This window comes from Talpa europaea (assembly GCF_964194135.1).
Source record: "Talpa europaea genome assembly, chromosome: 5".
Lineage (NCBI taxonomy): Eukaryota > Metazoa > Chordata > Mammalia > Eulipotyphla > Talpidae > Talpa > Talpa europaea.
The window spans coordinates 10,037,053-10,325,410 of NC_140071.1; the positions used below are offsets into that span (position 1 = coordinate 10,037,053).

Genomic DNA, 288,358 nt, shown 5'->3' on the forward strand with positions numbered 1-288,358 from the left:
TGTGTGTATATATATATATATATATGCTGTTCAAGTAATTTAGATATATTGGGTACACTGCTACTTATATAAAAATCACATTATCATTTCATAATTATCTTTACAAATGACTTAGTGGAAATATAACATATAAAATGTAAATGTATCTGTGAAGTTTATTACTTCTTGATGAATTATCATGATTAACTATGATTCTTTATTTTAACTGCTGAGCTCCTTTTATATTATTTTAATCCATTACATGGAAATTAACAATAACAATTTCATGAAAATTTATAGTAAGTTAATATTTAATACTTTTTCTAGTTTCATTTTAATATCTATACTGTAATCACTCTGAGAGGTTATTTTTAATTTTTTAATATTTTTCTCCAATTTTACAGCTATTTATTGAAAAAAACGCTATTTAACTCTGACAATCCCACTTTATAAAATTTTCCTCTGGTATAATAAAATAAGACCCAGATAAACCCATGTCTAATTGCCATATTCTGCATATTCCATCATGTCCTTGAATTTTTAGACAATGACAAATTATATATAGGACTCAGAAGATATCCATCTCATTCAGTTAATAAAAAGCTATCAAACAGGTAATGAATATGTCCATGTTGAGGTATAAAGATGTAACCCCAAATTCATATAGTTACATGAAAGTCATATCAATAAAATTTGCTTTAAAAATAATGAAAATATTATTACATTGTTGAAGATTATTTAAAGAAATAAACTTGGTATCTGGTTGAACAAATAAACTCATTGATTTATACAACTACTATGAAAACAATCAATTTCCTGATGAAGACTGTAATGATTTATTATGAATCCCAGACCAAAAATTATTTTTAAATTCTCCAGTGACTTTAAGGAATCGTAATGTCCAGGCCTTAATAACTTGGAAAAGAAAGACAGATTACCCGTAAGCATTTTTCCCTTTGTGGTAACTTAAAAAGGAGCAAATGGACATATTAATTATTGTGTGTTCTGAAAATCATAGTCAACATTTTTCTTTAAAAAATCTTCATTATTTGTCTTTGTCCATATAAACGCATACAAAAGCATAAGTAAAAAGTCCTCCCATGTAGCTTTATGTAGTGGTGCAAATTAGATCTATAATTTTTCTTGAAAAGAATGAATGAATGACAATGGAGGCAACTGAGAACATAAACATCTACTATTGCTTAGAGTGACTTCGAAATCTTGACAACTTGACAATAAGCAGAAGAAAAGATAAATAAAATCAGTTTGCGGAAAGAAAAAGGATTATAAAAAAGTACAGTGACCTGAACACTACATTTTTGGGGTGTCATCTTTCAAACTGCACAATATTTGGTTACGCAATTATGCATTAGTGCAAGGCAGTGTAGAATTGGCAGTGCTGAAAAGTGTGTAAATTCTCCGAGATAAGTGACAAGGGAAGAAAAACAGGTAAAAATTGTGGAAGAAAAAGAATTAAAAGATACTCTATAAAGTAGGAGGCTTGATTTTCTGGGATACAGAGGAGTGGAGTAGTGTGTGGCAGTGATTGGAAATGAACCCAGCAGATAATTTTAAAACAACTTCTACACAGAATGGAAAATGAAATAGGATAGAGATAAGTAAAAGATTATCAAGCTTAGGTATGTCAAGGAGAGACAGAGAAATGATATGGAAAGAGCTTAACCACGAAGTCAGTCTAACAAGGTCCATATTGGGGTTCTGAAAATTATTAGCTTTGAGACCACAGGGATTATATAACTTCTCAGTGGCTTACTTTCCATATTTGAAAAAAAAAAAAAGGTTCAAATGTTATAACTAAGACATGGATGAAAATGCATTTTCCTTTTGAATGAAAACTGCCATGTGAACTAGGACATGGGTGTTGCAATAAGAAAGGGGTTTCCTCTTCTAATGGACTGATTTATTTTTAAGATTAAAATTCTTTTGAAAGAGCAGTCCACTAGAATATGGTGTATAGGATACTGAGGTGCAGAGATATAAAAATGCATGTATTTCTTTATATTTATGTAGAAATAATTATTTGAGAGATATAAAGCTGACTTTTTTTGTAGCTATCAAATTTTGTGTTTGTTGCTGCTGTTTTCACTTGGTTTTGCTTTTCACTTCAGAGCTGTGACTTCAGAGCCACATGTCTTCAGGTATCTTATCTAATTAGGTTGAGAGTTTGTGTTTGCATTATGAAGGGAGGAGTATTAATTTCATGGTGATTTTGTGTAGATGATAGAGATAAAAGCATATAGCTGTAACAGAAATACATTATACTATCACTATGTTTATTCGAATCTTGTAGTGTTCAAAATTATATTCCTTCATTTTCAAAAAATAAAAATCAGACTAATCTGTAAATATTCTTCTAAAATTTTGCTAAGCAATTAAATTACTTAAATTATTTGAATGCATGAAGGTAATATTCCTAAGCTCTATTCAAGATGTAACATGCTTACAAGATCAAAAGACTTAAGCTTATCTGTAGTATGTCTTCTTAATGTGACTTTACCTTAGCTAGCTGGTTTACAGATGCTATATGAACTTGGATTTTAAGGTTTACTTCAGCTTCCTCTCCATTTCTGTCCACAGCTGGAACACTCAGGCTGGCCAAATGAAGTATTTTTAGCATTTTATTTTGCATATGCAGTGTTCACTCAGGAATTTAAAGGATGGTTTAATAAATGCTCATTATAAACTATAACGAGGAAAGGTTAGGATTTTTCTCTGCTCATTTTTTTGTGTCCATCAGTTTAATGGCTTTTTAAAAAATTACTTCTCTCACATTACCTTACTAAACAGGGTGCTATAATATTGTAAATGAACAAATATGTGTATAGAGATATAAAACTTCAAATCCTATCTCCATTAATAATGTTGTTGAATTTAAGAAATGCTGGATCCACCATACTTATAATTTTGACTGGTAAGTATATGAGCATATATATAGACATTCAAAATAGCAATAACATTTGAAAGATAATGTGGGAATACTATAAAATGAATGTTTAATGTATTTAATATTTTTTTCTGAAATCCATTAAGTTTCATTCCAGTTTATTTCAATGAAGTCCAAATTTGTCTATTTATGTGGATTAAATGTTTTAATATAGAAAAATTATATAAACAATTCACAAGTCTATATTAGCATGGTATGAAAAATTTTACATGCAACAATCTTTAAGAATTTAAACAAATTGGAAAACATGGAAGGGTATAGGAAGAGTGTGATTCTAAAGTACCATTACTACTGGACAAATATTTTTGGAGGTAATACACTTGTTACATAGTGTTACTAAACCATTGAGATATAATCAGAAGACTGGAGAACTTTCTTCCTCCCAACACCTTTCTATAGTATAAAAGGAATCCAATGAAATGTTCTAAATATTTCCATTAAAAGTTAGAGATTATTACACAACCTCTAGTAGGATTAATTAGCTTCATTACATAGGCATGATTGATTACCTCATTGGCTATTGGCAATTGAACTCAGCCTCTAGCTTCTCTCCCAACCATGAAATCCAGAGGTGGGGCCAAAAGTCCTATTCTCTATTCCTCTTGGATTCTTTGAAAACCAGCACCCATTCTTTGGAGTTTCCAAAAGTTACCTTAATTAACACACACAAAAAAGACCTTAATTACTCATAACATTTAGGAAATTCAAAGGGTTTTGGGAACCATGATCCAGGACCTGTGGATGAAGATCAAGTGATACAAAACTTATAAGCCACAATATTGCACCAACAACAATGAGGAAAATGGCATATTGACTACAGCAGACAAGTATGTTGGGTAAGTTTCTGGAAAGCTAATGGAAGAGTGATGAATGAAGCTGGTCTTAAAATCTGCTGAGAAGAGAACCAAGTTTCAGCACAGTAGAGAATTTGTCACCACAATCTTGGAATGTGTCCAATAGAGACACAGCAAATATGAGTGTGTATATCTTGTCTTTCCCTCTACTGTGTTTCTATTATATCAGTTTCACTCTTTGTGCTGCTCTAACACTTCTTTAAGTATGATTAAAGGTTATATTTAAAACACATTTATTTCTGTAAAGGTAAACTTGCAATGTAATATATATAAGTTTTGGTACAATTATTATTAATAGCCAAGATTCCCCATGGAAATTCTAAATATTTTTGTATTAATTAATGCTTGAAGGTGAGCGATTGTATTATTATAAAATAAAAAAAGAATCCCAAGTTATTATAAGTATTGGAATATTAGCTCAAGTTCTTTCCACAGTATAAAAAATTAATCCATAACACTTCCAATTTATGTACATGAAAAGACCTCATTTCACCACATGCCTCCTCTGAAATTATTGCCATTCAAGATGTTTTTTTCATATGTTTGTTTTTACTTTTTTTTTTGGTATATGAAATACCTTTTTCAATGTATTTGCTGATAATGTGTGTTATGGGCTAAATTGTGACTTTCTCAGACTAGTATTTTGAAGTCTTAACCTCCAATACCTCAGATTGTGATTGTGTGTGGATGTGCTGCTATAGAGGTGATAGTGATGATATAAAGCCATCTGGGTGGGCTCAGTCTGATTTGTGAAGACACAGAGAGAAAATGGCCACCAGCAAGCCAAGAAGCAATGCGCTCAGCAGACATCAACTTTGTCCAACTCATAGATCTTGGATTTTAGACTCCAGGACTATGCAAGAATAAACTGTGTAAGCCACCCAGTCTGTGGTGCTTTGTTATGCAAGTTATACTTAACTAATGCAAAGAATTAGAGAAAATTAAAGATAGTAGTAGTGAAAATTTACCAAATCAGTCAGTGAAAATAAAACGATGATTTCATATTTTGCCTAGTATCTCAGTCTGGCGGTTTGAAATGAGATTCCTCTCCCAAATGACAATTGAGATAACTAGGTAAAGAAGCTATTTAAGTGCCATGTTCACAAAATTGAAATTCATATTAAAATAAAACAACCCCTGATTTTGCATTTGTGCTCAATTCAGGACACAGAATCTCCCAAGTGTTCTTCATGCTGCCATTTTTCAGCTATACAATGGTTTTCAGAGGTAGTTACATTCTCTATCAAGATACAGAATGAATTAATTCCTTTAAGAATCATTTTGTCAACTTGAAGATATCTACATACAGCTTTTCACACCAAATCATGTTGTTCTGGCAAATCTGAAAGTTGCCATAATTATCTTTCCTTTAGTATGGTTATAACAGCACCAGCTTTAAAAAACTGCACAAATATTACCCAAAGCATATTGTTACATAACATGAATTTTCTTACGTAGTTTGCAAGGAGGAATGAATGGTAAATTTGGGGTTGTAGGAGGAGAAAAGGAAGTGCCCCAATAATGAAAACAAAAAGAATATATAATTATGGGAAACCATAAAAGGGGGAGAAAAGAAATGCAAATCAAATGGGCAATTGTCACAGCATCTAAATAATATAACAATTTTAGAGTAATCATTTAATAATGAATATGGTCAAATATATCCATCCATATTTTACCTGTTTTTCCTTTGTGTAAATTTTTAAGTTCATAACCTTGCAAATATACATATATTTAAAATGTTTCATATAAACAGCTAGATTTTGGCCCTATAGATAGGTCTATAAGCAACTTTTTTTTCTGTATATAGTTTCAATATTTCACCAGCCACTTAGAAAGTTAGTTAAGAAAATATATTACTTTTGCTATTTTGTTATGTGCATTTTTAGATATTGTACAGTACACTTGAAGTAGTTTACTTGTGTGCTTATGAAATCTAATGTTTCTTAAAAATTCTCATCAAATTGAAAAAGAAAAATTCTGTATAGAAGAGCTGTATGGGCTGTTTATGTTAGAATTAATATAGATAATGAAGAAGCTACTTGAGCTCCAGGTAATGCTGATTTTGCATTTGTGTTCATTTCAGGAATCAGTCATTGGTTTGATTTTCTGAAGCCCCTGATTTTTATTTGTTCAACAATGGATAATAAATATCATTTATACATGCTTTAAATTCATCCTATATTATACGCCATAGGTTTTTTTCATTTGCTTATTAGAGTACCACAAGATTGTAAGAAACTCTGAGAAGCTATATAATTTATCACTCTTCTGATAGGTAAACTAACGGTACTTTTTTCCTTAAAAAAGTCTCATAGAAACACATGTTAAAATTGTATGTATGTGTGATGACTTAAATGACCTGGTGACTTGTTAAAACCAACCTTCCACACACCAGTAGAGTATTAAAACAAAAACAAGATTTATTTTAATGTGGAGTTTCAGCCCTGAGGCCTCTTTGTATAAAGAGGGACTTTTTAAAAATTTTCTTCTTTAACATTTTATTTTCTTGGAAAAAAAGTAACATATTAATGAACATCTTTCATATGAATTAATATTAAGATCAAACATTACTTTTCAAATTCAGGACTTACATATCGAATTTGATATCACATTTATTTCAATTTTCTGGAAGGGCAGGAGAAACAAATATGTTTTGGCATACAATTTAAAAAAGCAAAAAAAAAAAGAAAGAAAGAAAGAAAGAAAACTTTGAGTGTGAAGATGGAGTTCAGGAAGAATTCTTCTTCTTTTCCTCAAAAGGAATCAGAAGTCAGCATGTTGCTATTGCTCTTTGACATAAGACAATGTCTTTTTGTGTGTCCTTTTATCTCTGAATCCTGCCTTGCCATCACAGCAGAGTGTACTGTACACCACTTTAAATGATAAGAGTTTCAATAGGCACTTTAGTGGAATTAAGAAAAATCTAACACTCTTCCACCGTGATGCCACATAGCTATCTTCCTTCTAGGTTGTCATGTCAGTAGGTTGTATTTATAGGCCTGAGCTTGTCTCAGTGTGTCTCTAAAACAACAAAACAAAACCAAGCACATACATATTATAAGATTTATCTTGTGTTGGCAGAATAAACCAAAACTGACAATATGATAAACATAGCAACTTGCTAGAAACCAGAGATTCAAAGGAATCTTGTCCTAGAAAGCCTGGTGTGTAGTGTGTAGTGTGTGTAGTGTGTAGTGTGTGTGTGTGATTTCTATTTGTGTTTCTTCTTAACTTTCTCCTTTGCTTCTCCCCTAAGTGACTTTATCAGGGTTATAACTCTCTTCGCCAAACATGTCTGCCAAGACTTTAAAGCGGGGTCCCCAGTCTGCCAGAAAGTCGTAGTCCTGGTCGGCCTCGGTGGTGAGCGAGTCTATGGAGCTGAGAGACTCTGCTACTGAGCCGTTCCCTTCATAGGCGTAGGTTGCCAATGAATCGTAGGGGGGCGCAGTAGGGTCCACATCATTTTCCTGCAGCCTCTGATGAATGAAATCCCTTATATCTGTGTTATCTTCCACTGGTGGTCTCTGGCGAGGTAAACAGAGTGAGTCTGGTTTTATATCCCTGCGAATTTTGTTCTCTTCAATCACTTTTGGATTTCTCAGAGCACCAATGTCGAAAGCCTGGGTGTCTTCCTCGCCACCCCCTTCATCATCGTAATGGATGACGTTGTCTCGGATGTCTTCTTTGGAGGTCATCAGGGTGTCCTTTTTCTTCTGCCTTCGCAGAGCCACGTACAGCACTACTATGGCTAGAACGAGACAAACATCACAGTTTGAGACGATGTCAGTTCATCTCTCCATAAAATCAAAAATTGCCCAGGCTGAGTTTCTTTACTGCCATCCTATTCTTTTCAAAGTAAGCATGGTAATCAATAAGGATTATGGACGTTTGCAATTTTTTTCATTGTCGAAACTCAGCTTCATTTTGAAATAGCAACTAACAGAAACCACAGCAAAGTTCCATACACAAATCAAACAGCAGTAGTTTTATATTTAGGAAATATTATACTTAAATATTTCAGTGTCAGGTAAATCGTGTTTAAAAAAAAAAAGATTGTTCTAAGAGTACAGAGAGCTCAATAATGTTGATGTAATAAAAACTGAATCTTACAGCCCATCAGTAACACTTAGATATTAATCACAGATTTCCTAATTATAACATTACCTGTACATCCAATGAAATAAACCAAAATACTCATGTGACAATCACTTTTAAAAGTAATAGGAAGGAAGGGGGGCAGGCAGGAGGAAAGAGGAAAATATTATTTTCTATATTATTCTGGAGGTAAAGCTAGGTATCTACATTTGTCAGAATATTTGGACAAATATAAAGATTATTTAATATAAATGATTAATAAACATGCATATTTACACAGATTCCAAGATACCTGGCTGTATCTATTGCAATTTGGATTTAAAGAAATGCCTTTGGGCAGAAAATCTCTATTTTTGTGAATCACACAGCAAATTAGTAAGTGGAATGGAGTCAGTTGAACAGAGCTGATGAAGGAGAAAGCCCCCTAATAAAGGTTTATATTCATTCTCACAAGGATGTTGCAGAATATATTTACTTCAATCCTTTTCCTTTGCAGTGCTTCTAGATATTTCAGTGTGCGCTGTTCTAATAAGAATGGTTAGAATTTTGATGTGAGGAGATATGAGAAAGTGGAATTGCTTCTGGCTGGTAATTTAAACAGAAAAAAAAAAATGAAGGTGCCTTTACATTCTATTTTTTTCCTGTCCTTTCTTTTTTCTTTTTCTTCATTATTAAACCCATACTTAATAACTATTGTTCACTTCATGTATTTCAATGAGGCTATATAGTCTCATATTAGAAAGCAGCAATTTCTAGAATACAAAACAAATTGAGAAATCACTGCTGCAGTTGGAATATTTACTATAGAAAATTTCATTATGGCAAGTGCCAGAACCTGTATACTGGAAAATCCCCTAGAGCTTGAACTTATCTTCTGGATTTTTGACGATATTATGTATTTATCCATAATAGTACCTATTCATGAGATATAAAATGGAAAAGAAATCTTAACATAATGCAATACAAATAATCTTTGTATCCAGATATCGCATGTCAACAGGAAAGATGGATTTACATGATACATTAAGAAAGGGAATAGAAAAGGGGAGAGAAAGTAAGAGCACAATCATGAGGTAGAGCAAGAACATGATTAATATTGAAACCAACCTAAGAGGATGATAATGCACAGTAGGATTGCAATCAAAGCGCCAGTGCTGAGTCCTACAGGTAGAAAAATTGCTTCCACATTACAGGACAAGATGGTACCATCAGAGTCACATCTACAAACTCGAATAGTCATCGTGTTTGTGCTGCTCTGGACAGGATAACTGCTGTCTTCTATTACAACAGGGAGGAAATACAACTCTTGCTGCCTGCGGCTGTATCCATTTCTTTGGGTTTCAATTCCAGCTGTGTTGTCTACAAAACATGACATTTATGATAAGCTGGTTACTATGAACTTGACTTCAAATCTTGAGGCTGGTATCTGTTAAACAGTAGGAAGCTCTTCTTGAATCAGTAAAATACATCATGTATTAATTCTTTCTTTTATCATGATAAAAGCTGCAAAAATGTAACCAAATGAAATCAAAATAATCCTTAGGGAGAGAATCAACATTATTGTATGGTGTAAAAATTAAATTTTCTTTTCAGAGAAAATATAAAATGGTTTATAAGACAAGAAATATGTTGTGTGTATCCATTTTTTTTTTCTGACGTCAAAATCTGATTGAAAAAATTACAATCCTAGGGATGTTTTCTTACATGATGGAAGAGAAAGATTACAAAGTATCCATCTGTAAAACATCTTACCTAAGGACCTAGTCTTTAAAATATAGCAAATCTAAATTTACTATTTCAAATTAAAACTTGATTTTTCCCAAATCTATATTTATATTTACACACACACACACACATGCACACACTTTCACTTTTGCACATTTGAGAGTACAGGAAACATGGAAAGGAAAATAAAGTGGGTTAAAAACCACAAGATTCAATAAACATGTTAAACATCATAAGTTATAATAATCACCATTTTAATATAATTAACAAAAATAATTTTCACTCTAATAAAATCAACAATGTTAATACTTACATAGAGTAATCCAAGGTAATACTATTGAAATTGTACATAAAGGCAGTTTTTATTAAAATGAAATTTAATTTTATATAAATGCATTGTTATTCTACATTTTTTTTCTTATTTCTGCACATGGAAGTGTTGTTTTATTCACAACACTATTTCATTTTTGTGTCTATTAAATAACTGCTAGAAACATTTTGTTATTTTTAGATATTTATTTTATTATAGTCATACATAGTACCTACTTTGGAATAAGGTCAAGTAATTTTAACAAAAATACAAAAGAACAAATATATCAGAAAAATATTACTATTTCAATAAGATTCACTCTTATTTGTAGTTTATAATATTAACAACTAAACATTAGGCAGCAGCTCTATACTTATTTCAATAGGAATCACCAAGTTAAGGAAATTTTTCAATAAAAAAAACACTCTGGCATAGAAAGATTCATTTGTTTTTATACAGAATATTATTTAAATTGAAAATGTAATATCAAGATGCCTAAAGTCTATTAAAAATATTCCAATGAGAGTTGGTGGTGTCAGGTGCTTATGGTGATATTAGATATGGAAAAATCATCACTAGTTGAATTAACACTGAAATTTTTAGCAGCTGATAGTTCACCCAAGTGTGGGAAAAAGGAACAGTCAAGAATGAAAACTTGAAAACTTGGTAAATATTAAGGACAATAGAAAATCAGAGAAGCTGGCAATATGCAACTTGGGGAAGTAAGAATTTGATGTTCTTGAACACAAGTTATATCAAAAGGCAGCCTTCTCTTCTTTAATGCTTATATTTCAATTTGTTGTTATTGATATGTGACCATATCAATATTGTACTGTCCATAGTCAGAATAAAAAATATATTAAACCTCATTTCTACATTTAAAATGGTTTTTATTATTGAATGAATAAAAAAAAGTACCCTATACATACACACTGGAAAAGTATTCAGTCATAGTAAAGAAGGAATTCCTGACATTTGCAACAACATGGATGAAGCTATAGGATATTATGCTGAATGAAATAAGTCAGAGAAAGAAAAATACTGTATGCTATCACATATATAGAACCTAATAAAAGAAGAAAATTGGAATTAAGTAGAAAAAGAAGGCTGAAAAGTGGTTGCAAGTCCAGATGGGCTTGAGGGAGGATGATAAAAGTATAACACCTGCTAGTTATGATTAAGAGCTGAGGATATAATGTTTGAAGTGGTGAATGTAGTTGAGAAAATTATTTTGTATAATTGGAATTGCTGAAAGAATAGAGCTTAAATTTTCTGACAAGAAAAGTTAAATATGTGAGGCAAAAAAACTGTATCTCTTCAATTAAAAAACTTACACAGTTTAAGAAAAAACAGAGAATATGTTCAATAGCATTTGAATAGCAAATAGATGTGCAGACTTTGAGAATATGCTGTGCTATTAGGCAAGATGATCTGGTTTATGCTATCATAATTAAGCTGATACAGTTTCTCCAGCAAAGATACAATGGTGGGCAGCAGTTAATACTTATGTTACTAAATGATTGACCATCCACCTAGTTGCCCAAATCTAAAATCTAGAAGTCTGCTTAGTCTTCATTTCCATCATAGTCACATATGGACTCTAGGGAATCAAGCATCAAGTCAGGAATTCTGTCTCCATTCACTTTTCGCTGTCTTTACAGACTTCAACCATTCTAAGACACTCTTTCCCAATCTCCACAATAACTTCAGAAGCAGTCTTATATTCCGCTAGTAATATTTTTTTTACACTGTAGTCAAACGTTTCCCTAAAACACAAATTTGGATATGTTCTGCATTCTTATAAACCTTTCAAAGACTTCTTAAATCATTTCATTTAAGTTAAAAACTCTTTAAATGACTTATTGATAAGGTGACCACATGGTCAGGATTGTCCTGGACAGTCTAATTTTATAGGTGCTGTTTTTTGTTGTTGTTGTTGTTTTTTTAAGATTTATTTATTTATTTATACAAGAACTGGGACACAGGCCAGATGCACGGGAGGGTGAAAGGATTCACCAGAGACAGAGTGGGGAACAGAACAGGCAGACTGACTGAAATGCACTGCTGAGGGGAGCAGCGGGCTAGACAGGAGAGGTCTACCGCGCCATGTGGGATTGTCCCTGGCCAGCCAGAAGGAACCGACGCTGCAGAGGCTTTGGACATCTTCACAGCACTGGGCTCAACTGCCTGTGCTACCAGGGAGGCCCTATAGGTGTTGTTTTAAGTAAAATTAATAATACTGTCAATTTCTACTTTTAGAAATGCTTTTTCATCAAAAAATGTTTTTTCTCTACTCTTCATATTTGCAACCCTGTTTCGTTTGCAGTAATTCCTCATGTTAGCAACAGAAAAGTAGACAGAAAGGACACTGATAATTTATATCAAAGGACCAATTATATACAATTTTTATGAAGCAAATTATACTGTTTCTAACTGACAAAATGTGGAAACTCTGACCGCCCAAGAAACTTCAGCAAAATAAGCTTTATCAAAACACACTTTGACTTCTGTCAATCATCATCCAGTATCATCATTCATCATTATCCTCTCATAATAATTTGTTCATTCATTCTGTTTGCATAGAATTTAATAAAACTAGCTTTTTACCAACCAATTTATAAAAAAACACATTTTGTTAAATCTCATTTTTTATAGGACATAGAAACTGAGAGGCGAGAAATTACCAAAATTACAGAACTAATAAAGTCAGAGCCACTGACCCTTACTTATGCTTAATTTTCTAATCAAGTGCCATTATTATTTTAGTAGCTGTAATAGGGGCAGATGCAATAGTAGTAGTAGTATTAGTGGTTACTTGTAATTGTAGTGGTGGGTAGGGTAGAAATACAAGTGTAGACATGATGGTACAGGTAGTAGCTAAAGTTATCTTAAAGTTAATATATTTTAGTCATTGTATTAAAGGATTTGCATACATTTTGTTATTTAGTGTAAGTACCCTAAATATTAAATTATTTAGTATAATTTAACACTTTTAGAACCTGCCATTTAGGGAATAATGGAGTGTAACTACAAACTGATATTATTCTATTTGCAAAGGTTGTATTCTTAACCTATTTTGTACTGTAGGCTATTCAAATCAGTTACTGAAGTTACCTATTTGTATGCATTAATAATATGCCAGTGGAATAAAAACAGGAAATGTATTCAGTTTCCCAGTTAAGGCTTTTGTTTGCTTGACTCATTAAGGTACTGTCCACATTATAAATGGATTTAATTTGCCTCATTAGATAGTCTATATAGATTAAATATTTAATTTACCACTGACTATAGAATATTGTATTTCTCATATATGAATTTCCATATTTTATGAACCAAGTGCTTTTTGGAAAAACACTGTCTACCTCTGTGTCCTTTTACAAAGTTACATGGTAAGAGGTAAAGTGTTATGTGGTTAAACTTACTTTTGAAATCACGGACTGTAAAATTTGGTTTGATGGCAGCTTCGGGTGATAATCGAAAAGAGAATTGCTGTCCAGCAGGTGAAAGATCTCGGTCTACAGCACTGACTATCTGAATTATCTGAAACAAAGTTGAGATAAAAGTTAAAGTCACTCAAAAATTTCAAAGGGAACTTCATATATCGGGCTAGTAATTAATGGAATATGCTTAATGGAATACACAAGTAACACATATGACAATGAGGATTCATATCAAAGGACCAAACATACATTTTTTATAAATAGTTTAGCTATACATTTACAGTTAATAATGGGAGGTACAATTTTAGGGTATGGGGTAACTCTAAATCAATATCTGCATAAGTCAAAAGCTAAACAACATTGAAATTTCACACGAGTAAGGAAAATAAAATTAAAATGCACTTGCTTGCATTTTAAATTAGAGGAAATAATTGTTTTCCAATCTAAATATGCAAATTCTTATTGGAAACAAAATATCTGATAATTTGAAAGTCTTGCATTAGCAAATATTCAGTATAGCTATGTTTGCAAGAATGAGGTTTATATTCATAAATAAATAAAATGATGAGAGCCAAAGGATGTATATCTGTTTTTGTTATTATGTTTATTTCTCCCCAATTGGTAAGAATACAAATTGTATTTTCATGGCTAGACTGATTTTTAAGAAGTAGAATGCTCAGCTCTGTTTCAAAATTTTCCCTAAATTGTTCCCATAGTATGTATACCTTATAGTTAAAATTTGGATAAGAATTTGAGTTAAAAAAAAAAATAACTGATTTCTAGGAAGGTGTGTGTAGGAAAGAGAAGTTTGCTGTTCAGGTCATCACCCTTTTGGCAAATTTGAATTTTCAGAGAAAGATCCTTGAGATCAACTTCTGCATCCTGGTCTCAGTGGGCAAACTTGTGTCATGTGATTTAGACTGATGCCACTGAACATGTGATTTAGCTACTTTTTTTTTTTTTTTTTAGGTAACTCTGGTTTAAAACACTTAGTAAATTTTAGGAATACCACCTCACACCTCTTCAAATGTACAACACTACATGACATCACCAACAAATTTCTAAAAGCACCCTACCAAGTTTCAAGAGCCCCCCTCTGTCTGTTCCTCCCACTTCCCCTCTGTTAACAACCATTTTGTTCTTAGAGTCTAAGGATCTATTTGGCTTTGTTTTGTTTGATCATTTACTTTGTTTTTGTTTGTTTTTATTCCACAGTTAAAACTCAATTGACTGTCATCTACCTTCCCATATAGTTGTGACCATTATTTCACACACACACACACACACACACACACACACACACACACACTGCAGAACTCTGAGTGACTGGTGCAGTATTAGTAATTTGTAATTTGACAAGTTAGTTCTCTAGTGAGAATTTCAGGTCCCTGTTTCTGTGTGAATGAGTTACACTGGGTCTATTTACCCATTAGAATTGCCAGGGATGAGACTTTCATTATTTAACTCCAAGGCCAGATTTCAGAAAGAGTAATTACTGTACACACTTTAAACCTCAACTTTCCCTCAAATAGACCCAGCTGCTCAGTTCACTATATGACATCTGTAAATTATCTATGGACTGATACCTGTTAGTTTTTATTCCTTTCATTTGTGACATCTATCATATGGCATCATCATTTGCTAAATTAAATGTTTATAACATGAAAACATATCCAGAATACAACTTAGAATAAAGAAAATCCTTTTAGAATAGCATTAAAGTGGTGGGAATTTTGATAAATGGTAGTAATTTCTAGATTTGTTACTTGGGAGTTGTTATCATAAGGAAAACAAATACTATAAACATCTTTACTGAGTATAGGTATATATGTACATATATAAAATTTTGCTTTTCTCTATAATTTAGAAGTTAGTTACAGCATGCACACATACACATAAACATATATCATACATCAATTATAGTCCTGAGGAAAGAGAATTCTGCACATATTTCTTAGGTAAAGGGGCAGAATGGAGAATGGCTAGGGCCAAAAAGCAGAAAATGCTCATATGCTGTAATCCCTGGAAACTCAAGAGACATTTCAGGGCTATGTTTTGTGTTGTTTCAGGACTATAAACGTGACCCAGTATGCCACAGAAAAATCTAATTCCAAAAGAATCCCTGCTCACCATTTTGTATGGTTATAAAAACATCAAGTTATAACACCTTATAACTACTATCCCCATATTTAAAAACTCTTTCAATTCAATGACAAACATAGAAACATTAAATGAAGTTCATTTTATAAAAACTTTCATTTAGTGCATTATGAGATTCTGGCTGATATGCAATAATGCCCCTAATTACCTTTATGAAAGCATGGAAGAAAAATAAAAAATATTCTGAAAGAATGCATCCTGAATTTGTGTACTACCTGGGTTTATAGTCAAGCTCTTTAGAAATTCCAAATTAAAGGAGTGGGGAACATAGCAGACCCTATGATCTGCTATAACTACTAAGACCAATAGTTAGACAAGGAATATTCACTAGGTCATCATCACTTTATTCCTCTGGTATCATTTCCACATACATGCACATGCAATAATTTATACTTGTTCACTCTCTTTTATGGTTTCTTTTACAAAGACATGATCTGAAAAAATATATATGTACAGAAAAAGCATATAGTGGGTCTTTTTATATTCTTGATTAACAATACCTGTCCTGGTTTGGCATTTTCACACACTGCTGTCTCATATGGCACAGATATTTCTGGAGGAAATTCATTGACATCTAGGACATTAATCAATATGTTGACTTTACTGGTTAATAAAGGGTTACCTGTTGAAAACATAAAAAGAGAAAGTATGGTAGCAAAATCTGCTCAGTTATTACATTAGTAAATAGAATTATTTTTTTTTAGATCAGCTTTCATACAGAGTCCAAATGACCCTTTCTTTACACAAAATTCTGAGGTACAATGAATCAGTGTGGCATCAATGTTTTGCTGTCAGCACTAGCAGTGCACAAGGCCAGTGTTTGTCCCTGAAAATCATCACCAAACTTAAGGTTAACACAATGTTTAAGCAGGTAATTAATCACAAGTGCAGCTATCACATCAGTTTATTCCACTTATTTTCACCAACAGTGTTATTTTTCATTATATAAAACACATTCTTTTCTATCTTGTATCCATAATTTTATTGAGTTGAATAATCCCAAAGAGAATAATAAATTATATGGAGAATGAAAAGAGAGGATGTTCCCTAAACAACAATTTACAATAACAGATTAAGGAAGAAGTAAAGAGATAGATTATGAAAAACAAGGGTGGTCTCTCAAATGATTTGCTGGTGATAGAAAAGAGAAGAATAGCTTTTTTGTACAATATCAAAAAAAAAATATTGGCTTGAAAAAATTGCATCTGCCAACATCTTACCACAAGTTTTAACCCAAGTCTATGATTTATTATCCACATTCCTGTCATTTCTGTTGAAGACTAGGAGTAGACATTTTTTTAACTGAGGTAACATTGTTTCACAACACTGTACATGGGTTTAAGGCATAGGATCACATGCTTCAGGTGTATGTTGCCACACCAATTCCACCACCTTGGCACTGAAGGCCTCCAGAGTGCATTGTGCACCAACCCCACTTTGCTCTCACCTGCCAGCACATCCATAGCCTCATAACAATTTTAGGGTTTGTAACCAGTTTGCTTTTATTTGACTCTTTGTTTCTCGATATCACACATATAAATGAAACTATCTGGTATTTGAATTTCTCCTCTGAGATTTCTCTCAGCATAATTCCCTCTATTTTTCATTCATGTTGTCACAAAAATCCATATAGTTTTTAATAGTTGAGTAGTATTCCCTTGTGTATACAGACCATGGGTTTCTGGTCCACTCATCTGTCTTTGGGCATTTATGTTGATTCCATGGCTTGTTGAAAGATCTTAACCATCTAAAGAATGTGGAGTAATGATTCAAATCTAGGACTGTAGAATTCCAAATACCATTTCATTCCATTATACCTTCTGCAGTGGTTGCTTTATTTGTAAGTTCTCCACCTGCAGTGCTTGCAAAGAGTCACAATATCAGTATTCTTTTACACCTCTATCTGGATTCTTTTAAAAATACATCTAGAATCTCACTACATGGCTGATCCTGACAGGTCTACAATATCCTATGCTAAAAGTTATTAAAAAACATAAAACTGTAAGCAGAAGCTTAAGAAATGGTCACATATTGCCATGTAACAGTGAAATCATCACTGTGTATCATAATAGACACAGACAAGTAAAACAAGGATAAATGATATAACTTACAATGTGAAATGGGTTCATAAAAGGTATATTGAGAATCTTAGAAAAGCATGTAGAATATATCTACTTTTGAAAAAATATTGATAATATATGGCATTGTCTTATTTGACAAAAAAAAAAAAAACACCTTTGGCTCAGTTTTCACAAGTTATTTAATCAATAGTTTTTTTTTTTTTTTTTTACAAATTATTACAAACCTTTTGGTATATCATGGAAGGGAAGGGACAGTAACCTCTACTCCCAGGGACCATGCAGGAACTTGTCCCACTTGGCCCTTAAGTATACAGCTGCTTTCTGGAAGTGAGATGCTCACCCCAACAGCTTTTCACTGCTGCAATATATATCAGCTAGCTCAAGGACAAGAAGACACATTACCTGAGATCTGTCATATAAATGGTGATCACGTAGCTTCAGCGAGTCACAATTATCCTGTAAACTAGCCTTCATGCTCTAAGGAAGGCCAGGTTACATTGCAAAGTCAAAGTACTGGATTTTAAAAATACATTAAATATTAAAAATAAATATATTGGCCAAATGAGAATGTTTCTAACAATCAAATGAAAAGTGTAATTGTGAATGTTTTGAAAACTGTAAACAAATACAAGGATCCAGTGTTAAAACACACGGGAGCTATTAGTTTTCCTAATATGGAAATGACATCTGCTTTGAATAACGATAGAAGTTAAAAAATTCAATTTTGTGACTGTGTATTAAATTGCAACTACAATAATTTAAAGGATGCTATCTTGGCTTTTTATGCCAAAAAACTGAATTATAATGAAGCCACAGCAAGATATAATAAATAAATAACAGAAGTTTACTTTGTTGTTTCTGTTTATATTAGTTCACTTTTAAATTGCAAGTTAACATAAACTATATCTAATAATGACTTTTCAATTACAGTAGCATGATCTATAGCTAGACTTAGCAATCTGTAAAAAGGATTTAAATTATTTTTATATCTGTGTACTAACATCAAATATTATTTTCTATGCTTTTGTTGACAAAACCTGATCTCCAAAGAAAAAGAAATCTTTTAAACTACCACTAATCAATTACTTTTCCGAAGAAACAGCAAGGGAAACCTGTCACTGATTTTAAATATTAACAATAACAAAAAGCCTTAGACATTCTGACTTCCTAGAAAGCAGGAATTGTGTCATATTCATTTTTAAAATCTCAACATTTAACATATAGCGTAGTTCATGCTAGTAATTGAATATATCAGTGAATAAATATGCTTTCAAAGACAGAATGAACTGAGCAACAGATATTTTAGATTCAGCCAGTATAACAGGAAACCTCAGTGGGTCACAACACCATGAGAGTCAATTTATTTTATTTGAATTCACCAACTATCGAGAAGACAATTTTAGATGCCATTCACTTTATGTTAAATTATCTATAATTTAAAAAAAATTAAACTCACGTGACTATTATCACAGCAAAATTAAATTAGTGTTCTGAAGGCACATCAAACCTTGTCAATTTGATAAAAAGAAGAGGTAACTTCATTTTCGTATTTTTTAAAAGATTTATTTTTATTTATGCATGCATGCAAGAATTGGGGTGAAGGGCAGTGGTGGGAGGGGTGAGAGGATTCACCAGAGACAGAATGGGAAGCAGAACAGGCAGATCTACTGAAATACACAGCTGAGGGGAACAGCAGAGAGACAGGATTGGTCTACTGTGCCATGTGTGTATCTCCCTGGCCAGGGATCAAACTCATGCAGCAATAGCTGGTGATAGCTTGATAGCTCTGAGTCTTTAACCCCTGCGCCACCAGGAAGGCCCAGAAGAGGTGATTTTATACAAGGAATTAGTAAGTGTCTGTCATTAACCAACTTAATTAATGAAACACATACATGCAAACCCACAATAAACATCCATAATTACATATAATCCTGTATTCATCATAACCAACTAAGTATAGGAACAATGAGAGTCAAATGCACCAAATACAAATCTATGCTTTATCCTCTACCCCACCCTTTCTCCTATGTTCCTTATCAAATTAGGTGACCAAGTTATTTCTGTCTCCTAAAAAACTCTGTTCACTTCTACCCATTAGCATCTTGCTTGTTTTCTATCTTTCTGCTTGACCCTTGCTCTTCCCTTAAACAGCTTAAGCACATCATTGAATATGCTTCACACTCATTTACTCATCGTAATGTTTACGTCAATATTCCCAATCGTATTTTTCCAACAGAAATCTCTTTTCAGACCCTGCCCAGTATACAGATTACATGACTACTTGTATTAGCAGCAAGCATATCAAATTCAACCTGTACAAAATTTAACTCACAATCTTTGTCTAATATTGATGCTATGGCTTCTAATTCTATGCTTCCTGTCACAGTTTTATGATGCCTTCAGCCATCCTGTCATCAGTAACTCAACTCCTAGTGGGGACTCCTCATTTATTTTGTTTCGATATCCAATAAATATCATCTCTCAACATTTTTCTCTTTTAACTTTCTCTCAAATTTCTCCTTTTTTTGTATTATCCTTGTGATACTCTAAAAGTCACCAATATTTTTCTCTTAGATGACCACGAACTCTTTCTACTATGTTGCTACATTTCTCCAACACTTCAATTCATTCACAATTATGCAACTAGCATAAATCTCTAAAAATACTAGTCAATCAAGTGCTGTCTTTAATTATTATTTTTAATTTTTAAATGATTTTCTTTATGCATACAAGAACTGGGGTACAGGTCAGAGGTGTTGGGGTGGGGGGTGAGAGGATTCACCAGAGACAGAGTAGGAAACAGAAGAGGAGGTTTGACTGAACTACACTGCTGAGGGGAGCAGCAGGCGAGTCAGGAGAGGTCTGCTGTGCTATGTGGGTAGTTCTCTGGCTGGGGTTATGTGCTGCAGTGGCTGCAGGTAGCTTCATAGGTTGTGTTTCAACCCCTTGACCTACCAGTGAGGACTCTAATTGTCATTTTTAATGTTCATCTATTTACTTCAGGATAAAAGCAAAACCTCGTAATATGCTCAGAAAAAAATGAAAGCTTTTGTATTTCTTCTCTGGGTTATGTTTATTAGTGAAGAAGGTGGATAAGAGAGATGAGGAGGGAGAGAGAGAGAGAGAGAGAGAGAGAGAGAGAGAGAAAGAGAGAGAGAGGAATACAAATGAGAATAAGAATAACAAAGGAGCTCCACCCACCTCCCATACTGAATTACTTTAAGCACAGGACTATGAAGCTATCTGTAGCCTCTGCAGCATGAGTTCGACAAGGCCGGCCAGGGAGCAACCCACATGGTGAAGCAGACCTCTCCTGTCTCACCCGCTGCTCCCCTCAGCAGTGTATTTCAGTCAGTCTGCCTGTTCTGTTTCCCATTCTGTTTCTGGTGAATCCTCTCACCACCACTCCCTCCCCGCATCTCTGGTCTGTACCCCAGTTCTTGTAATAAATAAATCTTTAAAACAATTTAATTAGCTTGCAGCTTAACCCCAAGTTATAATATATCTGCACATAATACCTCCACAAGTATAGCATTCAGTTATCAACTCACTGATCTTTACCTATTGCACAATGAATGGAAACATTGCAATGTCATCTGTATGACTAACATGACGAAGAAAAAAATATTTGTCTCTACAATCATCTATTTTTTAATTAAATAAAATATGCTATAAGACTTTCATGTAGCAGTTTTATTTTTTGCCTGATAATATTTGTTATAGGAAGGCCAAAAATAATTATAAGTATTGCCGTTGGAAGTTTTTGATAATTTGAATGAAATGAACTTTTAGAACTTCTTGCTCTTTGAAAATTCTCAAGATTAGTATCATAAAAACAGCAAAGCAATAATGTGTAAAAGAATTATTAGGAGTCTGATAAAATGATCGGGGACTCTAGCAACTCTGATTAATGACTGCTTTTTAATTAATTGGAAGTTGTTCAATCATTGTACCATTTCATTTCACATGAGAATTTTTGAAGAAAGGTCAGAACCAAAACATATGCTAGTTCAATCTGCAATAAGGTATATACTTGCACAATTTTGTTCTTCCTGGGAAGGCATGTGTGGGCTATTTATTTCTCAGTCATTCACTAGTTTCCTGCTTAGCTGGCCAGGAGGATCAATGGAAACTGCTTGAGTGTTAGAATATGAATAAAACTTACTTTTAAACTCTGTGGATTCAAATGAAACAAGCTATTCTTATTGCAGAAACTTTAATGATCTACAGTGTGTGTTTAGAATATTTTGCACATATGTATATTGTCTGTCCCATCAGATTTCCTTGAGGCTCTAAAATCTACACATTGGTCTTTGAATAGTTACTTCAGTGGACCAGGGGTAGATATTCTAGTAATATCTTGATATAATGCTTAGATTTTGTATATATATGGATTATTCATCTAAAGTTCCAGTTTTGCATGTGGCCCAGTGAGGGTCAATTTAACTTTGAGAATCCATATACTAGGGGTTCCTAATTTGCATATAAACAAAAATTACAGTCAGTGTGTTGGAGTGGCAGAGTTAGCATGTGCCCTGGTCATATTTTTAACAAAATAAATAGGAGTCCCTAAGTTTGAAAAATCTTAAACTTGCTTCTACTGTCAAATGCATACTTTCCTTCCATTTTCCAAATGGTGGAAATTCAAGGCTATGACAGTGGTAACTAACCTGCTACACCCTGTGCCTTTTCTCCATGGTGATGGTTGTGGTGGAAAGTGGAGAGAAAGAGGCTCTCTACAGATGACTAATGAATTATCTGTGGTGGGGGCCCACTGCTTCCACTTTAAAAAATATGCATTCAAGGTCTCCCTGGTGGTATAGGGGTTAAGTCCCAGCACAATCCAGCTATTGCCAGCCACTGTGGCATGAGTTCAATCCTCAGCCAGAGATCTAACAAAGATAGCACAGCAGACCTCTCCTGTCTCACCTGCTGCTCCCCTCAGCAGTGTATTTCAGTAGATCTGCCTCTTTTGCTCCCCACTCTGCCTCTTTTGCTCCCCACTCTGTCTCTGGTGAATCCTTTCACCACCCCGCACACCTCTGGACTGTACCTCAGTTCTTATATGCATGAATAAATAAATCTTTTAAAAATATGCATGCATTTTGTGTGTGCATGAAAGAAGATTAATAGGAAGATTTGGATGATACTGTTTTCTAATAAATATTTTTGTAGTGGACAACATGTCTTTAACATGTAGGAATTATTTGAAGACACTGCTTGTTCAGTTGTCTTTATGTCTGAGGCATGGGAGTGAATGTAATTTATTTCAAAGAGATCTTATAAATTAGAAAACTCATTTTCACTATACTTGCCAAATACCTTAGAAAACTAAAGTTTATTTCCTAACTACAATATGGTTAAGCTGTCCTCATCACTCTAGCTAACTGAAATGATTTAATGTTAGCTTGAAAGTAATGGTGAATAACATATGTAACTATAACAGGATGTGGTACAGGAGGAGGAAAGATTCCAAGTGTGAATGGAGATTTCAGGAAAACAACTTAAAGAAAATGGAGGGGGGCGGGCAGGTGCTCTCCTATAAAGGAGAGACTGACATTCTGTTCTCCTGATAATATATCTTCTCTGGCACTTGACTTGTTGATCTGTTTTCAGAGACTATTTGAGCAAGGGTTCAGATTTGAAAGGAGATAGCAGAACAGAGAAACAGTAGAGGTGTAGCCTGTGGTATACTTGTAATGGACCTTTATTGGATGTGTGATGGACCTGGATAGCATGACAAGGATGTGTGCACTTCCTCAGAATCAAGTAGACAGAGCAGAAAGCTGAAATTGAGACATCATGCTATGAACTCACCTACACACTCTGCCCGGAGTGCACGGGAACCCTAGGTTTAGGACGCCATAGACAGTCTACCAATGGGTACCCGTGTCCAGTTCCTAGCAGATGGAACCTGTGCCACACAGAAAATAGCTCCAAACATGTTCAAAAAGAGAACTTGGGCAGCTCATTTGAACTGTAAAAGCAGTAGAAACCAATGACACTGTCTGGGACAGATAGAGATTTTGCATTTTTATTTTGTTCTCTCTTTTCACTCCAATAGATTACTGGAACCCAAAATGTTGAGGTTGGAAAAATTACAATTTTAGTAGGTCCATAATTTTGTGGGTAGGAATCTAGGCAGGTTATATGCCAGATTTCATGTGGTGCCAACAAAGAAGGTGCTTATGGTGTTCAACTAGCAAGTTGTGTGGATTGGACATTCCAAAATCCGTTCTCTCACATTTGCTGCAGGCTGGCAGGTAAGTGGGGAAGGCTGAGCTGTACTGGAACTGTCAATACAGAGGACAAACCTGTGTCCTCCCTAAACAGCAGCCTCAGAAAAGACAGCTTCTTTCAATGAAGGTCAGTGTTCCAATAGCAAGATAGAAGCTGCATGTCCTTTATGCTAGACTTACCTTTAAAAATCAGAATAATCTGAAAGTAGTGAAATCAACTACAGACATCATTAAGCTTGGGAATAGGCATCTGATTATTCATATTTGGAAGCAGTTGTTGAAGATAAACAAAACAGTTTCATATTTACACCCCACTGAGTTGAGACTGATCAAAACCCCTCAACGGGAATGTTTACACTTAGCTCTTCCCTGCATTGTAAGGTGAATTAGCTGGGAGTATTTGTGCCAGATGCACAGAATGAAATTAGAAGGAAATAAAACGAAAGATACTCAGAAGGAATTTCCCTATACCTATCAAGATGCCTTAAATGAGGGACTGGTAAATGTTTTTCTGCTAAAAACAGCATTAATAGACAAATGTCACCACTCCATGCTAAGCTGTCACCTTAGAAGTTGTGATAATATCCTTGAATGTCTAACTAAGTGAGACCTATAGTGGCTCTCCAGCTAAAAGATTCTCTTCTGAACAAAGCAGAAATCAACATGAAGAATCATTCCCACTGACCCACAGATCCTGAACAATCCATTGAATTACATTTGAAAGCCCACAGCAATATTCATAAAAAATCACATTCTAATGAAAAGAGAGTAAAGAAGGGGTCATTCAAAAGGTGCTTATGATTTCAGCAAATATTTCAGAAGGGGTGATTTTACATGATAATTATTTCCTCCCGCCAAGCTTGTGAGGTTCCCAGAAACATATACAGGGATTGATTGTGGAAGAGAAGTTGAAATTCCCAGGCATTTTTGAGACTCCAGCATGGAAAGGCACGAGGTCACGCAATGAAATGCATAAGCAGATATTCATGCAATCCTGCAAACAGACCTCACTGGCAGCTGTCACAATTTCTCTGGACTTATGCTATGAGGAAAGGGAACAGGTTTCTGAGTTTCCCCAGGAGACCACTCAGCTGTCAGTCCAGAAATGAAAAACACCTCAGCAGGGACTCGTTTAAGAGTGTTAAATCCAAAGAACTGCGGTATAACATCGATTCCACCCAGGCCATACTTACTAACTTTACTCGCAATTATGGAGAAATTATACTGCGCGGTGCTTTCTCTGTCTAGTAATTCATTAGTGGCGATGGTTCCTTCAGTTCCATCTACTGTAAAGTAGCTGTCCCCATCACTGTTCCAGTCTATGAAGTATCTGCGTAGAAAGAGAGTAGATGCAAATGTGCAATGATTACACATTAATCATAATGGCAGTCAGGCTAACTTGACACAGTTCCTTATTTTTCTCCCTGTAGCTATTACCCACCTTGCAATAAAGAAGAGTGTAAATGACAGCTTCTTTATTGCAAAGTCAGTATGCTCAAGGGGAAACTGGAAATAATGAAAGATTTAGTACTCCTGCTGTTCATATTATTTTAGGGTCTTGACACCTTGAAAGCTCAGCAGAGACTGAAATTCTAAAGCTGACCATGGGTTTCTTTAACCTGCTGAATATTAAAACTTTTTCAAGCAGTAAAAGATTCCTTAATGGTGGTTTTGGGAAGAGCTGGCGTGAGGCAGGCACCTGGAAACAGATACAAAGAACTTTGGCCAAAACTGAGGAAGAATCTTTGTTTCCTTGGGGAGAGCAAAAATAAAAACAACATAGGTTAGAAACTAAGAAAACATTTTTAAACTGACAATGTGTTAATTGTAAAGATATTTTCCTCAAACACATATAAAAGGATCACAGTTGTTTTATGACTCTATCTATCATAATAGCTTTAATAAACAGTGACCTTGGCTGACAATTCCTCTTTAATTTTTTTTTTATTAGCCAACCTATCTTGATAATGACTAATAGTGTCTTCATGATGTGAAGTCAGACTACAAAATCAAATGAAAGAATATAAGCCAAAAATTGTGTTTATATAAGTCTTTAAGAAGCAGTGGATAGGGCCTCCCCAGTGGTGGAAGCAGTTGAGTGCCATGCTGTGAAGCTATCCGCAGCCTCTACAGCGTGGGTTCGATTCCGGCCAGCTGGCGAGAATCCCACATGGCCCAGCAGACCTCTCCTGTCGTGCCCACTGCTCCCCTCAGCAGTGTATTTCATCAGTCTGCCTGTTCTGTTCTCTGTCTCTGGTGGATCCTCTAACGCTACCGCCCATCTGGCCTGTACCCCGGTTCTTGTATAAATAAATAAATCTTAAAAATTAAGAAGAAGTAGATATATGTTTATTTTTAATCCATGTTTCCAATCATATTAACAATAGATATTTTGAAATCATACCATGTGCCATTGTTCTAGATGTTAATATATCTTATTAAATCTCATAAGGCCTCAGTAGTAAGCATCAGGAATCTCACCCTTTTGTAAATCAGGAATCTGAATTATAGGGACACTAATGGATTTGTGCACATTCACATAGCCAGAAAGTTTTAGAACTGATATTTGAACCAGGCACCCATGTTTTCTATAAAATTATCATGTGTCGTACAATTTAAATAGAACACTTTATGTGAAAGGGTGCTGTGAATCAAAAGGCTCAATGCACAGTTTATCACCATTTTTCTAGCCTGTGAATCAAGGTGAGGTCATGACAAACTGTGGCTGAGAGCAGATGACACCATGGTTATCAGTGCCAGGCCAATGAAAGTGATCCCTTGTTTATTTTGAAAAGTTAGTTGAGATGTCTATTTCCAATGCAAGCAATGATTTTGACAGCTTGGTAATTCGAAACTAGAACAGTTTGCATGTGATCTCAGTGCAGATCAAAACTCTGCCTTTATAGATGAGATGTGTGTCTCCTAACTTGCCAATATTGTTTAGCAACTGATTTCTAAACTTGAAGATGCAAATAGTAAAGGATCAGAGTGTCAGCCATGCTGTTGATCTGCCCTTGACATTTCTGTTGCTGATTTGCGGGGTGAGAAATCATCAATGCTTTGTGGTTTTCAATGCAATATCAGACTCATAGGTATGTTCTCAAATGTTATAAATAAATTGAAGTAATATCTGAAATTGGGCACGGATATAATTAGCTTAATTCTCCCTATTGTCTATTCTCCTTTTCTGTGGATTAAGATATATACAAGTAAGTATGTTTCCGACCAATGAAGATCTCAGAAGGACATATGCACATACACAGATGATTTCAATGTCTGATAGAAGGACAGAGAAGACAATACAGAGGGCCCAACAAAAGGCATCTTTTGGTTCAGGTAAATCTTACTGCATATGATGTTTGGCTGATATTAGAAGGTCTTATAAGCATAATTAAGAAGAGAAATACAGATTAAATGAGAGAAAAAACTATCAGGAAGTTGCAACAACAAAAGCAAAACCATGGAGATGGTGTAGGGTATTGCTTCAGGCAACCCCACAGTGATAAAGAAAAGAAACAGAAGTCATGGAGCAGGCAGTAGAAGGCAGGATGCTGACCTCTTTATTGATAAAGAGAAGTGTGGGTCAAACTGGACACTGGACTATGGGCTTAAGGGAGGGTGAGTATACACCCAACTCCCACCCATGGCTCTAATCTCATTAACAAGGTATTCCACTGATCAGTCCCTGGGGCACAAGACGCATCAGTATTGCCCCAGGGTGATCAAGCAGCCCTGCCTTGTACTACACCCATAGTGGGGAACTAGAAGCTGTTAGGAATTACAGGAAAATACCTAAGATTATATGTATTATAATTTACATATGATATGTAATCTGTTTATCACTTATGTAGTCAAGTCCAATAAAACATTGTTTTAATTATTTCTTTTATAATTTTATAGCTATTAAAAATGAAAAGTAATGGAAAGCAAGTGTTTGAGGAAGAGCTTCAGAGTTCTGATTTGTGAACTTTCTTTTGCCCTGGGGAATTCTTGGGGCCCTGCTAGGCACTGAATAAAGGCAGAGGTGGTTCTCATTTTGACTCTCCAATAATGGCACTGGCAGTATAGACAGAGTGTGTTTGGGCCATATATTATCAGCCCGCTGGGAGCAGAACATGCACCTTATCCATGGGTTTGGGTGGAGGAAGTTAGCTGAAAACCTCACAGACACACTCACCAGGAATTTAGCCTCTGAAACTTGGCAGAAGAGGGAGTGAGAAATGCCACCATCTTGCCTCTCCTAAGAAGATATTCTACCCATTGACTGGATGCTGAAGGGAGGGAAGGCACGTTTTCTGCAGGATTCCTGCCCAAGTAGCCTTACTATCAAGCTGAGCTGGGAGATGGGAATGGATGGGTAGCCACAGATACTGGTCGAATGCCATAATCTCTTGGTATTCTCTGTCTTGCTTTAGTGGATTTTCTTCAATGAATGTTTCTCATTTACTATAGGCCTCAGGAAATTTGTTTAATCTTCTGAGCATATTTTTCACCATTTTTGCTTTTTTTCACAGGTGGTCAAGTCCGCAGAGTGCCTCCTCATATTGCTGTTCTTTAAATAGAACCCTCATCCGTTCCTGGATTGACTTTCTATTTTCATTCACTCCCATTATACTCTATGCTGTTTTAAGAAGTTTTTCTTTATTTGTATCTTTGCAAATCTCTGCAATGAAATCATCCCTATTCATTGATATAGAGCATTCACTTTTTATATAAATGTTGGCAGATGTAAGATAATTTATACACTTTCTGTGTATAGGGTGTTTTTCTTATCCAAGCATCTTTGAATTACTTGAGGCTAGCTTCATTCACTTCTGTGCTACCAAGGTCCAGAGATGTTATTGTTATTTTTTTTTTTTAAATCAGTTACTTAAATGTCATATTAGATTCAAAACACAGTTCAAGTTTTCTCTACCTATAAAACAGTTACATATTTCTACCTCAAGGAAACAGATTCAGGGCTTTCAAAATATCTTATATAGGACAATCAAATCTTTATGGTTACTGAGGACATTCTCACTTTCAATACTAAAAGTTCTCAGGTCCAGAATACTTCTTAGTCCCATATAAAATTGAGACAATTGATCACCTCACATATAGTTAATATGCACTGCATGTGTTATAATTTCCAAAGGTCATGCAAGTAGAAGGCTGTCCATGTAGTAAACCACTATAGACACAGGTCATTTTATTGACATTTTGTTTTCCTGATGAAAATTTTAAAAACTCAGGAAGTTACACACTGCATACATAAAATAATGTCTCTATTTGTTTTATGTTTCTGCATATCTATCAACCAAAATCCAATATCTTGCGAGTTAGTAAATAAATTTATTTAGTCAGTTCAGTCTACCAATGACATAGAGTTTGCACTCCATAAATCAAACCACTGAGATTCGATGAAAGATAGCATGAAAAACACTAACTTTTTAGACAGAAAGAACAAGTGTTATATACCAATTCCTTTAGCTTCCTTGTGCAATTAGGTTACGTTTTTTCCTTCTAATGCCTATTTTCTTGTAGATTTAAAGAAACAAAACTCTTGCTCACCTACAAATTCTTGCTTAGTTCTTGGGCCAAGTGGTGGCATACTTAACCTTCAACTTTAAAATACCTGATCCAAAACATCCATGCAAACCCCTGACTTATGAACTATGCACCAATAATCAGTCACTGTTTTCACAAAATGGTGCTCACTGCTTAATGGCATCCAGTTTTTAGCTCTACCAATTTGTGAAGTTTGGTACCTCCCACTCTATAGAAACGCTCCACCTTCTTCCGAGTATGGCTGAAACTTCCTTGAACATGCTCTACCTAGCTAACCACTTTCGGAACCTATAACTTGTCATTCTCCAAGACTTTGTGTCTCAAATGAGGCCATAGAACTTTCCTGATGCCCTATCATGATCCCTACACTCGCTGAACAATAAATATGCATCAACAACCCCCATCTCCTATTGTGACATTCTACCCAATATAGCAATTACGAATATTTATCAAAAATGGTCATTAATGAACTGACAATGAAAACACTCTTCATTCCTGTCTATTTTCAGAGAAGATATAATCCATCTTTAAAATATCTGGTCATAAGGAGATACATTCTCTCTCTAGTGAACCATTAAATGTTTACTTTATGTTTATGACACTTCACATCCACCCCAAGGGAAGAGTGATATATTAACTGGAATTAATCACAGCATTATAATATGAACTATCTGATTTTTTTAAAGATTTATTTTTTTATTTATACATACAAGAACCAGGGTGTAGGCCAGAAGTACAGGGGTTGAGAGGATTCACCAAAGACAGAGTGGGGAGCAGAACAGGCAGATATGCTGAAATATACTGCTGAGGGGAGCAGCGGGTAAGACAGGAAAGGTCTGCTGCTCCATGTGGGTAGCTCCCTGGCTGGAGATTGAACTCTTATTGCAATGGCTGCTGATAGCTTGATAGTGCCAACTTTAACACCTGTGCCACCAGGGAGGCTCCTGAACTATCTAATTTTACTTAACTCACCAGTTTAAATGAGCAGATACCTGCAATATAGAATTTGTATTACCTTATACTCATTTGGTGAGTACATGAGAAATAAAAGAAAAAAGATGATGTTTAGGATTTATATACAAGGAGGCAAGTCCATAGTCCATGTGTCCACATAGCAACAGTTGCTAAGGAAACTGTTTTAACAATTGAATAGAAATCAAAAATTAAAGCATTAGCCTAATCTGTGCAGGTCATTTGACAGAGTATAATTTTATTACTTTTCTATAAATGAGTTTTCAGAAATCCCTCAGAAAAGTTTTAATCTCTTCATTAGGTAAGCATTCTCCTTAAAATTGTTTCTTTTAATTTACCTAATAACTTTCTCAGTTAATGGAAAAGCTAACTTTGACCCTGTCCCAATTCTCAAGCACATTTTGTAAAATGTACCTGATGGTATATTTCCTCAAAAGGTATTATAGCTCATCTTTTCAGTAATAAAGATGTGAGAATAATGATTCAGGTCAAAGTAGGAACTATATTTTGCTCAGGTAATAATAATAGATCTTAACTTTTCATCCCTGTCTCCTCTTATTTCCTAATGTTTTAATTTTATTTATTTGTTTTATGGCAGATACTTAAATGAAAATAAAATCAGTTCAATTTATCTCTAAAAACATATAACTGAGCCATATACAGCAACATTTAGAATATAATTGCTTTTTTAACAATTTAAGTTTTTTTTCCTTAGGAATAGAAATGTCTATGAAACTTTTTTAAATAGTGGTTGCTATTTCTCTATTTGTTTCTTTCAGTTTTTTTCCTATAATTTTCTTTCTAATTTTTACTTTCCCTTTAGTAGAATTAAAAATTATCTCTTAGGGCCTCCCTGGTGGCCCTGGGGTTAAGACACAACCTGTGAAGCTATCTGCAGCCACTGTAACACAAGTGCGATCCCCGACCAGGGAGCTACCCACATGGCACAGCAGAACTCTCCTGACTTGTCCACTGCTCCCCTCAGCAGTGTATTTCAGTCTTCCTGTTCTGTTCACCCACACCTCTGGTCTGTACCCCAGTTCTTGTATGCATAAATAAATAAATCTGAAAAAAATTATCTCTTAGTTCACCATCACCTATGTTTTATGAGAACTTAAGTGTCTTAAAAATCATAATGATTTAATAAAGACATAATTCTCTATTCTTAAATTTTCTATTTGTGGGCATTTAATATGATTAAAATGATCTCTGAAGAAAGATAAATATACCATGATAAACATATTACTAAAATTAATATTTTCAATATTTTTATTACTTTGCAAGTTGCTTTTGTTTCCTTCTAATTATAAGTAATTTTTATATAGTCATACATTCTCTTCTGACTCTGTATCCTTTTATGTGTCTGTATGCAAATCTTGCCCCCAAAGCTTCATAACTGGTCTTGGGTTTATTCTTCAGAGAACTTGAATCACCCAATTCTAAGGTAAGAAAAATTTAAAAAATACTGATTGAATTTGTCTTCTGCACCTAAAAGTTTCAATATTCAATGAATAGTCTTGGTTTGCTCATGTATTAAAAATATGGATAGTAATCGAATCCCTTCATTCATGAAATTTCAACAAAGTCAAGTCCCTCTAGGAAACAGTCATTGCTTCCTTATTAAAAAATTCTGTCTTTTTCTTGAACCTTGTTTATCTACTTTAATTGGTGCTAATAGTCTCAAACAGAGAAATAAATAATTGCATTTATCGTATTATATAGGAAGCTACTTTAGAGTAGGAAGGAGTCGTCACTGAATTCACTGGTGTCTCCATAACATCTTGCTCTCACATGTTTGATTTGTAGTATTTTATGAGAACATTTGACTGTTCTTGTTACTAGTGACCTGGTCACATTTTAAGCATGGAATTATTTCTTTTGTATCTTGGAGTATTCAAAGAATTTATTATAGTCTTTTTCAGTAGATTCATCACAACTACTGCCTTGAACTGAAATAAACGCCTATTATTCCAGGTACATTCTGGATTATTTACTTTCTCTACTGTCCAAGGCCAAATGACTCTGAAAAATATGCCATTTTAAAATATGTCAATTACCATTTGAGCTGCAAATATAGATATCATATTCTTAAAGAAACTTTTCCCTTTTTTCCTAATAACTAATATTTTATTTATTCTTTATGAGTGGTCTACTATTTGGCTTAATTGCATTCTGAAAGTAAGTCACATACTCTTAAATTATGAACTAATTTAGGGTAATATCCCTGATTATTTCATATATTTCCAAGGAGGGCTTCATATCAATTTATAATATATTTAAAGTAACTAATCTTAAAAAAATCAAAATAATGTAAAAATTTTGAACAAATGTGAGAGCAGGAATATTCTCTAAAAGTAATTCATGAAATTGTAGATAGAAGAGAAAGAGCTATGGGATTTGAGGTTACATAGGGTAGTCCTCAGCACTTTCAAATAAGGCAAAGAACTGGAAACTTTCACGAGCAAAAGGTAAACGCAAATGGTTATTCAGAGAAATTTAAACACTTAATATCTTAAGGATAGAGTCTCAACTATTAAATGATGTTAATGAACATTTTCCTATCCAATAAAAGATAATAAAGAAAGCTAAAAAATTATCTCTTGATGTCAAATATTTATCCAAATACATAATGCAAGGCCTTAATGAAAGGTAGGGTGCATATTTATGTTTATTATAATTAATTCTAGATGCAGACTCATACCTATATCTAGGTATATAAATATAATAGTTCTTTTGTGTTTTAAGGATTTGTGTACCTTGGTGTTCACAATTAATCTTTATAAGGCTCAGCCTCTGCCATTTTAGCTCAAGGTAGTCAGGAATATACTTTTCTTCAGTTAAAATGGTTTCTCAGCTTCTTAGTTTCTATAAATGGAGTTAATGGAAGCTAAATGTAAGCAGTACATTTGCAAGTAGACTTCATACAAACATCAATTTCAGGAAAATAATTCTCCTGAGGGTCCCAAACACTAAGTATAACACAGTTATGAAAAGTCAAGTAGGGCAAACTCCCAAGGTACTAACATGTTTAGCTATACTGCAGTGCCTCCAATCCACACTCTCTTTTATTTTTTCTCTGAGTTTCTTAGAAATATGCTATAATACCCAGCCCTATCTGCTTTTTCCCCATGTGTATAATTTGTGCACATTATCCCTTCTTTTTCCTTTAATATTTTTCCTGTTGTTTTTGTTCTTATGATCCTAGAATATGTTTGAATGATCTAAGAAATTATAACAGCTATCTCAGCACTATAAAGCTATTTGCAGCCACTGCAGCACCAGTCCAATCTCCGGCCAGGGAGGCGACCCACATGACGCAGCAGACCTCTCCTGTCTCACCTGCTGCTCCCCTCAGCAGTGTACTTTGGTCAATTTGCCTGTTCTGTTTCCTACTCTGTCTCTGGTGAACCCTCTCAACTCCCACACCTCTGGCCTACACCCCAGCTATTGTATGCATAAATAAATCTTAAAAAAAAAACACTAATAGTAATAACAACAACAACAATAATAATAATGGTAATAATTCCCAGTAATAAGGGGTAACATACTCCTAAATTAATACCTGGAAAACACAGGTAAGCAACAGATATCAAACAAACAGCACAACTAAATATGTCAAGAAACTGTATTTTGATACTTATTTTTCACAGCAGATTTTTACTATCACTCTTAAGTGAGCAAACATGTTTTTCAGACCAAGAAAAGGTGATTCATACCTCATCTTTCCTTAGCTGACATGACTCAAGCCTATTGTTGACTCCAAGGACATGGAAGGAAGGCAGCTTTCCTGACGATTCGAAAGCATCTCTGTCTTTGATAACCCCTCATGGGGATCAATTAGACCCATCTTGTGTACAGTGAGCGAGGCAGGCTTCTACCTATCAGGAATAAGCTAGGGACACTCTATTTCACAGAAAGTAGTACTTGTCAGGCACTACCTCTGTGACATAAAAAAATAAATAGGGGCCTCCCCTAGTGGCGCAGTGGTTGAGCGCTGGGCTGAGGAGCCGGCGAGGGTCCCACATGGAGCGCAGACCTCTCCTGCCGCCCGCTGCTCCCCTCAGCAGTGTCCTTCGGTCCTTCTGCCTGCTCTGCTCCCCGCTCTGGCTCTGGTGAATTCTCTCACCCTCCCGCGCTTCTGACTGTACCCAGTGCTTGTATAAATAAATAAATAAATCTTAAAAAAAAGAAGAATTTCTGTAAAATGGTGGCTCCTTTGTTCCTCAGACTGCGTTTTAACTCTAAGCATTTTCTTGCGTTTAGAAGTGTGTAGCTTTAACATTTACCAAGTGGTATTTTCTACTTTCTCTATTTTTTTTTTTTTTACTTTTAAGTGCTATATCAAAATCAAAGTTTTCCTAATATTTTTACTCACATTATTTTATCAGTCTTCTAAAATAGAATATATAGTGAATTAAACAACTCAGCCTTTTCTCTAAGATATCGTGTTCCACTAACAAATTAAATTCTCTTCATTTATTGAAATGTACAGAGTTTCCATCTAAATTTATTTACCTTTTTATTATGTTTTTACAACCTTAATGTTTCTTCCATAACTGATGATATTCTTGAAATGATCTGTAAATCAACTCACTGGGGAATTCCCCTTTTCACAGATATCAACAGCATCCACAAGCTCAGGAACAAGATTAATGACAGATTAACCTACCACAGCTACTAATGTAGCAGATTCTTAAAAATGTCCCTACAACACTGGTGATAAATACAGTTTTCTGGAGTTTAATCAAAAGTGAATCATGCAATATGGACATACAACATGGTTGTTCTTTTCCCAAGACAAATGCACTTTACTGAGTTTTCTGGTGATCACAGAAATTCTTGAAGAAGGAAAATTGTCCTCAGCCCTTGAGGGCATGGAGGTAGATTAAATGAATACAAAGAGCAGTTTGCAATCTCTCAAGCCATTTCCCTAAACTCTATGAATGAACTATTAATTGATTGATCTACGATTTATGATTATATATTCCATAGCGTAAAATCTTATGAGATACCTCGGCATAGTTTCCCTCTGTTAATAGAGTAGTATTTTGCATTAACAGTCTACTTAATACTTGTTTTGGTCTGATTCTTGAATACTAAGATTTACTGTTAGTAGTAGAAGATTTATTAGAATAAATCATGTGTTTCTTTTTCTTTCTTCTTTCCTCCCTGACTCACTTCCCTAACCCTTCACGTGTTCTGTTTGGTTCATTGTAATCAGAATAGTTGGGTCGGTAGAAATCAATGGATGTGAACAGTAAATCATGGGGTGCATGTTTTGTGGGCCTGGGACTAGGAATTAAGTGTATAGAAGTTACACTGAATCAAAACAAGGCTCAAAATAAGCTACAGGACAATGATCCAGCAGCCTTAGGTCAGAAAGGAGCTCCTTACAAAGTCTGGAATTGTAGCAATTTGGCAATTCATCTTATTCTAGATGGACTCTGTATTTCCATCCACAGACACAAATGTCACAGTGAAAAAAAGGAAGAGCAAGTTCAAGTGATCAAACTATTGGTCTCATTTACTCACTTTGGGTAAGGGACAGCGTTTGAGAATGATTGAAAAATGCATCTTTGAGGCTGTATTATTAAACCCTTTTACAGGTGAAAAACAGAGATTGGTTAGCATGGGACTGACATCAGTCAGGTACTTCCTCTAGAGCTTATATAAAGTCATTATATAATCAAGTATCATATTCTATAACAATAACTCACGCAGGTTCAATCACTTTCTCTGACACTCAAGAAAGAAAATGTTCTCACCTAACAGCACTGCTGCCCACATCGAGGTCCTGTGCAGTGACAGCACCGATGATGGTCCCCACCGGGGTGTCTTCAAAAACCTCCATGGTGTACAGAGGCTTGCTGAAAACCGGGGGTTCATCCACATCCAGCACGCTGATCTTCACTGTGGCCGTGTCCTTGAAAGGACCCGCAGATTGAAAGCGGTGGTCAAGGTGAAGGTTGGAGGCTTCTACTTTAAAAGTGTAAGCCTTCTTTGTTTCAAAATCTAATGGCTGTAGTGAAGATAAAGCAACAGTAAGGCCATATGAAGGTGGCCAAGCTTCAGAGAAATTTGCAAGTTAACAACAACTGTACTGGTCTGAATTAATTTCATTTTCTTTAATCATTAGAGTGAAGTACAAGATAATCAATTTAAGAATCACCTTCTTGTAGATTAATCTGCGTTGCTTGTAAATATAATCATCTGCATATATTAAATAACATATATGGGCATTGCACATACATGCTAGGTAGGTCTTATCCATTTTATGCGAAGTTAAACAAGAAAACAAGTCTTGTAGGAGGCATTCTCTGCTCTTATCCAATACTGACATCTGGTGGTGAGAAGTAGTGATTAAAACACACAGTTGAAAAAATAGTTGAAGATACTTGGAATTACATCTAAAAAATTGGAATACAAAATGTATTTCTTCCTGAAAATCTTCCTGTTTTGACAACAATACATTCTTCTGCTAAATACTCTTGAATATATAGGTCTTTTTGTTAAAAAAAGGACTATATCCAGATTTAAGACATGCAATGGTAATTATGAAAAGATTTCTGTCCTTTTGTTTTCCCATAATTATATATATATAATATATAATATATATAATAAATGGGCATTGAAAAACAGAATCAGAATACTTTACCAAAAATTAAGACTTTGAATATACATAATCAAATTAAAGAGGAAATTGAAACAAAATATTTAGAAGTCATTTGTTCCTGGAGTCATTGATCCTTAATTTTAATTTTAATTCATTTATTCTGAATGTTAGCTTTATACTCTCACCAGATAAATTATAGTCTACAAATATGATATTGCTATATTGATTTATTTAAATGAAACCTTTGCAACCAATGACTCTGACTTTTGATCACTTATGAAAAACTAAGAGAACCAAAAATTAATTTTAACAGTGATTTTACAGAACCCTTAAAGTTTCTACTTTCTTATTAAATTCCCTCTCACATATCTACAAAGACTTGTAAATTGTTGCTTCAACAAATCTTTTTTTTTTTTTTTTCCTTATTGGGGGGAAGATAGAGTAGAAGTGATATATTTCTCTTCTAAGGACAAGATTGCTCCTCTATGCACTTTCTCTGAGTAAACAGAAAGAAAAGAAAAAAAAAAAATAACTATGAAGTTCTCCAAGCTCTCACCACCTCAGAACATGTATTATAGCAAATTGTAACCCCTGTTTGACTTGGCATTCAGTCTCCTTCACTGTAATTTTCAATTTCATTTTCATTTAGGAGAGCTATATTTATTTTTCCCTGTAATTATTCCTTTTATTATCTACCTGACCCCATTTTAGTCACTTCTTATTTGTTGTGTATTCAATTATTTTTATATTTGTAGTAACCTAACTCACATATATTTACATAGAGTACTGAATTATTTTTAATATCTACTTCTGTCTTTTTAGGAATTTTGATTTCCCTTAAAGATAATACAAGAAAGAATGGTATACAGATATGCCATGGTTAATCTTAGCGATATTGTTTACATGAAGATAAAGTAACTATAAAAAGGGAGGGGACAGTCCAAGATGCTCTTTTTCTGAGCACTCTGCAGTTGGTCTAGAGTATTTTAAGGAATCAGACTCAAGAAAAGACAAACCATTCAGAACCGTGAAATACTATTCAAGTCAAAAAATTAGAAGTGGCTACAATTACTGGGAAAGTTTAACCTAGAGTGAAAACAGATGAAAGCAACACGGGATTAACATTTTCAAGTATTTGAAGAACCAACCTACTTAAGATCAGTTAGGGTTATTTTGTAAGTTTCTGAGTGCTGTAAAAACAATAATTCAAATTATTAATAACAGTAGCATTGGGTTCAAGGGAAAGAAATATCAAACAAATGAAACCATTCAAAACTGACTTGATTGAAAAGTCACTGATGATGTGTGCAGTGATAAGAAGATGCACGGCAAATGAGATTTTTTTCTCACTTGACTGTCAACAAACAGAATGGAGAGAAGCGTGTAATTTTGTTTAGTGGATAAGTTGTTTGAAAACATACTAACTTCCAGGGCCTCCGTGGTGGCGCAGGGGTTAAAGTCTCAGCGTTATCAAGCTATCACCAGCCACAATAGCCTCAGCTCTATCCCAGGCAAGAGAGCTGACTCACATGGCACAGCTTGCTGGCTGCTCCCCTCAGCGGTGTATTTCAGTCAGTCTGCCTGTTCTGCTTCCCACTCTGTCTCTGGTGAATCCTCTCACCCTCTGCACCTCTGGCCTATACCCCAGTTCTTGTCTGCATAAATAAATCAATCTTTAAAAAAAAAGAAAATGTACTATGAGAAATCAGATGCCTTGAGAAAAGTCTGAGCAGTTATATATAGCAGAAAAGGCTGCATTGGCTGATTCAAATTAAAGATAAAATAGATTTTCTGTTGTTGCAAACTAAATGCTCTGTGAAAGTCAAACAATATAATTTTTCTTGGTTAGTAATTCATAGCTTCTAGCATAAAACTATTTGACATTATCATTGTAGAGGGCCTTTTGCTTAGAAAGTTAATTGAGCAATCCTGGCTCATATTTACTGCAAACTTTGGACCTAGAATAAATTTTTCAGAATGTAGGAGTAAGTGCCAATTGTTTCTCATTTCACTCTACTTTATCCTAGACTTTGAAATGTCTCTGATTATCTGTATGATTAGGCAAATTCTTCTACACAAGACATACATTTTATTGACCTATTAGATGAACATACTTGAGCTAGATGATGAGTTTGACTCCCCAATTCAAAGTATATTTCAAGCACAGAGATTAAAGTCCTGAAATCCTTTCTATGTTTTTTTTTTTTTTTTAGTTGATCAGACATATTTTGTGCCTTTTAAGATCTGCTGACCTATCACAGCAGGTAATTATCTGGTGGTCAGGGAGAGAGTGTGATCAGGGAGACAGAGTGTGATGAAAGAACCTGTCTGTGCATACAGATTTTTTTTTCTTTTCTTCTTCTTCTTCTTCTTCTTTTTTTTTTTTTTTTTTTTTTGCAAATGAAAACATGAATCCTGCAGTGATCAAAGTACTGGAGCAAGTAGTAGGAGAAAGGCCGTAATAATTTCCTTCATGGCTTTACTTCTTCATGACCCAGATCCTTAGGCAATGCTACTTTATGAAAATAGATAGCTTGGAAAAAGTAAAGAGAATCAACAGTGAAATCTCTCTAGTTGTTCTTATCCTACTGTTCTGATTGACTACCTTCCATTTTCTTTGTGTGTGTGTGTGGGGGGGGGGTGTTGAGGAAAGAAACTCATCAACTTTACAAGCATCAAAAGCCTCGAGTATTGAAATAAGTACAGAACAAACGGGATTGTTTTTGTCAGACAATGAATCATCTTCTGTGACAGAACTCCTTGTTATGAAGTTAAGGTCATTTAACTCTTGCAAAATAAATAGAAACTTTTGTGGCACAGCTTCGGGTCCATTCAATTTTCAGAATCTTTCCTAAAAAGTAAAAGTAAGGAAGTCTTTCCTGATTGAATAGAATATTTGGGTGAGTAACTTCTTGCCTCCTGGTTATTTCAATTAAGGAAGGTTAATGAAACCAGAATTTTCAGGAAAAAACTCACATTGTAGAGAATTGTGTTGAAAGGAACCACACCATAAGAAAAGGAATATATTTAATTGTACTTTGGAGTTGGGTAAGATAATACTGTTTTGCAACTTAGTTTTTCAATATTTTTTCTGCTCTTTGATCAGGTCCAGGTTATGAATAATAATATAAACTATTAAATGCTAAATGATTTTCTTGCTTCAAAAAGGGATAAGCAATGTTTAGCTTCAACACAAGAGAAAAACCTCCCTGGGCTCTACCAAATCTGATCATGCTTCCAGACAGACAATGTTGAGTGAAAATAGCATAGTTCTATTTTGAGGGATTTTAAAAAAAGCAGTGTTAGCAGACAGAATGCCAACATGACCCCCAATTTGCTCTTCCCAGTGATCTTACTCATATATTTCCCTGCCTAGAAGTGAGGGAGGGGCCTGTGAACTGGGTCATGAATTTGTTAAGTTTTATGGAAAATTAAATTATGCAAATATAATTAAAGTCCTTAATCACTTGATGTTGAGTTAATTAAAAACAGATTTTACCAGAGGGGTCTGACCTAATCATGTGCATCTTTAAAAGAAAGAGGCAATATAGATGATTTCCTCTGGGCCTGGAAGTAAACCTGTGAGTACAGGGGTTCTCCTGGCTGGAGCATAAGGGGTCCCCACAGGAACTGAGACTAGATTTTGACCAACGCCTAACAGAAAACAGAGAAGCCTCAGTCACAAACCACAAAATAAATAAATAAATAGTTAAATAAATAAATAAATAAATAAATAAAATTTAAAATTCTGCCAATAATTTAAAAGACTTAGGAAAGTCCTCAGATTGAGTCACAGTCTTGGTCCTGGCCCTTTGATTTCTCTTTGGAGACTCAGGGCAGAGGCCCATTAATCTCTTCTCTGATGCACAGTAGTTATACTTGTATCCTCTTCATTTTTTATTTTTCCATATTGATTTAATTTTTTAAATATTTATTTATTTATGCATACAAGAACTGGGGTACAGGCCAGAGGTGTGGGGGGGTGAGAGGATTCACCAGAGACAGTGGGGAGCAGAACAGGCAGACGGACTGAAATACACTGCTGAGGGGAGCAGCAGGTGAGTCAGGAGAGTCTGCTGTGCCATGTGGGTAGCTCCCTGGCCAGGGATTGAACTCATGCTGCAATGGATGCAGATAGCTTCATAGTGCTGAGTCTTAATCCCTGTGCCACCAGGCAGGCCCCCATATTGATTTAATTTTTGTGGCAGAAAAGTGTCATTTTCACCAGCACAGTAAGGTCACCACACTTGAGGAAATGTTTCCTTTAGTAACAAGACTCTACCTTCTCAACGAAATAGATCTTAATGAGGAATGTGCTCTAACATGAGGAATGTGCTGTAACATCGCCAGTGAATCCAAATAGCGAAAGTCTGTGGTTTTATCTGAAATAGACTAGTTAATTTTCAAGATAAGCAGTTACCAAACAGATTTATACTAGGCTGCACCAGGAAAAGAGACACTAGAATGAACTCTTGTTAAGTAGGTTTACTAGATCAGTCTGTACTATAAAGATAAGTCTTCAGATGAAGCATTATTTTGAACCAAAATCAAGTTTCCCAAAACTTAATTTTATGATCAATGTCAATTCATTGATTTGTTGGTAGCACTTTCCCATTTCATAAGAAATTATTCTAAAATTCCATCACTACTCAATTTACATATTAAATCATCCAGTTATGATGTCTGCACCTACCTCTTTAATATATTCAAGTCAATTTAAATTCACATAAATTGAATCATGTATTTCATTAGATTATACTGTGTGACAGTAGGGATTGAGGATGGGGTGGGTAGGAAGTTAAATTATATCCATTTATAAAGATTTCACATTTAGAGAAGGGGAAATATAACCCAAAATATGTAATTTTTAGTTAGTAATAAAATTTACGAGGAAAACAAGTCGGGAAATTGGGACATACAGAAGCGTCAGACATTATAAAGAACAGTCAGGAAATGTGTTTCTGAGGATGTAACTGAGCTGAGGTGAGAAGAGCAAGGCCTGGGAAGTGAGAGGCATATTAGTCTGAGGTAGGTAAGTTAGGCAAGATATGTGGAGTATTTTATTCCTCCTTTCAACAAATATCTCATAGGCACTTACCATGTTCTAGAAATGATTATAGATGCTGGAATAGAAAAAAGAAAGACAGAAATCACTACCTGCTTGAAGCTTGCTTATGGGATAACATAAAACTTGGAAGACAGATGTTTGTTATGTATGTCATGTGTTGGGTTGGGGCAGATGCTGGTGTGTATGTGTGTGTGTGTGTGTGTGTGTGTGTGAGAGAGAGAGAGAGAGAGAGAGAGAGAGAGAGAGAGTAGTTTGTGAGAGTAGTTTGTGAGAGTAAGCAATAGGAGATTCTAGTCTCTCATCACTGAGGAAGGGATGCAACATAATATTTCACCAATAATGTCAAACAATTATTTGGAATATAAAGTTGTTTTATCATGCTGAAAATTTTTGACAGTATTTGAGTTTTAAATTAATAAACTGCCTTATAAAAACAATAGAATTCCAGACACAAAAGTTTTTCAAATAGAAATGTTCAAGTGAAGAGACATGTTTCACAAGTTTCATAAAACTGATCTTTAAATAAATGTGTTACAGAATTATTCATTAGAAATGCACTTAATTTTTCTATGGGTGAATTAAAATCATATTAATAATTTTGTTAATTTATGACAAAGAGTTAAGAGTATTCACTGGAGAAAGGAAAGCCTCTTCAATAAATGGTGTTGGAGAAACTGAATAATCACACGCAAAAGAGTAAAAGTTGACCACTAATGTGGATCTGCTAGACTTAAGCGGCCTGTTCAGCCACCATTATGGTTACCTGCAGTTCTGCATTCCTATACAAGGTCAGAACTGCCCTTCAGAACTGGTCAGTCAGCCATATGAGCTAAACCCTACAAGGTGCCTTTCATCTCAATCAAGAGCAGAAAGCATGATCACCCTGGGAAGGGTATGTATCAAGAGGTATGACCAGGAATGCCTGGGAGGCTGAGGATGGATGCATAAACTTACCCCCGACTCATACATCATGAGGTATGACCAGGAACGCCTGGGGAGCTGAGGACCGATGCATGACCAGGGACCACAGAAACTGATCAGTGAAATGCCTTGTTGATCATGGCCTTGGGTCTGGGGTCTAGTTTCGATGACAACATTTGGTCATCAAGGTGATAACATGGTCAGCAGACGCATGTCCCCCCAAGCCCTAGATGACATTCCTGAGTTTCACCATCCTTTCTCCTTGTCCTCCTAACGCACATAGCTGATGCTCTGTGATTATTCTATCAATGAAAATGACCAGGATCTTGCTCTCAGCAGCATCCTGCCTTGTGCAGCCTGCTCAGTGTGGTGTTGCTCAACGCAACACACTAAAACTACTAAATACCTGGAAAAAAAACTAGACAAAGCACACAATATCTTAGGATCCACTGATGTCTTTGTGGATTTGTCTCCAACCATAAAAAAAAAAAAGGAGAATATAAATATTTGGTACTACATCAAACTAAAAAGTTTCTGCACAGTGAAAGAAACTATAACTAAAACAAAAAGACACCCTACTGATTGAGAAAAATATTTGCACACCATACACCTGACAAGGGGCTGGTATTAGAGATCACAAAGATCTCATCAACTCAACAAAAAGAAAAGAATTAACTTAATCAAGAAATGGGCAGAAGAGCTAAATAGACACTTCTCCAAAGAAGGTATGCCATTGGCCAACAGGCACATGAAATAATGTTCATCATCACTTATTATCAGGGAAATGAAACTCAAAGCCACAATAAGATGCCACTTTACATGTGTGAGAATGGACTACATCAAAAGACCAGAAACCTCAAGTATCAGGGAGGATGTGGTGACAAGGGTACCTTGTCTACAGCTGGTGGAAAAGTAGACTGGTCCAGTTCCTACTGACCAGTAGGAAAACAGTCTCAAAATATTAAAAATGAATTTGCCATAGGATCCAGCAATTCCACTCCTCAATGTGTACCTGAAAAATGCAAGATCACTAATATCCGTGCCATATGAACTGTGTTCATTGCCGCACTATTTACAATGAGCAAGCTATGCAAAGAACATAAGTGTCCCAAGATTAGTGGATTAGGATGATATGGTATATATACACCGTGGAATACTAAGCTATAAAAATAAATAAACTCTTGTCATTTGCAACATGGGTGTATGAAGAGGGTTATGAAAAGCAAAATAATTCAGAGAAAAAAGACAAATGGTAGATGGTGTCATTTATAGGTGGAATGTGAAGAAACAAAAAAAGCACCAGATACAACTAAACCAATAAAAACACTTAGAAATCTGACTGTATAGATTGAGGCATCAGAATGGGGGAGGGGAGTAAGGTGGGGGAGAAGCAGGATGGACTATGGTGGGGGACTGTGGGTACCCTGGTGGTAGATGGGGTGAGGTATCATACATCTGAAGTGCGTGATCCAATATCTCTAAATAATGTACTGTCTCATAAGCCAATATTGTCTTACTAAAAATGATTTCTATTGTAGGTAAGTTACACCTTCTGGGATTTTGTAGCACTGCAATCTTTTAATAGTTTTAATAAACTAACTTAAAAATCATGGACATTATTTTTATGCCCATATTTTAGTGGCAAAAATTTTGGAGCAAATTCAGTAACTGAAACAAGACAAAACAAATTTTGAAATACTTCTACTGCTTCTATATGAAGGTTTCTGGTAATATTTTTCCTAAAATGAGCTATTTCATTAACCATTATAATTGTTTAATTAAAACACATGTTTTATGTGTATATATACTATGAATTAGAGCCATCTAGGGAGGTCAATTATCTCTTTAGCTTCCGTGAGTGACTAATCTCATATTTTGCTTCTAACCTGTATTGCTGTTAACAGCAGTTGAAAATGTATGCTTTTTAAAAGTATACGATAATTTTATGCATGTTGTGATTTTGAAAATTTATAATTCTCCCTTGAGCATCCTGCTTCCCAAATTTATTACCAATAAAACACTATTTCAAAATAATTTAAAAATATGTTAAACTTTACATAATATTTGAGAACTAAGAAAAACAGTGTATCAGAAATGTTACCAATATAAGACTGCTGTTTTTTAATCAATTAAAATCCAACTTTATATAGTTTCTTCATCGTGGTTACACAAATATAGAAATGATAAAGTACCTTTGGGAGTCTAAATATAGTAGGAAGAATCAGATGATTTTAAACCGTCCATGCAGTAAGTGTCACAGATTTTTGACAGAAATGCTGACATCTGGGAAGGAAGTATAGAGTAACCAGCTTTTCCTGAGAACTCACGAAGTCTTTGGTGTGAAGGGTAGGAGATAAATAGCAAAGAACAGAAAATAATTAAGATACTCATGTAGGACAGTCTTCTGCACAAAAGAAAAAGGGAAACTAGCATAATTTTAGTAGAAATTCCAACAAATTGGGTGTATCTGAAATGTACCCTGTGTGGGTGAGTGCACGTGTATGAGTGTGCATATGTGTGTGCAGGAGTTTTACTAGTGATGAAAACAATAGCTAATTTTAGTATGACAGTAAGAGGAACAGAGTTTGGTTTTAGCCATGCATTCATGGATGGAAGAACAAGGTGGATGAAGATAGACAGTGAGGCTGAAGGAGTAGCCAGGGCATCGTGGAGAGGATAAAAAGGGTTGTTAAGTCAACACACAATTTAGAGAGTAAATTCTAATCCTTGTTCATGAGAAATCCATGGCTGGTCTTTAAATTTTGCCTGGCAAGAGGATGTCAAAGTCCATGGAACTATCTTAAGAAAAAAACCCCTCAGTTTCTGGCTAATGAATTTGGAACAAGGTGGAACCTTCTCCAGGAGAAAGCATGAGCAGTCAGCCTTTTGTTGAGAAAAGAGAAAGCATTTATCTTTAGACATTTTGAGTGGACAAGACTATGAAATGCACAGAGATGCCAATAAAACATCAAAACAATCTGTATTGGGTGCGTTAGTCTGGGGCTAATTTGGAGTTGGCGAGACTGATTAGGGAAATTATGTAAAAAGTTTAAAAAAGGTTAAGACAAAGATGTACAAAAAACAGGCACATAATATTTAGAGAAGCAAAGACATCACTTACTGTTCTTTTAAATTATGTATTTCAGAATTGTTAAAGATCGGTGTACTTTAAATTTAATTAATTGAGGTGTATAGTTGATAGTTATTCCAATTATATTTTTATCATAAGTGTTATTATAAAGTTAACCACACGATGGTGCTGTGCTATCAAAACATTTCAGATGAACACACTAAGACTTCCAAAAAAAAAAGCTTTACTGAGTAACAGGACAGAAGTAAAATATAAAGCTCCAATGGTGCCAGTTGAGAGCTGAATCTCTTTAGTAAAAGGTCCTGATGCTGATGAAGAATAAATTATTGTACCTTATGCTTTTAAGGCAAAAAAAATAATTTTGCTTGGAATTCAATCTGATCACAGTCATTAGATATGAAATAATACTCCCAAGTAACATCAAAATAGTAAGACTTTTTTAATATGAAAATATTTTTATTCATTTTATTTTTTAAAAGATTTCTATTTTTTTCATTTTAGATAAATAGCAAATAATTCCATATAACATCTTTCTATCTCATTTAAGATGTAACCTACCTCCAAATTTTTAGATAGGATATAAAATTTAAAATGTTTATTATCATCTGTTAGTGTTTTAATTGATATAATACATGACAACATATCACTATTTACTTGCTTCTACTTGCTCAGTAATATATGACATAATGTAGAATAAGAATAGTTTTGTGTGTTTTTTTCAAAACCAATATCTTGAGCCTTGGGGAGATTTATAAAGTTTCATAATGTTATTCTGAATTCAAAGTGACACATGAAATGGCATTCTGTCACAGTGCTCATAAACTGAATCTAAGTTGAGGTTAAAAAATAAAATATATAAAAATGTCTTTTTTTGGTCTCAGCTCATATAAACCTGACCATAATTTTTGTCCACTTAGACCCTCCCTTTATAGAGAAAAAGGAGAAAGGGGAAAATAATAAAGGGAAAACAAAAATTCTGAAGGTAAAACAACAGCATTTGTGCCTCAGAAAACATGCAGCATTTATTTTATTTTTAATTAAATTTACAAAAAAAAGTAACACTCTGAAAACAAAGAATATCATGCTCTAATGTTTGTCAAATAATAAAACAATAGGCATTCAGTAAATAGCTGCATATTCAAGTGGAGAATGCATATTTTTTGATTCTTCGTACATTTAATGTACTTAACATAATTCCTGTATGAATTTGGTTTCTCATGAAAACTCTTCTTGCACTTCTATACTGGGATATAGGGAAAAGGGAAAGATTCCACAAAGCAATTTTAAGAACATTATGGAAATTAAATGCTGCTGTGGATGTTTACATACATATTTATTATCATGCATCCAATATTTATAGGACTCCTAATGATATGTGCAAGATAAAATTTTCTGAGGCCTTGCAGAATATATGCAGAAATAGTTCTATAAAAGTCTTCAAACATAATAAAAATCTAAAGAACTGCAATTGTTTAAATTATTTTTAGTTTTTCATATTCTTTAGTCAACTGAATATTTTCTCATTGTCTAATTTTTATAAAACCAAAATGTCATGTTTAATCAAGTTATATATGTGTGTGTATATGTACGCACATATGCACACATTACAACATACATACCAGGTAGGTAGGTTATTAGAAAGACACAGACAGATACATGATTTAAATTTTAATGTCCTCCTGATTCATATTTTAAAGAATCAAAAAGAGAGTCTAAAGATTAATGAAACCAAAAACATGTTTCTTTTAAAAAATCAACAAAATAGATGAAGCTCTAGTGAGGCTCATAAAATAAAAAAATAGAAGGAGCTCTAGCTAGACTCACTTAAACAGATAGCATCAGAAACAAAACAGGAGAAGTCATAAGGCATCTCAGAAATTCAGAGGATCATAAGAAATTATTATGAACATCGCATGCTGGTAAATTGAACAACCTAGAAGAGATGGACAAATTCTCAGAAATTTACAACCATCTGAGACTTAATATGGAGGAAACAGAAAATCTGAACTGCCCTATTACAAGCAAGGAAATTGAAACTGTAATCAAAATTCTCCCCCAAAACTGCAGACCAGGACCAGACAGTTTCACAAGCAAGTTCTACCAAACCATCGAAGATGGGCTAAAACCGATAATCCTTAAGCTCTTCCAAAAAAATTATGAGAAAAAAGGAAGACTTCCAAACACATTTTATGAGGCCAACATTTCCTCATAACAAAATCAGAATAGAGAACAAAAAAAGAATAAAAACAAAACTGCAAAGCAATTTCCCTGATGAAGATTATACATTTACAACATTGTAAACCAGTTTCACATAAATAAAAGAATGAAAATAAATCTCAAAAAATTAGATTCAGCAAATGTTCTTTGCAAGCTGCAATTTAGTTTTCCAAGAGAACAACAGTTTAGCAGTTATGGATTACCTCTGGAGGTTTTTCATTTAAAGAATAAAATAAATTACAACATTGAAAGCAAACCTATTCAAATGCTTGATGTAGGGGCCTCCCTGGTGGTGCAGCAGGTTGAGCACCTTGCTGTGAAGCTGTCTGCAGCCTCTGCAGCGATGGTTCGATTCCCGGCCAGCCAAGGAGATTCCCACATGGAGCGGCAAACCTCTCCTGTCTTGCCCACTGCTCCCCTCAGCAGTGTAGTTCAGCAGTCTGCCTATTTTGTTCCCCACTCTGTCTCCGGTGAATCCTCTCACCCTCCCGTGCATCTGGCTGTACCCCGATTCTTGTATAAATAAAAAAAAAATTAAAAAGAAAAAAATAGTAATAAAAAGAAAAACAACAAATGCTTGATGTAATTTACTGTTGATCAGATTATTTATAAAAATCATTTTGGGGCCTCCCCTAGTGGTACAGGTGGCTGAGTAAAGCGCTGTGAAGCTGTCCACAGCCTCTGCAGCGCAGGTTCCATCCCGGTCAGCCAGCGAGAATCCCACATGGCGCAGCAGACCTCTCCTGTCTCCCCCGCTGCTCCCCTCAGCAGTGTGTTTTGTCAGTCTGCCTGTTCCATTCCCCACTCTGTCTTTGGTGAATCCTCGCACCCTCCTGCACATCTGGCCTGCACCCCAGTTCTTGTATGCATAAATAAATAAATCTTTTTAAAAAATCGTTTTGGTTGTTCCTCTAAAATGTAGCCAACTCTCCCCATTTTTCACAATTCACAATTTCCATTGCTACAGTGTCATGGTCTGTATCACCATCATCAGTCTCCTGGATTTCTATAATCACTTCACTGGCCTATTTCTATCCTCACTTTCAGGTTATTCTTTTCAGGACAGTCAGAATAGCCTAACTTTACAAGGATAAAAGTAATTTGATATAAACTCAACACCGTTTCCCATATCTTGACCTAATTCAAGTGTTGGTGCTGGCCTACCAGGAGTTCCATCGTGTACTTTTCCTCTGCACAGACCCTCCATTCACTGCGCTCAGTCTCACTGACTTTTCCCAGGATGCCCATAGCAGAGATTTTGCAACTGATGCTCAACCATTCTGGAACACCCATCACGAGACAGTGCATGGTGCATTTTGGGCCTGTTTCAGGTCTCTGCTGAAATTTTAACCTAAAAGTAAATCCTTTTCTGACCATCAATATAAGATTCCATCACTCTCCTGTTATAATCCCTTTATCTTGCTCTATGTTTTCAACCTTGAATTCTGATTACTGATAGTGCTTTTTAATTTATTACCTGAATTCCCAATTGAATGGAAAATAATTGACTATACCTTCACTGGTATTTCTCTAGATTCCACAGTCTGATCTGGGATTTAGTTGCTACACCAACAATATCCATTGAATGACCGAAAGAATGTTAGTTATGGACACTAAATTTCATTTAGAAAATAAATTGTATGCCAGCATGGATAACAATAATGCACCACAATAGGAAGCAATTAAATTGGAGATGCACTTTCTACATTTATATAAATCAAAGGTAAATAAAATCATTATAGTTTCACAAATCTCAAGTTTAATCTAGTTAAGAAAGAGAACATTTTAAAAGAATTAAAATATGACTCTCTCTTTATATTGTTTTCATACACTAGAAAGACATGTTCTTATTGCTGTAGTGATGATATATAATAAATGAGTATTTAAACAATGTTGATTGATGTAATTGAATCATTTTTTAAATAGCAACCCATTTAGACATAATATAAAGCACCTTAGTTAGCACATCATTTTCTTTTAATTTTCATTAAGAATTAAATTCTTAAGAAAAAAATTAAGATTGCCACACATTTTTTCAAACTGACACTTAGATATTAATATTTTTTGGCATTGATGGCAAATTTGTTTAAATAAATATAGAAAACTATTCATATAAAGTATATTTATAACTATATGAATATATATAAACATACATAGCATACACAATATTGATAATTCTAATACCTCAATTTACTTTGTAAATTTAATTTCACACTTATATTTTATGAGCTATTGATGTGAAATTATTTTTACTTTTTTATATTACTAAGAGAATTTATATATTTATATCCATTTGAATTGATGTCTGCAAAGCCATTTACATGTGGTTCTTTTTTTTAAGACCTCTTTAAAGAAAAATTAAGTGACATTTTTTCATTGACTTGCTGCTGAACAGAAACAGAATATAAAGCCAGCAAAACACACCAAACAATAAAGGAATGAAGCTGACAAGAATTTGACGGAAATATTTTTTTATATATGTACTTTGAAAATTCAACATGAATATATAATTTTACTGAATGAGAACTTGCAGCTAAATTAACTTCAAGAAAAGGTAAAATTTATGCACAATAGTGGGGATAAAAATGACAAATAATGTATATGAAAATTGTGTTTCTTTCCATGATGATTTTCATTACCATATATATTGTTTTTTTGAAAAAATTCAGAGTTCCTGGGCAAATATGGGAAAAGTAGCCTGATTAATGGGACTGAAAGCAAAAATATATCAAGTAGGTTAAAATAATACTAATTATTACATTTGTAGGATATAAGCATTTTGGGGTAGAGTGAACTTTGTAGAAGGAAAGGGAAAAACAAATGATACATTAAATGAGGTTTACTTTTCTACTTGTCATTTTCAGTTTTTACTCTTTCTGTTCTTTATTTACTATTGGGACTTCATCTGTCCAAAGTCTTTTCTATGTACCTTTTTTAATTTGATGACTCCTTCTTGTGTATCCTCATCTGTCACGATGTCAAACAAATTTCCCCCATCTCCTGGAACAATATTGTATTCAATTTCTGCATTTTGTCCAAAGTCAGGATCCACAGCTCTTATTCTTCCAATGGCTGATCCAATAGGAGATGATTCAGGAACTTTCAAATGGAAGATGCCTGATAAGACATATATAAGTCACATTGACAGTGGAGCTAGCATAGTATAGAGTAAAATAACCATCTTGAATAACAATGTCTATAGAATGAAATAAAATTTAGAACATAATGTGAAATCAAAAGTCAATTTTCCATCAAATATTATGACAAGAAGTATTCACTCTACTTTTCACTAATAAATTCTCTTCTAGAATTTTAAATAGACATTATAAATAGTAGTGTTAAAATTGCTGTGAGGATAAATACTCAACATATTAACAACATTGACATGTAAATGATTTCAAATGTGAAAGGGGATATTCATGAAATTAATTGCTACTAATACAATACAACCCAGAATACACGACATGGATAAAAAGGATAAACTGACAGAAACTTGCAGAAAGTTATGTTTCCAAACATAAATAGATAGAATATACATATAAATAATCAAATAAAGAATCGGGCTATTTACTCAATTAGTATAAATCATGAAAGTAAAGATAACTTGTAAAATAGATATATGGATAATCAAATTCTCAATTTATATTGCATTTGTTAAGACACATTCATTAAGACACATTCTCTATAATCTACTGAAATTATGATTAGTAAAATTTTACTTGGAAGCCTACTAGGTACTTTTATACACTTTTAAAATAAAGATATAAATTTCTGTTTTTCTATTTTCTTGGTTTTTAAAAAAATTAAATAAAATGCTTATTTTTTTTACCACCAGGTGGAGCACCTATATTACCATGAATTTAAAACTGATCAGAAAAAAAAGTCTTTGATAAAAATATCCCTAAATCAGGAAATATTGTAATAGCCCTCAAACTAAAAATGTATAGATTGTTTAAACAAATTTTAGAGATTTTGTATTGGATAACATGAAGAAAATATACAGTATATATTATTATAACGTGAGTTATTTTTCATTTCCCTTTTTCTTTCTTTCTTAATAACATTTAAGTAGAAAAATGATTTATCAGTGACATATCCACATGCTCAGCCTGTCCTTGTGTGATTGTGACAAAGAAACTGAGAAACACCAAGAACCTGGTATTTCTGCTCACGGTCAATGTCATGGCACATGGTGAGTGAGTAAAACATGAACATAGGAAATATCTTGAATATTCCTGATAAAAAAAGAGAAATACAGATCTGTTTGGAATAATGCACTCTAAATCCTCCCCAATAGGATATTTAGTTGGGAAATATATGTCTAAAATTATCAGACATAGATACAAACAGAGATTCTAGAGAGGTAGGGAGCTATTAGGTGTAGAGGATTTCAATTTTCAGACAAGGCCAACAATGAATGGGAGGGTAGCTGTAAAAGTGGGGGGGTGGAAGATTTAGCTAGAATCTTGAGGAAAGCGTGGCCATCTGACTTAAAGTATGAATAATATCTCTGCTAAATTATTCTCTGACCCATTTAAATAGGAGCAACTGCAAGTTAATTATTACCTTATGGGTTAGTGCTTCATTCAAAAAGAAGCAAAAATAAAAGAGGCAAAAATCAAGTGAAATAATCTTGTCTGGCATCACCTGGCGATTATTGTTAGCGAAGCTGAAAAGGTTTACAGAACTGAGACCATCCAACATGAATTTTTCAAACTCTGAAGGTAATCTGAAGGACACAGATGAGATCAGCATGCTATATAGATGCTATATAGTTTTTTCAAGACTATAGGCTGAGATATGGGTTTTATATAAGTAAACATTTTATAAGGCCAGTAACAATAAATGTACAGACAGCCATTCTTTGTATCACTCTGCCAATAGGTGGGCAGTTTTTTCAAATTTTTTTTAAGTTGCCCATATGTCATATGCTCACAGTTTTATAATTATTTAATAAATTGAAGAGCAGCATTGTTAAAAATAGATGGTCAATAGCGTTTAGTAACATCCCCTATCAAAATTTAGACATAATAGAAATAAAACAGTGATTCACCACTTACATCTCTTTTGTGCATAGAGGTTTTAGTATACATAAAGCACAGATGTACACAGCACTGAATTTTCTGTTCTTTATATAGCAGACATGCATTTTAGTAAGGTAGAAGACACATTCGTTAAGACCAACATTTCTCAATAAAATATTATAGTTGGTAATAAAGTCTGCAGAATATGGAACAAGTCAGAGAAACTATGCATTAGTCATGTCAGATTGTTTAGGTTCTGTTGGTTTATTTCCAATGATTTGACATTTTATCATTTTCTAGAAACTCAACAGCAATAAAAGCGGGGTCATTCAGATTATTTCAAAACTGAAGCAATCTTCAGCTGTGCCAAGGAGGGATGGCTTATGATGTACTATGCAATTACACTGCCATCATCTTGCTGGCATCCTAATTTTGATGCATATGAAACATCTTAATGGCACTACCTGTTCAACACAGATTAAGAAATAAAACAGGTGACAAGAAATTGTTCACAGCAGCAATAAGAATACACACTTGCATATTCATCAAATATACATGCCATGCTTAAAAATGAACCATGTTCTCATAGAGGAGAAAATTGTGCAAAGTGAAGGTGGAGTTATAGTGATCACATTCTGTAGCTACTTACAGACCTTTTTTGTTAATTAAGAAAGGTAAAAGCATTGGTTACTGAATTATAGGTTAGGTGGAAATCCTCTCGGAAACTCTGACATTTAAAATGTTACACTTTGGTGACTAGGACTAACCGTAGGTGTGTTTCAGGATGCATTTATTGATACCTAAGAACAAAAGATATATGCTATAATTACTTCCTTTTTTTTGAGGACATTTATTTCAGGAAAATTTCAAGTGTTAGGAAAAATACTAAAAAAGGACTATTTAATGACTATAAATGAATATGCTGCAATTTACTCAGAAATAAATACTATAGGACCTGAATATATATATTCATTGAATGAATGAATTGTGTATTTCCACATTACCATTCTGTAATAAGAATAGAAAATAAAAAGAATATGGAATGACCAATTTCTCCAAAGGAGAACAAATTCTCCTCTGAAATGCATTTTATTTCATGGTTTTAGCTATTCAGAAACAACACTCAAGATCTTAGTGTCCAACTGCATAAAAAACTTAACTTGTACATGACAGCTAATCTGGAGGTAAATAGAATTTAAAAAATATTAGAAATACTGGAAGGCAATTGTAGAAATTATTTCAAATTGATAAGAAAGTCAAACAGGACTCCCTGGTGGCCTAGGGGTTAAGTCTCAGCACTATCACTTTAATGGCCTGAATTTGATCCCCACCAGGGAGCTGACCCGCATGGCACAGGAGACCCCCCTATCTTGTCTGTTGCTACCCTCAGCAGTGTATTTTAGCATGTCTGCCTGTTCTGCTCCCCACTCTGTCTCTGGTGAATCCTCTCACCCCCATACCTCTGGCCTGTACCCCAGTTCTTCTATGCAAAAATAAATAAATCTAAAAAAAAAAGTCAACCATTTTGAGAAACCTGAACACATAGACCATTTATTTGAACTTCATAGATGTTTAAACTTTAGAAAATAATGTACATTGCAACAACTGTTCAGTGATTGACTTCAAACATTAAATTGTCAAATAGTGATCAAGCATAAGTGATATGTGTGATTTATCATCTAATTACACAGAAATAAAATGTTGATATATAAATATTTTATTGTTTAATCTCTTAGGTAAATATTAGCCAAAATAGCATATAAAAAATAAATACCAACAATGTATCTGTATGCATAAAAAGAAATTCCACCTAAACTGTGACCTGTCATCAATATGTATTAGCTCTGTGATCCTTGGCATCATTTTTGATATTTCTTTTCTTGATCTTTAAAATTGGTGTAATGATAAAATAAAAATAAAATATATCCTTTATGGTTTTAATTTTGAAAAGTCAATTTTATAATATTCATGGAACTCCATAACTGATATCTATATTGACTATTTAATTTACAAATCATTTTTTTGTAAATAATCTATATAAAGCTATATTTTCCTGTCGAAATAGTAACAGACAAAATGCCAACGTTGTGTGGAGATAAAAGAGAGAAAGTGGTAAGAGTTTCTCAAAGGTCATTTTACTTTTAACTGAAACATTTTTTCCTATATCTTGAATATTGGAGGATTCAGAAATAAAAATATTTTGGTGGTTGAAGAACATTTTATGCTGTCAATTTCTTCATAAGCCCGAAGCTATGAGGATTTTCAATAAGCCCAAATTAAGGTAATGGAAATATAGTCCATAGGAAGAACCATCCTGATAACAAAGTTGGAGTTGGCTGTATCTCATATTCTAAACACACAGGGAATGGTTTCTCAATCATGACAGAGACAGCTCCTGCTCATTCCTAGCATGAGCCTAGAAGGAACAAAATTTTGGAAATGTCAAGTATTTGAAATCTAAGCTATTTTGGCTAATTTACCTTACTTTTAAAAGGTTATAACTGCCCAGATTTTAAGTAGCCATATACACATTTGAATTTTGACACAGACAATACATCCATGTTAATGGATTGCATTTTTTAAACCGGCTTATTTCATTTATGCAGACAAGAACTGGGGTCTGGGCCAGAGATGTGGGGCATGAGAGGATTCACCAGAGACAGAGTGGGGAGCAGAACAGGAAGATCTACTGAAATACACTGCTGAGGGGAGCAGTGGGGGAGACAGGAGAGGTCTGCAAGCCATATGGATCAGATCCCTGGCCAGGGATCAAACTCTTGCCGCTGTGGCTGGTGATAGCTTAATAGTGCTGAGACTTTAACCCCTGCGCCACCAGCGAGGCCCAAATAATAGATTGCATTTTAGAAATTATATTTAATGATAGCAGCATTTCTGTTTTCCCTCACCATTAGAAACTCATTGCTCTAAACTTTCTAGATCAGAGAAGTCATACTTAACACAAAACTTTAGAGTTAAGTATTATCCTTTCCAAATTTGTTTGAATAGCAGAATAACTGTTATAATTCAAATTATCGATACCTGATTCCACTGTGGTTTTTAGTAGCCTCCCCTATGAAACAATGAAAAAAACTGCAAAAGGACTCTTTATCCTCATGGCATTTGTAGACTAATGAGGAGCTTAGACATTAAACAATCACACAGTAAGACTGCAAATGACACCAGTACTATAAAGGAAAGTAAAGCAATAGTACTCATTTTTCTGACATTTAAGCTGAGAATCTGAGTTAATTAGGAGATGTGGAGGCTATGAGGTCAGGTGGCACAAAACACCCCAAACAGAAGTAATCAGTTAACCAAGCCAATGTGATCATAGTCCTTTGCCTTCCCATTTGGTTTGTTCTATCACTTCCACTCAGACCTATCAACTGGAATATTAGATATTGACGTGACAGTATCAATAAAATAAACATAAGCTTAGGATAAATTTAAATAACTTCAACATGGATTAGTGCCAGGACATTAATCTGTCAACATCTTGCAATCCAGTATTATTTTCCTGTCTTCTTTCTTCATCCACCAGGAATATAAGCTTTATTGTTTCAACATTATATTAACCTATGCCCGGTCTATTCTGCCTATGTCCATTGTTACTAAAATCTGGTAAAATCCAGCCCTACATGATAGTGATTATGCACCTTCTCAAAGGACGAGGTGAGAGTGAGTAGGAGAACTAGAAGAGCAGCTTTTGATCACTAACCTCAAATGCACCTTCAAGATTGGTTGCAAAGCATACAAATTTGCAAAGGTAATATTACCATTCTGTGTGACTTCTATTTTAAACTGATCTACTCTCCATAAACCTCTGCTTTGCTGTTTTTACTACTTGCATTCTCGGTTGGTGACCTTGTCTCCTATTGCACAGAGAAAAGAAAATCAGATCACATAGGAGAGAACTCAGCTTCCTGAAACTTCAAACAATCCCACATCATATCACAGTTCGTTTGAAAAAGCACAGCATGCAAAATATAATAAAGCATGTTATTTTTTCTTCACCCCACGCTGCTCATTTAGACTTTTAGTGAATATGTTTTATTTTTTTGTGGCATGAAAACTATAGTGAGCTAAAGATGTTTCTACTCACCTTTAAATAATAGGTAGTCCTACCTTCACTTTAATTCCTAAAATTGGAGATTTTTTGCAAATTCCTAAAATTAAAGATTTTCCCACTCTAGATTTGGAAATTAGAAAATTCTAATATATCATATTTATTAGTGCTTCAGACCGTTGCAAAATTAAGACTTCTGTCTGCCACCCTGACTCCAAACCAACCAGGCCAGCAGCAGATGGGCTATGGCTGGCTTGGCAGGACTTCCGGGCTGATCATTCACTCACCAGCTCTTCAGTCACCATGGGAGCAAGAAAGCAAGGGGCTCTTGATGGTTTTTAAAACCGACTTTCCCATTGGCACTTCTGGAAGCTGCTGGATACATCCACTACGAAGCATGTGCAAAGGCATCACCCTGCTTTGAGGTACCATTCCACCAGTCTCTGAGTCTACACACTATCCATTCCACACACTGATTCTCATTTGATGGAAAATCTTTGGCAAGGGGCCCTCCCTAGTGGCACAAGGGGTTAAGTCAAGCTACTGGCAGCCACTGCAGCACGAGTTCAATCCCCAGCCAGGGAGTTGACCCACACAGCACAGCAGACCTCTCCTGTCTCACCCGCTGCTCCCCTCGGCAGTGTGGTTCAGTCAATCAGCCTGTTCTGTTCCCCACTCTGTCTCTGGTGAATCCTCTCACCCCCCACACCTCTGGCTTATACCCCAGATCTTGTATGCATAAATAATCTTAAAAAAAAAAATCTTTAGCAGAACGTACAGGGACTGGATTGGTTTTCCCTTCTGCTTACACAATTTTAACCCCTCATTTTGTCATGTTATTATTTTTCCACAAAAACCCTATCCTCTGTTCTCTCCTAGGATACTTCATCTTTCATAAACACAACACAGGCATCCGTCTATGGGTTTCCTCCTGTGTCTAGGAAATCCACTGGACTTTGTTATTGGTCCCTGTTGCAGGGAAGACTTCCCTAGCCACACCTGAGAGGCGAGGGGCAGCACCTTCCCTTGCTGTTATAGATGGGGATTCTGCATGACAGTCTCCAAGAAATATTTCCACATGAAATTCTCCCTCTACTCACATGTTATAGAATGTATTTTTTTTTTCTAGGACACAGTTGAACTGCTGAGATTGAAGGATTTAAGAATATTAAGTGCATTCTGACATTTCTATTGTGAATTCTCAATTTTGCTCTGGGACTACACTACACTGGTTCATATCCACTGTGTCTTAATGTGCAGCGGAAACTTCAGTATTGACCTACTGTTATATCTGGAAGCTTCTTTCCCTTCTCTCCTTTCACCTGAGGTCTCCTGGTTCCTCATAACAAGCTTCAAACATTTATAAATATCATACAATTTATTAGAGGTTATTTTCTCTACATCAATACTTCTAAATTGATACTATTTCCGAGAAGACACAATCTGCTTATATTTGGTTATTTATAAAAAATTTCCAGTCCCAAAATATTATTCCAGCAACTCCCTTATTTTTTTTCCAACAGAATTTCCCAAAGATAGTCACTGCTACCCATTATACTTAACAACACTCCATCACAAGTTTTATCCTCCCTTAAAAACAGGACCCATCACGCCTTTAAGATTCTCTGAAATTACCACATGTCACTAATGCAGGGACAATTTCTCAGCAGTATGCAACACTTTTGGCTATTCCTTCTTTCCAGAAGCCCATTTCTCCTTAACATCTGTGAGCCAATACAATTCTGGACTTTGCCCACCTCACAGACCACACAGGAGATTCTATCATCCTGGATTTAGACCTGAACAATAGGATTGATTAAATTCCCTCCTCTTCTTCCTTGCAATCATAGTCAAGAACCATAGTTTCACACTCCCTGAACAAGGCTCTTCTTGTCCTAAATTTTTCAACTATCACCTTGACTTCATTTACTGCCCTTAGCATAAGCATTCTTTATATTTTAACTTCACTCTATTTACATATTTTTAATTTCACTAGCGCTTGGCAAAATTTTACCTTATTCCAAAACGTCACTGGTATATCTGTTAGGGGTAAAATGATGTCCTTAAGCTAATTCCATACAGGCTTTGTGGGCTCCACCCCCACCCCAGGCCAAAGCCAAAGATACTGGGAACTCCAAATCCCATCACCACCAAAGGGAAGGTGGCTGGGACCTGAGGGTGGGGTTCAGCAGCCAGGTTGATATAAGGCAGACACGTGGGCTTTGGAGGGGTCCCCCATTTTGGCTCCCCGCCAGCTCACAGTGCCCTGCCAGCTCTGAGGGTGACTTTGGGTTTCCAGGTCGGCGGGTCCGGTAGGACGCATTAAAGACTTTATTTCCCTATTTTCTCCCTGAGTTGTACATTTTCCTTATTTCCTTTTCCCTTGTAAATAAACCTTTCATGAACCTTTTGTGTGTGCCTGTAGTGCAGTATTCATAAGTCCCTTGTAAGCACGCAGGTGAGGACCCACAGCCAGGCAACCCGTTCAATATTGGGGCTGCCCTATAACATATCCTCAAGGCATTTCAACTTTGGCCTATTTACTCGAGCCTGCATTTTTTTTTTTAAAGATTTATTTATTTTTATTTATTTATTTATACAAGCACTGGGTACAGTCAGAAGCGCAGGAGGGTTAGAGAATTCACCAGAGCCAGAGCGGGGAGCAGAGCAGGCAGAAGGACCGAAGTACACTGCTGAGGGGAGCAGCGGGCGGCAGGAGAGGTCTGCGCGCCATGTGGGACCCTCCTCCGGTGGCCGGGGAGCAGCCAGGGATCAAACCTGCGCTGCAGAGGCTGCAGGCAGTTTCGCAACCCAGCGCTCAACCGCTGCGCCACCGGGGAGGCCCTCGAGCCTGCATTTATAGACTTGAGATGCACCTAGAAAAAGGCATCTCCTAATATTCACTGTGTCAGCAAACAGCGTTGCCATCTCTCCAGCTCAACAAATGGGAACCCCCTTTTCTGTAGCAAATTCATTAGTATGGTTGGTATTTTTACCTCCTAAAATCACTTAAATATATCTATGTTTTGCTATTTTGTTTGTATGTTTCACTGCAAACTTTTTTTTTCCTGTTGAGCTGCAAGGGCAGAGGTGGCCATTTTATTATTTTATTTTTTAAAGATCTATTTACTCATACAAGAACATTTCTAGGCCAGAGGTGTGGGGATGAGAGGATTTACCAGAGACAGAGTGGGGAGCAGAACCAGGAAGATCAACTGAAATACACTGCTGAGGGGAGCAGCAAGTGAGACAGGAGAGGGCTGCTGTGTCATGTGAGTTAGCTGCCTGGCCGGGGATAGAACTCCTGTGGCAGTGGCTGAGGCTAGCCCCACAGTGCTGAGACTTAACCCCTTGAGCCACCAGGGAGTCCCCGGCCATTTTATTCTTCTCAGAATCTTCACTCCTTTTGTCAAGGAGATCTGTCTTGCAAGGGAATGTATGAACTTGCAGAAAATCTGAGTGTCAGTGTGAAGGAAAGGAAGAACTTTTAAAATAGTGATTACCCTTTAAGTTGAATAGACATAAGGTTTCTATTACTATGACTGCTTCCCCTGGCAATAATTTGTATAGTGCTTTCTATTTCCTGGGTGCTGTCCTAAACATTTTCCATTATTAGCTAATTTTATCTTCACTTTAAAATTAGTAGATAAAAATTATTATTAAAACGCCCAATCAGTGATGTCTTAGTAAATATTTAATAATCAGATTATACTAAGGAAGGGAAATAGATGTGGGCCTTGATTTTTTAGTTTATTTCAATTTCTGTGATATGAAAGTTCCCCTCATGGGTGATTTCAAGTCAATGTGATAGCATTCAACACAGAGCTGGGAGGAGATGTGGACTCTTGGATGAAATAGTTGTGTAGAGTCAGCTCAAGCACACTAATCTCTCAGCTTTCAATGAGGAAATCAGGACGATAGGACTAGTCACTCATAGGCAGTGAGGTGAAACAAATCAAGTGGCATTTCTGATCTAAACTGCAATTTCTCTCTTCCTGTGGTTTTCTTACCTGAAAGCCATTAAGTTGATAGAGAGCATTGGGTAAACAAATAAACTTCTTAAAATACAAATATTTCAAAATTCTTAATTTTAACTACACTAAATTAAGGGTTGATCGAGTGGTTTGGGTAGGGTTGGAGTATATTCCTCTTTTCATTGCTCAGAGAACAAATCAGTAAAGAAAGAAAAGAGGATTAGGATATGTAAAAGGGTTCTGGGAAGAGGATGTAGCTAGAAAGATAAAATAACTTCTCTTGTACCCAAGAAAGGAAAGAAAAGTTATGACATCTCTTTCTGTTTTTCCAATTCCATCTTCCTTATTACATGGGCCATCTTTCAAGCACAAAGTCAGAACTTTAATACTATTGTCCCACTCATTTGTAGATTCTATTAACACATATCTATATTTTTTACAAAACAAATTGCTTTTTATAATTTTTCCCAATAAATTGCATTGGAAATTCCAACATCAATCTTCAAATGAACTGTGAAATACAATCCACTTATATTACTTAATGACTGCCAAAATAAAGTGTTTCTGCTTCTCAAATTACCCGTTATATAATAGCAAGGATGATGGAAATCTTGGCAAGAGGTCACAGCATTTCAAATACATCAATGACTTTCTATTGTTCATCCATTTTATGGAGCGATATTCCCTTAAAACCACCATTAAATATGTAAGCCTTTCTTTTGTCTCTATGTGATATCAGGTCTATCTTTCAAAATACAGCGATAATCAAAGTAACATTCCCCAGCAATTTCACAAAAAAATAACCACACTAGGTTTTACTACAAATTATAAATAAATATAACATAAATTAAGTTCCTGAAAAATGCATGGGATTCAAATTCACTGGTGAATATTTATTTACCCAACTGTTTGATTTTTCACAAATTTTTTTGAAACAGACTAATTTCAAAAATTAAAATTTGCTAAGTTTCCTCACTCATAATCTTTTAGCTTCTTTTAGCCAAAACTATTTCATTCAACAGCACCCATACATTGATCTGAAAATTCTGTTTCTGAATACTCATCATATACCCATACATCACAAATGTACACATGATTTAAATCTTCTGCCTTTGCTTCCATTCTATTACTCGAATATTCCATATTTCTTCCCTCATTTGTTACTTCTGCTCAAAATATTTCACTTGCCTATTACTCCTCAACGCTGCATATAAATTCTATTTGTCACTCTTTCAAGGACAATTAAAATGGTTTTTGATTTTTTTTTATATTTTCATTGTTTCATAATTCTTGAAATAGTACATCATATTTTTGAAATGGTCTAAATATGTTGGGACATGTTTGCACTCTAGCTCTTTAACTTATTCAATTATTTATTTATTATTTTTACATAATAAAACTAGGGTGTAGGCCAGAGGTGCTCAGACTGTGGTAGAATTAGCATTAAAACTTAACCCCTATGTCATCAGAGAGTCCCCCAGACTAGCTAACTCTTATGACAATTTTCAGATTTCACATTATTTTCTCCAAAATTCTCTCAGACATAATCTGTAATGATTAAGGTACCTTCTAAGTCATTTAAATATCACTGTGTGCAAAACTTTCTTATTTAATCAAGTAGTATAACTTTCTATTAACATAACAATTTCCCCTTTTACACAGGTTAACTTGAGGGAAAAGATTAAATGTTTATATCCCCATTATACAGTTTAACATTTTGATACAGCTTTTATTGCATTTACATCAATAAAACCAGAATCAATGAAATGCTGTTATTCAATGATATTTTTTATTGTGCCTGATATTTGCGAATAAAATGTTTCTGATGTACAAAATGTTTTGTTTCCCTGGTTTTCAGTATTGTCTGTATGCTGTTGAACTCTCATAAAAAAAAAATTAGAAGTATAATTTTATTGTCTGTATAAATGCTAGAGCTATTACTTAGGCAGATATGAAATAAAGAAATTTAAACCAAGTGAAATAAAAGTAAATTTAAAATGCCTACAAACCTGATTATAAATTGCCACTGCAGTCAGAAATTTATGTATTAAAGATTTGATGTGGTTATATTTAAGATTCTCTTTATATCTCTTTTGATTCTCATTCCTGGATTTTCCTATAGCAATATTTAAGGAGAGTTATGTCTTCTTAAATCTGATTAATTTTATTCAGGCCTTAGACCTCATTCATCACTTCTGTATTTATGTTTCTCAGTAATGTTTTTTGACTCTGACTTCACTTCGAGGGTCCCTGTATTTTCAAACATTTCCTGTTCATCTACACTCATATTTCAGCATATCAACTGAGAAACCATCTTTCAACCTAAATCATTCTTCCCATGCGCTTTATCACAGTTATCCTCTAAATGCAGTAGATCACAAAGTCCTTTCCATTCTGTTACTGACACATCTCTCAATTCTGCTTCTACTTATCTAGTCCAAAAAAAATCCCCTGGCTTTTTGCCACATCTACTCTCTGCTCCAAACTTTACTTAGTTAGCAAAGTTATTTTTCTGGCATATTGACATATGATATTGACCCTTCACTCAAGCGCACAAACATATGCAAATATATGCTTATGTTTGTGGCCAACCGCCTCCTTTTAATGTCAAAATCTGATTGTACAGTTCTTCTCAAATGTTCTTCATGAGTATTTTCCAGTAATCCCTATCAGATCACATTTCCATATTATATTTATGCCAATAATTATTCTCATCATATTCCTACTTGGGAATTGTATCATGGTGATATTTATATACCCAGATATTTGTCTTAGAGTGCACTGTTGTCTGAGAAAAGCGAGGATGTATTATTCAATTCTTACCTCTTAAGAATCAAGAACTAGTGTCAATAAATATATATGAGATTATATAAAAGTTGCAGGCATTTTTGACTATTAACATGATTTTCTCAGATGGCAAAGATAATAAAGTTTACCAAAAACTAGGGAAATGATACTCAGAGTGCAGATACTTTACACTAGGTAACATTTTTAAAATAGTATTATTTTGATGCATATGCCTTAATACCAGTACTATAAAATCCTTTATGATAAGGTTTGTGGAGATCACTAGATACACTGGGAATCAACTAAGTGTAACTGACAAATGTAGTATGCAGTCTTACTAATACTATTTTGAAAACGAAGAAAATGAAGATTTCATATGAAAAGGGACTACTTTTTTACTTGTCCATAAGTAAAGAGTTTTAATGGTAATAATTTGGTGACTTTCAAGGAAATGGAGGCTTCATGGATTCACTTAATCCTCTGCATTTTATTCAGGAGAAAGTGAATCAAAATGTTATAATTTAAATAAACACAGTCATTGTAAGTGAGCAGGGTAATGATAATGTTAGTTTGGTGATAGAAATACCAGAATGTGCTTCACAAATGATTCTATGGAGTTATAAATCACGGCATTTATTTCCTATATGCATAAGAATACAATCAGTTCTAAGATTTTAACTTTTTTTTTGGTGGTAAGACCAGTTTTGAATGCAGAAATGAGCTTTTTTTTTTAAATTTTGTTTGTGTTTGAGCCTATATTAATTCAGAATTCTGATAAAGCAGAAGCAACAGGTAAGGGAATATTATAAGAAGGACATGTGGCATCTTGATTTGAAAGATATGAAGAGATACGGTGATAAGGTTGGGCAGAGGCAGGGAGGGAAACCTGGAATGGAATAGAAGAGAAAAAAATAAACACCTTTTCTGTGAGAGACTCTATGATTTTACTTAAAATCCTCCCAGAAGCACTGTATAGTATGATAACTATATAATGGATTACCCCAATAAAGTTATTTTAAGGGCAAAAGCAATCCCTATTAGTAATTTATTTGAGACCACATTTGTAAACTGGAAATGTCTCAGTTAAAAAATATGGTCACCCTATTTATTATGGTAATTTGGCGATGATAAAGTATAAATAGAGTGGGAGAGCTCAGCTGGCTTATTCAGGCCCTAGTGAGTAAATCATAGAGTGCTCTGTTCTACAAAAAATGTTACAAATATAAACAAACTCACAGAGACTTTAAGAGAGTGTCTTTTCCAGGGTGAGTAGTAGAAGAGTGGATTGATGTCACTCACATTTAAAGGGCCCTGCTCCTACATAATGGCTGAATTTCAGTGTTAGAAGCAGTTGTCCATATTTTCATAAAAACGAGTATCTGAAATCACAGCTTTAATGCGGTATCCAATAATGACCTGCTACATCACACAGGTAACTACAAAATATCTGGCAACATCTTTTACTTCAGTTTTCTCTTTCAACATTATATAAATAGGAAACACTCATAAGGATTAAAAAGTTAATTTTAATGGTAAAATAAATACACATGCAATATGTTAGCTGTTCTCACTAGCATCATCATATTCTATAAGTGCCAAGTGGGGAAAATCTTGAAACTGGCTAAAGCCATTCTAGCAGGTAAATAGAAAAGCAGACTGTGGTCTTGTGAACTTAAGGAGCTGATGAGTGAAAGGTATGTGGCCATTGCTTTCAAAGATATAGTTTTAATTATAACTTAAGTCAGCTGAGTTTTACCGCTGGCATCTATTTGTTCTGACTAGAAGGAACTTGTTACAAGAGCCATTCTTCTCCTGTTGTCGCCAGAAGGCCTGAAGGTGGAAAGTAGAGAATAGTTTCATGTGTTGACTTGCTAGTCTGCTTTGGAACCTAAGTTTTCTTGTATCAGAAGTCAAGTCTCACAACTGAAGTAAGGGTTATATAATGCCAGAATATTCAAGCCACCTCTTCAAGACTTTAATAAAATGCCACGTAAGGTGAGTTGGCCAGATGAATATTGGCAAGTATTTTCAATACTTATTGAATCTATAGCCATTAGACATTGTTATAAATGTTGACAATATTAGTAATATTAGAGACGATATCTTAATATTACTTCAAATTTAAACTTTATGTAATCTTGTTCAAGAAAATAATTTAAAAGTAGCTCAGTGTAGGGTAAGGAAAAATGTCAGGCTTTTCTGCCCTCCCACCATCAGGATAGATGATGGATCCTTGCGGTCCTGAATGCATGCCTGATGGCGGGCACCTGGAATAGGGTGTGGGCATAGGTAGATGGGATTCACCTGGGCTAAGACTGTGCTTTTAAGGGCGGCGTCACGGGAACACCAGCAGCAGCAGCAGCAGAAACCGAGCAGAAGCTGAGAGAAGGCCGGAGAGCCCAGAGTAAAGCCCTGCCTGGACCCCCAGCCCCCCTGCCTGCCGTGTACCTGGTAATCCCAATAAAAACCTGCAAAACCACTGAGGCCTCTGACTCCTCCTTTACCCGGTCTGCATGGGATAAGAAAACCTGCACTGGTTCATTCCTGACCCTTATACTCAGATTTCATTAAGACAAGTGAATGGCGTAGCTCAGAGGCTGTTATTCTGAGAACTTGCTTATTGGGTGGAGAGAGTCACTGGGCTGCAACCTTTTGCTATTGGCCACATGTGGCCCAGGACCAAGTAAGACATCAAAAGTGTCAGCATCATTTGGGCTGTTTCCAAAGCTTAGCTATTGTAAACAGTGCTGCTATAAACATAGGGGTGCAGGTGCTCTTTGGAATTGATGTTTCTGTGTCCTTTGGGTAAATACCTAGACGTGGAATTGCTGGATCATATGGAAGCTCTATGTTTAGTAGGTCCAGAAATCTCCACATGATGATTGGATCAAGAAGATGTGGTACATATATACCATGGAATATTACTCAGCATTCAAAAAAGATAAACACATGCAATTTGCAGCAACATGGATGGCGCTGGAAGGGATCATGCTCAGCGAAATAAGCCAAAAAGAAAAAGAAAAATACCGGATGGTCTCACTCATAGCAGGAATCTAGAAAACTTAAATAAGGGACCAGGAAAAAGAATAACTATAAGAAAGTGAAAATCAAAATCAACAAAAAACTATGAACCAGAGACACTTTTTGGGGGGTGGGGGGCGGGAGGGGAGGGATTGGGGTTAGAATGGGGGGTTGCAATTGTATGGGGAATATAAAAATAAAATTTATTATTTAAAAATAAATAAAAGTAATAATCCAAAAAAAAAAAAGTGGCAGCATTAGTAAAAAAATAAAAAATCATAGTTGTGTGATACAGTGATGTTGATAACAATGAGAAGTGGTTTAAAAATTCTAATTGTCTTTCAGTCGGTTACATTTATGTCTGTGCATTCTAGTGAAAGTCACGATTCCCTCCTCACTGGAGGACAGAGATTTCTACTGAGCCTACATACAAAATGGATTCAGTTCAGTGTTAGCCTTGGAGCATCAATATCTGAGATCTCTGGAAGATTTCTAATCAAGATATATGATTATACACGAATGGTAAATTGTAAAAAAAAATATTTAGTTTAAAACGAATAAATTGATTTTCAACCATGCACTTCTGAAACTTATGACATAATGCAATGTTAACTCCATTATAAATATCAGAAAAAATAGATGAAAGAATTTTAATCTTCAGTCTCCATCTAAATATATGTAAAGGGGATTTTGCATGAATAAAAGAAATTCTCAGGAGATGCAAAATAATTAACTCATTATCTCTATGTAATGAATAATGAGTGTTTTCAGAGAATCAACATTTGCTGCTGCTTCATTGCAGTAAACCAGTGATTTCTAACGTCAGAATCTATATCAGAATCTAGCAGAACACTTATTTCAATGTCATATTTCTGGGTGCCACCTATGTAATTTCAAAGAAAACTTCCATCACAGGGACACAGAACTCCCAGGAATTCTTGAGACAAATACAATTTCAAAATCATTGGGGGAAATGCTGTAAATGATCCCAGCATATCTTTCACATGCCTTGTTTCCAGAAAATGACTATTATTTAATCAAGGTAGACAAAATACCCAGTTAGGAATTAAAATAGAAGAAGTGTTTATTTCACTTAGGAGAAAGCTAGTTTTATACCTTGGATTATTTCACTTAGTAGAAAGCTAGTTTTATATCTTGGATTGCTTTTCCTGAATGGAGACAGAAAAGGTGATGTCATTATTATCATCTATATGAAATATAAATAACATCTGGACAAAAACTGTGCAATTTTATTAATCTCTTGTATTTATGATTTTTATGCTTAAAATTTTTCCCACAAAATGAAGAGTGAATGTAATTGATAAACATGTATGTAATTATTGTATATCATGCATACCTATAATAGCACAGGTCTATTGTCTTTTTATCTTATTCATATATTTTTAAAGATTTCATTTATTGATTTTTACATAGAAGAACTGGGGTGTAGACCAGAGATGGGGGGGTGGGAGGATTTACCAGAGACAGACTGGGGAGCAAAATAGGTGGATCTACTAAAATACATTGCAGAGGGGAGCAGTGGGCAGACAGAAGAGGTCTGCTGCACCATATGAGTCAGCTCCCTGGCCAGGGAGGGAACTCTGGCCCTCTCAGAGTTGTGGGTCATCATGGCAGTAGCACTGAGACTTAATTAACCTTAACCCCAGGCCAACAGGGAGGTCCCCGTTTATTCATAACTTTGGGAGGCATTGACCTAAAAGGTTATATATTAATATTATATTTATATATCATCTAGGTTAAAATATGGATAGCACATAAAATACTACTTCTGAAAATTGCATTTTCTCCCTACTTTAGAGACATTTGTAAAAGAAATCAGTCCCTAAAAGCCATAGGCTCGGTATAAGTATCAAAAAAATGCTAGGAACGTGTTACACATTTACACTCACTTAAATAATAGTTGAACTTCAATTTTAGGAATTAAAATGTGCACAAAAGTTGATGCTAAATCAGTATCAGCACTAAATTTGAAAAGCAAAAACATGAATTTGTCAACACATTAACACATTATTGATTTTTTATAATACTATTAAAAACTTCCACCTGGTTCCAATTAAGGACAGTCTTAACTTGCTTTTGTTCAACTTGCAACCCAAATTCCCCACACTCCCCTCCTCACGTCAAACACCTGAAAGAAGGTGAAATAATAATCCTTATCTTAACAGTAGTAAATTTCACGTAAGACCCCTCTTTTGTCCATACTCTTTCTGGCATTTGTTACAGAGCAATTCCTGCCATTTCCTTTTTCAGTTCCTTTATAAAGTAACAGATTGGAGCCAGTGATAAGCATGGAAAGTCAGCCTTGCTGTTTCTCACAAAAGCATCATTAGAAACACACTGGAGGTGTTATCAGTTATTTGCTCTATACCTACAGGTAGGAGCAGGCAAGCAGCCAGGATCCGCAGATAAACTGGGAGGTAGGACTCCTGTGTAATGCTTTCCCTGTAGGAACAGAGACTGTGAAAATCACTGAAGTGTCCTCAGCATATTTACATTTTCTGGCCTCTCCTAGGTAGCAGATTGTCTCCTCTGTACTCAGATGCCAAGACATATTTTATCCTATGATATTATATAAGTTTATATATTATATGTGTAACATATGAATACATATTTATATAAATACATAACTATATTATATATATCACATATGTAATATGTATAATATTGCACAGATGTTACTTTCCCCCTATTCTTGACTTGGATGAAGATTTCAAAGGTCCTTTCACTCACTTCCCTGTATGTGCTTAGCAAAGCTGTTCTGATAACACCTTAAAGCAAAATAAAAATATAATGTGTCACAAATAAGTGTTTTCCAAAACAAAATGGTCTGCATAAGAAAATGATTCTATCTAGAGTTACTAGCAAAGGCATACTGATAAAAATCATTGTCCTTTCTATATATTCCACCTGGTTCCAATTAAAGATAGTCTTTTTTTTTAAAGCAATTTTTTTTTAATAGAGGCATGTTTTATTTATTTGTTTGTTTGTTTGTTTATACATGCACTGGGTACAGTCAGAAGCGCGGGAGGGTGAGGGAATTCACCAGAGCCAGAGCGGGGAGCAGAGCAGGCAGAAGGTCCGAAGTACACTGCTGAGGGGAGCAGCGGGCAGCAGGAGAGGTCTGCGCACCAAGTGGGACCCTCCTCCGGTGGCCGGGGAGGGGAGCAGCCGGGGATCAAACCGGCGCCGCAGAACTTGCATTTGTTCAACTTGCAGCACAAACTCCCTGCACTCTCCTCCTCACCTCAAACATTTGAAAGAAGGTGAAATTATAATACTTACCTAAACAGTAGTAAATTATATGCATATAATATGTAATATATGTGTTAAACATACAATTATGTGAATTCAGCTCTATAAAAATCCACACAAAATCGTGAGCTCTCAGATTATATACACAAATACTCATCATGTATACATATATGTAAATCAACTAAATGCAAAGAAATTACATATTTAGTGGTTGATCTCGGTCATCTCCATAACAATTAAATGTTGGTTAGTCGGATCCAGATGTCTGGACCTAAGCAATTGTCAAAATTCAATTAGCCTTTAGTTTTTTTTTTTTTTTTCAAAATGAATTATTACATGGTTTCAAGGAAAATTTTAGCCCAGAAGTTTACCCAGAATTTTAGCCCAGAAGAGTGCTGAATGGCAGAGATACAACTGTGGTTTCATCTGGCTATATTGAATTTGTCTATTTTAATGAAAATGTTTCTCATTCATATATTGTAATAAATATTTCTTAAAATAAATGTTATGCAGTAAATTTGAAGATAACAAAAGGTTTAATATTAATGTGAAAGCCAAAAAATGTAATCACAGGATTAAAAGAGGAAATACATTCTAACTAAGCACATCAATATCTTTCTTTAGGGAAATGTTTAGCTATCAACATTTGTTTAGTTAATATTTCAACAATTAGCCTGCACATCCTATAGTCTTTCTGTACACTAGAGAAAAAATATATAGGATCATATTTATTTTTATGCATAGATCAGTAGTTTTAACTGATAGTTTATGTAAGAAATAGAATCAAGCATCATTCATTTTCTTATAGGCGCTTTGGTTGATGCTTGATGCTTTAATTTTATTTAGATTATTTTATATTAATTTCAGAAGAGTAACATTTTTTCCTGGGGAGAGTCTAATATTTAGAAATGTTTTCTTTGATAAGTTAACTATTATTTAATATGGACCCAACTGTGTTTTATATAATAATTATTATAATAAAATGTAATATTGGTTTGTAACTGAGTCAAAATCCCTCATATGAAACAGTCCATTCTAGGCATTTAGTTGGTATTTGATTGAGGAAGGTATTTTGATTAAAAGTGCTACTTTAAACATTATTTACAACTGGAAGTTTTTCTTGGAACAATTGTCAATGTCCTTCTTTCTGCATTTAAACACATCAGACAAACATTTCTCTTTTTATACTGAAGAAGGAATAAGAACTTTCTGGCAGTTGCTGTAATTATCTCTTTTCATTCAATGTTGTTTATGCAATGCTTTATTTTACTTAAGTTGTTTTCATATACACTGCAAAATGACCAGGCAGAAGAAATAGACAAAGTAGGAGAGATATGAATATTTTGCCTAATGTATATTAACCACACCACTTAATTGATCTGATGTCATCATATATAATTTAAATCAGCCTGTTAGATGGTTTTGTCATTTAAAATTCAAGTAATGAAAACTATCAGCATTTTTTAAACTTATTTTAACAAATGGAGGTCCTCTGCACATAGCCTGGATTGTAGCAGATGGTAGCTACATGCGTGGAAAAGATATTGAAAAGAAAATATTAATATGCTTCATATGACTACAGAGAGCTTTTAATATGCCAAGTTATAATTTTAAATTTGAAACAATATTACTACTTTTGTTTGTGGCATTTTCTGCTCTATCTGTAGAACCACTGGGATATCAAAAGTAAATTGTCTTTCATGGAGGAAAGTGATAAAAAGTTAAGAGTTCTTAAGTCTACAAGTAAAATTATGTCTTGGTTTCACTCATCAAGTGGTTCCATGATCTTGTCCTTAACTTTCTCAATAATAGTCTTGCTCTTTTCCTCTCATAATTAAGAAAATACTATATAGTTATTATATGTGTTAAATGGGAATATATATGCAAATCAGTTTACATTTTGCATGACACATTTATTTAGGTGTCAATAGTGCCATCATCATCACATCAATTGGATGCATTTTCTGATATCTCAGGAACTATTTTGCAACAATAAAACAGCAAACTATGCTTGCATGACATAAATGTATTTGCCATTTAAATGGATTTATAGAAGGGAATGGATGGAAAGGCTGTGCTTAACAGTCACATACATATAGGCACACACATAAGACCCAAGCACACTATTAGTAATATAGTGTGAGAAACTTATGCATTTTTAAGCAAGCAAAAATGTAGCTCATGAAATTCATCAGTAGGAATATTTTATTTTCAGCATAATTGCTGAATAGGCATGAATGAATATACTAGTTGTGGGGAAGTTTTTCTTAAGTATTTATGTATGGACCATATATTTTTTTAACCTTTCATCCAAAAGACTATTATTAAGTCATAGTTGTGGTTTAACTGTCCTATATAAGATGTTTTCCTGCAAAAAGAACATTGACTTCCTAAGAGATGAATTTTATGTTTATAAATGTCTTCTGTCTTTTCCTCTGAAGGATGTAATTCAAAATGACAGTAGAGTAAAAAGGGCTTGGCACACAGGCATGTAAAATTTCAAGGGGATTAATTTTTTATTCATGAAAAATGTGAAAACTGTCTTCTTATGATTTGAAAATATCTCTTACCTATTATAGTTTCAAACTGTAGATCAAATATGCATGTTGCAAAAACAAAATAATTTGTTCACAGTATCTACTTGGTATATTTCTTTTGTCTTCTCATTTGTTTCAGAATGAAAACATTTTAACATATGTCATATGGCTGCTGCAGATGTGATCTAAAATATATGGTTCTGAAGTAGCAGATAAAAGAAATTATCTTTTCATTTTCATACTATATTAAGTTGAAGGGATTTGAACTTCAGAGGAAAAAAATACCTGTCATTTAATTTCATTTGTCTTGAGTAAGTTTTTCAAGTCTCTCTAAGTAAATCATTTAGTGTAAGCTCCAGTTTTCTTAACAGCAAAATGTGGGAAATGCAGATAGCAGAGTTTTGTTGTGAAAAGGAAAACAGTAGACTTTCCTGACAGCACACAAATGCTCTAAAATGTCTAATATCCTTATCCCCCACCATCCTTTTTAGTGGGTCTCATTAGTTACCTACAGATTTAACACTGGATACATTTCAAACAAAATAACCACTTCACCCAGATTCTCATTTCATTAGCTAAGATCTGGAAGGCATCTTCCTGTGTCAGTGGGACTAAGAGCCTATCATGGTTTCCTAGGCATGCTCTAGTTTCTCTCTCAATGAAACATTTTCATGCCCCTATTCTCCCACCTATTTTTCTAGGTCCCTGCTCAAACCTCTGCAAACTGCCATTTATTTACACCTACAAAAGCAGTATACACCTGGCCTGATTTTATATCCCTCATCTGAAAATCTCTCTATATTCCTTGTGAACAAAAATATTGACACTAGAAATCTATACTATTTCCTACAGCCTAAACTGGACATATTTTATATGTATAAAATGAAAACAAGATTCAAGTTCACAATGTCACCTTTTATATAAAAGTGGAGCCCTCTTCCAAACTGGCCTCCTCACTTAGCTATTACAGCTTGCCTCACATAAGGAATGAAAAAAAAATCAATGATTTTTATTTAGGGACATATTCTTTATTAATGACATATGCTAGTGAATTAAATGCATTATTTCTGCCTTCATTTTAATATTTACTTATATTTTTTCCATCTCCTTAATTGCAAAGTAAGGGAAAGTGTTGCTCTAAAATACTAAATGTGATTAATCATAACATATTATATATTGGTTATATCTCAAATACATTCTATTCTAAAGCATAGGGATTTCTAATTGACACTTTTACAATATTTTGTGGTTAGACTGCATGACTGCTAAATAAAAATATTTCCACAAGAAAATATAGGTTGTAATTTTAAAATAATGGCAAAGTAGTAGAATTTGAAAACCCCTACAGGTAAAGGAATAAAATATTTAATTAAATATTTTCAGTGATATAAATTTTTGTGGATGGACTCAAAATCTCCTAGAGTTGGGAAAGGCAAGCAATTTATAAAAAAAAAAAAAAAAAAAAAAGCTGTTCATGCAAATGAATGTCTAGCAATTTAATCAAGTTTCTGAAAATACCAATAAAAGAAACATTCATTTTTGTATTTTAAGTCCTAGGAACACTGAAATAATCCTTAAAAATATAACAGAAATTGACAGATACTGATTGGTGTTAAATGTGATACTGCAGAAGAAAACTAGATGTAACACAAGTGAGAAGTACTCATTTTCAATAAGAAACACAGAGTTACAGAGAGGATACAGGTGTGAATCAATCTATTATCATTGAAACTATGGCAATTTTCACCTATTATAAAACTAAAATAAAATAGAACTAAAGTAATGCAAATAGCAAATAGCATCACTGTAATATCATCTAACACTTAAACAAGTCTATGAGAATGATTCAACACATGTAATTGCTAAACAGTAAGCAGAGAAATATTATACTAACCATATGGTATAAGAAATAAAATGGTAGCATATATAAAAGAGCCTTAAATTATACCAGAATTTTCAGATTTATATTACTTTTGCAATTAATAACAAATTAGAACAAGATCCCAAGTTATTGTGAATATTTAAGTTTAACTGGAATCATAGGAGTCATTCTGCACAGGATTTCTAAAATGGAAAATTAAAATACTAAAGAAATGTCATATTAATCCATTATTTTCCACTTCCTAATGATCAGAAGTCTGAAAATTATTATAATTCATGTAAGATTTTTTTTTAAGTTGCTCTAATATAGACGTAATGGGAAAGAACATACTTTTGGGGAATCGAGGTGGATTGTCATTGACATCAGTGAGGGTGATGTTGACTATTGTCGTTCCGGCTAATCCTCCCAGTTGCCCACCCATATCCTTGGCTTGGATGAGGACTTGGTATTGTTCTTTGACTTCCCTGTCCATGTTTGGCAAAGCTGTTCTAATAACACCTAAAGAGAAAAAAACAACAAGTATAAATATCACAAATGTGTTTTGCAAAACAAAATAGTGCACAGCAAGAAAATAATTCTATCTAGATTCACTAACAAAGATATGGCTAATGAAATCTACGTATGCTTTAAAAAAATATCCAACGGTTAGGAAATAAATTATGGAAAATGATAATTTATTATTATGAATTTCATATGATAAAATTCTGTGCAGCATTGTGGAAGACAGTTAAATAACAAATATCAGCTCTAAAAGAGAATCAGTATTTGTTGTTAACTAGGTTAGACATGAATTTTAAGGAATGATAGAATCATTAAAAGATAATGACATCAACATGTAGAATAAACATATATTCAAAATATGAACAGTTAAACTAAGAATGAGATTTCTAAAGAATGTCATTTTTTTCATTCTTGATTTCCTAGGATAAATATATTACTTTGTTACTTATACGCATGAAAAATCTCCATGCATATAGTTTGTCTTTTAGAATTCCTCTGAATTACTTTGGTCACACATTTTTCATTTAGATCTCATTAAGCTTTGCCATTGCAGGGACCTTGTCTCTCTTGTTAGCAAGATATTCTAGCATTTCAGGCAATGCCTGCCATTTAAAAAACAATCATGAGAATGTGTTGACCAAAAGACTAGTTAAATGATTAGCTGAATGAATGAAAAATAAATCTTTAAATAACAGAACTTATAATCATGAATCATATATACATATTTACATATCCTACTCACATTTTTGTCCTTGTGTATAAATGTAGAACTAATTTACATTTATATTTATTCATAGTGAAATAACCGAAATCTTATGGATCTGTTGCAAGTAAAATCTTACATAAATTTTATAACAAATTACAATCTATAGTCATTGGTTTTAGTGAGAGATTGCAGACCATTTGTCCTAACTTGATAGTGTTGTTTCTTTAAAATTATGTATAAGAAAAAATATCAGCTGTCAACACAGAGCACAGCATCCAAATGATGAAATGAGTGTACATGTCCATCTTATCTGTTCTATTATTTTCTTAACAAATGCTACTGTGTTGCTAATTTAGACATATGATCTTAAAAATCTTCTCACCTCTGGCAGTAAATGAATACTAAAAAAAGACAAACTCCATTTTTTTTTTGTTATTCCTGTTTTATTCATGGGTTGGTACTGACACCCTTTTAATTCAGTCCATTTGTGCAGAACTTCGAAAGACTAAATAGCTGAACCAGTCTTTTTTTTTTTTCCCAAAGAGTTATTTATTTATGCATACATGAACTGGGGTACAGGCCAGAGGTGTGTGTGGGGGGTGAGAGGATTCACCAGAGACAGAGTGGGGAGCAGAACAGGTAGACTGGCATTCACTGCTGAGGGGAGCAGCGGGTGAGGCAGGAGAGGTCTGCTGAGCCACGTGGGATTGAACTGGTGCTGCAGTGGCTGCAAATAGCTTCATAGTGCTGTGCTTAACCCCTTGCACCACCAGGGAGGCCCTAATACAGTCTTAAGAAAAACAGGGCCTCCCCTGGTAGCGCAGGTGGTTGAGAGCCACGCTGTGAGCTGTCTATAGCCTCTGCAGCGCTAGTTCGATCCCAGCCAGCTGGCGAAGGTCCCACATGGCGCGCAGACCTCTCCTGCCACCCACTGCTCTCCTCAGCAGTATATTTCATCAGTCTGCCTGTTCTGTTCCCCACTCTGTCTCTGGTGAATCCTCTCACCCTCCCATGCATCTGGCCTGTACCCCAATTCTTGTATAAACACATAAATCTTTAAAAAAAAAAAAGAAAAATATGGAAGCATCATCCCTTCTGATTTCAAACAATCCTAAAAGGTATTGCAATAAAGAAGTATGGTGCCATCATAAAAAATAGACACCACAAATCAACAGGACAAATGTTCAGTAATAAATGGTCATATATATGGTTATCTAATATTTGACATGGGAGTAAAGAATACCCAATAGGGGAAGGAGAGTCTCTTCAATACATGTTGCTGGGAAAACTGAATAACCACATGCATATGAAGCTGACGTGTGTATGTTCCCATCACAAAAAGGAAATGATAATAATGTGACATTTGGAGGTGAAAACCAACACAACCTTGGTTAATCACTTTGCAATCTATAAGTGTATAATGTTAACAGGTTGTGTATCTTAAACATACATAATATGTCAATAAAACTCAATAAGCTGGAAAATGTTAACTGTTATCTAAAACTGTTCAGAGAGATGATAATAGTAGAGAGAATTAGAGATAATTACACACTATGACCACCAATGAATGATGCTCGTTTCCACACACTGAAGATTAGATTTCAAAGGAGCCCTGAGTCAGCAGTCTGTTCTCCATTCAGCAACCACAGTTGGGACAATGAACAGCCATCAAGATAAGGTCAATAGATCAGCAAAATGGTGGGGTCAATAGCGCATCCATCATGGTGAGGTCAAAAAATGAAGTAGATCACTGGGTAGTTCTGCTCTGAAATACTCAGAGATGTCCATGTCGCTCAGAGAAAGACCTCACATAACTGCTACCTTCTCACTTAACACTTTAACACCTCCACAACCTCTCCCCTTTCCTTTATACCTTATCTCCAAAGTCTTGTCCCTCAGACTTGGTCATTTTATATAAAATTCTATCCTGGATTAGTCTCCTATTGCTTCTGTAACAAATTATCACACTGAAACAACACAGACTTATCATCTTACAATTTTAGAGGTCAGATGTCCAGTATGGGTCTTGCTGGGATAATTCATCTTGGCAGGCTGTCCTCCCTTCTAAAGGCTATCTTCTATAAGATGCCCAAACTTCCTGTTCCTGGCTTTCTTCCTCCACCTTCTAAGGTAGCAGCATAGCATCTTTAAATCATATTTAGACTCTGACACTGCTGCTTCCTCTTATTTAAAAGGGTTCATAATTAATTTGGTCCCACCCAGATTATAAAAGACAATCTCCCTATCTCAAGGGTAGTGATTAACAACACTAATTCCATCTGTCACGTTATTTCTCCTTTGCCATGTTAACAATATATTTACCCAGGTCCCTGGGATTGGGGCACAGACATATATAGTAGATCATTATCTGCCTACTACATATAACACTCCCCAATATTTCATATGCCCTTTCTCTCTTTAATCATCCTCTCCTTAGTTCTATAATGCTATTATAAGCCATTATAAAAACTATTGTTATAAAAACTACATTGCTTGGGCCTCCCTGGTGGCGCAAATGGTTAGGACGCAACTTAAGAAGTTGGCCCCAGCCTCTGCAGCACGGAGTTCAATCCCCGGCCAGCCAGGGAGAAAAGACCTCTCCTGACTCGCCCGCTGCTCCCCTCAGCAGTAGTTCAGTCAATCTGTCTGTTCTGCTCCCCACTCTGGTGAATCCTCTCACCCCCCACACCTCTGGCCTGTACCCCAGCTCTTGTATGCATAAATAATCTTTAAAAATAAATACAAATAAATAAAAACTACATTGCTTTTATAAAACTATATATTTCCCTTATTTACTCTTTGTTTTTTGTTTTCCCAAGTGGAATACATATTCCTAGAAGTGGTGGTTTCATCTTTATTTTGATCTTCCTGCAAGATATTTAGCAATTCTGTTTATATATTAGGGACACAGTAGATAGAGAGAAAGAATGTATTGAAAAATAGTAAGAGGTGAATTAATACATGGGAAATCATATATTCTTCAAGAGAGATTATGATTTAATATATAACTAGTAATCTTGGTCATCATTCACCCCAAAAATCATAAAGTAACTTAGAATAAGATGGAGTTGTTAGAGTATAGTTGGTGTAAAATGATAAAAAAAAAAATTCTTGATTAAGGACTATTTTCGTATCTAAAAATCCTTCCTAGTAGCTCACAGACTACAATGTTGTCCATGCCATGATTAACCTTTTTAAATGAGGATCTGGAGGAAGTTTTAGAAAAGACATTTTACACACACATTTGTAGGAATAGCTAATAGATAGTAAAATAAAAATAATAATAATAAAGAAATCTTAACTTTAGCACTGACAATGTATTTTTTTTCTATTTTGTAGCTAAATTGCTTTAAAAATTAATGAGAGACCTGCTTTTGCAGATCACAGGAAAAGTGAATCAGTTTTACTCTATTACAATCTTAGGTTAGTCTAAAATGTGAAATGGATTTTTCAAAAGCTAGTACATTCTTAAACAATGTTAACAAAAATCTTGTGTCCATAACTACACATGTGAGACATGCAGTTTTTAAAAAGGTATAGCTAATGTATAGCCTTAGCTATGATTTAGGACTTAGAAGTCACTCCCATCCCCATCAGCCAATAGCTAGTGCCCGACAATTATACTATGTGGCATGGAATTGTGTCTGTACTAAATTTGAGGCCATCTTCTAAGAACCTGATCTCCCCCTGTAATAGATGATCTACTTGAGGATTTATTTGATTCATATCAGTATCCCAGTAGCAAAACACTTGTCAGTCCATTGGTACAGATGTGTACATAAAATGAATTTATCACAGCAGCACCACTAGCTCAAAACTTGTCTCTTTAACACTCCCAGCCATGTGAAGCACACGGTCTCATGAGGTGCCCCTCTAGTCGACAGATGAGCACTAACATATTTTTTTTTTTAACATATGAATCCAAAATCCCTTCTTCTTGTAACTCAAACCAGCCACCTATAGTCCTTTTCCTCTCAAACAATGCAGAATACAGCTAGTGCTATTCGACAGCTTGACAACTTCCTAAAGGCATGTATCACATGCCCCTGGAGTATTTCCCTTTCAGAACCAAACATTCTTCATTCTATCTGCTGATGTGAGCATTCCAGGATTTCTATAATAAGACAAGTGGAGTTTGCCTAGATTTCTAGTGAAGTATGACAGTGCAGATTTTCTTATCCAAGGAAATCATTGCAGTGCATTTTAGTCATATAATTTAACTACATACATGCAAAATATTACACAATAGGTAAAACCATGTGTTTAATATTTACAATGATCTATTTCCCTGACAATTTTTCTTCTTATATTTAATAGCATCTGCTACTTTCCTAGTCTTGTTATGTCCATTATCAGTTCTTGTTTCAATGCAAAATGTATTTAAGGAGAGACAACTTGCATAAGCAAATGTTCTTTCATTTTGTCCTTGAAGAAAGACGCTATTTTGTGTTTCACTCACCAACAGAAATGCTATATCTGAATTCTGTAAGAATTTATTCTGAATTAATAGCAAAATAATTTACAAGCTTTAAAACATTGTAAATATTATGCAGTATTATAAAATATTAGCTCAAATTATAATGATTTATTTATGCCTTAATTTTACAATGGGGCTTAAAACATAAACATACTTTTAAATTCCTAAAATGAAGTCAAGATATGGAGGAGATTTTTTTTTATGACACAGTCTTTGTCATTTTAATTTGTCTAAAATCTGTTTAGACAACCTTAAAGAACAAAAATCATGAGAAAATGCTAGTTCTCTGAGTTACCACTATAATATTTATCAAAATAAACAATGGTATAAAAATTAAAAAAAAATTATAAAATAATAAAATAATAATTAAAAAAAATTAGGGCCTCCCCGGTAGCGCAGCAGTTAAACACTGGGTTGAGAAGCTGCCCGTAGCCTCTATAGCACCGGTTGGATCCCCGGCTGCCAGGCGAGGGTCCCACATGGCACAACAGAACTCTCCTGCCGCCCGCTGCTCCCCTCAGCAGTGTACTTCATCGGTCTGCCTGTTCTGCTCTCTGCTCTGTCTTTGGTGAATTCTCTCACCCTCCCGTGCTTCTGACTGTACCCAGTGCTTGTATAAATAAACAAACAAACAAATAAATAAATAAATCTTTAAAAAAATAAAAATAAATAAATAAAATTTTAAAACCCAAAATCTAGGACAGGATCATAATACATGAAATATCAAAATAGAGAGTAAAGTAGGGGGGAATAGCTCTATGCACGATTCTAGGTTCACATTCATAAGCCAATTGCAGTCACATAATTTAATAGCAATATATTACTATATACATTATATTATTTTCTCCATTTAATGTGTACATTTTATTAGTATTTATCCATGTTAATATTTATGGTATAGTGATTAATTTAATTTTAGTTTGACCATAACAATTTTATTTAGTCTAACTGCAAGTTAAATATATAAAATGAAACTTATAAAGGACTCATTGATTTTGATAACACATCCAGATAAACTATATATTGAAAAATTTCTGGAACGGATGGTGTGTCATTTGCACAACAGCGTGTAAGCATTTGATGGCACTGAATTATATGCTTAAAATGTGAAAATACTAAATTTTAAGTTATGTGTAATGTACAATAGAAAAATTTAAAGATATCAAATGCTATTGCAATAAAGCTGTATCTCATGCTTTTTCAATTAGGATTCAGATCATTTAGCAAAACACAGAATATATTCAGCATGTAAGACACAAAATAGCAATATTGATTAACCTAGATTAGTTTTTGAAAATATTTAGGGAAAATTTAAATACTTTAAAAGAGTTTTAAATATAAAGTAAGGCATGGAGCAAATAAAGTAAAATATTCATAGTAATGATTGTCTTTCTAAGTGAAGTAATTCTATTATCAATGTTATGGAATATTTAGCATCTTGATTTCATACACTGAATAAAATATCACTATGCCTATCATTTAAGATTTTCTATATTACAAATATTTTAAATATACAAATGTATGAAACTAATAGATTGCCCATATGAAGGCATAATCACTTTTTACAAACTTTAAATTGTGTTGAATATTTTACAGATTTTATTTATACTTTAGGGATTAAAATATCATTTAATAATTATTTGAGATATGTACATGAATAGAATTTAAATTCCAGCAAATTATTTCATAATTTATGCCAAATAATGCCAAACTATTCAGTTTTAAAAAGAACTATTATCTCTGGGTTCATTTTAAGGAATGTATTAATTTATATTATTTATAAATAAGGTCACCATAATCATTTGGTGAATACTTGGTCATGATAGAGATGCAGGATAAGTAATAGCAATAAGAGTAAATATGAAACCAAACAGCAATATAAATAGCAATGCAAATCTAATAACAATATAATTAAGGGGCTATTTTTATTTTCTCATTCCAAATGAATAAAAAAAAGATAATATTCATTTATCCTTTCATATTTAGATGCCAGAAGTTTTGATGAGACTCTGCCTTTAAAAATTGTTTTAAACTGTATTATACACTTAAATGTGGAAAATTTTAGATAATATTAGGTGTTCATGTATTTTATTTAACAACAGCAAAAGGAATCATAAAAGGAAGCTATATGGCTGGAACAAATGGAGACTATTTCTGGGAAACTGCAATTACCCTTGATTTTTTATTTACTCATATCTACCACAAGGTGATAAATTTGACAAAAACTCTTCTTAATGGTTTCTGTGCATGAAGAACTAATTATCATTCTATTAATGAAGTCCATCATCATCCACTCTTTTCCTGTCTAGTGGTTTGAGGCATTGTTAGTATCAAGACTTCTGTCTCCAGTAAAAATCAATGCTTAGAAAAATCTATTACATAGTTTATTCCAGAATTGCTCCACCTTTAGCTCTAAATTATAAGCAGTGTACAAATATATATGTACCAAATTATAAAGGTCATGTTATAAATATACAATATGCATGCTGTTTTGTAAAATACTTTCTGAAGGTGTTGGAATCAATCTAAAGTTGGTATCAAGTAAGTAAATTAAAGGGAGATCAAGAATTTTGACTTATATAATTTTTGTTTTGTCTTGTATTTAACTGACCACAGTAATTAAATTCTTAATTTTTGCTCTGAACTGAAGTTCATTTTTGCATAAATTTATTTTGTCATTTTTAGTTCTATGTGCAGGTGTTTCAACATTAAAACCTTAATTGTTCATCTCCCACACTTTGGGGTGAATTAATAAGTATATTATAAGTGTAATATAACCAATAAGTATTCTCTAATACTGAAATCCTTCCCCAATCTCTACATGTCTTCTTTTCTCTTTCTTTCATCACCTCCATCCTGAGTAGTTAGTGCTTCTCAGAGGCTAAAGAAATCTAAGGACATATATTGTCCTTTTGATTATGTTTATATACTTCTATGTATTTTATATACTTCTGTTTTATTCATTACATACTATGCTAAGATAAAAAGGAAATTATATTAGAAAAAGCAACCCATAATACTCCCACCTCACAAAAGTATATTATTTCCCACAGTAAAATAGTATCAACAGCAAAACTTTAACACTGATATCACCAAGCTATCTTCATCACCATAATTTTGATTTTAATTTTAATTTTATAATTTTAATTTACCATCACATGAACACTCTTAACATTTGTCCCTGTTTTATTTTGAAACCTATTTCCAAATCAAAAGAGTTTCTTTGTACTAAACCATTCTAGTTTATCTTCCATGCTGATGTTTCCTTCTTAAAGGGCTGATGTTGCCCTTAACTACATCCAATACATTTTTAGCTCTACTCAAAGAAATATCTCTGCTTTATTCCCTTATTTTTTTGATTATTCCGTTCCTCCCTACTGGTTTGATGGCGAGGATAAGAAGTGAGGGGAGAAAGGCAGGTCAGTAGACAGAAACTTTGTAGGTTCTTTATCTGCATTTGACTGACTTCTTGTTTCTAGGCAACATTAATATCTGGTTAAGTATTAATTAACCTTATCTAATTATTATATCAGATTTTAATGCACACTTCTAAGGAATTTTTTAATTGTTTGACCCACTTACATGTATAGTATTTGAAATCAATACCTTTTAAATCAATAAAGCGTTTTAAAGATGTATTTACAAATTTGAAAAGTAGCTTATCCCCATATACATTAACAATTGGTTCCATTAGGTTAAACTACTGTAGTAAATAGTATTGAATTCAACATGCATGTGTTCTATAGGAGTTGATAAAATAGAATGTATTCTATAGGAGTTGATAAAATAACTGCTTGCAAAGTCTCTGCTTAACTTGACATGGACCATCCACTTTGATCACTGGTAAGTATCTGATTTACGTAAGAAGTGTTCAATATTCAAAAGCAAATCCTCTAGAAACAGGGTACCTCATTTTATTTAAAAGGGGATAGAAAGTCTTGCATAGGCACATCCTCCTGTCCTTTTTGTACTTCCCATAGATTGTCATATATTTAATTGTTAAAACTGTAACTTCTATAGTTTGACTTAAAAAAATGAGACTGGCTTCAAAAAGAACAATTAATGATCTTGGTGTTTCAAGTTTGCCAACTCTGTCCTTCACCCTACCACTGAGGAGTCTGTATTAATTCAAATTTACCATCCATAACCCTTGATAAAATAGCAATAGAAGTTCCATGATCTAGCTATACATTGATAAGGTCCCAAGTGTAACCCAATAGCAAAAAACAAAAATAAAAACAAACCCTAAAACTATATGTATTCTATAGCCAGAAGAATTTTTGTCTATAATTTTTAAAATATAAGAAAAAAACTTGGGCCTTCCTGGTGGCGCAGCGGTTGAGCGCTGGGTTGCGAAGCTGCCCGCTGCATCTGCGGTGCCGGTTCGATCCCCGGCTGCTCCCCGGCCACCGGAGGAGGGTCCCACATGGCGCGCAGACCCCTCCTGCCGCCCGCTGCTCCCCTCAGCAGTGTACTTCGGTCCTTCTGCCTGCTCTGCTCCCCTCTCTGGCTCTGGTGAATTCTCTCACCCTCCCGCGCTTCTGACTGTACCCAGTGCTTGTATAAATAAATAAATAAAATAATAAATAAATGAATAAATCTTTAAAAAAAAAAAAAAAGAAAAAAACATATAGAGAATCTCTAACAAATCTTAACCTGACACAAATGCTAATAGTTTACATATAAAAAATATAGATATATTAACCCCAAAGAAATAGTTCTGGGGTGAAAAAGAAAGATCTGATCTTCCTTTGTTTATTGTGCAGTACATTGAATAAGCAACTCTTTAGAAAAGGCAAATTCTCATGCCAAGATTTAATTACAGCTTAAATATTTAAAGGGTGCTCATAATATGGTTTCTCATAAAAATTTTACCTGTCTTGGGATCAATAGAGAAATAAGGTTGTCCCTGAAGAATACTGTAAACAACTCTGGCGCTGTTTCCATAGGTAGGGTCATCTGCATCTGTGGCTTTGACCTGGAGTACATATGCACCTGGAAAATGAAAGAATATGACTCTAACATCTTTTTTTTACGGACCTCAAGGTCAGATCTATTAATTGCTGGACACCATTTTCCTTTGGAATTTGGTATTACTCAATGATTCTGTCAGTATATGATGTCAGAGCATGACTGTTTAAACCAAAATGTTGAGTAGCATAGCTGTTAGTACAAGGATACACACTGCAGAGAATATTTTATAAGTTGTGTCCATTTCTGGTAGCTAGTCATTGAGTTGACAGTCATTGTGATAGCTTTATTGATTCACACACCAACAAAATAAAGTACTGCTTACATTATTAACATATCTGCTTACTACAGATGTTTTATGGTTAAGTTTTCATGGTTACAATTTCAACAGAAAAGTTTAAGTGTTTGAAGGCTTACCCAAAATTTAGACAAAATTAGAAGGTGTAAAAACTTTGAAATTTAAGAGAAAACAACTAAATAATAGTTTGATGGGGGCTTTGGGTGCCTTGGTGGGGTGTATAGCGTGTTAACTTGCATCCGAAGGTGTATAATCTTATTTCTGTGATTCTCACACAGTACTGTAAACCAATGTGGGATCAATTTTTAAAAAAGCATTTAATTAGGCCAGAATACATGAGAAATTGAAGGACTGCTAATAATTATAATTATAGCTATAGTAGCACCTCTGAGTCTTAAAACCTAAATTAACCTAAGGGTTCAACACAGAAAAACATTAGAGACCATCCAAATTATTTGTAGCTTTTCTTAGTTTTTGAGAATCAGTTATTTGTGTACCAGGCAAAGTTGAAAGGCCTTTTTTTTTCTGTATTTTTTCATATATTTATTATGATAACGCTCCTTACTAGTACTTTTTAAGTACCTCACTGTTTAGTTTGATGTCACTATTCTGAATTTAAAAAGGTGTAACCCAAAGTATCAAGCTTAATATAAATAAGATAAATATGTTACTAATGGTTGGAGCTAGATAACTACAGAACTGCTGAACAAGAGAGAGATGGGTAGGTCCAAATTTGCACAAAGGATCAAACTTTTGTCTCAGAGACATTCAAAGTAACCGCTCAGCTTTGAGAATATAAAATTCTCTTTTACATTCAGTTCCTCATCAGACTTTTCTTCTTCAGCAGTACCTATGGGAATAAACTAAGTCTTAAATGTTTACTCTAAATGTTATGCAAATGAAACCTCTCTTCACCTCTACTTTTGCTTTAAATAAAAATAAGTGTTAGCGTCATGGGAAAAACAAGAAACTATAACTTTATATACAATATCAGATGTTTTACTTTGAATGCTTTTGTGAATTCTAGCTATATTAACAGTGAAAATTTTATTTTGTTATTGAAATATTGGCCTTTCCCAAGAATGGAAACTTCTGCAAGAAAAGTAGGAGAACATTACTAAGAAGTCCTAAATGATCAACAGCATCAGCACTTATATTTACATGGTCATCAATAATTAATTGAACTTGGAGGACCTGAGCTATTGTTAAGATTCATCAAAACTATATTCACTTTATGCTGTAACAAACAGTTGCAAGAAAAAATCCTCCTTGTTCATCCTCTCTTCCCAGAATGACTTTTAATCAGTCAACTGGATCTTTGCTATCACATTCTCACATTTGACAATATATTTAAGAAAAAAAAATATTGGGCCTCCCCGGTGGCACAGTGGTTGAGCGCTGAGTTGGGAAGCTGCCCATAGCCTCTGCAGCGCCAGTTCTATGCCCGGCCGCCAGCAAGGGTCCCACGTGGTGCGCAGACCTCTCCTGCCTCCCGCTGCTCCCTTCAGCAGTGTACTTTGTCAGTCTGCCTGCTCTGCTCTTCCCTCTGGCTCTGGTGAATTCTCTCACCCTCCCGCACTTCTGACTGTACCCAGTGCTTGTGTAAATAAATAAATAAATCTTTAAAAAAAAGATAAAAAAATTTGCTATTTTACTATATTTTCTAAGAAATATTTAGTAACAAAATTATAAACTTTTCCCTAACCCATACCATATTTACAGTAAGAAACACAAAGATGTGTTAGATGATATTTTCTATATTTCTAAAAATATTAATATGTACCTTTGCTTTGTGTACAGAAACAATACTTTCCCAAAAGTAGATTTGAATTCTTTATGTAAATCTTTTCTTTACTTAAAGCTCAAATATATAAAGGAGTAAAATAAGAAGTATTCCCATGAGTCACCAAAACTGTGGGTAGATATCATTCTATTCGACTTCATACACTACTGGATAACAAGAATTGTACTTATATTTGTTCAGTTTCATTTACATTTATCAAAAATGACTCTCTGCTTAGTAGAGTTTATCTCTGTTTAGTTAAAAAATTATACCCTATTGCAAATTTTTCAAGAATTCTAAGAGCTGCCTCTTAGGTTTTACAAAAACACAATTGAACATTGTTTTGACAGCTTGTTTTGTTGACTGCTCCATGATTTTCACCAAATTAATGCAAAACACAGAAATTACACACACCCTTTACCAGGAAAACTCAGTTAATTGCCTGAAGAACATAAATCTCCAAACTTCCTTCCTTAATGCTTGTATTGCACACCAGTTCCTGACACTATTAAACATTGAAAACTCAACAGGCAGGAACAGGAAGCTGTGGTTGGGGTGTGTTCGATGTGAACAAGGAGATAATATATTCAACAACACCCTCAAATACAGGAGCAGTCTTATGTTTTTTATGATGAACAATTCTGAATTGGGTAAATTCCCACTATTGGGATAGCTGTGTTAAAGAGCAAATGAATTAACTTGCTAACATATATTGTCAAGTTGACTACCAGCAACTGTGCTAGTTTACATTCCTACCAAGCTCATGTATTTTCTGACATTCTGATTAGTTTCCATTATTATGTGCATTTTTAATATTTTTGAGTGAACTTCAGCCTCATATACTTATTGGTCATTTTTAATGTGTTTGTATGGGTGTATGTGTGTGTAGGTATGTAAACTGGGCTAATATTCTTAACCCATTTTACTCTGTTTATCCATCTATCTATGAAAAGCATTTACTAGCTTATTCTAAATTTATATATAGTTACTTTTTTTTTCTTTGTGGCCTCTTTAGTTGGTTTTCCTTGATATATGGATATCTACATGCACATATATGTATGTGTATATATATGTATATCTTAAAATATTATTCTATACTTGTGTTTGATGAGATTAAGTGATTTGATTATATCCCAATGCTAAAATTTATGTAATAAAAATGTGGGTTCTGCTGTCCAAAGCAGGCAAGGCAGCTGGCTTTTTATATTGCCTACTAATGCATGCATATGTGGCATGTAAGATCCATGATTCATTTATTTGACTTCATTGATAAATATCCAGATCAGGGAATGATTTTAGAAATAATCTGACACAGTGCTTACTTTTTAAAATTGAATAATTGAAGCCCAGTGATGTTGAAATCATTCTCATTATTACTAAAGCATATTGTCAGCTAAAATGACAGTGAAGAGGGGACAGAACTGGGTCCTGCTAACTCATGATTTCAGCTAAAGTATTAATTTATTGATTCTTTCATATCTTCTATCAGTCAAGAAATACTCAGTGCTATACACCATGCACGAGGCACTCCTCTTAACACACAATAAAAGTGATATGATACATTATTATTTATACTGTCAAGCCTCTCTCTAACATTCCAATTTTATATTCTATGCTCTTCTTGCATTTGAGGTATTAAATAAAACAAACTTTTTAGAACTACTTTGAAAATATAAGTAGATTAATTTATGACCTCTATAAAATCTTTTTTTTTTTAATTTCACCAATGTACAAGGATAGTCTATTCATTGAATGTTCTTTGTATTTTTCACCCCCATGGTCTCAAATGATTTGGATTCTTACTCTCACTATCGCAAGGCTGAAAAGCATCCTAACTGCTTTCTACTGCATCTCCTTTTCCCCAGGGGAATCAGAGTCATTGTCCCATAACAGAAGATTGATCATGTTACTTTCTTCCATTAAAAAAGCAAGTTAATATATTTAAAATAATGGATTTCTAGTGTATCAAAAGAAAAATCATCTAACTCACTGCCAAGCTATAGAGAGCTTGACTCATGGGTGTCAGTGTCCCTTGCAGATTAGTTTCCAGCTGTGCTGCCAGGGCCCCAAGCTGTGGTGCCACATATGTACTTGGGGCTATCTCATGCCTCTGTTCTCAGCCCCAGGTGATCCTGCTGTCTGGAGGACACTCACCCCCAACCATGTGGAGAAATCCTACTGTCCCATCATGTCCCAATTCTGCTATCACTTTTGTCAATCTCTGTGTTTCTGCACCTAAGCAGAGAGCATTGCCCACTCCTTTTTTTCCCCATAGTTTTAGCACATCTTTATTTTTGAAATGCAATATATTGTGTGTTCTTCTCATGAACTGCAGAAATCTTTTCCATCAAGAGCCCTGCCAGTTTCATTCTTTGTACATCCAGTGTCTGTCATGAAGTTTTAAATGTTTATTTGTTTAGATGTGTAGTATGTGTGTATGTGTATGTATATGTTCACATACATACACATGACACAAATATGTACACAATAGACTGAATAGGCAACCTGGCATGACTTATGGCTTTGAGTTTTTTTTAAATACTAAATTGGGATTTAGTCTTGGATTTTTTTTTTTTGGTAGAGATTTATTTTTATTTATTTATGCATACAAGCCCATACAAGAGCAGGGGTGCAGGCCAGAGGTGTGGGGGGTTATGATTCACCAGAGACAGAGTGGGGAGCAGAACAGGCAGATCTGTGAAATGCACTGCTGAGGGGAGCAGCAGGTGAGACAGGAGAGGTCTGCTGCTCCATGTGGGTCAACTTCCTGGCCAGGGGACAAACTCATGTCTTAGTGGCTGCTGATAGCTTGATAACACTGAGACCTAATCCCTTGTACCAACAGGGAGGCCCTAGTCTTGGATCTAATGAACTTGATTGTTCTCACTCAAGACCCAGAAGAAAAATAACTAGCATTATATTTTAGAAAATTGTATACGCAAGTTTTAACTGCAACATACCAGAGAAGAGTAAATATAATATTTTTTAATGTATAACATTAACCTTTCTCAGGACTGAAAAAGAAAGAGAGATTCCATATGCCACTTAAATTTTCTTTTTGCCTTTGCCTTAAATATACACTACTTAATTAAAATATATATAATGCAGTAGTATTAAAAAGGTTAAGGAATGACAAGCACACTGAGCTTTCTTTTCAAATAAGATTAGAAGAAACATGTATATATCATTGAATAAATAATGTGATAAGCTATAGTGAATTGTAAAAATGTAAAGCAGAATTTCAGAACCAAGTCAGATAGAGTGAATGTGTGTCCATATTTATGAAATAGTACAAAGCAACAGTATACTACAAGATATTGAAACTCAACACCTGCTAAAGAATATTTTAATTATTAAGCAAAGATATTCAGCAGGTGAATTTAGTCTTTATTGTAACTGGGTGTTTAAATAATTTTGATTAGACTTCACTGCATGGCTCATGGGTACTTGTTCTTAGCATCATTCTGTGGATTCTATTCCTATGTTTGCCGCTTAAAGTTGTAAAAATGTTCTTTATCCATTTTATCTTCAACCAGGACTGCACAAAGACCGATTAAAAGGATTATTAAGAACCAACTTTTCTGAGCCTCCATCAGAAAGTCTAATTTTTCTGGGTCAGCCATTTATCAGAAATTTTGAAAATCTTTACAGAGTAGCCTCATGAGTAGCCAGAACTGGGAATCCCAGTCATGCAAAACTTGCTCAGAAAATTTCAATTGGTAGAAGCTGCATGGATACCAGGATGACCTCCATCGTTGTCTCTAAGGCAGACCTGGTTTGAATCCCACAAAAAACTAGCCAGCACTGAGAGCTCTAGTAAATTTCCTAAACTTTATGCTATATTCTCCTTATATATTAAAAAAAGTGAGAAGATTGTTACCCTTTTTTTCTAGCAGTGTTAAGTGAGTTACTATTTATAAAGAAACTATATTTTCCCACAGTACATTCTAATAAAGTGAATGTAAAATAAAACTCATAATACTTTTCAGTCTCTTATGCCACAAATAGGGTAACAATACCCAATGTCTAACACTGGAATGATTCTTGTACTCAAGTCCCACACTTTATTATTCAAATACTGATCTGGGTTTTATCTCTCCTATCTTAGAAAATTGTGGTTTTGAGATGTTTGCTTAAAGTACATTAAAAGGAAAACAAGTATATAACAACTTCATACCACTCTGCTTGGGACCTAAAAGAAATGTGTTTTTGTACTTAAGTCTGCCTTAAACTGTCACGACTTTGAAGGATTAGAAAAGATATATGTCGTAACATCCCACAGACAGAGGATATGCCCCCTTGGATGGTACTGGTGGGATTGGATCAGGAGAAATTTCTTTTTCTCTGCCTCCAACTTTGACCTGCTCAGCCTGGTCTCAGAATATCCCCTGGCACACCTAATGCAGTGACTTCAACTTACGATTTGTCATTTAGTCCAAGGATCCAAGTTCACTCTAAGGTTATAAAACTTTGCTCCTAGATACATCCTAAATATTTTAGACTATACATATTTACACTTTGTGATTCACACATATTTTGATGGATAAGAGAATCCATTTTTATGAACACTTTATCTCTCCATGTGTGCCAAGAATTCTATACCACGAATGCCAATACAAACGCTAATGCTGGCTCCAGTGACACAGACTGAACGTCAACTTCCAGTGATGGTTCACTGTCACCTTCTTTGTGTCTATTTTCACAGGTGTTATCAGGAAATTCCACAGAACATGATTAAATGGACGAGTGTGGAATCCATTTACTCACTGGCAATCAGCAATAATTCAGTGTGTTTTGTATATTTTTGTAGCATCATATTCTCAAATGATAACAAAATCACTTTTGGCTCAATGCATTTAGCCAAAGGGTGAAGAACCAGTTATATAATTAATTAGTATTTATTTAATGCATACCCCACATACTTAGAATTATTTGTTTTCTTTGATTGAATGACTGTGTTATATTAAGGGAAAGACCTATCTTTGTGCAACTTTTAATTTGTCTATCTAGTTTGTAAAAGAATGTGTGTGTGTGTGTGTGTGTGTGTGTATGTACAAACCAGAATAAGAATATTGGATGCTGCAACCAGTTTTGTAATTAAATTGGTAGATGAGAGTTTTGCAAGCTATCAAAATTTAGATTCTGTAATGGTAATGATGCGATTTTAGTGGATAGTAAAAATCCTCCCCTAAAGTGAATCTTAGAAATGGTTCATATAATAGTTATAACCAGCTCCCTTATACATTGTTCTATCTTAGCGGTATCTTGACTCTACAGGGGTATTTAGTTTAAGTTGAAACTAACAAATGCAAACTCCCTTCCCAATAATGATTGTTTATGCATGTAAATTTAATGCACTTCAGGCCAATAAAACCAGAGAAGATGTTTGCTGAGATCTTCCAGTAAGTTTTCCCTTTCTCTTAACACTGGTGTGCAAATGTTTGGAAAAGCTGTAACTATTTCAACACATTGGGGAAAATGTGATCGGAAACAGTCACACACAAGAAGCCATAAACTTGGAATTATAAGAATGGAAAGTCTTGGGGCATGGAAAGTCCTGATCCAACCTAGCAGAAGCCCAACCACTGAGTCTTAACCATTTAAGAAAAAAATGCTCTTTTTCTGTGAAACTTTGTTGAGTTTGATTGGGATTTTCTGTTACTTCCAAATGAACAAATTTTTGGCAAATCATTTAAACATTCTAAGCCTGATACTACAAATTAAAAATGGGAGTATAAATAGAATTATATGGAATTCATTTATGCATCAAATTACATAAGTTAATGTACATAAACAGCAAAATAACAGACTATATGGAGCCCATATCAAAATGGCTGCTGCTAAAATTCTCAACTTTATAACAAAGGGATGAGATTTCCTGTTTCTTTCCAATTCCAGTAATTTACAGAGTTAGAAACTGAATCCAATTTCACCTCTTCTCAAAATAACAATCTCATTACTACAGATTAATCTTTTGGCTATAGGATTTCAGCACATCACTGATATGCAGAATCTTCTATCCATCTGTTCATTTTTCTAAAATTTAGCACATCAGTTTCCCAAACCACCTCTCTGTGGAATCATCTACTACTAGAAATTAGAGTTCACCCAATTAACTTTGGGGTAACAATGCTGAGCCTTTCATCTAAGAACTGGAAATGCATATCAGAAGTTCATGAAAGATTTACACAGTATCAATTAAACTGGTTATAAGAAACGCTTCCTTTTGGTTCTTATACCATGGCGGGCTCACCACACTTCGATAATCCAGCCTGCTTTAGGTATGACTACACACCAACTCAATCACTGCTTCACTTTCAGGTAATGTTTCCAAAAGTTCTTTATATTAAACACAATCTTGCTTTCTCCTGAATCCAGGACTTCTTTTAACACACATTAGATCCACAACTGCATCACTTCAATTTTCCTATCCTGCTTCTGACTGAATTTTCCTGTCAAGAGAGAAAGGGGTTCCCCATGCATGTCTACCTTCTTTGAGGGTATTTAACTTGTTGACAAAAATCTTTCTTCTAGTTGCTACCAATATGCTTTCCTCAAATCATATATTCTAAACCCCTTTCTTCTGTGATTACTGTTTCTCAGTCTTCGTTACACACCCTTTTCCTTTCCATGTCCTGCAAATGTTCCTAACCCCAAGTTTTGTCTCTTTAAATGCGTACCTCTATAAACTCATCCAATTTGTCCCTAAGTGTCAGGGACTGGAACATCTTTTATATTTCCCAGTAGCTTACAAAACTGCCAGTTAATTAGACCAAGATGTATTTGATTTCTTGTTTACATTGCAAACTTATTACAATCTTATTGTTCATTTGAGTCCATTCTCTGTCCTTGATTAATGATTGTTAAAATACATTTATTCTTCATCCTACCACTACTTTTTCTCTAGAATGTTACTGTTTTCCACCTGGATTATAGTGTTACCATTTTTAATAATTAATAATCTCCTTGGTCCCTGTCATAGACAACTACAATCTCCCTGACTACTGAAGCCACATATTTCTTTCAAAAACACAAACTATTTTGTCCTTAACATTATTTCTAATGTTCTTTGTGAATCTGCTTCTATGTACATTTCTAAGTCCAGATCGTCACAGAATTTTATGCTGTTTCAATAGACTTCTTTCCTAAAATACATTGCTACTTCATATCCTGCTTTTTACAGATTCTGCATGGATATCAAAAATATCCTTCTTCACCCAGGTACACTTCTGTCCAAATTAAAGAATATTTTAATAGCTCCTTGTCCAGAAATCAGTTTTAATATGTTCACAGATCATCTTGTTTCAAGTTGTCCATGTTTCCATTAAAACTTCCCAGAATTCTTTTTGGAATCTCATAAGCTACTGTAGAGTTGGTACATAGTGAAACCTAATATATGGCTATTGAATATGTAAATAAAAAATGAGTATGGCTTTGAAAATAATTTGGAAAATAATTTGCTAGAAGTTTACAAGGAAGCCTATTCTATATCTTGACTTAGGCAAGAGGCTCAATGTCCTCTCTCCACTTATGGTGGTGATGCAACACTGCTGTCTGTTACAAAAATCAAAGGTGTCTAGAGACCTCTTAATGGCAGTGGCAAAAATAATACAAAAATTCAATTACTAGTATATTGGTAATCCTGGCATATCAAGTTCTGCTCAATCTACTCAAGGGTATATAATTCTGCTCTCAGTTTCAAGGAAGGGGACAAACTTTTATAAGCTTAAGGACTATTTTGAGATCATATGTGTGGAAAACTCATTATAATAAAGCTGATAGCTTGTTATAGTAACTGGCATTCCCTGCAATCACATGACCTTGATTATTTCACAAACTCAGGGAAATGATAATTCATATAACTGCTATATTTGCAAAACTGCTCGTGAATACACATAATTATGGTATGCAACTATGCTATGAAGCAGCAGAAATTATATTTACATATTATTATTTACATATTATTTACATATTACTAGATAATAGGTAAAGGTGTGTTATTTTTATAAGTATACTATGATTTAATATGAAAGTTTGTTTCCTCTTGTTGGTGTAAATATTGCAGCTATTGAAGTTGAGGTCTGGGATTAATTGTTAAAGAAATAAAATACTCAGAAATTTTCATTTGAATAGGACCATGTTGCAGTTAAATAAAATATAAACTTTATTAGGTTTTATATTCCTTTTGATTCAAAGTTTCCCTATAGATGTGCAAATGACAGTAGTTAGGTGAATTTATCTGATCTCAGTTTCCTAATCTCTTCAATGGGAGGTTTGGAATAGATGAGTTTAGATTTCACTATAACAAACATGATTGTAGAAAAAAGACATGAAACAGATAGTTAATAAAATTAAACTTTTATCCATTTAAATATATTTCTCTTTCACGTCATATAAATTTCTCTTGAGAATGGAACCTAAGATTTGGCTTTTAGGGCTTTCTTGTGTAATGTGTATTTTAATTAAATATCTATAAAAGTTGGACATAAGTTTTAAAAGTCATCAAAAAAGAAAAATAGCATACACATTATCATTACCTTAATGGATAATGATCTTTTTATTAATGACTTTGAACTTTTTAGAGTAGCACATATAAAGAAAGATAAAAGCCATTATATCACTAAATTATCATTTTAATGCATGCTATACGGGACATTGAACTTAACCTAGCACCTGCAAGATAGATGCACAAGCCTTGGAGGCATTCCTGTGACTTAAAACAGTGAAACATATTAATGTCACTCTTAAACATGTTTGATGATGAAAATAGAATTCACTATACCATTACCTGTGCATGAAAGTTTTGTGTCTTAATGAGGTTATGACTATTGTTTATCATGAAGCATCTCCTATTACATCAAAACATAATTTTATTATTTTTGCAAATATCAGTATATGGAATTTTTCATATGTGATCTTTTAAAACACTTTCAAGTTGCAAGCCAGCCATAAAATACAGTGTAGATTAAAATATAAAAAGGAATTAAAAGTCTAAGAGAGTGAATTATAGTTAGATGGGGTTACCTATGAATTTATTTTATGAACCATCATAGGAGACAGAAAAAAAGACCAAGTGATAAGTGGGCAGACAGCAGGAGTCAATGCTTTAGTAGTATTCAGAATATTGAAGTCAAGAATTCAATTCATATTTGATTTAAAAGGTAGATTTAAAAATTGGTGAAGGGCAATTTTGCCCAGTACACTTACAGATTATGGGTTAGGAGTATTAAAAATGAAGCTATGAGAAGATAAATTTCAGGAAGTTGTTTGATGTCCTTGATTATAAAGATATAGCTGCTGGCCAGAAGTCCAGTAAGCAAACTAGAGTCCTTCATGCAATCTGGGGTTGAGATTTAATTTCAAGTTCTCTTTTTATTCTGTTAAAGCACAGAACCTGGGGCCCACACTCAGCTGTGGGTTTCATACCTTAGACATTTGAGATAGAAATTTGGTCCGTTCCCTGAGTCTTACCCAACTGAATATAGTTCAATCCAAGTCACAATTCCTTTAAACCATCTTACATGCCAATCGACATTGCTGCCTTGTTATCATTTCAATAGATCCTGATGGATTCCTTCTACTGGAGACTGGCCCAGATGTGTGGCTTCCTCCCAATTTATGACTTGGGCCACAAAGCTAGAGCTCTAAGGAGGGTGTAAGAGTACCCCTTCCACTGGGCTGCTCTATACATATTTTTGTTTCTCCCTTTGTCCAGATGTTTCAATAGCCATAGGCATCTATTTCCTCTGAAGTCTAAGAAAACAGGGTTCAATGGATTCCTCACCATGAGAGAGAAAATTCCAGGGTCTCAAGACTTCAGTCTCTTAGAATTGAAGGGTGAAATTTCATTTTGAAGAAAAGAATTGAGTATTCCATAATTTCCAGAGAAATACAGGAACCCCAGGCCACTTTCACCCTCCACACCTCAGGCCTATACCCCAGTTCTTGTATGCATAAATAAAAACAAATATATTTTTTTTAAGTTGAAAACATCTGGATTTGCTATAAAACATGCTTTTCATTAACAATACTGTCCTATGGTGCACCTCATAATTTGTGAAAAGGACAAACCTCATGTATGTTGTGTTATCACAACAATAAAATATGGCACTTACTTTTTTTTTATTCTAGCAGGCAAATGTCCTATTTTGTAAACTTAGTATTTTTAATTTTCAGTTTGTCTAATACCAAATTGTTACCTATTGAAATATACCCATGTATAAGTATAGTATCAATTATATCAAATTAATGGAATATTTAGTGCACACGGTATTTTCTAAGTAGCTAAAAACATCTAAAATTAAATTCGAGTAATGTACAATTAGACCCAAACTTTTCTTTTCAATATTATTGTTTAAAAATCTATCACATTATGGTCCATTTGATCACATTCCATAAAAGTGGGAGAAATTGATCTTGTATTGAGACCCTGGGTTTTGATGTATTTTGACACTTCATAATTTCTTGACTTGGAAATTCAAAGTAACTAATAGCTGTTTCACTCAAACTGGATACATTACAAAACAACATTTGTAAAATAATATGAAACACTATTGCCAATATTTAATTAAGAAGCAATCTCTAGCTTTCAGCATTCATTTTTAGTACCAGACAGTTATTACCAGTGGATTTCTTCCTTCGTGACATAATAAATTAGGAGCTGATGATCATGCTGATTCTCCCATTACTGGAAATGATACTTTGTCAGAATTTATTCTTATGTTAAGATGTCCATGATAAATCTGTAATTTGCTTTATTGCCACATACTCACACTGACACATACAAAGATCATGTGGAACAATTCCAGGAATTATAAAAATGACATCATAATGACTATCAGTATTTTAAATTGTATTTTTAATAAAGAAAACAGGTTGTTTGAACCAGATTCTTTGACTGGAATGATCTCACATTTTGGAAGGTATCTGTTTCCATTTATATTCTACAGCTATCGCCATTAAATGATTAATCTTTCTGTAGCGTTAAATTAGGTAATCTTTTGAATTTTCATTTTTAAAAAATATCCACTTTGTTTTTGTAACTCCCCTAGAAGGTAATAAGTTACTCTAGTAGGCTCTTTTCTAAACACATCCCTCATATAAATCCATTTAATCCTCACATAATGCTATGATCAATACACTATTACCTGTTTTTCCCCAATATATCAATTTTTTTCTCAATTTTATTGAGAAATAGTTCACATACATCATTGAATAAGTGTAAACTATACAGCACAATGATTTGACTTACATATATTGTGAAATAATGATGAAATAAGACAATAACTTTTTATGCCTTTTGCCCAAGTTTGTATGATAAAAGAAATTCATTATTTTCTTGGTCTGACTCTGGGTGGCTGCCCTTAATTGCCATGTAACACAGCCTGTTGCTTACACTAAAATTATTAGTTTTTCACAGAGAAATGGGTAGCTGGTAGCATCACTTCAGCATATACTGATCCATTCATTCAATAAAAGATGTGTGCAAGCTAAACTTACATGGTCAGACAATCCTAGATGGAAAATTTGAGGATGGCCATGCATATTTCATCATTATAAATGCAATTGCACCTCAAATTAAATCTTGTGCATTATGTATAAAATATTCTTTAATTTAGTTTACTAAATAACTTCATATATTTAAAAGCAATAATCCCTATAATCCATTTATTATACCTTCTTTTTGATATGTATAGAGACTTAATTATATCTTTCTTTACACTTTTTTATATCATGAGAACTTTATAAGTGCTTCAAACACACATTAATATCAAAGTTATTAAAATCCTATTTTTCAGTAGTTTCCCCCACTGTCTCCATCTATTTTCTTTCCTTCACATTTTCTCCTTATCTAAATTGTGTTGTGATATGGCAATATAACTTGATTCTTTATTATTTCTGAACCAGACAGTATCTGAGAAGATCTACCATTTAATGTTTCTATTATTCTCTATCTTTATCATACCACTTAGAATTTCTCCCTGATGGCAATACCTAATAGCATAGGGTAATTATAAGATAAGAGGAAGTAATGATAGTCTTCCAAATTACTATTTTCCAAATTTCAGATCATTACAATCACTGGAGTATTCTTTAGTATTTTATAGATAGACTTTCCTATATGTTCTGGATATTCTGGAATTTCTGAAAATTAACATATATTTTTAAATTTTCTATTACATTTTTTGATGATTTAGGGACATGATGTACCTAATCAAACCAAAGCTAAACATGTACTCCACTTTATGCATGTAATATTGTTTGACTTTAAGAAGTTTGCAATCAAGTTTGCAATCACATGAAACAATGAAAATAATACACCAGAGAAGACATAAATCTACGATAATCACATGAAAATGGCTTGAGGGTCTCTGTCTACACTTTTAGATTTGCTGGAAAGACCTGTGCTGCCTAGGAAATAAAATTTTGAACTTCAAAGTAATTTTTGGAGAAAAGGGTCGGAAGGAAAAAAATCAAGGTCAATAGGTCATGATTCCCTAAACCACAAGGCAACTGTTCATGAACAGCGTGAATTATGGAAAATGAACAAGGAGTAAAAATAGAAATGAATGGACTCATAATGCAGGTTATCTCCATTAAGCTCCTCAATCTACACAATAATTAAGTTTCTCGTGAGCGTACCATATACCTCAATGGAATTCCTTGCACTATTCTGATGAACAAACAAAATCACTTTCAATATTTGAGGAATACAGTGTTAAAAGGATTTCTTTGATACTAAGACACAAATCTTTAGCTATCAACTATGAAATTGTCTAACTACTTATAATATTATTACAGAGAAGTCAAGCCTTTTCACTCTATAACCTCCAATTCTTCAGTGGTTCTACCGCACTGGTATTTAAAATAGCAGGCAGATTAATAATAACTTAAAAAAATGACAGACACTTACTCTGATATTTTAAAAAAGGGATCTATAGCTTAAAGGATGACCATCAAATATAGGAAGTCAGTTCTCATATCCCTCCTTATTCTTTCCTCATTGTCAATTTTTCCCTTTTTAGCCTTCCTTACCTTGGGTGCTGCTGAATGTCCCCACTGATGGCCAGAAATGAATCCTCAATTTGTACCAGACTGTGTTAAGACTACGTTTTACTATTCATTTAATTAGAATCGGTACTTACTCATTTTAGGTAACTAATTACATTGTAGGGTCCAAGAGCTAGGAATGAAAACAGTCCTGTGCTGCGCTGGCACTAGATTTCACAAGTTAGGATGCACAAATCCAGTCTTTCTTTTCTTAGCCCCGGGTTATCGGCCAGCTTTTTTTCATTAGCACTAATTAATAAGCCAATTAATGGAGCACTTGGTCTAAACAGAAGCCTGGGGATGTAAGATAAAAAACAAATACATTAAGGAGAATCTGAAAGGAGAGCTATGGTATCCAGGTCTGGGGCAGTGTCTTATAGGTAAAGATTTGGACACAGCATATTGCAATTTAAGGTGACATTATAAATTGATGTGAACCTTATTTTGAATCTGAGAAAGGATGAAAAGTCAGATGTTTTCCTTTTTTTTTTCCTCCCATAATTTTTAAAATATGAGTTCAGGTTAATACATGTTTACTTTTTCAAATGAAGCAGAGCTTTCTTAGTTTTCAGGCTTTAAGAAGATAATTACTAGTTAATTGAAAATGCCTGAACTGTGAGCTCATCAATAATATACTTTACTAACAACACTAGGAGACAGATAGCACCTGCTTTTACTATTTCTTGTCCAGAAAATAATTTACAATATTTTATCTAAATAAGGAAATAATAAATCTTTACAAAAAATTAAATGGACTCATAATCTGGGAATCTAGAAACCATTTTAAATACTTTCATATTGTCTTTCTATACAGATATAGTAGTAAAACTGAGAGCACACTATTCATCCTATATTGTAAACTAATTTTTAAGTTTTACTAATACATTAAGGTATACTAAAATGCTAACCATGCAGTTAAGCAAATATATGCAAAATGTTATTTCAACATATAACCAATGAAAATTACTGAGATATTCCATATTAGGTCTACAAAAGCCCGTGCATTTTACATTTTACATTTATAGCACACCTCATGTTTGCTACATTTCAAGGGCTCAGTAGCTACCCACAATTGGAAATCACAGAAAGAGACAACATAGATGTGATTTATGCATGAAAAAGAAAAATGATCCCATACTATGTGTGATTTATTTTGTTCTAATAAAATCATAATATCCCATCAAAAGAATTCCTACAAATAATCTTGCAATTTATTTTATACCTCACGAGCACAATGTATACCCTTCTTGGATACTTATTCAAGAATTTACTTCCAATGAATTACTAAGGTATTTAAAATAGAAAAGCATGTGTGATTATATATTTTTATAGGAAAATATATTTAACATGCTATTCATATTTTATTAGGAAAATATAACATCAATATGCCTCATTTTTGTACATATTTTTATGTTATATGATTTGTATAGTGTTTTCAATAGAGAAGAGAGGAAAATGACATCAGTGCTTTCTAAAAAGTAGAATTGTATCATTAAAAGTACTTAAGGTTTTAATGACTTTACCAAAAATGTAATGACGTAGCCAAAGTAGGGGAGTCGGGGGAACTAGGTTCTGACTCCCTGCTATTCCAGCAAGAGGCTCCCTCTTATCTGAACACATTCCTGTCCCCACCAGCACCAGTTTCAGCAAAGCTGCAGGTACTTGGAATGTACAGAGCCAGGCCAACAGTGCCTTATGGGACACATCTTTTGAAAAAGAACCATTTCCTGCATGATGCTCTCAAGCTAGACTTCTAAATCCGCTTTTACAGAAGTGATATGCAGCAAATATTCTACTGAAGACACATTCTCTTAGTCCGTGTATTCACATATGTGCAGTCTTGATAACAAACATCATCAATATCTTGAATGTGGAACAAAGTCAGGAGGCATCTTTTTGTGTGCTTTTGAATTCTCATCACAAAAAAAGCATATATTTTTTTTTTCTGTTTTTTCTCTCTCTGTTGCAGGAAGCAACCATATCCATAAAAGCAACACTACTGTTTCTCAATATAGTTGATGAAGTATGGCTGCCTTTGCCTAAAATCCTTTTTGTGTAGCATCAGAGGCTGCACAAGCAGCAAAAGCCTGCTTTTCTTAGCATATCAGTTACCCCGACACTGGTAATGTTTGACTTTTATTGCCTACAGAATGCAGGAAAGTATCAGGTATAGTCTAAGACACTTCCTCTTATATGCCAAACTAAATTTGACCAACCAAATATAAATCTCAAAGTTTCTTTCTAAGTTTCAGGAAACATAGGAAGCAAGTTTAAATGACTGGCACTTAAGTGAATCAATTCCAGAAATAATATTCTATTTTTCCTTTACCAATTTATGATAAACACTCATGCTTGTTTGTAGGGCTTACATATGTCTCTTTCTATTTCAAGACGTGAATAATTTCTTTGGTCTTAATACCATTTTTATTTTAAATTTTTAAATTTATTTTGTATTGAAGTTACACTGCATTCTAACACAAGTGTGCCGCATTGAAAATCAACTTGTATATACTACATCAAGTCCCCCACTAAAAGTCCAATTCTGTTGTTTACTGTACAATTCGCCCCCTGAATTCTTTTATTTATTTATTTTATATATATATATTTAAGATTTAGTTACATATACAAGCACTGGGTACAGTCAGAAGTGCGGGAAGGTATGAGAATTCACCAGAGACAGAGCGGGGAGCAGAGCAGGCAGAAGGACCTAAGTACACTGCTGAGGGGAGCAGCGGGCGGCAGGAGAGGTCTACCTGCCATGTGGGACCCTTGCCTGGTGGCCGGGAATCGAACCGGCGCTGCAGAGGCTGTGGGCAGCTTCGCAGCCCAGCGCTCAACTGCTGAGCCACCGGGGAGGCCCTCCCCTTGAATTCTTAAGATATTTATCTCTCACCTCAGACACCAAAAGTCTTATTACATAGCACATACTCACCACAAATATTTCATTAACGGTAGCTTCAATGACTTTACTCAGTCATTTCTTATGAATGCAACTCAAATTTGTAAAGTTAATTATTTGACATGACAGTTAATAGAAAATAAGAACAACAAAACTACAGTCTTCTTCCAGCTAATTTGGTTAAGAAATAATTTCATTGGTCTATTTCCATAGTGCTTTCACTAATCAATGGAAAATGATAAAAATGTTTGCATGTTTTACATTTATTCACTTTTGCAAGGTAATAAGTATGGATATGCTCCATGCCCATTAAAACATAATTTTATAAATACACTGACTGTACATAGATTTTTTTATCATATATTTATATATAAAATGATTGAATGTGATTTCCTGTATATTTGAAAAGTGGAATAGATCAATGAATCTCATTTTATAAAACTGCACCAAAAATACAAGTGCATTGTCAAGTATAACCTATGAAGGAAATGTAAGTAGTACAATTTAGGATAAAGAAAAGTAAAAACAACAATAATGAAGTAAAAAATAATTTCATATAGATCTATATTCTTGAAACAGAAAGAGCGAGTGGAGAAAAAACTGATTTTTTTTGCAATTGTGGTCAATGATCTCCAACTTATATCAAAACCATTACATCTTAGAATTAGTACAGAATTCCAGTGAGGGATGCAATTAGTTCTCAGAGGTGATACTGTTAATATACATAAAATATCTTCCTCCCAAAATGACCCACCAGCCATATCCTGAATTGTTTACATATATCATAACTGTAATGCACAGCTCCATATTAAACATAAGAAATCATTAATTGGGTGTTAGCCTCACATTTGAGATACAGAATCAAGACAAAACTTAAGGAAAACATATGCTTAGGTATTTGATTCTATCTTCCTTTCTCTTTATAGATCCACAATATGGTCAATTTCCAAAAGTGGAATTTTAAGATCTAATCCTATATTTTGAAAATTCACCAAGAAATATTATTGTTGTATCCTTTACAGACAAAGGATTTTTGAGCTAGATGTTACTTAAAATCCCTTTCACACCCCACTTTTTGAAATGAAGAAAAATGCCAGAGGGTGTTCAATATTATCATGTGTCCTATTGCTATCAAATTTGGAAAAAAAAATGAAATATCCCTTCATTCTCAAGATTCTGGGCAACATTAAGAAAACTTCACACTGTCAACATTTAATATGTAGACAAATTAACAGGGCAAGTGAATGATATGAGTAATGAGGCACATACAATTACAATTAATGGATGTTTGACTCCTTTTCTGTGTCTCCTTTTCATAATAAATAGCACTCTGCAAACATCTCCACAGGCTAAGTGATGATTAGAAGTCGTGTAATCTATTTTTGGATGAGGGCAACATTGAATTTATCTCTATATGAACAGTAAATGTTTTCTTCAAGCAAATCAATATTCCATGGTTACAGTTTCTATTTTTACTTAATTCTTCTTGCTAAATGTACTTTATTACTTATTGGAAACAAGGTGAAAGTGCAAGATTGGAACAAGGCTTCAAAAGAAGGAAGGGTTGGAGAGTGGGAGTCAAGACAGAAGAGACAAAGAGAAACCTAGGAAAATCTCCAAATTTATGCTTAATTAAAGCCTATTAATTTGAGTTATCTTGAGCCTGCTCCAGCTTTGTGCTCAGAAATTTAGTTTCCAATGATATTACATCAAGCTAATATAAGACATTCAGTTTAAACCTATTAGAAATTTTTGACTTCATGTTAATAAAATCATATTTGAATTCTTATCACTTCAGCAAAAAAAGAGAATGATTATAGAGTTGCACTCTATGGAATAAAAAAATGCATAATATTTGCAGTAATGTTAATTTCATTTGGTTTGTATAATAGAAAGCCATTAATTTTTTAAAGATTTATTTATTTATGCATACAAGAGCTGGGGTACAGGTCAGAGATGCAGGGGGTGAGAGGATTCACCAGGGACAGAGTGGGGAGCAGAACTGCCAGACTGACTGAAGTACACTGCTGAGGGGAGCAGCGAGTGAGGCAGGAGTGGTCTACTGCGCCATGTGGTATCTCCCTGGCTGACCGGGGATCGAACTCATGTTGCAGAGATTGTGGATTGCTTCATAGTGCATTGCTTAACCCCTTGCGCCACCAGGGAAGCCCAAAAACCTTTTATTGATTAGTAGCTTCTGGGTTAAGTCATATAGATAGGTGAAAAGGCTCAGAGTGATGTGGATATCAATCATGGTGATGAGCTACCTTGATTTAACATTTCTTCTGGAATGCAACAAAAGTTTCCTTAGGGAATCTTCGCTGTATAGTAGATGGTGATTTTAGGATAGCAGAGAGAATAAACAACATATTTCATTGTTGTCACTTTTTTACAGGTTCCCCAATCACATAAAGCCAGTTACTAGTGTCTAGAGATTAGATTGTGAAAGATATAAGCCTTCCTTTTCTAGTCTAATTTTACTCACCAGAGTATTGAAACTCACAATTTTTTGTGGTCGAAACTCACCTCATATTAAAAAAATGTTTATTTTGACTCTTATGTATATATAAACATAAATTTCTATGTTTATAGATATTATCGTACAAAAGTGAATTTATTGACATTGGGAAATATTTGGAAAATCCTACCAGAAAATGGTTCTCAGAGATCTCACCTATGAACCTTCTGATCCTCAAAGAAACTATGCTGCTATCTGAATTGGTTTTAAGCAAAATCAAGGAGAAAATTTTACAAAAAGCGATATTCACCTCAATTTATTGTTAGACACAAACTCCAATTGCATTTTTATTGATGTAACATTGGTTTACAAGACAGTATGCTCTTTAGACGTACAGGTTCATAGTTCTTCATATATATGTTATCATGCCACATCCACCACCAAAGCACCAATATCCCCATGCCAAACTTCTCTGGACTCCTCTCCCTACTAATAGCCTCAATTCTGCAGTGGGATTTCTAAGGTTTATTTGGTTTAGTGTTGTCTGTTCCTGTGTTTTGTTAATTTTCACATATGAGTGAAATCATTCAGCAGAGTCACTTCCAGTTTCATCCTTGTTGTCAGTTTTCTTGATCCGATAGCAACTTAAATAATGAAATAACTAGATTCCAGAATTTAATAATATGGTATAGATTTGTCAGAAAGAGTAACCAAACAGCAATGCTTCCTGTAGAACTGGCCCTAGTCTGGGTAAATGGATTGAGTAGATCAACTTTGCCTTTGATCTCAAAACCCTTTTCTCTACTCTTTACCAGGCATTTAACAATATTCTTCTGCTACTTTCTCTTGTCTCTGTCTTTTGAACATCAATATCTGCTGGCAGATATCTCATTTGCACTGCACTTTAAATGAGTTAGAACAGTTTGATCATTACCTTTCAAGTTAATTGTGAAATTTCAAGCATGGATGGATCAGCCTAATGGATGTTTGCAGGAACCATTTAGTCTAAGTGTGGTTGAGGGCAGAAGAAAGGATTCAGAAATTACACTAATAGAATCTGGGGGAAAAAATGACTGCAATAAAGGGAAAATTAAAGAAAGCAAAAGGAGAGAACAAAATTGGGTCCAGAAATGCAAAATGTTTAGAAATAGGCTCATCAAGAAAAAAAGGGACAAATCCAGACATATTTCCCTCTGAGCACAGAAACACCTAGAGAAATATGTGTGCTGCTTCTTTATTGTTATTAGCATTGCTTACATTAACTAGCTGTAACTAACCTTCACTGGTTGTATCCACCAAAGTCTTTGAATTTCGGTAAAGTTCTAGAAAATTATTTTTTGAGCTAGTCAACTTTTCAAAGCTAGAATTTCCAAATATTTTTCTTTTGGCTGATATTATTATAAAATTTCACGTGTGCAACATTTTACAACTAACATTGTATTGAACGAGTACTGGACATTATTTATTTTTAAAAAAATTTATTTGTTTATGCATACAAGATCTGGGGTACAGGCCAGAGACAGAGTGGGGAGCAGAACAGGCAGATTGACTTGAATATCATGATGAGGGGAGCAGTGGGCAAGTCAGGAGACATCTGCTGTGCCATCTGGGTAGCTCCCTGACTGCGGATCGAACTCATGCTTCAGTGAATGCCGATAGCTTCATAGGTTGTGTCTTTTTTTTTTTTTTAAGATTTATTTATTTATTTATACAAGCACTGGGTACAGTCAGAAGCGCGGAAGAGTGAGAGAATTCACCAGAGCCAGAGTGGGGAGCAGAGCAGGCAGAAGGACCGAAGTACACTGCTGAGGGGAGCAGCAGGTGGCAGGAGAGGTCTGCGCGCCATGTGGGACCCTCCTCTGGTGGCCAGGGAGTAGCCAGGGGATCGAACCGGTGCTGCAAGGCTACGGGCAGCTTTGCAACCCAGCATTCAACCACTGCGCCACCAGGCCCCATAGGTTGTGTCTTAATCCCTTGCACCACCAAGGAGGCCCACTAGACATTATTTATACTTACTGACATATAAAAACAAATGCTCAAATGTAGCATTTAAAATATTATTTCATACTTCCTCACCACTGGCATTGAAGTCTAGTTGAGTTATTAAGCAACTGATTAATAAGAGAAACATACTAAGCAAATAGCTGCAAGCAAGACTTTTCTCTGCATTTTTCATTAACTATAATTGAGGAATAAAGTTATTTACACTAGAGAAAAATAGTCAAGCATTTCACACCTTAATTATTCACTCAAGAAATCATTTATTTAATGTTTGTGACAGGTGCTGTTAAGTGCTGGTACATGGAGATGAATGAGGGGGATTTTAAACAATTAAAGCATAATAGGCATTTAATAAGTGTAGAAATACCCTTAATCAAATACATACACACACACAGAGATACAATGAAAGCAAAATGCTATAGGTGTTTGGTAGGAAATACAGGTCACACAATCACAAACATACACACCAAAATCAAAAGGAAGTTTGGAAACTAATCTGATCTTTTTTACATGGTAAAGCTGTTTATAAGTTTATCCAAATAATATAAAGAACATTATTCTATTTTTTAATTTGGAATGTAATTAAGACCTCCAGAAGGTTTTTCTGACCAACCTCTCCAAATCAAGAAAGGTTTTTTTTTTTAATATTTATCCTTTTAAAGTACATAAGGAAAGGAAATCTAACCTTATTGACATGTCTCCCTTGCTGCATTATGACTGTTCTTCATCCCTCCAACAGATAACATCTATAAAATGACTGCATAGAGCATAGGTGGTTGATAATACTTGCCAGTGTGTCTGAATGAAATTTAAAGATGAAGTTGACTTTCTGGGCGTAGTTCAATATAATCCAAAATCCAACTGATGTATAAACAAATACAGTTTAACTCTCAACTTGAAACCAAAGACATATCAACTAAGATGGGCAAATGATTGAATATGCATGACGCAAACATAATGATTTATTGAATCTTCAACAGATGACTAAACTTGCTGACATTTCTGGCTCCCAAGCACTTCAGAATATAGCATAGATTCCAGAAGTGCCAGATGTAGGGTAGCTTAGCAGTTGCAAGCTTTATTCACTTATTTTGGTCAATATCAATTCTTCTAAAAGCATAGGTTTTATGTTGAATGAAAAATTACGTACAATCATGACCTGTAATTTCTAGAGACAATGCAATGAGTTTATCTACATGTCTCAAGTTTTTTGAAATGTGCAAAATAAAACTCATGGGAGGATTATAGTGTCACATGGGAAGTTTTGATTGTTTTAAGCCACTTCTGAAATAATCAAAGCAGCATGAATATATTACGTTATTATGTATAATAATGTTTGCAATAAAAATGTGACTTTTAGGGGGAGTGATAACAGTAGGGCTTGACTTTGGTGGGAGACTATGGGTGCTTTGTTGGTGGGGGTACACTGGGGAACTACACCTGAGGAGCGAAATCCTATACTGTCAAAATACTGGCAAGGATGTAGAACATTACATTTCAATAATAATAAAAAATGTATTTATAAAAAGACTTCACAAATATTTCTGGTGGAATTTGGAAGATAAATATTCATGTTTATAAAACATTCATCAGTTATTAAAAAATAAAAATTGCAATAGCTCATTTCAAGTTCATCGATCGCAATGTATTACAATGTTTCTGTCCTACTACACCAAGCTAATATTTCACATAGTATAATTAAATTATAGAAAATGACATCATTAAAATGTAAATAAAATTGAGCAGGTGATATGTCAATTAATGTTTATAATAACTTTGATATTTTTATGAAAGTCATCAAAAATTGACATGTTTCTTCCCAATGACAGGTGTGACCTTAAGTAGTAACAGTACTATTCTGAATATTCAACAACTGCTTAAATCATCTTAATTAATCAAAAGGTTGGTTTATTTGGGAAAGAAATTATAAAGGGATTCATGCTCATGGGTATAAACGTTGATTATAATTTCTTAAGAAAACAATTTGAGGACAGAAAATTTAAATTCTATGAAAGAAACATGATAAATCAACAATAACGTCAAACTGAATAGAAAGAAGCCATCGTGAAGAATCAGGGAGAAAATGGGGCCCATGTAAATTGATTTTCATGATGTGAATTCCAACGAAAAATGATACAGTGTGGGAAATGAGAAAGAATCTATAGCTAGGAAAGTATTTCTCCACGATCCAAACTCTCACCTGTCTACCCCCAACCATTTGTCTTGTCTTTTAGGAAAACTTTACTCCTGAGTTCCTAAATATATTTTTTCCACTATTATGATTAAATGTATATGCTTCCTTTTAACTGGGAGTTATTTCCTACCATACTTTCTGTATTTGTTCTACATCTTCTCATCCTTGAAACCTAAATTTAAATTTCAGGGCTTCCCCAGTGGCACAGTGGGTTGAGAGCAGGGGTATGAAGCTGTTCGCAGCCTCTGCAGTGCCGGTTCAATTTCCGACCATCCAGGAAGATTCCCACATGGCCAGGCAGACCTCTCCTGTTGCGCCCGCTGCTCCCCTCAGCAGTGTACTCCGGTCCTTCTGCCTGCTCTGCTCCCCGCTCTGGCTCTGGTGAATTCTCTCACCTTCCGTTCCTCTGGCCTGTATCCCAGTGCTTGTATAAATAAATAAATCTTAAAAAAATTAATTTAAATTTCATAAACAATATGGACTTACTTGAGATTTTGTAAGTAGAATTAATGTCTCCTCCCCAACTCTTCACACCATTTTATATAATTACAGAATCATTGCATGTAATCTCCTATCATGTTCTTAATATTACATATGTCCATAATTAGTTCTCTTGAATACAAGGGCTATCTAGTTTATCTTTTCTTTTCTCAGAATAACTAGATATCTACTATAGTGCAACTTAGGAAGCAGAGACTGGAAACAATGAATAAAAACAGGTCCTGCATACAGCCAACAAAAACCATCATATAAAATCTCAATAATGACTAGACAAATGATACCAGATTTCAGGTTTATTGTGTCCATAAATTAAAAGATATGCACACGTTAGTTGAGAAAGAAATCTTAAATCTTGAATTTATTTATAATTCAGAGGCCTCAATTATTTCAGAACTTTTCCTGGCCAAGGAAGCAAAGTTTTCAGAGGCCCTTGATGCAAAGCATTTCCAATGCTTAGGAAGACTTTCTTTTTAAAAGAAACGTAAATAAGATATTAGATCAACATGGCAACAGAGGGGATTCCTTGTATCACTCTTAGGCTAATGGTATGATGCTGCACCCAGAGGGTGCCACTACTTAGGGCAAAACAAAACAATTCTTGGACATCTGAGATCAGCACCAACTGCACAAGGAAGCCTGGGGAGATACATGCTTTATTCCCAAGAGGTGGCTGGAGATGAACACTAGGAGGCTGTGGCCTGGCACAGGGAGGTTAAAATGCAAACTGTGCTCCTGCTGCTCACCTGGTCTATGGTGCTAGGGAGGAGAGAGCTGTGTGATACAGAGACACAGGCTTCACTGGGAGAAAATGTGCAAAGGACCTTTCCAGTCAAATATACCCACCTTATATTATCAGTATCTGCCTATCTGTCTTTTCTGGGCTAGAATGATTTTCCCTAGATATCCCAAATGTCCATTCCTGTCTGAGGCCAAGTACTATCTCATCTGAGAGGTGTATTTGATCATTAATATAAAACACCACAACAGCAGCAAAAGCAAAAATAAACAATTGGAACTAATATCAAACTAAAAAGAAACAGAGAAAAAAAACAATAAAATAAAGTATCTACTTACTGGATGGAAGTTATTTCAAATGGCATTATCTGACAAAGGATTAATAACTCAAAGGCAAAAAAAAACATAAATAATATGAATTAAAAATCGGCAAAGAAACTTAAGAGACAATTTTTCCAAAGAATACATATATATGGTCAACGAATACCTGTAAAGGAGCTCAGCATCACTAATCAGCAGGGAAATGCAAATTGAAACTATAATGATACATCATTCTATACCTTCTAGAATGGTTATCATAAAAAAGGCAAGTGATAACAAGTATTAGCAAGGATGTGAATAAAGGAAACTCGTGTATTCTGTTGGTGGGAACATAAATTGATACAGCCTCTATGGAAAATGGTAGGACAGTTCCTCAAAATATTAAAAATACTGTCATATGATCCAGCAATTTCTAGATACAGGATTCTGCTAATTGAAAGTCAAATGTTCCTATTTGGGATGATCTGATGGGTTCATTTGAGTATGAGAATGATCATAATTATTTTCATATAAATTAATGGATACAGCATTCCCATGCTCCAAAAAGTAACAAATAAAATTGTAACAAATAGGAAGTTTCTACTTTTAGATAATGAGGATACCTGTACATATTTGAAAGAAGCAAAATCAATATTTTAAGAGATATCTGTACCCCCATGTTCACTGCAGCTTTATTTGCATTAACCAAGATGTGGAAACAACCTAAGTGTCTGTCTATAGCTAAATGGGTAAATACAATATGAAAAATACATGATAAATAGCTAGGTAGATAGAGACACATGTATGCATATATATATAGTGCATAAATAAATTTACAACAGATTATATACATAATGTATGCATGCTACATAATCAATACAATGGAATATTATGACTTCGTGGACATTATGAAAAATGAAAGCAATCTGGTAGAGAAAGACAAATGCTACATGATATCACTTATATGTGTTATCTGTAAAAAAGTCTAACACATAAAAACAGAAAATGGAACAGTGGTTACCAGGGAGTGGGGGTGGTGGGAACAGGGACACGTCAGTCAAGATTACAAACTTCAATTTGTTTGATGAATCCTCAACATCTAACATGCAGCACAATGATTTTAGTTAATAATATAATACTGTGTTGTATACTTGAAAGTTGTTGAGAGTAGATCTTAAGTGTTCTCAAAATACAGAGATTAACTATGAAATGATGGAAGTTTTGAACTGACATTATGGTTATTTCATTATATATTATGTATCTCATATTTACTGTTATATATATTAAATATAACCACATTATATATACAATTTTATGGCAGTTATATCTCAATAAAGCTAGAAAAGTTTAAAATAAATTTCCTAGCAGTCCCTTCCCTCATTTTTTTCCTATTTTTATTTTACCTTATAACTGATCAAATATGCATTTATCACTTTGCTTATTGTCATAATTTCCCTGATAGAAGCTGAGATATCATCTCTCTGATAGAATCTTTCTCATATTCTGTTTCAAATTTAAGGTATCTAGAATACTACCCAGTGAGTATTACATACTCAATATTAAAATTTGGAATAAAAGGAAGACTAATGTAAAGGGAATAGTAAAACAGTTGATAAAAATAAAACATTAAACACTGATAATTTGTTACTATATGTACATATTTACAGTTATTGCAAGTTCTGATCTTAAGACATGTCTACATTTAGAGACACTGCTATCATAGATAGTTTAGAAAATAGAATTAGTGTTCAAAAATAGATTGTTAATTAACTAAAATGGAGTATTTTCCAGGTGGGTATATAATTACATAAAACAGAAGATTCAAGATGTTTCTCAAGTTCACTTATTCCTTCTAGGGGTCCTGCCTTATTTATTCACTGAGAGGATTTTTGTTTTCATATATTTAGCAAAAACTGAAGTTTGTAATGTTTTATGTCCAACATAATGAGGTTCTGACACATACTTTAGAGGATAGCAACACCTTATTAGCTACAGAATAATAAATAGATTCTGAAATGAGAGAAACAGACAATTCTGAAGTTCACTTCATCACCTTACACTCCAGGGAAGGTAAAGGTGCTAAGAGGTGCTGAATAATAATCACAGATGAGTCACTTTCTGACTCTGCTGTCTTGCATGATTCACAGAATATAACACTTTGAATGGTCTTTGCTTTCTTTTCCTACTTCTAAAAGGAGTTACTCGTTTTTATTGGCTTTATTAAATGACAGAGTTTAGGCAACTTGATAAGAACTTTGGGGCCTAACACTATTTGAGTCTGCCCATATGCCCTGGACTGTCCTTCTGCACCTAATGCAACACTTAATTAGCTACAGTCAAATATCCTCAGAGCCCTGACCTCTCCAGCTGCCCCATCATTATTTGCAAATATGAAGTGAAAAAAGATGGTTTTGTCTAGCGAGGGCCCAGCTCTGGTGAAAATTAGCAATGCATGTGATAAACCAGTCATTACAAAAAAACAGCCTCAGTCTTTTGGAAACTTCAAAATGTTACTTATTGGGAAACTTGATTGTATAAAATCCTACCATGTCCCAAGTACTAGAAAACCAGAAGTGATGCAGTAGTGAGATAACTGCTTCACTTAGGTAGAAGATAAAAATCAGAAATGAAATTTTGGGGAAAATAAAAGAGTTAAACTGAAAACCTTTTTGCCAAAGACCTTTTTGTGTTTGTATGGAGGTGGGAGGGGGCAGCACAAAGCCAGTGACCCAGATAGGAAAGGAAAGCAGAACAGGGGTATGATTTTGTCGCTAATCTTGAGAACACTGAGTGAGATTTAAGTAAAGACTCTATGTGAAACTGCAAAGCAAGCACATGAAATATAATTTGCTGCTATGTTGGTGACGGGAGGGGGCTGCAGGTGGGCTGTGGGATAATCTGTATCATGCAATGTAAGCTTGATGGAAATAGCTTCAGAAAAGTGTATGATTGCAGCAAACAATTTCAAGTTGGAAGTAAAATATGATTACTCTGTCTGGGAGTTCCTACCCCAGCTTTATCCCAAGTGGTAATCAAAGGATACCCAGCAGCACGCTTCAACACCGAAACCTTAGAACTACCCAAGCCCTCTAGGGCAGGATAATGGTAGATACGGATTCCTGATAAAATTTCTGCTATTGTTCCTTGTTTGGGGATTTTTTCCCACTTCAATAGCAGATTCTGGTGTTCTTTCCTTGCAGACTATGGAAGATCATCTGCCTAGACATTCTACCCCAAAACTTTGAATACCCCAAATACATCACTTCCTTTGGAAAACTCTGTTTATTGGCTATAAAATGGGCATAATGTTGGCTTTATCAGAATAAAGTGAGTGTAATACAGATCATGAGTTCAGAATATTGTCCAGTGAATTAAAACTGTTCCAGTTAAGAGGGAACCATAACCATTACCTATTTCCTTGTTTCAAATTGCTAAGAACTTGGATTATTTCTTTGTGCTGTTCCAGTGGTGGTTCTTGGGGCACCTGTGTTGAAGGAAGCTACTGAGACAAATTTGCATAGTTGAAAGGGCTCTTTGCTAGTTTACTTGAGCGGTTCAGTAGAGAAAATCATAGCATGGGGCAATAGGGGAAGAAAAGAAAGATTAGTGCAGCTGCCAGAAAAACTAGGGATTTGGAGACTTAGAATTTAAAGGAAATTCTTAAGGAGTTCTGCAATAACAATTGTAACAATTGTAGATGGTATTGGCACAATAATAGTATGTAAAAATACTCTAAAACCCATTTGCAAGCTATAATAAGCAATTATTTTCATGGGCATGGCTCTGCCAGTTCAAGCTGGGCTATTCTGATAGGTTGTGTTTCAATCTGTGGGCCAGATTGAGGTTGCCCGGTTCAACTGTGGGGTGAACTACAGTGTTATCCACAAATCTTTATTCTGGGGTCCAAGTTGACATAGAAATAGGTACCTGGCAAAAGTGCTCTCCATAGCATTTACAGAGCATAAAAGGTAAAACCCAACTGTGCATGTACATGTCAACTCTCTGACTGTCTCATGCTCAGTGTCTCAGTGTCCAAAGAAAATCACATTGTTCAGCCCCCAATCAAGCAGCAGAGAAGTACCTTCAATTGCAAGAGGAAGACAGAAAAACTCAGTAACAGATGGCATGGATACAGGAACCAGTGGTCTCCCATATCATTTTACTCCATGCTCCTCCCTTATCCCCTCAAAGTACTGTTATTCTCCATCTTGCTTTTGAAGGTAACCACTAGATGGATGGTAGTTGTTGACTTGCTTCGTGAAACTGCCTATGGAATCTTCCCCCTGACAGAATCAGCAGATGGATAAGGGTGACAAAGAGAGAACATATTTATTTGGGTCTTACTAGGACTTCTCTGATGTCATCTGAGAGTTCAGTGTTTGAAAATGATATTTCCTCCATTTGGTATCAGTTAATATTCTGTGCTCATCTTACAACAGGCAAAATAAAAAACTAAATAAAAGCTTTTTGGTGTTCAGTAATTTAGACTCCACTTGCCTGAGTATCACCATTACTCAAGAAAGACACCTTTGTCCTATTATTCCAAAATTTTCCATCTGTCTGTTGACTCCATAATGTGTCCTGTCTCCAGTAATGACCAGACGCAATGATCAAGGACTTCAGCCATACCTCTGTGATTGTAGTGTTACACTTTTGTTTACATTCAACCTGATTACTCAATTACCTGCAGGACATACACAAGATTGGGGCTACCTTAAACTCCTCCCATCAGAAAATGTTGAGGGGCATACAGCTAAATCTGGACTCTTCCCAGGAACGGAGGCAAGGACACATCTGTAAACCTTATGTTTGAGTCACAATTTCACAATGTCTATTAGTGAGAAATAATATGAGTTGTCACACATTGAAATTAAAATCAAGAAGAGAATATTTGGTTGCAATAAAATACCGGTTCTACAATTTGAGATTTCACAAACCAATATTTCATTGTCTTAACAGCAACAATACTAATAAAAACATAGGTCTAGCAAATTTATTGTAGGCATTTTAATAGATAGGGGTAGTTAATCAAGCAAAACAAATATTACAAAAATCTACAAATTATAGGTTTATTTTCTTAGAGAAATATGTAAGCCCAAAAAGTCAATAGACAATCTCAAAATAAAAGAAAATTTAGCTAGAGGAAACATGGCTTTTCCTGATATTTTCCCATTTTGTCATTCATTGGTGATAGCATCATCATAGGCTAGAACCTAGGAATCATTTCCTTAAATACCTTTATAGTCAGTCATTGCAGAGGGCACTTGATTGATATGGAATTGCAAATGCTATGGGGGTCAAATGGAAATGTCCTTTGGCCAGAGAGAAAATAGCTGTTATTTGACCCAGAACTAGATTATTCCAGTTTAGAAAAATCTACCCTCTCAGCTCTTTTACTAGCTATAAGAGTATGGTTAGCAGTTACTCTCCATTTAACACCCAGGCCACCACTTATATAAATGAGTTGCCATGTGCAAAATGTGCGTGTACTTGCAGACAACCTCTAGAATGCATTATTCAGAACTCTTCCGGCTCCAAGTGATAGAAAATCAACTTGAACTGCTTTAAGGGGGAAATGGACTTTATTGACTCACATAACCTAAAAGTCAAGAGTGGTCTTTTCAAGCACATCAGATCCAGAGGTTCCAAGTATGTCACAGGACTCATGCTTATTATCTTGGGCTCTGTTCTTATCTGCACCACTTCATTGCTCAGACACATTGACAATAAACTCGCCAGCAGCTCCAAGTTTGTATTTTTTTTTTAATTCTAGAAATTTAAGGGGTGGGGGTGGGGGGTGGTTCTCCCTTTCTTATAAGATAGCATCCACATAATCCTTAGAATTGGAACTCACTGCTGAGATTAGCTCAGCATGGATTGTATGGCATTCCTGAACTACCAATGGATGGCCAAATCTGTTTTACCCCTGGAACTGGTGCTGCTGTGACCCACGCACAAGCAGTGTAGGAGAGCGAGAAGAGGCAATTGCCAAGCGTAAAGCAGGATTTTTTTTTTTAATCAGAAGGAGGAGGAGATGTTAAAAATCCTCTTTACATAAACCCTCCACTGAGGTTTATCTACAACAAAATCATCCCCTTGTTCACACTCAGGGAAAAGTGATTGATAGACCCTATGTGTTTGCCCTTCCAAAGGCCTCAATAACTCAGATCCCAAAGGCCAAGTGAACAGAAGACTCAACAATACAAATCCAATTAGCAACTTCTGTCTCTGGAAACAAAATGCTCTCAGGGGATATTTCTTAAAGGCTTTCTCCTTGTTACATTCAAGAACCTAATAATAAGCCTTGTGGTGTTTAAAAGAAATTATTTTGCAAAGTTAATTTGTAAGAAATGAAAATAACATATGTGTTGTCTTCTTCCCCCTAAGCAAGTATTAAATTTACTCTCTTAAAAAGGCCCCAGACGGACATAGGAACTGTTTCTTTTCACCGAGGGCCATTTCACTATTTATCTTAGCTCAAAGAGTTCTTAGAAAACCCTGAGCTCTTCATTAGTGTCAGGACCTAAATTTTAGTATGTAGAAGTATCAAATCCCAATACATCCTGTAAAAATAAAATCATTCTCAGGCTATAAATTAGAGGTCATACTCAATGCTTATTTTACTGTACTTATTAGAGTGCTTGTAATAATTGATCACAGTTGACGTTTACCTAAGATTTAGTTAGAATAGTAAAAGAGGGACTGTAAAATAAAATGATACTGCAGTACTATTGTAAGCATTTTTTTAATTGTTAAAAAAATGCAATGAATTTGAATAGATATTTCTCTAAAGTCACACAAATAGCCAGCAGACCCCTGAGGACTGCTCAAAATCACTTAGTATCAGGCAAAGGCAAATCAAAACCTCACACTTATTAGGATGTCTATTGTCAAGACATTGTCAAAGGATGAGTGGTGCTGGGCAGGACGTGGACTAAAGGGAACCCTCATTCACTGCCGAGGAGTGTGGATTGGTGCAGATACTATGGAAACAGCATGGGGGTTCCTCAGTAAATTTAAATAGATGTACCATATGATTCAGCAATTCTACTTGCTGGTTTTAGTCCAGAGAATATGAAAATAACACATTGAAGAGATAGATGCAAACCAAGAGTTGGAAGCAAGAAGAGATGATTAGACTCAGAAGATGGGGCATCAATAAACACTGGAATACTATTCAGTTGTAATAAATAAGATGAAATCAGGCCTCCCTGATGGCTCAAGGGGTTAAGCATCGCACTCTGAAGCTATCCACAGCCTCTGCAGCATGAGTTTGATACCTGGCTGGCCAGGGAGCAACCCACATGGCGCAACAGACCTCTCCTGTCTCGCCAGCTGCTCCCCTCAGCAGTGCTTTCGGTCAGTCTGCCTGTTCTGCTCCCCACTCTGTCTCTGGTGGATCCTCTCACCCCCCACATCTCTAGCCTGTACCCCAGCTCTTGTATGCATAAATAAATAAATCTTTAAAAAATAAGATGAAATCCTGCCTTTTGCAAAATCACAGATGACTAGAAGGCATTAAGCTAGGTGAGATCAGTGAGATGAAGAAAGCGGTATCATTCAATTCCACTCATAGGTGGTAGATAAAGAAACACATGAACACACGGAACAAGACAAAAACACAAAATAATGCTAACCAGGAGGGGGTCAGGGGAGGGTAAATTGGGTAAAAGGGGTTAATTGTTTGGTGATGGATGGAAACTAGACTATTCAACGTTGGCAAGATCATGAAATTACAGGTGTTGATTTATAAGGCCGTATGCCTGAAACCTATACTGTGGTATGAACCAATGTTACTTCAATAAAAGTATATAAAAAGCTTTAAGAAAGCTACTACATATTAGGCATGTTAGAAGACACATAAAGACAATTAAATATGGTTGAATTCATCCAGAGCTTGTGGTGCTGTTGAATAGGTTGTTTATAAAAATTCTTAAAATATAATTTAAAAATATAAGCTAAAGGGCCTCCCTGGTGGCACAAGGGTTAAGCACAGCACTATGAAGCTATGTACGGTCTCTGCAGCACTGAGTTTGATCCCTGGCCAGGAAGGTGACCCACATGTCACAGCAGACCTCTCCTGTCTTGCCCACTGCTCCCCTCAGCAGTGTATTTCGGTAGATTTGCCTGTTCTGCTCCCCACTCTGTCTCAGGTGAATCTTCTCACCCCCTGTACCTCTGCCTGTACCCCAGCTCTTGTATGCATAAATATACAAATCTTTTAAAAACTAAATAAAAATATAAGCTAAGTATTCATAACATTTTAACTTTGACACAGTATATTCTGAGTGCATAGAAACTTCCCTCCATACTAACATTTCTCCAGAGGAAATACACAGGCTTCCATGTGATCACAATCACCACTATGCTTGAAAAATTGGAAGCAGAATTAGTTTCTATAAAATGATACTTTGCTGTTACAGCTAATAAAACATCAATTCCCATTTATACCACATGAATGTTTTGTCTGATTTTCAAGTTTAATCCAACTTCAAAACATTTTTTGGTTACTTTTCATCTAAAATCTTCTGTGATTGTATTAAATTTATTTGGCATATGATGGTTATGCCACATAAGTTGAATGATTTAAAATTCCTTGATTGCAAAGCCTATTACCTAACAAAACTCTGAGATATAAAGATAAATTTTTGCCTAGTTTTTACACAGTTCTCTTTATGAATGTCAGAGGCGAGCGAGCGAGAGACTATTGCCAAAATCAGTTTAAAAATTATCAGCTGCTAGATATTCCAAGAGAAAATTAAAACTCAAGCTGTGTTGAGATGGTCAGTTTTGACAGTTTTTGATCCTAGAAAGAGTAGGTAAGATGAATACTGTTTAAAGCCAGTGACAGTGTATATCTTTTGAGTGAAAATAAAATGAGACATAGAAAGGAAATTGACTGCGAAATTGTTAAGCGGACTCATGTTATCCCTTGGAACTTACATAACTCTTAATCCTATCCATCAGCTCCACATTCAGTCAAGGTTACCTCAACAAACACACAACAGGATTTTAAATGGTGCTACTGCTTTGAAGTTTCAATGCTTAGAATAAAAGGTGTCAAACGCTGCATGTTTGTAAAGTCCCACAACCATCTACAGGAGCGTGGCACAGAGGCTGAACCGAAACTGGTCAGCCACAAGTGAAAGGGGCCTTCATGCAGGGTATCTGAAGACTAAGCATCCCTGGGATATCAGTAAAATCAGGGTCTCTAGAGCCCATTTCTCAACTTTGACTACCCAGCAGACATTAGGGAATACCTGAAACTATGGTTTTAAGTAGTTTTGCCCTAAGAAACTGATTGATAACTCATCAGAGGTAAGGCATTTTTTTTCCTTTTTTTTTTTTTTTTTGCATAGAACGGGGGTGTAGGCCAGAGGTGTGGGAATGTTGTGGGTAAGGTGAGAGAATTCATCAGAGACAGAGTGGGGGCAGAACAGGCAGATTTATTGAAATACACAGCTGAGAGCTATCACAGGCAAGACAGGAGAGGTTTAGCCATGTCAGCTCCCTGGCCAGGGATCAAACTCAGGTCATAGCAGTGATAGTGCTGAGACTTAACCCCTAGGCCACCAGGGAGGCCAAAGGTAAGGCAATTTTGAAATAAAAAATCAAATCAGGCCTCCCTGATGGTGCAAGGGGTTAAAGACACAGCACTATGAAGCTATCTGCAGCCACTGCAACATGAGTTCAATCCCCGACCAGGGAGCTAACCCACATGGCACAGCAGACCTCTCCTGTCTCATCCGCTGCTCCCCTCAGCAGTGTATTTCAGTAGATCTGCCTGTTCTGCTCCCCACTCTGTTTCTGGTGAATCTTCTCACCCCCCACACCTCTGGCCTATACCCTAGTTCTTGTATGCATAAATAAATAAATCTGTAAAAAAAAATCAAATCAAATAACTATATACAATTCAGTTTCCAGCATGGTTTCAACTGATACAGTACTCCCATTTCTATATTATAAAAGCCTAGCCAACATGTATAGCGCTCTGTACAGTGGCAAAGAGAAGTGGGTGTCTTAAAATAGTGGGTGGTAACAAGCATGGAGTGTAAAGTCAGAGCAAATCTTTCAGTGAGCTCAGCCATCCCTTCCACCCATGAAAAACAAAAGTTTTCCAAACGAATACAAACATACAGTAAATCACAAAGGTCTTTGAAGCCATCGAATATCAATTTTCCAGCTAATTTAGATAAAACAGTTTGTTCTCTAGTGTTGTCTTTACCAAATTTATCGTGCAATTTAGCAAGCTCTTGATTTACTTGATTTACATAAGGCTCCGACCTCCTGTGATCCTAAACGGGGGGGGGGGGGGGGGGAGCATTTTGGGAAATGAATGAATGAATGAATGAATGAATGCAAATTGTTACTTAATTTAGAAGGGTTTGGGGTCTTTATTTAGCAACTTGGTGATGTTTTTACCAAAAAATATACCACAGGGACTTAACTCTTCTATGTATCAATTAGCCTATGGTAAAATTGGGTTCATTTTATATATATATATATATATATATATATATATATATATATATTTACTTACAGGCAGTTTCCAAGAACCTACAGTGGCCATTACATGAGGACTTCCTGTACTGGGAGCTTGGGGCTTAGAGGGTAACTGGGCCCATACCTGTGCATTCTCTCTCTGGAGAGAGGATGCCTACAAGGGCCAGGGGTGAGAGAGAAAGGAGCACTGTCATGGGGAAGAGCTCTGTCTACTCACTACGCAGCAAAGGTGCTTTATTCTAAGACTCAGTTGTGTATATTCTGAAATGGAAAATACCTGAGTTGTGTTGGGAATAAATACATTTAAAATAAATATCTGAAGAGCCTGGGTAAGCCCACAGAGAGAGACTGGGTAAATGGAACCACAAAAGCAAATGTTCACAAAATGTGTTGTCTGGGCCAGAGAACCTAAGTCATTACCCCCCATGGGGTATCACTCAGGCACCCACAGAACTCCCCACATGGACCTGAGTCATTGAACTTTGAATTAGATGTAAGCAGAGAAGCTCAAACAGGTGCCAGCTATACTTTTCTGTAATTTTATTTTTTCCCTTCATTTCAGCTCCCATTCAGATACTCGGAGAGGAGGTCATATGTCAGGCGGGGCAAAGAGAGGGAGACAGGGAGACGATACTATTTATAATCTTTCTATTTCTTTAAAGCTGGCTTCCAAAATGCCCTGATCTTCAAAGAGAGAGGGAAGATTTGAATCAGAAATAACATTTGACAATTGGGATTGTGGGGGGGGGGGAAACACAAGTAGGACTCTTTGATATTCAAAATTCAATTCAATGTCTCAGTGGACCTTGTTTGAAAACTGGGGTAGAAAACATAAAATGTTCTAAATTTTGATCTTCCTCAGTCCAACTGCTTCAATAAACTGAATCTCTTAATTGCCAGACACTGTACTTAGTACATAGGAGACAAAGAAAATTATGTGTATGTGACTGTCTGGAATCCTTATAAGTAGAACACTTCCGTCATCATCTTTATTACTGTATATTTTTTAGATTTTATTTATTCACTTCTGTGTAGAAAAACTGGGGTGCAGGCCAGAAGTGTGGGGAATGGGGAGCAGAACAGGCAGATCGACTGAAAAACACTGCTAAGGGGAACCACAGGCAAGACAGGAGAAGGTCTGCTATGCCATGTGGGTTATCTCCCTGGTCAGGATCAAATTCAGGACATAGTGGTGATACTGCTGAGACTAAACCCCTAGGCCACCAGGGAGGCCTTACTGCTCACTATTATGATCATTATCAGCAGCAGTAACAGTAGTAATTTGTCTCAGATCCAGTATTGCCCATACCTGACACGCAGACATTTAAAGTATGTATTGGGTAGATGAATAAGGAAATATACAAGTCTGAGTTAGGGTTATATTCATTGCTATGGTGGAGACAATCCCTTTTTTTAAATGATGAAGTAGTAGAGCATATATTTTAGGCTTAACTTTATATAGTTTTGTTAATGAAAAGTTTAATTCTCCCCCTGACACACGAGTCTCTTATTTTTGTTTTTCTTCTCTTAATCTATTGTACCTACTTCTTTTCTCCCTTAAGCAGTGCATGCACGCGCGCGCGCACACACACACACACACACACACACACACGGTCATAAATATTGCAATAGTAGTAAATTTGAATTTAAAAAGAATTAAATAATTCTTTTATGTTACCCCCTGAAATAATTCTGACCCGAAAAGATGGTCACAGTTATTGGGTGTGATTAATGCATCTTTCCTGCTCTCGATGTTTCTTTGCTCACTGGCCTGGCTGAGAATCTACTGAAGTTTCAGTGTCCTTGACATAAAGAAGATCGCATCTAAGCTTGGTCTTAAGTTTCTGATTTATTTGAAAATTATCTCAGACTTTTGGAAAGAATCTTGAGGCTCATTTCAATGTGGTTAGAAAAGAAAATTATTAAAAGTCATTTGCTGAGATACTTATTTTCTGAATTACTAAGGAATGGGAGATGAATTATTTAAGTTTTTAATTTTTTCGCCTACAAAAAGTAATTTATATGTGTAAAACTCATTTGTTCCTTAAAGTTTTTTTTTCTTAAAGAAATACTTATATAATGATTTTTGGAGAATCTTAGTAATGATATAATTAATATTAGAGTTAGAAAAGGTAATGGACATTGAAATAATAGTTAATAGAATGCTACTCAGTATTCACTGATTAACTAGCACTTTTAAACTTACTTTGAAGTTATCTTTTAGCATATGTGTTTATGAGAAAGAAAAAAATGAAGGCAAAATGGTAAATGAATATACAAGTAGACCTATGTCTTTTAGTTAACATTTTTGAAGGGTTTAAGAAAGTAAGTAATTCTGCTTTTAAAAGTGAAGCAATGGTTCATATTTAGTAGCTTCTCATTCTATTAATTATTTTACTGTATAACTAAATAATATTTAAACAGTGTGAAGAAGCTTACTCTTCACCCTCTATTATGTAACTCAGAATCTGCTTGATCAGCTATTCTGATTGAAGAGTCAAATTACCTAGGATCAGGACAATTGATCCTGGAAATCTTTAAGTTATTCCTCTTTATGTTGAAAGAATATCCAACACTACTGAATAGTTGAGCACAGCGTTAAGTTCATGTTTTTTTCTAAAAAGAGATGTGCTATCAGCCCTAATGTTTCATTCCATAAGAAAAAAACAAGCCCCCTTTTAGGTCAGCTCAATAAGGTTGTGGTAGGTCAAATGTCATTACAAACTCTCAGTTTTACTTAGGACATGGCAGATGCAAATTCAAAATGAAAACTACACACACATTTGAATATTTTTGCAATGTATGGAGAGATTTAATTAACAAATATAAATTGAGCCCCTACTATATCAAAAATTATTAATCTCTATAGAAAATATTTTTTAATCTGTTAATTGAAACCAGTGTTCTAGTTAGCTTGAAAATATCTCATTTGACTGTTTTTTGATGTGCAATTGTGAAAAAATCATTTTAAATATGTCTTATACATAAATAAGTCGAGGCTGGGAAAGATGACATAACTTGCCCTAAGCTTTAGAATCAGTAAGACTCAGAAGAAGACTAAAATCTGATTCATGGAATTATACAACCCACATCGACTTCCAACAATGTCAGTTAAACCTCAAAGAGCTTGCAAGTTAGGGCCTCCTTGGTGGCACAAGGAGTTAAGTCTCAGAATAATGAAGCAATCCGCAGCCACTGCAGCACGAGAAGTTCGACTCCTGGCCAGGGAGCTGCCCCACATGGTGCAGCAAACTCTGCTGTCTCCCCTGCTGCTCCCCTCAGCAGTGTATTTCAGTAGATCCACCTGTTCTGCTCCCTACTCTGTCTCTGGAGAATCCTCTCAATCTCCCCCCCCCCCCCCATACACTACTCTCTGGCCAACACCTTAGCTCTTATATGTATAAATAAATAAATCTTTAAAAAATAAATTAGCCATGGAAAAAAGATAATACCAAATGAAGTGATATTTTTTACAAGAGCTATTCAGAAGCCATAATTTAGTAGATTTTTTTTTCTATTTGGAACAATCAAAATTCTGGCTTAGCTGTATCTGAGTGGAATGTTTTATAAGACATACATATTTTCATTAAATATTGTATACTGAGGATGCTGATCAGTCCTGGGAAATCAAACAAACAAGCCAAGTCTGAGTCACAATCTGTGATATTTCATCTATATGTTATATGCCAGAAGATGTATTTCAGTCCTTGAGGTGACTGAAATAATAAAAAAGGAAATGGTTAATGTCCTACATTGTTATGCCTCTCCAGAACTTTTTAATTTAAGAAAAAAAGAGACAATCATATTTCAAAATTTGGTATTTGATGAGACAGTTTGTACCAATATTTAATTTTTAATTTTACTATGTATTCTGTCGCAGGTGCCCATCAATTGTATAATATGTTATGACTGTTATAATATGTTATGACATGAATCAAATAGAACATCATGGTTTAAGGTGAGACATTGGGAGATCCTGAAATCACCTCTTCCTACACGTGCACAAAGACCATAGCCACATGCACGACAATTTCCTTTAAAAAAACAAAACAAAACCTAAAGACTGACAAAATGGCAGGTACACAGGCCAATAAAATGGTCACATGGGAGGCGAGAGGAGTGTCTGGGACAACATCCCCAGGAACCCCAAACCTTGCACGGAGGCCTGCAATTCAAAACCTAAAGTTCTCCTTCAAGAGGGAAGGGTCCCAACCCTACATTGGGTAGCTCCATTTTTTTAATATATTTTATTTTATATAATTCTTACATAATTTTTCATTTTTGCACAATGTATGCATTTTCATCTTGGTTATAGTCCCCATACAATTCCCACCCTCCTTGTTTTGATCCTACTCCCTCCTACCCCCCTCCCTGGTAGTGTGTCTCTGGTTTATAGTTCTTGTTGATTTTGATTTTTTCTTCATTATAATTAGTCTTTTTCCTGCCCCTTATTTAGGTTTTCTAAATTCCTGCTGTGAGAGAGACCATTCAGTATTTTTCTTTTTCTTTCTGGCTTATTTCGCTAAGCATGAGCCCTTCCAGCTCCATCCATGGTACCTCCATTTTTTAAGACCTGCACCTTGAGATGAAAACACCTAACTTTGAATCCAACAGGGCTTTTTACATCCTAGACCCACAAGACAGTAGGGATCTGAGAAATGGCTCTTAAAGTGCTAGCGTGCTCGGACCTACCCCGAGGCCCAGTTCAAAAGCAACCTGATGTGTGCCAGGCTTCAAGGATGCTCAGCTGCTTTTATTAAAGGCTTGGCCTGAGGGGTAGGCATCTAATTTAACTCACAGTCTAGGAGACTGCTGGAGCTCTCTATGGGCATGAAGACTGGCAGACAGGTTTTCCTTCCTCACTATTAGAACAACGGCACTGTACAATAGATGTGCTTTGGCATATTTTTACTTGCAAGCTATTGCAACTCTGAAGTGGACATTGTGTAAAAATGTTTAATCTTTCTTTGGCAGCTTCATGATGTTTCTATTATATTCTTAGAGCTTCCTGGAATCCCTACAGACAGTTACTTTTATATGCAAATTGAAACTAATTTCAGTGCTAGACACCTAGTGAAAACTACCTGGTATAATAAATATTTCATTTCTACATCCTGAACTTACTAGGGACTACTTTGCAAGGAAAAAAAAAAAAAGACTTCAGAATATATAAAACAGATTGCTGAATGCTATTTCATGAAATGGTGGGAAATTACAAGAGTTAATCTGATCCTTTGGGTTTAAGACTTTGCCTTTGGCTAGGCTATTGTAAACAACCCCATAGAAATAGGACTTATCTTAGAGAAAACTGTTTAATAGCAATGCAAATATTTCTTGTCCATGGAAATACAAAGTAATTATGCTTGGTGAACCACAATTAGTAATAGCCTTTGTATAGACCAGATGTTCAAATTCCTTTCAACATTCCTTTGTTGCATATAAATTTATGCATGGTTTCTCTTTTATACCAGTTGTAACATCTTACTGGTTCCCTCTTCAATAATGAAACTATTCAAAACTTCAACATTTGTTCATCTTAGCTCTGCTAAAACTCATGAATTTATCTTATTCATAAAATTATTCCTCCAGTATCTTTAAGTTGCATTTTCATAATGTGTAAGAAAAATATACTGATATATGTTATTCAAAGGGTATTTTCCAATGTCCCAATGTAAAATTGCTGTCTTGAAATTTTTTATTTCATTATTAATTGCTACATACTAGAAACTTGTTTTCTATATGTATCAAAATTTACATTGGGATTAAAGTTATTTCAGTGTGCTAGTAATATAACTAGTATCCAATATTATAATGAAGTTATCTTATTGTACAACATACATTTGTTTAAAATTCTAGTTTTCTTAAATATTTGAAGTTGGGGCCTCCCTAGTTGTGCAAAGTATTAAGTCTGAGCACTATCCGCGAGTTCAATCCTCTGCCAGGGAGCTACCCACATGGCACATGGTAGTGCAGCAGACTTCTCATTGACCTCCTGCTGCTCCCCTCAGCAGTGTATTTCAGTAGATCCACTTGTTCTGCTCCCTACTCTGTCTCTGGTGAATCCACTCACTCCCACACATTTGACCTACACCCCAGTTCTTCTATGCATAAAGCCTTTAAAAAATATTTGAAGCTATTTTTTTGTATAAATATCATCAACATTTTTCTTCATTCAGGTAAGATTCATGTGATTATTCAAATTAATTTATTTATAAAGGATAATCTTGCAATTTTGGCATTAATCTTACTGTCTCTCTCATATATCTTATATACCTCTCAATTTTAGAGTCATATTGACTGAGATACATCTAAGCTACTTGTTTGAAAAATATTATTTTCTACTATACCTAGCAATAATGCAAGCATTACTGATTTATTCCTTTCAAATTTAGAGCCCAATAAAATATCATTAAATTAACAATTACCACAAAAATGAATTAATAATGGCAACTGAATTAAAATCATTTTTTAGTTCACATGATATCCTATTGAAAAAATAAAGCTCAAAGTATTCATAAATCAAAAAGAAAAATGTTGTGAACTGGTCAAAGCATATTTATTTTCAAGTATAGGACTGATTCTAGGTCTTCCTTTCCCAGAGAGTGATGTTTTACACAGCTGAGCTATTTTTAAACATTCACGTTCTCTCACCATTGCTGATGCTGAAATATTAGATCACAGTGACATAGAGGCTGTCTTGGGTAAAAAAAAAATATTCCTTAGCAAGACAAAGTAGATGGCTAAGTTGCAAGCCTATTTTTCATTTTTAAAATTAAATTTAATTTTTGCCAGTTTTGACAATTTAAAATGGCTCTTATTGCACACAAAAGCAAACCTGTTAATAATGCTCAGTCCCACTCAAGATGTGCCATTACTTCAGAAACTCCCAATTTCCCCTTCTTTCATGCAAATTCTTCTTACTTTTAGCAAAATTGTCAGGTTTATGCCACTACCTCGCAAATGTCCACAATTCCCCAATCTTAATCACTTGCAGTATTTATTCTTACCACTAGATGTCGACGCTCCCTGCAAAAACAACTACAGATTGATTCATGGAGAAAAAATAATAAATACATAATTTTTAAAATCTAAAGTCAACACTCTCTGTGAGGAACTTGAATGCATAAAACTGTAATTAGTATTACATTTACTGTTTAAAGATAATTATAAGACTGTCACATGAGGATCAAGCATTGGCAAACTTTCTAATTTGTCAGTTTTAAAGTTAGAGCTTCTTAAAGTCCCAAGAAAGAGTTAAGAAAGATTTCTAGTTATCACTAAGTTGATGTTCCCAGTGATTCTATGAAGGCAAATATCCCCATACCCATTTCACAAAAGGCAAATGAGAATTTAATACATTTTTGTTTTGTTTCTTACTTTCCTTTTAGCAATATTATATATATTATTTAAAACATATTTACATATATACACACATACACATTGACCACAAAGACCAATAATATCTAAGCACTCTTTTAAAACACGAACTTAAGGCTGCATCCATGGATAAAGCAAAAGCAAATGCTGGTGGAGGTATAAATATGTCACTGATTATAATAGAATTTTTTTAAAGATTTATTTAATTATGCATACAAGAACTGGGGTGTAGGCCAGTGAAGGGGGTATGGGGGGTGAAAGGATTCCCAGAGACAGAGCGGGGAGCAGAACAGGCAGATTTACTGAAATACACTGCAGAGGGGAACAGGGGCCTAGACAGGAGAGGTCTGCTGCACCATGTGGTTTGCTCCCTGCCCAGGGATCAAACTCAGGTCGCAGTGGCTGATGATAGCTTATTAGTGCAGAGACTTAAGCCACTGTGCCACCAGGGAGGCCCCAATTATAATAGAATTTTGACTGAAAAAAAGAGTGACTTGCTTGTAAGGTGAGGTGTCTCAGTTCCATTATAAGGTTTTTTTTTTTTTAAGTTTTAGAGGAAACTGGGTTACTTTTAATAACTCTAGAACATTCTATCATTGCTTCCCAAAGTCAAAGTAGCCTTGTGACTTGGCACAATAAAGCATCCAAAGATGATATGGAATTTGTATGGTCACAAATTTGAGGCTGTGTGGTGTATTTGAAGAATCCTGAGGCTGTCGTTCTGAGCTCCCCACCCTCTGAAAGCACGAAAGAATGTAACTGGATAAAACAGGCATAGCGGCGAGGCAAAGAAGATCATGTATGTTTAGATAGTAAGATTTGCTTCAGTAAAGGAAACCTCCTCTGCAGCAGATGCTTGCAAAATGCAGATTTTTTCGTAATTCTACATCTGCTGTTCACATTTTAGGAAGCAGTTACATATAGAAAACGGTTTTGCTCTAAAGCATTAAAATTGTCATCTCTCTTCTGTGTCTGTCCTTGAGAGACATAAAGTTGATCAACAGCATTTGTTGAGAACTTTATTCTTAGAATGTGAGGACGACAGAAAAACTTAACAAGGGATAAGGCCAGATACCCTACATTTCAGAAGCACAGAATTATTTGGCTGTGAGTACTACTCTGCAAATTTCTTTTTAAACCTTAAAATCACAAGCGAGATAAATTTATGTTATACCATCTATAACTCGTCATAACATCAAGTTTAGCAAGGGTAGTCCTTCATCTCTTCCATCCGAACCTAAAACTAATCTGACTTATTTCTACAGTGAAGTGGATTTGCTCTTTTTAAAAATTCAACTTAGCTCCTCTTAAAGCAATTTCCCTCTCTGTCTTCCTTCATTTGTAACTGAGGGACTCTGTTCTTTCCAACCGAAACTGTATGAGGGCAGATCAAACGTTAGAAAGCATTACCATCTCATCCGTGAAGCCTCTTTATGAATTAGTTAAAACAGCCTCTGTGAGGTGCAGCAAAGGGTGCTGGGGTCAGTGCAATCAGGAGATGAAAAAGAAAGACAGTCCTTCTGTTCTCTTACACCTCAGCCAGGCCACTACATTTTTCTCTTTTCGAGAGGAGGGGAAATGTGCCACTGTTAATTTCCCTCTGTGCAGTGTGCACTGAAGCTCTGTTCTTTGTGCATTTTGCATATTTCAAAATGTACCAGAACTACCTAGAACCTTGGGGACATCAAGGGGACATGGAAGACAAGGCAAAGCTGCTTCTGGAAACTGCTGGCTTCCCTTCTTTTGTCATCGGCTAATTTAGAAACGTCTGCTGATCTGTCTGATCTCTCTGTCCTGAGAATACCTAGCTTGTTGGCGATGTCTCAAATTGTTTCTAAATAGGAAGGGAAGAAAACAAGTCTTTCCAGGTGACATGTTGCTGTCAACCTGGTTATAATGATGCCTTGTACCCTGAGGTTGGCCAACATGGAGAGCTTGGTGGAATGAGAGAAATGTTTCGGTGCTATCTGCTCCCTGAGCAAGCACTGATTATATTTACTGCATTTAGTAGCATCTACCTACAGTTGTGAAATAGCTTCACAAGTCCTTGAGCAAATACTATCAGCAAACTGAAAATTCTTTACAAGTGTCTTTTTTATATATATTTTTTTAATATTTCTTTATTTATACAAGCACTAGGGTACAGGCCAGAGGTGTAGGAGGGTGAAAGGATTCACCAGAAACAGAGCAGGGAGCAGAACAGGCAGACAGACCAAAAGCACTGCTGAGGGGAACAGTGGGCAAGACAGGAGAAGTCTGCTGCGCCATGTGTGTATCTCCCTGGCTGACCGGGAATCAAGCTGGTGCTGCAGAGGCTGTGGAGAGCTTCACAGCGCTGTGCTCAACCCTCTGTGACACAGGAGAGGCCCATTTTTTATGCATTTCTTCCTTTAGTCCTAAGAAGAATCTTCAGAGAAGGCAATCATGGAAGTTCAGTCCATGATCTAGAAGAGTCATCTAAGAGTCGGTGAATCAATTTACACTATAGGACTATTTTTAGGAAAAATGAGAACATGTAGAAAAATTTTAGGCAAACCTTGCTTTTCAAAGTTTAAAATTCTTTTTTCTTCCAGAAATACTGAATGCTAGGACAGCAAATCAGCAACTGCCTACCAAAGTATCTACTGAATTGCAGATGAATGTGCTGATACCTAAATTTTCCTATACCATGTAATTAAGAGTTCTTAATAATACATAAGGTTCAATTCTGTTTCATCAGAAACTTTTCAGGTAAAGCTAGAAGACAAAATGTTTCTAAGCGACATATTTCAAATGAAATGTCATCTACAAGGCATGTTACAGACTCAGATAGGTGGGGAGAGATGCTGTATTACATAAAAAAAAAAATAAAAACTAGAGTAAAGTTTGATATTTTAATTCCTTGGATGCTGCACCTGCCTGTGATACTTCCTTCTTTTTTGTAAAATTCACTTAGGTGTTTCCAGAGAGCATAGAGACATGGGACACTTTGCTTAGATTCTCCTATCAACACTGTTGCAGCAGGGCCTCCCCGGTGGCGCAGTGGTTGAGCACTGGGTTGCAAAGCTGCCCACAGCCTCTGCAACCTGGTTCGATCCCCGGCCTCCAGGTGAGGGTCCCACACAGCGCGCAGACCTCTCCTGCCACCTGCTGCTCCCCTCAGCGGTGTATTTCGTCAGTCTGTCTGTTCTGTTCCCCACTCTGGTGAATTCTCTCACCCTCCCGCGCTTCTGACTGTACCCAGTGCTTGTATAAATAAATAAATCTTAAAAAACAAAACAAAATAAATAAAAAAAAACCTCTTGCATCATCTTTGTCTCTACCAATCTGTCTTTTAATTATCCCTCCAATATCTTGCCTATCTCATCATCTTCTCTTTCCTGATAGTGCAGCTAAAATATGATCTATTACACAAATTAAAGACTGTTGAGATGGGAAATGATATTCCAAGTAATTTAATTTCAAATTTCTACCCAGTGCATGAAATGCTGATTTTTGTGAAACAGACTCCTCCAGCACTTTCAGGGAGACATTGGCAAGTTTTCCTCTTTTATACATGAAATAAATAAAATGTACATTTATTAATATGTATATAATTCATTTTTATTGAAACTCTTTGTTAGTTTTTTTTTAATTACACTGAACTAAGATCTTGCCCTAAGTTTGATTTCCACTCACCCCATTTCAGCTTTCTTTTTACTCCCCAACACTAACTTCCTTCTCCTCCACCTAATAGCTCTTATTTTGTCATACACAGCAAAAGTAAATAGTACACTCTTCCTTCCTTCCAGTTATTTAAGCACCCAAGGGCAATTCTTATAGTTCCCTGAGCTCCCTAAATCTTATATTAGTTACATTATTTCTGGTTTCTTTAGTGATTCTGTAGAGAATATATAGCAGTCCTTCTAGAATATCAATGCCATGTAATATTTTTTTAATACTTGACACTTCTATTTATCAATTTGTTTTTGTAAGTTCAGGTTACTGATTCCTGGAGAGAAATTTTAGTCAGAGAGAGTTTGCTATAGTTTTAGACCATTGCAAACGTCCTTGCTTTCCATGAAAGCACTTCTCACAATCTTAGGTAAGATTTTACATCAGTTTTTCTGTTTGTTATTAATCACCATTAATGTGGGTGAATCCAAGTTCTTCTCTAAGAATTGAGGACTTGTGGTTGGGACATGCAGCTATACTACTACCGTTTATAATATGTCAGATTTATACTGTGTTCAGAGTGTAGAAAGTTAAGATTTTGGATGCCAGAGAAGAAATCACCTACTGTCTCCTTCCTCTCAGTAGTAACTTACTTTTCACATGAAAAGTAAGCAATAGATGCTCAGATTCTAGTAACTCCACTAGTGCTAATCCTGATTCAAATTTTCAAATAAGAAAACTAACAACTACAGCCATTGGGTATGCTTCTTCTGTGAAACGGGGAAAAGTAGAAAAGGATTAAGAATGAATGAAGTTACCAATTGTGTTCAGTGGTTACCTGTTCACTTTTTAAAAAAGATTTATTCATTTATGCATAGAAGAACTGAGGTGTAGGCCAGAGTTGTGGGGGGGAGAGGATTCACCAGAAACAGAGTGGGGTGCAGAACATGCAGATCTACTGAAATATACCTTTAAGGGGAGCAGCGGGCACAACAGGAGAGATCTACTGTACCTTGTGGGTTAGCTCCCAGGCTGGGGATTGAACTCAGTTGGGGTGATAGCACCGAGACTTAACCTCTGTGCCACCAGGGAGGCCGTGGCTGTTCACTTTAAATTGTAGTTCTAATTACTACCTAAGCTTCTAATTCCTAAGTCTCAATCCTTAAACTGACTGAGGCAAATCTCATTACTTGATTTGTCACTATTGTCCTAACCCATATACTATGTCTTATGTAGTTGCTTTAGAAAGGTGGGAAAAAAAACTCCTTTAAAACATATTAAATGTTCAATAATTTGAGGACTTAATGATTTTCCCTTATGTGACTTAAGTTTGAGGCTGATGTGAAAACTTCACTTTGAATATTTACTATCTACCATTATTCAAATGTAGCCACTTTTTACATAGATTTTACTGAGGATATCCTCAAAGTTTTCAGCTGATACTAGAAATAACTACATTTAGATATTCATTCTCACTAGCCTACTGTTTACTGATGTGTTTTCCTGGTTGAGATGATCTAGTAGGAGCTATGTACAATAATGCATGTCGATATATAACTTCCTGAGGAAGCTTAATTAATGACAACACAATAATCAAGAATTCAGCTATACTTTTTTTCTATCTGAAGACACCGAAAACAATTCAAACACCAAACAGAACCAAGAGAAAAATGTTTTTATAAAAGGGAAAAGACAATTTAGATGATTATTATCACAGCAAAGATTGGATGATTAAATCCTGAATGTTACTGAGGTCACGTAAACATTACTTTGTGTTCATGCAGTCTTTTCTACAAACACATTTTATACACACACTTTACAGCTTTTCACCTTTCGGGGAAAAAAAGACAATCGAAAAAAAGCTATGAATACATGCAACAGTGCCTCTAATGGTTAACTGCCTGTCAAGTCTTCTCTAAAACATTGTATTTTTGAAAAAATAGACACTTCATCATTTAAGTATAATAGCAGAAAATGAGATAGGCCTCTAATTATAGTTGACAATAACACGCCAGTGTGATGTACCATGTTCCTCTCGCATGGAGATGAGCACCCCTGAATGTGACTCTTGAATTCTTTCTATGAGGATTTTTCCATCAAAGCTCATGGGAATATATATATATATTTTTTTTTTTTTTTGACAACTTGCCACCTATGGTCAGAACTAAATGTACTATGTTACATTTTAATGGAAGTCACTGCTACCACATTAAGTCACACTGTCAGTTATAAGAAATGATTTCATGTATTTATTTGTTGGAACTAATCTGATTCTTCATTCCTTCAGCTAAGCTTAAACAGGAGATCTAGAAGCAGTCCAGTTACCTATCTGCCATTATAGATAATCTCGATGTCCATGGGTAGTGTCCTTCCATATTTAATGTTTAATTATAAGAGTAAGGATACCCATCATAGTACCTTATAGCTATAACCAAAGCAGGCTAGGAAGTACAGACAGATCACTTGCAAGTAGATGGTTATATCCTACTGACATTCTATTCCATTTTCTTGGATGTGAATTATGACTCCAATAATACACTTTTGGTGAAAAAAAAGGAATGATTTCTGGCATCTTGTGGGGGAGGATCTGAAGAGGTTTTAAATTATATTTTGTCATGAAAATACACATCTTGTCATCTTTCTTTAGATGTTAGAGTCTTTCATCTCACTTGAAAGTTCAGATTGATCTGTAACCTTTTTTTGAAAAAAATCACGTCAGACACTTTGATGCGTTGTACATATTTCTGCTCCAGAAGCTACAGGATTTCTTGTAGACCACAGCTGAGAAATGCAAATTGAATTTTATATCCTACCCACTGACCTTGGAATGGGATTATAGTGCTTTGTTACCCAGAATTCCCTGCTTCGTTGCCCTAGGCAACACAGTGGCATAGCCTTTGGCACAGACAATGTGTTTTTACACAGACAAGATGATCTTCTTCATTTCCTAACCAATGGTGAGCACTTTCAGAAGGAAACTATTTGTTGGCTATAACCATCACTACTATAGCCTTGCTTCCAAAGAAGGCCAATCTACTAATTGCCCCACACCTCTTTTCCTCCCTCCTTATAGTGTTATTTCACTTACACATCATGTCTTTAGACAACGTCATTCCAACCACTAGCTTTACTAGCGACTGTGAATGTGACTGTTTTTTGGTTAAGGGGTGATTCTACTGTACTCTTAAGGGCTGGGCTATACTTAACAAACCTTTAATCCCAGCAAGTAAATAATTCCCTTGATGCTCCAGAGCACGATGTGCTGTCCTGGGTTCCATGAGAGAGAGGGTAGAAAAAACTGAACTGAAGGGAGTCCTTGAACACACAAAAATGAATGGAACTCAGTGTGGATGGAGGATTTCACTTTTACCTGTAGCAGTAGCGGTGAGGCAAGGGTGTGCACACAGGTATGGTTGCAGTGGGAGAAGCTATAAGAGGATATTCTCTTCTGACTTATTTTCACAGTACACCATAAAAGAGGACTTCCATTGGGAAAACATTGGAAGGAAAATTAGTTGGAGATTTGAGGCAACAGCATACCATATGAGGAAGATTGCCCAGGTCAGATGACGACTGACTGGATAAAGAGAACTTTGTGAGGCAGTTAAGCAACCTATGGGAGTTTGTGGTCATGGTCTACATGAGCATGACTATACAATTCCTCCAGCCACATTCCACTGTCAGGATTGCCTGACTAGAGTAAGCAGAGGTAGATTTATCCAAACCAGGGCCAAAATCTGAAAGTTATATGCAAGGGAATCATACTAACAATCAGCCATATAATTTAAGATGGGTACAAATGATGAAAAGCCATGGTAAAGGAGAACAAATATAAAATGGTATTAAAATAAATAGATGAGAGCCTCCAGTGAAGGCAAAATTAATAGAATTGGATTATTTGAAGGGAAGAAATGGGAAGATTGTGATCAGTGATTGAGATGCTTGAAATTGAAGTTATGGAGACTACAGTTAGTGGAAATATTAATGAAATGAAAACACTTGACTATGGCCATGACAATGAATGATTAAAGTTATAAATTACAAAATCATTGTGTATGTGTGTTTGTGTGTGTGTGCCTGCGCACAAGCTTGGGAATGGGGAAGGGGAAGGAAAGTAGGGAGAGAGAAAGAGAGAGAGCCTATTTTGCCAAGGGTGATCCTGGTTTATAGCCATTTCCCTTCAACCCACCTACTTGACATTTTATATTACAATAACGTATCCAAGTATGGAAAATATATTACCGGGCTCCCCCGAGTATGAACTATTTATTGAGAATTCAGCACCCTGTCTGACTCTTCGTAAACACTAAGTGTTGATGTTGTTTTTAGAATAATTCACAGATCAACCTCATTTCTTACTATGCTACTGAGACCTCTTCTAATTTCTTCCAGCCTCAGTTTCTTCATATGTAGTACAAGAGTATAGTTAAGACAGAACATATAATTGCAGCATTGCAAAATAGCATGTGTATTAAAAACATTGCGTATCTATACATGTAAAGTTCTTAATATTTGTGATTTTAGTTGTTGAGATTTTTATTTTATCATAGAATAATGCCTCAAATGAACTATATATTTCATAGGCCCAAACTAGCAGGTTATAGAATCAAATCCTATAGTTAATGACTTAACAATTTGGGAAGATTATGGAGATCTATTACATAAGCTCCAAAACAGAGATTTTTAAGTGTTAAAATATTCTTGGTATTAGTATATGGGCATAGTGCCTATGTAATATATTTTGCTCATACAGAAGTCCAAATAGCCCACTACATCCACAGACACTGCATCCGTACTGCTACAAGACATCTTATTAGTATTCTAGAACACATTATCCAACGGTTTACAGTATTCAGAAGCCTATGAAAGTTGTGAGAATATTAAAAGTTGTGAGAGAGGAAAAAAGCTATGAAGATGAGCATTTCCTTCACACTTGTTCCCAGCTGGGATTACAGCTGCTTGATTCATACCATCTGGGGGTGTCTAATTAGAAACTACCTAGAATAGGCTTTTAAAGAAGTAATTTGAGAATAAACTTAACAGCAGCAGCAGTTCAGATCCCACAGGGCTAGGAGTTAAGGTTGCATGAACTAATGGATCAATGAACAAAAGAAATATTCACCAATCCCTGAGCTCGAACAATGTTATTCCTGAAAGAAGCGGAAACCACTTGTTTCTTTAATGCATAATAAATCTGCTGGAGACTGACCTTTAGGTTAGTAAATAAAATTTTAAAAACCTATGCATATTAGACCCTTGCAGAAGCTCTCTGCTACATTGTAGTTTAAGCTATTTTTCAAATTTGAATCCAACATTTAAAATAAATAGGCATCACTGATAAACAAACTGCTCTTTAAGCTACCAAATAATTTGACCAGTTATAACCAGATTTCTATCTCCAACCATTTTCTTAGTCTTATTAGAAAAGTCTTATTAAAGTCTTAAAAAGAAATAAAATTGTATTATTTCTTCTGTTTAACCTAATTAATAAAGATTTTGTTTACCAGTCAAATTGATTTAGATGTGAAGTTATCAAAGATTTTTCAAAATGAAAATAATGCTGTCATAGTACAAATAATCAAGTGTGCACTCTTTGGGATTGATTTTTTTGATTGTTTGTTTTTTGAAAACAATTCAACTTCAGACTCACTGCTTTGTTACAAGTTGTATTCTTGTCCCTCATCCATCACTGGCCTTGAGTTTTACAAAACAATACTAATATATTGCATACAACACAATAAGGAGAAAACAAAAAGAGTTTTGTTGTTAATTATAACCTAGCATTTTTATTTGTAGAATTGGGAATATAGAATAGCTCATATTCTTGTTAATACACTTTTGTTCATCAAAACTACCAATTATGAGTCTCCCTACTGGTCTAGGGGATAAGTCTCAAGCTATCACCACTATGGCCTTAGTTCAATCCCCAGCCAGGTAACTAACCCACATATAGGATAGCAGAGCTCTTCTGTCTCACCTGCTGCTCCCCTCGGCAGTGTGTATCAGTACAATTTCCTGTTCTGCTCCTCACTCTGTCTCTTACTCCCCCACACCTGTGGCCTATACCCCAGTTCTTCTATACATAAATACATCTTTTAAAAAACAGTAATTATGAATTATAGGGCATGTTAAAAATGAAATCTAGAGACTCCTAAATTTTAGAAAAATTTAATCTCGATATTCATTTCTGTTAGTTAACAATGAACTTCAGTATTTAACACTCCATTTTCTGTCCCCTAAATGAAATAATAATTCCGGGCCTCCCTGGTGGTGCAAGGGGTTAAGCACTGCACTATGAAGCAATCTGAAGCCTCTGCAGCACGAGTTTGATCCCTGGCTGGCCAGGGAACAACCCACATGGCACAGCATACTTCTCCTGACTCGCCTGCTGCTCCCCTCAGCAGTGTACTTTGGTCAATCTGACTGTTCTGTTCTCCACGCTGCTCTGGTGAATCCTCTCATCCCCTGCATTTCTAGGATCCCCTGCATCCCAGCTCTTGTATGCATAAATAAATAAATCTTAAAAAAAAGAAATAATTTCATTTCTGGATAAAGAAACATCTTTGGGTGTGCAGGTATATCTACAAATACATTGTTGCTATTAAAAATGAAATTGTGGGCTTAAGTAATCATTATATCTTTTAATAAAAAAAATATATAGGGGGCTCCCTGATGGCACAAGGGGTTACCACACAGCACTATGAAGCTTTTGGCAGCCACTGCAATACAAGTTCTATCCCCGGCCAGGAAGGTGACCCACATGGAGCAGCAGACCCCTCCTGCCTTGCCCTCAGCACTGCTGCTCCCCTCAGCAATGTATTTTAGTCAATCTGCCTGTTCTGTTCCCCACTCTGTCTCTGGTGAATCCTCTCATCCCCTACACCTCTGGCCTGTACTCCAGTTCTTGCATGCATAAATAAATCTTTATACACACACACACACACACACACACACGTATATATAATCTAGCTCTCTCTGAAAAGGATTGTCACATCACAAAGTTTGAACTGTCTAGAGCTTTTTGACTTGCGTTCATTTCTTTTCACCTTTTTACCTGTTATCAAAACATAGCTGTATAATGTTTCAAAGTAAATATAGCATCATTTATACCTACTTACTTGAAAGTCATCTCAATTTGTTCTGAATTAATTCTATTAAACACCAATGATTTCTATTTTTTATAAAGCAAAATTAAATATAAGGCCAATAAGCTACCTAATGAGCTCTTGGTATTATTAAAACGAAAACCCATTGGACATTATCAACAACATTTTAATAAGGAACAGGCAGGATGATAGTGATATTTTTGAGTATTCCAAAATGCACATCAGTAACTCAAGCTTATAACACAGAGTACTTATAAATAATTAAGGTAAGTTTAATTGGAACCCATCAAAAGTCATTGCAAAGCGGGAAGAGCATCTAAAAGCAATTTTTGCCAGAAAAAGAGCCACATATACAACAATGTGTGATATTCCTGGGGGATCCCCTGTGACTCCTGGTTGCATTAACAAAGCAAGAGTTAGGTCCGCACAGAGGGAAGGAGGGCATTTTCAACTGAGAGGCTGGAGGTTGCTCTAAACATATAAATTAAATGGTAGAAAATAACTAGAATGTAAGACGTTAATGGACCGGAGCATAGACAAGTAGGAGAGACATTTATGTATGGCAGCAGTTGAATAAAGGAGGAGGAGAAGGCAGGGAGAATTCATTACACATTTATTCACTGAAGTCAACAGTGGCAGTGTAATGCCATGTGAAACTTTTGTAATCACATAGAAGATGGAACTGACAGAAAGCAGGAGGCAGTCCCTAAATCTTCTTGCTGTCTATGGATTCCAGGCACAGCCATAAGATTTATTTGACAAAAGGATTGCTTGAAAACAGCAAATTGTGTTAGGGGGTGTTTTGCTTTGGGAAAAAAAGTATCACTTCAACTCACTTCCTAAAGCTTGGCTTTCTCAAGCTCAAACTTAGAATCCCAAGTTGGAGTAACACACACACACACACAAACACAAACACACAGGTTACCCAAAACAATATGCATTTTAATTGGTTCATGTCATAGAATGTCCTTCATATCACTCAGAGGAATTAGTTTTGTCAGAAATATTTTAATCATACAAGAATCCTCCTACCTTATGAAGATTATTCACCCATTTGGAAGAGGAACAGGGAACAAAAATAATCCCATATTCCAGAATTCATACTGGGGGAGAAGAAATTTTTCTTTATCACACAACAAAATTTAGTACTTATTGTGAAATTAGTCCAAATAATGACACATAGAATTCCCTAATATAGACTACTAATTTAATCTTCTGTAATTTACTATATTAAATACATGATATTAAAATCATTCAGTTCAGTTGTGCTTATTCAAACATTAGCAAACTTCACAGTATAAAAGTTTATATACACAAAAGGTTAGAGCAGTAAGAAATGACTCTTGATCAAACAACTGTATTTCTGGTAAATTCAAAAGTAACATTCACCCCTTGAATTCACCACACATTTCTGGATTGAGAGAAAATGTTCAAACAGCCCTAAGTTTGTCATCTACCACCAAGATCCTTCCTTCATTTATTCATCTACTTTAAAATGTATTTACTTATTGAATAGACATATATTAGGTATAGACCTTGTCTCAACCAATGTGCTATGGGTCAAGCATAGAGGTGAAGAAGTATAAAATACCTATGAATTAGCATAGAGGTTACTTACAGTTATTTAAAGTGAAATATTTACAAAGGATGATGAGCCCTAAATAGAGGCATGCTAATTATAGAGGGACAGGGTAGGAGAAAGTTAGAAATGTAAAATCTGATTGATGCTGATGTTAGGGGAATTGTAGCGAAGAGGATATACCTCCAAAGATTCCTTAAGAAATTAAGGTAATCAACAGGTATGTGGATGGAGAATCAATTAAACAAAGGAAATTAAATGCATAGTCACTTGGGATTAAAACAGCCTGGGGAGAGTGATGCCAGAAAGAGGGCATAAATGAGTTTCCAGAATTATGGAAATTCTGAAAATTGTAAGTACGACATAGGTACACGATGGGGCAGCATCATAACTGAGAAATCCCATTGTCTACTGTGAAAGGGGGATTCACTCTGAAAAATGGGAGGTATCTTAAGCAAAATAGTGTGATTGCAACAGTTGACTGTAAGCAAAAAACTGTAGAGTGTAACAAGGAATCCTGGAAATGAGTGAGAATATGGCCGAAGAAATGAACTTAGGGTACTGGTGACAATGACAATAGCCCAGGCTGAAGATGATTTAGACCCCGAAGTACAGTGGAGGTTGTAGGATCAGAAAGTAAGAGAGGACAATCAGGTTTCATTGAATAAAGTTTTCAGGGCATGACAAACCAAATATGGCTACGACTATCTCTGGGTTTCTTGAGCACGCCACATGGTAGCATTAACCAGGACAGAGAGTGCAGGCTGAGCAGTAGTTGAGGAGTCAGACTGGTGGCTAAATTCTTTGTATGCCTTTTGGACCCAAACATAGATAATCACACAGGCTTTACCTGACGGCCTTGGGGTGAAGCTCTGCTCCCAGCACCAGATCAGATGTAGTGCAGCCATGGCCTCACTGTCTCTGAAAGCGGCTGCAATCAGGGACTCGCCCCCCAGCTGAGCAAGTGCTGTATTCTCCCACCTGCTTCCGATTGAAAGGCCTTTTGAGTTACCTTTTCAGTGAGAACGTAGGACCCATGAAGACAATTTTCTTCACTCATTACTTTTCCACTCAGTATTTTTCCTTCCCCTAAATCTGTAGGAACTTTTTTAGGGTTCCCCTGGCAGAGGGGGCAAACCCCTCCATATCTGTGTTGATGCATCTGACCCTCCTGGAGGAAAAATGAGGCAGGAAACAGCACTTTGTCCATTTAGCCTCTTGGGTATGTTATCCCAGCAAGTGATTAAGGCTGAGCTGTTACCTCCACTTGGTCTTTCTTGTCTTGTTCTTCTGCTTCAACAGCTGTAGCTCATGTTCTCCCAAGCTCAGCTGAACTCCTGATCATTATGTGTATTCAGTGGCCATGCTTTGTGCAGTTGAAGTTAATGTAAAGCATTCACCTCTAATTGACCTGGTGCTAAAATAGTGAGCCCCCAAGGTGTCGTGGTTTCTGTCTCCTTGAAAGCCACTGTCTGGGGAAGGTGGCAGCCTGGTGCCGCCATGAGGAAGCTGCTGCTGTGCCCATGGTTAAGGAATTATGTGCAGAGGAAAATGAAAACTAAAGAAATTAAATCAAAAAAAATCTTCCAGAGGGACATTCTGTCCACAGTAAGTTGGAAAAAAAAATGAAGAATCTAAGTCTCCAAAGAAGGATAAGGTAAATCTTGTGCAGGTAGTTTGCTCAATGGCACAAATGATAAAGGAATGAGTCTCATCTGAGTCTCATCCTGGTGGTTCAGAGCAGAAGATGAGACTGGAGACCCTGTGAGCTGAGCATACCTCTTTCTAGCCCTTTCTCCCTTGACTCAGGTACATCCTTGTACCAGTTGTTCTCTACAATCTATATTTGTCACACTTTTTCCCTCACATATAATTGAAATATCTGTATATCCCCAAATTTGGCTTGGATTTATTATAATATACATCTATGGGTTCCTATTCATTATTCCACCACTTTTTCTGGTGAGTACATTTGTTTTTTCTGTTGTGGAACTTCCTCACTCTCCAGCCTGTAACTTAAGCCAGGCTGACTCTGTGCCCACTGTTTGGGGGCCTGTGACCTAAGTTAATTGATAGATATTTACTCCAGGATGTTATAAACAAAATCTCCAAAGCAGAGTCCATAAGGGACTGCATGGATTCACATAACATTAATATTAAGGACATTTATTCAGAAAATAAAACTGAGGACCTATGCATTAGGTGACAGTTTATAAAAAAGGATCTAGAAAGATTAAAGTTGACAGAGGAGTAATATCTAGTATCTAGCCTGTAAATCAGAAGCAAAATGTTAAATGAAAGAAGAGGTTAATTGATGGAACATACTACTCAAATATCTAAAACATGTGAAAGATGCTCACACTTTGTAATGAGAAATGACCATTTAAAGCAAGGGGATGATGTCACTGCACCCTATGATCTTCATGAGATAAGTATCTACACTCTCTTTCAGTGGGGAGAACTTTAGTGACATGGCAGAAACTGAATGCTTAAGTCATCTAATTCTGGAAAATATATTATCCAAATCAAGGGCTCCAGCTACATTCTCTACCTCTACTTTTTCAGTAATATTACAGTGAGTTTGGAACCCATGTGACAGATTCCTGTCAACTCTAACAACTGGGAGAGGGGGTGTTATTAATTGGAGCTCTTACAATCCTTCTAAGTCATCAACAAATGGAGCTATATCCACAACTCTCATCCTTATCACATCCTTATCACATCACTAGTGAAGTCTGTAACTGTTTATTAAAAAAAACCCAAAATGGTTGAGTTATAAAAATACTCTATTAACTTCCCCCACATACACACACCCCTGAGAATAAATAAGCTTTAGAAAACTATTTTGTACCCAATTAAATCTGTTTTTCTTCAGAAAAAAACTGAGGCAAAGATGATGATGTACAGTCACTTCATGTAGGATAGAGTTAAATAAATCACTAATCGAAATGCAATAGGCATAGAAAATTCTCTATATATTTTTAGACACTGTCCTTTTCTCACTCTGTCTTTCTTTGCTTTCCTCTCTCTGTGTCTCTGGCTCTTTCTCTCTTTTTATACTTATTTTGAAAAAAATCATCCATCTTAGGTTATGACATAATTTCCAAAATTATCCGTACACTGTCTTTAAGCCTATGTTTGTACCTGAAATAGATATGCTCATGGGAATCAGACTTCCCAATTATGAATTTTTCTTTGACTTCAAAAGGGACTGTAGTTCTCAAATGAACTTTAATACCCTGATGTTAATATTCACTGCTGCCTGCAAGCTAGCTGCAGGTTATTTTAGTTACCAGAAGCTGCACTAATTTGCAATATCTTTCTAAGACTATTTGTAGGTAAAAAATTTGAGGCAGCTGAGTCCAGCCAAAGGCAAGCTTTAGGACAGCAACATAATCCTTAAGGGAAAAATGTTAAATAACGATCTAAACATCAAAAAAAGGAATGCACCTTGCTTGGCAATTTTTGGAACAAGACAATGGTTTCTGAGCTAGTTCAACATTTGTGAAAAGACGAAAATTAAGATAATGAGTCATCTAAATCGCATGCATACTTAAATCAATACATTCATTTTTCATTATATGGAAATTTCTTTTTTTTGAATTTTGAGCCCAGATGTTTCAAATTACAAACAATTTGTCAATTTATGCTTAAGAGCCAACTTGAAAAATGTGATTGGTCATTCCCATCAAGAAACTCAACTCAAAATCTGTTCCATTAAATCAAGCTAAATTAGAAATTATATATTTTGAAAGTCATTGAATTCTAAGAACTCTTTGGACTAAAACTTTTAGACTGTATATTTGGCAAAGCAGTTGGTATTCTTTGACTTCAAAATAAGAGAAACATTAAGTGACAACAAATACAGTAGAAAGAGCATTATGGACAGCCACTCTGTGAATCAGAAGGAACAATGTAACCATCTTCATATGTTAATTTGGAGAGTGTGGTGACCAGTTTCATTTCCTAATGTGGCTTCCTTATTTTTGGAAGAATATTCTATTTTCAAATATAGAAATTGAAGACTATTGTGGGAGATATAATAGTGACCCCCTAAATACCATAACCTAATTCCTGGAAACTAGTGTGGCAAAAAATATTGCAGATGTAACTATTTAAGGATCTCAGGATAGAAAGTAGAACCTGGGTATACAGAGTCAGTATAATCACAAATTTCCTACTATATGTAAGAAGGAGAATTGTGTGGCATGAAAACAGAGGTTGGAATGCTGTGATTTCAAGATGAAACTAACCAGAGCTCTATAAATTTTTTTTTATGCTCAAGTTTCATACTAAGAGAAAATGTGAGAATATATGTTTCCACATATGTATATTAAACATTCATTATATATGTGTGTATATATATATATATATATATAATATTGAAAATGACAAAATATTCCACGATACTAATCATAGAAATCATTTCTATTGGCTTAATGGTGTCTTGTCTTCAGAAGGTTAAGTACTCTCCATTTGTGAGTTGCTATACTAGCCAAAAACAAACAAACAAACAAACAAACAAAAAAAAAAAAAAACAACAGTGGCAATGCAAAATTCTAGCCTTAAATCCCAAAACAATGTCAAACACCCAGATGACCCTTTAGTGATTTGGCATTAACTTGTGTGAGTAATATAGGAGCTGGACTAAAAGTCCATGTATTGATATATAGAAAATATACATTTTCCCATTTTGAGTTAGTCAAAAAATATAAAGTTTACAACAAAGTTGTAAGTAATTATGTGTACAAAGTACTTAATTTAGTCTAAAAATGTCATATTCTCCATTGTGGAACAATGTTTAAATACAAAATTGACTTTTTTTCCCAGTAGTATTTTTTTCATGGTACTTCTCCCTAATACTGGTGTGTGGGAAGGAAATATGAACCTATAATTTTAATCAATTGAAGTATTAATCAAAACAGGAAAAGATCATATGGGAATGTGCATGCTTTAGAATTATGTGTCAGTTGCCTGCATGTGGTTGTTAGTCTTGGAATTATTTCACTCACCAGTGTAACAACTCAGGAATGGGCTACACTTGAACCTATGAGGATACACATAATTAAAGAACTAGAAAATGGGAATCAGTAGCTCTATTGTTAACTATGTAAAATGATTAAGAATTTACTATTTAAGTGCATAAATCATTGTCTGAATCATTGCCTTATGATCTGGTAATTTTTCAACAAAGGGCTTCATCAACTAATTAACAGGATCAGCTACAGAAGTTGCAAGATTCAGTGAAAATTTAAAATATGAGACCCTGGTTTAAAATTTATAAAAAATATGATACAGTTGACATCAGAGGATTAACCAAATCCAGGGCCCTTTTAGAACAAACCTAATGCAAATGCACAGATCACACACCCTTAAATTCAGTCCTGAAGTTAATTATAAAACATAAAAGTTTAACATTAGAGTCCATAACTATATTTTCATCTGTAACAATATCCATATCTATGTCTACATATTTGCATCAAAATCTATGTCTATCTACATATAATTTTAGAATTGAATTTTAGACAATCTTTATAGATAATCTATTTCAACCTTGTGCTTTCAGAAAGGAGAAAACTGAATCACACAACACTTTAATTAGATCAGTATCTGAGAAAGAAATTAAAGAAATATTATTTTGAACAAATTTATGTATTTTTCCTGACTGCCAGTTTAGTGTTCCTTCTACCATTGCAAAAGACCTCCCTGGTTTATATCACCAGAAAATTGAACTGCTTATTTCTGCTCTAATTCACTGTTTGAAATAGTGTTTCGATGGACTATTTCATACTGTGTTCAGCAGAATAAGGAATGTTGGTGACATATAAAAAGTTTAAGAATTTTGAGGGACTGAGTAAATTGATGATTTTTACATAGTATAGAAAAATCTTTAAATAAGAAAAATTACATGATTGATGATCTAAATGAAGATTCCTGTGAGCATCAACAAGGGAACTATTCTAATTATGTTGAGACAACAGTAACGGTAGTACTGTTTTGAGCAAAACTGGATGTATGTTAACCTACATGTTTTTATATATCTAAAGAAATATAACAGCTTGCCAGACGTTGTTCTAAATGCTTTGGTTGCATTCAGTGCTTGTTTGCTCAAGACCTTACAAAGAGCTCTCAGTAATTCCAAATTATCGACAAGAAAATTGAGACACAAAGGGGCTAAAAAGCTACTTTTGCATCTGAAGATTTTTTCCGATAGATAAATATATTCATATTTAAATGTGTAACTGGGATTCAAACCCTACCCCAGGGTACACACCATGAACAGAATGCAATACTATCACGCATAGATTCCATGCTACTAGACTGCCATAGATTATTTGAGGCATGAGGGTATGTTCTACAAAAACAAGGACCTCTCCCTTTATCTCACCAGTTTCTTGCATAGCCTATTCCCATCACCACATCCTGGAAAAAAAACAAGTGGTAAATGTCAGCACCCTTCTACCTCCCTGAAGTCAGAGAGGTGACTCAGGGAACTCAGTTTCTAGTCCCATCTTGGAGCAAGAGGGTGTCATAGACCTGGCCAAATACCCCCGCTCAGGGTCTGCAATGGGAATCAAGGACAGGAAGATGTTCTTGTTTCTCACATAGATATTTTTATTCAAAATTTGAAAACATTGGCAATTACATATTCAAATTTTTTGTTTGTTTGTTTTCTGGACCATTTTCTGTCTCCTACACTTGGGCTCTAATGAAATATGTGTTTGATGGCTTGCTATCATTTCATGTCACTCAATCTCTGCTTATCTCATTTTCTTCTTATATCTGAAATGGAATAATTTCAAAGACCTGTCCTCAATGTCATTTGACTTTATATTTTTTTTTCCAAAAGCTGCAAAAGGCTGTGAACCTGTGTCAGTGGATTGTTACTGTAAACGGTGCACCTGTGATGATGATAAAGTTCATTATTCATAATTTTCTTTTTGTCAATATAGTAGTTTTACTTTTATTGAAGTAACATTTCAATGTAACATAATACACATTTCAGTGTACATCATTGAGAGTAAACATGTGGTATATACCACATTAAGTTCACCACTAAAAGATCAGTTTGTTCTATTATTATAAAATATTGTCCATTAGCCTTAAAATATAATAGATATTTGTTCATTTCTACACCTAGTCGTTGTGATGTCTATTATTGCCTAACGATTTCCCTAGAACATGATCTAATTTTCATCTGAATGATTTGTATTTGTTTTTATGTTATGCTGGATGTTGCTTACATATCAATGGCATTAAGGTTTGTTTTTTTTTTTGGGTGTGTGTGTGTGTGCGTGTGTGTGCGTGTGGAGGGGGGAGACACTCGCCAGCAGCCGGGAAAGAACCAGCACTGCAGAGGCTGTGGGCAGCCTCACAGCCCAGGGCTCAACCACTGCGCCACCAGGGGAAGACCCTTAAGGTAGTCATTTTATAACAACTAAATGACTAGTAGTTCCTCTTAATTTTCTCAGACCTGCATTAGCTCTTTGCAAAGGAAAGTCTCATTTTTTTTTTTTTTTGAGATAAGAAAAGGAAATGGTCCTTTATCTCCAATGAACAACCTTTTTGTTCCTCACCTGAGTGTCTGAAATCTCTCCCCTGTGACCAGTTGATCACTTGGTCTCTCCCTCTCAACTCAGTATTTTTAGGGTTCACCTCCCTGTCTCATGGTAAAGGAAGTGCCCTAACCAGAAAATCCAACTAAGTTTGGGGTTTGTCTCACTCTTTGCCTTGTTTCCAGGATAATATGCTCTTAATACTTGCAACATTCAAAGTTGCCTCATATCTATTATCCAGTTTTATCATTGTTTGGTGGTGAAAAGAAAAGCTTAAAGTCAGTAATTCCATTGTGGCCAAAACCATGTCACTGATGAGTTTATCTCCTCCAGCAATGCCTTACTTCTTGGTCTAGTAGAATCCTTCTCAGCTTCCTATATATACATGCATGTGTATATTTTTATGTCTATATATCTCACTATATAGGTATTTATATTTATTATATCCTGTCTTTCAGTGGTATTTTGGAACAAAGAAGTGCTCTGTCCATTTTCATGAATTTAAATCAGGAGACTATTTTTAGTATCTACTAGATATATTTTTGCACAGTGTTTTATACCTATTGTATGTCAGTTTTGGTGTTCTGGGTTCCTATTCAAATATTTTGGATAAAATAGTATTTCATTAAAAATAGGTATTGTTGGAAGGAGGAATTTCTAGAAACATCATTCTTATGTGATTTACTAGGAACAATTATAAAGATAGAAAAGTAATTGAAGAGTCTTCTTCAAGTCTAAAACTAGGCAGGAGAAAAAGTTAATCAAGGAACAAAGGAAGAAGTGACTAGTATTTATTGAGCCTCTTCTTGGGTTTAGTTTTCCTTACAAATGGTGTGTTTTTCAACCCTTTTAACAGCACTCTTAAAGCAAATGGTACTTAGCATCTAAGTATTCAAAAAGGAAACATATTTTTAAAATAATCCTCCAAATTTCAACAGAGTGAATCCAGATCTTTAGTATTCCAGGGTCTACCTCTGTTCTATAATATTCTGCCTCTCCAGAATCAATCTTTTCTTACTATTTAACATACTTTTTCTTACTATTTAGGCTTCTCTTCAGTTATTTCTTACCAGGGTTCTGCAAACATTCCTTTAGTCTTACTCTTGTCACTCATACTAACACTCATGAGAGATAAATGTGTGGGGTCCCCAAAAATATTTAAAGTGTTTTCTCACATGCTATTTATCAACAATAATTTTGTTATTGTATAAAAAAACAGCTATTTAACTCTCACAACTCCCCCACTGAGGAAAACCTTCTGTCATATTAGAAAATAACATATGGAGAGAGATCTTGATGATTGGATGGGAGGGGGGCTGTTATGTTTCAGGAGACACATAAAGAAACCATATTTTATAAATCCAAAATAGAATTTCTACACATCATATTTAAACAACCATTTATACAAAGCTGAGACCTATTAGAAAATGCATCTTTCATAATCCCATTTATATTTCTCATTTGTATAATTCATTTAATTTAGGTATATACCAGATTATTATTTAAAGAAACATGGATAAGAAATATTTGCAGGGAAAATTACTAGAATTTTCCAGAAAATTCTAGAATTGTACAATTCTAGAATAGCCATTCTGACTAATGCACAACAATGAACATAATGAATACAACTCAGTTTAAATAATAAATTTGATATTAGATATATAAATGACCATATCATCTAGAAAAATAGACATTTAATATTCATTACAAAAATAGTATTTCTATGAAGATGAATTTTTAGCAATAGTAATTGCTAAAAATGTATTTTTAAAAAATGATTTGAGAAAATAAGAGTGTTTTCTCTTATAATAATAGTCAACTAAATTTCTTTGATGTAAATGCTTTCAGTATAAATCATTTTACTGACAAATAACAAATACTTGATTAAACACAGGCAAAAAATGGAAGAAAATGAGCACAAAACAAAATCTTTCAATATTCAGGCTGCCACCCAATTGCTTTCTTATCTAATATGAATTGTGTAGTAGCTAATCATGTTTTGGCACTTTCTTGCCATCAAAGCATTTCATAAAATTATCCCATTACCATGTTTTTCTCAGAGGCAAAATTAACATGGATGACAGTTTAATTGACATGTTTCTTTTTCTTCTAGTTCTGTTGCCAATTAAACAAAACATACCATAGTTTTGATATTCATTTTGCTAATTATTTGCAAAATTGTGGCTTGATTTTTTTTTTTTTTTTTTTTTTTTAGTTTCAAACAAATCTTACTTTCTTCAGAAGTTTCCTGTAACATTTATTGAGTAGTAATTGCTGGTACTGGTGGTTGTTTTAATTTTTCTTTCAGTAATTTTCTATTGTTATGTTACCACTTAAATCTCAATAAAACAATGAACTTATGAGTCCTGTAAAATCACATGAAGAAGGAATATTTTAAATCAACCTATAGACTATCTTCTTTCAACCTTAAACTGTGTAATTTTAATTTTTAAAATATTGTTATGTATTTGAAGGATAATGCAGAGAAATAAAAAATACTTTATCATGAATACTTAATAATTTAAGACAGTGATTATAGGCTTATAAAACCTTACCATTCCTTTCAGCCAGGACTGAATGGGAGCTTGATTGCATGCCACAAAACCTATGTTAGTGTTTGGCTGGCCTCTACTGTTCCTGTTACCTGAGATCCTGCCAATCTCCCCTGCCCTTTTTGAGGAAGTACTTTCTTCTTCTTCATAGGTGCATTCTTCTTGCTCCCCATCGGTGTATTTAAAATTCTGACTTTTCCTTAAACTACTCTCAGATATTCAATTTCACTATATTGTGGCTCAATTCATTTTTCCTAGACTAGATAGTATATGTGATGGTCATTTGGGGTCATGTGATCTATGTTTTAATTGTTATTGTGGTATGCAAGGATTCACAGATAAGATATTAAATGATTTGACTTTATTCCAATAAAAACACATTATATGCTGGATTAAATCACAGAGGTAGTTGGTTATCCCAGCACTAGACCTTTGGAATAAAAGCTTTCTGAGGACAGGGTTTTTTTCTCTTTTGCTCACTGTCTTAAATGTATCTGATAATAATAGGTAGCCCATAAATGTTTGTGTCTATTGAACATACACCTAGAATAAAACATTTGGATACAAACAATATTACATGGTTGGGAATATCCTCAAATCTTGTAGAAATCAAAGTTTACTGAGAAATTATTTAGTTAAATAATGAATTATTGTACCTAGAAAGATAAAGGGGATGCTTTTCTCAATTGACTCAAGTGCTACACTTGATCTTCATGGTGAAGTTGGATAAAGTAAACATCTTCCTGGGCTAATTTCTGAATACATTTTTATATAGTGACACTCTCTTTGCTGTCTTTGAAATGCACACCATTGTCACACTGAGTTATTTTCAGACATGGATTTTGGGTCCTTCATCATGTTTGGGTTAAAGATCTCATTAACTTTGTAGTCTTGCCATTTTGCCTGTCTCTAAGCCTGTCCACTTGATGGAATATTTTCACCTTGATCGATAGGTATAATCCATCAGTGTCTGCTGGCTTGACATTAGTTTCCTTAATACTAAGGTTAGTTTATACCCGTCCTCCTACCTCCATGAAATACACAATAGAAACCAAAACAAAAGTTATTTTAGAACAAATAGCTGACATCTCTGTGGAATTCCAGAATGAGCAATTGAACCTCAGAGAACACCCATTGCCAGCAGGGTTTCACCCAGATGCAACTGTTCTCCCAACATCACTTATCCAAAAGCAAGAGACAACTGGGCCAAGCTAACCTCTTCCTTGCTTTTGTGTACAAAAATAAATAGAATAGAACAAATAAGGAAAACAGTCCCGCAGCTGGAAGGCAACTTTAAAGAAAAATGATGTTCATAGCTATCCTGCCAGTAGCTGGCAAAGCAGTTTTTATAAAACATATTTAATGTTTACAGCCACTTGGAGGCCAGGGAAAGAGTAATACTTTGAAAATATGTTTAATGTTTCGAACCACTCAGTGGCCAAGAAGCAACCCCTGCTAACATATATTTAATGCTTAGAGTCATTTGGCGGTTAGGAAAAAACAGGAACTTCTTGTTAATTTTTAACATTTATTGCTGATCAGCGGCTGCTAAAGCGACTATCAATGCGGCATAGTTTATGTTTGGGGACACGCTGCGTTGCCACTAAAACAATTCATATACTTCTCTCAAGGCCACACAAAAACTGTCAATAGCATTACCTTTGCAATTGTACCAACTAATAAAAACATAGGAATCAAACAGAGGAATAAAACGCTCCCTGAACACACAGTCATAACATCCTATGGCCCCGAAAATAGTTCTGCCATGCTGCGTGCTCTGGGCATTTCGCTGCTGACATGGGGGGATCGCCAGGCCTTGCTCAATTTCATCAAATGTGTTAAAGCGACTCAGCAGATTGCAAAGCAGAAGTGGAATCTGATAATTGGTGCTTCTGACAAATCAACAGCTTGTCTCCACACATTAAGGTAAAAGAGTACTCTACACCAAAGAAAACGTAAATTGGAATAGAAAGTCTATTAGGCTTTTAAATAGACTTGGTAGAGTTTGTAGCCAAGATAATAGTAAATAGTGAGTGAATGTGTCAAAGGGAGGGGCTGCATAAATAACAGGCATAAATAAGTGAGGTATACCCCTGCTCATTTCCAGAGAATGATCATCAAAATACTAGCAGGATCCTTCCCCATTTATTGATCAAAGTTTTCCAGGCGTCCTTATAAGTATATGCATTTCCTCCATTACTTCTTGCAAGAACTTGGGGAATAGGTATTTTTATTCCTCATGTACAAGGCAAAGAAACCAAACCATAAGGTGGTTAAATAGTTTATGTCAATACACAAGGGAGAAAATGGTATAGAAGAGATTTGAACTTAACAAGTTCTTCGCCCAAATGCTGCATGATTAGAACATGTTTCTGGAGTTCTGTCGTATTTCTCTAGAAGTCTTGTTTGGTAATTGAGTGCAAGCCTAGAGAAAACCATACAGCATAGATGTTTCAAAAACCATTATTATTATTTTTTTAATAGCGGCATGTTATTTATTTATTTATTTGTTTGTTTTGTTTATACATGCACTGGGTACAGTCAGAAGCGCGGGAGGGTGAGAGAATTCACCAGAGCCAGAGCGGGGAGCAGAGCAGGCAGAAGGACCGAAGTACACTGCTGAGGGGAGCAGCGGGCGGCAGGAGAGGTCTGCGCGCCATGTGGGACCCTCCTCCGGTGGCCGGGGAGCAGCCGGGGATAGAACCGACGCCGCAGAGGCCGCGGGCAGCTTCGCAACCGAGAGCTCAACCGCTGTGCCACCGGGGAGGCCCTCAAAAACCATTATTTTGGCAAAATTGGATTCTGACTTTACTAACACTGCCTAGCTCATCTTTGGCCTCATATCAAAATGCAGATTCAGCTCAACAAATAATAAATGGAATTCAAAGCAAATGAAGAAGTACTGATTTACACATTCTGTAAGTATGTGAAAAATGCAACCTAGAGCACACCACTTCTAGGAACACACTAAGTTCTTTTAAGAATCAAGGAACACCCTTCCTCTATACTGACCTTATATTTCAGTACTAAAACCTAGGTCAGTGGTGAGAGGGAGTATTTTCTGCTGAAAGGGCTGCAGAGATGAAGAGTTGGGGGAGGAAATGCGGTCAACCAGCTCTTCCCCCAACTGGAGCATAAGCAGAGTGAACACTGGAGGATGCATGGAGTGGACACAGGGACAAGCCTAGTGAGGAAGGTGTCCACTCAGAAGTGTTGGTGAAGAGACTGTAGCATGAGGAAGACACCTATGTTTGGAGAATACGGCCCAGTGTGGAGACTGAGATGCCAATGAGTTGAGCAAATCCCCTACAGTGGAACAGAGAAGAGAGTGGAAACAGTTTGTACAGATTTTTCAAAGCTGAAATGGAGTCATAAGGATATCTGCAAGGGGTCTGGAGGGGAATATTTGTTATTTAAGGGGGTTTGTTCAAATAATAAAATATATTATGGATAGCAAGAGCCAGAGTTCTTGGAAAAGAGAATTACAAATTATAAAAGAGTGAAAACTGGAGTTAATGGTAGTGGGTGATTTGAGTTAGAGGTATTAGTGTAAAATCAAAGTTTTCAATATATGCAATAAAAGGATACAAAAGTAAATATTTACGTGTATATATACATTCTTTAACTGTTCCTACTGAGAGGGCCTGGGGCAATGGCATAGCATTAGTCAAAAGACACACACATAACAACCAGATATCGGTCTCTAAATATAATTCTTCATGAGGATGGGGTGATAAATTGCCAATTCTAGGCCTGCACAGGAAAAGTGCAGTATGAGTCCCAGACGTATTTTGTTCGTTTGTTTGTTTTGGGCCAAAAATAAGGGAATATTTAAAGAATAAAGGGGTAACGTTGAATGACATGAAAATCAAATTGATGGGACTTTCACTGACCAAATCTGAAAACATTTCAACAATAAACAAATTTCAATATTAAAATAAATAATGATACAAAGAAATTGGAACCAATTTAGTAGAAAAATAAATTTTGAGACTACATTGATAAAAATTAATAAGAATTTGAAATTATGACAGGAATCAGGTTATTTTTCCAGTCTTAAACTACTCTTGACAAAATATGAAATAATTCTAAAGACAGAAAGCATAAATTTACAGTGGAATCATCATCTAATGCAGACAGCCTCTAAGACAGACTGCAATTATGCTTGAATGCAATATTCACACCTATGTTTAATCCGTTTCAAGTGTGATATGAGTTCCTAACATATGGAATGTAGCATATATTTATAATTTCAAATCCAAGATAACAACTTCAGTAGACCTGGAAGTATATCCCTTCTCTCACCCTTGGTGAATTTTCAGATGAAACCACATTCCTGATTGAATCTAAAAGTACGAGGTACTTTGAAGTCGACACCAAGCTAAGATAAGGAATTACTACTAAGCAAATATTACAGCACATAGGAGACTGCAGAAGAAAAAAAAATAAAGAGGGGGAGGGTGTAGGTGGGTGGGTTATAAGGGAATGAAAATAAAATATTTTGTTAAGATCTCAGAAAGATCAAGGATGGTCCATTGGCTTACTATCTAGTCCAATAAATTTTCATCTTAAGAGATGAACGATACATTTATATCTCAAAGGTACTCAAAAAAAAAAAAGATTATAATTCATGTAAGGGCTTTGCCACTTAGGCATCTCAATATAGTACAAGGCCAAGATGGATTCAGCTTAAAGAGATTTGTTTTCTTATTCAGTAACCCCAAGAAGACTTATGTTGTACTCATAATACCTACACAGTTCTTTAAAAGCATTCTACATACAGAAACATCACAAGTATGAACTGAGGGTCAGGGGCAGGGTTAGACATTATACAGTGAGAAGTCTTTGAACTAATTCAATCCTATTGGGAAATAAATTGACTGAGAGACTTAGTTGCAAGTACATCTCACATTTCCTGGGGGCAAAAATAATGCTTATTCCTAATTCAGAAGGGAGAAATGAGTGAAGATAGTAGATCTGAATGTGAAAGACAACTGTTTCCAGAATTTGCGCCGGGTCAAATAGTTGTCTGTATACATTTACTAGCTAAATTTTAAAAATGTTATGTACCAGTAACTCATTTATTCTGTGTATTTTCCTTCCATTTGAGCAAAAATGTCTATGTAATGTATCTCATGCCTATCTCATGTATTCTGGGTTTTGGAGGGTAAAAAAGCACATATTTCATCACACGTTTACAGATCAAGATAAACTAAGTCCAAGAAATTTCATTTGCACCTGGACTTAACTTGTATGATGACATTCTAGATTTTTGAACTCATGTAATAATGAGGTAAACATTTTGGGACCCTAGACATGGGCTAAGCATATATTGCATGATAGAGCAACACGGCTCCCTGGAGAGCAGATGGACTGTGATAAGACTATCGAGGGCCTTCAATAATCCCAGCAACCTGCACTCATGTTCTTGTGTAAACCTATTTCCTGAATATGAGTTGAACTTGTTTCTCATAATTATAATATGGCAGAAGTTATGGGATATTATTTGCAAAATAAGATTTGAGACGCTTTGGTTAGAAACAGTCTCTCCAGTTCTCTCTTAGCTGGCTAACCATAGCACCAAGCAGCAGTCATTTTGTGAGGTAACCCCATTGAGAAGGCCATGTAGTCATGGTGTGAAGTCTGCCAACAGACACAGGGAATGAGATTCCTACTTCCCTGAAAGCCTCTTAAGCATTTAGATAAGATTGAAGCCTCAGCCATTAGTTTGGCTGCAGTTGCTTAAGCAGTTCATCTGATATTGGAAACTTAAGACTCCAGAAGACATTTTAGAAGGCACTAACTCTAGAAAAATGGTAAAAATTGATTACAAATTGAAATGAAGCTAAATGTATATTCAATTAATTTAAATTAATTAAAAAACCCTGAATGTGATTCCTACTCTAATACATAGCAGTTAAATTTTCTTATAAAAGTAAAGATAAAATAGTGAATAATACTGCATGCAGTCATTGTAACAGCAAAATAAAGTAGAGGATATAAACCTCCAGTTATATCTCCTCGCCCCTAATGACTTTGTAGCATCTGGTAGGCCTTACTACAACAACTAAGATTCACAACTGGCATCTCCTAAAACTTGTGAGAGAGACCTGGTTATGAAGAGTCGGATCAGCTGTCTCCAATGGTGTAACTCAGACAGAGGAAGGTGGTATAAGTGTGGATAAGTATTTGAAGATGTTAAATCTGTCAGACTCTAGGAAGAGTAACTTCAACTGCATGCCCAACTGATGCATAATCATCAGACATTAAGGAGGGAACATTACTGTAATTCATTGTTACTCTAGTGGTCTTAAAGAATTAAGACTACATTTATAACATTAAATTTGTCTCTGAAGAGTAACTGCGAACTGGGGAATATCTGGATCATTAGGTAATACCCTACGGTCAGACAAAAAGCACTTTATCTCTGAATTTGACTTCCTGGCATATTGATGTAGCACAAGTTAGTAACAAAATGACCTTTTTCTTAAACAATCCATAGATTCAGTAAAATTTTCTTCAACTTTTGGAAACTAAATATATTCCATGGTTTTATAAGTCTTGAATACTTACTTCCCCCAAATCTATGTTTATCCTGTTTACTACCCCTTTGTATACTTATGTCTTTTATTGTTTTCACCATACTTATTTTTCATTCAAGCTTTGTTTATCATGTTTTAATATATGATCCATTATTGTCAAATTTATATTTGCATAATAAAATTTGCTTTGGTGTCCTAGTGTGTCCTTTGTAATACAAAATGAGATATTTTACTATATGTGTATATATATATATATAATTTTAATTGGTTGAATATTCTCTTTTGTTAAAGTGAAAAAGCAACATAACACACTATTAAGGAAGTAAATTATTTCCTGGAGAGTATATCAAAAATACATCTGTAAAATTGACAGTCATATTTGTCACAATTGTTATACTGTCTAATATTCCATGGTGGGATCCATCTGGTGTTGACTAAAATTTATTTTGACTTTCCAAAGAAAATAAAATATGAAGGCAGATATTACCTAGATGGAATGTGGGAAAGAAAATAGAATAAACTTTGGGAAAAGTGGCACTTGTAGTAACCATTTCCATGCTGTAAGAAGGGTATGCTTGGAGTTTGGGTGTTCATGGAACAGAATTGGGTATTCTTGGGACAGAAATAAGAGTTATGAATGCAGAGTAGTTTTTAGTTAGTTTTTGATTTGTTGTATGAATGCAGAAACAATGAATGGCAAAAATTTAAATGGCTCTCCTATGTTCTTTGGTTGTATATATATAGATAGTTTTGTAGAAAATCACATGCACTGCATGAGACATATTACTCTTTTTTTCAGAGTTTACATAGTTATGTACACAAGAACTAGGGTACAGCCCAGAGGTGCAGGAGGTGAAAGGACACATCAGAGACTGAGTGGGGAGCAGAACAGGCAGATCTATTGAAATACACTGCTGAGGGGAGCAGTTGGGTGAGTCAGGAGAGGTCTGCTGTGCCATGTGGGTCAGCTCCCTGGCAGGGGATCAAACTTGTGCTGCAGTGGCTGCAGATAGCTTCCTAGTGGTGATGTTTAACCCCTTGCACCACCAGGTAGGCCCCTAGCCAGATTTAATTTCTATGTCTAATTTAAGTGATATTTATACATCTTAGTGTGTATTTGAAAAGAGCATGCTATGCAAATGTAGTGCAAGAATAGACGAGCAAACTTACAGCAGGTGTTGAAAAGGAACTGAAGTATTTACTAGAGTCTCTTGAACAACCAATGAAAAATATTCATAATGACACATGTTCAAACACTTTATAGAACCTATTCTTCCATAGATCTTTCTGATACCACATGGCAGCACGTAGCTACATCTCATCTCAATACTGTAAAAGTTGTAACCACTTTTTAATCACCCACCCATCTCTTGATTTTCCAAATTTAGTCCTCTCTCCAAACACTAGTCATGAACTCCCTATACAAGGAGTTCTTGTATCTATCCTACCTGGCACAACATAAGACCTCATTGCTTTTCTAACAAGACAGATTTTTTTAGTATCACAGAGGTGGGTTTGCTTTAAGGATGCCATTTTACTAATAGTTACTGAGAGTCATATGATCCAGATTACATGAAGTAACGTGGACTCCCAGAGCCACTGACCTGACCTGCCTGTGCCATCAGGGCATCTGAGCCAATTCCCATTTGCCCTTCTGGGACAGCTGTTGGGGCAGTGGAAGTCCAATGGGGGTTGCCAGACTCTGGAAATCACAGCAATCAATATCTTATATATGAGTTTCAAAAGTGTGACGTTGTAACATAGAAGTCATCTGTAGCTTTAACTGCAAGTGTGCTAGAAGCCAGAAGTTATTTTGAGGTAAATTAAGGCTAATAGTGGTAATTGTAGAATAAAAGTTGGAATCTGATAGCCAATAAAACTGAAGCCCTGAACTCATTGACCTTAAGTTGCATACTATAGCATTTTATAATTTAGATGGATGCTAAAGTGCAAATTTATAATAAATTTAAACTATTAACAATGATGATAGTAAAATCTTAACTGTAAATTTACCCTAATACTCACTTTTCTTGAGATTGGCTTCATGGTTTGAAGGCACGACTGCTCTGGTTAGCTGCTGTGACTACAAAGGAAACAGTATCATCCTCTGAAATCTCTATATGATAGCTACAAAGCAGTAGCATAACCCTTTCTGGCCCAATCCCAGACTCAGGTGCTACACAAGCTTTAGATAATTTACTTTGAGCTCTGAATTACTATCTAGTATTTGGTGAATGACAGTTACTTCCAACACTGTGAAAATGAAAATAATTGTATCCTCTGCAGAGGAAGATAGTGTTTAGAGTTACAAATAAGATGTGTACTTCAACCTGCAGAAAATAAATGTTGAAAAGACTTCATAGCATCTGACCGAATTTTGATTTGCCTACTCACCCACAGGAGACATTTCTGGAACGCTGGCAACATAAGGTCCATCCAAAAACTTTGGCTCATTATCATTAATATCCTGCACTTTGATGATGAATTCTGATTCGGGCTCCAGGGGCTTCCTGGTTTCTATGTCCACAGCTTGAGCACGAAGCGTGTAGAAAGGTTTTTCCTCTCTATCCAGACTCCTGATTGCGTGAATGTCCCCTGTGGTTTCATCAATGGTAAAGACAGTGCCAGCACCATCACCTGAGAGGGTATATTTAACAGAGCCCTCTCCCTTATCTAAGTCAGAATGGAGCTTTTGAGGAGAGAGAGAGAGAGAGAGAGAGAGAGAGAGAGAGAGAGAGAGAGAGAGAGAGAGAGAATGTTAAAAGGCCATATATGTAGTATAAATATTTAACCGACATTAAGGAAAAAAACTTTGTACATTTATCTTGTTCATTTTTTTACCAACATTCTGATTATACAATTGTACATGAAAAAATTTAATAAGTGTGTAGTGAACATCTAAATAATGTCTTTATATGTTGGATTGCACCTTTCACCTTATAATCGACTGAATTTATCACTTAAATGGATCACGTCGCTGTCCTGCCATCCATCTTTCTGTCATCTATCTTATTTTTTGATGAACGACAGCTATCAGGAGTACAGAGCCCACATATACCAACATGAATAAATATATCTAAAATTTGAATATTTCTATTTATATCTTTTGTATCTTTTAGGTGATAAAATATTCATAAACTGAAGTGCACAAATTTTAAGAGTTTTTATTTCATTTTAAATAATTGTTGTAATATAAATAAGTCATGAATACCAAACCACACACACTTTTCTACATATAAATTAAATACATATAAATTTTTATGAAACATATAATATATAAATATAGATCAATATATAAATAAATGCTTATTTTTATGTTTTTTATTTACTTCAGAATTTGTGCTAAAATGGTTTATAGCTGGGTAGTGATATAATTTAAAAAAAAAACTAAAATAAGGGATAGCAAAATTTATATTTTTAAAAACATTTCCATATATCTCAGTCAAGTCCAAGGAAAGATTGCTATGAATTTAAGGGAAGATTTTTCCCCTTAATTTTTTATGAGCTGCCTTGAAGCATAGGAAGTTTCAAGCATAAAATCAAGCTGTAGATAAATGTTCTTTCAACTTTGGAATTTCAAATTACTAATTTCAACCATATTATTAAAGATGTACAACATAATGGATCTTGCTTTTGCTTCAGATTTATCAAAAGATATGAGACAGTCAAACCCTCAATGCAAAAGCCATGCCTATACCAACTGGATCCACTTAGTAGGAACTGGACAGAATAAGTGGTGATACTGTGGAAACTCTGGAAATTGTCGATAGCTTTATACTATGATCCAAGTAGAATAACAAAAATGAAGTCTACATTTAGCAAAAATTAGAGCAGTTTTCTATTTATTTATTTATATTTTATTTATGCATACAAGAACTGGGGTGTAGGCCCATGGTGTGGGGAGTGAGAAGATTCACCAGAGACAGAGTGGGGAGCAGAACAGGTGGATCTACTGAAATACACTGCTGAGGGGAGCAGTGGGAGAGACCGGAGAGGTCTGCTGTGCCATATGTGGATCAACAACCTTTACTGGGGATTGACTGTGGATTGAACCCATGACACTGTGACTGGCATAAAAAAAAGACCAAAAACATACTTTTTATGAATAAAATTATATTGAAACCTGAATGATTCTGAAATCTTTCCTTATAGATGAAAAGACTTTCTCAAATAATTCAGCAATGGAATTCAGACTTAGGTTACTCCATGAAGCTACTTCTTAATGTTATTTGCATAAAGAAGGAGAGTGTGTTACAGAAAGAGGATTCACTTTCTTTGCTTCATCTGTGGGTTCTAACTATGAAAAATCATACAATGTCACTTTACACAGGGACTTAAAACTACACATACTGCTAGCTAATAAATAATTCACAAGAATACAATTATTTTCCATTATGGCAATTTAAAAATAACAGCAAATATGTTTCCTATTCCAACTATATTTTAAAAAAAAGCTGATTCTGAGTAGGTGCTGACTGTATTTACTTTCTGAAACAGCCAACTCCAATAATATCATCTTTTCGTATTGACACTTAAAATAAATTTCTCCCAGAAACTGAGTTCTATAAATGATGGCTGTAGGAATATGCACTATCCAGGCAGTTGTTTTGTGGAAGTGGTGTTGTTATTTTCTGGTCTTTTCGAAGTCATCTCAGATGGAGCGTGTAAATGAGATGCCAACAGAGGCTTAAAAAAGATACAGAAGACTAGTTTCAGAATGGAACATCGCTGGATTGCAGCCTTCAAAGTTGTGAGAAAGCTCATCTAAAGTTAAGTGTTTACTAGTATCTACCTGATTATATTTTAGAAACACCAACATGTGCACACAATCACACACGTGCACCCACATGCAAACAAGAATTTGTTCTCATTTTCTCTGGGTTGAAAAGTTCACATAAAATAGAATATGCTTATTATATTACTATGCTCAGCTATAATTTTATTTTCATGTGGTCTTTTTAAGTATGGGTGATGTTAGCAGGCATTAAGAGAGTATTGATATATATGTGTGTATATAAATTATGTATGTATTTATGTATTATTATATCATATATAAAGTATATGTATTAAATTATATTATTGCCTATTAGTTGTTTCTCTGGAGAACCTGATTAACACATGTGACTTCAAAATCTTGTCCATCAGTTGATGATAAAGCATTAAAAGAACAAAAATAATATTCTTCTTTCTCTTGGGGGATCAGTCTCCCCAAAAGTGTTCTGATAGGCTTTCCCCAAGATATCCAGAGTAGGCCTTTTCCAACACGTGTTACCTTGATATATGGAACTAAGGTTAACTGATGCCCTGGTGGTCATAGGAGAATCTATTACCATTAGTTAGAAAATGCAAATTATCTAGATTCAATAACATTTCCAGAACATTTTCACACATGAGGCCTATCTTAAGACAGGGCAACCACATGGAGGCAAGGTTTTGTCATATGAAGTCATCTTTACCTTGTCATATAAATTTCCCATACATTTTTTTTTTTTTAAATCTGGTGTTCTCCCCTACCTGCCTGTTGTTAATTTGTTTATCCAGTGTCAGAAGAACCTAGAAGGGCAGAGGATTTTTCTACTGTCCCTCTTAATTAATGGCATAATCTCTCTGCGTTGTCCCTGCTAAGCTGGAATAATTGGAATATAAACACTTTTAAGTAACTTCTTTAATGTTATTTGGCCAATCAACAAGCCTTCAACCCCTTATCATTTTATAAAAATTAGCTAAACTATCTGATGCCTTTCACACCATTCTCAAGATAATTGGTAAATAATCTGGTTCCTAGAACATAAATTACTGGTAATACCAGTAAAGAGGGGAAGACTATATTAACAGTACATTCTTTCATCCAAATTGTGTTAAGGAAAACTTCAAAACAACAGGATAATTGAAAAAATGACACAATGAAAATATGTATTCTCACTCTAGATCAAACAATTACTAACATCTATGTATTTGCTTTATTTTTATGCATGAACAATTTGGGGGGAAGTGGCATATTCCATAATAATTCACTATTCAATAATCCATTGATATTTTGAAAATAAATCTCTTTTCTTATGTAATTACATTTTTACTTAAGAGAATTACTTAAAATCCCTCTCACTATTTAATAACTAGCCACTATTAATTTTCCCCCACTTATCTGTTCAAATGACTTTTTTAATTTGTTCTTTATTTTTGCTGAACATGGATCAAAGCAAGTTTCAAGCATGACATTTAGATTCCTTTAAGTTTAGAAAGATTAATATTTCAGGGGCCTCCCTGGTGGTACAAGGGGTTAAGTCTCACTACTATGAAGCTATCCAAGTTCAATCCCTAGCCAGGGAGCTAAACCACATGGCACAGCTGACTTCTGTCTCGCCTGCTGCTCCCCTCAGCAGTGTATTTCAGTCATTCTGCCTGTTCTGTTCCCCACTCTGTCTCTGGTGGATCCTCTCACACACATACCCGCCCTGCGCATCTCTGGCCTGTACCCCAGTTCTTATATGCATTAATAAATCTTTAAAAAAGGATTAGCATTTGAATATTTACTTATTTACATGTTACTATTTTTTTTATGCATCCTTTCTGAATTTGTCTGCTGGAACAAGAAATTTTCTGATATATTTCCTAAGTGCTTACTATTCTGTCTTACAATATCATTTCTCAATCCAAAGTACATAGGTGCTAATGAAGTGCCATAAAAATATGTCCTCTGTAAGATGGAGGGAGAAATTTGTAACACATGTTAGAAACATCTTCCACCAGGACTAAATATAAAGGAATGGATCCTTGTATAGAACATGCCTCAAGAAATTTTGGTGTAATAACGGCATGTATGTGATAATACTCATTATTGCTTTTAAAATCTATGATTAGGAAGATTGTTGAATGGATTGGTGACATGGTTGAGGAGTTAGTGCATGAGATTTGGAGTAATATTACAACTTTTATTTATATAAAGGATTCATTCAGATAAACTGACCAAAATGAATATGAGAAAATTTTATGGCTGAAATAATTTCATTAGGTATAAAACATACTACTCTTGCTATATTCCCCTAATCTTAAAACTTTTGCTACAACTAAAATTACAAATACTGAACATTATAACATATTGAACTAATAATAAAATACTTAGGGTTTCCTTCTAATAAAATACTTAGGGTTTCCTGATGGTTACTTTGTTTCCCATCAGTACTATTTTACTCTCAGGAACATGAGAGTGGCCATTATATTAGCTACAGTGTTATTAAATGATGATTAAGGCAATGTTAATAGACAAAATGAAGGCCAGAACCAAGACATCTACAACTTTGCCTGAGGAAGGCAGTAATACAAAAGTTCTCTTTCAGAAGCCACTGAATGCCCAGGAATATTTGAGATTCTATTTCATTCTGCTCCCCAAGGGATGCATTTGTTCTTCCTAACTTGATTGTTGTCATTTGAGGAATAACACTTTACAAGGTTGGGATAACACTTTATAAGGAATAACACTTTACAAGGTTGGGAATTCCCTTTAACAGTCCAATGTGGGTTGAGAACTCCCCTGCCTGAGTTACAGACCCAAAACTATTTATCATCTGTAAATATTTTACCTTCTATAGAAGAAAGTAGACATTCATTTCAAAAAGTCCCACACTTCACAGAGGTATGCCAAGGAAGAACAAAGAAGAACAATGGATATTTGTAATGCTTGGGAGCAACAAAAGCTGATGTGCTAGAATATATTACACATCCTGCTAAGGAAAAAAAACACTCAGCCCCAATGTTCATTTTCCTTTTCTCTTTGAATATTGTGTGTGTGGTTACATGTGAGGAGTAGCCTCACTATTTTCTCATATTGTCCTATTTTACAACTTAGCTTACCCAGATCAGCTTATATAGTTTGAATCTCACAATATATTAAGAAGTATACTCAGGGAAGTTGGAGAGGCCACTGGTGTGGGAATTGGATTTGATAGGAAAAATATGGGAGGAAAAGCTTCAGATCATTTTCCCTCTACATTTTCAAAGCTGTAAAACATTTTCAACAAAGCCAGGTTTCAGGTAACAAAACATTCTCATACAATAAACTGTCCTTATCAAATTGTCAGTAATAGAATATCTATTTGTCAGTAATAGATAAAAGTGAAATTTGTGTGTGATATTAAATGTTGGCCATTTTACAGAATACTAGGTAGATCTCTATGATTAACTCTAGATTTAAAACAAATGCTATTATGATGAGTGAATATAATAGTGATACATTATTATAGCTATATGCTACTTATATGGTTTTGCTAATTAGCATTTATCCACACCACTGCTTTTATTAGTCCTTACTGTGCACTGTTACATCTTATCAGTTTTAACTAATTTTTTTAAAAGGATTTATTTATTTATTTATTTATTTATTTATTTATTTATTTATTTATTTATTTATACAAGCACTGGGTACAGTCAGAAGCACGGGAGGGTGAGAGAGTTCACCAGAGCCAGAGCGGGGAGCAGAGCAGGCAGAAGGACCGAAGGACAGTGCTGAGGGGAGCAGTGGGTGGCAGGAGAGGTCTGCGCACCATGTGGGACCCTCCTCCAGTGGCCGGGGAGCAGCCGGGGATCGAACCGGCGCCGCAGAGGCTGTGGGCAGCTTTGCAACCCAGAGCTCAACCGCTGCGCCACTGGGGAGGCCCAGTTTTAACTAATTCTGAAAATAATCAGTGACATGCTAACATAATCAATCTAGTCAATAATAAAATTGAAGAAAAATTCTATTAGTTCAAAACTGTAAAATTTATTTTCAGTAGCATTGCGTATATACAATACTTTCTTTGCATATACATTTAAGCAGATGAAGCCAAATCTTAACTCTAAATTAAAACTAAATCCAATTTCTTTCATTTTTTTTAAGTTTTTTTTTTTTGAAATAAGATATTATTCTTTTTTATTTATTTATTTATTTGTTTGTTTGTTTGTTTATACAAGCACTGGGTACAGTCAGAAGCGCGGGAGGGTGAGAGAATTCACCAGAGCCAGAGCGGGGAGCAGAACAGGCAGAAGGATCGAAGTACACTGCTGAGGGGAGCAGCGGGCGGCAGGAGAGGTCTGCGCCATGCGGGACCCTCCTCTGGTGGCCGGGGAGCAGCCGGGGATCGAACTGGCGCTGCAGTGGCTGCGGGCAGCTTCGCAACCCAGTGCTCAACCACTGCGCCACCGGGGAGGCCCTTTTTTTAAGTTTTATTTATATATGTATACAACAGCCAGGGCACAGGCTAGAGATGCAGGGGGTGAGAGGATTTACCAGAAATGGTGTGGGGAACAGAGCAGGCAGATTGACTGAAATACACTGTTGAGGGGAGTAGTGGGTGAGACAGGAGAGGTCTGCTGTGTCATGTGGATTGCTCCCTGGCTGGCCGGGATTGAACTCATGCTACAGAGGCTGTGGATTGCTTCATAGTGCGGTGCTTGACTCCTTGTGCCACCAGGGAGGCCATTCATCTTTAATTTTTTTTAAGATTTATTTATTTATACAAGAACTGGGGTACAGGCCAGATTTGCAGGAGGGTGAGGGGATTCACCAGAGACAGAACAGGGAACAGAACAGGCAGACTCTGGAAATACACCGCTGAGGGGAGCAGCAGGAGAGGCAGGAGAGGTCTGCCATGACATGTGGGACCCTAGCCAGCAGGCCGGGATTGAACTGGCGCTGCAGAGGCTGCAGACAACTCCACAGTGCAGTGCACAACCACCTGCGCCACCAGGGGAGGCCCCCTTCATCTTTATTTTTATAGTTCTCTCTATTCAATTTTATTTCTTCCTTCTTCTTAATATTTTAATTTTTCTATTATAAATTCTTTTAGTTGATAATATAGTGTCATTACATAAAATGAATAAATTGTTGTAAGGAACATATAAGTACGGTAAATCCATGTAAAAACCTTGGCTGTTTTGGCATATTCAAAAATATATAAACAGTTTATAGATAAGTGAAAAATAGTGATAAAATATATAATGTACTTGATATATTGATATTACTTAATTGCAGTATAGACTGACTGCAATTGGACCAAGAAATTTGGTCCATGATAATTCTCATCTCTTGTCTCGTATCTTAGCAGTACATCTTAAAACATCTTATTTTGTGAAAAGAGATAATGTGAGTGAGAGTAGCAAAAACTGAAACTGTTTGATTTTCTTTCTTTCTTTTTTTAAGATTTATTTTGATTTATTTCTGCATACAAGAACTAGGGAGTAGGCCAGAGGTGCGGGGATGAGAGGATTCAACAGAGACAGAGAGGGGAACAGAACAGGTAGACTGACGAAATACACTGCTGATGGGAACAGTGGGTGAAACAGGAGAGGTCTGCTGTACCATGTGAGTAGCTCCATGGCTGGGGATTGAACTCATGCTGCAGTGGCTGTGGATAGCTTCATAGTGTTGACACTTAACCCCTTTGGCTACCAGGAAGCCCCCGCTTGATTTTCTTTATATAACTAACAATTTTAATAATATTCTTTTCATCTTTAGGGTCTTTCCTTCATGTCGTTCTTACTGATACTGAAAAGTAGAAGGAAATTCTGGTTCCCGACTCAACAACTTGGTCTTTCTAATAAAATTATGTTAAGCCAAATCATTATTTATCTAAGTTTATTTATAAGTACAATTTTATGTAATGAATTTTTACTCTTTAAATAAAAGCCTATGATCTTCATGAACTCTGAATAAATCAATCAGTCAATATCACTTTTGTATGTTGTTCATCCAAGAAACAAATAATAGTAATAATTCAGAGATCAATATTTGACCATTTTCCTGCAAGTGGAGCTAATCATCAACAGAAAGCAAAAGAAAAATTTTCCTGTGCAAAGTTCTCTGTAACAAACTTGTACTAAGAATGATCTAGAGACAACAAGAAAATAAAATCCACCATACAGAAAAAAATAAGCTGATTTCTGCCTCATCTAGTACAACTATATGTGGAAAAGTAAGTGAAAAACAGAAAGCAAAACACCCCAAAGAGAGAATTACTTTTTTTTCCCACATGAAATACCATAAAAGGTTATTTTACATCATTGGCAAACAGCTAGAATAAGAATAAGGAAAAGTTGCTTAATTTCCAATTTGTGGAGAAAAAGAAGCAATCCGAAATATCAATAAGAATTGATTTCACAAAATTGTGGAATACAGAGGTTAAACAAAAAAGGAAATCACAAAACTAACCCTATAAATTTGACTGCATAATTGAGGGTATGAAATGTAGCAATAAGGGGAGTAAGGGGCTCAAAAATCTAGGGTAAAGGACTATGGGTTTGTTCATGACAGTTGTAGTGTGGTAACAAACATCTGAGGCGGTGTGAACCTATTCTCCTAAATCATATATTGTGCTGTAAACCAGTGTTTCCTCAATAAAGAAAAACAAATAAATATCAGAGAAGCATATTTTTAGTGCAACAGAATTTAACATCAAGATTCATCATAAAGAAACTGAACAATTAATATGGTTTGTTCTTTTTAAGTTTAAAATATACCCAAAGTGACTAACTTCTATGCAACAGCAGCTAGCCTGGCAGTAGATTTCACTTTGGAAACACAACAGAACAATAACTTCAAAGTGCTGAAGGGAAGAGAGTAAAGGTGACTAGAATCCTATACCCAGCCAAACCATCACGCAAAAGTAAGCTTAAAACAAAGACATTTTAGTCATTAAATTCTAGGAAAGTTTACTATCTATATATCCACCGAAAATTTACTAATAAAAAAGTAGCAAACAAGAAACCACTGTGAACAGACAAAATTTAATTAATATACTGTTGGGAAGTCTAAAATACCATGTAAAGTGACATAAAAGCTCTATATTGATAAACAACAAAGAAAACGGAGAGTAGTTCAAAAACTGAGGTTCTGTGTGAGGTTAAAAAAAAGTCTATATTTGAGTTCATCGTATTCATAGATTGATGTTAAAATCATTTTAATAGACTTTTATTGTGGCAGAATGATGCAAAAAAAAGATCTAAGAATTCTAATAAGGATAGAAGGAAGGTGGGAAGAAAGGATAAGAGTAGGAGAAATTGAGATGGATTGAAAGAAAAATAGATGGGTAAGAGAAGTGCAAGGTGTAAGAAAGAGAAGTTGTAGCCACAACAAAAGGGTCAAAAAATAATAATTGTGTACGCACATTAATCTTTTAAGAGTTGACAATAATTAGCACTCACATTATGTCTAAATGACCATTGAGAAATAAAATAAATATGGAGTTTCTGGCAGCATTTCTTCAATTTATTAGTAAATCTTACAAAGCAATTTTTCTGCATTGTGAGTCATTGAATTCTATAGTATCAAGGAAACTCCTTCCATTAAAACAGTTTTCATTTAGACGAATTCAATGACATGTTTCACCAAACATTACTCTTGATTTCAAATGTGATTCCTGATCATCAGATAAAACATTTATTTCTTGGTAAATAAATGTAGGTACCATTTTTTTCTCCACTTAGTTCTCAGGTTATTATACTGTCTTCATATATTATCCCCTAACCTCATTGTCTATCCCTGAGTTTCAAAAGCAAATGATTACTGGGCCTCCCCTGGTGGTGCAGTGGTTGAGCCCTGGTTTGCGAGGCTGCCCGCAGCCTCTGCAGCACCAGTTTGATCACCGGCCACCGGCGAGGGTCCCACAAAAAAAAACCATAAATAAATAAAAATTAAAAAAAGGCAAATGATTAGTCAAAAAGAATATATCTAACCATATTAAAATTTAGGATATTTCTCTGTTTTCCAAAGTATTGCATTGTTTTTGCATATCTTGTTCCATAATGACATGTTCCTACAAATCAACATGCATTCCATGCATTTCCACTGAAATTTTTCTAGATACTCCCATTCTTGTCAGCATTTTCATCTCACCTGTGAGTGAGTGCCAACTTACTTGAATGATGCTTTGTACAACTCAGAATATTTGATGATAGAGAAATGATATATTGATATAAGATCCCCTTGGGTAATCTTATTCTTGATCTGGTTCATATAGGCTTTCTGTCTTTTCATTTACTATTTTTTTTTTTCATTTTACTATGATTCATTTTGGACTGGTATCTGATTGCCTTAAGATCAAAGTTTGTTTTTTTTTTTTATTTCAGGGGAATAAGGGATTAGACACTGGTAAACTCTATTTAGTGATTTCTGTTTTCTCTTTGCCTGATCAAATAGAAAACATATGGTTGAAACTCAGTAATGATTTCAAGAGATAATGAAATAAGTAAGAAATGGATACATACCTATAAATCAAGAAGCCATTTAGGTGTTTTATATGCTTTGGCACATAGAATATGCACAGCATGTACTAATCTAACCATCCATGATCATGAGCACATATAATTGGGATTAGAATTCCAAATGTTATCATGTAACATTGTAAATTTACCACATTCATTGTGTAAATGTGCTTGACGATCAGAATCCTAATACCTGAAATGTGGATTATAATATGTATTCATAATGTTTGGAGAATACTATAGAGAATTTAACTTCATAATATCTATTTCCTTTAATTTCTCTCCATTTACAACCAAATCATCACAGTGCAGCAAGATTTGTTTCCATTTATGTTAACTTATATTCACAGGTACATGAGGCTAATTGAAGTCAATAAAATGATAGAAACCTCTATCAAGGTTCCACTTTTTTTGCTAGACAATTTTCTAATGGCTCTATATGCCTAAAACCACCTTTAATACTCAGAACAATGAGTATCATCCTACGTTTTCATCCTCACTTTGCAAATACAAAAATTGAAACACAGAAATACCAAGTAAGAAACACAAAGTGAAAATTCAAATTCAAATCATGTGGTCTAATCCTATGCATTTTGGGGGGGGGTAGTATTTAAACCAAATTGGCTGTACTTTTTTAAATTTTGATAAATATGATGTCCTATTTCTTAACTTCAAAACTGGGTATCTCTTGAGAGAAAAATATAACAACATTTAATCTTTGGTCAGGGAATTAGATTAGTCAGAGATACTAATCACCCATGAATTAGTTTTGTGACATTGGTTTGTTAGAAAAAAAGAAGATTGTATTTATTGTTTTTTTATTTTTTTTTCTTTTTCTTTTTGCGCAGAACTGGGGTATAGGCTAAAGGTGCAGGGGGTGAGAGGATTCACCAGAGACAAAGCGGGGAGCACAAGAGGCACATCTACTGAAATACACTGCTGAGGGGAGCAGAAGTGAGGCAGGAGAGGTCTGCTACACCATATGTGGTTTAGCTCCCTGGCAGGGTATGGAACGGAGGTTCTAGAGGTGATAGCTCTGAGACTTAGCCCCTAGGCCACCAGGGAGGCCCAAGAAGATTGCATTGTTATGGAAGCATTAATATGATAGCTTCATTTTAAAATTCTTTGGACTACACATTAGTGGTGATGCTATGTATGAGAGCAGAAAACAGGAGTTCGTGCCCACTGTCAGGAAGACAGGAGTTCAATAGGAAATACAATGTTGGTTATAGCAACAAAGATACTTATTTCAAAACACTGTATTTAAATGGTTTTATACTTCTCGAATCACACAGTCCTGTAGAAATTTTTGATAAGCATATATACTGTACAATTTAAAGGCATGTTATATTTGGGTTTTTATTTAAAACATAGTGCTTTCACATTTATAGTTAGAGATCATCTTAATAATTTGCTGCCTTAATTAAATTCCTGGAACAATAAACCATCAACTTGAATATGTGAATGATAGTAACGCTAAAGAGAATACAGTTTACTTTATATCAATAAAATATGATTTTTCTAATGTTCTTCACATTGCTTATGCCATATTTGCTTTGAAACATATAAAACTTCATTTTATTAAAAACATAATGGAGTCACTCCTTTTCATTAATCATTAAAATTACATACTTTATTTCTCCCAGTGAATTAATAACTACGCAGATAGACAAGTCCATGATGTGAGAACGTTTATGTGTGTTTGTATACCTGTTCTATGCAAGAGGATAAAAAGGAGGGGCAGGTATTTGGGAGTGTTCTCATGTGCTCACATGTACATTTTTGAAAAACAGATAAAATTCCAAGTGGGTAGATGTGTTATAAAACTGTGCTCTTAAGAACACAATCTAAAATTACGTTATCTGCTTATTTTCAAGGGTGGTTTGAAGGTGACCTATTTTCTTCGTTTGCATTACCGTGGGGATTGCTTTATGTGTTAAAGCACAAAGCCAACTCATTGAAGTCTTTTATTTCCTTTCCTCACTTTACAGTAACTACTTTAAATGGATTTTGAAAGTATAATATTACAACTGCAGAAAAAATAGGTCCACGTACTTTAACAGGTTGCATTCTTTGTATTATGAGCTAACCTGTCTTATGTCAAATTTATTAAGAATTCATATCTCTCAGTCTTATTTCCTAAAACAGTGTCTAGTATTATCTTATTTGCATAATAATTTATACATTAAATATTCAGTTTTTGCGCAACAGTGCTAAAATGAATGATCTCAATACCAAATCTCAATGTGTTAATGAGAAATAGAAACAGTAATGATTCTGTGTAAGAAATGCAGTAAGTTGCCTCTCGATTCTAAATACAGGTTAGCCAGAAATGTGCTTTTAAAAGCTCTCATTATAAACACATTAAGGAAGGAATAAATCTCAGGGTTCACTTATTTCCCACTAGGGCTAATAGGATTCCCAAAAAACCTCCGAAGGGATAATAGTTCTACTTTGACTTCAACCTTAAAAGGAAAGGGGAAAGAATAAAAAAAAAAAAAAAAAGAAAAATGAAAACAGCTCTCACAGATGCTGGAACCTCAATTTTGACTGCTTTTAGCAAATATATATTATTGGGTGCCTGAGTGAAATAAATTGATTTCAGGTTATTGCATTTTTAAAGGTCAAAAATTTTTTTTAGTGAGGAATTCAGGATTATGAAAGCAGATGCTTACTTTGACATTGATTGCCACCTTAAATGATGAATAAATCTCTCAAGATTTGATTGCTTTTCAGAAGAAACTGAATTGCTTTGTTACTATTTTCCTAATAATTCATGTGATTCATGGAATAGTGTGTGCATGTGTAGCACATTTTCCTAACACTAACACATGAATGTTATAGGTTGTATAGTACTGTTACTTTGGAGACTAAAAACCAAATAGTTTGTTTACAAATCTCCTGCCACTGGAATTTACATTTTTTTTTCTCTCCTGGTCATTGATTTCTATGGAATTACTAACATGTATATGGGGAAAATTTCTGAGATAAACTCAGTCAATCAGACTTTATTATATTTCTTTAAATGATAAACTTGAGTATATGCAAAACAGAATTGAATTCAAATAAAACTTTAATTTTCAATAATGACTGAATTCCAACATATGATAAACTAAGACTCTACAGTTTTGCCTTAGGGGACTCTTTTCCCAGTTCACACTCCCAAAATAATCCTCAAGACTGTGAAAACTCAGGATTTAACTATTAAGGTCACGTTGGATGGACCTAAACAAATCACATGTGATCATTAAAACTATAAGGGTCTATTCCAGGTATAATATGAGGAGATCAGTAACCCATCTTCTAATTGTCTTGGAAGGAAAAAAAAAAGCAACAACTGAGAATTGCTAATACACAGAGGCAATCTCTAGGAGTTGAGGGCAGTGCCCACTTTACTGTTACATAGGAGGTCTCAGTCCTAAAATAGCAAGGAATATATTCTGCCACCAGTCTCAATGAGCTTCAAAGCTGAATTTTAACCCCCAGATATTCAAAAGTCAAAACAACCCTGTGACATCTTGGTTTCATCTTATGAGATACTGAGCAAAAACATCAGCATGTGTAGAATTTCTTGCTGCAGAACAGTGAGTTTAAAAAAAAAATGGATGACAATATGGATGGAATCAGAAGTGATGATGCCAAAAAAAAAATAAGTCAGACAAGATGGTTCTACTTATACGTCAAATATAGAGAACAACACAAAGGTTCAGATAAAAGCAAATTGATAATAAACCCTAGAGGCTAGCAGAGGGGAAAAGTTAGGAGGAGAGAAAAGGGCAAAAGAAAAAAGAGTGTTACCTTAGCTGTTAGTAGTTTGTTATGCAGCAATAGTAACACAGTCCATGTAAATTTTAATTACAGATATCTAATATTACAAGAACTTCTTTTTTATTGCATTAATGTTGTTTTATATAGGTTGCATTTTAGAAATATAGGATTGTCCCTTTCCAATGCTGTTACTCTAACACTCCCACCACCAAAGCACCCATTGTCTACCACCATAGTCCATAGGCAACTTCATTTTTTAAAATAAATCATGCCTTTCTTTTTTTTTCTCCTTAAAGATTTATTTATTTATGCATACAAGAGCTGGGGTACAGGCCAGAGATGCAGGGGGTGAGAGGATCCACCAGAGACAGAATGGGGAACAAAACAGGCAGACTGAAATACACTGCTGAGGGGAGCAGCGGCGAGACAGGAGAGGTCTGCTGCACCATGTGGGTTTCTCCCTGGCCTGCTGGGGATCCAACTTGTGTCGCAGAGTCTGTGGACCACTTCAAAGTGTGGTGTACTGCTCAACACCTTCTGTCATCAGGGAGGCGCATGACTTTCAACTGAAGATTCAGTTTGACTTCTTGGCCATATCTGCTCCAGTTTTCTGACATTGTTCAATTTGTTTGCTTGTTTGATTTTCCCTCTGCTAGAACCCCAAGTACATTATTTCTAGTAACACATGTGCTCCTTTACATAAGTCATCCAGCAGTGATCCCCACCCACTCTGTGAATCTAGTCATGTCATTTGCTCCAGCTATTCTTTTGGGCACACTGTGGGCAGATCATGTCTTGCCATTCCAGTCACAGAAGATGCTTCTAGACTACTGAGATAGTGCTTTCATTGTCTTACACCCTGGGCAGCATATTAGAGGCACCACAGAAATAGAAGAGAATGAAATCTACACACAAAGGGAGATTGAGATGAGAGAAATAAGAAAAGGAGACAGGAAGTTGTTCTGACATCACAACAATTCCAGGATGCATTCGGACATTTACACATCAAATGAACCCATCAATCTCCTTCCTTGAAATTGGTTTCATCAGTAAAAAGAAATCCTGTCAAGGTCAAACAATACTACCTATTTTCTTTTTCCATGAAAAAGCATTCACTGGATACTGATTCTACTATTAAGTGCCACAGGTTTGGGGACAAATCCATCCATAAGATCAATATGGATAGGGAATTTGTTGATCTGCATCAGGTCAGTTTGAAAAAAAAAAAAAAATGCAGCAGATTTTACTACTATATTTCCACTTCTTTCTCCCTACAATCTAAATAACTCTTTTCTTAGGTCAAAGGGAAAAGTCTGCCAATCTTATGATTGATGACGACTTGGGCAACTGATCTAGTGGGTGCTGAGCTCAGGATTGTGGGCAGATTTTTTTTTTTTTTTAAGATTGATTGATTGATTTATACAAGCACTGGGTATGTGGAGGGTGAGAGAATTCACCAGAGCCAGAGCGGGGAGCAGAGCAGGCAGAAGGACCGAAGTACACTGCTGAGGGGAGCAGCGGGCAGCAGGAGAGGTCTGCGCGCCAAGCAGGACCTTCCTCAGGTGGCCGGGGATCGAACCCGGCGCTGCAGAGGCTATGGGCAGCTTTGCAGCCCAGAGCTCAACGGCTGGGCCACCAGGGGAGGCCCCTGTGGACAGATCTTTCATCATGTAAATTGTGTGAAGTCAAATGAAATGTTTTGTCTTCTTTTGTCTTGAAGCTTCCATCCTCTGCCTCTGTTCCTGCCATTAGGAATAATGGCAGTTAGTTAATCTTGATCAAGTGCACAAATTCATTTTAATGCTATGCTATTCTGTACTGTTTTCTTTAAACCAGAAAGTCTAAGCATTTTATTTTATTTTTAAAGATTTAAAAATATTTTATTTATTTATACAAGCACTGGGTACAGTCAGAAGCGTGGGAGGGTGAGAGAACTCACCAGAGCCAGAGCAGGGAACAGAACAGGCCGACTGACGAAATACACTGCTGACGGGAGCAGCGGGCATGGCAGGAGAGGTATGTGCGCTATGTGGGACCCTCCTCGGCCGGTGGGGATCGAACCGTCGCTGCAGCGGCTGCGGGCAGCTTCACAGACCAGTGCTCAACTGCTGCACCACCAGGGGAGGCCCAGCATTTTATTTTTATTGTGAAAATTCCTAAAATGCAAGCCTAGCAGCTATCTTATTACACATAATATATTTGGAAAGAAGCAGGGTGAGAGTTTACGGTTTCTTCATAGTCCCCTTCCCCAATTTGGAATCAAACCCCCCCTAGAAGCTCATAACAATGCACAGAATAGTCTTGAAATCCTCGGATTGAACTTTTATTACTCCACAACTTAGTTGCTGCCCCAGTCTATCCCCCACCTTTTATGGGGATAGGGATGGATGGCAAACACATTGTGCTGAAATAATTTTCCTTTAATTCCAAGTTTTGATGCATCCACATAAATAATATGAATAGTGTTGTATTTCAGTTTTAAACAGGCCTCATTTATTGCCTTATAAAATGGTGAGTACTTTTGCTTCTACGCCTTCTATGTTTGTGGCTATAACACAGTTGCCACCTGTTTTATAACCTGAAGCCTTCTCTGAGATGCCATTTGTTGGTTTTGAGTACATGATGCTACTAATGATGCTTGAAATTTATTGGCCCTGTTCATAGGAAGGAAAATAATAAGGCATTGAACAGTCAACTTAGATATATATTAGTTCACATACACATTTTTTTTTTTTTTCAGCTGCCTTGCTCAGGTGAAGGCTGTGGCTTTCGTGTGCTAGAACCATTTCTACCTTGATCTTGAACTGGTCAGTCCAGACTGCTACAGACCTCCTTGACTGGAAAAACTGGCCCTGCCACCTGGTTCCCAATTATGCTGATCATAGGCAACTATAAAATTAAAGTATCTGGGAATCGGGTATCCCAAAATATATTAGTGCAATTTGAATTGATAAGAAGGAAGCATCAATTTAAACAAAAGTAAAAATGGCCTTAACACATGGCTTCTGTCAAGGAATAAAATCAGACCTTCAGAATTGGAAAGTACCTTGGAGAATGTTGTTTCAATTACTTCATATCACAAATGAGGAAATTGAGAATTAGAAAGGCTAAGTGATTTCCTCAATATCATAGAGCTATGTAATTACAGAAATCAGAATAGAAAGTGGGTTAGATAACTCTCTGCACAGAATATTTTCCATTACACATGAAACTACCTGTATATTTTTGGGCTAGGTGACTCATGAAGTCCGTGTTACCCCATTTAATAAATATTACTAGCCTATAAAATTTAAGCCATTTAAAAGTAAAAGGACATAACTCTTTATGGCTTGAGACAAGAAAATTATGTTCAATCTATTTCACTATGATTTCAATTTGTAAATATGCTACAGAATTTATATACAGAAAAGTCAGCACCACCAAAAGATAACATGAGATAAAATAGATAAAATAGATAAAATAGAATGCAGGGATTAGAAAAGACCACATCAATTTCAAGCTTCATTAGTACACAGGAAAAATACAATGGAGTAAAATTAGTAGATACATGCTTTATGAGCAGACTTGGGTGCATGTGTGGAGAACAATATAAATCAAATAAAATGGTATCATTTGATTATTAATTATTATAATAATATTTTCTATTTGAACCATTTATACATATGTACTATTTTATAAATACTGTTTTATTTGACATCATTTGTATTCTTTTCCTCCTTAGCCTAGAGAATGAGCAGATGAGCCTTAAGATATTAAAATATTTCATCAATATGTCACAACTTCAAAGTTGAAAGGCTAGAAACAAAACTGATAAGTTCTGACAGTCTAAATAAATAATCACTTTTTATTTTAAATTTTACTGAACATATTTGGAAAACTTTCACCAAAAAAAAAAAAAAACCTATTTCTTCCCACATTTAACACTATTTAAAAGGCTCAAGACTTGTGGACATAAAGAGGCAACAACTGAATATTTTTTTGCACTTCATGTCTTTTATCACACATTATATATTAAAGAACATAAAATTTTATAAAATTATAGTTACATGCTGAAAATGTATTTTAAATCTCTTAATTTTCTATGTCACAAGTGAGAGTTGTAAACATGAAAAATTAAAACTGCAGTATAATTTATCTCCCCCATAGTCTACTATACATTATATAAATGTGAAGCAAATGATGATAGATAAGACCAAAAATGATATTTCTCCCTGGAAAACTATGGATAAATAGCTAGAGATATCATGGCATAACTAGAAATATGTCACTTGAATACAGAAAGAAGATTCTCAGCTCCCTACTTTTATACACAATAAAGAGCTGTCTATAGTTGTCTCAAAGACTAAAATAGTATTTTATGTTTTCATGGGAAAACAATTTCTCTCTCCCCCCCCCTCCTGTCTCAGCTCAAATAATCACAAGCTCTACAAAGTTAACTGCAGCATTATTTATACTAAGATGTGGAAATAACTGGGTGCCCACTGATACAGGATTGGGTTAAATTAAGGTGATATGGTATATATGCACAATGGGATACTATTCCATCATAAGGAAAGATGAAATGCTGCCATTTACAGCAAAATGGAAAGACTTTGAGGGAATTCTGTGTAATAAAACAAGTCAGAAGGACACAGACAGATAGGAACTCCCTATTTGAGCAACGGGTTAAGCACCACACTATGAAGCAACCCAAAGCCTCTGCAGCACGAGTTCGAGCCCCAGTGAGCCAGGGAGAAACCCACATGGCAGGACAGACCTCTCCTGTCTTGCCCGCTGCTCCCCTCAGCAGTGTATTTTGGTCTGTCTGCCTGTTCTTTCCCCACTCTGTCTCTGGTGAATCCTCTCACCACCCCGCATCTCTGGTCTGTACCCCAGCTCTTGAAAGCACAAATAAAATATCTTTTAAAAAAAAGAAAGATCTAAACACATGAGCTCAAAATATTCTCTTTAAAAAAAAAAAAAAGGAGGACACGGACAAATATTGTACACTTACATAGTGGATGTTTCAACAAAGTGAAATTCTTATAAAAACCAGATTATACTACTAAACTTAATGAAGCTTCTAAGGGTAAAGAAGGAGAGGGAATTTCAAATACAGACTGATCTTCCCCAAAACAATATGCTTGGAGGGATTTTTCTCATTGATCTACCCAAAATATATCCATAGAGGGTTTTAAACCATTGTCATGAAGACAGGTTTTAATAAATAACTCTAGTAGAATTTTTCTACCTGACCACAATCCATAATAAAATGATATTTTACATCATAGTTTCATAAATATATCATAAAATACATATATATTAAAAAATAAAAAGAAGTTTTGTAAAATAATATTTTTCTAAACCTAATAAAATCCAGACTTTGTTATTATAAAAAAAAGGCAGAGAAAGAAACAAAGAGGTATAAGGGAAGTTATGGGGATAAAATCACATTTTGTCTCATTGATAACTATTGAGAAATGCGTTGTCTAGAGACAAAATGCAAGAATAAAATTAAAGAGAAATCCTTAAACATCAAAAGACAAAAAGATAATGAAAGAAATCTTGCCATGTGTAAGATGGACCTTGAAGGGATTATGATAAGTGAAGTAGGACAGATGGAATATGACAAATACCATACAATCTCACTTTATTGAACTCAAAGAAACAAAGCAAACAAACAAAACCAAAATCAAAGCAAACCCTTAGCATCTGACAACACAAAGGTGTTTACTGGAGTTAAAGTGGTATGAGTAGGGGATGGAAGAAGTAGAGGGGTGAGCTGATTGGTGTTGAATGGTAATTAGACATTTGGTGGTAGACATAGTGTGATCTATGTAGTTGTTGAAGTGAGAAGCTGGGCACCAATACCATGTTGTAAACCAATATTACCTCAATTTTTTTTACAAAGTATATATAAAGAAGAATCTTTATGCACATGTAAAACATTGTTTTTAAAATTACACACAGTAAAATAAACTTAAATAATATTAAAAGGGTCTAACATTCCCATTGCATCTAATAGCACATGATTCAAAACATGAATGTAAAAGCAAGTAAAAACTGACTTTTTTTTTTCAATTCAAAATACAAACCCAATGAACTCTCCCTTCAGGTATGATGTTTTATCAGTTAACACTACACCATTTTCACAAGAAATATGATTTGATCTGAGAAGAACTTCACTGGCCTGAAACATATTTCCAGAACATGTGTCTAAGAGTACTGTAGCCACTAAATGCCTTCCATAATGTCTGTGATAAATCTTACTATTAGTGAACAGTATCAGAGGCATCTCTTTGTAACTGTTACTCTAGCCTACGGGTACCTGCCTGCTATGGAATTGTACAGTCATAAAAAAGAACAGGTCAATCTATAAAGATTTCTCTCAAACCAGTAAAATCATCAGTAGTTTAAATACTTCTGCTTAATTAATTTTGTATATATTTTTATTTTATGTAGATATAACCTAAAATGCTATTGAAAAGCATAGATTCTGGAAATAAATTGTCTGGGTTTGGAGATATGATCTTGGGAAAAAGTTAACTTCTTTTATGTAAAATGGGAATAATAGTGGTAATTATGAAGATTAAATAAGATGGTAAAAGTAAAGTGTAAAAAATATGCACAACTAAGTGGTAGCTATTATTCCTTCTGATTTTTTGTGTTAGATTCTTGTGTTCATTGTGGTTAGAGCCAATATGTTCTTGTGCTTTTATTACTGAGGTTTAGTCATGGTTAAATTCCTGCCTTCTGCTGCTTCTTGGGCTTAATGTTCTTTTGTTCTTTTATTCTTATTTTTGATAGCCTGAGTCAACATCTATGTGTGCTTTACAAATGCCACATGGAATACTGAGACAGGGGTCTGCCTGAGATCAAATGATTTCTGCAAGAATGGGATTTGAATAAATCTTAGTTCAGGAGGAATAGATACAGGTGGGTGCTTAGCCTCATTAATTTAGGCCAAAAGCAAAGAGTAGATATTTTGATTGTTGTAATAGAATCTCAAATCAGTTTATCATGATGATTGTTTCTGGGTGTAAGGTGACATAATTATTACTAATTCAATTTTTACTCATACACTTTAATAAGTTTCAACTGGTTAAGGATATTACAACAACCAGGAAGACCCTCCATCTCTCTGCCATATATAAGAAGCAAAGACAATCGCATTCACTTTTCAGGCTTAAGGGAGAATGATGAAAACATATTTTCCCTCTCATACACACACACACACACACACACACACATGCCAGTTGTCACTCATTTTACTACATTTGTCAGCTAGCTAAGTATATTTATACTCTTTTGAATCATAATTCACTTTACAATAAAACCTGGAGTAGTTCTTCAAATCAACAGATTTGAAACAATCAGAATTGTTTACTTACACTATTAGAAAAGAGATATAATAAAGACAATTTCATTGGTCAATGTCATTGACATTTCTTTTCCTGAGCATTGTATTCAATCATTGAATAAATTATTGATTGCATAAACTTTGAGAACATAGAGATCAAGTGATTTTGTGTACCTATCTATGAAATATAATGTGCTCATTCTAAAGTCTCTCCCATTTTATAAACAAAGAATAAATGCCAAGAGATGTAAAAGAAATTGCCCCACACTACATAGCTAGAAGTTAGGGAGTAAAAATGACTCCATACTCTGAATTTTCCATGCTTAATTGTTGTAGCTATCCGTTAATGATTACTACAGAACTTAAATAATAAATGGCACTGAGCTACACTATCTTCTATCCCACTGAACATACTTGAACTACTATTTTTAGCAATCTCTTTAACAATTTTCTAGTTAGCCTTTTGGGATCTGATTGTAAAGTTGATAATGAGTGTGACAGTTACTGCCAGTGGCTCATCCAATATCCATTTCCTCTTTCTGCTTATTAATAGAATCCTTCATATTAATAGACTTTCTTACCAGTGGGCTGTGTCTTGGAGAATGGTATGCTGAGCTTGAAATGCCCGATTTCTTTATAATGCCTGGGAACCATTTGGCTAATGACATAAACAATGAAGAAATCTTTTTGGGGTTTTAGGAAAATATTTTAAATCTGACAGACTCACATGTATGCTTTTTGTGTTTTTTTCTTTTATCTTTTCCTTCATCTTTTCCATGGCTTGCTACTGATATAATAGCTAGATGCACAGAAGTCATTTTTTGAGCAGAGAGAAAGCAGCAGAAAGTTAAATGTGATGGATTGGAAAATTAAAAGGTCATTTTTGATGTTATTTTGGAGTTTTTGTATCAGACACAGAACACCTATCTTTGGGGTTCTTATTACACAAGAAAAAGAAATCTTTTCTAGTTTAAAGGATTTTGGCTAGATTTCTATTCATGTAGCTGAGTCCAATTTAGACTCAGTAGATATTTTTCTTCATGAAACAATATTATGTTTGCAAAAATATTTACAATTTATAGTAATAATTATACCAATTTATAGTAATAATTAGACCTATGTAAAATGTATATAAAATAATATCACACTCAATTAATTTGCCAGACAAATGCTCAATAAATAGATCATGAAAATTATCCTAAACATTTTTCATTGAGCAGCTATATTTTGTATATTTTCCTAAATAAATACTGTATGTACAGAAAACATAATCATGGACCCTCTCAAAAATAATAATGAAACAACCATTTTGTAAGGATTTTTAAAGACAAGAACATTTAAGAGCAGTTATCTGTACTGAATCAGAGAGCCATCCTCTCTGCTGCAAATTAGAAAGCAGTTCTATATACAAATTTTCATGAAATGTTTAGAAGCTCATATTTTAACAATGCCATGTTCATTGTTTATCCTAACAAAATATAAGATGTATATTCTTTTTTTTATAATAAATTTTATTTTTATATTCCCCATACAATTGCAACCCCCTTATTTTGACCCCAATCCCTCCCCTCCCGCCCTCTACCCCCCATAGAGTGTCTCTGGTTCATAGTTGTTTGTAGATTTTGATTTTCACTTAATTATAGTTATTCATTTTCCTGGTCCCTTATTTAAGTTTTCTAGATTCCTGCTATGAGTGAGACCATCCGGTATTTTTCATTTTCTTTCTGGCTTATTTAGCTGAGCATGATCCCTTCCAGCGCCATCCATGTTGCTGCAAATTGCATGTGTTTATCTTTTTTGAATGCTGAGTAATATTCCATGGTATATATGTACCACATAAGATGTATATTCTTAAAGAATATACATATATATATAATTTCTATATATAAAGAATTTCTTCTATTTTTTTTTAAAGATTTATTTTATTTATTTATTTATACAAGCACTGGGTACAGTCAGAAGCACGGGAGGGTGACAGAATTCACCAGAGCCAGAGCGGGGAGCAGAGCAGGCAGAAGAACCGAAGTACACTGCTGAGGGGAGCAGCGGGCGGCAGGAGAGGTCTGCGCGCCATGTGGGACCCTCCTCCGGTGGCCGGGGAGCAGCCGGAGATCGAACCGGCGTTGCAGAGGCTGAGGGCAGCTTCGCAACCCAGCGCTCAACCGCTGCGCCACCGGGGAGGCCCTAAAGAATTTCTTCTATATCTCCTTTCCATAATATATTTAAAATTCATTCAGATCAATTACAAATTATCTGGTTTTAACTTGTCTGATTATCTTTAAGTAATACATTTGAGTAAAAGTAAATGTTTAGGAAAGTGTAAATAAGTGATTTGGGGGATATATAGGTGATTATTATAAAACGGAATATTATATAAAATTTGGCCATAATATTTCACATTTTTGTTACTCTAGAGATACTTCATGAAATATAGTATTTCATTAGCCTAGAAAGACAAGATTCTGTGTACTCAGCACTATTGAAGAAATCAATTTAATGAACATTTTCTTTTTGTTTTGTTTTGTTTTTAATTTATTTATTTATACAAGAATCGGGGTACAGGCCAGATTCTCAGGAGGGTGAGAGGATTCACCAGAGACAAAGCAGGGAACAGAACAGGCAGACTGACGAAATACACTGCTGAGGGAAGCAGTGGGTGCGACAGGAGAGGTCCACCAGGCCATGCGGGACCCTCGCAGGCCAGCGGGGATGGCATCAGCACTGCAGAGGCTGTGGACAACTTCACAGCGCGGTGCTCAACAGCCTGCACCACCAGGGGAGGCCCTGAACATTTTCATATGTTCAGATTTCCTGATTAAAATATGATTCTCTGAAAACTGACTCAAAATGGATACAAATAGAAGTACTCATTTATTAAGGAAAAGTTTGGAACATGTTCAGAACTGACAGGTATCTGATTGACCTTGTTTTGAATGTTATAAATTGTACTTTCAAAAATGATATAATATAGTTGAAGAAAACTATTTAAACAAAAATAAACCTTGATTTAGAATATATAGTCCTAAAAAGTGAATATTTTTCATTTTAATGACGCTGTGTTGGAACTATAGATGGGTGTTAAGGGATCTTTCTGCCAGTCAGAAATGGAATTTGCTTCTATAAATTTAAGACTGATGCTTGCCTTATAAAATATATAACATTTCCAGGGTGATACATGTATATTAGATATGTATGAAATAGGAACTGTAATCTTCACATTTTCGTCAAGTGTTTATGCAAGTAATATGAGTTCAGAAAAGAATCACTGGTTTATTTAACTGGAATTAGTATATGCAGACAGATTTGACTATTAATTACAAAATGATTACTTATCTTGCATTTCTGTCCATTAACGAAGTAACTAAACAATTTTAAAAACCAGGCATTAACAATCAAAATAAATTATCTACAGTTCCAGTAGTCTACAAGCTAAACATTTTTTAGTCATGAATCAATTATGTAAGGAAAGTGTAGAGACTATTTCAGAATGAGCCTTGGTATTGAGATCAGAGTTTGAAATATTCAGGGTCTTCAAAGTGGGTCAAGAGAATAACTTCATTGAAAAATTTCAGTGTTGGGGACCTCCCTGGTAGCGCAGGGGTTAAAGACAGCACTATCAAGCTACTGCCAATCACTACAGCACAAATTCAATCCCCAGCAGACCAGGGAGCTGACCCACATAGCACAGCAGACCTCTCCTGTCTCACCTGCTGCTCCCCTCAGCAGTGTATTTTAGTACATCTGCCTGTTCTGTTCCCAGCTCTCTCTGGCGAATCCTCTCACCCCCCTGCACCTCTGGCTTACATCCCAGTTCTTGCATGCATAAATGAATAAATCTTTAAAAAAAAAAGAAGAAAAAAATCAGTGTTTCATTGGCAGAGCTCACAAAGTGAATGTCTGACATGTACTTATATAAGGAAAAATTCCTTGCTAGAACATGGAAAACAAATGTGGTGAGAGCACAAAAATAGTTTGAAAAGTAAATCACATAATCAGTACTTGCCTTCCTAGAAAAGGACTGGCAACTCAGGTCAAAATTAGATAAGTAGGTCTTGGGTACAGCAAGTTTAGATCCTTTCTATCTGCCCAAGAAATACAAATTTGCCTTAGCTATTGGTAATAGTTAACACATCCAGAATTCTGTAGATCATTTTGATTTCATTCTTAACATATGTTGTGTCTATATATTTCAACACAATAAATTACACGTAGCATATTATCATAGCTATCACTTCTCTATTTTGGCTAATATTTACCCAGAGCCAAATTAAGAAGAATGAGGTGAGTGTCACATTGATTTGCCTTTGATGTACTGTCTTGAAAGATGGATTTCTTAATAATATATTCTAAGCACTCTAACCTTGCTGATGAAGCATCTTTATCTACTATTGTGTCCTCCAGAAGTTGTATCCAATAGTTTCAATGTGTCTGCAGGTCTTTGCTGTTTAGTCTCTTTTGACTATACATTGTATTATACCTCCAAGATTCAGACCCAAGACATTCTTATCACTGCACTGTGAACTTTTAAAAAAACATTTCCTAATACTTATCTCCTTTGTACACTGTAGATAAATAAATGTTTGCTTTTATATATATATATATATTTCTTTTACATCATTTTTCATTTTTACACAATGTATGCTTTTTCATCTTGGTTATAGTCCCCATATAATTCTCACCCCCTTTATTTTGACTGTAATCTCTCCTAATTTTCCCCTTCCCCTGTAGTGTGTCTCTGGCTTATAGTTGCTTGTTGATTTCCCCTTCCCCTGTAGTGTGTCTCTGGCTTATAGTTGCTTGTTGATTTTTTTTAGTTAGTATTGTAAGGGAATGAATGCATGGCCAGTAGGGAAAAAAATACACTTGCTCTAAGCCAAATTCCACAGGTATAATATTTAGCTTATTTTTGAAGCATGCTAACTAAAGCATCATTCTGTGTTAAAACATCTTTGGTTCAGAATTTTTTCTTGTCCTCTTTGTCCCAGAACCTTGTAGTAGTAATTCAGTTCTGAAAATGGAAATGCACAGAGTAAAGCAATCCAGGATGGCATAATACTTAAAAAAGTCTCAAATTATAGATCCAGATTCAGTGTTTTTATCTTTTTATCAGGGAGTGAGAAATACAAACACCCTGATCAACTCCTTAGTCTATTTTCCTCTCCTTTCTTCTAATGTAGACATCCATTCTTTCCTTCTCTGTGCTCATGTTCAAGTGGAGAACATATGGTGTTGCATTTTCATAAGACACTTCTAAAAGTCAGATTCTTTTGTCTCTCCGTCTTTTTGTAGTAACTGTCAAAACCAATTGTGAAACCAATTCTCAGTGCATAGAATCCACAAAACAGAACAATACTTGATAAAAACATTGAAGAATACAATGTGCATTGTTAATGATATGAAGTCTCTTATTTCACTCAACACAGCTAAATCCATCCACATGCCTTCATCTGCCTCTGTATTCTGCCTCTCACAGTCCACCCTCCCCACTTCTCCAACCTCATCTCCTATTATGCTCATCCTTGCTGTTTCAAGCACAGCTGTCTGACACCTCAGGGAGCTTACACTGGCTATTCCTTGTCTGGAGTGCTGTTCCCATATATGCTGCACATAACTTATTCTTACATCCTGTAGTCAATAGCATTGCTCAAATATCATCAAAATAAGGATATTTGCGACCCTCTCTTATCTCTGACACTCTAATCTTCCTAACTCTGGTCTACTGTTCTTTAAATAACACTGGGCATCATCTAATATTCTATGTTACATGTTTCAGCAGGCATTCGTTATTTATTTATTACCCTGCTAGGCCTTAATTTCAGAGAGAACAGGAATGTTATTTGTTTTTATACCCAAGTGTATCCAACCACGCAGAATAATGTTTTCCTCATGGGGATTGTTTGATAAATGCATTTTGAATTAATGAATAAATTTACAACGCTATTCCAAGTGCTTTTTCCCTCCTAAATTACCTGAAATGGTACATCTAGTCAACTTCTTCTGCTCTCTGCAATGGTTATTCCAGACCTGTTCAGTTAACTTGAAACCTCCAGCCTCATTCTTTCACTAGGTCAGCTTGGTTAACCATGGCTCATTTTTTTTCTTTTTTTTTGCATAGAAGAACTAGGGTGTAGGCCAGAGGTGCCAGGGGTGAGACAATCCACCAGAGACAGAGTGGGGAGCAGAACAGGCAGACTGACTGAAATACACAACTAAGGGGAACAGTGGCCAAGACAAGTCTGCTGTGCCACATGTGGGTAGCACCCTGGCTGAGGATCAAACTCAGGCCAATGAGTGACAGTGCTGAGACTTAATCACTATGCCCTCAGGGAGGCCCCAACCATGTGATCGTATTGACTTAATCCGATGGAAGTTGGCTTTGGACACACCACACTGATCTGATTCTCCTTCTGTCAATCTGACCCTCTCATCAGCTGTCTTTGCAGCCTTGACTTCCTTTCCCTGCCTATTGGGTCATTCTAGGTCAGTGTCCTAGGCCACCTTACTTTCTTAATTAAAATGCTTTTTCAGGTAACTTCATTTTCACAAATTCAATTTCTGGTGATACACACCAAATAAACAGGCTGCCTAAAATTTTGGTATTATGCCTCAGACAGTTGAATATAAATAATGCTCACCATTTAAAAGTAAAAATCCACAAGATGGAAGCTCATGTCTCAGAGCTTTAGTAGGCTGCCAGTAGGTGTCATGTTTACAAACCAACAAGTGAGAGTTAGGGCTGGAAGACAGATATTTGTGTGAGTGCAGTCTCAGTCCATCCTGACCTTCACTGGATTTTCATCTTCTTTATCCCTCACTGTTCTCATGTATATACAGAGTGATCACTAACAGGAACTAGCAGGAAGGGTGGATCTGAATATGAAAACACACCATGTAAACACAGTGTTTACACTGTAACAGGCATGTACTAATCCCTCAAAGAAGGGTTTCTGTTATTAATAAAATTATTATTCGTCTCCCTGGTGGTGCAAGGGGTTAAGCACTGCACTATGAAGTGATTCACAGCCTCTGCAGAACGAGTTCCATCCCCAGTTGGCCAGGGAGAAACCACATGGCGAAGCCGACTTCTCCTGTCTCACCCGCTGCTCCCCTCAGCAGTGTGTTTCAGTCAGTCAGCCTGTTCTGTTCCCCGCTCTGTCTCTGGTGAATCCTCTCACCCCCCGCATCTCTGACCTGTACCCCAGCTCTTGTATGCATAAATAAATAAATATTAAAAGATAAAATAAAATAAAATTAGTACCGTGTTTGATTCTCCTACACTATAAACTTTTTAAATAACATGAGTCATTTTTGTTAATATTGGATAGAATTGGTCTATGGATCATAAATTATTTTAAGAACAGGAACAAATTCAATAACTAGTTCCACTCAAATTCACTGTATTTGGTATTTTAGAAAAATCTCTATTTTTAGATTGACTAAAGTAAATCTAATAAAATGAAGTGGAATGGGGCAGATAAAGGTAGAAAAGGATGCTAATGATGTTAAAAGACAGAGTCTGGATTCCTTTTCCTCAGGGATTAATACAAAATAAAAACTGGAAACAATGACCATAAAGTAATAATTTTTGTTGCTACTATGCCTAATTTGAAAAAAGAAAGGACATTTTATTGTTTGCACCAAATGGTATGTAAAATCTGAATCATAACACTCTGGTTTTGCTTAAATCCACTATTATTACATTGAAGTCCCTAAAAAGAGACTTCACAGTGAAGCACATTAAAATAATGAGGAATAAACCAGGTGTTGGGGAAAAGATGACTAGTTAAGTTAGAAATTCTTCCTATTTCCCTTCATTTATGCAAAATCATAGTGACTAGGCTGCATAATTCTGCTGTTTTTTGACACCTATCCCCATATTGTTTTGTCATACTGTGATGTTCTGAGATTTTTATCACTAAAGTTCAGATGTATAGTTATTTTCAATTGCCAAGGGAATGCTTGTGTTTTTGTGCATCTACCTGTGCATATGGATGTGGTGAGGGGAAAGAGGTGGGGGTAGAGGGAGATGAAAGGAATACTAAGAAAGACAGAGACCAAAGAAAAAGAAAAATAGAAGCTACTGAGATTCTCCAGTCACTGGAAGGCAAGTCCATGAAGGTGCTGGATTTCTGTTTTTCTCACTGTTGTATTCCCAATGCTATTATGCTGCTGTATTTGTTGACTACATGGAAGAAATAGTGATATCTCTCTTACAGGATTTTTGTGAGGATGGAAGCAGTGACTTATGAAAACACTACTGCCAAAGTCATGCTTCTCTCAAGCTGTTACCAGCTAATCATTAAGCAAGAAAGGTCATTCTTGTAGGATGTGGAGCCTTATGACTTCCTCTAGAGGATTCCCCATCTGCCAGCCTTGATCTATTTTTCAGAATGACCTTGTTCTGGAGGGTTTTCCTGCACATCCTTCCTCTCACAGCTCTGAAACCTGCACACAGTCCAAAAGGCCTTCCTGACTTCTTTGGCATCCTCTTGATTGCTCACATGTTTACACTCCCCCCAAGTCTGTTGTACATATAATCAAATTGTGGTGATTAGTACTGACACAGGTGGCAAACAGTATTCTGGACAAGCATAATTCTCTAGGGCAACATTATTGATTTGCTAATTCTCTACTTCAAGCTTTTACCTTCTATTAATATCAATTCAAAACGTACAGTAAAATATTTTATTTTTAATGCTAGTCTTTTTAGGAGGAAAGATTGAGTTTTTATATTGTCAGTATTTAAGATCAACCATATTTTCTCCTTATCAATTTGCAATAATTATCAATAGGTAGGCACATTGGCTAAGACTATCGAATGAATAATTTTGAGAACTTTATATGCTAAATTATTTTTAATCTTGATTTATTTTTGACATTCATATAGGAATATCAGTATTGCTCTAATATTTTCTAGAATTAAGATGATTAATTTGACTCTACCTTACCAATAAAATTAATACAATAGTATGTGAAATCCTCTGTTCCTCTATATCCTTTTCCATGTTAGTTTTCATTTCATACAAACATAAAGGCCATGGGAAGGTCAGGCTAAATGTTTCTGGCTGTTAACCCCCATTCTTTTAACTGGGGGTATTTCATGAGTCTAAGATTTAACCAGGGTTGATTTAGCAAGGCTTTTATTCTGGGTGAGTGCCCCACTTCACCCAAATCATGAGTGCTCTTTGCTTCATGAAGCTCTATTGCTTTTGTTCCCAGAACCAATTACATCTTAGCTAATCTCTTGCCCCTTTAATTCTTCTTGATAGTTTTTGGAATAAAATTAGCAAATTGCTATTGCATTATTACTCCCACTTTCTTACTTATCCATTCATGTATAAGGTTGCCGAATTGTCTGGATCTGGGTTATTACAAATTCACTATTCTCAACTATGTCCTATAACAAACCTTTCCTTGCCTTAGGTTAGAAACATCTCAGTTGTCTCTATCATGTAACAGCCATTCTCCCTTAATACATGGTCCAAAGCCATCCACATATCATTTTATATTTGTACATATGTGTCCATGTCCATCTCTCAATAGGCTTAATGTTTTATACACTCTGGTTCAGAAATTTGGGGCCTAATTCTATTTCTCTATGAGCCACAAATCTTTGAATGCTTGCCATGGAGAAGTCCTTGAAGCCTCCTTCTGGATAGAGCTGCAGCGATCTTTAAGTGATCTTTGAATCATAAATATATCCTTATGTAGTCCTGAATTAGCTTTTAAGTTTATGACTTGCAATTAGCCCACAATTCTCACTGAACTCTAGATCCTTTTCAGGGAATGTGACTGAAAACACACTCCATTCTTTGCCTATGGAAGAACTTAGTGAAGGCAGCCACATGCAAGGAATGCTGGGAACACAGAGGGCCCACTATTTTCTCTGGATTTAAGAAAATCCTCCTTAGATTAAATCAAGGCACCAGAGAGCATTAATCTTCTACCTTACATTTACATGATGCTTTTGCAAAAAACTGGAGGAGGGACATTACAAGGAAATGCTTTTCAAAGCTTATTGACTTATTTACTGTAGAGATCTTGTCTTTTTGAAATGTTTTTACTGAAAGGATATTGTGGACGGCCTATTATTTTCATTACTAGGGATACTCTTCAAAATTATTATGGAGACATTTTCTCACTTGACTGAAATAGTTTGTCTTTCTACTATGCAATAACAAGTGTATGTGTGCATGTTTGTGTCTGTGTTTATGTTTGCACACATGCACATACTTGTGTGTCTGTGTATTTAATTTCCAGAAGTCTTACATGACTATGTCATCTCTTCTATATGTGGATTGATAGCATGGAGCCTATGTGAGGGACATGTGTATAAAATAATTCTTGCTGGCATGGACTGTATATGCTAACATAGTCCCTGAATTCATAGTTATTTTCACACTCAATTTTTTTTTCATTCTGATATCCTCATCCAATTTTTAATTTATTCTATTAAATTATATGCAATTATAAAACATAAAACTCTCTTGAAAAAGCATAAAATAGCAAGTATAAAATGGTATTATAAATCGTATCCATTATCATACTATCACAGTACATGTAAGACGTGAACTTTCATGTTTACCATACAATTTTTCACCAAAATGAAGAAATCATGGATTCTAAAACAAACTTGTTTCTTTGATATGTTTAAAGAACTCCCAGAATTTATAATTCTGGGTGGCCTTTCTTTCAATATAGTCAATATGGTCTTTTCAATATAGAATAATGGTTAAAAAATGCACTCAATATTTATCTATCATTTAAGTACTTTATATTTTTGTAATTTTATTTTCATGATTAAAAATGAGTCTGAACATATAGATAACAGAAATTGTCAGCGATTGGAACTTCTGATTAATCAGCAAGTGACACACCTGGCCCGACATGTAAACACCCTTTTCCATTGTTCGTATTACATTTACCCAGCAAAATAATAAAAAAAAATATATAAAAATTTAAACATTTCACTATTATGTGTATGTTTTAAATAACAGTTTTCAATAATTGAAAAAAAAATTCCTAGACTAGAAAATCTGCAATTACAATAGTGACAAGGAGTACAAATGATTTGTAATGTGAAAGAGGAAAAAGATAAATTAATATATTTTGCATTCCAATTGAGTTCTTTAAGCATAATGAATCATCCATCATTTCTTCAACTTACCATAAGATTCCTTCTATTTTTAAAGGAGTCACATTTGTTTGTCTTTGAGTTGATAGCTAGTTATAGGCAAAAAGCTTTTACCCTGATGATTTACAGAACTGCTAAAATGTCTCCATGCAATTCCATAGAGAATCATAATGGACTTTGGAAGTAAAAAGTATGAAAGATGTCTCTGCACCTTTATTATATTTATTTGGTTGGATTATCTAACATTCAGAAATAAAGAGTTGGAAGCCTGAAAACCTTCCTTTCAGTTTAGACCTTTGCTACTTACTGGATATCTGTGACCTGGAGCAGTTTATCTGATTATTCTCCAATTGAGCTTCCTCAGCTTAGCAAAAAACAACAATATATATCCTTATGTCACCAGGATTATTGAGAGAACAAACTGAATTAATATACATATATATTTAACTATAGCTAGAATTTCAGTTATTTTAAAACCATTAACTAAGTTTAATAGTTATAGGATCCTATAGGAATAGAACAAATTTCCCCTCTGAATACAAATGCAGTGATTTCCATATTTGATGGAGATGAATTTACATGGAAATTTTATTAGAATCTGTTCCAGGAGAGAGGACCCCTTCGTATGACTGTCAAACTATAGAGTGAAAGATCTAAATATTTAAGAGCTCATATCAAGCCTAAGGGGCTCACACATTCTGTATCTTAGATGCAAAAATTATAAAGAAACAGATAATGAATGGGGTGTAACCCCCATAACATCTCTGCAATGTTCCATTAACATGTGAGGCATTAGTTTTATTTCTACTCACACTGGCTGTGATATAATATTCATAAAATAAGAGTAGGTTAAGTTCCCACTTCTCGACTATTTTTAAGATAAAGCACTGAAATTAACCAGGAAACAACCAACTTGGCTATAAGATCTCATGAGAGAAGGCATAAAGCCTTTGATTTTTTCCAAAGGTGACTGATTTTTATATTAAGGAAATAAGGATGTTTTATGAGTCCAGAAGATTTTTGCATATCTCATTTTTAAGTTCATCTTTTTTTAATATACCCTTTTTTTCAGCATTGACTTCGAGAAAGAATCATGTACTAAGACAAAAGAAGGGATTCTGCATCTTGAGAAGTGAACTAAGTGATGTGCATAAAATAAGGGCTCTGGCCTCATATTTGCTTAAAATGTGGCAAAACATTGTTTATAAAGTCTGGATAATAATGAAAGTTCAGAGTATATGTTCATTTAAATATATAAATATCAGGATAATCATATGTAAAATGGCCTTATAGTTCTAAAATTTATAATGGATGTGTATGTGCAAGTGTGTGTATATTTAGTCTATAGAATATGTAATGAAGTTTGATAGATAGAACCTCTTGATGATACAGGCTAATTGTAATGTATAATGGAGTCCTATTACATAACAGAATGTAGACAGGAAAGAACTCACAATGTGAGAAAAGTTTAAATTAATCATAATATCATTCATTTGCCTCCCAAGTTATCTGACCTTACCTGGTCTTTCATAAAAATATTTAATTCCAAAAAATTAAAGTGAATGCATTATGATCATTTTTATATTCGCTTTCAGACTGATAGCCCCAAAAGCAAGTCCAAATCTGATAGCAATAATTTTCTGAATAACAAATTGTATAACCGACATGCACTTTAAAATGTCGTATTTATGAAGAATATTTCAGATTTCAAATATGTATATAAAAATAAGATCCAATTGATGTAGCTAAATGCTATATATATATATATATATATATATATATAAGCTCACTCATGAATATCACAAACACATTCTTTTGAAACTAAGGTAGCAAAAACAATGAAAATTTTCCTAATGACTCAAAGTAGGAGATTATACTAGAGGAGAGTTTGCTCAACCGTTGATTGTGAATCAATCTGTTTAATTTTCTCACAGTTGATTTTGTTTAATTAGGAAATGACATTAGCTAACTCTACAGTTAAACATCATTGCACAGAGAAAAGAGGATGTCTTTGATGTGTTTCCTATGAAAAAATGTTTATTCAGTAAGTGCTTAGTACACATTTTACGTTGCATGTTTTTGATCTGAAATTAATACTTTTAAATTTCAGAACACAATATCTTATCTCAAAAATAGAGATATACATATTTCACAGATTTCTTTTAAAATTAGCGCTAACATAGCATGAGGGATATGTAATTCAACTAGAGAAATGAAAATTTACATTTTTTATCTCTGAAACCGAACACTGATCCTCTGAAAATCATTTGCATTAATAAAATCTGTCAAAATGTGTTGAATATATGCAGCATTTAGACAAATGTCACCATTATCTCTTGCTCAGACATGGTTTGAGGCCCATGCTCATCATGTCCTTTATTATATCATCCATGCATATTAAGACTACAAATGACTTTCAGCTACTTAAATACATAATCATGATATAATGTCTGTGGCTTTACAGAGTTCCAGGAAAATGCTGCCTATATTTTTCTTTTCAACTTACTTTTTTCTTTTACAGTGAAGTATTGTGACAGATAGTCATACTAGATATTTCTGAAACAAAACATTGACATATATTCACCTATATTACAATACCACTCAGAGTATTCTTTCTTTCTTCTCTCTCTCTCTCTCTCTCTCTTTCTTTCTCTCTCTCTCTCTCTCTCTCTCTCTCTTTCTTTCTTTCTTTCTTTCTTTCTTTCTTTCTTTCTTTCTTTCTTTCTTTCTTTCTTTCTTTCTTTCTTTCTTTCTTTCTTTCTTTCTTTCTTTCTTTCCTTTCTTTTCTCTCTCTCCATCCATCCATCCATCCATTCATCCATCCATCCATCCATCCATCCATCCATCCATCCATCCATCCATCACCTGCTCTGTCCTGCCTAGTAACAGACCCTTTCTGTATAACAGAGAAAGACCTAAATAGCATCTTGGCCATCACATACCTTCTATTTACATGGGAGATAAATAAGTGAAATAATACACATAGAAATATATATATATGTGCGTGTATGGTATATTTAATATTCTAGAGAGAATATATCAACAAATGATTGTATTGAGTGTCAAAATGTGTGAACTTGATTCATGACTTTTGTCATGATCCAACATATTAAGCACAGAAAATGATACATAACACTTTAGATGAAAAAAAAATAGATGGAGCCATTTAGGATAGAAAGACAGAAATAATCTGGGAGCATGAAATAATATGCTTTGATGTGTGTTTCAGACTTTAGTGCTACAAGATCAATGAAGTTAACCAATAATGGCACTACAGAATAGCTACCTTGAGTTTAGGCTGCCAAAATGAAATATCACAGATGGGGTAGGAGAGATAATGAGACCATAGTCTGGAGGCTGGGAGTCCAAGCTCAAAAGGGTGGTTGATTCCATTTCTAGTGTGAATTCCCTTCCTGGCTTGCATATCCTCACATGCTCTTTCCTTAGTGAGTGTGTGCTTGGAAAGAAATAGATCTCTCTCCCTCCAACAGGATTATCAGCCCTATCATATTAGGGTCCCATCCACATGAAATTTAACTCTACCCCTAAAGAGCCTATTTCCAGATACAATCACCTTCAAGTTAGCACTCTGATATATTAATTTGGGGGGCACACAAATCAGACTATAACATGGGGATTCTGGTGATGAGTACTTTATATGAAACATTTTTTTAAATACAGTTACTAGGGCCTCCCTTGTGGTGCAAGGGTTAATTGCAGCACTATGAAGCTTTTCGCAGCCACTGTAGCATGAGTTTGATCCCCGGCCAGGGAGGTGACCCACATGGTGCAGCAGACCTCTACCATCTTGCCCACTGCTCCCCTCAGTAGTGTATTTCAGTCAATCTGCCTGTTCTGTTCTCTACTCTGTCTGTGGTGAATCCTCTCATGCTCTGCACCTCTGGCCTGTACCCAGTTCTTGTGTACATAAATAAATAAATCTTTAAAAAATAAATAAATACAGTCACTAGATGGTAGATATATTTATTCCTACTTTATGATGGACAAGGGGAATGAAAAAAAGGGCAGAGGATGTAAAGGAAGAAACATGAGTCAATCAGTCAAGGTATTAAGCAAAGCAGGCTGGCATCAGGGGAGGTATAGGCATCAGACCTACTTGAAAAAGTGCAAATGTACATATTGATATTATATCACATCCATTTTTGGAAATGAGATGATAATATAACTTTTAACAATGGTTTACATAACTCTTTTATATTAAGGCAGGGAAAGAGCCACCCATAATAGCAAGCATACAGAAGTAGTGAGTGAAAACTGAAATGCTTTACCCAGGGCTGACCACTTTGTTCCTGTAACCTTGCTAGAACTGCTGATGCAGGCCTCAGATGCCAGTCTGCAGCAGAAGCAACTATGTAAAGCTCCTGAACTAATGGGCCAGAGAGCTGTGACCAAGGACTTCTCACTGATCCTTTTCAGGGTCTCTTTTTATCAAGAGAGCAAATCACCCTATGCCAAGAGAAGAATGTGAGTAAAATGATCAACACGCTGGAGAATTGGAAATAAAAATGTCACTCAAATTGAATACAGTGTGTCAATGCCCTTAGATAAGGAAAAATTCTATAGATTGTGTGGGCTTCATTGACCCTAAGTGCAGCCAGACAATTCGGTTCTGTCATTAGAACAGGTAATTAGAATAGGCATGTGGCCATTCACTTTAGACATCTTATTATGAATGTAGTATCCATTCATTATATCATGAAATTGATAGAACAAGGCATTAGACTAGGTTAATTTGCTCTTGTAAATAATCTCTAAATGTAAAACCTGTAAACTTTCTTTTTATCCCGTATTTTTTTAGGTCACACTGAATAACTGATTTGACAGAAAGCCAAATCATAGAGACCGCTTTTTGCTTTTTCTCCAAGTGTAAATTACTGTCGGTGCCTACTGTATGATATGCACCCAAATAATATATGGATTTGATCTCATTGTCTTCAGCTCTATTCCCACCATAACCAAAGACTTTCTTCCACCCTAGCCAATATTCCAACAATAATTTCATGCAATGGCTAAAGAAACTTTAAAAAATGTGATCATATTATATTTCTCCTCCACCCCCCGATTAAATGCTTTCAGTAATTTTCAATGTATGCAACTTAACATCCAGAGGCCTTGGTCCACAAGGCCACACACGATGTGCTTTTGACTTCTGTGATTCCACCTTGGGCCACACTTCCTCATGCTTTACATTCATAAAGAACATCCATATTTGACCAAAATCGAAATCTTCCCTGACTCAGGTCTTTTGCATATGTTTTTCTACTATTGTGAAATTGGTTCCTCCATCATACTAAAGGGCTTTCTTAAGATGCACTCCATTTGTGTATTACCCACTTCAAAATATTTTTTCTTTTACAATTGCACATATCACCATTTGCTTAATAAGTGTTGTGTGTCAGTATTCAAAAATGTGTGTTCTATTCATAGTTCACTGGCCAGAAATAGTCATATGATCATAGAGGCCTGGTAGTCTGATGGTAACTCAAGGGTTATTCATAATCTACAAATGTTCTGACAGCCTTGGGGAACTGAATTTGAGTATTGGTATGGGGAAATGATATTAACTAACTGGAGAGTCAGTGATGATTGAGATTTTAGTGAGTTGAAAATATGTTATTATCTTCAAAATCACACTGTGTAGTGGCTACAGATATAGATAATAACTACCAACTTTCCTTGCATAATACATTATGGTGCTTTGCCCCTTTTTCTTCCAGAATGCTTCACCTAATGTATTAAAATAATCTTTTAGGGCTGCTATATAAAACTGATTATGGCTCTTTGCACTTCAGATAAAATATAGCAGACAATAATCTTCAGCTTAAAAAATAATTTGCATTTTCTCACATAAAGGGGCACTGAATATATCTTAAGATCTAGTGAATACAAAGCTACTCACTTTCAACAATATAAGTTACTTGAAAACACTATCTTATATCAAATAATTTTAAATTAGATTACAGAAATTTAAATTGTATGTACTTTTTTGCCACATTATAATACTTTGGAAGTTTTTACAACCTTTTATTGGACATATATATTGATTATTTTATTTGTTCCTCAAAGAATCCAGCTAAAAAAGGAAAATAACATGCCTACTGAGTAAATACTTTTCAACAATTGTACTGCCAATCTAATTAATCAATCCAATTACTCTAATTAATCCCCAATCTGAAAACAAAACAAGACAAAAAAGCCCATTCTGAAAACTGGGAATAAAATGAAACCAAAAACAGATCATCATCATAAGACCTATATGGTCACACCTATTTGCAACAAGAGAGAGCAAAACACCCCAAATTTTCAAGTATTCATTTCTTTGAATTTAAGATTTTCAGAATCTAGAGTTTACAAAATTAATGACTTAAGGCCAATGCTGGCTCAGAATATAAATTTATTGGCCCAAGGAACTTTTCCTTCATTTTTGATATTTATTAATTGATAAATCTTGCATGTAAAAAAGATTAACAGAAATAGCATATTATATGCATACATAATGTTACACATAATGTTTATATCTATGTAAGAAGGAAATACATTCATAGAACAATTCCTGTGGAACACAGGAGAAACTGCTTCAATGTAAGGAAATGAATGGAGGACATTACTCCAGCCAATACCTCTTGACTATCACATGTTAAGTGCAGGGGATTTAAAAGAGGCAGAACTGATCCTTGCCAATCACACTTTAGATAACAGTAGAAAATGGAGGATTCTTCCAGTACAGAATACTGAGAACAGAAGTTCAAAGTGCAACTGGAACTCATGACTGCCTGGTCCCATTGTCACTTAGAAGTAGGTGAGCAGAGAACAAAACAGACAGGAAAGTAAGCACATGTTCCCCTAAAGACCTTTTTGTGTTTGAAACATTTTGATCACATGTTATGAAACTGTGTAAATATCTTGCTTCCCCACCAAAAAAAAAAAAAAAAAAATACAGGCAGAGCTTACTGAGATTCTTATTTTTCACATTTTTCAATGACAAAAGAACTATGCTTTTATAATGACTATAAATGTAGACATTTTAGAAATGTCTTTTCTTGCCAAATGCACTGAGATACCTATCTGCGAGTGAAAATGGAGCTGTGATTTATACCCTCTAGGAAATCTTTTCATGCCATGGTCTCAGCATTACAAGTGTGAACCAGGTAAGGTTAGAAAATCAAGTCTATTGTCCCAGATGTGGTTTTACCACAATTATTCAGATATGTGTTTCAATTCTTTCCCAGCAATTACCTAGGCCACATTTTTCTGCTATCTCAATTTTGCCTGAAATGACAAGAACTTAAAAATCTTACAAAATATGGAAGGAAAGTGCTATTCATAGAGCAATAGACACTGATGTTACAAATGAGTCAATTCTGTGATACTTTTTCTTTCATTTTTATTTAGAAGTTTGTACTTTTGCCAGCTTTCATCTGTTTCTCCTACCCTTCCACCCACTGGCTCTAGCAACTACCAATATCTTGTCTGTATCTGTGATTTGGTTGTTTGTTGCTTGTTTTTGTTTTAGAATCTACATTAAATATGATCATGTGATATTTGTTTTTCTGTTTGACTAATTTTACTTAGCATAAAATGGCTTTAAATTCCAACTATGTTGTTGCAAATGGCAGGGTTTCCTTATTTTGTATGGTTTAGTAAATGTAATATACATATGTATGTGTGTATATACATAGAGAGATTTTATGTATGTATGTCATGATATAATCTCTATCATTGCATCCATGGATGTGGGTAGTTGGGTTTTTTTATTATCTAAGCTATGGTAAATAATCCTGCAATGAACTGAAAATCCAATGATTTCATTCTCTTGGGTAAGTACCAGAAGTGGAATTACTCTTTTTTCTATATGAGGTTTTAACAGAGATGGGTTCTCTATAAACATCAGTTTGGACCTGCCCTGGATGAAATACCAAATGTGATGTTGATGTTTATAGGAAAAGGACAAAATACTTCTGCACCCAATCTAATGAATAATAATAATGATCTATCTGTAGCCAAAATACCAAGGATGAGTCTGGAAACCCAGAGATGAAAAAGAAACACTTGGATTTAGAAAAAAATATTGTCCTTACATGTTGCTAATAAAGCAGCAGGAAGCACTGTCAGGAAGCAACTGCCAGCCCACTATCACAGCTCAGTCAAGCCTATACTGTTCCTTCTCATAGAGCTCAGGATTTTTCTTAGTAGCACAACCACAATTTCTAATTATGAACATGTGTGATTGTATGATTAATTACACTGTCCTTCTTGGTTTTTATGAATATAAGGAGTATGAATATTATTCTACCTGGGGGCCTCCCTGGTGGCACAAGGGGTTAAGACACAGCATTATCAAGCAATCTGTAGCCACTGCAGCACGAGTTTGATCCCCAGCCAGGGAGCTGACCAACATGGCACAGCAGACCTCTCCTCTCTCACCTGCTGCTCCCCTCAGCAGTGTATTTCAGCACATCTGCCTGTTCTGCATCCCATTCTGTCTCTGGTGAATCCTCTCATCCCCAAACCTCTGGCCTGTACCCCAGTATGAATGAATAAATAAATCTTTAAAAAAATATTATTCTACCTTCCTGAAACAATATAAAATTATATTCTACCTGCCTCAATACTTATTTAAATAATATTGTTGAGTAAATTATTTTTTAAATGATTTTGTGTTAGAATTCTGGTTATTTCTCTAGATTGAAAAGAACTCATGGGAGATGGTTGTGTGCCTTGTATGTGTTTCAAAGTGTCAGTAGAAAGAAATATCCTAGGAAACATATGACACATGACCCAGAGTGGAGACCCTGAGACCAAGTGAAGACCCTGATTTCTCTGGTGTCCTGCTACAGCGAGGACATCCATCTAGGAAGAATCATTCATAGTTTCAATCTTTTCCAAAGAAGGGATATTATTCAAAGACTGCCTAGTATAAAATAAGTCTTATAGAAAATAAAAATTCCGTGGCTCAAAAATATCTATTATTGTAACTGTCGAAAAACTGTTCAGAAAAAAAAAAACACCTACATCAATAGTTAATTTTCCAAATTAGTACCAAAAATGTGCTAAGAAAATAAAAGCAAGTTATTAAAATATTGGAATACACAATATAACTCATCCATATAGATGACTTTAATAATTTAAAAATTTTCGGTGTTTGGAATATGCAAATAATATCAGATATATAAATTTCCTATAGTTGCTCATATGTCATTATTCACTAGTGCTTTAGTCCCTGGTTGGATTGCATTTTGAAGGCTTAACAGGTCACACTTCATTCTTTATGAAAGTTTTGAGTCTTGTGGAAAATTGGAATGACTTGGGGTTGAATAGTTTTCCTCTCTGGCATACAAAGACTAATCTTGGAGCAAGATAAAGTGGAAAGAAAGTGTTATTAATCATCAGAAGAGTTATTAGTTGCATTAACCTCATGTATATAAGTTCATTTTTCTGTCCTCAGCCATACTACATGACATAATATTAGCTGCTTCCCAACATCCAATCTTATGGGGCAGTAAAAGGACATACTATGCAATCACTTTCTGAAAACTATAGGAAATATACAAATATATTGTTGTACTATGTAATATGTTGAAACAGAACAGGACTACATGCAACAGGGCTAAAGTATCTACTAAATCTATTACCAAAAGAAGATCAGGAAGGCTGATAATCATCAAGTGTTCTAGAATTGACCTTAACTTAGAATGCAATGATAATGGAGAAAATGTTTTATTTATGTAAATATTCTTTGTTTTTTATATTCTAAATACACACACTCACAAACACTATATGGTTCTAAAAATCTTGTCGTGATTTAATAGTGTGAAAATCTAAAACTATTCAAAAGTTCTAAAGTGAAACTTGACCACTGTTTCAACTCTTCACTATACTTATGACAGCTGTTAAGCTATATAAATGCAAGCTGCCAGAATTCATTAAGGTTATATGAGAAACCCCTTTTGAATCCACTGAAGTTCATTGATTGATTCTGAGTATCACCACTTCTATCAATTAAGGTTAAAGTAGAAACAACTACCTACTGTTGGAAAGAGGAACCTGGCATTGACATATAAGGGCCATTAAGTGGCTTCTATTATGTGTTTGTGTGTGTGGAGGGGGGGGTACCTTAAATGATTTGACTGGTGCAGTGAACTAATAATGGAAATGCTTTTTCCTCTGGCTTACTGTTTATCAATTGATGCATGTGCTCTTATAGAAGGAAAATATCAATTTTTTGAGCCTTGGCTTGCTTCTCTACATTGCATCTATTGCTTATGGTGATTGAATGCTAAGGACTATGTAACATGCTGAAGATGAAAGCAGTAAGAACTGCTTATTAGTGCATTCAAGGGCTTTAGGCAGAATTATTATACAATAACTTAATTCCTTTTCAATATGGTATGAAAATGACACTATTATGAGCTAATCCAAGAAGAACTTTGTCAAAATTCAGGAAATAGAGACCACTTCAAAAAGTCATAAGTTGGAAAAAATTTCCTCTAATGGATAATCACTCATGAAAGACAGAGATGGAGTTCTGTTACTGGACTCAGTTTAGGGTTTTTTTTTTTATTTTTTTGCCAAAGTTATTTTGGAATAATTACTACATACAGATTTTTAGAGTCCTGACATTGATAATGAACCTTATATGTACAGAGCATATTTGTCATCTGGAAGTACAAAATATTTTGTACTTTAGGGAGTACAAAATTTAATCAAACCTTAATTGATGTTTTAAGGCTCTGTAAAATTCCCTTAATCAAGGTTTCAAATGAAAATATTTTCAATAATAGATTTTTCTAAAACTCTCCCAGCCATAGCAAAGGACAGCTTTGAGATAACTCATTCCTTTGAAATAATAGCTATTTTTCTTAATCTAAGATAATTTTATTTGTTACTACTCAGGGAATGAATATTGATTTTAGGGACTATGGAAGGAATATTAATATTTAATTTTAATCCTTGCTTGTAATTTTTGTCCGCAAACTCTAAAATAGAGAACACTAAGAACTGAGAGTACAAATGGAACTGAATTTGGGAAGTATGGCCCACAGAAGTAAATCATATATTAACACAGACAAAATATAAGAAAAAGTCTAGTGACCATAAGCATGAAAATCAAAACCCAGCATGATAACCAGAATAGTGCTTTTCCCTCTCACCTAAAGATGTGGAGGAGTCCCACCCCAAATCCAAACATTTCCACTCTCAGACTGTCTGATATCTTTAACTATCTTTATAATCACAGAAAGGTTTTTAAAATTTATTAGCTCCTTTTTGTTTTTAATCTGTAACATGAAAATATTACTCTAAAGAATCAAAAGCTAAAATCAGCATGAAAAGTGGTTTATGGATTGGCACATGCTTAATTGTTAATTAGATGTTAATTAGAAATAGTGTGAGACATTTTTACACTAAATCTGAATCACAAAATGTCTATATTCAAAGAAAAATTTTCCTTATGGTTTACTTTCATTTACTTTTCCTTTTATATTTCGAGGTAGAAAATAATTTTGATTTTGGAAATACTTTCCAAAATTGGAAGACATCTCATCATTTTTATAATTTTTTCCCCCAAGAAGACACTAGAAGTACATTTGGTTAAATCTTGGAATGTGCCACCTGTTCAGACACTGAAGCAAAGAAACAAAGATACTTGAGGGTCTCCTTAGGAACAGCTGCTCACTCCAGGCTCTTCTCACCTGTTTGCTGGCATCTCTACTCCCCAAAAGTTTAAGTCTAAATCCTGAAAACACGTACTATTTAATCACAGGTCTTTCTGCCCAAACTGTCCAACATTTAACCACTGATAAAAAGTTGTTATCTTACGTATTACATGTGAGTATAAAAGAAAATTAGAAAGTTGAAAATAAAGGTTCCTCATGCTGTTTTCTCAGCTACACACCAAATATTTATCCATTACACCTTTGTGCCAAACACTTAGTCTGATAAAAATGATTCAAAACCAAATTCCTGCTCAATGTACATGCTTTTGTTTTTCCAGTTTTCAATTGTTCTCCTGTACTGTTGAATTAACTCTACAGTAATTTGCATATAATTCTCATTACAGAGCATAGTTTCTCTAAGTGTAATGACAAATCCATGTTGAGTTAACAGGCTGCATTGGGACTGGTCATCATCACAAAACCACCTTATCTAAACATTAGTCTCATCTTCGATTCATATTTTAATAACCAAATGCCCTTCTGGTCCTTTTAGTCTTTATTGATGCCATGGTTGTGTGCATGAGTCCAGGCCAGTCTCCAGTTCAACCTCGACAGCCTGCAGGCTGAGCCTCGGAAGACTTCCTGATTGACCTCGCGAGCCTCCAGCCGGGAGTCCTTCTGGTCGACACCCGCGGCCTGCGTGCTTGACCTCCACAGTCTCAAGCTGGCCTGGAGTGGCTTCCTGGTCGACCTCCGAGCCTCCACGCGAGTTCGGGGAGCGTTAAGATCGACCACGGCAGCCTGCTGCTGAGCCTGGGGAGGCTTCCTTGTTGACCTCAGCAGCCACCAGCCTCAGACCTGGCTGTTTTGTGGTCGACCTCGGCAACCTGCTGAGCCTGGGAGGCTTCCTAGTCAACCTTGGGAGACTTAAGCCTGAGTCCAGGCCAGCTTCAGGTTTGATCCCACACTTACAGGCTGAGCCTGGGAAGGCTTCTGGTTGATCTCGGCAGCTTGCAGGCAGAGCCTGGAAAGGGTGCCTGGTCGACCTTGGTGGCCTCCAGCCTGAGTTGGGCTGGCCTCTGGTATGACCTAGGTAGCTTGCAGGCAGAGCCTTGAAGGTTGCCTGGTTGACCTTGGCAGCCTCTAGCCTGAGTCTGGGCAGGCTTGCTGGTGGACATTGGCATTTTGCAAGCTGAGCCTGGGGAGGGTTCTTGGTTAACCTCGGCAGCCTTCAGCCTAGTCCAGGTTGGTCTCTGGTCTGACCTCAGAGCCTGCAGGCAGAACCTGGAAAGGGTGCCTGGTCAACTTTGGTAGCCTCCAGCCAGAGTCCCGGGTTGGCATCTGGTTCAAACTTGGCTCCTGCATGCTGAGCCTGTAAAAGGTTCCAGGTCGACCTCCGCAGCCTCCAGTCTGAGTCCATGCAGACTTCCTGGTTGACCTCGGCAGTCTGCAAGCTAGTCTGGGGAGGTTCCTGGTCAACCGCTGAGCCCCAGGCTGAGTCCGGGCTGGCTTCCAATTCGACCTTAGCAGCCTGAGGGCTGAGACTGGGAAGCCTTCCTGGTCAAACTCAGTGGCCTCCAGCTAAGTCCAGGCTGGCCACCGGGTCAACCTCAGCAGCAACCAACCTAGTCAGGCTAGCCACCTAGTGGAATGCAGTAGTCTCCACCCTGAGTCCAGGCCAGCGTCTGATTGATCTTGGCAGCCTCCAGCCTGAGTCTGGACCTGCTGTCCCGTTCAATCTCCGCAGCCTGCAGGCTGAGTCTGGGAGGGCTTCTGGTAGACTTCGGCAGCCTCCTGCCTGAATCCGTGGAGGCCTCAGGTTCGACCTCGACTCCTGCATGCTGAGCATGTAAATGGTTTCTGGTCGACTTCTGCAGCCTCCAGCCTGAGTCCAGGTGGGCTTCCTGGTTGACCTCGGCAGTCTACAAGCTGAGTCTGGGGAGGCTTTTTGGTCAACCTCTGGAGCCTTAAGCCTGAGTCCTGGCTGGCTTCATGGCCGACCTCGGCAGCTTGCAGGCAGAGCCTGGAGAGGGTTCCTAATCGACCTCTGCCCTCTCCCGCCTGAGTCTGGTGGGCTTCCTTGTTGACCTTGACAGTCTGCAAGCTAAGCCTGGGGAGGCTTCCTGGTTGACCTCGGGAGCCTCCAACCTGAGTCTGGATCGGCTTCATGGTCCACCTCAGCAGCCTGCAGGCAGAGTCTGGGAAGGCTTCCTGGTTGACCATTGCAACCTCCAGTTGAGGCCGGGTTGGCCGCTGTGATGACCTTGGCAGCCTCAAACCTGAGTCCAAGCTGGCACTCATTTTGACCTTGGCAGCCTGCAGGCTAAGTCTGGGAAGGTTTCCTGGTCGATCTTGGAATCCTCTAGCCTGAGTCCAGGCCAGTCCCCTGTTCGACCTCGGGAGCTTGCAGGCTGAGCCTGGGAAGCCTTTGTGGTCTACCTGAGCAACAACCAGCTAAATCCAGGCCATTTACCGCTGAGTCCAGGCCAGTCCCCTGTTCGACCTCGGGAGCCTGCAGGCTGAGCCAGGGAAGCCTTTGTGGTCTATCTGAGCAACAACCAGCTAAATCCAGGCCATCTACCTTGTGGAACTTGGCTGCCTCCAGCCTCACCTCTGGCTGGCCTCCTGGTCGACCTCAGCAGCCTGCAGGCTGAGCCTGGGAAGTCTTCCTGGGTGACCTCAGCAGCCTCCAGCTGAGTCCGGGCAGGCCTCCTGGTTAACATTGGCAGTCTGCTGGCAGAGCCTGGAAAGGGTTCCTGGTCAACCTCTGCCCCCTCCAGCCTGAGTCTGGGCAGGCTTCCTGGTAGACCTCGGCAGTCTGCAAGGTGAGCCTGGGGTGGCTTCCTGGTCAACCTCCGCATTGTCCAGGCTGAATCTCAGATGGCTTCATGGTCGACCATGGCAGCCTGCAGGCTGAGCTTTGGACAGCTTCCCTGTTGACCTGAGCAGCCTGCAAGCTGAGCCTGGGGAGGCTTCTTGTGGGATCTCGGGAGCCTCCAGTCTGCGTGAGGGCCAGCCTCTGGGTTGACTTCAGTAGCCTGCAGGAGGTGTCTGTTAAGGCTCCTTGGCCAACCTTGGCAGCCTCCAGCTGAGTCTGGGCCGGTATCCTGGTCGACCCTGCAATTTCCAGGCTGAGTTCCTTTCCTCTGTTCATATAAGGTTATAAGAATGCATTTAAAATAAACAGGCTATAGCTACTTTTTAAATATAAATATTGTAAATATTTGTTTATATAAATTTGTAAATAGTCTAAAAGTTTAAAGTCATATATTTTTTAAAAGACTTAGGAGAGAGACTAAAGAAAACCAAGAGTGAATCCTGAGACTTACTGAAATACGTTAGCACATTCTTGGGCTTCCTTGGTGGTGCAAGGGGTTAAGCACAGCACTGTAAAGTTATCTGCAGCCTCTGCAACATGACTTTGATTCCCAAGTGGGCCAGGGAGCTACCCACATGGCACAGCAGACCTCTCCTGACTTGGCCACTGCTCCCCTCAGCAGTGGATTTCAGTCAATCTGCATGTTCTGCTCCCCACTCTGTCTCTGGTGAATCCTCTCATGCCCTGCATCCCTGGCCTGAACCCCAGTTAGTCTATGCATAAATATAATATTTATGGTATGCACAAATCTTTAAAAACTATTTTAGTACATTCTTAATAGTTCATGGTTTATGATACATGAATTCATTTTTTTCTTTTTTTTCTTTTTTGGTTTGGGACTGTGACTTCTGTGTTGGGCATTTGCTACTAAAAGGTGCTAATTCATATGAAGATTATCATGATACTGATGGAATTGGTGTTATTATAGTAGAGAATTTATTTTAAGCTTCATCTCTAGAATCTAGGCATAAATGATTTTCCTTGAATCAAACACATGAACCATCCTAATAGAAAGTACTGATTGTTTCAGAACTACTTTCAGACAAGATTAATAGGGATATTTTGTAAATGATTGCAAACACCAATGAAAAAGGAAATGACAGTCCAGCATTGAACTGTGTAGTACCAGTAGCATCAGTGAAGATCTGTGCATCGAGGATAAAAGATGAATCAATTAATATTCCAACAGAAACTCTAATCATTTTCCATTATTTATGAGTTATACATTATGAAGTATACAATTTATAGTTTGTTGCTTATATTTATGCTTGAATTAACTCTACAGTAATTTGCATATAATTCTCATTATAGAGTATGGGTTCAATCATTGTCAACAAATTCTTAGGTTTGTTTAGTAAAAACATGAATTAAAGATCCTTGGCTGGTATTGATACATACATATGCTGATGTTGATATATAAATATGCTGGGAATTAGTGGTTCATATCTATTACCAATACAAGTCTTGTGCCAATAATTTAGTAATTTTTATAAAATGATACTTAAAAATTACTCCTATTGATTGAGCTCTGTGTTGTAGCACCAGAACAAACCAAATTTTGGAAACCAGTAATTCTAAGTCCTCCCTCTTATGTCTTGCCCAAAATCAGTTGCTTTTAAGCTTAAAATATATGTTTAATCTGTCCTTTTCTCTTTGCGTAAACTGCTGCAGCCTTAGTTCAAGCCCTGATGTCTGTGTCAATCTCTCTCTTTTTAAATGATTTATTTTATTTATGTATGCATACAAGAGCTGGGTTGGGCCAGAGGTGCTGGGAGGTGAGAGGATTCACCAGATATAGAGTGGGGAGCAGAACAGGCAGACTACTGAATCTCCTGCTTCTGTGAGGAGCAGCAGGTGAGACAGCAGAGGTCTGCTGTGCCATGTGGGTTAGATTCCTGGATGGGGATTGAACTTGTGCTGCAGTGGCTGGCAATAGCGTCGTACTGCTGAGACTTAACCTCTTGCACCACCAGGAAGGCCTCCTGTGTCAATCTTTTCATGAAATCCCTTCCTTAAGTTCAATGCATATTTCATGTAACTCTATATTGCCATTAGAGAGATTAATCAAAATTAAAGTGTGACCATTTCCCTTCTTTACTTTAAACTCTCTAAAAAATATGCTCAGTTTTCCATAGAACACAAAACAAGCAACTAACCATGCAAAGGATAGCTTTCATGAGGTGGTGTATTTGGAAACTTTCACTTTACTTTTTCCCCTCCCAAACTCTTTAGTTTTGTTCCTTAGATTGCCTGGCCATCTTAGATTTTACCCAACAATCCATATTGATGTGTACACCCATGCTTTCCAATGCAGTTTCTTCTGAGGGAAGCTCCGTTCCTTTCCTATTCTTCACAAGCATTTAAATATATTGCCTTTCTGGGCCACCCCTGGTGGCACAGGTGGCTGAGGGCCATGCTGTGAAGCTGTCTGCAGCGCCAGTTCTATCCTCGCCAGCCGGCAAGGGTCCCACATGGTGCATCAGACCTTTCCTGTCATGCCCGCTGCCCCCCTCAGCAGTGTCCTTTGTCAGTCTCCCTGTTCTGTTCCCTGCTCTGTCTCTGGTGAATCCTCTCACCCTCCCGCACATCTGGCCTATACCCCGGTTCTTGTATAAATAAATAAATCTTTAAAAATAACTAAATAAATATATTGACTTTCTACTACCCAAAACAAAAGTCAGTTATTATCTCCTACAGACAATCTACCTGGGATTTGTCCAACCTCTCCTTTCCCGCCTACCTTCTAAACTCCCTAATCCCCCAACCATTACACTGAATTAAACTGCCATTTCTATAGAACATCTGCAACCTAGCTTTCTATTTCCTTTTTTGAGTCAACACTGGTTTATAACATTGTATAAGCTTAGGTGCACAGTTTTGTACTTCAACATCTGCATATACTTTGTTGCAATATCAAATAAAAGACCAGTCTTATACAACTGATCCTCTTTACCCATGTTACCCCCGCCCAAAGTAACCTAGTTTTGCATAACATTCAACTTTTTGTATTGTGCCTACATAATTTTAAATATGCTTGATTGTGTGTTCTTTATTGTATCCCCAATATCTAAAATACAAACTAACATACAGTAGAGGTTCAGAAAGATTTACTTAATTAAATTAAAAAAAAATTAGTCGTCTACTGGTTAGTAGAATTGGAATTTTCTAACAGATCCAGTCAAACCATTTATGGTCTGTCACAGCAGTTAAACACTTCTAAACAACCACTACCTACATTTTGTACTTAATATGTCAGTTTCTCTGTAACCTAATTCTTGCCTTTGAAACTGCACACACCTGGAATTAATTGAGTCTTAGATTATAGTGACAATTTCAAACTCCTTTCTGCCACATATTATGAGCAATTTTGAGAATTACAGTCTGTTCCTCATACTTTGCTATTTCATGGTGAGTTTCTGAAAAGGCTGGCAAATTAGAAATGAATATTCTCCAGTGAAAGCTCAACAATGACATCAGCAAATATTGTGAGTATTTTACCTTTTATCTGTCCCCTATGCCCATTGATGTTAAGATCAACACGTAAGATGTGATTTTACCATCAATCAATATTCTTGTTGAATTTGAAGGCAGTATTTTTCAAAGTGTGACCACTGGAACACCTACATCTGATTTACAGTATTTCCTGTTAGAAATGCAGATTCCTATATCCTACCCAAGAGCTATACTAGCTCTTTCAGGAAGGAAGCTGAGATTCTGCTTTTCCTTTTCTTATAACAATTACTCCAAAAATTGTGGTGAACCCTAACTAATTTGTTTTAAGGAAGGCAGAGCTGTAATAACACCTAAGAGCTGTTAGGGTGACCGTTCCTGAAGAAGAACCCATCTGGAGAGGGATCTTTGTGCCTCCCCACTCATGGGACAAGTTGATTCTAGTTGAGTCTGTTATACAGGGGACTTCCAATAATTAAGAGCTATAGTCACTGTTTCCTCATCATGACAAAGTTAATGCTAAGAAAATCTAACCTAGATTCCAAATAATAATATTTTCTGAAAGTTTTATTGAGTTTCCATTTTTAAATGAAATATATTCCTACTCTATAATTATCCAATATCGCTATATAAAGCATTCTGTGAAGAGTATACAATTGGAAAAAAACATAGTAAATTGCTATTTTTTCACCATTGGTGTTAGTTAGACCAAATCAACATGGTTTATCTCAAAGAGGAGTTTAATCTACCTCCTCTTCTCTATTTACAAGAGAAGTTTCATTGATTAACCTACAGTATTCTCTAAGCATTCACAGATAATTTCTCTAAGTGTTGAATATGTCATCTACGGTGATAATACACATATGACAAGACATAAATTACTAAAGGAAAGAGACTAGTCTTTCCCTATTACTACTCTCTAAAATGATTCTGGCTTGGATCACTTCTGTCAAAGTCTTTGTGTTTAAACTGGATCCATGGAAGAAAACCAATTCTTGGGCATTATGATATCTTACCAGGCAGAGAAAAGGGAAGAAAAGGATGGTGGAAGAGAACAAGAACTAGAGAACATTTTTCAGAAATTGGGAAGGGTGATTTGAAGAAAGATTACCTCTGAGGAAGCACAGAGAAAATATGAGAAATGAGTGAGACTTGTATGTTTTGTTGTCTCCAAAAACTGAAAATAAAGAATTTAGATAGTTTGAACTTTCTCTTATCACTTAGTATATTATATTTTCTTTTAACTGCCATTCTGTACTGGGATTGAAACATTTTGGTGGGTCACAGCTTCACACATTTCACGACCCACTGGCTAAAAGTTCTGTGAAGGGAAAAGGAAGTGGTGTGTGAAGCTGCTTTACACTTTCCATGCACAAAGTATATGTAAAACCCTACAACACTATGTATTAAATTTTATTTTTCTTGATTTTTTCCTTTCCTATAATCTTTCTTGAAGTATATTTCTGGTACACTGTTTCCATATATCCTCACAACAATAAGGGAATAGGAGTTTTGTTGCTGTCTTATTTTACAATTCATTGGTTTCACTTCAGTGAGCATAACAGCAGCTAAAATTATATGTGATTATCTTCTTCTTTCAGGCAGTGTTTGTGGATATTTTCTTGGGAATCGGTCACCTATGACAGCCCACCCAGCCTCCCTCTAATCGCCCTTCTATTCACAAAGCCACATAACCAGTTGTGTGAAGGCATGGGACTGAAATATAATTTTGACATTTTCTGTTGAGCACACACACACAGAGGTGTCGTTCATGCTTGTGTGTTTCAGGCCCTTTCTTTCTAATATGTCCAAAAATGACAATTTTACTCATCTTGTTTCGATTTGCATTTTCCTTTACCTTGAACAATCAATAAACTGTATTCAAAACTTTTTTGAAAATGCTAGATAGAGTTGTTGGTATTCACATACCTTTTCTTGTCAAACTTCATGGAGTCTTTTCATTGGATAAAACAAACATCTATGATACTTGGTAAATTTAAAGTTTTTTTTTTGAGCATAGGAATTAGTATTTCAATACTTTTCATGACAGTTAGCACAAAATGATACATACAAAACACAACAGCAAATTAACAGCATAAGTTCCAATCAAGGAACTTTATAAAGCAAAATTCAAAGTCTCTTGGGAATCCATTTACACAGCAAGAATATTTTACACTAATGTTATATATTAAAATTATGTTTGATGAAAGCTTTTTTATCTAATGATATATTTATTTAATGATTATGTTTTTCATTTAGGAAATCTGAGAGACTCACTTATTTTTTTAAATCATTCTAGGAAAAAAAAAAAAAGGAGCATAGCTGAAGTATCACTCCACATTTCTGATCTGACTAAAAATATTTGGAGTGGTTTCTTATAAGTGTTGCTGCTCGCCAGCTCTTCATTTTCACTGAAACATAAGCTCCTTTGGCCAATAATTGAATAATTGTGATGTGCTCCTTCAGGGACCGAATTAACATATGTCTTAAGTTATAGCCAATTCAGCATCATCACTTTATCTCCTTGAAAGTGACATCATGAGAATGAATAATAGGTGTGAAGCTACGTGCTTTCCCAGAGCTTTTCACCAAGAGCCTGGTCTCATTTGAGAGGTTACTTTACCCTCTTAACATGCTTTACATGGCAGGAAGCGTATTAAATACTCAAACACCACGCTGGCTATTCAATCACATCCTGCCCTGCCTCTTCTGATTTTATAATCAAGGAAATCTAGCTTTGTACCCCAGTTCCCCAATATTGTGAGCTACTTGTGACATGTGACTGAAATTCTCTATGCTTCCATTTTCATAACCTTAGCATGCAGAACACAATAGAACTCCTCACTTGGGGGTGCTGAGGGAATTCATGAAATAACACCTGGAAATCAGAAAATATTAAATGATGAGTGTAATTACTGCTAATGTTTCAGATCACCCCTTGCATTAACTTGATTCCACTCTCACAGTTTTCAAATGCATCTCATATGTGCTTGTCATTTCCAAGTCTTGTAGCAAGGCAATAGTTTTCTTATGCTTAGACTTTATTTCTTAAATTTAACACCTAAGTAATAATTTGATAGTCAGAAAGGATGATCTTCTACTCTTACTGAAATTTATTCTATGTTGCTTCTACAAAGCTGAACATAAATATAACCAAATGAGGCTAGAACTTGAAAGACTTCATGTATTCTTAAAATTCCTGTCCTTATCATTTAACATAATGTAGTTTTTGCGATCCTCTGCGCTCAAGAAAACTTTTAAATCATTTTGTGCTTTACCTCTAAGCCATAATATGAGCCACCTGCTAAACACTAGAAACCCTATCCTTTCCAGAAACTTTTCTAGGATCACCATCTCTATGTCATTATTTCCTCTTCCAATTTCTTCTACTCATACTAAAAACTGTGTAAGCAACATCTAGAACCAGAGAAAATTAAGAGGTAAATTATTTCCCAACATAATATTAGTTGGTTTCTGGAAGAGTTTTGATATATATTTGAAACTAGAAAAAATTCAACCAGAAATTTTCCAAATAGATTTAGCCTTCTGAGAAATGACTGGGATTTACCTTTGGTAAAACCTTTTCTTTATTCTGGAAAAGAACACACAGAATGGTCTACTTGAGTTTCTCTGAACCACCTCAATTCCAGGATATTTTGACTGGACAAAAGTCTCCCAAAGTTTTATTTGACATTGGCTGTTAAAATTAGAGTACACTTTCTTTTCCATTGATCTATTTCATCTGAAAATTTACAAAAGAGCAGAATAATTTTCTGATAGTAATGTGAAGGCTATTAATATGAATAAGTATGTCCGATGTGTCTACAGTCACTGATGGAAGCCAAATGGATCAGAAGGATAACAGGGTCCTTAAGGGAAAAAAAGGAAAATTTTATGCCAATGTCAAGACTAGACCACAAGAGAGTTTCTCTTATTTTAGGCCAAGATTGCAGTTTATTCTGGATGTTCTGCCAATCAACTGCAGTGGGCATGCCCTGGGCAAGAGAACTGCATGCATGTTGTGATTTAATAGAGCTATAACAATATTGTCATAGCCTTTGAGGCCCAGGCAGTTTGCTAAATGATGTACACACCAAGGTGGCTCTATCATTTGTCATCCACAAGGAACTTTTGGAGGTAAAAATGGATGCTATTAATAATCCCACACTGCCATCAGGCACAACCCTATGCTCAACTGGATTATTGCTAAGTAGAAAGTATCTCTTCATTTGCATCAAAAGGTACAGGCTTAGCCCTGGAAAATCAGCAGACACATGCAGAGGAGACTGGGGAGATCTGGGACCTGGGACAATGACACTTGCGGTCTGTGCCTCACTCTCTGCAGATGGTGCCATAAGGACAACTCATTCATAGCAAGTAACCTAGAAAGGACTAGACATCCCATTCAATTGGCACATCTCATCATCTCATACTAGCAAGTGAGAGTGACTTTCTAATCATCTCATACTAGCAGTGAAAGTGACTTGATTTTGTAGATCTATGTTATTGAAGTCTAGGACTTACAGGGAGAGTAGTGAAACCTTTATTTTCTTTATGACAATAGTCACTCTTTCCTTGTAACAAAATCAATACTTTACTCATCCTAAAATTCTCACAATTCCTGCTCTTGTCCATTTAGCAATATCTAAATACCCACCCAGGAAACAGTTTATTGAAAATGTACATAGTTATTCTTCAGTGTTTTACTTAATTGAACTATATTATCCCCCTACTCATTTACTTAACTATTAACTAAATAGCTGATTTGATCTTAATTTGAACCCAACAAGGACACTAAGAATAAGTATTCAGGGGCCTCCCTGGTGGTGCAAGGGGTTAAGCACCGTACTATGAAGCAATCTGCAGCCTCTGCAGCACGAGTTCAATCCCCGGTTGGCCAGGGAGCAACACATGTGGTGCAGCAGACCTCTCCTGATCTCCCGCTGCTCCCCTCAGCAGTGTATTTCAGTAAGTCTGCCTGTTCTGTTCCCCACTGTCTCTAATGAATCCTCTCACCCCCCGCATCTCTGCCCTGTACCCCAGCTCTTGTATGTATAAATAAATAAATCTTTTAAAAAAGAATATGTATTCAGAGTCAATAAATGCATCACTTTTGAAATATGAATATAACTACAATTCAAAACTGATTGACAGACACAAAAGTCCCTAAGATTATTTTGCTGTATTCTGCTGATTCTTTCCCAGCAGTAATATAGGTTCTGACCCAAAAGAGTGAGTCCTAGAGAAAGAATTCACCAGAAAGCACTGGGTGCAGTTGAACAAGGCAAGACTTTGCTGGAGACTCATGTATGAGGGAAACTGCTAGAAAGGAGTATTTAGCCTGCCAGGAGTTAGGAGGAGATAGTTAAAAGTTAGATTCAAGAAGTCAGGAGAAAAGCAACATCATATCTTGTGCTAGGATGGACTATGCCCAGAAATATGCAGATTTGTTACATTCCACCTGTATATTTGGGCTCTCCCTCTCAGAAATGGTGAGATAATCATTTGTCAGGACTTAACACATTTTGTCTCTCATGGCGCCTTATGGTTAGAGCATGTCCAACTGTTTGGACAGGGTTCTCTAATCCATGACTCAGTCTACCTGTCAAACAGGACTTGGGTAAACTCATCCTACTGGTTAGCAATTTTTTTTTTCTTTTTTACCAAGGCTTTCTCAGTAGACCCATTTCTGTCATGAATTCTTGCCCCGAGAAGGCTGGATCTTCAAGACAGCGACAATATTCAGAGAGTAGTTCTGAGCATCCACAAATGAAAGGTCTGCATCCATAAAGTATTCTTGTTCTGTCAAATGTAATTACCTAAATAAGAGTCAGCATACATTTTCTGTAATGGCCCAGAGAGTAAATATGGTTTTATAAGCTATATATTTTCTGTGCCCTAACCATGCAACCTTGCCAACTTGTTGAAAGCAACCATAGATAATGAAAATACAATGTAAAACTATCTGGGGACCCTACCCTGGTCTGGAGTCAACTATCTAGGGATCCTACCACTGGTCTGGGGGCAAAATTGACAAACCATCTTCACAGACTCCATCTTGAATGCAAAAATCTACTGCCCAAAGATATGTCAGTCTTTTCATATTATATATATATATATATATTGCATATATATATATTATTTACAATGGCATGCCATCTTTGCACCTCTGCAGGGTATTCTTGGGGAGCAAGAGATCATATACTGCATAGTTTTCCTCTAGCATCACCACATCTTTAGATCTGAACAATTAAGATGAGGAAGTCTGTCCTATCAAGAAGAGTTGCATAAGTTACTCTAAGTCTTTCCAAATTATCTCCTGTTATTTGAAAAGTCTACATTGGAGAATACTTTGTAAAACTGAGATAATTTTACATCTATATGCACTCTACTCTTTACTACAATAAATCACTAATTTTGATGAAATAAGAGATTCTTACATTTTGATCAAGTGAGACCATTTGAGATCTGTCAGAGATCACAGTAAGTATAATTATAATGTCAGTATAATTATTATTAGGTTCTATACCTAGTAATTATTCATAACCAGTGGCTAACGTATACTGAATATGTATACTGAACCAGTTATATTTATGAGAAGTTAGTTAATTTCTGGAAGCCAATATCACTAAAGGCCAGAAGCAGATGTGGCACATTTCTTCATATATCCTTCTATCCTTGCTTTATTTTTACAGTTCCAAGATTGAGACTAGAAGAAAATATGAGCTCTGAAGGATATAACTTATTTTTATGTTGCTTAGAAGGAAAAAAAAAAAAAGAAAGAAAAGGCCATCTTTTGACTACTAACAAACAAACTCAGTTAAATTACAGAAAGAATTTAAATAGTTTTTAACTTTACTAAGTCACTAAATTATATTGATTTGCATTAGTAAGTCAACACTATATAGCAATGGAAGAAACATCTCTATTGTGGTTTATATTCCTGTAGCTTCCACATAGAAAGCACTACATGTTCTTTTTTTCCCAAGAATATATTTTCAAGAATTTTATATAGCAAACAACCTCAAAAAGTTCAGATAGACTCTTCTCCCAAAGCAAGGGGCAGGTGTGCTTATTGCCAGTTAAGAGATAAATGATATCTCCCAAACAAAGGGCAGGAACTCCCCTGTAAAGTAGCCCCCCGCTTTGGCTAACAACCATGTGTGCCTATTCACTTTGCCTCTGGGGCAATGGAAACTGACTTAATAATGTGGATGCTTATGCTGTTCATTGTGCATGAAGAATAAAGCTCCTTTTCTCTGACCCAGACATCTCATGTCTTCTTCCAATACTCGCAAAACAGTGAAAGCCTGACAGTTCTTGACAACTGACAGCAAACACCACCAACAGAAAGCAGTACCATTCTTTAATAATGAATATGATTATGCATTAAAAATCTACTCTAAATAATTACACTGATATTTGCTATATATGCAAATATATTGCTATATTTGCTTTATGCAATCTATGAAAAAACTGTAGGAGTTTTTGTATGCTTTCATAATAGCAATTTCATATGTTAAATTATATTGACTAAAAGTCAGTAGCAATTAATTATTCTGTGCCTCTTGAACAATGAACCAGATATAAGTGATGTCTTTAAGAAAGTAGTTTTACTTTTTTCAGATTTGAGTAAGGATTGTTTCTGGTACAAAAATAATCCATTCACATGTCAAGTGTAGGCTTAAGTGGTATAAACATCATCTACATTCATAAACTCAATGTTGTTAGAAAATGAGAACATAAATTTGGAATCTTTATCATTTGGCTCACTCTGTACTCTCTATTTTTGTTAACTTTTCTTACAATTTGCCTCTCCTAGGGTTCTTCTGTAACCAATGGGTTCTATCTCATATAATGAGATATCTTGTACTGATATAATGAGATATCTTATAATCTCATAAAATGTTATTACATGAAAGTTGTAGAAATTCAACAAAGTTATTAAACAGAGAACACTGTTTTCTAGCTAATATTTCATAGAAAATATTTGGGGAACACATGCGCACCTATACTCTGAAACACCACCCATACATACACCCAAGTAATCAATTGTAATATGAATTTCTGATAAAGGCACTAAAGATAATTCTGGTGGTCATATAATCTGGTTATGCTTAGCCCCCTGTGTTATTAGTTATACAGAGTGACACATACATGCTTAAGTCATATTTTTAAAGATTTATTTATTTAGGCATAGAAGAGCTCGGGTATAGGCCAGAGATGCAGGGGGTAAGAGGATTCACCAGAGACAGAATGGGGAACAGAACAGGCAGGCTGACTGAAATACACTGCTGAGGGGAGCAGCGGGAGAGACAGGGGAGGTCTGCTGCGCCATGTGGGTTGCTCCCTGGACAGTCAGGGATTGAACTCATGCTGCAGAGGTTGCGGATTGCTTCATAGTGTGGTGCTTAACCCCTTGCACCACCAGGGAGGCCCTTAAGTAATTTCATATGGATAATGATTGCAGCTATCATAAGACCTGGATTAGAACCGAAGCCTTCCAACTCTATCCTAATGTGAAGCTAACATAGTCAGACAACATCTGTCATAATGTAGAGAAATGGTTAAAAGTAACCAAAGAACTTAAAGAAAATTACATTTAGGGTAGAAACAATATAAAACAATATAAGTATAGGAGGGAAAAAATCTTTTTTAATGCCCAACTCTTTTTTTTTTTTAATATTTTTTTTTTATAGAGGCATGCTTTTATTTATTTATTTATTATATTTGTTTGTTTGTTTTGTTTATACATGCACTGGGTACAGTCAGAAGCGCGGGAGGGTGAGAGAATTCACCAGAGCCAGAGCGGGGAGCAGAGCAGGCAGAAGGACCGAAGTACACTGCTGAGGGAAGCAGCGGGTGGCAGGAGAGGTCTGCGCACCATGTGGGATCCTCCTCCGGGGCCCGGGAGCAGCCGGGGATCGAACCGGCGCCGCAGAGGCTGCGGGCAGCCTCGCAACCCAGCGCTCAACCGCTGCGCCACCGGGAAGGCCCAATGCCCAACTCTTAATGCTATCCATGATATTTTTTAAAGTTCTGTCTTAGAGATTCATTTATTAATTTAAAGAGAGTTGAATTTTGTTCAAGTTTCTGCCAATTCAATTAAAGTAAATACACAAAGCCTTTATGACAGAACTATTATAAAAAATATAAAAACACATGCTAGGAGATAGAAAATTATAAAAGGAAGAGAAGAACAGGCTTACAATGAGCATTGACTACTTGACAATAACTTCAGAATATTATGTGTCCATTCATTTGTCCAAATTTCACTTTGAGCAATTTTTCTGTTAAATATATTGTGATCTAATCATATCAAAAGATCATTACTTCAAGGACAAGTTGATGTGTTGAGTGAGGCCATAAAACTATGAGTATATTTAAGAACTAAGGTATGCAATAAAATAGGCTTACCTAAAAAGACTTTTAAAAAGAGCTAGAATGGTTCTTTCTCATGTTTTGCTAGAGAGAGCAGGTATCTAAAGATGCTTGGATTAGTAACAAGCTCAATCCATTTGGCAGTTGTATGGATTAGAAACAAGACATTGATCTAGGGCGCTTGAATATACTATTGAGGTTATTAGATCCCTATGCATCCAAGAGGATGTATATGACATAAATCTTAAATGAGATTGAGTTGGTGTAATGAACTTAGATTCTCAAATGAATGGGAATTAATATTGAAAACTCACACCTTAGGAGAAAACGACACCATGAAGACTACGCTATAAAGTTCTCACAAAGCTTCATGACTCATGGACCAAACAGATGATGATAGATAGATGGGGAGACTAAGTGGAGAGAGAGGGGAATATGAACAATAAAAAACTTTTTAAATGTGTTCATATAATTTTATAATATGACTTACATGTTTATGGGGTGAATGAATCAAAATATAATTTTGATATGCTGATTTAGAATTAATTACAGATTATGTAGTCTTTTGTGCAATGTGACAATCTATATTAATAAACCATCATATAATTTCTATTTCTATTCTTATTCATTTTTACTAATCAAAAACTAAATTCAACATAAAATTGACAAAAAATTGTCACTACCTTTAAATATATATTAATATATATTTATGTATATATATGCATGTATATATAATTGGTGTATATATATGTACACACACTATATATATATATAAAATTGGTATACACACACACACACTATAATGTAATTGGTAAGTCTCTTGGAAATTGAGACCTTGATTTTTTTAGGATTTTTCCTTTGTCAGAACTCCTTATTCTGGGGCCTCCCTGGTGGCTCTAGGGGTTAAGATGCAGCAATATGAAGCTATCTGCACCCACTGCAGTAGGCGTTGATCCCTGGTCAGGGAGGTGACCCACATGGTGCAGCAGAGCTCTCCTGCCTCATCTGCTGCTCCCCTCAGCAGTGTATTTCAGTGGATCTGCCTGTTCTGCTCCCCATTCTGTTTCTGGTGAATCCTCTCACCTCCCCCTACATCTCTGGACTGCACCCCAGCTCTTGCATGCATAAATAAAGAAATGTTTTTCTAAAAAAGGACTCCATTTTCTTCCTCCACATTGGGTCTACGAATATGCAAAAGTGAAATGATTCAAACATTTACTTCTTTCTCTTCTTTACTGGGGAATTTTGCTGGTGATGAGAATCACACATTACTTATTAGTTCTACTATCTAAAACTTTTTAAAAAGTGATTTCCTTTAAGTCTTAAGTATCTACCAGCATTTCATTCCTCTAAAAGATTAGCTTATCATCTATTATTTATCAGCATCTGATTAGGTCTATTAATCCTTTAATGGTTTAAACATTTTATGTTAACTTATTGATATAGGGTGTCCAGCTACTTGATCAAACATTATTTTAGATATTTCTGTGAATGTGTTTTTGAATGATAATAAAATTGAACTCAGTAAACTCAGAGAAGAGTCATTTATCTTCCAAAATGTCAGTGTACCTAACCAATTAATTGAAGTCTTTAATAAAACAAAGAATGAGGTTTGCAGAGCAAAAAGGAATTCTGTTAGAAGACCCTTTAGTCATATAGAATTACACATCTATAATGTTACAGTAAGTTCTCATTTAACATCATCGATTGGTTCTTGGAAATTGCAACTCTAAAAGACTTGGAAATAATAAAATACATAGAAGAAAACATAGGCAGTCAGCTTCTTTGCATTATCCTTAGCGATGTATTTTGGAACTTAACTCCAATAGTAAGGGAAACAAAAGCAAAAGTAAAGAACTGGGACTACATCAAATTAAAATGTTTCTACACAGCGAAAGAAACATGCTCAAAACAAAAAGACATTCTAGTGAATGAGAGAAGTTATTTGCATATCACAGATCTGACAAGGGGTTAATATCCAAAATATACAAAGTCATAAAATTCAACAAATATTAAAAACATTAAAAATGGGCACAACATCTGAATAGAAACTTTGCCAAAAAAAGACATGCAGATGGCCATTAGGCATATGAAATGATGTCCATTATCTCTTATTATTAGAGAAATGCAAATCAAAACAACAATGAGATATCACAGAACACCTGTGAGAATGGCTATTAGCCAAAAGGCAAGAAATAACAAATGTTGGCAAGGAATATAAATTGGTGCAGCCATTATAGAAAGCAGTACAGAGATTCCTCAAAAAATTAATAATAAATTTAAAAAATCTTCATAGTGAGAAAAACTGTCATTAAAATGAAAAGCATCCTATCAAATGGGAGAAAATATTTGCACATCCATCAAGGGACCAATATCCAAGATCTACAAAAACCCATATAACTCAACAAAAACAAAAAACCCAAACAAAAAAATGAGCAGAAAAGTTAAATAGACACTTCTACAAAGAAAACATACCAATGGCCAATGGGTATATGAAAAAATATCCAGAAGACCAATAGTTAACATGGAAGGACATTCATTAATGCTTTTTAGTAATGGAGATGCAGGTCAAAATCACAGTAAGACATCTCACACCTATAAGACTACACATTAAATAAAGAGCCCCAACAAGTACTGGAGAGGAGATAGAGGAACACAAACCCTATTACTCTGTTGGTTGGAATGTCAGCTTGTATGACCATTGTGTAAAGGAATAAGGATTTAGTTGAAAACACTGAAAATGTAAATAGCATGTGACCCAGTAATCCCATTCTTTGGCATCTAGCTGAGGAATATGAAGCCATCAACTCAAATGCTCTATGTTCTACTGTTTATTACAGCAATAGTACAATAGAAATAGAATCTCCATGAAGTTTATGACTACCTGACATAAAATAAAATTCATTATGTGGTTTCCTTTAATGAGAAAGTCTAAATTATTCATAAAAGCTAGAACATGGAAACAGGCTAATGTCTACTGACAGGGGATTGAGTTAAGATTATGTGCTATATCTACACATTGGAACATTATTCAGCCATTAGAAAGGATAAAATGTTGCTATTTACAGCAAAATGGGAAGAATTTTTAGGAACTATATCTAGTAAAGCAATTCAGAAGGGAGAGCTAAATAGACACTTGAATATTGGAAGTTTGCACAGAGGATTCATCAACAAAGCAAAATCCTTACAAAAACATTATGAAGAGAGGTGAGGATTCTAAGGTTACAGAAAGGATCAATGGGGTATAAGGGATAGAGATGGGCCAAAAATAAATACCAATTCAATAAGAATAATAAATAAAGAACAGTTAGAAATAATCTTGATACTGGGATTAAGCCCAGTTTTACCATCTTCTTTTTATAATTTTTTAAGGTTTATTTATTTATGCATGCATGCATGCAAGAACTGGTGTACAGGCCAGAGATGCGGGGGTGAGAGGATCCACCAGAGACAGAGTGGGGAACAGAACAGGCAGACTGACTGAAATACACTGCTGAGGGGAGCAGCGGGCGGGACAGGAGAGGTCTGCTGCACCATGTGGGTTTCTCCCTGGTTGGCCCAGGATCGAACTTGTGCTGCAGAGACTGTGGATTGCTTCATAGTGCCATGCTTACTATCTTTATGTTTATGTACAATGACTGTATAAATGTATCTAGTCTTATAATGAAAGGGTAATATTTATTTTAATTTTTTATTTGCTTTTTCATTTTTAAATTTTTTATTATATTTAAAAAAATTATTTAAACAACCTTGTTTATTTTTTTACAATATAGAATTTTTCCCCTCAGGTGCGGTGACCATAGATTTCCCACCACGAACATCCTTCCCCTCACTCGACCACACTCTCTTCCCACCCTGTTCTCTACCTCTCCCCTCTCCCCTCCACTAACTCCTCCTGGATGACTCAAATGTGATCTGTTTTCAAGTCAGTCTTATAGTTTGTCTTTGATCCTTTGCTTGATTTCTCTAGATTCCACATATAAGTTAAACCATTTGGTTCCTGTGGCTCACTTCACTTAGAATAGTATCTTCCAGCTTCAGCCACAGGGTAATATTGAAACCAAACAATTTGAGAATGTTTTGAATATACAGATATAAGAACAGGAGAATAGGAAGACACACACAAATATATATGGACAAAGGGGAAGGGAGTCATGTGGCCTTCTCATGAAAAAAGCAGAGAAATAAATGAATAAATAAAAACATAGAAAATAAAATAAAAATCTCTTTCTATACACACACACAGACACACACACACACACACACACTTTCATCCAAATATGTCAAACCTAGATCAACATCACTCACCTACATTTCTGAAACATCATTTACTGGCTTTAACTGTCTCTGCTCATTCTTTAAGCTCTAGAGAGAATCATTTAAATCATTTGGAGAAGGTCACCTTGGTTCACGAACAGCCAAAACCAGTAGTCGTTTCAGTCATAGTTTGAATTGGCTAGTATAGTTCAACATTATTTGTCATTTCCTATTCTTAAAACTGTCTTTGAGTCTTTCTATATGACACTATTTAACACTTGCTTTTATCTCTTACTAACTCAACTTATCTAATTCTTACTCATTTGTTTTTCACTTAACATACAATGTGATTTTTAACTCTGCAACTTTTCTTAGCATATATTACCCACTTAAGTGATTTTGACTACCATCTATGTGTGGATTAATTCTATGTCTCTTCTGCTTAAAATCTAGTTCCAGCATTTAGTGGATGATGGGCCATGGCAAAGTTACTTTAATTTTTTGTTCTGAAGTTTTCTGACATGAATATGGGGTCATTAATAATCTCCCTCATGGGGTTGTTTTGAAAGGTTTTATCAATGAGTGTGTTAGCAAAGCAATTAAAGCAATGTCCAAAGAAGCACTCAATAAAGTTGAGTGCTTACCTATTACAATTGCAATCTAGGGACCTTCACACTTCAATTCATCTCCACGATGCTTAACATCTTCTCAAATTGTAAAGCATTCTCAATCAAAAAGATGTTGAATAAATGAATGCCTATGAAGTTAGGAATTATGTATGTTTTAACTTTTAATATTTCTGCCATGCTAAACCACTTAGTTTTAAATATCACTGATAAATTAATCTGAAATGGTACCTCATTTCCCTGAGTTCTTCTTCAAATAGCAAATGGACAGCATTTTCTTAGTGCACAGATTTGAGACTGACATATGCAGGCATAGACACTTAGTTATATACTTTGGTATAAGTATCAAACTTTGTGTGAATGTATCTTTTTTTTTAATTTATTTATTTTATTTATACAAGCGTGGGAGGGTGAGAGAATTCTCCAGAGCCAGAGCGGGGAACAGAACAGTCAGACTGATGAAATACACTGCTAAGGGGAGCAGCGGGCACAGCAGGAGAGGTCTGCACGCCATGTGGGACCCTCTCTGGTGGCTGGGGATCAAACTGGCACTGTAGAGGGTGCGGGCAGCTTCGCAGCCCAGTGTTCAACCACTGAGCCAACAGGGGAGGCCCTGTGTGAATGTATCTTTAATATTACAGGATTGTGTTTGTGTGTTTTTATGACTTGGAGCAATTGATGGCATTTGAATTTAAAAATGTGAGTGATAAAATGAATTTCTGTCACTCTCTAATTGAAACTTTATCGGTGTCCGGATATTTTAGTAAATCCAAAATATCTGTCTGAGGAACACATTGGTATTACCTCTGGATATCCTTGTGAGTTCTTTGTCTATAAATTGAAGTAATATGTATTATAAACAGAACTACAGTTGATCTTATTTGAAAGGATGTTAACATTAATATTAGTTCCTTTTAAATAGAACAACTGCTGACTTTAATGTTCACTAAACCACTTCATACCCATTTATAAATCACTATATGAAGAAATTCTTTTTGATTTGAAGGTAAGGAAATCAGTTTTTTTCTCAATAAGTGAAACTTCCAATAATGAGAACTATACAAATTAACATTTTCCATAAATGCTTTTGTTGCAAAGATGCAAGTGAAATCTGAAGACCAATTGTAATAGTTCAGCTGGTCATGGTGCATGGAACTTTGTATTTGTCTTTCTCTTTAGCCTTGAGTTCTGTACTATTTGTCTAAATTCATTTTTCAATGAACTGTTTCAAAGCCTATCTAGAAAGAACAGGGGCGTAAACATATTTGTGTATGTTTACACACATACATTTAATGATTTGAAATGGTCCCAGTTATATTACTATTCCCACATCTAGAATCATCAAGATAGAGTTAATTAAACTTTAATTGCTTTCTATGTTGGAAAGGAAATCTTGGCAACTGTTGTTCCATTAGCATTAAAAACATACATTGCCTGAGAACCATGAGCTTTCATTACATATTTCATATTATAAATGTGATTCCATGTGCCTGTGAAAATACACTTTAATTAAATGATAGGTTAGATCTTAGACCAACACTTTTTAACCTACTTATCAATATTATTTCAAACTATAGTGAAGAATTACAAAGATAGATTTCAAAGTATCACACGAAATTTACGTAAGCCACTCTTAGATTCTTTTTACCTATACCCATTGCAATGTGAAATCCTATTATCCTAGGATTGAAGTCAGTTTCATTAATTTTTCAACAAATGTCAACTTTCTCACATCAGATTCTAGCAACAAAAGACCATGGATCTGCTTCAGTGTGAACCAAAGAATATTCTCTCATCAGACATTTGCCATGAACCTCAATGCAATGTCTAGCTTCTGTCACAGACAGAGTCAAGATAACTGATATCCATGAGGCAGAGTTATAAAGCCACACTATCTCTTTACTTGCCTTGAATTTCAAAACTCCATTTTTTTATAAAATTAACTCAAAGAAACAACTGTACCAAAAACAACATGGAGTTATCTCACATAGAAATGATTTAGTGAATACATATTACCTGATAATAAAGAGGATCAATATAAGCAGAAACAGCATACAATAACATCGGGCCTTCCATGTTTTCCTCAAATTTTTCTAAGATTGTTATTTCCCAGGGTTATCTGTGCACAGGTTTATCAATGCATTTGCATGGGGTGCCCTGGGTTGGACGGGAACTGCTTTAGCTTCAGTGTACACATCTCCTCTTTAAGCCTCCCACTGAATTTCCATTCAATATTGAGGTTCACCAGAGACCCCATAGATCACCTGTACTAGCATTTATAGGGTTGTCCCAAGGTCACGCGACTAGCCCCCATTTAGTTGTAGGTAGCCTGCCAAGGAATTTGTCCTACTTAATGGAACCATATATGTTTTTACACAACACTAGAAATTAAGACGGCCACAATGACACTCAAAGACTGATTTAGTGTGACTCAAATTTTACACACAGAGAGACGCCTCATGGAAAACATTAGTCAAGGACTCCCTACAGCTTAGGACAACCTGACTATGTGTTCACTTTCAACAAAGATTCCACTGAAAGACCTTATCCTCTGTATTATCCAACATTCTTTAAATGCCTTTGCAAAAGATATATTCTAAAAATATAGTGCAAAGAATTTAGACCTTGAATAGATTTTTTTCCATTCCTTTGAGCTAACACGGGAATCATAAAACTCATCATGCTTCTCTTTAGTTTTGGTTTTCGGAAACTTCTAGGGACTTTGATAGTCAAGAGACATAATCTTTCTGTATAAGCTTCCTGATATTCTTCCTGCTATGGTTTCCCATTGCCATGTTTGATTTACTTTAAAGCCTTTTCTGAATTTTTTATGTTATTCTATATGTTATCTTAAACTCTTCTCTATTTTTTATTATTATTAAAACCATGGCAAAAAATTTGGAAATTAAAAAAAAAAGACTTTTTTTTTTTCTCAAAAAATGTTTTTGGTCACATTGAAAAGTTCTATCTACTCCAGGCATGAGTTAAAATTTTATATTTAAAAAATAACTCTAAAACCATAAATGTGCTGAAATAGGTACCATCAACTCTTTTATATTAAAAAAAGGATCTGTAAACTTGCAAAAAGATTTAAAAATTATGTTCTCTGTTGAAGACTGATGTGTAGATACTTGGGTTCTGACATGTATTACTTTGGCCTTAAATAGGTTCATAAATAATCTACAAAATATATACTAAGTTATTTATAAAGCATAAGCAAGTCAAATCAAATATTTCTGAGCCACAGTTCAAATACATGGTCATGTTTTTAGGGGAGAAGAAAAGGGAAATATCTTGGTCACTCCAGGATGCCAACAACAGTTTAGGATAGCTATGCCTGTGTTTTTTTCTCTGGAACCTTCCTTGGTAAATAATTCCAGAATGCCTGCAAGGAAAGCATGTACTATACTAAACCTTTCACAACATTTACATTTTTAACTTTATGTCTTTAGCATAAATGTCAAAAAAAGGAAAAGAATATAGAATAATTTCAATAAAATAACTGGAGCTAATTGAAGCAAAGAGGGATTAAGGGGTTTTCCAAAAGCTTACCCGGGCCAATGAGTCAGGTCTCTTGGATTTCAATTCCAGTGTTCTAGTCACTGGTTTGTTCAACTCCTGTGCAAAACATCCACACACAATACATAATGCACAATCCCCCTTGCTACAAAGTGGTTGTCAAAAGAAACACGCCATTACCTTTCCCACATACTGAGGTTCGGAGCCCATGTATTCTTCCAGCACAAAAAATTGATTCCATACCCAGCCACGTTTAACTCGCTGGAAATGTGATCGCTGTCCTGGCAGGTGGATAACATTTTCTCTTGGTTCTGTGGCTAAAGTTTGTTGTGGCTGCGGTTGAAGTGGTGTTAGGAGACCTCCATCAAATAGGACCCAGAGAATTAGGGATAAACAGTTCCGTGTAAGCATTGGCAAAGGCTTTCTTACAGCAGAGTAATAAAAACTCCAGCACTTAATGTAGAATCGTGGAATCCAGGTTGAGGTGTCTGTGGCTGCCACCACTTAGCTTTCTGTTTTATTGCAGAAATGATAATGCAGGCATTAATCCTTTTGATGAAAAGGCTTCTGCTGTATTATATTCCATCTAAAGGGACCTATAAAAGAGATTAACAAAGATACATTAAATTGATAGAATTGCATGATGATAGTCATGAAAACTCTCATTATGCCTGCCAACATTTAAAGACACAGAGAGGAAAGAATATCAGTAAATGATTATAGATGTTTAACCTGTTAACTTGGATAAATTGTTTTTTATAGATTTGAAAGATATTACAATGAAGCAAAAGTTGTATCATAAACAGAAACAATTTAGTTTTAGTAATCTTAAGGATAAAACACAGATCCATATTTTTAACATGAACTAAGATTAGGGTTTCTCATCCTCAACTCTGCTGACATTTGGGGTTGGATAACTTTGTTACTGGGCAGTTATCTTACGTATTTAAACATTTTTAATACTAGCCCTTTTTTTTTGCTCCCTTGTAAGGAGCAAAACAGGCCAAGATTGTAAAACACTGATTTAAAAAAAAGAAGGGAAAACAGGGCCTCCATGGTGCCTCTGGGGGTTCAGTCTCGGCACTATCAAACTATCACCAGCCACTGCAGAATGAGTTTGATCCTAGGGAGCTGATCCACTTGGCACAGCAGACCTCTCCTGCTTCACCCACTACTCCCCTCAGCAGTGAATTTCAGTCAATCTGCCTGTTCTGCTCCCTACACTGTCTCCAGTGAATCCTCTCACCCCCCCACACCTCTGGCCTACACCCCAGCTCTTGCATGCATAAATAAATATTTTTTTAAAAAAAGAAGAGAAAATATAAAGTGATTGTTTAAAGGCAAACCACTTCCTTTAGTTAAAGAATAGGAGGAATCAGACCACCCAGAAAATATTACTAAAATTTGGAAGCTTTAAATTTGTCTTTATAACATTTCGGTTTTGTATTCACTTATCTTAGGCTAACTGAGTATCTAGAGTGTATAAGACAATTCCTTATATAGTAGGTGAGAAAACAGATGCAACCTTATCTATCAAATCAAAAATAGAAAATAAGCACTCATTCAAAAAAGTAAGTTAGGGCAAAGTTATCAATGCTGAGGGAAAAGCGCAAACAGAACGCCCTGCACTTAAATTTTAGTGAGAATTAAAGGAACAGTAGCAATCCTGTTCCTTTTCCCCTGTCAGACATAAAATCTCTGGCTCCAGCCAGGGTAGTTTTATACATTTAACTCTGTGGACTCAAAGTCCACAAATTTTTAAGTTTCTAAGGGCCACTGATACTGGAAGGCAGAAATTATATGTGACCCTTCCAAAACTAGAGGACTAAAATAAAAATCAATACATGTTTAATTACAGGTCCATAAAATGTGGCATTTTGTCAACCTGTTAGTTGTAATTCAGTCCAATGCTTATTCAGGGATATATAATAAAAGGTATAATGCATTTTCACAAATATTCAAATTGGAACATTTAATGTGGGTGCAATTCATCATGCTTGAGATCTGCTAATAAGATGGAGAATGTCCAAAAAGTTTACTTTAAAAGCATTTTATAAGGATCCTCTCAAAAATGAGAAATGCAACAGAATACATTGTTTTCTGTGGTCTGAAGAGATGCATCTGCTAGACACAGGCAAAAAGCTGAGAAAATATATTTCATTGCATCTTTTCATTCTGGCAGAATGAGGCTCAGAAAAGTGAACTTAAGCCTGTATTGTTCCATATGGCAACTACATGGTTCTTTTGTTTAAGTCTGGCAATCTGTGGTTGAGATATATGTAATCTATGTTTAAATTATATCTAGATTTCAAAAAAATAGAATGTAGAATATCTCATTATTAATATCTGTATTTACTTTTATATAATATTTTAGGTATATTAAATGAATATGTACTATTAAAATTGTACATATTTAACTTTTTTAATGTATCTACTAGAAAATTAAAATTACATATGCAGTTCATATGTGTGACTGGCATGGAATCTATTGAATAACACTGATTTAAACACTAGTGTTTAAATCACTACTCCAATTCTACTTAAACAATTTATTCTTAACTCAAAATAGAATATCTAACACAAACTGTGCTATATTCTTGTGACAATGTATAGGGAAGGTCAGAGAATATTTGCAGCTATTTTCAATCGACCTGAGCAAAGTTGTGTGTGTGTGTGTTTCACATCTGTTTGCTAGTTTAAATTACTAGCACTGGCATCCAAAGTTTTAATTTTCTGCAACTTTCCCTTTCATCCAAGTCCTTCCCATATTCATCCCAATCCTAATTCAGGCAAATACAGAATAAATGGAAGACAAATATGAAAAGAAAAGAGGAATAGCAAGAATAGAATTCTGGCTTCCCTAACCCACTCTAGTTATGCAATGTGATTGGATATTCTGCCTTCCTGTTCCATAAAATATTCTCTTCCACTTTGGGGGGAATGTGGGTTATCATGACTCAGATTTGAAAGAGCATTGCCACCTAAGGTCATTTTTTCTTTAAAAGTGTCTTTTTATTATATTTTAGAGATTTGTGGTATTCTGCATTTGTCTATATACATCAAAACTGCTATAAGTTTGCTTCCAGTTCCCCTTTCCTTGAAGTCAAAAAGTGTCTAAAAACTGACTTGGAGGTAATACAGAGGGGTAACATTACCTTCAATAAAAATAATATAATTTAAACTATCATATGCAATCTGAGTTTGATTCCCTACTAGAGCAGGCTTGAATGGGACTCCTGTTTTCTTCTCCCCCTGGATTGATGAAAAAGTGGGTAAGCACACCAAGGATCTCTGGAACCTAAAAACCCAAGTTCCAGGGCCTCCCTGGTGGCGCAGGTGTTAAAGACAGTGCTATCAAGCTATTTGCAGACACTGCAGCACGATTTTGATCTCCAGCCAGCCAGGGATCAAGCCATATGGCACAGCAGACCTCTCTCACCTCGCCTGCTGCTCCCTTCAGCAGTGTATTTCAATAGATCTGCCTGTTCTGCTCCCCACTCTCTCTGGTGAATCCTCTCACCCCTGCACCTCTGATTTACACCCCAGTTCTTGCATAAATAAATAAATAAATAAATCTTTAAAAAATAATAAAATAAAAAACCAAGTTCCAAATTCTTTTCCAGCCCTAAAAAGGTATTTCCGTATTGGACAGCTTTAGTTTTATTAGGCTCATTTAGACCTTCTGTAAAATTAGGGATTGACATTTTCTTATCGACAAAGTTCCTCTGAAATCGGAGACTGGGGATTCCAGCATTCTCTCGCCAGGTTGTACAAAGAGACTTAAAATTCTAAGCAGAAGCAGAAAAGAAGTGCCAGAATCCACAAGAGCACTGTGCCAACAGGATTGGTTGGGAGCTGAACATTCAGTAACTGTGCCACTATCAACTAACCCAGCCATTAAGGTGCTAGACAGACCAGGTAATCCAATGTCAGTGCAGCCACACAGGAAAGTAAGGTGCTCCCAGCTGATCAGTCTTCTTGAGCATTAGTCTGAACTGGGGGCCCTATGCTGGGGTCCAGCCTATGAGAAAACTGCCTGTTGTACCCACGTGACAACTGAATTTGAGTAACACTTCCAGTCTTCGTATAGTATTTTTTTTAAGATTTATTAATTTATGCATACAAGAGCTGGGGTACAGACCAGAGATGTGGGTGGGGGAGTGAGAGGACTCACAAGAAGACAGAGCGGGGAACAGAACAGATAGACTGACCAAAGTACACTGCTGAGGGGAGCAGCTAGCAAGGCAGGAGAGGTCTGCTGCGCCTTGTGGGTAGCTCTCTGGCTGGCCGGGGATCAAACTCATGCTGCAGAAGCTGTGGATTGCTTCATAGTGTGGTGTTTAACCCCTTGCACCACCAGGGAAGCCCTATAGTATTATATTTTTAATCATAGTAAAATAAATAAATAGAAATATATTAAGTAACTACTGGTTAAGTAACAATTGCCATGTGGGGAAAACATCCCAATGTTTTTGTATCTATGGAACTGTATATGATAGAATAAGACTTTCTAATCTCATCAGTCAATTAGAAGGCATGTTTGTATGCATTTCCTAACTCATGATACTGTGTGTGATCCTAAAATTCATTCCAAGACTCTGCCACTGCTGCCCTTCAGTGAACAGATGAACTGATATTATTTTCAGTGCCTGATGCCACTCCCAGCAGACCCCAGCCTCCGGCCACAGTTGTCAGCCAGGGAGCTTTTAAAGTGTTATATCACAACAAAAGTAATGCAAGGAGATTGAAGGACTCTGATTCTTAAGTGAAATGGAAACAACTCCCCCAGGCATGAAACACAGCCTCAATTACAAGGGAAACTAGACCGAGACATCAACATGGGTACACTTGCCCCAGCACCGACGCCATTGTTATAAGAGCAAGAACAGTAAACTGATGGAGCTGCCAGTGCCCTATGGAAACAAACAAACCATAAAGAAGACATATTTGTTACAGAGGACATCGTCAGAAGTGCATTTTATTTCATATACTGGATTTTGTCATAGTTAAAAAATTTATATTTGTCCATTTTTCCTAAACATAGGTAGGGCCAAAATGGCTTCTCAAAGACTTACCAAAGCTGAGGATGAGTCTCTAGAGTTAAACATTCCTTTGAGCAGAAGGAAGATTTTTAACAATGGCCCTGTATCCAAGCAGAGGATAATTAGATACAAAATAAACACTGATAGTAACAATTTCCTTTAAGTGTGTCTGGGTAACTTAGATATGTCCAGACTATTGTTTTCTATAGTTATTAATTTAATTTTGGGTGTTTTTGCTCCTAAGAATAGCTTCTGAAAAGACCCCTGGGCCTTATCAGGAGCTATTGCACTGCAAGGGTCTATTTTTGTGAAGGGGCATATTTATTTTAATTACATTATTTTAATTATGATATTTTAATTACACTGCAAGTGTCTATTTTTGTGAAGGTGCATGTTATAAGACTAACACATATGTTAATTATTTATTTACTTTTTAAAATTTATTTATACATACAGGAGCTGGGGTGCAGGCCAGAGGCTCGGGGTTGGGGGTGAGAGGATTCACCAGCAACAGAGTGGGGAACAGAACAGGAAGATCTACTGAAATACACTGCTGACGGGAACAGCAGGCAATGCAGGAGAGGTCTGCTGCACCATGTTAGTCACCTCCCTGGCTGGGGATGAGCTCCTGCTGCAGTGGCTGCGGATAGCTTCATAGTGCTGTGCTTAGCCCCTTGCACTACCAAGGAGACACCATATGTTAATTATTATGAATGGTTCACTATTATGGGCAGCATGGCATCCACCCCATAAAGAAATGTTTTAAGTTTTTTCTATTTTTTAAAGAATATTTCTATTTCCCCACTTCTTCTGATAAGAAAATGACTTTTTAGTTTGGAATTATACAAAGGGGAACCTAGTTTTTAATATTATAAGAAAAAAATCACAAAAAATTCATGTAGCTAAAATTATTCAAGTGTCCACAATACCACTTGCTCTCACATAACTCTTTACCTTGACACTATTTTTAAAATTTGACTTGACTTTATATTTAAAGTTTTTGCTCCCTATCATATAAGTGCATTATTATTAATAGTCTAGGTGAATATAATAGGTTAAGAACTTGACTTCTAGAAAAAGTTTCTTAAGGTTTTAACAAAGACATAGTTATAAAAATATTAAGTTCTGTTCAGTAATGAAATTAGTTGGTAGAATGCCTCAGAGATAAGCACACACCCCTGCAGGACCTCTCTTTGTCCTAGTAAACCCACACAGAAGGGAATTTTACATTCCGTCAGCAAAACCTTAATCCAAATAAAAACTGGGCTATTTCATAAACTTGACATTGAGAATTAGAGATGCTTAGCCAATTCCTTTTGCCTAAAGGGGCCAAATTGTAATCATCACTCTATGATATTAATCTGTGGAGTTCATTGATCTTTAACCCTGATTTGTTCAGATTCCCTCTCTACTGTACAGAACTTAGGAAGCCAAATATTATCATCTGCTTGAATTTTAGCTGAAATAATGCTAGCATTTCTAATAAGCCCAATACACATATTGTGAAAAAAAAATTAAATCGGGCACATTTCCAGTCTGAGACACAATCTCTCTGTCTTTCTCTCACTCCCTCTGTCTCTGTCTCTAACTGATTGCATCTCTCTCCATGTGAGTACACTTTCATGGTATAATTTTTTATTTCATTATTGCAAAATCCTTGATAGGATGTTCTGAAAATGCCATTTTACTTCTTGGGTCTTCCTCCACCAAATCCATAACTTCAGTCCAATAATGAGAAAGATACTAGACAAATGTCAACTGACATTTTAAAATATAGCTCACCGATACTCCTCAAAACATGACTGTCATCAAAGTAAGGAAAAATGAAGAAGTTGTTAGAGCCTGGGGAAGCCTAAGGAAACATCACCAACTAAATGCAATGGATGGGATTCTGGAACAGAAAGTGGATACTAAGTCAGAAGTAAGAAAATCTAAATAAATTATGGACCTAAGCCAATAATGCACCACTATTGATAATTTTTTTAAAGATTTATTTATTTATTTATACAAGCACTGGGCACAATCAGAAGCATGGGAGGGTGAGAGAATTCACCAGAGCCAGAGCGGGGAACAAAACAGGCAGCCTGATGAAGTACACTGCTGAGGGGAGCAGCGGGCATGGCAGGAGAGGTCTGTGAGCCATGTGGGACACTCGCCAGTGGCCGGGGATCGAACCGGAACTGCAGAGGCTGCAGGCAGCTTCACAGCCCAGTGCTCAACTGCTGTGCCACCAGGGGAGGCCCCACTACTGATAATTTAATGGTAAGAAATGTACCATAGAAATGAAGACAGATATTTGGAGTAAGGGAGTGCTTGAAATACGTGAATTCTCTGCACTATTCTTCCCATTTGTTTCTAAAAGTCTAAACCAGTTCAAAACAAAATTTATTTAAAAATAGAAATGAAAACATGGGTTTCAGAAATGAAAATAATTAACAAGAGAAAAGGTAAAGGGAATTGTCATCAAAACAGCAGAGGGAGTTTTTGGAAGAGAGTCATGTGCAGGTCCAGAGAGAGACACTCCAGATTGGAGCAGAGGAAAGAATTCCAAGAGGTATAGTGTAAAGGAGGGGAAATTAATGGAACAAAACTAATGGATTCCATGGAGTTTTAAATGACAGAGAGGAAATTCACACTTCATTGGAGAGTTTGTTGATGAATTAATGGTTAGTGCATAGAAAAATAAGCAAACAAAAAGAGGCAATTACTCATTTCTTGGAAATAAAAAAATTCAGAAGTGCAGCTGAATCATATCATTACATGACTGTACTCAAGAATACCATGACTTTTACTGTATTATGAGTTTCCCTACTTCATGACATAAAACACAGCCATGCAAATATACACTAGAAATTTGTGTTTAACCAAGCTGCAGTAGACCACTTATTTCTAAGAAATTAAAACCATTTTTTTTTATAAATTGAAGGATTGTGGTCAAAGAAATGGGACGTTTTCCAAATATTTCCTGAAAAATGACTGTGTTCTCACCATGTAAGGAATGGCTTAAAAAATAGTGCAAACTTATTTTTTACTAGACAAAGGAGATACAGCATAATGGGACAAGATCAGGAGAGAAAGAAAATTCTACTTAGAGATTGTCTTTGTAAATGATGGAAATCTTCAGTATTAAGGATAATTCAAGGACTGAATGCCATAGAATCTCCATTGGAACTACCATTTCATGATACCTGGAAGAAACATACCTTTTGTTGGAAAATAATTTGGATTTCTTTATTGCATTAGAATTCTGTATCAACAATATAAGGGAGAATACTCCCAACATGATAGATTGAGAAAGCTCACAGAAAGCTAGCCGCTGGACACTAATGGATAGCTGCTCAGAAATCCAGTTTAAAGTTTGGATTAAATCCCAGTTCTTGTAAAACAATCAGTGTTGTCTGAAAGTATCTTAAACTTCATCATTCATCTAAGTAGTCTTCCTGAATCCTCAATCATAGGAAGCTAATCAAGTCTGAAAGAAAAAAAATGTGTATATTCTGCAAGCAAAATAAATAGTCGGACACCACAGTTCTGCATTGGCACAGTAAGGAGCTCAGCAGATGCTCTCCAAGGCAAAGCAGCAATTTAACTGAGAAAAATATTTCAAAACAATCATTTAAAGCTGCTGGAAATTATCTTAAGTGTATGACAAATGGAAAAACACTCATGCAATGCAATCGACTAAATTTTGTTAAGAACAGCAGGAATCTCTGATATTGGTCCATCAGCTGCTCCCTGGGTGATGTATTTAAATGTACACACCTGGCCATGAAGGACTATGGGTGCTTTGGTGGTGGGAGAGCTACAGTGACTACACCGACGGGGGAAATTCTATACTATCAAACACTAACATGGATGGAAAATAGTGGTATTCAATTAAATAAATAAATAACAAATTAATTTTAAAAAAAGTGTATACCCCTTAGGTGTGTGTTACATAAGTTCTCTACTTTGGCAGGTGTAGCCAAGAAGTCAAAGGCTCCCTCTCGGCCAGCTCCTAGACTAGAAATATGATTTCATCACAAGAAGGAAAGTTTGCAGATGTTACTCCAATTCTGTGTTGTAGAAAGACTCTCAGACAGGTGTGACCAGAAGATTAGATGCCCCTTTTCACCGGTCCCAGTGACTAGAGACTCCAGACAAACCAGGTTGAGAATATGGGACTCCACCACCCCACCCTAGCTCACTGTGAGGTAAGGATTCCACTTCTGCAGGAATTGTTAGCTTCCACCCCACCCACGTCCATTCCTAGTGAGGGTGGCGCCCCCCGCCCACCTCTGGTACTAGTGTAGGTTGTCTTCCCTGGAGAAGGAAAGCCAAAAGGACAAATCAGTCAATTCAGTGTTGGGAAGACTGTGTGTATGTGAAGCTTTTAGATCAGTCAATTCAGTGTTGGGAAGACTGTGTGTATGTGAAGCTGTCCTCATTAGCAATCATGGCAGGGGACAAAGAAGATGCCAAAGTGTCTCCCCAGCTGCACCCAGACCCATCAGGGAGGACAGGGGGCCAATACACAGAACCAGGTTAAATGTTGAAAAAGTGCACAGCAACGAACAGGAGTATCAGAGACTACATGTTGTGAATGTGATAAACATTGACCAGTGAGTTCATCCAAGTCACTTAACAAATGACCAGGACAACTGGTCATGAGGGGACTGGAGCTTCTCAACGAGTGCTAATTCAATGTATTGTTTATAAAGTATAGTTGGAACTATTCATGCAAAGAAAGATAAAAGTGTGATTCATACACTGGAAAGGAGGCAATCACAGAAATCAGCCTTTGAGGGGGCCCAGAGGGTAGGCTGAGAAGATAAAGGCTTTAAAGTAGCTATTATAAACAAGGTTTTGGTTTCAATCGGCAATGAAGAATTCATCTACAGTCCCATTTACAGGTTTTTTTTTTTTTTAAAGATTTATTAATTAATTATTTATACAAGCATTGGGTATAGTCAGAAGTGTGGGAGGGTGAGAGAATTCAACAGAGCCAGAGCAGGGAACAGAACAGGCAGACTGACGAAGTACACTGCTGAGGGGAGCAGCGGGCGAGACAGGAGAGGTCTGCCGCGCCATGTGGGACCCTTGCTGGCTGGCCGGGATCGAACTGGCGCTGCAGAGGCTGCGGGCAGCTTCACAGCCCAGCGCTCAACCGCTGCACCACCAGGGGAGGCCCCATTTACAGGTTTTATCTTTGACTCACTAATATAATATTATATAATGGAATATTGCCTGGTACTGAAACAACACGAACATTTGAAACATGCTGAATGAAATAAACAATCACAGAAGGCTAAATATTGTTTGTTTTTCATGGATATGAAATGTCCAGATAAGCCAAAAATACAATGCTGATATTACTATATGTCAAGAACCTCTGATTTGCATATACCACAGGAGACAAAAAGGTCTTTTTGTAAACTTTTCCAAAATTTCAGTTTATTAAGTTCATTTTCTTTATAACTTAATTATTAACCAGTTGAGAAATACATATTAATTACCAAGGTACCAGCTGTACCATGTGAAATTTATTCTTGATCTTTTTTGCTGTAAAATTTACTTTAGGATTTTACTTCCAAATTATATCAAATTTATTATTTACTCAAATTACTGATATTTTATTATAAAAGTCAAATATTGCTATGATGCAAAAATTTGAAAGTACAGTACAAAAAGCAAAACTTATTTGGTTTAACACTAGATTTTTGCTCATCTCTTTAGCATATAAATATCTATTGAGCATCTAATATTCCCCAGGCACAATTTTAAATATCATAACCTATCACTGAACAAAAATAACGCAATTTCCTATCTACATGGTACACTCACTATGGAGATAATAAAGTTAATGAAATTCCTGAATATTTTATTTAATCATGTACTCTGTGTATGTGCTTATGTTTATGTGTGTTATTATGGGGAATTTAAAATTGATTTGCAAGTTTGTAGGACATAACTGCTTTTATTCTATTTTCAGATTTCCAAACCTTACTAATATTAAGGTCTCGTTAGAAAACTTCCAATGCAATATTGACTACTGAATTTTTGCAGATTGTGGAAGACATAATACTCCCAATGTTCCTAAAGACAATAACAAGATCCATCTTAAACATCAAGTGTGCCTAGAAGGAGTTTCCACTTTTGTAAGAGCTATTAAAAACAAATGGAGATAGTAAAAATAAAAATAAGTAAAAGAGAAAGAGTCGCAGAGTGTGGCCTGTGGAAAAAAAAGAACATATTAAAAAGCACTTGTTTATTTTTTTCAATCTCATTAAATCAAAGGATGGCATCAAAGATCATTTTCAAAAATTCAACACAGAGGATATAATTCTATAAACTGTAGATGAGAAAATCAGGATCAGTGTATCTAGACAGACTTCTATTGATGCTCAAATCCAGGGACTGGATTGTAAAGAACCTGATAAGAAATAATTTAGCTTTTGTGGGCTTCAGAGTCTCTGTCCTAACTACCCAACTCTCAATTGCAGCCTGAGACATATCAGGAACAATATGTAACTAAATGTGTGTGGCTGTGTTCCTACAGGCATTTACAAATTCAGACAGTGAGCAGGATTTAGCCAAGGGGCCAGAGCTTACTGACCCCTAAAATCTGAAGATCCTTTGAAAAGTACCTTTCAAGAGGTACAATGGAAAGGTATCTTTAAAGTCAGGAATGATTGAATACCAGTGTCAGACCTTCTATGTCAATAAGACCATTATGTTTATTCCTTTCTTTTTCAAATGTGTAAAATGCTTAAAAATAAACTTTAGAGTTTAGGGAGGTATTAAGTAAGACATTATGGTATCCAGGGAGCCTCTCTTTGTTCTTTGTAATTGAGCTATGGGCTTTCAAATAATGTCCCTTGATTGCTTTGAAAGGATAGACACTCTTTAAAATACAGTAGGAAACACACCACAGCCTGGAGTGAAGACAGACACCAATCTGCACTGACCTACATCATTAGTGGTTCTGAAATAATGTCCCCAGTGTGACTCTCGCGTCTTCTCCACGTTCATGATTAATGAATATAGTATTTCAGCAGATGCCTGCTCTGACTTTTAGCTCTTAGAGACAGCAGATGGGTGACAGAGAAAGAAAAACAAAAGCCATAATTCCGTGACAGCTTCTAATCCTGGATCTTGATGTATCTGGTCTCAAGGAAGCAGATCTAAAAACATTTCTCTTCCTTTTTTCTGTTTATTATTCTTTTTCTTCTTTCACACTGTCTCTTTCTCTCTTAGGAGTTGTCATGCTCTTAAAGTAGGTGAAAAATACCTCAACATTGAACTCTGGGGGATGATGATGCTGGTAGCTTTCATTCTTACAGCTAACAATGGGAATGATGGGGGGAAAGGATCTTAACACCTCCGCAGCTGCTCTCCTGCACAGATTTTCTCAAATGATAAATAAACTGCCCTCTGTTTGCTGATGTGAACACCTAGATGCTTATTGACTTGGACAGGTGCTGAGCTTTTCTTTAATTTCACAGATTGCACTGCATTCCCTCTCCACTACCAGCAGGGTCCTTATCACTTCTTATACAGCTAACTGTTTACTACTTATTAAAAAATTAATAAAATCCAGAAACTAGATTGTTTCACAGATTAAGAAATTTCTCAAGAATCCATGGTAGTTCCAGGAATTCTAAGTCACTGATTCTAAATTGAAGGCTATGTATAGAAAATGATAAAAATAACATAGATATGTCATTTCTCATTTAATTAGCAGGTGATATTTTCAAAATTATTGCATATAATGTTATTTTTAGATTGAATGTTTATCCAAATGAAGCATCAGTGAAAAACAAGCAGATGCAATCGTGGTACTATGTATGTAAAGGAAGTCACACCTGCTTACCATCAGGTTTTTGGCAATAAACATAAATTTGTCAAGCTATTGCACTTTGCATCAGTCCGGTTTGGAAGAGAAATCAATAATGCATTTATAAGGGGAGCATTCACTGAAACAAAACAAAGAAACAGTCCCTGGAGATACTGCACTTCTGGTGAACTCACAATGGAATATTATGAAAAAGTTTAATGGCAAACCTACAGCTTTATAGATTGAGAAGCTAATCAATCTGTTGTAGAAACCCTGCAAATGAACAGATATAGCACCAGCATTATACCCCATATAGCATGCAAAAGAGATATTATCTGTTATCGTTGTACAATTTTAGACAAATGATTTTTTAAAGTTTGGCTATCAAGTATTTATTTCTTGTGGATTTCAGTTTCTCTGTGGATGTTTCAATTAGATCATATAAAGAGGAGTAGCATCTTAAATGGTTTGGGATCTACGTTTGTTAAATGTTCACTTTTTAGTATATTATTCAATAACTGTGAGGTATGTATTTGCAAAGGGCTGCAACATTTATAGTCAGACTAAATGAAGACAGAAAGGAGGGAAGGAAAGCGGGAGAAAAAAGGGACAAAGTTAAAAGTTAGTTTTACTATATTCAGGGTTGTTGTGGAAGGAGAACTATTTTGAAGGTATCAGAGGATCTCCATCCTGATAAATCCAGATATATATTTGAAACATTGGCTGATATTGGGCTTCCCTGGTGGTGCAAGGGGTTAAGTCTCAGCACTATGAAGCTATCAGCAGCCACTGCAGCATGAGTTTGATCCCCCGCCAGGGAGCTACCCACATGGTGTCCCTGAGTTCTTGCCCACTGCACCCCTCAGCAGTGTATTTCAGTTGATCGGCCTGTCCTGTTCCCCACTCTGTCTCTGGTGAATCTTCTCATCCTCCCACATCTCTGGCCTATACTCCAGCTCTTATATGCATAAATAAATAAAATAAATCTTAAAAAAAAAAAAAAACACTGGCTGGCTGATACTGCCAAATATCCCCTAAAGTGAGCATGTTGATTTACACTTGCAGGTATACCCCATATATATGGGCACCAGTAGCCTCTTCTCCTCTAAGATTATGTTTATTTTGGAACATTTTGGTTTTTACCAATCTAATAATAGGTGAAAAACATAAAAAAGTTGTTTTGATTTATTCGTGACTGAGATCACATTCTGAGATACTTTGGAACATCAATACAACTTTCCTGAATGGCATACCATTCAACCCATCACAGGACAATGCATCTTAGTTTATGATATTTAGGTACAATTTAATGTTATTCAGGTGTAAATATTATTTCCAGGTCAGCATATATGGATTGATTAGTTTATGAAATATAATGACCATAAAAAGTCATTTTTTGGGTCTAATGCATTATTCTCCCCATGAAGATATTTGATTGCTGAATCTGTTTTCTAATATTTTCATCTCATTTCCTTTTTATGTAAATCTTTGATCCTTTTAGAATATATATTGACATGCAGAACGAAGTAGGTGTTCAGTAACATTTTATCCAGAAGAAATACAAATTACCATCTTTTATTAACTAATACATGTACTATCATGTAATCTACTAAGAGAACATTTATTTGACTATATTCTGGATACTCGTCTAAAAACTTATGTTGATAGTCATTTCATGCTTATAGAGTTCCTGCTTTTTTGCCATCTATGTCTTAAAGATGAAGACACTGAGAAAGAGCATACTTCATGTACCATATCTTCATTGGCCCTAGATGCAAAAGATCCAAGAACTCAATATGCTGTAGGGTGACCTTCCCAGAATTTGCCCCTTATAAAAATAGTAGTTATCTAGTCAAGAACTTTTTGGTGTGCCTGGGCTTCTTTCCTGCTCCTCTAGTTGTACCAAGTAATGGCACCATTTCTATATAGTTAGTGTAAGAGTCATCATTTTTGAAGTTATCTGTATGTATTTTTTAAATATTTATTTTATTTATTTATGTATACAAGAACTGGGGGGTAGGCCAGAGGTGCAGGGGGTGAGACAGGAAGGTCTGCTGTGCCATGTGGGTCAGCTCCTTGCCTGGGGATCGGACTCATGGCATAGTGGCTGGTGATAGCTTGGTAGCACTTAGACTTTAACCCCTGCACCACCAGGGAGGCCCCTGTAGTTATCCATATATTAATAAGAATAAAATCCTGAAATTAGAGGACTGAAAAATCTCATAGAGGAGTCCTCTGTCATCACTCAAATGATGGAAGGGGCAACTGGGAGTTTTTCTCATGTATGTGTCCCTTGTACTTGGCCTTCTGTAGACCTGGCTACTTCCCTGACTCTTATTCTGCTGTAAGGCAACTCCAAGGGCACAAAATAAGTCCAAATGACTCTCTTGGAAAGGACACAGTATCACATTTCTGTAATTTTGACACAGATGTCTTAGAGAAGCTTACAGATTTGATAAATTGCTAAGCACTAGACTATCATCAATGTAAAGAATCCCATGTGATACCCAAATACAGAGATGAAGTGAAAGAAATTATAACAAAAAACCATGGGATATAACAATAGTTAGAAGAAATTCATATAAGTAAGAAGAAGAAATAAAAGGCAACAATGATAACATAAAGGTTACTGGTCTTAATTAGTGACTACGTGCACACTGTAATCTGCTCTTCCCCTGGGTCCATAAGAGGGCACACATGAAGATTTTTATCATTCTGTTGTTTGTGGGGAATGAATAGAAGTAGGCAACAGTTGTGTATCACTACAGCAACAGGGCTGTACAATGTGTTACTGGCATAAGATGAGACACCATCAAGCAATCAGAAGTAACAAACTAAATTTATATGCAGCCACATGGCTAGATCTTAAAACCATAATGAATGAAAAAGCATGGAAGAGAAAAGCTATTTTTTACAATAACGTCCATGCTAAGAAGACCAAGGATAATCAAAATGACACCAACATGTTACCATGCTATCTAAGGCAAAGTATGGGAATAAGATTGGAAGAATACATGAAGCACAGTGTTGGCTGTTTCTAAAACATGAACCATGGAGAGGGATGAAGGGAAACCATAAAAAATGAGAGGTATTAAATGAACGGTGATGCTAGTGAGCTGTGATCGGAGGCTTGGGATACAGGTGGTTTTATATACCTGGGGTCTGACAGAGAGAACTAAGTAGCAAAGAATTCACCCTGTGGACAACTCAAGTCTAGAGAGCAACACTTAGGGGTGGTGTGATTTTACTCCTGTGGAAATGTCATCCTGAGTGATAACACAGATGACAAATGATGACAGGCTGTAGAAGCCGTCTCTGTAATAATATGTCTTATGTCACATTAGGCTCATAATGAATTTGGAAGGGATTTGGATCATTGATCAATGTTTTTTTCAGTAACTCCCTTAAGAAAGTGAACGTTTTATACACTGCTACTATACTAATTTGAAAACTATAAACACATCAGTGACTTGAATTAATTATTTTTAGATTTTAGAATGTATAATCGGAACAGTTTATAAATTTTACCAAGCAATTAACAGAGTATTTTGAGTCAAATACTGGATAGAAAGAAGCTTCATTAAAATGTGTGGAAAAATACTGCCTACTTTGCAAGGAGCTGATCATCATACTTTGTACTAAGGTTTAATGCATTTGAATTTGAGGGAGACAATTTTCCAGGTATCTCTTGTGTTTCTGCACATCTTGTGTCTTTGCATATCTTGGGTGTCTGCACATCTCTTATGTTTCTGCACTGATTATCTTTTGTTTTGGACTACCTTTTCAAGAATGGAAGACAGAGATGAGTTCTTTCACCAGAGGAAAGGGCTGATCTACTTATTGTCTTGGGGGATAGAGATAATATCGCCCTGCAGAGCAAAAGTCAAGCATGCTTACTGCCCATAAGAAATGATTCACACTTCCCAAAATCAGCGGTCCTCTCCTGTAATTCAGCTCACTGCAGGTGTCACTTGGTCCTTTTCACATCAGCATATGGGATTTAAGGTTCAGGGAACAAGCACATGAAAACGCTGATACACTGGTTACTGTTGTCACTGTGAGTAATGAAGTACATTGTCTCTGACGCATGAGTCCCATGCCTTCTACGGGCAGGCTTACTTGTTAGCTTGCAAGCAGGGTACCAATCTCACACAGGTTTTCACAGCAATCAAGAGAAAATCCACTGGGCACACCGTGAATTCTGATTTTTTTGAGTCTATGCCTACATCATAAACAAGTGTAGTTAATCTATTAATGGTATTAAATGAGATTACTCATTAGCAATGATACACAACCATAGATTCTTCACAGATAGTTGAAATAGCTACTCAACTCTATCACAGGATCTGAGTACTTCAGAATGTTCCTGAAATCACGATATTACCTTTTTTTTTTTTTTCCTCAAGTGGGTAGTGATGGTTGGCACTCATTTCCCTCTCCCAGTGATCACTTTTCAAGTAACACCACTGGGGAAGTAGCATTCATGTTATATCAAAATGTATATTCATTTGTCAAATTATTTTCTAAGACGACAGTAGTGATCTCACAAAATAAAATGACAGGTTGTAGAAGTCTTTTCTGTAATATGGAGTTAAAGAAAAGAGATAAACCTTTAAAAGTCACTCTATTCTACAATAAATGAAATATAAAAAGGTTAGGTTAGAGAAATGAGTATCATAGGTAGGATACGAATCCTTTAGGCTATCATCATAAATCCAGGAACATTCTCTATACTTTGTTGAATAATTCAATTTGAGTTTCACTATGTAGTTGGAGCTGATGGTTACAAGTGAATTTTTCTTTTACATAATCACACGCTGCCCACTTGAATATTCCCGATGCAGATGTGCTTCTATATAATAAACTTATTCACCATCTGTCCTCAATTTTGGTCAAGAGATGCTTCATATTTTCCAACAATTTGCATGGTAATTGCACTAGCCCAAAAGTCATTTTGTTATTACACAACTTGCTTATATATTGTCCATAAGACTCTTCAGGCTCTTACTGGTGAAAGAAGGTCAACCTTTTGAAGGCTTTAAATCTACCTATCAGAAACAAAGGTATTGAAACCATCAAACATATTTGAAACTTGAACTGTAAATACACACACACAAATACTGTAAGTTTCATGAAGGCACTGTTTGAAATAAAGAACGTTTGTATGTAAAAACACATGTAAATAACTATTACATGTATTCCAGTTTTAAAAATCATTTTAAAGTTATTTTAGCATATAAAAGTAATTTAATATTACTCATATCTTTTCTTTAGGACATTCTCCATAAGATTATGAAGTATTAATATATTCGGAGGGCATTCAAGAGTATCAAATAGACTGAACCTCTTTTTTGTGGTAATATGAAAAAATCATTAAGTGTACACATTAGATCAAAATTTTTTGTTATGAAAAAGTAAAAAAAGGAGTTCAACTCAACTGAATTACTTTGCTTGACTTTTTCTAAAAGACACTCTGATATGAGAATTTTGATAAGTCTGAGAGTATTTTCCCTCAGGACAAAGGTCTAGTTTTCCATTTTTCCATTTTCTTTTTTCAAAAAGAAAAAAGTGTATATCTATATATACATATATAGATATATAGATATAGTATATATATAGATATAGATATCTTATATATAGTATATATACTTATTGTTGTTTGTTCTTTTTGATGCATTCTTATTCACACTCACACACATATACACTCATACAGTTCTGTTCATTACATTTAGCATTTTACTACTATAATATTAAAATACATAAAAGCTATACCTTCAGCTCATTTCTGATTGGGTGATTACATGAGTCTCCAAGCCAAACATTAAGTCAAACAAAAGAATCAATGGAGTTACCTCCACATGGTCCCCAAACTTACTGTATTTTGTAAACTACATTAAATATTTGATGTATCATGGCTCTTTATCACCCTCACCTCCTGATTGCATTTAAAAACTTCCAAATACTAAGATATCACTCTCCCAGGTCATCAAAGTTTGAATAAAATATTTATCAAAACCATTATCCAAGTTTTCTAGTAATGGTGTCAGTAAAGAATATAGGTTAGAGGTCAAAGAAAGTGTTTTTTGTTTGTTTTTTTTAATTGGGGAAACATTGGCTTATAGTGTTTGTATTTTAGAAGCATAGAATCTCCTCTTTAGGGTGTCATTACCTCGCCACACCTAGCACAAAAACACCCATAGCCCTCCACTATAGCTCATATGAAGCAAAGTTTAAATTAAAAACCTTGATTGGATTACCCCCTTTTATAACTTTCCAAATGTAATTTCATGCAAGTTATTTACAATTTCTCAGTAAATATCTGGAAACATTCATTTTATAAAAGGACAATTAAATACAACTTTTCCACCTTGTAGTGTTGCTTGAGAGAATACAATCAAAGAGATTAGCACAGTTCATGGCTCACAGCTAGCTTTCAATAAAGGGTAATAGGATTACATTAAAATTATAACCAAAGAAAGTTATTTAAATAGATATCAAAATAGTTCAATTTTTTATTCTCTCTGCTTGTTCTGTTTACTTTATTATAATTCCCTTTGAGATTATGTAGGGGTCATTCCTATTTTAAAAATCTTTCATGACTCTTTTTTTCCTGAGGGCAGATGATTCTCTAAAGGAACAAATACCCAATTCACTATATTGTTGTTTGATTTTCAGTGCTAGCTTCCAGGAATATCTCTTTTGTTTAATGTTACCATAAAAAGTGTTTGTTATATATTGTCTCTTAAGAGTGCTTCAATAAAACCAAAACATACATAAACAAATACTAAGCTCTATTTTTTTTTTGTTTTTATTCTTCTATTCAGTGACACACATTCATTTTAGAAACTTTGAAAACATAGCAAAACATATGACATACAAATCTGTAAGTCACTCTTACAATCTCACTAACCAGAGTAGGCCAATGCTAAGAATTCATAATATGTCGTATCTCTAGAATTTTTGATATTGTCATTTTTTAAATGTAATCTTCTATGTATTTTAGTCTGCTTTAACTTGGTTACCATTTCTTAGGAACATACGTTTTTAAACAAGTTAGGATTTGTAAAATCTTGTGATCTAGAAGTATATGGATTTTAAAAATTAAAGAGATTATCTTTCTATGATACCATTTTCTTTTATAACTGAGTCAATTGAGCAAACAAAAGATTAACAGATGCTATCTAACACTACACATGCAGAAATGTGTAAGAATTTTTTTTTTTTTAAATCTAGACACTCTGAACTCTGACTCTTGTATTTCCTATCCTCACTATTAAACAATAGTTGCATAGTTTTAGAGGAAGGAAGACAGGTAGAGATAGATAGTGAGCGATGGGGAAACAGGGGGACAGAGAGAATACACAATTTTGAAATAAGGATAAATAAATACTATGCTGTAATGTTACACACTGTGCCAGAAACAGCTTTGGGATTGTATTGTAGAAGGTTCATTGTTTCTTTGAGCCATTATCCTGTATGATCTCTGGGAGATTCATCGCCTGCCCATGCTCTCCTCTCCTTCTCTGGGATAGACTGGGAGTTATCTACAAGGACTCTATCAATTAACTTCAGCCAATCAGAGGCATCAGAAGCCATCTTGAGAGCAGAAGGGGCCAGACATGGGGAAACTGAACAATTCCTTCCTTAACCCTGATTCACTCAGCATCTCCAGGGGCAAGCTCTAATTTGTACAAGAGTGGTCACTTGGTTCCAGCTTCTATTAGATGACCAGCTCAAGACTTTTTTAAAAAGATTTATTTATTTATGCATGTAAGAACTCGGGTATAGGCCAGAGGTGTGGGGAGTGAGAAGTCACTTGAGACAGAGAGGGGACCAGAACAGGCAGATTGAGTGAAATACACTGCTAAGGGGACCAGTGGGAGAGACAGGAGAGTTCTGCTGTGCCATATGGGCCACCTGCTTGGCCAGGGATTGAAAGCATGCTGCAGTGACCGCCTACAGCTTCACAGTGCTTAACCCCTTGTGCCGCCAGGGAGGCCCCCTCAAGATTTTTGACATAGCACATTTGTTCTTTATATCTCTACTGGCTTTTGTTAGCATCTATACTATGCACAACAGATTATCAACTGCTCTACTTCCTATTATGAATTCCCTGCATTGAAGTCCATTTGTTTCAAATACCCTGAATGTTTTTCATTTGCTTAGTTTTCTGGTTAGAGAGTGAATGATAAGGTGTATGGATAAGGTGTATAATCATAATCTTTTGTTCTATGATATTCCAACATGATCTAATAACACATTATTTTCTATATATCATAACCACAGGGTTTAGATTTCTCAATAAAAGAAATATAAAGGTGATTTCTTAAATTATGAAGTAGTATGCGTACTATATCAAGAGATAAATAAAAACTGCTGCACATTTTGATATTTTTTACTTTAAAAAATTAAAGTATTTATAGTTCTTTTGTGCTCTTGCTCAATTCTGGGGAAGAACAGTGCCATGGCCTCCTATATTTGAAATCAGTGTTTGTGTAAGAATTCTACTTGAAAGCACAGTATACCAGTTTCTTTCTTCACATTAACTCACACAAGAAAAATTTAAAGATTTTAATAAATTACATACCATCTTTCTCTTGAGGGAGAAATCAAGTGAAAGTAAGTAAATTGTCTTTCATTGAAGAATAAAAAATAAGATGATTCTCCAAGAAAAAAACCCAGTGGATTTCAAAACAAAGAGGTGAAGATTTTGAAGCATTGCCTATTTGTTGTAGGAACTGCTAATCTCTGGAGAACTATCTTGAGGCTAACAACCCGGGAACAAAGAGGCTTAAAGTTTACATCCTGGTTTCATTCTGTAAATCCCTGGATAATCTACACTCTCTTTTAACCATCCAGATAAACACTCTTTTATTTACATAGATGCTATTTGATAGCATTCAAATACTATCAAGCCTTAATGCTCTTGATAATACTGACAACATAACTTTCAGTTATCTCCAAGGACTGCCTTTTATACACAGGCTCTGTAGTTCTATGCATTTCAACCACAAAATCATGTTGTCTGTTTCCATAACAGTTAGGTTTATGGCATACAGCTTTGTTCCTTGGATGGTTTAATTTAATTTTAGAAATTGTCATTTACCCTTAATGTTTTAGAACATTCACATAACTGCAAAAATATATTTCTAACTTAGTTTCAAAAATAAGATCAGGACCTGATTTATGAGATTAGTAGCTAAGAAGGCGTTAAATTGCCATCAACTGCTTATTGACATTGTGAACACATTGTAAAGTTTTTTGCTCCCTCCTTTCCAAGCAGGCAAGAAAACAAAGCTGTCTTCATAGGCTTTAATTGTGAACAGTCTCCATCCTGTCACTTATGCAGGAATTCTACCTGGAGCTACAGCCAGACCTTTCACATTCACTGCTGACCATGGAGTCAAAAAAAAAAGACAGTTTACCAATGGGCACCCAGCCTTTGCACCTCTGCAGTGCATTCTTTAGGAAGAAAAGAAATTAAATCCTGAATTGCCTGTCTCTTGCATCAGCATAACATTAGGTCACATTAGTTTAGAACCAGAAGTTCCTCCTATCAAGAATGGTTACATTCTTAACGCCAATGATTCACCATTCTTACCTATATAATCTAAATTAAAACTTGTGTTTATTAGAACCGCTCTCACAGAGTAAAATCTGTTGGGCTGCTTCCTGGGTTTGAATGCTCACTGCATCATCTAATAAACTCATTGTAATACTATGTTGAAATTTTATTTCCAGTTAACAACACCATTATTTTTATTGGCTGTATTTATGTTTGTCTATTCCATTCATAAAATAGTTAGTCCAGGTTATATACATTGGCTGTAGTATTAGGATGATATATACTTGCCTTTGACTGTTTGACCCATTCAAAATGCAGCAAATTTGATATCAAGGCTGGCAACATCTGTTTTTTATTGACACTGTAACCTTGGTTTGTAATTGGAATAAGCAGAATTACAGCTTTCATGACTTTTATTCCCTGGTGCCATAGCCCTGAGTGGTTACATTACACAGTAGACGGATTTTGCAGATGAAATTAAAATTATTCATCTGCTAACTGGTGTAATCAATCCAACAGACCCCCCCTCCTAAAACCCTCCCCCATTCCCTTAGGGCATAAAAAAATCTAAGAGCTGTGGTAGAGGGGTAAGTCAGAGAGATTGAAGGCATCAAGAAATAAATACCATCGCTGGTATGGAGAGATGGGCACATCAAGCCTACAACTTTAAGAAACTGAATTCTGCCAGCATCCAGTAAATTTAGGGAAATGATACTAGCTAGATAGAAGAGCACCCCTACCTCTCCCTTGAGTAATTTAGTGATGCCTTAAATCAGAGCACCAGTCATGCCATGCTGGGCCTTTCTCCTACACACCTACAAGATAATAAATGAATGTTGTTTTAAACTACTACACCTATGGTGCTTTGTTATGGCAGTGACAGGGAAACTTCACCCATTCCTCTGGGTTCATATGAGTCTAGACAAATGCATTAATATGAGAGAAAAAGACCAAATTTAATAACATACCTACGGAAAATTTACATGTCTGTAAGTTATAAAGTAAAATGGGGTCAACCAGAGGTTTACATCCTGTGCTATGGGGTCTGGGGTGTCTAGAAAAGAGGAGGGGGTTGGCAAGGAAGGTGATAACTTCATGTTTAAGAATAAAATGATGAGTTTCTCAGCTACAGAGGACATGCTCACTGATGGTATCCACCCCCTTTAATCCCCAAAAAAGCACATTCTTGTATGTCATGAGAGGGAGCCAAGGTTATTTCTTCAATTAGGTGTAGATCAAAGAGACTGGGGGTAAGGCAAGAACAGCTCTTTGCCTCCAAGGTCTCTATTGACCTTAGTTTCATAAACCAAGATGACACATATTGGGGAAATAACCCTTCTGGACATCTTGGATGAACAATCTATATAACCCCTATTTCAGGAGACTGGTCCCACGGCAGCAACTAACTAGCACAGTGACTGACACAATCTATACTCAATTCCGCTGGAGCATCTGTAACAAATATTTTGATGCCAGTGGGTCTTTCCATCATCACTAAATAAATAAGACTTAATTGCTGTGATTTTTACTTATTTTCATATCATTTGTCAAAATTAATTGAACAGAGAAGCAATATGCTATGAGAGCATGAGACACAGTTATCATTTCTGTTTCTAGGCTTGTCTCGGCCTTGCTTCTGCTTGTAAACTCGCTCAGTTAGGTGTCTCTCTGGGTCCATATTGTCACCAGTACATGAAGAAAGCTCACGTAATTCTCATGTCAGTGCTAAGGTGCTAGAATTCCAGGAAACATTTATTGAGTTTCGTATAGCCACTAAATAAGTTTCTATTAGTTTTAAAGAATATGAAAAAAGATTATGACATAGAGCCAGTCTCCACATAGATGATTTATTTGAAATGGTTTAAATAAAAACATAAAAATGCTTAGGGAATGAAAGTATAAAATAAAGTTTCTGGAATGTGTGCTGAAGGCTGCAAGAACTATTTTATTCCCTAAGAAAGTATGTCATTGTTATGGGTTATTGGAACTTGATTTAAAAAGCTGGACGAAACCCAATTCTGAATTGATGAATAGAAATGTTGTTCACTTTAAATTCATAAATGTTTATGAGTACTTAAGTATTGGGTAACAAAGATAAATGAGACAAAAGATAAATGAAACAAAATCCAGGATATTGAAGAGGTTACAGTAAGAAAGAGACACACATGAAGACTAATGAATGAAAATATTATGAAATATAATGAATGAAAGAGTAATTATGAAAATAATATTATGGGAAATACTAAAAAGTTCCCTCTTAGTATGTACCAAGCATTCTATATATTCTACCATTTAATCCTTACAATAATTAAGTACATTTAAGTAAAGATATTATTCCTACTCTATAGATAGCAAAACAACATGTAACCAGTAATATAAATACATCTTCCTAGCCATATTTTGAGAAATTGTTGGAAAAATTATTCCTTCCTAGAACTGCTACTCAGAACCATATAGAATCAGATGGCTTCTTCAATGCTTTCCAGTGAAACATGGATCAAATATGATTATTTTTAGTGTAATTAATTAAATGTACATACTCCCAGCCCACACATATCTCAAAACCAAATTTATGACTTCTTCAGTCAAACAGTCCCCCTTTACTGATATCAATACTGCCTGGGGTGGTACCTCTAGCTAAGCAGCTGCACAAGCCAGAAACCACTTAAATTAAACTCAAGAGAACCATTCCCACGTTTCCACCACAAAATACAATTTCAATCCATCCCCAGGTCTGTTGTTTCAACCCTCTATGTATCTCAGATCCATTCATTCATTTGATCTCTACAATCACCATCTCACTGCGAGTCACAATTCACTCTAGTGCTGTGGCAGAGAACACCATCTGCCACTTCACAATATGGGTATTGCAATGGCTGCCTACAGCAACACATGGCAAAGCTAAAGTTGAAGATTCACATCAAAGCTTCAAAGTATTGCTTTCTTAAAAGATTTATAAGCCACTATTATAAACCACTATTTATAAACCACTATTATTTAAAAAGTATTATATATACATATGTACTTTTGTAAATGTAAGTATTCTCTAAGATCAAATATTCTCTGAGATCAAATTATTCTCAAATGTCAGGGAAACTCTCGTCATTATATCTCCAAACAATCTTCTCTCTTTCTCTTGTTTATCTGAAAATTTCTATTGACTTTGTATGAATCCTTTTCTCTTCTCACCTCCACCCTATCATGTATTATCTTGGATCTTGTTGTATGCAGATTTTTAAGGATTGCAGTACTCCAATTACCCTAGTTATTTTCCTAGTATAATAAAGAGATTTAATTGCATATTTCGGGTTGAGAAAATTGTATATAAATGCTTAGCAGATCACATCCAAATATTCTACTTTGGGGAGTTATAATGGAATCATAAACTTGAGTGTTGACAGTGAAAACAGGAGAGGAACAATCTGAGAATAAGAAAATAGTAATAAATTTGCCTTTTGACTTCTTTATGTATTCTTTTGGCTTCTTCTAATCAAAATTTTAAGCACAGAAAGAGTGAAGACCAAATGTATTGGATGCAGATCTTATTTTCTGGAGGAAGACAGATACTAAATCTTGCTCAATTTCTAATTCTCTTCCTTCTTTGTATGAAGTTGTGAACATTGTGATTCTTTTTGCCTTTAATGTATCCAATACTTAAGGAACTGTATCATTTTGGATGCTACTAAGTCTTCTTTATCTTCAGTTGCAATGAAGGATGACTTGACAGTCAGTGTATAAATAAGAGGCTATTATAATAGTACTTGATATCCTCCCAATCAAAAGCACTAACTCTACAAGGTGTAATCTCTACAAGGTGTAAAGCCTTGATTATCTTTTTATTCATTCATACAAAGTAGAACCTATATTTATAGGAGAAAATGGAAGGTATATACATTCAAATTTTATTACTACAAGAACATATTAGAGCTTATGGTTTGCTTGGAGGTTAAAGATTTTCATTGTTAAACATCAGAATTATTCTCCAAATAGAAGGACACTAATACAAATTCCATTAAAGGGGAGAACAATTTGCATATGAACAAAAAAAACTTCATTTCACAAAGATAAAGTTTGCTTTTTTCAGAGCAAGGCTAAAAACAAGCTTGCCTTGCTGCCTCTTATTGATTATATTTGCACCCCTAGGAAATCAAAGGGGAAAATCCCAGACACTTTATTTCCTCAGCTTTGTATAAAACAGAATCATCACTTTCTTTTCTGGTACAGAAACTCCCAGTACTGATTCCTCACAGATCCAAATTCTTAGAGATTAAGCAACTTTCTATTGAGTATCTTGATAGTTGTGTTTGATTATATAAACACAGTTAAGTTTTGTCATAAAGCAGGATTGTGAACTAAAAGGAATCTGAAGACAAGAAAAACAAACATACATATCTTCTTGAACTTAATTTAGCCCTCTTCAATCCCTGGGTACAAGCCAGAGTACCCCCAAGAATAAAGGGCTATCATTATAGTGCAGTGGTTGTTGAAGTATTATGCCCAGGAGGAACATTATATTTGAGGTTTTTGAAGCAATTGGCTATTCAAGTTCATAGGGGTAAAAATGCAGGCAAGAAATAAACCACTCTAATAAATGCTGTGTTAACATATTTTTATGTAAAATATTTTAGCATACTTGCATGGATTTGGTATGATTTATTGACTTAAACAATACACGCACTTTACTTATTCTGTAACATATAGAAATATTAAGAAATGAGTGTAAAAAGGAAATAATTTACAGAATGCAATCAGGTATGATAGCTTCCTATATGAATGTGTTGACTCTAATTTCTTTTCTTTGATTGGATTCCCTATGCAACAATTTTAACTTTGCACAAGAACTGGAAACCAAAAGAAATGTGGTATATGTATTTTTTCTACCACTTAACTTTCATTCCTTTTATTCAACTTCTGTAAGGGCACATTTCTCTGCTCCTTTGGTCTAGACCTGAGGGGCTCATTCATTCATATTGAGATGAGTTCTAGGGAAACCATCCCAGCTCTCCCTCCTCTGCCAGTATGCCTGCCTCCATTTTTAGTTTAAGAATATTTTTGAGGACCTCCCCAGTGGTGCAGTGGTTGAGCGCTGAGTTGTGAAGCTGCCCGCGGCCTCTGCAGCGCCGGTTCGATCCCTGGCCGCCGGGCGAGGGTCCCACATGGAGTGCGGACCTCTCCTGCTGCCCCGGGCTCCCCTCAGCAGTGTGCTTTGTCATTCTGCCTGCTCTGCTCCCTGCTCTGGCTCTGGTGAATTCTCTCATCTTCCCGTGCTTCTGACTGTACCCAGTGCTTGTATAAATAAATAAATCTTTAAAAAAAAGAATATTTTTGAGATGTTTTCCTCACTTTCTGAGAAACTATAAACCCCTTTGCAAAGAAAAGAGCTGCACTGAATTCTTGAGTTTTCTTTTAACTTATTCCATAATTATACTGGCTGGATGATATCGCTTTCAATTTTGGAATAAAACGTTGGATCCTTCCCTATTTTAGCTTTATTTCACTTAATAAACAACAACCAAAAATTATTGTTCATTTCATTTAGCTTTTGGGAAAAAGCACTCTACAATTTTTTATATTTCAAACATGCTTCAAAATTCATATTACTTTTCAATGTAAAGACTACCAGTATTTTAATAAGACTTTTATTTAATTGCATTATATGTAGATCTGAACATATAAAAACTGACATTCATTTATCTACATTAAAATAATGGATTTCATCCTCTAAAGACTCTAATCCTCTTCTCAGGGCTAAAGGAAGCACTTAGGGAAAAGCTTTCAGCCATTCAGGTCACAGGAACACACTCAGTTCTATTAAAGGCAACCTGAAGCCATCAGCTCTCTTAGTGACCCTTCTGTCCTGTAAAAACATAACAACTAACACAGTACTCTCCACCTCACTTTCTACAGTTAGGTGTTATGAGACACTAAGAAAAAGCTGGTGGCTGAATCTCATCTTTCTTTGGCTTGATATTAAGAGAATAGCAGAAATTCTATCCATCCCATGAAGGACATCGGTCTACATTTCTCAAGGTAGTGCAAATTGTGTTGAAATCATGAGTGCATTTGCATATAAATAGTTTTTGTACATGTTGAGTAAACTATAGAAAGCAATAACTATCAAGCAAAGTTTGTTTTACTGTATAAAATCCATGTTCTTTGCTTAGCATTTGTTGTACTCATGGCTAATTCCAGAAATTATTCTTATTATAAAGTAGGCAATTACTCCATAAGTAAGTGCAGGTTGCAGAGTCTCTCATTTTTTCAGCCTTGCACCTAATTCTATTCCAGTCACTTGCAGAAGTAGCAGCTGCATCAAAAATACTGGTGATCACGCTTCACAGGAACAAAACTGCTAATTGCCAAGACCTTAAGTAAATGACCACTTGCATTATTATCCCCAGTGCCACATAAAACATATTAAAAAAAGCTGTTAAACAAGTTACCTAATGCTTCCCACACATTGATTCATTTTAGTATTAAAAAAAAATGTGCCAGAAGAAAAAAATGCAATCAAATAAAGAATGAACAAAAGAACATGTGTTAAAGAGGGGCTTCTGGCTAATTTCACAGAAAAGGATAAACATTTTCAAATTGAGTGTACATGGACAGGGGCACCGCCTATGCATAGCACTCCAAAGAAATTCTTTCTCACTCTAAAAGCAATGATGTTGCACTTTTTAAAATAAAACCATGTAAAGAGGAAACTACAAGGAAGGGAGAAAAAAATATAGACATTAGTGAAAGCAGAATGTAGGTGCAAAAGAAAGAAATGGGAAAGAGAAATTCAGGAGAAACAGCACCAAATGCATGAATCCTAAGGATTATTTTGCTATATTTGGGTCCACAAAATCTTAACCAAAATTACATTTTTCTTCCCCTCAGGACCTTAAAATTGAGGGATAGCCACGCTTTCTCATTTCCCCTGCTCCCCCAAACTTCAAATATGCTCACATACTTTGAGAATGTGATTATGCAAATGGATCTCAAATTCGGTAAAGTTTATGTTATTTGAACTTGACTCTTGCGTTCTTAGGCTATGCCATAAGCTTCCAGTACCAAAACGGTCAGCAGCATTGTATGCAGTCCTAAGGACAGTTATTTATTTATTTATTTTGAAGATTTATTTATTTATTTATTTATACAAGCACTGGGTACAGTCAGAAGCGTGGGAGGGTAAGAGAACTCACCAGAGCCAGAGCAGGGAACAAAACAGGCAGAATGAAGAAATACACTGCTGAGGGGAGCAACGGGTGGGCAGGAGAGGTCTGTGTGCCATGTGGACCCTCTCCGGCAGCCAGGGATTGAACCTGTGCTGCAGAGGCTGAGGGCAGCTTCACAGCCCAGCACTCAACTGCTGCACCACTGGGGGAGGCCCTGGACAGTTATTTTTTTTTAACCTTTGCGTAGAAGAACAGGGGTGTAGACCCAAGATGTAAGGAGTGAGAGGATTTGGCAGATTTAGTAGCAGAATGGATAGATTTACTGAGATATCCTGCTAAGGGGAGCAGTGACCAAGACAGGAGAGATCTGATGTGCCATATGTGGGCTAGCTCCCTGGCCAGGGATCAAACTCAAGCCATCTCAGTGGTAGTGCTGAGACTTAACCCCTAGGCCACCAGGGAGGCCCTTAAATGAGATATTATGAAGGAAATATAAGCAGTCACCGTACATCTGAGTCTTGGCTTACTAGTAGAATACGATATGCAGTGACACTTTGACTTGGAAAATGTCTGATGTAATGACCTCACATTACCATTTTGTATGTATAATATGTTATACCTACAGGGAAAAGCTATAGGTTGTGACCCACTGTTCATCACACTTAGCTTCTGAGGTGCCAGAGATTGATGGAGGCGCCAAAGTGCATTACTGCTCTTCACTGGACCTTTGTATTTATTAGTCACGAGCCTGATGCTAATGGGATCTGCTCTTTTGTTGGATTGATGTTCAGGGTTAGACAGGCAGATGAGCTTCCGATCTTGACTAGGAATGATTTGCCCCTTGCCAATTAGAAGAGGAAAAGGGCAAGATGCAGGTTGAACTTGTAGTTAATAGGAATAATAGATGCTGAGGGTGCATGATCAAACTCAATAAGATAATGTACTCTTCTTAAATTGATAAATTTACATCGTGAGAAGACTATTATTGTCAACCAGAAATGGCCCAACTATTTTTTTTACTATTTATAGGACATCAATTTATTTCTATTAAACATAGACCTTTTATATATTTAAAAATCTTCTATTTCAAATAAAAAGGTGTCATCCAATCATTTGAAGACATGATCCCAGACGGTGAACACATATATCCTCCTAAAAGTACAACTCCCTGCACACCTACATTTAATATTAACATAAAAATAATAAAAGTGGAACAGAGTTCTTTTTTTTTTTATTTTACCATTTCCTCCAAGATATCACCATACCAAGAAATTTTCCTCATTTTTTCTATTTCACTGAGAATCATAGTCCTTCAAATATCCTGGAAGCATTAGTATTTGTAAGTTCAATAAAAGCAGCTTCTGCTTTTCAACTTTCTTGAAAGTAAGTTTTCTGAATTATGTCCTATGAATCAGAAATACGCACATTTGCACGTCCTTTTGTTTTATAAATATCTGCTATCTTCTCTATGTAAAGGTGAAATTCTCCAGATACATGATATGATTTGCCTTCAAGTTCTTAGCATTATTGAGGTTCTAACTTGTGCACAGATGACTAGAGTGTTAGCTGTGAAGTGACAAGTGACAAAAAGTACAAAATCTATTTGGGATGATGAGTAATAATAATTTCCAATTTAGAGGAAGCAAAACTGTATGAAGGGTGAAGTGTGTGTGTGTGTGTGTGTGTGTGTGTGATAAAACTGGCAAAGGGGACATAAAATAAGATAGTGTATTGAAGTAAGAAGTGTACAGGTTTCATGTGTGACAGACTAATGGGATTTTACAATTTAGGGGACAATAGCAAGTTTATGCAACATCTCTGATCTTCCCTATCTTCTTCAGCAAAATGGACAGACATTCAATTTCATAGACTTTCTGGGAAGGTAAAATGCAATCAAAAGTGCAACCTGCTAGGCAGAATATCTGGCTTACATTGGGCACACTGAAAGGGATACTTTAACTTGTTTGATTACGGTTAATAGTATCATTTCAGGAATTCAGAAAAATCCTAGAAAAATAAAGATGTGGGAAAGCTCTAGACAAAATTATCTCAATGGATTTATTTCAAAGGGTACTTGAAAGCAATCTGTGGGAAGTAAGAATTATAAAAAATGCTGGCTGAAATGAAAACAGAAGTTACCTGAATATTAGGGTAAATTCACTAAGCATGCAATTCTATGAATCTATGTCTGGCATGTAGGACATGCCTGGTATTTTTCAATTCTCAAGAAATATTTGTTTTGTGGCATAATTTTGATTCAAACTACATCTTCTTGTAGTTATTGAAAACTGGTTAGTAGAAGATATAATCTGAGTTATGTTCTATGTTTTGCTATGGTCCATGCTTTGCTTAAGGACTTTAGCTTGAGTGAAACGTGTTTTAATTTTAATTATTTCATGTTTCATCCTCAAATATTCATCCTTTTAAATGTTATATCATTTTAGAAACTGATAAAACTCTAAAATGATTGACTTTGATGACCATCCCAAATACATAAAATGAAACTTAACATAAAGAGGTTGGGATTGACAATGCATAAGTTAAAGTTGTCTTCCCTTTCATAAAAAGAAAAAAAAACATTTTTTTTTTTATTTGACTATGTCTGAAGGGGCTTTTTATTGTAATTAGAAGGTATAAGTGTCTTCAAAGAACTTGACTGGATGTCTTTGACAATTTAGCTTGGCAATTTTGCCTTTAAGAGTGTGTTTTAGGCAAACCGAAGAGAGTGATCATTACTGAATTCTCAAATTTATCCATCAATTTCAAGTTGTAACTCACACATTCAGTTCAGAAATTTATGGGAAAATTGTTGTACTTGTGACATTTTAGATACATGGAAACATATGAGGTCTACAGGTTATTATATAGTGAAACATAGCTAAACATGGACTTTTATTTGTAATTCAATTCAAACTAAGAATTTTGGGTTACAAATTCATTCTATTTTTAAACATACTGTGGACTTTTAACCTAATTCTAAACAGAATAATTAAGTGTAAATCTCATCAGAAAGATGACTACAGTTCCTGTATGTAGATTTACTTATAATTTAATTGTAAATACAGAAAGCAGTTTGATTTGAATTTATAAAACGGTTACATTGTTTATATTATATGGGTTTGTGTTAGTCTTTTTAATTTGTAAAAACAAAAATGCCAGAGACTAGGTGACTTAAACAACAACCTTAAACAATTTCTTAGCTCTGGAGGTTGGAAAATCCAAGATCAATATTTCTGAGGCAGATACCTACTTCTTAGTTTATAGACTAGTGTCTTATGGCATGTCCTCAAATGGGACAAGGGAGATCGCTCATTTTGTTTTTTTTAAGGGCAATAATACCATTCTTAGGTGTTCCACCTGATGACCTAGTATCTCTACACAGGCTCTGTCTCCAAACACCAACACATTGGGGGTTGGAATTTCAGCATATGGATTTAGGAAGACATAACTTTCTGTATATGGCAGTGTTTATACATGAATATATAGGCACTTAAATAACTCTGTGTATATCCTTATCAATAATAAAGACAAGAAAATAAAGGATGTCAGCCTACTTACCCAATTAGATTATTTAATTAACTATAAGTACTGTTAATTAACTGGATAATTTCATGTTTGATTGTATGTAGTCACAGGTAAAAGTTTCATATAGATTTGAAATGGAAAAAATAATTGAAATGAGGGGAAATATCCCTTCTTGAGTAGCCTTGACAACAATGTGACAGATGGAAATGTGCAAAGGGAAAGTTAAGAAAGAATAATAGAATATAAAAAATAATTACATAGAGTTAGTATTTTCCAAGATCCTTCACTTTGTAAGACAGTTTGCCTCATTAGGAGTTAGGAGTATCCACATTATTATCTACCATTTCCAAAGCTGAGGTGACCAGCTTTGTGAATTTTGGCATGTTCATATTTCATGAATGTGAAGATAGCAGGATTCTACACATCATTTCTAATAGGTAGAGAAAGCAAAGTGTCCAATACATGTCTGGAGGAAGAACAAGACAAAAATTGTTGACCTGTGAGCTAATAGCTTATTGTAAATATGACAGTGATCTCTGAAATTGACTTTACTGGGAGGGACTCATCCAGGGATACCCATAGCTCTTTCTTTTTGTAATAAAATATTTTCTAGGAGGGGGGCTGCAGCTGGGGGATGCATGAGAAAAGCTGAGAAGAAGAGTATGATAGGAACTTTTGTCACTGTTGGAAAGTGAGTGAGTTGTGACATTGAGTGGGCTGTGACATTGACAGAAATAGATTCACTCATAGAGACAAGTCAGACGTATCTTTGATCTTTTAATAAGCAGTTGCATAGAAAAAAATTAAGTAGCAGGAAAAGGAGGGACAGGATGGAAGAGTGTGTCTTTTCTCCATTTTTATTCTTACAATATTCTGATTCTTCAGCCTAGAGCTTTAAATATTGTTATAACTACTTTCTTGGGAAACTGTCATCTTATAATAATTTTGTATGTATTGGGCTCCTAAAGCTATGGATGCGTTGTAAAGCTACAATGTAAATTTATTTCTCTCCATAATCCCTGTCACTTCCCCTGTCTCCACATAAAAAGCAAGAGATGTAACATTTCATTATTAATTACAGCAACAGCAAGCTGGCTGTCAGAGTCAAACCCCAGCACACTTCCCCTACCAAGCTGCTGAGCTTTCAGCCATTTACTCATTAAGCTTATGATGATGATGGAGTTTTTAAAACCTGCTGTTTGTAATGGACAGTAGGCCCTAAAAATCTGTCATAAATTGCTCAGTCGAGGAAATCAAATGGCAAAGAGAGTGATCCGCCTAAGAGCAAACAAATTGCACCATAAAAAAAAGTTGTGTCTTTAACTGAGCTTTCATTTTACAAAGAATGTGAGGGCAACTCTGAGACTATAAGTGGGTGCTGTGGGATTGTTTATCTGAGAGCAGTTATCCACATTAGAGGGGCTGAACACGTAGGGGAAAAAAAAAATAAAAAAGCAAACCAAACAAAAACAAAGGAACAAAAGCTCCCTAAAAGCCTTTTGCTTTCTTTTTTAAAAAATAATAGGGTCCTAGGTAAGTAAAAAAGGATTAAATACACCTACACCGTGAGTGTATTTTCCTTAACATTTTAATAACAGACTCCATAAGATGAAAGCATGATTCAAGGTGAATGAAAATCTTGTTAAAAATGTGAGCATATGAAGGAATTTTCTCTCACATCCAAAAAGAGATTTTTGGGAAGGTGCATCTAATTTCATATCTTTCATTCAGTCAAGAAATATGAAGGGCTATTCTAGGCCTCCTTTTTTTCTAAGCCTTTAGGAATACAAGGATAACAGAACAAGCCTTCCTGTGAAGGAGGGGGGGGAGCAGAGAAGTAAAATGCTTAGCACGTGGGTATGTTAAATGGTGGATTTGAAAAGGAGAAATGATGAAAAATAGGAAAAGTAAAGTAGATAAAGGGGATTGGGAGGCAGGTGTGAGCAAAGAAGAGCAGGCGCAGACTCCACTAGCAAGTGACATGTGAGCAAACAGTCTTGGGAAGTGAAGGATCTGGTGGTATGCATACTTGGGGAGACAAGTGCTTGCCATGTGGGGCCTTTATACAAAAGGTCATTTTCACACAATTCATGCTCTTAAAAAGGAGATGAGAAGATATGCTCTTTTCCTGTGTGAAATAGTTCCTTCCAATATGGGTCAGGGCTCATCAGAGACAAATCACACCACCCTATAATATTTCTGTCCACTAACTACCAATACAAAGACTCGTACTTGTCATTGAAAATAGCATTTTAAAGTAAGGCCTGTATGTGTCTATATATGCACATGCTTATGTCAACCTTAAATATATCCACTTAATAATACCGTTTATAAAGTTAATATGCCACTGACTACGTGAGTCCTGCTTTATATTACAGGACATTTTGCCCTACTGTTGTAGAACTGGGGTGTAGGCCAGAGGTATGGGGGGCGAGAGGATTCACCAGAGACAGAGTGGAGAGCAGAACAGGCAAATCTACTGAAATACCCTGCTGAGGGGAGCAGCAGGTGAGACAGGAGAGGTCTGTGTGCCATGTGAATCAGTTTCCTGGCTGGTCATGGAACTCAGACCACAGCAGTGACAGCGCTGATAGTTAACCACTGGGCCACAAGGGAGGCCCCTAAAATCTTATTGGAGTTTAAAAAATAATTCTGGAATTGCAAGCAAGATAACAAGAAATGATAAGTAAGAAATCACCAATATGAGTTGATACCACAAAAGAAAAAAAAAAAAAACCCAAATTTGTGCATCATTCTAAATCTAAGCTTTGGTTAGTCATGATTGTGAATGTCATATATAAGATTCTCTTTAACCTGACATCCCGATATTATTTGAAATTATAGTTGCTATTTGAAGAGTTTCTTACAACTCAGACCTTGCTTTACAATTTTCTAGGGAGCAGTCATTTTTCAAAATATCTTTTTATTGAGGTAATACAGGTTTACAATGCTGTATATGATTCAGATATACAGGATCACACCTCCTGATGTATGCAAACACATCTATGAATTTTTGGTATCATTTTCATGTTTTGTACATTCATTGGCACTCAAGTCTGAGTGATAAGTTCTCTATAGTAGAATATGTGATGGTGTATGCAAATTATACTAGACCAATCGGTACAATACTGATGCAATTATGGATCTTTATATATGTTTTTGAGTCTATTTATTGGGACTCATCGTTCATTCACTCACTCCTTCACTCCTTCATATATTCATATTCATTCTTTTTCTTTCTTTCTCTCACAACCTCCAACCCCACACAGCTCAGGTACTGCATTAGGATGTTTACTGAATATACTATAATGCATTTCTCAGTGATTACTGATACTAGATTCAATGACTGACATTTGTGATTTTAATTGTGGAAAATAGCCATGCACATTCATGGGTGTGTGTTGCTCTTATCCTTCATTGAAAATTCCCATCAATTTCCCAGAGCAATTGACACAATTTAAATCTTCAGCTTACTAGTCTCCTGCCACTGTAATTGGTAGCACCTATTTTTATTGTTTTATTATTATTTTTTTGGTAGCACCTATTTTTAAAGTAAGATCTATTTTGGGCTGTTATTTTATTTTGGCAATTTATTGAGAACACATTGCCAAAAACAGGCACACAGGTACTATAAAAGAAGTCATCTGATAATTGCTTAAACAAAACAGCACCCAATGGATAGGCAACTAGCTCTCATTAAGGTTAGGCTACAAATGGGCTGGTAATGTCTCTCAATAGTCTTTTTTTATTTCCCTTTATAAACTACTGTGCATTCTATGAAACAATCATTTTGAAAGATACTAACAATTTGTCTAAACAAATAATTTAAAAAAAACTGGTGTTTGAGGTATATTTTATTAAGTTACATATTTAGTAAAACACAGAAATAAATGTGTGTTGATGAAAAATTATTCCTATAAAAGCAATGAGATTTCCACTGTAGAATAGGAAATTATTGACATTTTAAAAAGTTTTCTCCCTTTGTGGTAACTTTTATTTGCTATTTAAATTCAGCTTATCCCTCCTGTTCTTTAAAAGTAAATGCAGTATGTGCACAATTAAAAAAATAATTTAGTGTTTTATTTTGCATAAAGAATCATAAAAATTTAAGTTCTAACAGTTGTTTACTTAAAAAAAAAAAAAAACTGATGAACCTGACCCACAAAGTGAAAACTTTGGAAATATAAAGTATGAAAGCCTCACTATAAGTAATATTTAAAAATATAGGGAGATTAATAACTATACTTCAAAACTGATTCTGAACTAATATGTAGATTCATTAAAATGAATTTTTTATGGTAGTAAAAATTTTAGTTGCCTTTCCTTCTTAAAATTAACTGTGACATTTTGAAATAACAACCAGGAAAATTAAAAACCAGAAATGTGTCATTTCATGTTTATCAAAAAGTCCTTGACACCATTGACTGTGAATTCAATGATGTCTTTTTTTTTAAAGATTTATTTTTATTTATTTATACAAGCACTGGCTATAGTCAGGAGTGTGGGAGGGTGAGAGAATTCACCAGAGCCAGAGCAGGGAGCAGAGCAGGCCGACCGACGAAATACACTGCTGAGGGGAGCAGCGGGCGGCAGGAGAGGTCTGCGCGCATTTCGGGACCCTCCTCCGGGTGGCCGGGGAGCAGCCGGGGATCGAACTGGCACTGCAGAGGCTGCGGGCAGCTTCGCAATCCAGCGCTCAACCGCTGCGCCACCGGGGAGGCCCTCAATGATGCCTTTTTTAAAATTAACTTTAATTTTAACACCTCAAATGCATGTTTGAATATAAGTAAGACCAAACAGATTTAGAACCATTTCTACAAGATCTTAATTTTAACATTGGGTGGACTAAAACTGCAATTTAATATTTTGTTTCATTGTCAATTTAATCCTTTCCAATTTTTGACATGAGAAAACACATTTGTAAAATTTTCAATGAACTTCTAAATATAAAGCATCTATTTATGCATATGAGCAGTCTAGGTAAAAATGGAATCCTTGTCCTAATATCAGCCACTAACTGAAATACTATAGACAAATTTGATGGGTAATCAGATACTTTTCATATTTTCTTCCAAATATTTCTTCTATCCACGAAAGATCAATAATAATAATGATGGCGGGTTCACACTGATGTATTAATGCAATCTTAATGATTTATATAGTTACCAAGGTAATCTTCATATTACAAAAAACATTTATTTACCAATAAATATATGCTCCTATGTAGGTAGTATCCACAGCAGAAAGCCACCAATCAATTGGCAAAATTAGTATTATTAGTTAAGAGGTGCCCAAGTGTTTAAATTGTAGGATGTTTGCAGGAAGCATGAGCGCTGGCAGAGCTTGTGATAAAGCATCTGCAATAACTGTCTACATTATGCTTCCATTTAGCTGGTGTCATCACTCTGTCATGTTCATCTTTCCATAATTTGCAGGAAAACAAGGTAAAGCACAACAACTCCTTTAGATTCTGGAAATGAATGGTAAACTGTCAGCTTCCCTTCTAGAAAGTTGTTTCTCTCTGGATTTTACTTGGCACACAATTTCTCAATAGATGTAACCCTGCTTTCCAAATGCAAAGGAAATCCCGTTGATCAATGGGGATTGCAGTACTTATCAACATCAAAACCAAGACAGCTTAATTCCTTAGATTAGCATTTGGCTGAAACTAGCAGAGGTTTTCTGAAAATTGCTATTAATAAATTTAAAAGTAGCCAACTTCTTTAGCTTCTCCCCATCCATTCAAAATAGAAGCCAAGGCCATGTGGCTGAGTCTTAATCACATTTGAACTTGAGCGCCATCGGTCAAAAGATGGTCTCAGTTCATAGATATGAGAGATTGTAATATTTTAACATTTCCCACTGCCAAGATGCTAAGCAATGCAACTATGTTGGCACTTTCCTGCCAGTTCCTCATGAAGAACCACTTTCCTTTTGGTTACTCTCTTGATGAAACAAATGGAAGGCAGCTGCACCAAAAGGCCTTTCAGAAACATGTCGCCAAACAAATCCTTGGAACTTTCACCCCTTGGCACGACTTACTGAAACAGCTTAATGTGAGAAGGCCTACATATGTATGAGCATAAAAAAATAAGTCATAAGTATTAGTGATTAACATAATAAAAATATTAGCTCATAATTATGATATCATGCTTTTCTTCTTTATTACCTTTATCCAAGAAAAACTGAATGTGATAATTTCTCAGCTAAAGATATGATTTTCCTATTCTAGCAAACTCATCAAACTCCATATATGTTAAGCTAAATATATATTTCTTTACACTGCTTAGTTGCGTTTGAAAGTAATACTAACATCTATGTATTTTTATTAGTGCTTCAGATCACATTTATTTATCCATAAACCTATGAATGTCATTTGTGAAAGGCCAGATATTTTATCCACTTTAGGAAGAGTCCAATTTTAGGAAATAATAAATTATTTTAGCTATTAACATAAATATTATTTTATTTTTCCATTATAAATATAACTAATTTTTAAGATATAAAAAACTGAATCTGGGAAAGCATATTCTTTGGTCACAGGCCAATACATTTCCAGGAACTGTAAGCAGATTTGAGTTAATATTAATCTTATCCAACTACTATTTGACAGATTTTTGATTTATATTGCCACCAATTTTTATTATTTTAAGTTATGCACTTAAAATAATGTAATAAAAATGAAATTAGTTACAATTTTATATACAAGTATACAAGAATAATAGAGACATACAGATATGGCTTTCAAATATATTTACTCTCATGGTCTCATGGTCAAAAATTAAGCTTTTGTAATAAAGGTAAAATGAAAAATTGTGATTAAAGTATGCAATACTCTTCATTGATTAAAAAGAGACATCTACCCAGTATCTGGTTTTAGTCAATTAGGATGTTCTACATGTTTAGGTAAATTAATAAGAATTATACCAAAATATTTCCTCAGCTCAAAGCCTTACTGTAAGTAGGCTGAAAGTGGCAGTTTGTCAACAGCAGTGATACCAGTAGTAGGATATCAGTTAGGTGAGCATATGCTGTAAACAGTTCAAGGCCAGAATTATATTTACATAATTAATTATGCAGATTCAGAAGCAGGTGTCAGGTAACTATTATCGCAGATGTAGAAAAATACTTTGCAATGTTATTTTAGTTGAATTAAATTTATCAGACATTAAGAGCACTGTGTAATATACCATTCTCACAAGATTGCAAATTCCTTCCTGAAAATGTTTTCTATCTTATTTTCTTGACCTCACAGACTGCACCGAGATCTTTGATGGAGTCACACAGAGCAACTACTCTGCTAATGTCTGCTCAATTTGAAGACACATGAATGAATTTAATGACCACTATATGATATAAGCTAAAGAGTTATAAGGAAATTTTATTGAGGCATTTTATCTGATTAAGATATTTTTGAAATGAACTTAAGTAAAAATGTTAAACTTAAAATTTAATATTTTTCTATATTCCTAGAAAACATGATTATAAACCCAACCCGCCAAAAGAAATATTCTAGTAACATAGTCTATTTTATCACATGATACACAATAAGTTTCATATGTGATAAATACCATTTCTTCACTCCATCAACTGTGTATTCTCCTGCACCATTTTCTTTCTTTCACACCATTCCCAAAAGTTTTTGAACAATACTGAGGTTTCTTCTCTATCTCTTTAAAATGCATTAATCATGTACTTTTTTTTTCTTATCCAAGAATAAATCAACCAGCAAACTACTGACTTTTATTCATTAGCATATGAGACCATCCAATTTCACATTTTACAACAGGACAAACCACCATCTTCTCTCATGTGAATTACTATTACAGTAATGAATTGTCTTCTGCTCTTGTTCCCCCAAATCATTTATTCCTACTGCCACCAGTGATACCTTAAAATGTAAATCAGATAGTGTCCTCCTCTGCCTGATCTCACCATTGACATTCCATCATACTAGAATAAAAGCCAGGTCAATGACCTATAGAACTACAAGATGCAGCTTGAACCTAGCTTTCAATGTTTCCTTCTGCTGCTTCTTGCACTCCAGTTCTGCTAGACTTTTTTCCCTGTTTCTTTAAGAAGTGAAAACCATCCCTGCCTCACATAGTGACTTTGTTTTGCCCTCATTCTGGAAAACCTTCTTAAATCAGTTTACTGAGTAAGGAATGTACTCAAATACCCAATTCACTGAACTACTGTCACTTAAATGAGTAGCTCTCTAGCTTTTTTAATAGCTTTTGTTAATATTTACTATTATATCTATTTTACTTCCCTTTTTAACTTTTGGTAGAATGCAAACTCCTTGAAATCGGGCTCTTTGTCTTTTCAATTTTAATTGTTGCTTGTACCTGAATATGAGTGAATGCATCATTGAAGCCCCCCTAATTGTCCTTTCTTATGACAGTCATTGCTAGTCTTCAAATGTTCAGGGACACTGAATTTTTCCACATTTTAAACTAATAATTACAGACTTTTTTATAAGGTTTAGTATGAAATTAAAAACTGATATTACCTTTTTAAAATGATAATCATTTTTATTCAAATTACCTTAATTCAAATGGTAATCATTTTTCACCTTTTCTAGTTATGTATGCATCGAGTGTCATTGAAATTATTGTGTTATTCTAGTTCCATCAAATTTACATTTTATGCAATTTTAAAATAGTATCAGGTTAAATGAACTATACATTCTTTAGCAACAAGCCAGATTGCACTGTGAAATTTAACTGAATTTCTAGGTAGAGAATCTACAACTATATTATAAGGAGAGGAATAGCATCATAGAGTTGAGCTGAATCACTGAAAACCTACATGATTTTAAAAAGAAGGACACTAATAATCTCAGCAGTTAATTACTTCTGCAAAGAAGTAAGGGAGTTTGAGGACATGGTAACTTAAAAAAAAAAAAAAGTACTGTCATTGTGATATCATATATACATATAATAAAAATCATGTTTTGCTCTGAAAATTCCTATACTCTTAATCTCAACTCTTAGATCTTCCTTTTCTCTATGAGTTTTGGCTATGAGCTTGATAATTCATTCCTCTATCAATGCATTATTTCATTCACTCAACAAATATTTATTTGCTGCCTGATGTATATGACTGTCTTGTACTTGTGTTGATCCAATGAAGAACTTTCTGCTACAGTTCACACAATTTTAGAAATAAAATATTTGACTGTTAATCTCATGTTCATTTTTTCCATTATCCTCATCCCCTTCTCTTTTTTGTCTCTATTCCTATCTAAGTTGGTTAAGAAACAGACAGATAAATGTATTTATTTTTAGAAGCTTTAGAAAATATGAATCCAGAACAACATATCGAGGGCAAAAGCACCCCAATGGGAATGTCCACTTTTGATTTGAACTTTTATAGAGTCTATGTGAATTTGCTGGGTACCAGTTAGGGTCAAGGTGGCAGGCTGTTTCACCATCACTCACAGGATTTCAATATATAATTAAGAATGTTCTTCAAGAATAACTTGAAAAATCTAATGGAAAGAATTGAAACTTCATAAAAAGAGTGATGTGATAGACTACCAAATAACTGATAGTGCTGTGATAGATTCCCCTAATAACTAATTGAAAGATCTTGGGTATTTAATTTATATATCTAATGTGCCCACTTACATACTTATATAATATTATTTCTTTAAATATGTTCTTATGGAAATAACCCTGTGTATCCAATTTTAGCTTTTCAGATATGTATCTACTGCAACAATTAAACAATATTTTCCACCCACATTATTCTTTGCTATTCCATTCTGTACCCTATTTTGCTTCCATTAAAGATCGTTCAATTAAATTCCAGACTCATTTTTTTAGTGAACCATTGTTATTTGAAGAACAATTGCCAAGTTTATTTGTTTTTATAAACCTTAAGGAGCTGGTTAGTCATTTGTCTCTAACTTATTACTCAGCTAATAATACTTTCTGATTCCCTTTTGATGATGCAGTTTTCTCTTTCCTTGTCTTCCACTCAACATTAAAGGCTAAAGCAAACTGTACCTTAACAAGAAAAAAAGGAATTGTAATCACTGGGATTTTCCCATAAAAATAAAAGGAAATTGTAATCACAAAAACATACATGAAATTTTAATAACAAATAATAAGAAAAAAATCCCCTCTAGGGAGAAATATCAGGGGAAAAAAAAAAAAACAGTCCCAGTTGTGAACAGACTCAAGCTTAAGAGCATGTGACTTGTGCTTTATATAAACCAATTCATCTAATATTAATTCCTGTGGTATGGATCTATACCCAGATTTTACTCATGTGAAATCAAGCCATGAAGAGGTCACATAACATCTTAGTGTTTTTCATGTTTCAAATGCACGTGACTCAGTACCTGGCTCATAAACCATGTCCATGAGTCCATCACCATCTACACTAATGAAGGGAATTAAAATAACTGTAACATCCTGGGAATACTTAATAAAGGGTAATAAGCAGTAAGTAACAGTCATAATCAAATCAAAGAAGTACTTTGAGAAATGCTAGCTTAGAACAAACATTCCTAGACTTGTGATAAGATGTATTAAAACAAAAACAACTAAGTGTAAAGTTGAGAAGCCTTTCTGTGAGTTTTAGATAAAAAGATCTTAACAGATTTTATAACAGACTAAAATCTTTTTCCAGAGATTTAAACAGAAAAGGATTTAGCCCTTTGTTTGCTTGCAATTTTTCTACTGCCAATAATTTGTTCTCTAAGTAGTGAAACAAGTAATTTCCAAATTAAGAGCTTGTTGGGCTTGTAGATCCTCATTTTCCTAATTGTAGAGAAAATTATTTTAAAAGTAATTTTCCCCTCAGAAGCAATTCCAAGAGTAAAGATTAAATATGCAGAGAGACTATGATTTAGGTGGAAAAAAAAAAAAAGGTAAACAGCTTTAAAAGAGGTGTCATTGAAAACAGTTAAAGTCAATATATTCAATTACTAGGATTTTTTATATATTTTAGCCATATAAAAGTCTTCAAAAATAACATGTTTCTGGTTTACACAGTGTCTGATTTGATAGTGCCAACATTTGTAAACAGAGAGTTAGGATGAGGGGGTGTGGATAGTGCAGAGACCATTCTTGCATATTTGGGGAAATAGCAGAAGATTTTTATCATGTGGTTTCTTCCTCAGGAAGAGAGAAGGCAACACACAACTGACTTCACCTCCATGCAACTTTTCCACAAAGCCATTAACCCCCGCACTGCAGGGCTGGCAAGCCTTCCCCATTTCATCCTGGAATTCCTGTCTCCCAGGAGACTGGATCCCCAAAGTAGGAACTTTGTCCTAGTGAATTCATGACTGCCCTCCAGACAGAAAGAAGTACTAAGAAGTCTCCAATCCCACCTGCCTTTGCTTACTTCCATTATTGAAAAAACAAAAAAGCCATCACTTGTTCATTAATTATTATGTGACAATGTATTGCACACAGAGGAGGCTTAATTTAATTCTTAAAGAAAATGTGGTCACTTACCTGTTTTCTAGAACTGTGAAATTACATGCATGTGAGGATAAAGAGACTTGTCTAAGGTCCTAACACCCAATGAGGGATTTATAGTCATGTTAAATTTAATGTCCAGACGTGTCACCTAAGGTTTTGGATAACGTGCAAATGTTGCCCATAAGGTCCGCCTTTGGGTTTGATAGTCAGCATCCTAACAAGACCCAGGTGAGGATTCTTCAGGTCACAGCTTTCACTTGTGCCTTGTGTCTCCGCCATTCTACTTGTTTTCCTGTTTAAATATGGAACCAGGACTTCTGGACACTTAGGTTCTACGAATCCTTAGAGGGGAGGTAAGTTTATAGGTTTGGTCATCAATCTGTCCAAGTTCATGTTTTGGACTTGAAGTTTTGTTGTATCAGCGACATGCAGGGTGTCCCTGATGACACCCTGAGAGCCGAGTCTTGGAGCAAGTTTGCAAAGCAAGACTCTGCTCTCAGTGAGCAGCCTCCTCCTATTTATTAGCAGTATCAAGCAAGCATGATTGATTATTTGACAAAAGCAGGGGAAACAGCATCCAGGAGAGACAAAGGGTAAGGGGAGACAGAAGGGACATGCTGAGCAGACATAAATCTACACAGGGAGGGCTTCCTGTGTAAGTAGAGGATGTACTTGCTATAATTTCTGAGCTACTCAGACCATGGCCACATAATTGGTCAATGGCTACCTAGACATCCCGAGGCTGGCCTCATGATGTGGGCCGTTGTCTCAGGGTAGTCATGTAGGAATGCTTCTTCCAAATTCTATGGGTGCAGGTGCATAGAGAGTTCACAAAGCTTAGTAGCCGTTCATGAGGAAATCACAGCTAACCTCAGTTTCTTTATCTGTAAATTGGGAGTTATAGAACTGTCTCACACTACAGCTGTCAAAACCAAATTTGAAAATCCAGGTAAAGAGGAACACAACATCAGACACATATTATTTAACATATGTTGCATGATAATTTTAATTTGAAAAAGACGTATACTTCAGGAAATATAGCTGTTTTATGTCCCCAATAGACACACTATTATGTTGTCTATTACTAGTAACACATTACTAGTAACACTAGTAACACATTGCCTTGAATTTAGTCTTATAAAACAAGACAAATATATAATTGTGCTATGTTTTATTGGCCAGGAGTCTGGTACATTTTAGCTGTGTCCTCTCCAAAGGGGTATCAGATGGATCTACTCATCTGCAGACTCAACTAGAAAGAATACTTTTCCATATCCTTTCAGGTTATTGACAGAATTCATTTTCCTGGTGATTGTAGGAATTAGGTCCCTGCTGCCTTGTTTGCTGCCTTGCTAGCTGCCAGCTGGTGACTGACCTCAGATCCTGGAGGAGATTCCAGGTGGTGTTGTAGGGCTTGTCAACACAGCAATGGAGACCCTACCTCGCTACGAACCTTCCTATAAGTCCAGCCTCTGAGTCTCCTGCTCTCCACCAGAGAAAAGCTTCACTTTCAAGGACACATTTGATTAAATCACCCTATGTGTAGTTCAGCTGTGCCTTATACCATGGCCAAATCCTTGGCGTAAAAAGATCTCTCATAATTACAGTGTCCAGAACTAAGCCAGGAGTAGACCACCTCAGATGGGAAATCTTAGAGGCCATGAGCATAAAGAGGTTCATTATGTAATTGGAAACTGAAAACTCTTAAATTCTCAAGGAAAATGAAAAGTTTTAATTTAGTCCAAACCTATTAGAAAATATGCATCATTAGATATTCACTGTTTTAAGCAGAAGTATAGGTCTTTTAAACATGACACCATCTAAGCATAGTATTAAAGAACAATTGAGAACATTTCATTTTAGAAAAACTGATTTTGGGGGGATTAGATATTTTGTGTAGATCTGGGGTTTTGTAATAGATATGATATAAAGAAAATTTAAAGTATTTAAAGTCTTTTACAAATTAATATTTTAGAGAAGACATACACACAGATTTTTTGGGGGGGGTTTAACAAATATACAACCCATACAGGTTTCAGGTGTAGAGTAGCTTATCTCAGCAACTTTGCATATTATACCACATCCACCCCCAAATATTCAGTCATCATCCACCCCCACCAGCCAGCCCCCTTTAGCCTGTCCCTGACCCTCCTTTTCCCTCTGGTAATCACCACTCCTGTTTTGTCTAAGGGTTGCTATTTGGTATATTTTGTATGTTCATTCACTTTTACCCATGGTATTCCTCAAATGAGTGGAATCAATGGGATTTGTCTTTCTCCTTTGGAACTTTCAGTTAACATAATCCCCAGAAAATTCATACTTGTTGCAAATGGCAAGATTTTAGGTTTGTGTGGCTAAGTAGTAACCCATTATGTAGATATACCACATCATCTTCATGCATTTATCCATGATCTAACACTAGTGCTGTTTCCACATCTTCACTATTGTGAACAGTGCTGCAATGAACACAGGGGTGCAGAGATCATTTTGTGCCCATTGGTCATCTTTATGTCTTCTTTGCTGAAATGCCTCTTTAGAACCTCTCTCCACTATTTTTTTTAAATATTTATTTATTTATGCATACAAGAACTGGGGTACAGGTGAGAGGTGTGGGGGTGAGAGAATTCACCAGAGCCAGAGTGGGGAACAGAACAGGCAGACTGACTGAAATACACTGCTGAGGGGAGCAGTGGGGAGACAGGAGAGGTCTGCTGCGCCATGTGGGCAGCTCCCTGGCCGGTGATTGAACTCAGTGCTTCAGTGGCTGCGGGCAGTTTCACAGGCTGAGTTCTAATTCCTTCTGCCACCAGGGAGGCCCTCTCTCCACTTTTGAAAAAAAAATAGTAACAATACAAAACACCACAAAACAAAAACAAACAATTATAAATCAGAGACATCCTGCAGGGGAGGAGGCAGGAGAGAGATCAGAGGGAGGGAGGGAGGCGCCCAGGGGACTGAGGTGATGGTGCAGGGGTGCCTTGGGGAAGAAAATTCTATGGGGACTACACCTGGGGTAGGGGGTGCAAACATTGTTTAAAAATAAATAATGATGTAAAAATATATACAAAATAAAATACAATTCTTATATTTACATTTTAAAAAATAGAGCATCTCTCCACTTTTTAATTCGGTTGTATTTTGCTCTTGTGTTGTTTAGATATTTTGAGTAATAACCCCCATCTGAGATGTGCTTTGCAAATTATCTTCAATTCAGTATCCTGCTTTTTAAAAAGTTGATTTGAATGGGAAATAGTCTATCAGCACTTTCAATGCATTTAAGGAAAAGTTCTCCCAAACAATAGGAAGAAACAAAGGCAAAGCTGATACAGACATGATTTACAGACCTGAGCTGCATGCTCTTGTTTTATGGACTAGAGCAATTCTCTGCCTTCTAGAATTGGAGAATATGCAACGACTCATTCTGCCTTATGGGCATTTCAGGGTCTTTAATCTAATAAAACCTATATGTCAGCCAGGAGCATGTCAAGGTCTCATTATCCTGTTTCCTTGGTGCTTGATGTGGATCTTAAGTTCTTGCACAAATGTACCCCTTGGGGTTCCCTGAGGTGGAGCTGTGCAGGTTTGTATCTTTACTTACTGACAAAAAAGGAGGAAAAACGATAACATTAAATATTCTATTCCTGCTTTCACTTATGCATTCCTTCGAAGGATGAAAAAGGAGATTATTATGCCTGAGAACTATGCATAAGCCTGATCTTTATCTTACATGGTTCAATAGGAGTTAGTTTCTAAATGTGTTTAATGGACAAGTGTGCTCGCTCATTGTCGTAATATCACCTAAGTTACTCAGAGATCATGGCAAATAAGCTTAGCTTAAGGGGTCCAACTAATAAAAGGTAGGTAAATTTAATTTGTACCTTAATGAGAAAAAAATAGGACAAAGAGAATTGACAGAGCTAATTCAAATACAATTTAGTGAACATAACTTCTATTACTGAACTACATTCGCCTTTCCTTTCACCTTTCAGGAAGCACATTTACCTATGTCCAAGACAAAAAGTAAATAATGGAGTGTTTTTTGTCTTCAAATCATTGAGAAAAAATTAAAAGACAACAGAAATATTTTAATTTAGTGGAAGAAGGAAGGTGAACAAAAAATACACCATTTCTACATCAGCTTCGAAGGAGCTGAATTTTGCTAGTATTTCAAAATTTGAAATCATTAAAAAAAAAACCTCTTCAATGAGAATCTAAAGAATTGAGAAGTTTTAAAGTAAAATTATAACTGCACTTAATCTTACATTGTCTTCTTAGCCTTTTTGACATTTTAATTTCTGTGTCATTTTTCACTAAGATGGCAGGCATTTTCTACATATGCATAATGTAGTCTGTGTTAATGTGTATTGATCAAAGTATAGCTGGAGATGCCAGGATGCTGGAATATTCCCTGCTGTGACCCTATTGAATGTCCCTTGCTCTCCCTTCATTTCCTTTTTTCCAAACAAGAAAGAAAACCTGTATTTTTTAATGTGTCTCGATGTGATACGAACTCTAGTAGTCAGCTAAAAAGGAATAGGTTAACAAAGAAAAAGAAAAACTAGACAGCATCTACCTTTCAAACTTGTAAATTTTTCAATTCTTCATGGGAGACAATATAAAAAAAAAATCAATAACTCCCTTTGAGTCAAGTCATCTACTTGCTTCTGAGAAATTTACATTTCCATGACAGGCATTTTGTAAGGTCTGGTTCACCTGGTCACAGTTGTCCACAAATTTGCATCTTGTGCAATTTCTCTTTTTCCTTTCACCTGTTCCATGAGGAAGGAAGATTGAACTTGGTCATAAAGAAGAGCTCATTATGTTTCAGCTGAGAAGAGTAATTTTGTTGGTGTTACTGGAGTGCAAGAGTATCATATAGTGTTAATATTTCCTCATAGATCCTAGACCTATACATACACCGGGAAAAGCAGATAACTTACAGAGAAGTATATTTGATGCATTTGACCTGACCAAATAAAATTGAAGTATCTCCTCAAGGTCACTGGTGAAATATCATCTCAAAATGGATAGACACTTCATTTACCAACAAATACATAAGAGGGAAAGATACTTTGGTTACCTCTCAGGAATCTGGAAAAAATTCCATATATTTTATTCTGCGCTTTAAAATTTAAAAGGTCTTAATATCAAATAAATTGTTACATTATTATATATAATACTACCAGTTATTGATAGTCTCATAGCTATGTTTAAAAATAAATTAAAACCAAGGAGGTATAATGTTGAAATATTTTTGAATGAAAAATAATTGCAATAGTGCAGATTTTAATTCAGTCATTAGTATACTTAATTGAATTTCACCCACAGTTAAATGTGAGTCCACGTGGACACTGATCTAAATAAATATCTGGCATGAAATATAAAATCCACATTATTTCAAGGATTTCTCTCCAGGAAAAAGATTATAATGAGATTCAAATATATTAATGTTCATTCATGAAAGCTAATGTCGAGGTATAAATGATATATGTCTAGGTATAAATGAAATATATTACTACTACTTGCTATATTTTATTCAAACTGTATTTTGAGCCTGACATATAAAATAGAGAGAGACTACAGCTTGAAAATGGGTTCTGTATATCCATTTCATCGTTTTTCTCGTTGCAATTGGGAATAAATAGTATTTTTAAAAAGATTAAATTATTTAGGTGCATTAACCAAGTAAAGCTTGAATGTGAATACTAATAACCCAGTCCTGAGTTATGGTTCCTGGGGTTGTATCATAGGCATCTGCATAAAACAGGAGGTGCCATGTTCCCTGCCCCACCAAATGAGGGGCAGAGCTTAGTGAGGAGGGGATGTTTGAGACACAGAAGAGACACAGGAAGTGGAGAGGCTTGGAGGGAGACACAGAGACACATGTAGAGAAGAATGGTTAGCTTTCTTCTTGGCTTTGAACTTGCACCAGGAACTAAGGGGGCTTGTGGGAGACACATGGACTTGATATATGTAGAGACATTTGCAAGAGACATGTGGGTAAAAAACACCTGTGGAAACTGACAATGGCAACTGTTATCTTGATTTTGTTCTTCTGGTGTCAGACTTGCCTGGCCCCTTCTGCTCCTTCCCTATGGGTCCCCAGCAGGAGGTGCCTAAAACTTGTGGGACCCTTTCAGGCCTCAGTAGCCCACCTCAGACCAACCCTGTTTGATTGGACATTTACCCACAAGGGATGGGTACATTGGGGAATAATTTTTGGAAACTTTTTATCCTTTTTCTCTATCCATGCACACAAATTCTATTAAAGTTATATATTATATATGTGTGTTATATATGCATATCACACATATATGTTATATATGTATATATGCATGTATATATGTGTGTTATATATATTTACATATAACACACATATAAAACACAAACATATATAAGTACCTTTTGCCTTTGTGCGATGGATGGCAGAATCCTATTAGAGCTTGCATGTTGGGGCCCAGGGTTCCCCCTCAATCTCAGAAGCAACACACCATGCCTTGCAAAAGTGTTCTGGCATAGTATTATTCACACATAACATACCATTGACAGAGGGTAAGAAGCCTTATCTGCATCTTCCATAAATCCTTCATTATTTTTGCATATAATAAAATAGGAAATATTTACTATCACAAGTTAGATATGATATTACGTGATGCCCAGGCATTTTTGATTAGTCTCCAGAAAACCATTTTGAAATTGGTTCAGTACAGCTGCCTTTTATTAAAGGATTCATTCATGAGGATCTCACACTCACATGAAAGATTAATTTCCCCACAGGAGCAAATAAAAAGCTCAATGAGTGTGTTCTTTGGGAATACATGATGATAAGTCAGCTTTATTTAGAGTATTTCTAAATCTGGTATCTGCTGCATTACATGCGGTGGCATTTTTTTCCAACAGTAGCCCCGATATATTCAATTTTAATATCATTACTACAGGACACACATTTTTTGTATGATCACACTAATGTTAAAATAAAAATCCAAGGTAAGCATATCACACATGGAGGCTCTTACATTAAACAACTGCTAGCTTCACTACATATTGACATTCTTGCACTCGTTTGTTTTTATTATCTAATGTACTATTGCACAAAGACCACATTTATAACTCTCAAATTTATAACCAAATTTATACCCCCCTCAATTTTGAAATCTTGTTGTTCTTAATAGCTTATTTGCACCATTTTAATGTTTGCAGTAAAATTAAACGTCATTATTTAAAGTGTTTTCCCTGCACTTTTGAACACACTATTAACTAAGTTTTCCAAAATAGGTTTGTCTAGCAGGAGGGAATTTTGAGGGAGAAAGAGAGGAGTAATGTGGGTGCAAAACAAAGACCTGGTTACAAGTCAGTTAAAAGAAACTTTCAACATAAGGTGCTCAACAGCAAGGCCACGTGAAAGACAGGACAAAGTTATATCTTTACCTATGCCTGCATCTACCTCTAAGTATCTTTAAATTTATCTCTATATACAGGTACATTTTTCCTCTATCTGTCTATCCATCCTTCTACATTGAGAGGTAGAAAAAGTAAGAGAAAGAATGGCATATGAGGAGAGAAGTTAAAGAAAACTATTATCCAAAGCTTGTTAAATATGGTACTTTATTCACAATGATGAAAATGACTAGTTGTCTATGATAATTTTTTTAAAGGTAATGAGGATATGCTGATGATTACACACATTTGTGTTAAGAAAACCTTGTTAATGGGCCTCCCCTGGTGGTGCAGCGGTTGAGCGCTGGGCTGCTAAGCTACCCGCAGCCTCTGCAGCGCCGGTTCGATCCCCGGCCACCCACCAGTGAGGGTCCCACATGGAGCGCAGACCTCTCCTGCCGCGCCCGCTGCTCCCCTCAGCAGTGTCCTTCATCAGTCTGCGGGTTCTGTTCACCACTCTGGCTCTGGTGAATTCTCTCACCCTCCCACGCTTCTGGCTGTACCCTGTGCTTGTATAAATAAAGCAATCAATCTTTAAAAAAAAAAAAAAAAACCCTGTTAATCAGAAAATGGTGCATGGCTGTGATTTTCTTGCAAAATCACTTTAATGTAGTAGCATTTTTTTTCTCCTTATATATAAGCCAAAACCATATCATCTTCTTTCTGATCTGTATTCACAGCCTACACAGTCCAGATGAATCCCCTCTCTATGTAATGTGATCACACTTGATAAACCCTAGGGACCATGATTCTACCCATCCAATAAATTTTTTCATTTTAATCTGTTTTGTCCACACATCACATATTTAAATGCCAAATCTACAGCAAAAAACAACCCAGCTTTTTATCTGGTAGACAAACGACATATCTATTTGCCTCTAACTCATAAATTCATTACAGCCTACCTTCTGGGTGGGTGTATATATACTGGAACCAACTTTGCTGTGAAATAATTTAACAAGATTATTAACAATCTCAAAATTATTACTCTTTTCCGGAAAAGGTGAGTCAATGTACTTGAACATCAAAAGACAGCACCAAAATATGTGTGTATGTGTGTTTGTGCATGTGTGTTTTATCATCCTATAAGCTAATGTGTTAGACATCAAAACAATAAAAGATGCAATAAAGTATATACCAGGTCAGTGAAAACTAGGCAATCAGCACCCATCTGTTGCTCTTCTGTCCTAGCTCATCCAAACAGACATGAGTTCCAGAATGACCTGCAAATCCTCAAAGAATCTTCATTTCAAGAGTATCCATCATCTGGCACATACAATTACCATTGAAATGGGTTGACTGTCTCCACAGAAGGCATTGTTTACAGACAAACAAAACTGAAACAAGTAATTAACTTTCTACATTGACTATTTAGATGTGTTTCCAAGGGACTGTGCTGTCTCCTTGCCTGGATACTTTAGAAACTCTCAATTTTAAGTCTTACATTGGGAGGACACATGAGTGAGAGTTAGCAGGAAGAGATAAACTAATTCCTTATTCTTTCAGATAAGGAAAATACATATGGGAATTGGCCTGAGCTTAAACAAAACACTGGAAATATTATATGCCATAAGCAAAAGATTAACACTAGTAGATCCTTGACAACTGTGCTTGGGAACTTTCCTAACTTGTCCATGTTTCTGATGTGAGTCCCTGTTCAGCTCTCCTGGAATGCATGTGACCCCTAGATGCAGGCATTCTGCAACCTTGCCCAAATCCTTAGGCTTTCAGACTAAAATGCAGAGAGACACAAAGTGAAGGAAGAACACAGAAATGAGCTTCTATAGAAGCCTCACTATATTCATGTTTTCTGTTCTCATCCATGTCTTTTATCTCTAATACTATGTTTAATACCAATGAGACCTTTGTTAGTGTTGTATGCAATGACATTCCTTAACCTCTTTATCTTTGTGACCTCTTCTCTGTTCTGACAATAAAGGAGGGGGATTTTAGATGCTTAAGGGTTCTCAGGGGGTAAAAAAGTCAATTTTGGAAGCTTAATATGATAAAACACTTAAAAAAGAGCATGTTTGGTAAGCATAATCAATAACAAGTTGAAGAAAGAAATCCAAGCTCTTCAAGTGTACTGGATAACGGCAGTTGAAAATTCAATTTATATTTGAGATTTATAGAAGCTGAGATACTACAGAAAAGTTTATTTTTAAATAAACTTCTTATCTGGTAGCTTAATTGTTGTGTCTGCATAATGAGAACATGGGTGTTATTATGGACTGGGTCACTCACCTTTCATTAATTTCTCCTGTCAATACCACATCACTTAATTCTGAGCCATATTTGAAATAACTGAATACTTCCCTCTTCCTCCACTGGATTTCAATGAATCACATTCTCTTCATCTTAACACACAGGTAATTCTTGGACAGCCTCTTTATGGGTTCCTCTTCTTCACAATGACCCTTTAGTGTCAAGTCTAAAGGTTTAGCCTTGTTCCTCTTATTTATTGTTTATGATTATATATATATTAAATTGATTTTTCATTTAGTGTTAGGGCTTAACGTATCCTTAATATGATGGCCACTCAAATATATATATCATATATATATATCCATCCCAGAATTCCTTCTTGTCTTGTATGATGTAAATGATACAAAGCATCATGTACTGATTTCCTACTCAACACTAGCCACTTGAATATCTCAAATTTATCTCAAATTTGGCATGCACAAAATTGAGTTCTGCTTCTTTTACCCTCATGCAGAAAAAAACCGTCATTCTTGAATTGCTGTTTTATGTTACTTGCCACACTCATTTGCATTTGTAGAATACTATCCAAAATATTCATCATTTGAAAACCATCATCTTTGTTGCTATTTTCTGATATCAGTTATTACAGATTTTTGGTTGGATTACTGTCATGTACAAGACCACCTAGAATTACATGGTCAAATGAGATCCCCATGAGTTGGAGATTTGATTCAGTATCAAACTTATTAAAAACTTCAAAGCTCCAAATAAGCAAAAAATAGATGGAGCAGGGAGAATTCTGACTTTCTATGAGGCCTTTTCATCTCATCAAATGTGCTTGTTGCATGAAAAAAAATGAGTTTTCTAATGAAGTATGTGGTCACCACACTTAAAAATATTGTCCAGTTCATACTCTATATGAAATAAATCCCTAGTTAAATAATTCATATTAAATTATGCAGATAATGTGCCTCAAATGCATAGATTCAGGTTTGTATAGCAAAGGCAATCATACAAGAAGTAAGTAAACCTCCAAATTTTCCACAGTAAACACTTAGTCCTATTGCACTTAGTCCTATTGCAAATCATGTAGTTTAGTTGTCTGGTGTTCTGTCATTGTCAATAGGAGATAAGACTCCTCGCAGAATTTGCTTCTTTCCAGGAACATCTTCTAGGTAAAGGGATTTAATTCACTACAGACTTGCTTGGTAAACATACAGATCACACCTCATAACAATGTTTTTTATTAGTTTGTTTTCACTACTCTTTCCTGGAGATCCCTGTGCATTCTTGTGCCTGTACACACACACACACACACACACACAGCATGGACACATTCTATTCTCAATACAGCTGCCAAAGTGACAGGTGACAATATTGGTCTGATCTTGTCATTTGTTGGCTCACCACCCTGCAAGGACTTGGCCTGTATTTAGGGAGGTGAATCAAATTCCTGATAATGACCCCAAAATACACACTTGATCAAACCTTCCTACTGCTCTGAATTCATCTTCTATTAATCTCTCCTTCACTTTCTCCAGAGTATCAACACTTACTAGGATATTCCAGATTTAGCAAGGGTGTTTTTACTACTCTCCTCATAGAAACACATGAAGGATAACGTCTTTTTTTTTTTAAAGATGTATTTTTACTTATTTATGCATACAAGAATTGGGGTGTAGGACAGAGGTCGGGGTGAGATGATTCACCAGAGACAGAGTAAGGAGCAAAGCAGGCGGATCTACTGAAATACACTGCTCAGGGGAGCAGCAGGCAAGACAGCCGAGGTCTGCTGTGCCATGTGGGTCAGCTCCCTGGCCGGGTTTCAAACTCATGCTGCAGTGGCTGGCAATAGCTTCATAGTGCTGACTTTAACCCCCTGCACCACCAGGGAGGACCATTCCAGATATATTTTTAAATCTGAAAAATCTTTCAACTGATAAGATGTGCCTTTTAACAACTATTTTACAGTTCAAAGAAACTTTTAAGTTGTTGACCATAAATCCTTCTGATTTTTGTGGACATATTTTGTAAAGAAAATAAGTGATTTTCAACAGAAAATATTAAATTGTTATAAAAATTACCATTCAACCTTTGCATTCTTATACTTTTAATGGGCAGGCAACATGCATATGGATGAGAACATGGAGACCTCAATTTGTTTAGATTAGACCCATTTCAATCAGCAGGAGAAAATGCATACGGGGATGGATGTGGTCTGTGAGACAATGTGTTAGCATCTCTTCTTTTATATTCTAAGGGCTGCTAGTCACATGAATGATTTTAAACAGCGGAATATATAAATGTCAATCAAGCAAATTACTCATGGGGAGCCAATGTCTTGCTGAAAGAAAGATACCCCAGGGAACTGGAATGACCTTACTCTGCCAAGCCAAAGCGTATTGAAAAGTTTAATGCCATGGACAGATTTTGACAGTGGTAATGGTATTGGTGTCCTTGGCTTGTTCCTACCCTGGGGAGTTATAACTTTAAAAGCTTTGATTTTTGTTTATCATGACAAGTTCTTCAAATATATAACTCTTGGGACTCAATGGCACTGGAATGTCCCATTTCTCTTCTGTAGGTCTGAATTAAGCAAACATAAGAAAATAAAACATGGCAATATTCTTAAAGACATAATTTAAATCTTTAATTCTACTTTGGAACATATACATGCCATCAATCTCCAATGCTATCAACAGGAAATGATAGCATAATGAAAATGAGATTTTGTCATTTTATATAGGTTTGCATATTTTCTTTTATGAAGTATCCTCTATATGCCTCCTCTGGGTCTGTTTCATTAACGACATTAAAGTCAAACTTTAAAAATCCATATTCCACTTCTAATAGCTTTCCTGTGGCATATGAATATATATCTGACCCAAAATATAGCTGACCCAAAGGGTGACATCAACCTTTCCTTTCTCAATCACATTGATTTTTTTTAATCTTTCCTTACAACACCTTCATTAGAATGGATACATTTTCACTGTTTCTAAAGGTCATCATTTCCTCCAAATAAAAAGAACTGCCCTGAATGGCAATCGAATAGAACAAGACAATTCTCATGAACCCTAAGGTGGGAAGCTGAGGAAATTCAAAAGCTGGAAGTATTATTTGTTCAAGCATTTTTTGTGAGTTTTGTACAAATATCTTCTTTGATGTGGTTAAGTGCATCGCCTATATTTTTTAGAATGATACTGTTATACACATATACATGGATAGATTGTAGTAAGTATTTTTGTAGGTAAGTATTGATTTTGAATGATTGTCAAATTATAATTATGTGATTCTTCTCTTCATGTCCTGTCTTTCATTATTATAAACAGGTCTCCATGAAACCCTGATAATGTCCATTTCTCTGAACTCTATTTCAGTTAGAACTTAATTCTCTGACTAGTGTCAAACCTTTGACTTACATCACAATTGCTCATAAATCTTGCTGTCCTCCAAAATCTTAAATGGACTTTAATATCTTAAATGACTTAAAGGAAGTAGTTACCTAATTTTAGTTTATTTACTGTGCATTATAGAGTCAAAGAAAAACAGATACAGGGTTACCATAGCATTAGTGCTTATTTCTTTCTTGTTGCCCTTTATTCCATAAAAATTAAAAGCAAATGAGAAATGAGCAAAACTTGGCTTTCATTTGGTGCTTTTGACTTTTTAGCTTCTTTCTATCCTGACTCTCCTTGCAGCTTCCCTATAAGGACACATATTATTTGTGTTACGCATGATTCAAGTACATTTTTGAATTATGCGGTACAATGTCTGATATATGTTGTCTATAAAAATAAAGGGTCTAATACATTCCTTCAAAGAATAATCAAGGTAAATAATGTGTGCATTGGGCATAGACTGCACAAATAAATACCACAAAGAGACAGCAGTCCTTGCTGTGGGGCACACATCTTCCCTGGTGACCTCCCATTGACAATAACTACACTCCACTAAGGAAGAATAAGGGCTCTTTCTCATGTCAGACAAAGGGGAAGTACTACTATTTAGATGCAGTTGATTTTCCATCTTTGTATCTCTTGCTCTCTCTCCAGCCCTTCTTTATTTCTCGCCTAATTCACCTTCTCAGATTTTGTCCCATGCCCTGTCCTCTTATTTCTGTCTGTCTATCTGCAGCTTCCTCTGTCTCTGTCTTTTTTCTCTTTCTGTTGTATTTCTTTTTTGACCCTTAATCTCTCTCATCTGTTTCCTCTTTGTCGCTCTCTCTGTGCTTGTGTGTGCTTATCTCCTGATAGACACACAGTCCTTCCTATTTCCTCACTTTCAACTCAGCCTCTGAGAGAGAGGGACAGAGAGACAGAGAGAAAGAGGTTCATAAAA

At 35.4% G+C, this 288,358-nt stretch overlaps 1 protein-coding gene across 2 annotated transcripts; it reads right to left on the minus strand.

Moving 5' to 3' along the window:
• Positions 1–7,052: 7,052 nt before the first annotated feature.
• CDH12 (cadherin 12) lies at positions 7,053–230,344 on the minus strand (the record flags this gene model as incomplete). 2 transcript variants are annotated; one of them, XM_084233139.1, is made up of 11 exons in its annotated part: positions 230,007–230,344; positions 160,961–161,255; positions 85,404–85,523; positions 75,175–75,342; positions 51,210–51,397; positions 36,136–36,389; positions 25,045–25,181; positions 16,032–16,153; positions 13,354–13,471; positions 9,004–9,255; positions 7,053–7,549 (listed from the first exon to the last, which is right to left on the minus strand). In XM_084233139.1, the coding sequence occupies exons 1-11, from the start codon at positions 230,235–230,237 to the stop codon at positions 7,053–7,055; spliced, it is 2,382 nt and encodes a 793-aa protein (XP_084089265.1). In that variant the 5' UTR covers positions 230,238–230,344. The 2 variants fall into 2 exon arrangements, with proteins under 2 accessions (XP_084089265.1, XP_084089266.1); XM_084233140.1 differs by lacking the exon at positions 85,404–85,523.
• Positions 230,345–288,358: the final 58,014 nt, after the last annotated feature.